Below are 246,618 nucleotides of genomic sequence, written 5' to 3'. Positions count from 1 at the left end.
TCTTGTGCTACCATACCCAGGACTCTTGCACACCAGCCAAGTGCTCTACCAATTCCTGGATGTTTAGGTCTGACTTACAAAAGTAGAGGTAACTTGGCAGTACATACAGAAATTCCAAGAACAATGATGACCTGTAGGTGATGATCTGTAGGTGACGGTGACCATGGCTTTCCCTGTGTCATATTGTGTCTACTGTGTGCCACCTTGTCATTTAAAAATTAAGCAACTACAGATGATAGAAAACATGTTAAGGTTTTACCAGTTAGCTGAAGTTTCTTTTATTATAATATTTAATCATGTGTGTATGTGTAGGAAGTGTGTGTGTGTGCATGTGTGAATATAAGGGAGAGTTCTTTAACAGGACAGGGCAGGCTCACACATGTATAGTCTCATGGCTGCTGACGGCAGCCTTTGGGCATCTACAGATATCTTTTCGGAGCCTCCTGTCCTTCTCTAGTCTCAAAGTCACCATTTCCATTAAAGCAAAATAGTGAAAAGTCTTTCGGATGACAGTCTACTGCGTCTTGCTAGTTTACCGAATAAACCTTTTTCCTTGCCCTGAAAACCTGTCTGAAATTCATTGGGCCCCTTTTCATGGCAAGTAAAGAGGGTTGGGCTTGGTAATACTCAGTTGTCTTAATAATAATTTTCTGTCATTACAACATGGCATATCAAGCTCTTCCTTCAGTGGTGGTGTTGACAAGAGTTAACTAACCCTCACTCAGACCGACTCAGAACCGTGCTTTTCAGGGGGAAGCTCGGGAAAAATAGGTGAGTTGTACTCCCTTGTTCGGTGAAAGCAGGTGTGGCCGATTTTTATTTATTTATCGTTTATTTATGTCTCATCATTCCCAGCCCAGCTGCTTGCACCTAGCAGAGTGATAGTGTCAGTCATCTCAACCCCTCGTGGTCTGAATGGCTCGTGTGACTCTCGAGACCGCCTTGGCTTTGGATATGACTGTCATCATTCATCTGAGTCCTATTCACTCTATGGAGCAGGACCCCGGCTGGCCGGCCCTCCACTTATTTGAAAGGAGCAGATGAAAGGGTTGTTTCTCGCTACATACCTTCGCATCTCAAGACATTGCATTACCTTTCCCCCCTTTGATAGGTGATCTTCCTATATAACTCACACTGGCCTTGAACTTGTGATTGTCCTGCCTCAGCTTCCAAGTACTAGGACTAAAGATAGGCACAATCACACCTGCCCATACTATTGTTTTACTTAAACACACACACACACATATCACACAGATATACACCCACACACACCATACACCACACACACATGCATACATATATACACACACATACACCTACACATACCACACACATACACAAACACACACCTGTGAATGTATTTGCACACATGTTTACATGTGTCCATAGAATCCATGCACACACATACACACACTACACACATATAAAAACCCATAAACCACACCACACACACACACACATACACCTACACACACCACACACCACACATAAACACACATGCATATACACCCACACACACCATCCACCACACACACATGCATACAAACACACGCCATATACCTCTGTACGTGTATTTGTGCACACGTTTACCCGTGTTCATAGAACCCTGGAGAGCAGGATCCTGAGCAGGAGTTAGAGGTGGCTGTGAACTGCCTCACCAAACCCTCTGAAAGAGCAGCAGGCTCTTTAACGTCTGAGCTATCTCTCCAGACTCCATTGCTTTTACAGTCTATATAGTTAAAGGGATTTCATTATTTTGTGATGTTTAATTTTAATTATTTATTTTGAGGTAGGGTCTTCCTTTGTAGCCCTGTCTGGCCTCCAATCCATTATCCTGCCTCAGCCTCCAGAGTGCAGGAGGTATAGAGTGCATATCTAACTGTAATTCCGGATTCTGAGGTGGCATTTCATCTAACTTAACATTCAATACATTTTGTAGGGGTCGCAGCCCATTCCTATAACAAATGCCTTAGATAAATCAACCTCAAAGAGAAAAAAAACGTTTACAAAAGAAAGCTCAGCTTTAGAGGTGTCAGTCTCTCTGGTGGTTTGAAGAGGCACGCCCCCACCCGCACCCCTACCCCTATTTGAATGCTTAGCCCACAGGGAGCAGCTCCACTGGGAGGTGTGGCCTTGTGGAAGTAGGTGTGGCTTTGTCGGAAGAAGAGTTGTTACCCTGGGAGCTTAGAGGTCTCAGGTGCTCAAGTTACAACCAGTACAACCAGTGTGACACAAAGCCTCCTTTGCTTCCTGCAGATCAAGATACAGAAGTCTCCTCCCTCTTCCAGCACCACATCTGCCTGCAGGCTGCCAAGCTTCCTGCCTGGACAATAATGGACTAAACCTTTGACGACTGTAAGGCAGCCCCAACTAAATGCATTCTTTATAACAGTTGCTGTGATAGCTGGGTGTGGTAGCCCACGTCTTTAATCCCAGCAGAGGCAGGCAGATCTTTGTGAGTTCAAGGCCAGCCTGGTTTACAAAGCAAGCCCAGGATAGCTGGAGAAACCCAGAGAAACCCTGTTTTGAAAAACATACAAACAAGAAAAGAGTTGCTGTGGTCACGGTGTCTCTTCGAAGCAATAAGTCAATTGGGCAGCCCATTGCTCTGGGGACTGAGGCGAAACAGCCCGGCCGGCATGAGCATGTAACAGAGGAGACTGCTCACCTCATAGCAAGCAAAAGGCAGACAGGGTGGGAGAGTAGCCCTAGTGTCCTCTTCAAGTCCATGGTCTTTGATAATGGCCTGGATTGGGGGCCAAAGCCCTCAGTACCTTTGGGGACAGATCCAAAGCAGAAGCAAGCCTGGGGTATAGTGCTAAAGGCTTCAGAGTGACTCACTTCCCCCAGTTCTAGCCCCACCCCCTAAAGATTCCGCAACCACCAACAGCACCACCAGCTGCTGACCAAGAGCTCAAAGAGTAGTCTGTGTTATCCATCCAAGCTGCGGCAACGTATTTACGAAAGACAGATGCAGCATTTTAGACTTTGAAAGCAAGCACTATCAACAGTAAGCAGCTGAGGTCCACCTCCTCGAATCTGATGCACACTCCTGCCAGACAGTCACTAGTTGGAACCCTAGCAAGCTCCCTCCCCTGTGATTGGAAGGAAGAAGACAAAAAAAAAAAAAAAAGCAAAACCAGTAAGCCACACCAGATATAACAGAGACCAAAAGTTGGCTGACAGCATGGATGGCTTCATATCTGACTACTGGTCTCTTTTATGGAATTTACTATCTCAAAGGCTTAGCTTGTCACCTATGCTAGGAATGAAACACAGGGGATATATTCTAAATAATTTGAAAATCATACTTTGGTCAATTTTCAGTGTTAACTCTGCCAACCCTTTAATTTGTTTTCCTTATAGAAATCACATAAACGTGAAATTTCTAGGACTCTGACTCATCTGGGACAGTTGGATCCAGCCTGTCCCCCACCTGCTGGTACTGTTAAGGGGTGTCAGTGGATCTCGAGGGTGCCAATGGCATCAAAACGGTGGTCAGTTCACAGCTGAATAAACTACTGGGATTTGATGGACAGCTGTCGAAGGTGGTGCCCGCCCCCAAGGGCGTGTCTTGTCCTCCGCCCCTCCCTGTCTCTCCCCTGAGCCCTCGCTCTACCTTCTTCTCATCAGGGCCAGTCCCAGTGGGCGGTGAGCAGGGATAAAAATCCCTTCCTCCTTTGTTCTCAGAACTCTGTCACAGGGAGGGAAACCTGAGAGGCAATGAAGTAAAGTTGTCAACAAGGTTTTGAAAGACGCTGCAGATATGAAATAAACCAATCTAGAGGCTGGAGAGATGGCTCAGTGGTTAAGAGCACTGGATATGGGGTTGGGGATTTAGCTCAGTGGTAGAGCGCTTGCCTAGCAAGTGCAAGACCCTGGGTTCGGTCCTCAGCTCCGAAAAAAAGGAAAAAAAAAAAAAAGAGCACTGGATAATCTAGAAGATCCCAGGTTCAATTCCTAACACCCGTATTACCACTCACCATCAGCTCTAGCTCGGTTCCAGGGACTCTGCTGTCCTCTTCTGTCCTCTGCAGACTCCGGGCACACACATGGCGTGGACAGCCATGGAGACCAAACACCCATACACTCACATGAATGAATGAATGAATGAATGAATGAATGAATGAATGAATGAAAGAAAGAATTTTTAAAAAGAAAAGAAAAAAGTAATCGAAAATCACTAAGAACAGCATCACTGTAGCTAGCACATGAAAGTGAGGCTGACTTTTACATCTCACACTCGGCACAAATGCCTGAGGTACCTATGTAACATGCCAAAGCACACCTGGCCACCGGGTTCTCCCATCATCCTCTAGTCCCTACCTGTTACAGAGAATGGCTGGCCTACCCCAAACCCTAGCCTAAACTTCTCTAGCCCAGGGGCTGGACTGCGCTTCCCTATATAATCCAGCCAGTTGGGCTACCTGGCCTTTCACCTACCCTCGACTCTCCTGGGTGTCCCCTACCTGCTTCTCGCTTGGCCTGACTGGGAGTTAGGTTTACTCTGGACTGTACCACAGATATCTACAATAACCCTCCTCCTCCCCACACCTTGGCACCGTCCTGTCCCTCCTTTTTGTTCTTTTCAGTCACTGATAGAGGTTTACTGGATCTATTACTTCCCAATTTTTATTATAAACAAATGATCAGATTTACTCTATGTGCAGCAGAGTCTGTACTTGCATTGCCTAGTGCTTACAGAGTCAGAGGGCTGTCCCCTGGACTGGAGTTTATAGATGCGTGCGGTGCTGGCAACAACCCGGGGTCTCTGCGGTCTGAGCCTCCTGGGTCCCCTGCAGGGTTTGACACCTGCAGAGCCCTGCGGATGTACGTGGAGCCTTTTGTTCCTAACAGAGGAGCAGTCTGGCCCCGTACCACCTGGGCGTGGTCGATTCTTCCAGTCTCTGGTCTTCCCAGTCTTTTGTCTTTGAGATTTAGGCTGGTCTTCCAGGATTTCTCCCTAGTTAATTCAGGTCACGTAGTTGGTCTTTTGTTGTGGAAGTCTCGAGCCAGGGTTTCCCACTGTGCTTCCCAGACCTTTTCTCCCGGTCAACTTGGGATCTATAAGTGTGAATAAAGCTACAGGAGCCCCTTCCTTTTCTTGCTTAACACGAATAACCGTGTGTGTGTGTGTGTGTGTGTGTGTGTGTGTGTGTGTATGTGTGTGTGTGTGTGTGTGTGTGTGTGTGTTTCTTTAATCCCACAGGCTTTCGCCCAATTCTCGGTGCCAAGTTGGTGCTGGCATCGACACTGCAAGATTAGTGAGTGCTCCTAATTGCTGAGCCTATATATATATATATATATATATATATATATGTGTGTGTGTGTGTGTGTGTGTGTCTGTGTGTGTGTATGTATGTTATGTATGTATGTTATGTATGTAACTTTTGAACAATGTAATGCAGTATGTGTAGAAAGGTGTTGTGTGTGTGTGTGTGTGTGTGTGTGTGAAAAGAAAATTATACGAATTCTAGGTTTATAAATATAAAAATTAAAAGAATAAACCCCAAAAGGCCACAGACCCAGGGCTAAGCCCTGCAGCCAGGACTAGCAGGCCATAAAGATAAAGGAGCACAGGAAACACTGTTCAGGCAGGACTGACAAGCCATAAAGAAAAGGAATGCAGGAACCAGCCTGAGTTAATGGGACTGATTCATGGGACGTCTGGCAGGAAGACATCTCCCCCCAGCTCACTGAGGGCCATCCTCCGGCCCCTGATAAGCCCCTGACTTCTAGCACGTACTCTTTCTGCTTTGTTCTCACTGCTATGTTTGAATGAGCCAATTGTATGTAACCACGCCAAAACCCCCTAGCCTTCTCTATATAACCCTCTGACTTTTGAGTTTCGGGGTCGACACCTCTGTCTCCTGCGTGGGATATGTGTCGGCCCGGAGATCTCTGTAATAGGTCTCCGTAATAAACCTCGCCTTTGCTTATTACATCCAAAATGGTCTCTCTGTGTCTGGGGTCCGCGATTTCCCAAGACTTGAGTAAGGGTCTCTCTGCGTGGGATCTTTCATATTTATGGGGGCTCGTCCGGGATCTGCGCGACTACCCCAGACTCCGAAGACCCCTTGGAGGTGAGTTGGATGTTTGTCTGAGTGTTTCTGTGTGAGCGGCGCCGCAATTGTCAGTCTGTGTCTGTCTCTGTTTTGGTTCCGCCGTGTGTGTATATATGTGTGTCTTAGTACTGGTCAGTGTTAAGAGGGCAGATGGGTATTCCTGCCCTGTGGTAAGAGGGCAGATGGGTATTCCTGCCCTGTGGTAAGAGGGTGGATGTGTATTCCTGCCCTGTAGGAGAGTGGATGTGTATCCCCACTCAGTGCAGCTGCCTTTGTGGTCCGTGAGGACCCCCTGGCTGCGGAAGGGGGGACGCCCCGGGCCCGCAAGGCTACAGCCCCTGGAAGACGTTCCACGGGCGGAGAACAGTCGGGAGAGCCCGGCTATGGACAGTCAGGAGGACCTGACTCTGGTTTTCTGGAACAAAGGAGATGGAATGCTCCTTTTACCTAGGCGGGAGTGGACGAGGAATCCCACTCCGTCAGAGGTCGAGTTCGGCTGCCTATTTAAATATAGGCACGGACAAGTGTGCTTAGTCGTTAGGACAAGAGGACACTCTGGAATCCTGTTGGGAGGTGGAATCAGATGGTCCATCTCATCCCAAAAGCAGCTAAGGTTAAGCTGCAGTTTGGGCCACGTACTGAAGGTACCAGGCATCTGTGAAAGTTGGTTATAAGATGCTTTGTCTTGATATTGTTTGTCTGGCTTGTTTTCTGTGGTATTGTCGAGTGTCTTTTTGGCTTTTGTTTCGTTTTTGAATTTTGGACTGACGACTGTGTTTGAATTTGGACTGACGACTGTGTTTAAAATCTTGGACTGATGACTGTGTTTGAAATCATGAAACTGTTTGCTTTGTTCGTCATAGAGTTTTACTTGGTCCTCTTGGTGCTTAAGTTAAGAGTTAAAAATAATTTGCTTGAGAAAAATTGTTTTCTGCCAGGGAGTTTTGTCTTTCTCTCTTGAGCCTCCTCCCCAAAGAGAGATGCCCCTCCCTTTACTCCCCTTGATCAGCCTAGCTGCTGTTAACAGTTGTGTAAACAGACATTAACAAAAACCTTGAGGAAGAAACCGCTTATAAATAAAAAAAGTTCCCCAGATTAGGCTGCCTGCTATAGAACAAATATAGTGAGTAGAAAACTTAATTTTATGGACCCCGCTCTAGTGGCGGTGTGTTGGTTGATAGCCAACGTTAAGTTTTTAAAACATAGTGTTTTATCTGTGCTTGTGCTTGAAACACACAGTAGGGGGGAGCGAAATTAGCTGCGGAGCTGCTGCAGCGAGCATGGGGACTTCTCAAGTCTCTCCCAATTTTTCTGGCTCTTCAGGAGCTGTTTAAAAGAAAAAGGCTTAAGGTAAAAAGAAACACTATAAAAAGATTTCTTAGTGAATTACTACACCTTGGTTTGCGATCTCTGGGAATCTCATGGTGGACAGCTGAGATAAGCTGGAAAAGGATTTAAATTTTGCTTAGAAACAAAGAATCTTAAAGGTGGAGTTTCAGCCGGTATGACACTTAGTGCATAGCTGCCTAAAAGATCAGAAATGCTGTCAACAGGCTATAAAAAAGGGACAGGCTGTGTTAAAAATGCTACATAAAGAATAATCTAAAAAGGCTGAGAGTGAGGTGGGAGAGGACTCTAAGAAAAACAAGAACAAGAAAGGAATTTCTGCTTTTAGTGACCAGACCTTCAACTCTTGCTCACAGAAAGAGGGTGCTCATTAAGAGAAGTTCTTTAAGGAGCCTGCCTTATCTGCTGGCCCTATTCCAAGAGAGGAGCCAGTCTCCAACATTAAATTACTTTTCTCACTGGTCATCATTAGCATGGAGAATGCCTTTGATCCTATCCCCACAGCAGCCAGTTCCTGCCCCTGTGGTAGAAATGTCCCAGGTTGGAGGGCAGAGAAGCCCCTAAAATAGTTTCAAAGAATCTACAACAAACTGTAAAGAACTTTGTTTTGTTTTGCCAGTTTGAATTTAGAATTCAGGCTTTGGCTGTGGCCGAGGTCAGGATTAATGTTTTCGTTTCCATGGGCCCTTAGCCCACTGAGACAGTTTGATAAAGGACTACTACTACAGTCCTGATATTCAGAGACATGGAGAGAGCTATAGTTTTTTTATTAAAGGTTGGTACTATAGTATTAACAATCTCTTTATTAGATATAAGAGACAAGAAGCCCCAGGTGAACTGGTTACAATTCTTTTGTCAGCTGCTTAGTATCTAACACTCAGGTTCTATCGTCTCTCCATCCTTTTATTATTAGTTGTTACTGAAAGCCTAGTGCCATTTAGAGGATGGGTCTCTTGAGTGATAAAGCCACTGAGCTGGCACTAAAGGAAGGTACTCCTTAAGGGAAAATCTAAGTCCAGAGAGACAACCGGTAACAGATAGACTGCCCCTCTGCTCACTTTTCTGTTTCACAGACACAAGGTCTTTTTGTCCCAAGAAAGCCTCCTGGCTTAGCTGTGTGACTAAATGCTATTTGCCCTCTTCAGTGGACCTCTATTCTCAAGATTCCCTTGTTTTCTCACCATCCCATTTGAGATGCTTGTTAGTAACTGTTACAGGTCTTCTTTACCACCGAGGAAAGACAAAATCCTACTAGAGGCCAGAAAAAGTGTTCCAGAGATGGATGGAAGGCCCTCACTTCTGCCTGCTCTTTTCAGACGCCTAAAGGTAGGGAGTGCCAGGTCTGCCGCCAGGCTCCAAGGGTGGGTCTCTGAGGGGCTAAAAAATGCCCCACCAATCTGGCTAAGATAAAGAAAGGATATGAAGAAAAAGTTACAAAAATTTGAAGGGTTAAGTTAAGTTGCTGAGAGTTAGTGTAAGTTACAGAGAAAGTAAGGTTAAAAAAGAAAGAGGTAAAAAGAACAGAAAGCTAGGGAAGAAAAGAGACAAAAAAAAGAAGTTAGAGAGCTAAAGAGAGATAAAAGACAAGAGAGGAACATATACTGGCCACAGTAGTTAGGGAACCTAGGAAGATAGTACCTGACAACAGAAGAGAATTCCTGGCTAAAGATCAGTGTGCCTAATACAAAGAAAAAGGACACTGGGTCAGGGACTGCCCAAGAAAGAACAAGAGGGGCCACTGGAGAGCTTCTTGGTCCTAGAGTGCTGGACAGGGACCCAATGCTCTGTGCTCCTATGCCCCCCAGTGGGCCAATATCCAAAGACCTTGAGTGCAAGGAGCTACTGGCAACGAACAATACTTATGGACTGCCCGAAGAACAGTGGACCTTGGCGTGGGCCGGGTAACCCACCCACTAATTCATGGTCATCCCTGACTGCCCCTATCCCTTGCTCATGAGAAAATTGCTCTCCAAATTGGCTTGCGTGGGCTGAAATGGCTGGATGAGGCCATGTGTATACATATCTATAGACTGTGTATGTGGAGCTTAAGACCTGTCTCAGTACACCAGTAACTGATGCTGGGAGTTAAATGGCTTAGTGCTTTTCTGCCTGAAACACACCGTTCCTGCCAGCCGGGCACTAACAATTATCACCCAATCCAGGACTTAAACTGTGATAGAGTGGCTGATAGAGTGTCCAAAGATGGGACCACTGGTCAGCTGCCATGGACTAAATTCTCCACCGGTTGGGGACAATCTGGTCACCTTGCTGCCCAATCCGGACCTGGAGCCACCACAGCACGAGTGTCAAACACTGACAGAAACACATGGGTGGAGGAAAGACCTCTGCGACTGGCTGATTGACCCCTGCTGAAAGCCGAGGACCTTGTCCACAGACGGGAACAGTTCTCTTCATGAATGAAGGTCAGAGACAAGTGGGTGCTGCCATGGTGGACAACACAATGTCATCTAGAATGGCTAAACCCCAACCCCCCCAGCACATCAGCGCCACAGATGTCTTTGCCATCTCTTAGATGCCCTGATGAAGCCAACAACTGTGAGTACTATTCATTGCTTAGGATATCAGGAGGAAAGAGATTCAGTGACATGGGACAGTAACAAAACAGATAAAGTGGCTCGAGAAATGATTATACAGGAGCCTATCCTGGTTACAGGCCTACAAGAGACAGCCACTGGGAACTGAGATTGGACTAAGGGATGGCCTCACTTAGAATGTACAACAGAAAAAAAGGCCCAAGTTGTTTAAAAGATAAAAGGACAATGACACACTTGGGGAGAAAGCTATACACCCCAAAGAACAAACAAAAGACTCACTTTGCCAAATTAAGAAATGGACTCATTTAAGAGATAAGAAGTTTGTCCAAATAGTTAAAATATATATAATAGACTTTAAGATTTTAGCCAAGAGAGACAGTAAAAAGTATAAGATATGTCAATAAGTAAATGCTTAACAAGCAAACAGGGCAAAGAGACCTAGAGAGTTTAGTGAAAAGTCGAAGTGAACTTCACTGAGATAAAACCAGAAAAATATAATCACAAATATCTCCTAGTGCTTGTAGATACTTTTTCAGGAATAGATAGAAGCTTTCCTCACCAAACGAGAGACGGCCTCTACAATCATCAAGAAGATACTGAAAGAAATCTTCCCCAGGTCTGGAATGCCCAAGGTAATCTGGTCAGACAACGGTCCTACTTTCGTTGCCAAGGTAAGCCAGGGTGTGGCCAAGTATTTAGAGGTCGATTGAAAATTACATTATATCTACAGACCTCAAAGTTCAGGACAGGTAGAATAAATAAATAAAAATTTAAAAGAGACCCTGAACAAATTGACCATGGAGACTGGCACAGACTGGGTGACACTCCTTCCCTCTTGCTCTCTTCAGAGCAAGAAATACCCCTTCCAGATTCAGCCTTACCCCCTTTGAGATCTTATATGGGGCCTCAGCTCCCCTGACTGTATTAGATGATGTTACTGAACCAACTTGTCATAGTGCCATAGTAATAATGATTTGTGTGCCAGGCTAAAAGACCTACAGGTGATACAGAAAGAAATCTGCTCACAGCTGACAGCAGCCTATGCCCCGGAGACCCCTGAGACATCCCATCAGTTCCAGGTCGGAAGCAGCTACACTGAGCCAGACACTCGATCCTCGCTAGAAAGGACCATACCTGGTGCTGCTGACCACCCTGACAGCCGTCAATTCTCAGCCCTCACCAGCCGTGTACTAGCTGTTAGGGCTGAGAGCTGGGACCTAGAGAGAAATTCAGTCATGTTTGTCCTGGGTTCCATCGAGATAGGTGTGGGGATAGGCTTGATTTCTATTACAAACTCCTAACACTTCTTGGGATTGTGCCTCAGGGATCACAACCTATATAAGTTTAGAAGTTCTAAAAGACAGTCATGACCTTGATGTATAGGTTCAGATAGTGTCCAGATTAGAATCCTGATGCTAAAGACTTTTTAGCTGACCTCCAAAAATACCTAACCTCCCTCTCAGAGGTAGTCCTTCAAAATAAAAAAAGATTAGACCTGATATTCCTTAAAGAAGGAGCCTGTGTGCTACACTAAAAAAAATGTTGCTTCTATACAGACCATTCAGGAGTAATTAAAGACTCCATAAATAAACTTAAAAAAAGGTTAGACAAAGACAGACAGAAAAACACACAAGAGATGGTTCGAGAGCTAGTTTAGTAGATCTCCCTGGATGACTACCCTACACTCTGCTACAGCTGGACCATTATTAATAATTTTCTTGGTTTTAGTTTTTGGCTCCTGCGTGACAAACAGGTTAATTGCTTTTGTTAAAAATTGAGTGGGTGCTGTGCGGTTGATGGTTGTGAGACAACAGTACCAGTCAGTTAGGACAACTGGTGAGACCAAATAAGACTTGATATCAAAATTCTAAGATTAGAATTATTTAATAGGAGAAGACGGGAATGAAAAGAAAATTATACGAATTCTAGGTTTATAAATATAAAAATTAAAAGAATAAACCCCAAAAGGCCACAGACCCAGGGCTAAGCCCTGCAGCCAGGACTAGCAGGCCATAAAGATAAAGGAGCACAGGAAACACTGTTCAGGCAGGACTGACAAGCCATAAAGAAAAGGAATGCAGGAACCAGCCTGAGTTAATGGGACTGATTCATGGGACGTCTGGCAGGAAGACATCTCCCCCCAGCTCACTGAGGGCCATCCTCCGGCCCCTGATAAGCCCCTGACTTCTAGCACGTACTCTTTCTGCTTTGTTCTCACTGCTATGTTTGAATGAGCCAATTGTATGTAACCACGCCAAAACCCCCTAGCCTTCTCTATATAACCCTCTGACTTTTGAGTTTCGGGGTCGACACCTCTGTCTCCTGCGTGGGATATGTGTCGGCCCGGAGATCTCTGTAATAGGTCTCCGTAATAAACCTCGCCTTTGCTTATTACATCCAAAATGGTCTCTCTGTGTCTGGGGTCCGCGATTTCCCAAGACTTGAGTAAGGGTCTCTCTGCGTGGGATCTTTCATGTGTGTGTGTGTGTTTTGCCTGTTTCATTCCCCTCTGTAAAGCATCAATTAAGGGTCCCCATGCATTTTTACTGGAGTCTAATTTGCTCACTCTTGTGCTTGTCTAATCTAGACGCACATGTTATTAGGGTGGCTGCCTTCCTCTCACCTTCGAGTTGGATGCAGTGATTCATATTCAAGGCCAGGAACACAGCCCTTTCCTCAGAATGCGCTTGCTTCTGCCCAGAGCCATCTGTCGTGACTTACAGAGACTCTCACCTTTTCTTCTTTTCTGACACCCCGGGCAGCTTACCTTGTATTTCTAGCTATGTGTTACTCCAAAGATAAGCAAAGCTTAGTGTCTGGGGTAGGGAAAAACCAGCAGTCAGTGGCTAATATAGTTGAACATTCTGAGGCCATTAAAACATTTCCAGTAGTCAACATTTTAAGAGACTGCCATGGTTTTCTGGGATTGGTTTTCACACTTGTTATAACTTCTCGGAGTAAGTGAGAGATGCACAAAAGATGGTTCTTTCTACCTCACCTTTCGTATCTTCTTTGATTCTACCGTTAAAGACTTGAAAGCACTCTCAGAGATAATCAAGAAGAAAACATTATTACCAAGAATAGCTTTTATTAAGACCTCCATTAGAAAACGTCAGACTTTTAACAATATTCCAGAATAGAAGATGAGGAATGGGGAATAACCACGAACTCAGCAGCATGTAGTGCACAGATTTGGCTCATTAAACCCGTCATTCCTACAATTCATAGCAAAAGACGGCGATTGCTATGAGTGGTGGGTGAAACAGGAGTGCTGTGTTTCTGGATACTGTGCACGTCACAATACTTAGATGTCCTGGGTGACCTCTGAAGAGAAGCATCAACCAGTGATTCCAACTGTACAAGAGACGCGCACTTGGAAACCTTGTGACTGTGAGAAACATATTTATACCTGTCTTAGTGGGATCCAGAGAAACAACATGTTATATATAATTAAAATGGAGAAATAATAGTTTCTCCTGGTGTAAAGGTACATTTGGAATTTCAAAATAAATAATAGTTCTGAGGGAAAGTTGTTCTATTTTTCAAAATAAGATAATGCTGAAAAGTCCTTACAATGAATTTCACATTTGCTTTCACTTTTATTGTTAAGTACAGCTACGAAACCAAGCCACACGGGCTCGGGGCTGTCTGCCCAGTTAGGGGAGCCACCCAGACAGCAAGGCCCAGGACGGCTCGCTCTCAGATGTCTTGCTCGCTCCCAGTCTCGGGTACGCCTTCCCTTCTGCCTCTTCCTGGCCCCTACCCTTTTCACTTCGAGGTTTTACCATCAAGACACAGTCTGGTAAGGACTCAAAATGACCCGTCACAAAACCAAGGCAGCTTTAGGCTGTGAAAGCATCGGACCTTTGACAAGGGTTGTCCTCCACTCTCGCCTGCTCACCCGCTGTCAGGGGCTTCTTTACAGATCCGTCTTTTCTTCATAACGACACCAACACGCAGCCCGCTGGCTATCCAGGTACGGCTTGCAGCCTAAATGGATGACGCTGTCAAAGAGGAGCTCCACTGTCGTCTCGCATGCTGTAAAGATGAGGTGTCAGGCATCACTCAGTCCCCAGCTCAGTCCCCTCCTCTATCACCTGCTGGAGCACATGGCATGCACGGCAGCAGGCACACAAACATACATGTACCAGGGCAAAGTCAGACCAGCCCTCACACCAGCAGCACGCCCTGCAGATTCCATTTTAGTCTCATGCCTGTGCATGCGCTCGTGTGTGTATGCCTGTGCGTGCGTCTGTGCCTGTGCGTGCGTGCGTGCGTGCATGTGTATGTGCATGTGGTGTGCATGCTTGGTTTCGACTGTTCAGATCATTTTTTTGTAGACAAATCATCATTATGAAACACAAATCAGGACATCAGTGTTAGCTTCCTTTTGGCTGAAAGACGTAATCATAATGAAGATGTCTGACAACCACGGGGTTCCGGTGGCAGGGAAGAATCTGTTACTGCAGGGTGAGGCTGGACCCTCAGTCTGGGCTGAGACAAAGGCACTGCTGCCAAGCACGAGGCCCTGAATTCAATCCCACAGTGAAGGAGAGAACCACCCCACACAAGCTATGTCCTCTGATCTCTGCACGTGTGCTGTGGTATCATACACACCACACACAGACACACAGACACACAGACACACAGACACACACACACAGACACACACACACAGACACACACACACAGACACACACACACACATACACACACACATACACACACACATACACACACACACACACACCACCCCACACACACACACACAAATGTATTAAAAAATTAAAACAAGTAAAAAAGTTTTGGAAGCCTCAAGGCCTCACTACAACCAGGGGCTTCTAAGAACTGGTCACCTATTATTAAAGATGCTCATGCTCAATGGAACCCATTCTCTCTCTTTGACCAACTCTAAAATTGGGCTTTGGGATGGATGCTTATGGGAATCAAAACCTACCAAAACTCCTGGTAGGTTTGTAAAATATTAAACTATAAAAAGGTCATACTTACTTCTCCCAATCTAAGGAACTTCGGACATACTACTTCACAGAACTGAACCAAAAAATTGCTTCCAGCAGCCAAAATAGTTTTTTCAAATATTTACATTAAGGAAGAATCTTATTCTGAAACTCATCCTTTTTAAAATTCTCCGAAAGGCTGTACCATAACACAGCACAGCCGTCTGGAGAACATCCCTTGGCTATACTTCTGTGTCTTTTTGTTTTTGTTTTTCTTTTCTTTTTTTCGGAGCTGGGGACCGAACTCAGGGCCTTGCGCTTGCTAGGCAAGCGCTCTACCACTGAGCTAAATCCCCAACCCCTGTGTCTTTTTTAGGTAAGAAAACAAGAAGTCCATCCACCTGCGGCTCAGTTGGCTAATGTAGCCAAAAACATGGTCGTGGGTGTGAGCAGTGAACTCAGGCTCATCTGAGACAGAGAGCACCGTCCTGGACAGGTCTTCCTGGGATTCAGGTCGGAGATACAGCATGAGACTGTCTAGAGCAGTCAGTGGACAGCACAGGCTTCAGAGTGAGAGAGCCAACTCGAGACAAGTTCCTGCCCTCACTTTCCTTCCCTGACAGATACTGGGAGCTGGTCTAGCACTCAGGGTGTTTGTGGGCACAAAGAGAAGACATGACTACATTATCTAGCAGAGTATTTTAAGGAAAGTACATAAAAAATGTCAGTTTCCTTTCGTGGCTTAACTTTGCCACTTATTCTGACTTTAGTGTGTATTCTTTGCTTCATAGAGGAAGAGTCTTATAAATACTCAAGCTGAACAGTGACATATTTCCAGAGACTTCTGTTCAGGCTGACTGGCAGCTAGGACTCTAGTGGCTTGGCTTTTGTGAGTCAGCATCCGCTCTAGGGTGGGACTTTCAGTAGAACTGGTGCTCTATTCCCATCATCCATGTCCCTATGAGATGCACCTGTAATTTACCGGCCCTGGATGGAGTCGTTACCACTGCCATTGCTCGTCATGCACCGTAACTGGGGTTACGGGACAAGGTGGAATCAGGCTGACAGCAGTCTAGGACTTCTTCCTGGTTGCTAACATTTGCAGTGCCGCAAGATGACAGCTTGATGGGGAACTGTTGTCACGGACTTTTCTGCTTGCCTATGGCCCTTTGTGTTAATGCCATCCCCATGCCATGCAAGATGTGCCCACGATGCACTATGGTACACATGTTATAAGTACAACCAACTACTTTCTGATCAGACTTAAAGCCTGCCACATACAAGGGATCTAATACTTGGTATTTAAAATAAACGCCTGGGAAATTGCCCACATATGTCTGCTGCTGTTTGTGTCAGTCGTGGAGAAAGGATTATTTTTACAGTGAGACTGCTTTCTGTTGGGTCTCATAACTGACCAAACACTGAGGATAAATATCTACGGTCATGGCAAAGAGACTCATTGCTCAGAAAAGAATCAGGTGTGTGTACACTTACATACATACACATTCACCTCTTCAAGGCTCAGGGAGTATTAAAACAAAGGAGGAAGAAAGAACAGAAGGAATATAAGAGCTAAAGAAGAGGTGGAGTGTGGGTAGAGAAGCCATTTCCTCTGGACATGACCTGATGTCATCATGGAGAGGCCCCTGTGGTGACCCACCGATTGCCTTGGCATTAGTCATGACCATAAATAAGAGAAACAATGTAGTGTTAGCCAGGGCTGTGGTAATAGGAGAGGGGCTGTTAATGTCCTTCCCTGAGGCTATAGCCACTTCTCCCACCTGCATCCAGCTGTTCTTGCTCCTAAGGATGTAAGTGTACCTTGTGGTGGTTTGAATACGCTTGGCCCAGGGAATGGCAGGAGTAGAAGATGTGGCCTTATTGAAGTGGGTGTGGCCTTGCTAGAGGAAGTGTGTCACTGTGGGGTGGGATTTGAGACCCTCCTCCTAGCTGCCTGAAAGTCAGTCTTCTCCTGTTTGCCTTTAGAACAAGATGTAGAACTCGTCTCCTCCAGCACCATGTCTGCCTGGACACTACCATGCCTCCTGCCTTGATGATAATGGACTGAACCTCTGAACCTGTAAGCCAGCCCCAGTTAAGTGTTGTCTGTTTTAAGAGTTTCCTTGGCCATGGCGTTTCTTCACAGCGTTGGAAACTAAGCTAACTAAGGCAGGGTTCTAATGAAGCAACCTTCCCAAGTCCTCATCACCCATGCTAGAGTGGAGCCTGAGGTGCCGTAGCTGTTTCTGGGTCATTTGCACTCCTGTGGGAACCTCAATGAACTCACTGGTGTAGAAGCTGGACTTTGATGGGACTGTTTCTTTGGTCTGTTGTTGGTGCTCTATGGAGTATAAACAGACATTTCTTTACACATCCCCAGGAAAAGCCAAGCAGCGCATAGCCTCCTGGTCTGGGGTTACAGGCATGAGCCATCAATCCAGCAGATGCACTACATGGTAAAATTCACTGGTGCTACGACTGTCTGTCTATACGAATGTCTATATGAATATCTACGTTCCTTTAGGAATTATCTGTTGAAGTCCTAACCCCCAAGGTAAAGTAATCAGGGTAGGAAGGACTCTGGGAAGTGATTAGGTCATCGCGGGATGGGATAAGCCACATTAGAAACTGTAACTTTCAGACATAGCTCAACAGCAGAGGGCCTAGCACTCGAGACACTCAGTGTAATCCCCAGTACTGCAACACAGAAGTGCAGACGAACAAACGGAATCCCAGAGAGCCACCAAGTCCTTTCCCCATGTCTCACGATACAACTCAAAGGTGTGGTCTGTAAACCAAGCAGAGACTCTTGCCAGATGCTGACTACTTATGCTGTCATTGTGCAATCCCACACTATTCCTGTTGTCTATAACCAGCCTCAACTTATCACACTTTATCACAGCATCCCAAGGGGACTTGGTTGCTGTAATACGAGACACTATATTACAGCTATGACAACTTGCTTCAAGGTTTCAGCATTCAGTTTCCGAATGATTAGATCTACATATCTAAGGGAGATGACTCCTTCCCTTCTCTGCCTCAGACAGTCCTTCTGAGCACTTTGTTTTCGTGGCTGTGTGTAGTTTTAGATAACAGAAATGTGACCAGCTAGCTCCTCACTGCAGGCAAGCGGAGCAGCTGTGCCAGGCCAGGTAGGGACTGTGAGAAGGCTCTGTGGTGTGCTTCTCTTCCGACCATGTGCTTGCTGCACTACAGGAACTCTCCCAGCCCAGCCCACGGGCCACCCGTACCCTGGACATTCTGAGAGAGTCCGAGTGTCTTCTGCACGTCTCTGCAGATCTTGGAGAGGCAGGACTGGAACTCCTCGTCACAGTCGTTCTTGCCTTTCCCGCAGGTCTCATAGCACCTGTCGTGCTGGTTGCAGCACTTGGTCAGGGAAGGGATGCCAATGTTCAGCTGCGAGAGGCATTGGAGAGACTGTCAGTCAGATGCAAAGCTTCCGGCATCGGTAACGCATTCAAATGAACTCCACGGAAGTAAATGACAACTGCTGTAGACAATCCCCAAACCCACGCCTGCCTATAAATGTCTCCTGTGTTAGACTCTCCTCATTCTCCTCACTGACTGTGTCAGCCACACCCACTCCTCTGTTTTGCAACGTTAAAGTTAACTGTCAGTAACTTTCACAACTTTTACCTATCCAAAACACTATGCAGGTTGGGGATTTAGCTCAGTGGTAGAGCGCTTGCCTAGCAAGCGCAAGGCCCTGGGTTCGGTCCCCAGCTCCAAAAAAAAAAAGAAAAAAATTATCCAAAACACTATGCACAGCTAAGTGACTTTCTTTTTGCTTTATTTACTTATTCCTGTGGGGGGAGTGTGCGTGTGTGCGTGTGTGCGTGCGTGCGTGCGTGCATCTTCCTCTACAGCTGTCTGCCTCACTACCCTGAGACAAAGTTTCTCACTGAGCCTGAAGTCCAGTTTGGCTACACCTATTATCAAGAGAGCTCTGAGGCTCCGCCTGTCTCCATCCCCCAACACTAGGGTCACGGACTGACTGCACTCAGCCATGCTGGCCTGCATGAGGACATCGAGCATTCAAACGCAAGTGCTCACACCTGCACAAAAGCACTCTTACCCACTGAGCCTTCTCTTTAGCCCCCAAAGCACAGCTCTACAAAGAACAAGCCCAAGGACATTACAACAAATCTCTACAGCTTCCATGACCTTCAGATTTTCAGAGTATTTTGTGATCCTTCCTCCAAATAAATGTACTTTCTGTGAAATGTTGCAGAAAACTTTTAAACGCCTATAATTGAAGTGGTGGTTTGTTTTTTAACTTTAAGTATTCCCATTTCCCAGAGATACCATTACTTTGAATCTATCACTTAGCTGTAGTTGTTTTAATTAATTACACGACCTGGTGGCAGGAACTGTTTTTATAACCCTCCCTCCTCTGTGGCTCCCGGCTTGTCCCGTCTACGCTGTGATCACCACACTGTGCCTCGCTCAGCCCTTCTTTATCCAGAAAACAAGCCGCGTGCACCTTTGTCCTCCCTAACAGTATTATTCTGTACTTTAAAATTTCAAGTTATACTTGTGAAAATTAGAAAATATCATTTACGTGATGTTTATACAGGACAAAATTAAACCAATATTTTAAACCCATTTAATATTGTTTAGTTGTTAAATGTGTTTTATCAGAAAACAATAATAAACACAATAATTATAATAAAGTTATTTGTGAGCCTGAAAAAACATTTAAGTCTCACATTACTAAAAACATTAAACTAACAGTCACAAAGCTTATGAAAGGAAAAAACTTCTTACATGAACACCAAACAATGGAGAGCCACATCCATTTGGTGGTGATGGTTTATATCCATAGCGTGGGGCAGGCTTCGATCCTATAAAAAGTACAAATGATGTCATATTTAGTTTTAAAAAATGAAAGAAATAAAATCATATATGTAAAGGTATACAATGTGCTTGACTAGCCCTGAAGATGTTTACTATTTAGATGTTTACAAAACATAAAGTGTTTATTTTGATGAATACTAGCATGCTTGACCATGGAATTATCTTTAGTTCCTGAAGAATGCGGTCATATGCAAATGTGCGCACATACACAGCGGGAAGCATTCCTGTAGGTCATCATCCGTCAGCACACACTGTCAAAACACGCCAGAGCTGATCCTGGGCCCCAGAAGGTTTCAAAGGTGCACACGATACTGTACCACACCTATGGAAGATCTACACTGTCTTCCTGCACACCTCATGATTGAGAATCGTAGGTAAAAACCTGCTAGATAGGTGCTGTCTTTTTCCCTTGGGCAAATGTCCCATTGCACAAAAAGCCCAGTAACCATCGACTAGAAGGTGTCTAGCTGAGGCCTAATCTAAGAATGACTATGCATGGCTATGCAATGGCAATCTAATACTTTCAGTACACTGCAGGGCATGATGGGACCATAGAGTCTGCCTCCCATTCCCTGAAGCGACTCTTTCATGAAAGCAGCTAATAAATTCTATTCATAGTCTACTCATGGCATTGTGTGAGAGTAACCCAGGCAGAATAGCATTCACATCTCGGCAAGGCTTTTCCTGGTGATATTTCTGACCGGTGTGGTTTCTAACACACCACACCATTGATCTGCCTACTTCATTGACTGTTTGGGTCTCCATACTGAAGTGTAAACTGAGGCAGGCCTTTCTGTGTTGTACATGCCCCGTGCCTAGCATAGCTCTACATGTAGTTACATTTCCAATGAAGGCTGTTGACAAATGGTCAGATCAATGGGCACTGGGCAGACGTACAAGGTTAATCCCTATGACGTCTGTCACATTTGCTATAAATAAACACTATCGCTGTTTACTCTTCAGTCTTTTGAGTTTCCTGGGTTTTCATTTACTGGTCTCTACACTGACCATTTCTAGCTTGTTTAAAATGTGGCAGCGAGGGGCCATCAAGATGGCTTAGCTGGTGAAGTATCTGTTACCAAGTTTAACTACCTGAGTTCAACCCCACCGCAATCCACATGATAAAGAGAACCGGTTCCCACAAGTTGTCCTCTTGACTTCCATACACACACCACGGGATGAATATGCCCATACACATACATCATACACACATGAATAAATAAACTGTAGAACTTAATCATTATATGTGATGATTGAGGCGACAGAACATTCATTTTAACACAGCTCATGGAAGCTGAATCTCAGGGCTGAACCATCAAATGGAAGAAAAAAAAAAAAAAAAAAAAAGAAGTACTTCCTAAAACTGAGCTTTTAATTGAGCTCCTAGCTGGGCATAGTGGTGCAGACCTTTAATCTCAGCACACAGGTGCCAGAGGCAGACAGATCTGAGTTCAAGGCTAGCCTCATCTACATAGTGCATTCCAGGACAGTCAGGCCTACATACAAAGACCCTGTCTCTAATTAATTAATTAAAGTCAAATTCAAAATATAAACAAATAAATGCCCACTTGTAGAACTTCAGCATTTCTGTTTCTAGACCTGTACTTTGATGGGTTTACCTCTCCATCCGCCATTGTTTCATAGGCTGTGCACCTAGCCCTACCTGCCCAGTATGACCTGGAGTCATAAACTTGAGCCACAGATATTAATCTGAACCGAGACCAGCAGCCCCTTGCTGTAGATGAGTCCCCTCTAGCAGCAGTTATGATGTTAACCCAGCCCTTTGGGAGGCCACTCAGCCAGTTGTGACATGCTTAAGTGAAGTGTTAGCTAGTTTACTGTTCCCACAGGACTATCATGACAACTACACATTTTTATCTATGGTTTAAAGCCCTGCGCTGGGGGGATTGACTGAACTCAGACCCTTGCAAATGTGAGGCCAAAATTGTAGCCCTAGGCTACCCCTCCGGCCCAGGCTGTTTCCTGTTGCTAGAATCACAAGGGCCAAGGTAATTTTTTAAAGGAGGTTTATTTTGGCTCATACTTTGGATCCAAAGTCCAAGAGTTGCATCTGGCTGTGGCTTTCTCGATGGCTTCATTCTCTCAAAGATCAAAGCATCACGTGAGTAGAGACCAGAGTGAGAGAAAGCTGCCAAACAGGCTTTACTGCACACTCAGTCACAAGACAACCTATTGATCCATGAAGTAGACACAGATCAGACATGATCAATTTATGAGGGCATAGTCCTCTGTACCTCTTAGTACTGCATCTTTTAATGGAGAAGACATTTCGGTTTCGGAGGAAACAAACCATACTCAAACCAGAGAAGGGCGAAAGGCTGAGCTGGCAGAGTGTTCCTGGGAAGCGCACTCCAGTTTCTTGTGCACCAATACAAAGCTTCTCTTGAGCAGGCTTTAACAGCGAGTGGTTTCAAATGCTCACAGACCTCTAGTGCAGAGGTTCGCAACCTCTGGGTCTCGAATCCTTTGGGGTTGACTGGTGCAGGGGCTACATATCAGATATTTTTCACATATTATGATTCATAACAGTGGCAAAATTACAAAAAAATTATGGTTGGGTGGGTCATCACAACATGAGGAACTGTATTAAAGGTCACAGCATTATGAAGGTCAAGAACCACTGCTCTGGAAATATACATAAATCAGTGAACCAGACTCGTTTAAAAAAACACCTCAAATATATTATAGTGTGTTCAAATCTGGAAAGAGGGTATTTAATATATATAGTTTTTCAGGTTAGCAACTGTTTTAAACTCAGAAGCACATCACCTAAAAATCTGTCAGGAAGCTGATGGAAAACAGGCTTATTATTTAAAAATGACAGCTTGCCTATGTTTCTACTAGCTCAGATGACAGGTACACCTCCCTTCCCACCCACAAGTCTACAGACTTCAGGTGACATTCACATCCAAACATTATCACCCTCAGACAGTTGATACAAGCAAGGAGGTGTAGGCTTCTAATCACTGCTTATCTGTCTGTCTGGTTTTCTTCTTTTAAAACTAGGAATGCATTTCCTTTCCTGTTCATACAATGAATTCCATCTTTCCTTCCCTCTGTACCTGATCTAAAGTGTCTTCATCTGCAAGCTGTAGGAACACTCCCTGACACCTCGATGGCTGCAGGGACAGTGACACAACACAGCTATAGAAATGCTGACACCTTGATGGCTGCAGTGAAAGTGACATAAAGTAGGGACATAAGCATCCACGAACAACCAGACACTTTCTTCATAGGAAATACTGTTAAGCAAGAGAATGACCAGAAGCAAATGAAGTTAGAAAGATACCAAATACCTATGCCCGCCGTGGAGAAGCAGAGGACTGGGGCAAAGACAGTAGAGAAACTCCACAGGTAAAATGAGAGAGCGAAGGTGTAAAGCAGCCATGACAGACGTGCCGGTGCGTCCTGCACAGGAGGGTGGTAACGCTGAGTAACAAAGATCAACTCAACTGGGCTGAGCTGAGGTGTCAGGCCCGTTAGTACCCAGGGGGAACCTCACCCTTCTTAAAGGTGAAAGGGAGGGAGGGTTGGGGGAGGGGCCACATAACCAGAGCATTGCGAGGAGGGGGGGCTGTGATTGGGATGTAAAGAGAATAAATAAATTAATTAATGGGGAAAAAAGACAATACCTACTTTTTATGAGACCTTGGAAGGAATGCTGAAATAAATGCTGGGAATGGACTCCCTAACATCTGCACTGAAAGGGGCATGCGCTTGGGGTTTCTTTAGAACAACCAACCTACGACTCTTCTCTCAAACAGCCTCCAAGCGCACCCCATCTAGAAAGAGCATCTCCCCTTCTGTATCTGGCACCAAGGCTGATTGTTTTTCTAATGCTTGTGAACCGTATTGACATAACCATGAGAACTGTTTGCCTTCCCTCCCTAGAACATGTCTAGCACATGATAAAGACCCAAGAAATTACTAGAAAAGAGAAAAATGCGAAATATTCTGCTAAAATTAAAACATTCTCTTTCCATAGAATGAGAAAATAAACTTGCCAGAAACAGTAAAAGTAACTACTTGGCTGAAGCAGTGCAGGGCTTTAAAGTTCTAAATTCACCTTTATACTGACATATTATCTCAATGGTGGCCCAGCAGGCAAAAGCCCTTACCCTACAAACCTGAAAACCCGAGTTTGGGCCCCAGATCCTGCAGTGAAGGAAGAGAACTACTTCCCAAAAGCTGTCCTCTGACCTAACACACACATGCACATCACAGCGCGGCGGCCATGTGAACTTTCTCCCTCTTCCTCTCTCTGCCCCCACTCAGATAAAATACATGCACACACACTCAACAAGTAAGATTAAACTTAAGACGGTTATTTAGAATAAACCATATGTAAAGTTGCTTATTAAAATGTTAAAGTTTTAATGTCCAGTGTCCCTTAACACCGCTTATACCAGTATTTTAAATAATGTTCGTGTTTTGCTTCTCTTGCAGAGGACCCAGGTTTGGCTCCCAGTCCCCATAGAGAGGATCCCAACAGTCTGCAACCCCAGCTCCAAGGCTGATGCCCTCTTCTGCTCCCTGAGTGCATGATGAATGTGGTGTACGTGCAGGCAAAACACTCACACACATGAAATAAATTCTTAGCCAATTCGGGGGCCAAATTATGTACATTTTTAAAATATTGTTATAAATGGTGTTAAGAGACGCTGAAACTTTCAACATTTCCATATTACCAGCTTTTACAAAGCAAACAGAAGCTCATGCATGGAAGAAACACAATCAGGAGTCAGGAGTCAAACCACAGTATCATGATGAACTGTGGCCACGGTACATAAGAACCGCTGACAAAAGTGGGTGGCTCCTTAATGTGTTCTCGTCTCCCTAGGCAGTCAAAACCTAAGTATTTGCAGGAACTGAGACATTTCTCTTCCCCTGCAACGTTAGTTTTTCCGAATTTGATATAAACACTCTCAAACAGACTCAGTCATTTCACCTGGGAGAAAATGCAGCAGGTGAGAATCTCAGAGGATGGTGACGGTGTCACACGAAGATCTCACCACTGTGTATGTAGGGCAAAAGTTAGTGGTGATTCCCACTGGTATCACTAACGCAACACGAGACTTAAACCATTCATCTCTATGTGGCTCTGACAATAACTGTTTTCCTTAGACCAGTGGTTCTCAGCCTTCCTAATGCTGTGACCATTTAAGACAGTTTCTCATATTGTGGTGACCCCCCAACCATAAAACTATTTTTGTTTCTACTTCATAACTGTAATTTTGCTGTGTTGTGGACCATAATGTAAATATCTGATATATGACTCTGCAGGGATAGAAACCCACAGGCTGAGACCCATAGGCTGAGAACACAGGGCTGTGCGGCCTGCTCCGGGCCAGCCTTTCCCTTTGCACACTTAGAAAGTACACTTCTCAGGTACGAAAGGACAGGACTCCAGTATCCTCTCCTATTACCCCCACTACCTTAATCGCCTTAGTCACGATTACTGCCAAGCCAACAGCAAATTATTTAGGTCTTTCATTCATGTTATACTTCTCTTATCATGTCAACTCCTGCCAACTCAAGACAAAATCAGCGCCACCTTTTGTCTGGACTCTTTTTTAAAAAATAAGATTTATTTTCTTTTTTCTTTTTTTTTTTTTTTTTTTCGGAGCTGGGGACTGAACCCAGGGCCTTGTGCTTGCTAAGCAAGCACTCTACCACTGAGCTAAATCCCCAACCCCAAGATTTATTTTTTTATTTATCTGAGTACACTGTAGCTATCTTCAGACACATCAGAAGAGGGCATTCCATTACAAATAAATAGGATTGCAGATCCCATTACAGATGGCTTTGAGCCACCAAGTGGTTGCTGGGAATTGAACTCAGGACCTCTAGAAGAGCAGTCAGTGCTCTTAACCACAGAGCCATCTCCCCAGCCCTTGTCTGGACTCTTGCACACGGCAGCCTATTCTGGTTTCCCTACCTCCACTAATGTCTAATTTTCAATACAGCACTTAGATACTCCTGCTAACACATATATGACTAGAGGAATGAACAACTTACTCAAAATTCTAAAAAACACTTTAGAAGCTACTTTCTTCTATTTTTCAATGGAAAACCTTACTCACTTAAAATCCTTTGATGTCAGGGGGAAAGTGAAAGGGTTGGGAAGCTGGCCCAGGTGGGTAACTGTGATGGTTAGGTCACATTAACCTGAGTTCAAATCCCTAGCACCCAGGTAAATGGCTGGGCCGACAAGTGTGTGCTTATAACCCCAGTGTTGGGGGCAACAGAGATAGGCAGATCCCAGGAGCTACTGACCAGGTATATCAGTGAGCTTCACTTTCAGAGAAACCCTGTCTTAAGAGAGTAATAGAGAAAGTAAAACAAAAAGTCACTCAACGTTCTCTCATGGCCTCTACATGTGTACATATGGGCCCACCAACCAAACTCTCACATGCTTGCATCCTCTGACAGACAGACAGACAGACAGACAGACAGACAGACAGACAGACACACACACACACACACACACACACACACGGTGGGGGGGAGCGCGCTAAATGGCACACGTAAAATTTGTTCCCATAAAAACCTCAGATAACTCATTAAGGCCTTTTCCCGTCTGAGGAAAGATGAGCCAGAGGGAACAAGTACACAGACACCAAGCTCAGGAAAGGGAGGCTATCCAGAAGCGCACACATTTATTGCCTTCACCGGTTCTGGTTCTCGCCTTACCCAGGAGATTGGTGGCAATAAAAGCGAGTGAACGGGAGGTTTAAAGCAACCTTTTCCTTGGAACAGTATAGTTCCGAGAACTGCAGCTGGGACCCACAAGCTGTTCCTAAAGCCTGCGCCTTCCAAGTCAGCCTGTCTGTAAATAACAGCTGTCTCTTCACCGCCACAGGCTGAATCCCTCAGTCATACTGACTGGCTCTTCCTGTGAGCCCTGCCCTTCGGAACTGTGTCCTCACTGTTCCCTCCTGACCGTTCTTTCCCTGATTATCACAGAGCACAATCTCCCCCTCCCGCTCCCCTTTGTCTGCCATGGAACAGCCTACAAAAGAGGCAAATGACTCCCAGGACTTTCTAGTACCACTGTGGTAGTCTTTCATTTCTTGTGTTGAGAACATTTCTTGTTCTCGAGTTAGGGGCCACAGCAGACCTGCGGACAGTGAGTCCACAGCTCTCCGGATGCACTGGCTGCTTCTCTGCACCGTAACACAAGCTCCAGGAACAGAGAGGGGTCTTATCTCCCACTGCAGAATCCCCCACCTTCCAAAGGCTGACACATGCTCAAGACTGATGCTTGCATGCGGTCAGGAATTAAGTTAGAATTCATGCCTTAGCAAAGTTACCACTTACTCCCTGTTGTTTTTTATTCTTTGTCACCCACGACATCCCCCTAATACAGTTCATATTGTACAGGAAGAAAATATTCTTCTTGGTGCATACCGGTGGAAGTCTTTAGGCCTAAGTTTTGGAGGCAAAGGGAGATCTCTAGAATCGATTCAATGGATTGTTCTTATATATTAACATGAAGGCAGAGGCTATGGAGACTCATAAGCTGCAGGTGGCAACACAGCTTTACAGGAGAGGTTTTGTTTTGTTTTTAAGGAATTATTTATTTATTTTATGTATAGAAGTACACTGTAGCTGTCTTCAGACGTACCAGAAGAGGGCATCGGATTCCATTACAGATGGTTGTAAGCCACCGTGTGGTTGCTGGGAATTGAACTCAGGACCTCTGGGAGAGCAGTCAGTGCTCTAAACCACTGAGACATCCCTCCAGCCCGAAATTTATTTATATTAAGTTTACCAACTCTGCAATCAGAGTTTCTCACTAAAGTCCTGAATTTCCCTATTTTTTTCAGCTGGTAGCCTTGGCTAATCTCATAAAAAAAACTTGATTTTATAAGTTCTATCCTAACATTTTGAATGGCCAAACAGAAGCCTCATTCCCCTCAAAAAAAAAAAAAAAAAAAAAAAAAAAAAACACACACACACACACAAAAATCAAATGTTAACTAAAGAAAAATAAAACATGAAAACAAAAACAAAAAAACCTTCAAATGCTCAAATCGCTGCCTTGAGTGTTGATTTTATTTAACATCCACACTGCCGTAAATCAAGTTCTCAGATTCAAACAGAATGCTTAAAAACAATGAGAGGAGTAAGCAGAAAAACCCCAATACTGACAGGAGGAGGGGCCAGTGATATCCATGGTAAGAAAGCTACAAAAAGTTAAAAGCCAGCCTCAGCTACAAACCGAGTTTCATGCCACCGTGGGCTACCTGAGACCCTGTCTCAAAAAAAATGAAAGCAAAACAAACCTGCAAGTCTTAATAGACTGTTTTCTAGAAGTTAGGGAAACTCTTTCAAAGCAGTATATCTCCCTCAAAAGCCAAGTGCACCAGAAATCTACACAAAAGCCACAGTGTATTGTACCTAGTTTTGCGGACAAACAAAACAGCATTTAATATCAACTGATGGCTTTTAAATTGTTGTTTGGCTTCATATGTTTAGCTGGTTTTGTGTGCGTGTGTGCGTGCGTGCGCGTGCGTGACCGCACGTGCTAAAATAAGTCTGTTCCACTTCCCTCCCGGCTTTTACCGTGCATCAATAAGTTCTTAGGCAACTTCGTGCAGGGAGAGAAGGCGAGAAACTCAGAGGCAAAGGACAAAGCGCGCACTCAGGTGACCTCTCGCATTTGTTCCCAGCTTGCTCAATCCCAAGGACAGCACGCTCCAAGCGCTGCTCATTCTTTCCACACCCGAGGACGCAGCCAACGTCTGTCTGGCACCTGTTCCCCTACCTCCTCAGTCCCGCATTTGTCCCTCCACCTCGCTTCGCTGTACCTGTCCTCGCCTCCTGCACCTTACCTGTTCCCCATCCCCCTGCTCCGCAAGTACCCCCCCCCCCATCAACCTACCCCACACATTTATCCCTCCATCTACGGGCTCCACACTTGTCGCTCTATCCCCTGCCCTACACTTGTCCATCTTCCTGCATCATACTTGCGCTCATCTACCTGCTCCACACTTGTCGCTCCATCCCCCTGCCCCGCACCAGTCCCTTCATTTCCTTGCTCTATACCTGTCCCCCATCCACTTGCCCGGCACGGATTCTCCCTTCCCCTGCCCCTCACTGTCCCTCCTGCCATCCCTCTCCCACCCCGCGCCTAGTGCGCCTCACCGTCGCTACACTTGTACTGGCAGAGCCCGTCCTCTCCGCCCAGCAGGTCCAGCGCGGCGTTGAGGTACGTGTCTATCTTGTGGATGCCGTTTCGGATGGTCTTGAGGGTGGCCCTCCAGTCGGTGGTCTGGTCCTGTTCCTGGCCGCGAGCGGTGACCAGCAAGAGCAGGAGCAGGAGCGCAGGGCCCCGGGCGGGCGCGGGCGGCGGAGCCACCATCGGCAGGGCCGGGGCGGCGGGGCTCGGCAGCGGCGCGCGCTCCGCCTCAAGCCCCGGCCTCCTCCGCGCTCGCGAGCTCGCGCCCCGTCACTGAGCTGCGCCGAACGGTGGGCCTGCTCGGACACGCGCGCCGCTCCCAGGGGCGCGTCCTGCACAGTGCGCATGCGCCCGAGCGTGGGAGCCCGGAGAGGGCTGGCGACCTCCTTGCCCACGTGGTCTCCGGAATGCTCGGGTAGCTTTCCGTCCTGCCTCTGTGGAGTCGTAAAAACGCCCTTGCCCGTACCCTAGACATAGTCATTGCTTTGGTTCAACACCAAAGTGAGTTTGCTTTGCTTTGCTTTGTTTTGTTTTGTTTTGTTTTGTTTTTTCAAGACTGGGTCTCTGTGTAGCCTTGACTACCCTGGAACTCAACGCTGTTGACCAGGCTGACCTCGGAACTCAGGGATCCGCCTACTGGAATTAAAGGCGCGAGCCACCGCCTCCCGATTCCTAATGAGATTTATTTGCTTGCTTATTTTTCAAAGCTCTCAGCTTTACCGAGGCACCACAATGAAGAACGACCCCAGTAGCACAACCTCCCTTGGGCTCAGCAGTCCCAGCCTTTTCTGACCATAACCTGGGGTCCAGTACAGGGGGCTTGTTTGAACACGTGACTGCCCGCTTGGCCTTGCACCCTACCAAACCTGGATTTGCCTCCTGGGTCCTTGTGGGAACCTTATGATCAGCTGCAGTCCTGGCATCACAGTGTCTGAGGGCTGTTGAGGATGGAACTATTCCTCAATCAACCGGAGCACATCCTCCATTGCTTCGAATTTTAAGAACGGGCAAGTAAACAGTTATCCCTCCTTAAAATTCCACATTCCACATACTGTAGAGAAAAGGCTAACAACTGATTAGGCAGAGGAGAGGGAGGAGGCAGGAGTATGTCTTCCAAAACAGGACAAATGCGGTAAGTTTACCTGGGACCAGCCCCCAGTTAATTTTTCCGAGACAGGGTCTTGACCTGTAGCCCTGGCTGCTCTCCAACTGGCCTTGAACACACTGTCTCCCCAAGTGCTAGGATCTTGACTCCAAGCCTCTCTTTTCTATGTCTTTACACATTTACATCTAGGTGAATTAATGTCTTTTACCCTGACAATAACCTGTGCTTTGAGGACTCGGTCTGCTTTCTCTCTCTTTAGGGATTACGTTCTTCACCTCTTCTATTGCACACGGTGCAAGAACACAGCTGGTTAAACCGGTTTCAGTTCCTCGCTTCTCTTTATTAGCTGCCATCCATGGCCACACTAGTCACTTCATATTTAAGATAAAAATCTCATCATTGCCATAGACACACACAGCCCCCACACCCAACCACATACCGCCCCCCAACATCCCTGTACATCAGTTTTGTCCCCAGACACTGAATTTTCCCTCCTTGGCTTTTCTAGAACCGGGACCACTCTTCCTTCCCCAATGTGGCTTCTGTCTTCTCCGGTTTCCCTTGGAACAGCCTTGGGGTCTCCTGTCTTCAGTATCTCACTCATGTCAGCCCCCCATCCTCCCCTGTACCTCTCACTCCCTGCCTCCCGTTTGGACGTTATACAACCCTTTAGTGGTGTCAACTCTTGGGCATAAGGCCACACCCAGCTTGTCCTTTTCTCTGATGCACACTGGGTACCAGGAACACTGAGCTGCTCTCCGTCCTGTGTGTGGCTGGCTCCTCTAACTGCCAGGCCTCTGGAAAGCCACTTGGGAAACTTCTCCATGCCTTCATTTTCTTTCCTGATGCTGTGAGAAAGTTCTCTGACAAAAGCAACGCTAAGAATCCGTGAAAAAGCTCACCGTTTGCTATGAGAGCCTAATAACTGATACCTAGGACCCAGGGTGGAAGGTGAGAAGAGAGTTCCCCAAGTCGTCCTTAGACCTCTACATGCACATACAAACATCATCATCATCATCATCATCATCATCATCATCATCATCATCACAACAACAACAACAACAACAACAACAATAATAATAATAATAGGAAACATCTAAAGGCTTGCTTGTTTGTTTTTCTGGCTCAATTCCAGGGTCCTCTCAATCACAGTGAAGAAGTTAAAATGGCAGGAGCTTCAAGCAGCAGGGTGCATCACAATTGGAAAGCAGAGAGCAAGTGAATCACTTTCTAAACTTTATACTATAGTCTAGAATCCCTTGCCTAGAAAAGAGTCCTGCCCACCATTGAGATAGGTCTTCTCACATCAATTAATGTACTCAAGATAATTCTGCACAGACTTGACCAGAGGACCATCTCCTAAATTGCTCTGGATTCTGGCAAATTGGCAATTAACAATGACCATGACATTTGTAAATCTGATTACGTCCCCCTCTGGGAAGTCTCCTTACCATTGTTTCTGCAAAGTACAACTTCATATTTTATTTTTCATCTAGTTCATATGATGTAGGAATCTTGATTATGACAGACTATTCACAATCCGGTTATATATGACAAGGGTTCTAGACATGGTCATCAAAGATTGACCTGGGTCAGTGACTCAGAGTTTACTGTCTCAAGCCAATGAAAATTAAAGATAGGGTGATTGATGACACATATTTTTAATCCTTGCATTTGGGAGGCAGAGGCAGACAGATCTCTGAGTTTGAGACTAGCCAGGGCTACAGAGTGAATTTCAGGATAGCCAAGGCTGCATAGAGAAACCCTGTCTTGAAAAATAACTAATAACAACCAGAAAGAAAGAAGGAAAGAAAGAAAGAAAGAAAGAAAGAAAGAAAGAAAGAAAGAAAAAAAGTTAGTTAGTTATGGGGAATGCTTTCTTAAGAATTATGGTGGGCGGGGAGGGTAACCGAAGTAAAGAGACTCCCAAGAGTGGGAAGGGTTCTGAAGAGAGGACAAGCCAGCCAACTGCTTGTCTAGAGGTTTTATAGGGCTGTGATGGGGACTAGACAAAGCCTGACGTTGTGGTGTATTACTTGTATTAGTTCTCTGAGCTCTGATGCACCCCAACAATGGAGGGGCCATATGCCTGATGTGTGTCCCTCTGTCCCAACCAGAGAGATGATTGTGCATCGTGTGCTGCCCACCCAGGAGTGTGTGATTGGTGCTCTGCTTTGTCCACTTCTGACCCTAGCTGTGGTAGCATTGGCAGGACTGTCTGCTGGCTGTTGGTCAGTTGGTGGGTATTGCCCTCCCAGCCCTACCCTTGCAGGTGTCAGGGCTGGTAATTATTTTGGCTCTCTTTGTTCCCTTAACCCACTAATAAGCAGCAGCAGCCATTGTTACTTAACTCTTCGTCTTCAGGATGGCCTGGGGTCTCCTTCCTGGGGTAGGTGAGGGCTTTCCTGCCATCCATATGTTCAGCTTGGTTCATTATAAAAGCAGGGCTCCAGTTCCGTTTTGTTTCTGTGGCTGGGATAAAGGTCATGATTGGGGGCAACTTGAGGATGGGAAGGTTTGTGTCCTCTTACAGTTCTGGGGGAAGTAGGGGCAAAAAGTCAGGGCATGAACCTGGAGGTGGGAAATGAAGCAGAGACCACAGAGGGACATCGCTTACTGGCTTGCTATCTCCCGCCTTGCTTAGATCACCTGCCTAAGGGTGGCATGGCCCCCGGTTGCATGACTCTCCCACATCAGTCATTAATCAAGAAAACGCTCCACCGAGTTATCTATAGGCCAATCTGGTGGAAGCATTGAATCTATGTTTGCACTAAGCTGATCACATTGGCTTCTGTTGTCTGTAATTCAGAGTCCTGAGAGACACCTCTGACCTGATGAAACCCTGGAGTCAGAACATCCCGTTCCCACTGTACCTGGTCTTTTCCTGCATGCAGCCACCTTGGAAAGCTGAGTCACTGCCCTAGAGAACCTCACCCTAGCCCATTCTGGGTTTTTGTTTGGTTTTGCAGGTCTCAAGTCAGTGTGCAGAATGGGGTTCTGAGCCTTCAACCTGTCCCACTTTTAAGTTTCCATATGGAGGTGTCTTCTAAAACATCTTTCACACATTGTCCTGGGGCTTTAACATTTGTCTAAGCTGTAAAGGCTCTCCCTGGCTTCTGGGTGCTACTGTGAGTTCATGGCAGATTGTTTAAAGTTGTCAGCCCCAAACTGACAGTAAAGGATCTCCTTTTGTTCTCTTCATTGTCTGTCTACAGCAGTTCTTGGAGGAGAGTGGGGCAAGATCCCTCTACTCTCTGCTTCACAATGACTGTACTGGTTGGTTTTGTGTGTCAACTTGACACAAGCTGGAGTTATCACAGAGAAAGGATCCTCAGTTGAGGAAATGCCTCCATGAGACCCAGCTGTAAGGCGTTTTCTCAACTAGTGATCAAGGAGGGGAGGACCCAGTCCATTGTGGGTGGTGCCGTCCCCGGGCTGGTGGTCTTGGGTTCTATAAGAAAGCAAGCTGAGCAAGCCAGGGGAAGCAAGTCAGTAAGTAACATCCCTCCATGGCCTCTGCATCAGCTCCTGCTTCCTGACCTAAGTTCTACTCCTGACTTCCTTTGGTGATGAACAGCAATGTGGAAGTGTAAGCTGAATAAACCCTTTCTTCCCCACCTTGCTTCTTGGTCATGATGTTTGTGCAGGAATAGAAACCTTTACTAAGGCAATGGCAGTGTTGGTTTTAAAACAAATCCTAAAGTTAATGCTGATTCACTGAACATCTTTGAATGTTCTTTGAGAGCAGGAGGTACAGCCAAAAGGAAGACAGATAAGGACTGTCATCTGTCTCACATTGACCTTGGGGTGACAGTTGGAGAGGAGGTAGGAAACCAATAAAAACAATTCTGTGAGAATGACCAAAGCTGTTCCGTGATTAAAGCAGGCTATTGTGATGGAGTTGGAGCACTTGCTGTCTTTCTGACAAAACGCTGATGCTTCCTGCAGAGGTGGGAGGAGGAGGGATGCAGTTAGGAAACACAAGGGTTGGCCATATTACTCCTGAAATGGCAAGTGCTTAGTGGCACGTTTAGTCAGTATGCTGTTGTAGGAAAGGTCAAGACTGGAGATGTGATTTCATGAGTCCTTGGACTGTGTAGAACTGAAAACTGAGTCAAGATACAGAACACCAGAGAAAGAAAAAAGTAAGAAGAAGCAACCGGAAGGACATGGCAGTCCAGGAGGCTAAGAACAAGAAACCCAAGAGATAGTCAGGTGCCGCTGGCAGGAGAGCAGTCAAGTGGCTGTGGCAGGATGGAGGGCTATGGAAAGGGTTCCAGAAAGGGTCAAGGGGAGTCTGTGACTGGAGGAAAATGTACTGAAGGAAGCAGAGAAATGGGCCAAGAGCTGGGAGATGTCATCGCCCCATAAGGGACACTATGCCAGGCGTTTTTATGTAAACACAGGTTCATTTTCGAACCTTCCCTTGTGGAACATCCTGTAGCCTTTGTTCCTTCTTAAGGAGGGAGAGAGGTTCATAAAGGCCAGGAAACTAAAGAGTCTTCCTAGACTCAGGAAGCTCAGAGAGAGCTTCAATAAGGCCCTTCTCCAAGGTAGTGTAAGCAGTGAGCAGCAGCTGGGAGAGGAGGCTATCTTCTGTGGAATTGCCTACAGATCAGGTAGTGAGCCCCACCGATGCCACACCTCTGGTTGTCATCTATACTTGGGTGAGCTTACTGGTGATCCAGCTGCCTTAAGTAACTACTCCCCCATGGTCCTGTAAGGAGGCCCCAACGTGCTCGTGTCTTTATCAAGCTAGACTTGGTGTGATAATGTTTTTAGTCCATAGTTGGCGCCCCATTTGGGATGAATAGATGCTTGTTCCTGGTCTCCGCAGGGAAAAACCACAAAATACAGATGGAAAATAATATATGAAGAATACAATCAATGACCCAATGTCTAATGTAGTTGGTGGCAGATCTGTGACTTTTACAGTCTTGCACAATTCTAATGTCATTAAACTACCATCAAAAATGTCATTCCTTCCTGAATAGTTAGTGTAGTCAAACTACCTGTGAATAAAACGTGTGGGCTGAGGGTGTAGCTGAGTGGTGTTAGGCACTGAAAAATAAAACAAACAAACAAACAAACACAAACCATCTTGTGTGCTTAACTGGAATATTTATTGGGGATTATATGACAGAATTCTAAAATGGCATAAACTTTGAAGAAACTTTAGGAACTAGCCAGTAAGACTTGCTTCTTGCCGGCATCGAGGAGAACTAATTATACAGTTTCATTTCAATTAAAGTATAACCCTGGAAAGAAGAAGTGCAGAAAGAAGGAGGTCGTAGCTTCAGACATTGTATTGAGAAACAAGGGGTCTTCCCACGTAGTAGCTAATCCAATCAAAATAGCTGGCCACTCTGGTGTAAACACCTGGGAACTCTGGTTTCCCACAGTTTTCTCCCCAGCTCACAATGCCCCAAACATAAGTGACATTGTTGACATCCTTGCAGACCAAGGGGCCTCCAGAGTCTCCTTTGCAGGCATCAATGGACCCATCACTGGTACCTGAGAGAGAAAAGCACATTTCCTTCCATTTGTCAGGGAGGCCCTCGCGCCTCTTTCCTGTCCCCCAACACTGATGCACAGAAAGACTTGACCCTTTTTAAAACTTTCCTGACAAGGCTGTCCCTCTTGGGATTGCAAGTTGAAATACAGGAAACAATTTGTAAGCCTTCTGTCTGTTTCCCTAAGTTAGCGTAGTTCTCCTGCTTGACTTCCCTTCACACCGCTGTGTAAGGAGATTCCGATACAATCCAGGGAGAATGAAAGCAGACTGATAGAATGGGCGTCCAGGTCACCCAGTGGACACTTACCCGCACACTGCATCTCTTTTTCATAGTAGCGACCCGGGTAAAACCTCGAGCAGTTGCCTATTAGGTCGACTTCGCCCCACCTGAGTGAGTAGACTTTTTGGTTATCTATACAAAGTGAGAAAACAGACATTTAGAAGCCACAATGGAGAAATCTAAATAAAGACTGTCTTAGCTTAGTAAACCATTAAGAAGATAAACGAATGCACTTTATTAATGATGACACGTATTAATTATTGAGGAGACTTCCTCGGCGCATCTAAATCATAGTCTCTTCACATCCCTAGTTTCTAGAATTACCTCTCTAAATGAAAATGAACAGTGCGGGAAGGCTATTGACCAGGATGGGTGGAGCCATAGTCACTTAGTAAAGAGCTGACCCCTGGGGTGACTGAGGTGTAACCCTCTCCTACTGTTGATGGGTTCCATGGAGGAATGGCCCAGGAGGCAGTGATGGAGCCTTCTCACATGCCTCTTTGATGTCTTTTCCTACGGACCAGGGATTTCCTTGCAATTACCACCAGAAAGCAGCCTTGAAGAAGTTAAAGAATAGGATGCTGTCGTGAGCATGTACCTGCTCTTGCGCTGGAGGAAGCTACCTATTTAAGTAACTTGAACTGGTGGACAAGGAGCTAGAACTTCCTTCGCATTTAAGGCAAAGGGACTTGAACACCTTTGGACTCTAGAAAGAGAAGGTCAGGTGCTGCCGACTGACCGCCCAAGGAAAATGAGAGAAGCTTAAGCACCCAGAGACAGGCGGATGGGCTGAGAAGCAGGACTTTGTCTCAGGCCCCATCTTCCTTTTCCCAGCTCACAGCAATGTGATTCAAGTGATGCAGTTTACCACTCAGTGTCCGCTTCCTCACTGTGCAAAGTTCCCAGAGCTCAGGGGGCTAGACCTGCCTCCTTCCTCACCAACCCCCAGAATCTTCTTGCACAAAGTAGTTGCTTAATAAAACCTCGATGTGATTAGTGACGGTGTGAAATCACAGTAATTTAATTGCATACCTTACAAATGCCTTTTACCAAATTACTCTCCCTGGCTGCGTGTCAGCAACACGGTGTGTGGAACTGTGATCTGCTCTCTACATGTACTCTCTCAGGAGGTGGAAATAAAACTGTTTAATTAGCACTTCTCTAGGTCAAAAATGAAGCAAATCTCATTGGCTTCAAGGATGGTCTTGAACTCCCAGTTCTCCTGCTTCTGAGATTATAGGCATGTACCATCGTCGTGAGAACACATTTGGTTTCTTGTTGTTGGTCCTGGGGATCAAACCCAGGAGCTTTCACATGCTAGACAAGCACCCAAGCATTGAGCTGCACCTCTAATTTCGTGTGGTCCTGATAATGTGGTTCTGAGCCCAGGCAGGCAGCCCTTACTGGATGGGCGTTCACTGCTCCACAAACGATATTTCTGTGAGTACTAGGCAGGTCCCCATGCATTTCTAGTCCAATTTCCAACCCTGGAGGTTAAAGCACATACCTTTTTCTCGACCCCATCCAGAAATGATGCATCTGTCATTCGGTTGGAATAGATATGGAGACCATGGGACACAGGCAGGGACAGAATTGATGAGCTCACATTCTTTCTTGCCCGGGTGTTTTTTCATTTCAACCAAAGCTATGTCATTCTGGTAGGTGGCTCCGTTATACTTTTCATGAACGACAACTCTGCTCACTCCCTGAACTGCCAACTGAGAGTTAGGCTTTAGCCAGTCTAATAAAGACGTCCATACTTGGTAGTTGCGATATCTACTGGGTCTGTAAGAGAAAGGAATGGGAAATGAACTATATCAAGAAAAAGATATGGATCTTAATACTTCACCTTTACAGTCTTTCCTTTAAAGGATAAATTTCAGTTTTTTAATCCTTGGTGATATTGTGATGGTTTGTATGTGCTCGGCCCAGGGAGTGGCACCGATTAGAGGCCCTGTTGGAGTAGGCGGGTCGTTGTTGGAGTAGGTGTGTCACTGTGGGTGTGGGCTTTACTTACGACTCTCACCCTAGGTGCCTAGAAGCCAGTCTTCCACTAGCAGCCTTCAGATGAAGATGTAGAACTCTCAGCTCCTCCTGCACCATGCCTGCCTGGCTGCTGCTGTGTTCCTGCCTTGATGATAATGGACTGAACCTCTGAACTTGTAAGCCAGCCCCAATTAAATGTTGTCTTTTTAAGACTTGCCTTGGTCATGGTGTCTGTTCACAGCAGTAAAACCCTAACTGAGACAGATTGGGAACTGGAGAATTACATTTATGTAGACCGGGATGATTGAGTGGTCAAGGGAGAGAGCACTGAGTTCCCAGCTCTTCTTATGATTGCACTGTCTAACCTTTCCAAGTAATGGAGTATGTCACAGAGTAGACGGTCCATAAGCAAAAACGTGAATTAAAATATCTTCTTAAATTATGCCCTCTGTATATTATTAAAAATCTAAAATCTTGTTTTTTCATCAAATAGCACAAACTGAGTAAAATTTATCTTTCCTTCATAACAGCTCAGACAGTCGCGGTACAGTTCAACGGCCATGTCCTAGGAGATAATGTGATGTTTGGGTGCTTTTACTTCTACCTAAGCATTCCAAGAATGCTGCCATCCATGTTGACTTGGGTTGTACTATAGGTGAAAGACCCCCTTCCGGAAAGGGAATTGTACAAGTCTAAGGCCCACAACTATAAAAGTAAAAAGTAAGTTTTTAGATACACAGACTCAGAATGAAAACAAGCCTGGGAAAGTCCAGATGTGTCCAAGCTTTGTGGGACAAGCTGACCCATCATTTAGACAAAACAGACCATAAAAAGAAAACAAAATGCAGAGACCAGTTTAAATTATTGGTATCGCTTCATGGCCCACCTGGCAAGAGAAGATAAGTCCCTGACTTCCCGGACACCCTGACCAGCATGAACTCTTCTGTCAACTCATTGGTATGATTATAGCCAAATTAGGTAACATACACTTATGCCTCATTTAATCCACCAATCAAGTATCTGTAACCATACACTTGCTTCTATAAGCCTGCTTCTGCTCTTCAGAATCCTATAAAAACCCATCCCTAGCTATGTTAGACGCGCCAGTCTTCCGAACTGACTGAGACGCCCACAGATACCTGTGTATCCCGATCAATAAACCCTCTTGCAGATTGCAGCCTGTGAACTCGGACTGGTCATTGGGCTTGAGGATCTCCCTCCTGAGGGAAGATTCTCTCTGAGGGTCTTTCATAGGTTCAGGGATCATATCTATTCCTTGAAGGTTAACTCTGCTTATATGACTTAATGAGGACAGATATAGTATTCGCCAACTACATGGACAGGCATTGAACTGGGCACTGGGGAGCAGAAGTTAGCAAAAGGAGAAAGCACTTAGAAAACATGCATCACTGGGTAGGTGACTGCAGTGCTGAAGACAGACATCCTGTGAGGAGTGAGGAGTGGGCAGGAGGAAGACTTTAAGAACTTATCGGGAGGGCTTTGATTAAAAGCATTTGGGTTTGAGTCCACAGGAAATAAAGGGTTGAGTTGAATCTGAGTAAAATGTAACATTAACTAGGTAAGAGTCAAGAACGATCATGCCAGGCAGGGGAAAGGATCCATGAAGGTCCTTTGCAGAGGAAGCAATTGCTTTTGAGCATCTGAAGAAGCCCACAGTGGGTGCTTTCACTGGCAGGAAGTAATGTGAGACTAGTGAGAGACAGGAAGGTCAGTCATAAAGGCCTTATGTGATTTCTCTGTGTGGATAGTTTTGTTTCGATGCTTATCTGAGGAGGACTGCAAGCTCTTGAATTGTTTGTGCTACACAGTGGAGACCAGACTGGTCGGACCGTGGGTGGCAGGGTAGGCAACTGGAGGCAGTCATGCAATGCAGATGACAAGGGCGGGGTAATAGGAAAGGAGATGAAATTTGAAAAGCGAATGGTGAAAAAATTAAACATTATGAATGCCTTGCTGTAGGGAGGCTCAGAGAGGGAAGTAATGATGATTCTCAGATTTCTACCTGTGTCAACCACATAAATGGTGTTTGCTAAGACGGGAAGAACTGGAACAGAACCACATTTAAGAGAACTGGCCTATAAGGTAGGTCTTAGACATTTAGAACTGAGATTCATTCTCTCTCTCTCTCTCTCTCTCTCTCTCTCTCTCTCTCTCTCTCTGTGTGTGTGTGTGTGTGTGTGTGTGTGTGTGTGTATGTGTGTGCTCATGTTCATTTGTGTTCATGTCTGTGCGTGGGGTAAATATGTTTGCTGATGCACACGCTTATGTGTGTGCGTGCATGTAAAGACCAGAGATAAATCTTGGATTTTGTTCCTTAGGCACTGCCCACCTTGTGTGGAAGGATCTTTCATTGGTCTAGAACTCACCAAGTAGGCCATCTGGCTGTCTGGCAAGCCCCAAGGAGCTCCCTCCCCAGTGCTTTATAAGAGTTGTCTTGGTCATGGTGTCTGTTCACAGCAGTAAAACCCTAACTAAGACCCGGTCAAAGGGTCTTAGTTACACTGTATGATTGGTCTTCAGCAGATGTGTTTCCTCTGACTCTTCTGCATTCAAAGTCTGTCAGAAACAGCCTGCTGTACTTCAGGGATCTTCCCAATAGCAACACGACTGTACCCCTACCTGATACAATGCCTTGCCTTCAAAGTGGCTTTGAGTTGGGCACATGCCAATAATTTATCCAGACACAAAGAGTGAGCCAGCCAATGATGGATCAGTATGTCATATGATTAGCATTGAGCATTTACCGCCTAGAATGTACATTAAATGGAAAGACCAGCGGGAATGTCAGGTTAGTATTATTCCTTCATAAATGCTCAGTCATAAACTCTTCCAGACAGATTGTCCTAGCACAATGCAAATGGGACAAATAGAATGAGGCAGTATTTAAACTCTGCCCTCAACAGAGCTTAACAACCTGGTCTATCTATGGAGAACACAGTGGGTTCTGAGGGACCTGATCCAGTTCATGAATACTGGAAGCTATTTGACAGTAGAGTAGAGCTTGGTTTCTCATACAAGCTTTCGTCTACCACACTGTCTCTATTATTTATTCCTCACGTTTCAAGAAATGTAAGACACACAAAGGCATTCTCACCTGACACAGTGTGCAGCTGTCAGAATCCAACAGCCACCGATATAAATGCCCCCACAGGTTATTCTATCTCCATCCTTAATCGCCACCTGCCATGGGTAATCTCCCTGTAAGAGACATTTGAGTGATCACTGCTCTACTACTGGATGGTGGCAGCAACAGGCCACCCTGGGACATTTCCACATAAAGTCATGGTCCCCTGAGAGCACACCATCCCATCACTGTTCTCTGATGCAGACTGGCCCTTGGAGGTCATGTGATTTTCATGCAGGCTTACCATCTCGGCTGGCTTCCCTCCGACCACTCTTTTCCTGCGAATGTGAGTATTTCTTTTGACTCCACAGGATAGTTTAGGTAATAAGGACTTTATCCGTTTTCTTTCTTCAAGAAAGGAAGAGATCGTATCATTATTTTCTTGGAACCATTAGCTTGTGGGTAGACACTTCTTGGTTCTATCTATAATACATCTGTCTGTCCGTTCATCTGTCCATTCATCTCTCCATCTATCTTGGTGTGTGTGTGTGTGTGTGTGTGTGTGTGTGTGTGTGTGTGTGTGTGTGCGTGTTACAGGTGTACACATATATGTCTATTTAAGACCAGAGGTCAATCATCAGACCTTCCTCAGTCCCTTTCCATCACACTTTTTGAGATAGTCTCTCACTAAACATGGGACTCACTAACTGGCTAGGTTGGCTGGCAGTGAGCTCCAGTGATCTGTTCCCCTCCTTTACCTCAGCCCCGGCATTATAGACACCACCACCACCGGGCTTTTTACATGGGTGCTGGGATCTGAACTCAGGTCCTCCAGCTTGTAAATGATTATACATGTCACACATGCATACATGTTATATAGTATGTGCCAGAGCAGGCCACATTCATCAGCAAGTAGTTTCAGAGATTAAACGATACCGTTTACTTATTGGGAAATTCTGGCTCAGCACTAAAATTGACTTGATTTTCGAAAGTTCTGACTAAAAGTGGACTTGGGTAGGAAGCTGGCCGAAAGGTTAAACATTTACCAACCTCTAGTAGATGCCACATGGCAGGCATTACTACAGTGAGAACTCAGGGTGGGGTATGTGGCACATTTCGAACACATCAGAATAATTATTACTATAAGTAATAATGTGTCAGCATATAACATATATATTAATCCTGAGAGGTCATGTACCAGAGACCCGGGATGATTGGATCAGCAGGCCTCTAGATGAGTGTGTGTGTGTGTGTGTGTGTATGTGTGTGTGTGTGTGTGTGGTGTATTTGTCAATAAGAAACCAGCCATGTAGAGTAAGGCTCAAAGCCTGAAGCTCAAGGGAATGTACAAGACAAGAGGATGGGGGTGTAGGATGCTTTCTTTATTCTCTCTTTAGATTTGCCTTGTCTGGAAAAGGTCAAGAGATCCAGAATCTTCTTGCACAAAGTATATTATCAAAGGTGGTAAAATTAAATAGTCAATAAAAGCAGTTTAGCCAAGATCAAAAGCCAGCCTTGCTTCCTGTAATAAATTCCTACCTTCTCATAGACTCACGTCTAACTCAGTTTGGCTCTTGGTGCACAACTGCCCAGGATACAGAGCTCCGGGGCTCCATATTACCATGATTTATAACTGACAAAGGACAGGTCCATTCGACCAAGTACATTCCTTTCCATTTCAGAAGATGCTTGAAATCTACTTATCGTTGACAAACTAAACTGCCTTGTCTGGTGGGAAAAGCTTCATGTGGAACTATGGAAATGAGTCACTTCACAATCGGTCATTTTAATTAACCTGGTTTTAAAATCGACCCTCAAGAATAATAGGGCCTTGCTTTTTTTTTTTTTTTTTTTTCCCTTCGGAGCTGGGGACCGAACCCAGGGCCTTGGGCTTGCTAGGCAAGCGCTCTACCACTGAGCTAAATCCCCAACCCCCGGGCCTTGCTTTTCTTAAAAGCAATGGGGAAGGGGAAAGATTGTGTTATTTTTTTTAAACTTAAACTCAAAGTTTAAGTTTTTAAAGTTAAACTCAAAGTTAACTTTTTTGCTTGAATTGATTATATATGCAATACATGCAACATCTTATAAAGTATTTATGTATATTATACACGTGATACACACATACTTGATATTAAAATGCTGGCTGAAACCAGTGAACTACCAGTATAAAAAAAGCAAAAAGTTAACTCACCTGTGTCCATATCAGGAGTCAACATTTCTGTTTCTTCAGTCTCAATTTCAGTTTCTCCTCCTGTGATAAAACAATAGGAAAGCCATGCGGTTGGTGTTATATGTTTAGACAAAATCCAGTCATCAAAATGACTCAACTCGGATCATTTTAAGTATCGCCCTCTTTTTGTAGACAGACTCCCCAAGTACGGCATCTGGTTTCCTTCCTATACATGGGTATCCTTAAAGATGCGGTGAACTCTGTGGAAATCTCAGAATGCTGAGACTCAAGTCGTGCAGACACAACACTCAAGGCAGGGAAGAAAGAAAGCTTCTCCCTGACTCTCTTCACTTCCAGCTCTTTACATGGTGAAGAGAGCAGCCACTAGCCCTGACCAAGAGTCCAAGTGGGCATTAAAAAGCCACTGTACAGTGTACATCGTAAGGTGCCTCCCCCAGGAGCTATGTAACTAGGGATGTCTTCATGGGTTTTTTTTTTTATCGGAATGGCTAGCTAGCATTATGGTCTGGGGTGCAAAAATTTAAGGAAAGGGGCACACCGATGCCTTGCTTACATTTATTTGTTTGGTTTTTATTTTTTTTTATTTATTTATTTTTCCGGAGCTGAGGACTGAACCCAGGGCCTTGGGCTTGCTAGGCAAGCACTCTACCACTGAGCTAAGTCCTCAACCCCCTTGCTTACATTTATAAGAACTTTTCTACCCTGCCAACCCTGGACACTGTGGCAGACAGGATCATAATCCTATGACCTGGATGGAGGTCCACAGGTAGATCCCCACCAACACACTGCTCTGCTTGGGGTGAGGGTATAACTGGGGACAGAACAGGCCAGACTAGCAACTTTACTTTGAGACTGTGGTCTTGGATTTTGTTCCTAGATTTCTCCTGTTCTCTTTGGAACAGACATATAGGGCTCTGTTATGTCTCGTGCCTAAGATGTCAGCCAGGGTATGAAGGGCCCCGCTCAGAGGCACTCACATGAGTACATGTATTATTTTTGCACACTTGTGTAAGTATTGTGTGGGTGTGTGTATAAATACGTGTGCGGAAGTCAGGACAATTTCACAGACTTGGTGCTCCTTCCACTAAGTTCCTGGGGATTGGACTCAAATACACAGGAATGATGGTTTCTATTTCTATCCATTAATCCACTAATCTTTTTGACAGATCTCATCATGGATGGAGCTAATAGTCAGATGGGTGACAGAATGGAGATGATATTGTGATGTCTAACGCTGACAAAGGGTTAAAATCTAGACGGCGAAGGAGACTCCTGCAAATCTGTAAGAGAGGAGACTGCAGTGAAAGAAATCTAACATAAAGCCAGGGTGCGAGTGGTGAGAAGATGAGAACAGGTGAAAGAAAAGCACAGGCAGGAGGAAGAGCCCTCACCCAGCCAGCAGACTGTGAATCTGACTGGAGCCATTGCCGGTTATCAGAGTCCTGGTGAATAATGAACAGCGCCACCACATGGCCGTGGGCCGCTAGCACAGTGTAAGGATGTATAGTTCTATGTTGGTGGATGAGGAGAAAGTGCAGACAAGGATGTGAGAACTGGTACTTAGCTCTAGGGAAGACTATTCCGGTGCTTCTTCTCAATTAGAGAATCGCTTACCCCAAGACTTAAGCTCTCGCCAAGGAGATGTTTCAAAGGAATTCATACATCTGGAAGAGATGTTGATCACAGTGTGCTGGCGGGCTAAATAGTCCATTGCTCAAAAGTTTGAGCAAACTGAGAAAGCTGAACATATATTTTAGGAAGTGGCTAAGAGCCACAGAGTAGACAAACACACAGCAACACGGATAGAGCCTTCGAACGCAGTGCTTTGGAGCAGAAAGATAACAGGAAACATGAGATCTACAATACAATAAAAGATCTGATTGCTAGATCACACATGAGCGGAACAGCTTACACACTCAACCACACTGTAACAGGGTAAAACGGAGCAAAGAAACAGGAGTAAGAGATGAGCAGGACAGGCCTAGGAAAGCCCAGTGATGATCAACAGAAACAGACCTGAGCAATGCCATTAATCACTCCCTACCCCGTCACTGTCATCTGAAGAAGGGAAGACGAAAAGGGAAGAAGGAAAGAAAGGAGGGAGAAAGGGGAGAAGGGGAATACATGGGGTGAGCAGCTTCAGATAGGCGAGAATGACCGGTGAGACCGGTGAGACAAGATGGAGCTCAACGTATTATTTGAGAACTGGGGTTTAGGGCAAGCATTGATTCTCAGATGGCTCATTTAGGGCAAGCATTGATTCTCAGATGGCTCATTCCCAGGAAAGAAATGCTAAAGAAAACCACAAACTGTTGTCTCTATGTGGGTTAAGGACTTGAGTCATTTTATACGGATAACTAAACAAGGGAGTGGCTGGGGGAAAAGGGATGGAGGGATAAGGTAGGAGAACACACTTAGAACACACTTAGTTTGGAAATGCTGTAATGGTAGCTAGTACTTTCTGTGCTAATTTTGTAATAAAGTGGCTCCGAAGAGATGGAAGACTGGGGGAAACCCAGTGTGGTGGTTTGAATATGCTTGGCCCAGGGAGTGGCACTGTTAGGAGGTGTGGCCTTGTTAGAGTGGGTGTGGTCTTGTTGGAGTAGGTGTGGCCTTGTTGGAGGAGGTGTGGCCTTGTTGGAGGAGGTGTGGCCTTGTTGGAGGAGGTGTGGCCTTGTTGGAGGAGGTGTGGCCTTGTTGGAGGAAGTATATCACTGTAGGGGAGGGCTTTGAGACGCTCCTCTTAGCTGCCTAAGGAACTAGTCTTCTCCTGTTTGTCTTCAGCATAAGATGCAGAACTCTCAGCTCCTTCTCCAGCGCCACACCTGCCTGGACACTGCCATGCTCCCGCCTTGATGATAACAGACTGAACCTTAACTCTTAAGACAGCCCCAATTAAATGTTCTCCATTGTAAGAGTTGCCTTGGTCACAGTGTCTCTTTACAGCCATGCAAACTCCAACTAAGACGCCCAGTTTATAAAATTAATATCAAAATATGAAATGTGTTATATTTCATCTGCTGTCGATTTCTTTAAAAGCTTGGTTTTTGAGAAAAAGAAATGAGAAAGGCATGGGAGATACTGAACAGAGGTGGCAGTGTGGGGAAGCACACACTGGGCGGTTTTCCCGTTGATGTGACTGAAAGTTTATCACACTGAACAAAGGCTTGCCAGCTACACTAACAGCTGGGGCCTTGCTTGCTCAAAGCTCGGATCATACTCAGTTCATATACATTATGAAAAGACAATTATCCTCTATATTATTGCAATATTCCAAGATATAAAAGCTTACCTTGATCTGACCGTGCAAGGCCTGAAGAAAAACAAAACACAAAAGCAGGGTTTTACCACAGGGGGAATAACTTAACTGTGTGAAAAAAAAACCTATACCATGTTATTATACCGTGAAGTAGAATTGTAAATTTTTCTATTAAAAAATGGACTTACCTTTATGAATTTTATTCTTTTTGTCTTCTAAAAGCAAAACAAAACATTATGACAGATTATTTTTATTAAATAAAATATATGTAAATCATTAATATTTCAGAAACAGTGTAACAACTTAAATTTAGTAGTATGTGTTAAAAAAGGAAGTCAAATAGCATGACACATTATCTTAATGTTGATTCTAATAATTTTTATCTTGCATTTAAACGTATAACAAGTTCACTCCAGCAAGGGGATTATTGTAAGTTTAAAAAGAGATTAGTATTTTAGATATGTCTGCACAGTACTCAAAAGCAAACTTACTATACAATTCTATGAAATTAAAACTATTTTTAATTACACTGACAAGGGGCGTGGTATCCTGGTCAGTTTTTTTTTTTTTAATTTGACACAAACCTAGACTATCTGAGAGGAGGAAATATTAATAGAGATTGGCCTATAGGCAAGTCTGTGGGCATTTTCTTGTTTAATGACTGATGTGGGAGGGCCCAGCCCCCTGGAGGCAGTGCCACCCCTGGTCAGGTGAACCTGAGTTGTAAGATAACAGGCTGAGCAAGTCATAGACAGCAAGCTACACAAAGCAAGCATTAAGCAGCATTCTTCCAGGGCTTCTGCTTCAGGTCCTGCCTGTGGGTTTCTGCTTTGACTTCCCTCAGGATAAAGTATGTTCTGAAAACAGGATGAACTAAACCTATTCCTTCCCAAGTTGTTTTTGGTCATGGTGTTTTACCACAGCACTAGACAGCCCAACTATGGCAGAAAACTTCTAAAAGGTAATGCAACCAAGAGATGATACAAACTTGCCTTGACTTAGTGACTTAATAGTCAGTGACACGTTGATTACACATTTCTACTCTCACTTGCTCTTCTTTAAAAGGGAAGTAATACTGAAGGTGGCACTCATCCTAAAGTGGGACAGAGAGCTACTTCTACACAGGTCCACAACCCCCTTTTTCCTATTAACCTTCTTTCTCTGCTACCTCTGGTCAGCGGGCTAGAAGAGAGGTTGAAGCATTTAAGAACTAATTAAAGTAGGTTTTGAAAAATCTAAGCCTACATTTTACTCCAGATGTTCAGCTGCTCTTTAAAGGAAATGGTTTGATCTGATATCCTTTAAAGGATTTTAAAATATATTTTTATTAAAAATATTTTTTCACATGACATATTTTGATCATGGATTCCCCTCCACAAACTCATCTAAGATCCTCTTTACCCACCCAACTCTATGCCATTTTTTTCTCTTCCTCTCTTTAGGAAAGAAAAACAGGAAAGCAAACAAAAAAGCAAACCAGAATTAATACAGAGAGAGAGAGAGAGAGAGAGAGAGAGAGAGAGAGAGAGAGAGATAGTTTTAAGAACTGATTGTTTCAGTTTCCTTCCTGGTTGCTGTGATAAATTCCCTGAGAAAAGCAAGTTGGGGCTGAAAGGGTTCATTTTATCTCACAACTGCAGGTTCCATACCATCATCACCATAGCAGGGGAGACAAAGTTATGAGAACTTGAAGGAACTGGCTATATCAGGTCTATAATCAGAAACAGAGAGGAACTGGTGCATGCATGCCTGTACTCACCTCTCATGTGATCATGATAACCCAACACAGACATGGCCACAAACCAACCCTATCTAGACAATCGCTCACTGAAATTCTTTTCCACAGCAATTCTAGACTGTGTCGCGTTGACAAGTAAAACTGTCACACTGATATTAATGGGAAATTAAGTCTAGTAAGTCTAATACTGGAATATCAAACGATGTCCAAATATGGTGTCCTACTGTAATATCAAACAATGTCCAAACATGTCAGTCCATGCACATATGTCCAACATTTACTCCTTATACATGAGAAACTTGTTCCAGGGCATTAGAATATGGAAACAGATTGATCCTACTGAAAAGATAAATACTGCTGGCTGGTCAACATAAGCATAAAACCTTTAGGAAACAGTTATGAGCACTTCAATGGATGCTTGAGCTACCTGACTCCGTCCTAGCGTTTGCTGTACCTGTGTGGCTCATGCTCCATGCAGCAGCCTGGAATCTGCTATGGTGCCCATAAAAATGGCAAAAGCCATACGTCAGGTTTTCCTTCTCCTCCCTGAAGCTGATCGTAAACATATACAGGCATAGATAGCACTGGAGAAGTTCCATCAGAAGGGAGGGTATCCTGTTTCCTCCCACTGCTTTCCTCGTCCCTACAACAACACCACCATCCTTCATCTTTCATCCCAGCACCCTTGCAGGTCACCCTTCACTGCTCATTTGTTTCTAATCCTTCCAACCAGTGGCAAACCTTCAAAATATATACAGAATCCAGTGGGGTTTGTGGGGGGGAGGGATAAGTGTCAGCAAAATACCATGATATTTATGTTTGAAACATCACAGTGGAACTTATTTTGTACGTTAATTAATAAAAATTAATTTCATTTAACTTTTAAGGCGCAGCACAAGTATTTATTTACTTGGGAGGTTGTGCTGTGACATACGTGTGATGTACACGTGGAAGTCAACAAACAACTTCCTCCCTCATGTGGGTCCCAGAGATTGAATTCAGGACAGCAAGCTTAGCAGCAAGCACCTTTTAGCCACCGAGCCATCTCACCGTCCCATAAATTTAATTTTAAACCATACCAAATGCGTACGTAGACACACAGAGGCATTTTCATACCCAGGGTTCGATAATGGAGTAGAGTGAGCACGGGCTTGTGGATTACCTTCACAGCCACTCTCGTCCTCGCCGGTGATGCAGTCCACCTCACCGTTACACTTACGTTGGTTTGGGATGCAAACTCCCGACTTGCAAAGGAAGGCTTGGCCTCGGCAACCTGTGTAATGACAAGTAGAAGTTATTTCCACTCTTCATCTCTCAGAGAGGCGGGGGCTGAGGCAACAGCTCAGTGGTAGCACACCTGTAGAGCCTGTAAAGGCTCTGGACGCACATGCACGCACGCGTGCGCGCGCGCACACACACACACACACACACACACACACACACACACGCACACAGGAAACGAGACCTTACACTTAGTGATGGAGCCGTCTTGATGCTTTTTGTCACAGTGATGAGTGTGGCAGATTTGAAAGGTGGATCCGTCCCTACCTTTGCAACACAGCTCATCACTTTGATCTCCACAGTCGTTGACACCATCACAGGCTTTCTCCTGAGGAATGCGCTTCCCATTCACACACTGGAAGGACTGACTTGTTGGGAAATCTGAAAAGCAGGGATTAGCTTCATGAAAACTATTTATGGTTTTGAGGTGTAACATCTGCAACCCATTACAGGGGTAAGTAAGATTAAAATCAATGTGACTCGGGAAATGATATAAAAAGGTGGGCATGGCGGTACATTCTTCTAGGTGCAGCACCCTTGGAGGCTGAGACAGAGGGATCACTGCAAACCCAAGGTCAGACTGAACTAAATGTCAAGATCCCATTAGACCCTGCTTATGATGGTTTGAGAGAGAATGGTTCTCATAGGCTCATATATTTGAATGTTGGTCACTAGGGAGTAGAACCATTTAAAAGGATTAGAAGGATTAGGGGTGACCTTGTTGGAGGAAGTGTGTCACTAGGAGTAGGTTTTAAGGTTTCAAAAACTCAAAACAAGACCATTTTCTGTCTTTCTGTCTGTCTGTTCTCTCTCTCTCTCTCTCTCTCTCTCTCTCTCTCTCTCTCTCTCTCTCTCTCCTGATCGGGATGTTGCTCTCAGTTACTTCTCTAATACCATGCCTCCATACTGCCATGTTCCCTGCTGTGATGATAATGGACTGAAGTTCTGACCTGTAAGCCAGCCCTTAATCAAATACTTTCCTGTATAAGAGTTTCCGTGGTCACGATGTCTCTTCACAGCAATAAAATCAGTGACTAAGACATTACTAAATGCTATTTGCGAAATGGTCATATTGTCCAGCTGCCTTCAAAACATTTGTGGTTATATCTGTAGACTAGCGTGACTTCCCTTGGGGTCGAGGTGGCCTCTTTTGCTGTGGATGAAGGTTGATGCATGTACTTAGGTCTGGTCAGTGTGCTGAGAATACAAATGAGTACCGAGTGAGCAGCCATAAACAGGACCTATCTGTATCACCCTGTCTACAGCCCAGGGATGACTGTGGAAGAGGCAGGGTGGAAAGAATGTAAGAGCTGAAGAACGGAAAGAATGCTGTGAAGTCCTGCCATCTGCAGAAGACAGATGCTTGAGTACATGCACAGACTCCTTCAACATTTCATTATGGCCAGTAGAGGTGTCCACCAGGCCCCAGTCCCTTCCTGAGGAACTACTGACAGCGTGCGTGCGTGCGTGCGTGCGTGCGTGCGTGCGTGCGTGTGTGTGTGTGTGTGTGTGTGTGTGTACATGCATGTGTGTGTTTCTTCTTTAGTGGTTTAGGCAATGTTGAGTTGCTCATGCCTCAAAAAACAGCTCCGTACATATACTTATGCAAGCAGCCCTAACCAAAGTCTCCAGGGGTGGGGGAGGACAGCTGAACATGGTGGTAGGTATAGGTCTTTAACCCCAGCACTGAGGAGGCAGGGGCAGGCAGATCTCTGTGTGTTCAAGGCCAACCTGGTTTACAACAGGAGTTCCAGGATGGCCAAGGCTGCATAATAAGACCCGGTATCAAAAAAATTTTTTAAAAAATTAAAAAAAAAATACAAAGGAAAGACTTGGCAAGAAGAAAAGGCTCACATGGGAGCAGCAAATAATACAGGGTACTCATGGGTAATTTATTTATGTGATAATCATATACACAGTATGTTATATACATGTATGATTATTAAAACTAAATACCAAGTATTTACTAAACACAAGTAAATAATCTCAGGATAAAAACAAAACAAACCATTAAATGTATTGATTGCTAGGTCAGAGGACTCAGCCCAGAGCATGTGGAGAACTACTTCATGTGGAGAACTACTATTCCCCCTTTATTATTTATTATTTTTGCTCCAGCACTAACCCAGCCTCTGGTCTTTGAACACATATGGGCCAGACACTTATGTGTTCTTTGATTTTCTTAGCACTGGAGAAGATCTGATTCTGGTCCTTGTCTCCACACATATGGGAAAATATTTCTACGTTAGGATAGAGGAGCAATGTGGCTGTGATTTCTTCGGAAACTGGGGCAACAGGGCGGTCACTTAAGCATTTTAAAGAGACAGATGTAATGTTCATAAAATTGAGTGCTCAAAAGAGGTGCCGAGATTCTTTCTATGTTTAACGGACTTCCCCGCCACGGTCAATTTGATTCCTCATGTTCCAGGAGGCACAGAGGCAGATAATTTTGCTTTCACACAGGGACCTGGATAGCAGGTTTTGAGTGGCAAGGAAAGAATGGCGAGGGTCCCAAAACTTACTAGGGGTATCACTGTCTCCTTGACAGCTGCACATCCATCATTGTTTACTTACTACAGGCTTTTATGAGACAGGCAATCTTGATGGGAGTACATTACCAACCTGCATCCTGTGTGTAGCACACTACACCTGCCAAGCCATGGGGAGCCTTCGAACTCTTCTTGGTAAAGGTACACTCTGCCAAACTGGTCTCTACTCCCTGGCAACGCACATGCAGGCATTCGGTGGAGTTTATTTTGTGATTTACAGGTATATTAAACCTTCCTTGTATGTCACGAACACCCCTGCAAACAGAATGAATGGAGAGTGGGTAGAAGAACAGTTCAACTTTGTGTTTATAACCGTATCCTAGGAAGTAAGGCTCCACAGGAAAAAACAAATACCCGCAAATGGTTTAAAGATTGTAGAAGACACTAACATGGTCCTCTCTCTGCCTTAAGCTCTTCACTTGAGCCTGAACACCTCTGGGGTATTGTAAAGAGTAACTAAAATAATCTATTTCAGCCCACCAGTCAGGGTTGAAGACACAGCAAACATTCGAGGACTATTGTTATTCCGATTTTATTAAGGAGGAGTGCTGCCTTTTATTTTGATGTTTCCCTCCCATCAGAGAAGGTCATTCCTGGCTTCTCCTCGTGTCATTCTGTTCCTTCAAAAAGACAGTCAGTTGCCTTGATCAGAGGATTCTGGAAGTATACATCAGTAAATGTCAGTACAGATAATAGCTTATCTTTTGAGGAGTCTTCACCCCTGCTCCTGTTTTGGAATCCTTACATGGTTGATCTCATTATTGCTTAAGATCATATCCAGAGGTCAGGCACGGTCCCCTGTAGAGGGATTGGTCCACCCACCCATCTAAAAAATTTTAACCCATAATTGTTCCTATATAAGGAAACACAGGGACAAGGAGTGGAGCAGAGACTGGAGGAAAGGTCATCTGAAGACTGCCCCACCTGGGGATCAATCCCATACAGCCACCAAACCCAGACACTATTGCGGATGCCAAGAAGTGCTTGCTGACAGGAGCCTGACCTAGCTGATTCTAGAGATGCTTTGCCAGAGCCTGACCAATATAGACATGGATGCTCACAGCCAACCACTGGACTGAGCACAGGGTCCCTAATGGAGGAGTTAGGGGAAGGACTGAAGGAGTTGAGGGGTTTACAACCTCCATAGGAAGAACAATATCAACTAACTGGATCCCCCCACCCCAGAGCTCCTAGGGGCTAAACCACCAACCAAAGAAAACACATGGAGGAACCCATGGCTCCAGATGCATATATAGCAGAGGATGGCCTTATCAGGCATCAATGGGAGGGGAGGCCCTTGGTCCTGTGGAGGCTCGATGCCCCAGCCTAGGGCGATGCTGGAGAGGTGAGGGAAGAGTGAGTGAGTGGGTAGGGGATAGAAGCAGGGGGAGGGGGATAGGATGGGGACTTCACAGAGGGAAACCTGGGAAGGGGGATAACATTTGAAATGTAAATAAATAAAATAACCAATTTAAAAAAGTGTGGAGGGGGAGACTTGGGAGGTCAACTTGTTTGAACTCTGTTTCATTTAGCTTTTACAATAAACCATACCTTTGATTGGACCTCGATAGTTTTAAGGCTGTATTTTGGTGTCTCTTTGGAGATTGATTTTTGTTGTCAATTTTGACATTCTCTTTAGGATAGCAAACTGCTGGCTGTGTTGTGAAAAGCAACGTTTCCAGAGAGATCTAGTTCATGACGGCTCTGACCTAATGAATGATTTAATCCCTCAGCGAGTTCATAATACGATAGTCTTGTTTGTAATGTCAAATGGGTGGAGTCTCATTAGAGGAAGTAGGTCAGTGGGGCATATACTTGGGGGCCACATCCCGTCTCTGGCCCCCTTAGGTCTGTTTGTTTCTTGTCCACCATGAGAATCCTACACTACACGTTTTTATCACCATGACAACCTGCCTAACCTCAGACCTAGAAACAATGGACCGGTCATCACAGAGGGAGCCCTCTGGAACCGAGAGGCAAAATATGTGTTTTCTGTTGTGAAGTTTCTCTCCTAGACAGATTTTGCCAGTGCAATGCAAAAAGTAAGTCATATAATATCATTCTTTGACTTCTCAGTTTGTTCAAACTGTGTGGCAAGAACCTTTCTCGGTCTCCCAACAGCCCAGAAATAACGACTCACAGCGAGATGTTTTTCTGGGACATTCGGTTGCTTCCAGCTTCTCTTGAGGGGAAAATGGGTCAAAGTGGAAAGTTGAGCAAAGATGCATCAGAAATGGAAATAGCAATAAAATGCTACTTTAACACAAGTAACAGACTAACTAGAATGAGAGGCAAAAAGAGAAGACAAGAGGGTATTTCTAGTTTCTGAGTCCACAATGAAGATACAGAATAGTCATAAAAATAAAAAAAAGGCACTGGGTCATGTAAAATTATACAAAATATGATAAATGGGCTGGGTTGTGGGTGGTTGGTCGTGTGTTGTCGAGCATGCACAAAGCATTGAGTTTCATTTCCAACACTGCATCAGCGAGGTGTGGTGGCACAGGCCTATAATCAAAGCACTTTTGGAGGTGGTCCCCGGAGGTCATATGCTGAAGGTCATCCTTGGCTCCATGGTGAGTTTGAGGCCAGCCTGGGCTACATGAGACCCTGCCTCAAAAACAAAGCAAAGAAGATATATTAGATACCAACAATCCTCACTGGCTGAAATCAGAGAAGTCTGTCCTTTAACTCATGCAGTGTATGGGAAAAAATACCAAGGAATTAGAGACCAAGACTTCACTACTTGGTGGAAATGACAGGTTTGCTGGCTACAAAAACTGAAAAATCAGAAGTATGCTGCAGCTCACCCAAGTCAGAAAAGGCCCACCCATGAACTCATGCAGCTTGCTTCCCTGCATGACATCTACACAAGTTCAAGACAGTAAAAAGAAAAATATCCCGAGTGGGTGGGGAGAGACTCAAATGAGGCCTGGCTCCCTCTGAGGAGCTTGGCAATTGATAACTACCCTGGGGAGGTCTCCACCCATGCATATACTGTCAGCATTGAAAGGACTCAGTGGGTTATAAAAACAGGAGAGGGGGAAAAAGAAAAGAAAAAGAAAAGAAAAATGGAAATATGTGGAGTTGGGAGGGAGGAAATGTTAGGGAGAAGGAGGAGCAGAGATAATGTGGATGGATGTGACCAAAAAATATTATGACGTATGAAATTCTCAAAGACTAGGGATATATACATACACATATATATGTATATATGAATAGATTTAAAGAAAAGGAAGGGAAAGATCATAGTTAACGACTTGCTTATTATAACAGATATCTATTTCATAAGCCTCTGAATATAAATATTTAAAATAAAAAATCAAATTTCGACAAATTTTTAAAGATGATAACCATAGAGGGACAATTTACAACAATGCAATTAACTAGGAAATCAATAAGCAATAGTTAATTAGAAGCAAACGAATGTATTCGTTTGTAAAGCACAGAAGAAACTTCAAAACTGCATCCAAAAGGAAATGGTACTGGGAAATTCAGATATGTTCTGAATTGAACCACAAATAAAGTGTCACTGACAGAAACCAGTAGAGTGCAGATGAAACATTCCCAGAGGGAGCTGCACCTTAGATACCTCTGTTAGTATAGTAAGAGCAACTGCAAATGGTTTGAGTTAAGCATTCAACTCAAGGGGTGAGTAAACGAGTCAAAGCAGGCCTAGGGTTGAACTGCTTCGAGGGCACGAGGCTTAGGCTCCATCCCAGCGCAGACTCCTTCAGTAACGACTAATAACAATGCAAGAGGGGAATTAAATAGGAAAAGGGATCTAGGTAAAGACCGCACAGAGCAAGGATGTAGACAAGAGCATCTGCAAGTACAAAAATAAGACTAATCAAAGACACCTCAGCGAGGCTGACAAAGAAAGAGAGGGAGAGGCCTAAATAAACAACATAAGATCAGAAAAAGTAGACGCCATTCTAGATACAGAGAAACACACAGCCAGAAGTGTATGTGAGGCGTGAGAGTCTCCACAGGATTCCATTGGCAGGTGCCCTGTGCTCACAGGGGACTAAGTGCTATGCTAACCCGCTAACCCAGGACATTCAGTTTCCACCTCCGTGCTGTGAGGTGGGTAGTCACACTCTCAGATTACAGATCAGGCCGACTCCATAGAGAGATTAAGCGGTCAAAAAGAAAACTGTTGACAGCAGCTCTCTGCTCCCAAGCCCCGTGGGAGAGAGACCTCACCGCCTGGTCAGGTGGGCACTCCTGAGGCTGCAGAGCGGAGGAGACCACCAACACTGCCCACCCCTGCCCACATCCCTGGCCCAAGAGGAAACTGTATAAGGCCTCTGGGTTCCCGTAGGGGAGGGCCCAGGAGCGGCAGGACCCCTGCGCCTGAGACACCGCCGGAACCTGAAGGAAACAGACTGGATAAACAGTTCTCTGCACCCAAATCCCGTGGGAGGGAGAGCTAAACCTACAGAGAGGCAGACACGTCTGGGAAACCAGAAGAGACTGCACTCTGCGCACATCCAGACGCCAGAGGAAAACACCAAACGCCATCTGGAACCCTGGTGCACGGAGGCTCCCGGAAAGAGTGGCGCAGATCTTCCCGGTTGCTGCCGCCACGGAGAGGACTTAGGCAGTACCCCACGAGCACACTTGAGCCTCGGAACCTCAGGTAGGACCAACTTTTCCCCTGCAAGTGACCTGCCTGGTGAACTCAAGACACAGGCCCACAGGAACAGCTAAAGACCTGTAGAGAGGAAAAACTACAAGCCCGAAAGCAGAACACTCTGTCCCCATAACTGGCTGAAAGAAAACAGGAAAACAGGTCTACAGCACTCCTGACACACAGGCTTATAGGACAGTCTAGCTACTGTCAGAAATGGCAGAACAAAGTAACACTAGAGATAATCTGATGGCAGGAGGCAAGCGCAGGAACCCAAGCAACAGAAACCAAGACTACATGGCACCATCGGAGCCCAATTCTCCCACCAAAATAAACATGGAATATCCAAACACACCAGAAAAGCAAGATCTAGTTTCAAAATCATATTTGATCATGATGCTAGAGGCCTTCAAGAAAGACGTGAAGAACTCCCTTAGAGAACAAGTAGAAGCCTACAGAGAAGAATCTCAAAAATGCCTGAAAGAATTCCAGGAAAACACAATCAAACAGTTGAAGGAATTAAAAATGGAAATAGAAGCAATCAAGAAAGAACACATGGAAACAACCCTGGATATAGAAAATCAAAAGAAGAGACAAGGAGCTGTAGATAGAAGCCTCACCAACGGAATACAAGAGATGGAAGAGAGAATCTCGGGAGCAGAAGATTCCATAGAAATCATTGACTCAACTGTCAAAGATAATGTAAAGCGGAAAAAGCTACTGGTCCAAAACATACAGGAAATCCAGGACTCAATGAGAAGATCAAACCTAAGGATAATAGGTATAGAAGAGAGTGAAGACTCCCAGCTCAAAGGACCAGTAAATATCTTCAACAAAATCATAGAAGAAAACTTCCCTAACCTAAAAAAAGAGATACCCATAGGCATACAAGAAGCCTACAGAACTCCAAATAGATTGGACCAGAAAAGAAACACCTCCCGTCACATAATAGTCAAAACACCAAACGCACAAAATAAAGAAAGAATATTAAAAGCAGTAAGGGAAAAAGGTCAAGTAACATATAAAGGCAGACCTATCAGAATCACACCAGACTTCTCGCCAGAAACTATGAAGGCCAGAAGATCCTGGACAGATGTCATACAGACCCTAAGAGAACACAAGTGCCAGCCCAGGTTACTGTATCCTGCAAAACTCTCAATTAACATAGATGGAGAAACCAAGATATTCCATGACAAAACCAAATTTACACAATATCTTTCTACAAATCCAGCACTACAAAGGATAATAAAGGGTAAAGCCCAACATAAGGAGGCAAGCTATACCCTAGAAGAAGCAAGAAACTAATCGTCTTGGCAACAAAACAAAGAGAAGAAAAGCACACAAACATAACCTCACATCCAAATATGAATATAACAGGAAGCAATAATCACTATTCCTTAATATCTCTCAACATCAATGGCCTCAACTCCCCAATAAAAAGACATAGATTAACAAACTGGATACGCAACGAGGACCCTGCATTCTGCTGCCTACAGGAAACACACCTCAGAGACAAAGACAGACACTACCTCAGGGTGAAAGGCTGGAAAACAACTTTCCAAGCAAATGGTCAGAAGAAGCAAGCTGGAGTAGCCATTCTAATATCAAATAAAATCAATTTCCAACTAAAAGTCATCAAAAAAGATAAGGACACTTCATATTCATCAAAGGAAAAATCAACCAAGATGAACTCTCAATCCTAAATATCTATGCCCCAAATACAAGGGCACCTACATACGTAAAAGAAACCTTACTAAAGCTCAAAACACACATTGCACCTCACACAATAATAGTGGGAGATTTCAACACCCCACTCTCATCAATGGACAGATCATGGAAACAGAAATTACACAGAGACGTAGACAGACTAAGAGAAGTCATGAGCCAAATAGACTTAACAGATATTTATAGAACATTCTATCCTAAAGCAAAAGGATATACCTTCTTCTCAGCTCCTCATGGTACTTTCTCCAAAATTGACCATATAGTTGGTCAAAAAACGGGCCTCGACAGGTACAGAAAGATAGAAATAATCCCATGCGTGCTATCAGACCACCACGGCCTAAAACTGGTCTTCAATAACAATAAGGGAAGAATGCCCACATATACGTGGAAATTGAACAATGCTCTACTCAATGATAACCTAGTCAAGGAAGAAATAAAGAAAGAAATTAAAAACTTTTTAGAATTTAATGAAAATGAAGGTACAACATACCCAAACTTATGGGACACAATGAAAGCTGTGCTAAGAGGAAAACTCATAGCGCTGAGTGCCTGCAGAAAGAAACATGAAAGAGCATATGTCAGCAGCTTGACAGCACACCTAAAAGCTCTAGAACAAAAAGAAGCAAATACACCCAGGAGGAGTAGAAGGCAGGAAATAATCAAACTCAGAGCTGAAATCAACCAAGTAGAAACAAAAAGGACCATAGAAAGAATCAACAGAACCAAAAGTTGGTTCTTTGAGAAAATCAACAAGATAGATAAACCCTTAGCCAGACTAACGAGAGGACCCAGAGAGTGTGTCCAAATTAACAAAATCAGAAATGAAAAGGGAGACATAACTACAGATTCAGAGGAAATTCAAAAAATCATCAGATCTTACTATAAAAGCCTATATTCAACAAAACTTGAAAATCTACAGGAAATGGACAATTTCCTAGACAAATATCAGGTACCGAAGTTAAATCAGGAACAGATAAACCAGTTAAACAACCCCATAACTCCTAAGGAAATAGAAGCAGTCATTAAAGGTCTCCCAACCAAAAAGAGCCCAGGTCCAGATGGGTTTAGTGCAGAATTCTATCAAACCTTCATAGAAGACCTCATACCAATATTATCCAAACTATTCCACAAAATTGAAACAGATGGATCACTCCCGAATTCCTTCTATGAAGCCACAATTACTCTTATACCTAAACCACACAAAGACCCAACAAAGAAAGAGAACTTCAGACCAATGTCCCTTATGAATATCGATGCAAAAATACTCAATAAAATTCTGGCAAACCGAATCCAAGAGCACATCAAAACAATCATCCACCATGATCAAGTAGGCTTCATCCCAGGCATGCAGGGATGGTTTAATATACGGAAAACCATCAACGTGATCCATTATATAAACAAACTGAAAGAACAAAACCACATGATCATTTCATTAGATGCTGAGAAAGCATTTGACAAAATTCAACACCCCTTCATGATAAAAGTCCTGGAAAGAATAGGAATTCAAGGCCCATACCTAAACATAGTAAAAGCCATATACAGCAAACCAGTAGCTAACATTAAACTAAATGGAGAGAAACTCGAAGCAATCCCACTAAAATCAGGGACTAGACAAGGCTGCCCACTCTCTCCCTACTTATTCAATATAGTTCTTGAAGTTCTAGCCAGAGCAATCAGACAACAAAAGGAGGTCAAGGGGATACAGATCGGAAAAGAAGAAGTCAAAATATCACTATTTGCAGATGATATGATAGTTTATTTAAGTGATCCCAAAAGTTCCACCAGAGAACTACTAAAGCTGATAAACAACTTCAGCAAAGTGGCTGGGTATAAAATTAACTCAAATAAATCAGTAGCCTTCCTCTACACAAAAGAGAAACAAGCTGAGAAAGAAATTAGGGAAACGACACCCTTCATAATAGACCCAAATAATATAAAGTACCTCGGTGTGACTTTAACCAAGCAAGTAAAAGATCTGTACAATAAGAACTTCAAGACTCTGAAGAAAGAAATTGAAGAAGACCTCAGAAGATGGAAAGATCTCCCATGCTCATGGATTGGCAGGATTAATATAGTAAAAATGGCCATTTTACCAAAAGCGATCTACAGATTCAATGCAATCCCCATCAAAATACCAATCCAATTCTTCAAAGAGTTAGACAGAACAATTTGCAAATTCATCTGGAATAACAAAAAACCCAGGATAGCTAAAACTATCCTCAACAATAAAAGGACTTCAGGGGGAATCACTATCCCTGAACTCAAGCAGTATTACAGAGCAATAGTGATAAAAACTGCATGGTATTGGTACAGAGACAGACAGATAGACCAATGGAATAGAATTGAAGACCCAGAAATGAACCCACACACCTATGGTCACTTGATTTTTGACAAAGGAGCCAAAACCATCCAATGGAAAAAAGATAGCATTTTCAGCAAATGGTGCTGGTTCAACTGGAGGTCAACATGTAGAAGAATGCAGATCGATCCATGCTTATCACCCTGTACAAAGCTTAAGTCCAAGTGGATCAAGGACCTCCACATCAAACCTGATACACTCAAACTTATAGAAGAAAAACTAGGGAAGCATCTGGAACACATGGGCACTGGAAAAAATTTCCTGAACAAAACACCAATGGCTTATGCTCTAAGATCAAGAATCGACAAATGGGATCTCATAAAACTGCAAAGCTTCTGTAAGGCAAAGGACACTGTGGTTAGGACAAATCGGCAACCAACAGATTGGGAAAAGATCTTTACCAATCCTACAACAGATAGAGGCCTTATATCCAAAATATACAAAGAACTCAAGAAGTTAGACCGCAGGGAGACAAATAACCCTATTAAAAAATGGGGTTCAGAGCTAAACAAAGAATTCACAGCTGAGGAATGCCGAATGGCTTAGAAACACCTAAAGAAATGTTCAACATCTTTAGTCATAAGGGAAATGCAAATCAAAACAACCCTGAGATTTCACCTCACACCAGTGAGAATGGCTAAGATCAAAAACTCAGGTGACAGCAGATGCTGGCGAGGATGCGGAGAAAGAGGAACACTCCTCCATTGTTGGTGGGATTGCAGACTGGTACAACCATTCTGGAAATCAGTCTGGAGGTTCCTCAGAAAATTGGACATTGAACTGCCTGAGGATCCAGCTATACCTCTCTTGGGCATATACCCAAAAGATGCCCCAACATATACAAAAGGCACGTGCTCCACTATGTTCATCGCAGCCTTATTCATAATAGCCAGAAGCTGGAAAGAACCCAGATGCCCTTCAACAGAGGAATGGATACAGAAAATATGGTACATCTACACAATGGAATATTACTCAGCTATCAAAAACAACGGCTTTATGAAATTCGTAGGCAAATGGTTGGAACTGGCAAATATCATCCTGAGTGAGCTAACCCAAACACAGAAAGACATACATGGTATGCACTCACTGATAAGTGGCTATTAGCCCAAATGCTTGAATTACCCTAGATGCCTAGAACAAATGAAACTCGAGACGGATGATCAAAATGTGAATGCTTCACTCCTTCTCTAAAAGGGGAACAAGAATACCCTTGGCAGGGAAGAGAGAGGCAAAGATTAAAACAGCGACTGAAGGAACTCCCATTCAGAGCCTGCCCCACATGTGGCCCATACATATACAGCCACCTAATTAGACAAGATGGATGAAGCAAAGAAGTGCAGACCAACAGGAGACGGATGTAGATCTCTCCTGAGAGACAGAGCCAGAATACAGCAAATACAGAGGCGAATGCCAGCAGCAAACCACTAAACTGAGAATAGGACCCCCGTTGAAGGAATCAGAGAAAGAACTGGAAGAGCTTGAAGGGGCTCGAGACCCCATATGTACAACAATGCCAAGCAACCAGAGCTTCCAGGGACTAAGCCACTACCTAAAGACTATACATGGACTGACCCTGGACTCTGACCCCATAGGTAGCAATGAATATCCTAGTAAGAGCACCAGTGGAAGGGGAAGCCCTGGGTCCTGCTAAGACTGAACCCCCAGTGAACTAGACTGTTGGGGGGAGGGCGGCAATGGGGGGATGGTTGGGAGGGGAACACCCATAAGGAAGGGGAGGGGGGAGGGGGATGTTTACCGGGAAACCAAAGAATTATTATTACGTATTAAATAAATTTAAAAAAATTTAAAAAAAATTAAAATATAATAAAAGAAAAATGAAATGAAAAAAAAAAGAAAACTGTTGGAGGTGAACTGTTGTGAGGGAACTGCTCTGAGACAATCACTCACAGTGGAAATCCGAGGTCGAAGCAGGCCACGTTGGCTTCCACAGTGCTCCAGCTATTTTTACATATGAACATTTTCTCATCTTGGTCCACGAGTTTAACTTGAACAATTCCCTCTGTATCTGTGCTTCCATAAATTAAGGAAACATTAAACTTTTCTGAAATAAAAGAACAAACAGTATTTCAGTATATGTTTTCTCTCCTTTCCACATATCTTTATTACAATACCAAATTTCAAATGAACTTTGAATGTCGTAATGATTTTAGCAAATGATACGCTATTATTTCATGAGAGCTAATTCTCACAGCAATCCTTAAAAGATGGCTACACTGACTTCAATCCAAGACACTACTTATTTACTCAAGTGGTGAATTGGGATTTGCTTTACTAACTGTGGTAGTTTGAATGTTAACGGCCCCATAGGTTCATCTCTAGTTGGGGGAACTGTTTGGGCAGGAGGTGTGGCCTTGTTGGAAGAGGTGTGTGCCTCTGGATGGGGGGATTCAAAACCTTATGCCAGATCCAGTCTCTCTCTCTCTCTCTCTCTCTCTCTCTCTCTCTCTCTCTCTCTCTCCCTCCCCCCCCCTCTCTCTGTGTGTGTGTGTGTGTGTGTGTGTGTGTGTGTGTGTGTGTACACCAGCAGAGGCTATAAAAGGGTTTCGAGTCTCCTGCACAAAAGTTACAGGCAATTGTAAGCCACCCAACATTGGTACTTGGGAGTCCAAATTCTGGTGCTCTGGAAAAACAAGGAGCTCTCTTAACCGCTAAGCCATGGCTCCAGCCCCCTCATAGCAAGACCTTTTCGCTGAATACTGAATGGATGGCCTAGTGACTAATCCCTTTAATCAAACAGAAGCAAGAGTGGGGAGATCCGCATGGGCTGAGCACCGCCACCTTGGAGCCACCTGACACTCAAGGAAAGGCTGTGCTCCCACGACCCCGGGTTATCACTTCAATCAACTACTACTAAAAGCAGCTTATAAACGATGGGTCATGACCCTACATAGGGTTGTTTGATTGATCATAGGTGGCAAAAGTTGGTAAAAGGTTCTTGAAAGCACAAACAACAGTTAATTAGAAATTAAAGTTATAGGTAGCTGGTGATGAGGCTGGATTAATTCCAATGATCAGAAGGTAGAGGTGGGTAGATCTTTATGAGTTTAAGGCAAGCCTAGGCTACAAAGAGAGTTCTAGGACATCCAGGGCTAGTGTAGCCGTGTCTTTAGAAAAAAAAACAAAAAACAAAACAAAAAAAAAAAACAAGAAAAATGTGTAATGAATGTAGGGTGTTTCTGGCAGTGATTGGCCATGTTGCTTCACGTTGACGTCACTGCAGCTCACGTGACATCACCACGGCTCACGTGATGTCACCGCAGCTCATGTGACTTCACGGCAGCCAGGGTTCCCAACAGCCAGGGTTCCCAACACACAACACTTCACTGAGCATGTGTCATGTAGTGTGAATGAACGCTGTCCGAGTACTTTGGCTCAGATCCAAGACTACTGTCCGTACCTCCCCGCCTCCCCCAATATGTACAAAGCTTTTTGCTCATACAGAATCATAATGGTTTAAATATAGGAAACAATGACCTCTAGAATTTTCCTGCCATCATTTTTCAGCACAAATAAGCCTCCGATTGGTGCCCGTTTTTGGATTGGATTGTGTTAGAATGTTTGATTTAAAAAAAAAAAAACATTGCTGTTTGAGTTCCTGACTTCAGTGGTATATATTTTTTTTAATTAGGTGAATTTTGGCTTGAGATCAGGACAGAGTTTCCAACAATATCTGAAATGGTTGTAAACATCCTTCTGCCACGTTGTACTATGTATTTATGTGAAGCAAAATTCTCAGCACTGATGGACTCTAAAATCAAAATATTGGAAAAGCACTGACGATTGTGTTCTACAGTGTCAAATATTCAGGCAAGATTTAACACATGTAAAAATAGGTACATCCATGTGTCCTGGCTACTTTTTAAGTTCTTTTCCTACCCTTTATCCCTCTAGTTTCCATCTCTTATTACAATATTGGAGAGAAAGAAGGATGGGTGGGGGGGGGCCTGAATCTATTTTTTTCTTTTGTTTCTTCTTTGAGCATGACTACTGACAAACCACACCCAATCCCTCCCCCTCCCCCCGCAACGACCGACAACCATTCCGGGCCCTAGTACTTCTATAATCTCTGAAAAGTTCCCAGAATTCCAAACATCACCCAATCACAGAAACTCTCTGCAGCTGGCAAAACCACGCCTCTGTGAGAGCGCGAGGCTAATCATAGTCAGCTGCTGTGTACAGTCTGAAGCGGCTCCTTATCCCCACACCTGGGATATCTTCAGAGTCACTTAAAAATTTCCTGAGTGAAAAGGGGGGTCTCAAATGGAACAAAGTTTAAGAAGCCCTGGTCTAAAGAAATTTAAGTTGTCATTAGACTATGTCACAGCAAAAGCATTTTGTGGCTGAAAGGATGGCATATCGCTGCCCTCTTGTTCGGATGGTTTGCTCGCGCATGTCTTTCCTACCTTCAGCTGTGCATGTTCCATTATTCGAGAACTTTATCTCCGGATGAAGACATTCGAAACTCTTCAGGTGACAGTATGTCGGGTAGCCTCTTCCATTAGTGGCGCACACCGGGGTCCCGGCCTTTGGGCACTGGTAAGGGAGTTTGCAGGCACAGGTTCCCTCGATACATTTCTGCCATGGCTGGCAGAAGACTTTGTCACAGGAGTGATGTGTGTAGTTTTTCAGTAAGCATTTCTGCTCTACCAGATCCTCCTGAGGCTGACCTGAGGCTGGTGTGTTCTGTGAAGAGGGAATAACAAATGAGCGTTTTCTGTGCTCTCAGAATGTGAGGAAGCGAAGGGACGGAACAAAACGCACTTAGCCAGCAGCACAGGTGAGGGTCCGGCTTTGTGAATCAGACAGCCTGACTCCCGGCCCCAGTTTTAGGTTATTCTGCTGAAACCTGAGTGTTCTCATCTGGACAGTGAGGGTGATATAGTTCCTGCTCACTGAAGTTTCATTCGAAGGATTAGAAGCAATATCACTAAGGGTTGCCAGGTTCCAGGAACACAATTAATTGAGCGACTATAAAGAGGCTGAGATAAAAGTGTGAATCCCGGTTCCATGGTACAGAGTAACAAAGTAGAAGCTAAATACAGTCTCACGGGATGAATTTGATCCTTGTCATTTATTAATTCTGTTACTAAATGCAAAGCTGTTTAATGACCTACTAGTAAATGTAAAATGATGCTAGGATGAGTGCGACAGTCTCTGTCTTTTAAGGGCTTGATTCTCTGATGATGATAACGAGAGAGGGATGTACAGTATACAACAGATTAGTGTTATACAAGGCAGAGGGTGTGTGCAGTAAATGTGCTGCAAAGACAACATGGTAGTTTAGGAGAATCAGGGTGGAGCATGTCTTCCTAGGAAGGCCAGGGCGAACATGCTGGAGCTAGGAGAAGCATGGCTGCACAATACGTATTTGGTTGAGCCAGCAGTCCTGACCCTGGAGTGAACAGCACTGAGTGCTGTAGATGAGCAGTCACTGGCTAGCTCTGAACCTGGGGAAACAGAGGCAGTGAGAGTGCAGTGCGATGAAGGCTTTGAAAAGTATTGGGCAAGGTGAGACAGGATCCAGTACTTTCATCCTTGCGGGAAGTCAAGGTGGGTTTCATGGGGAGTGATGGATGATGCTTTCCCTCCTCCAGCACCACCATTGGACATACACATATCAAATTCCATTAATGGCTGGGCAGTGGTGCCACACACCTTTGATTCTAGCACTTGGGAGGCAGAGGCAGGCAGATCTCTGTGAGTTCAAGGTTAGCCTGGTCTACAGAATTAGTCCTAGGACAGCCAGGGTTACGCAGGGAAACCCTGTCTTGAAAAACAACAATAAAAATTCCATTGATGACCAATCTCTCCCTATGAGTTTATTCTCCATGTTCTTGAATAATGTATTTTTTATTGATATGCCATTAAAATAAAATTATGTTCAAGGGCTAGAGAGATGGTTCAGTGGTTAAAACACTGACTGCTCTTCCAGAGGTCCTGAGTTCAATTCCCAGAAACCACAAGGTAGCCCACAACCATCTGTAATGAGATCCGATGGCTCTTCTGGTGTGTTTGAAGACAGCTACAGTGTGCTCACATACATAACATAAATAAATCTTTAAAAAACTATTTTCAAAAATATAAAGATGAGTGACAAAAGACTAATTTTTGAATTATTAAGGTGTTTATGCGTTTAAATTTTAAAATTCAGAATGTATTTATTTGTATAGCAATGAGATTATAAAGGAATAAATTTATGTATCTTACAAACACATTCTCAAACATTTTAAGCAATTATTAGTATAACTTTGTGTTGTGTGTCATTATTCCTGAAAGGACAAAGATGTAAACAAACATCTACTCAGCCCAGACTGGGAACCAAGAACAGACCAAAGTGAGCTTACCACCAAAGTCCAATTTACTGAGCCAACGGGTTTTACTGGGGGTTACTTACAGAAGTACTGGTGAGGGGTTACTTACAGAAACACAAACGACTCAAAGAGAGCTATATCACCAGAAGCCCAGACAGCACGTATGATGGGCTATGAAAGCTGGAACACACTAGTTTGCTATATTTTATTCCCTAACTGCAAAAAAGCTTTCTGAGGCATTTTACCTCTCTGGAAGGTGACTGCATAGTCCTTGGGGATGAGCTAAGCAATCTTTCTTTTCTATAAATTCAGTCTCATCCTGCTGTCATTTAAATGACCCAACAGGCTAAATGCATTGTGCCAGGTCCAAGAAGGACAAATGCTTTGTACTCTTCAGACTCCCGGGAAGGGGGCAAATGTTGCTTCCTCTCTGGAGGGGTTTTGATTTTGTTAGCTATGTTTGCTTATGAGTTATATTTACTGAAATAAATCTTGCAGACTGTAAACTGCTGGGCCTCTGATCCTTAACTTGATGGAGGAACAGACCACAGAAGGGCTAACAGGTAAGAAATTGAAAGCTACAGAAGAAGGCATAAATAAACATCCCAGGTCTTGTGCAAATAGTGACACAATGACAGTTGTGACATGAGGCACATTTCATTCTCATTTCATTCCTTAGCTGTGCCTCTCCCTGGGGGCAAGGTGTAGTTGGGTACACTTGGACTCTGGGCTTAGCTGCCCTTTGCAGCTGAGCACATCAGGGACCAGCCTGGCCCTGTCCAATCTACAGATTTGTATACTAAATAAATTTATATATGGGATGTTGAAGCAACTTAATTACTATGGCATTTTCCCAAGTGCCAGAATGATTTCCTAGAAAACCACTAAGGATTTTTTAAAAAAGAAATATTAAACAGAAAGAGGAGGAAGAGAATGGTGAGGAGGAAGAGGAAGAGGGGGAGGAGGAGGAAGAGGACAAGGAAGAGGAGGAGGAAGAGGAAGAGGGGGAGGAGGAGGAAGAGGAGAAGAAGAACAATAAGAAGCAGAAGCAGGGGGTTGGGGATTTAGCTCAGCGGTAGAGCGCTTGCCTAGCGAGCACAAGGCCCTAGGTTCAGGTTCGGTCCCCAGCTCTGAAAAAAAGAAAAAAAAAAAAAAAAAGAAGCAGAAGCAGAAGCAGCAATACAAAGCTTTGTTTCTTTTTCTGGATAAGTGACTTGGATCCCAAGAGTAATAAACATCCATATCAGATCCTTCCTAATGGAAGAGTGTTAGGTGCACTATAACGTAATTCCTCTCACTGTGGTCTTCAATTGCACTTTTTTTCACTGGCTCAATTGGTCTGTTCAGCCTGCCCCATCTTTAGGTGTCAGCCCTGTTTCTGATGGAAAGTGATGGGTTAGACACCCCCACCTTCGAACCGAACAAATGCTCTGCCTAGGTTGAAAAGTAGGATGTTTATCAGTCCTTAATAACGAATCATTTCAAATTACATAGGAAATTCAATATTGTCTTTATCAATTTTGGTTGGGATCTTTTTCTTATTATTTTTAAGAACAAATATCCCTCCTTTCCCAGAATGCAGTTGGAGCTGGTGGGAAGATGGCTGCACAGTGTGGGCAAGAAGGGGGGATCCTGCACGCTTATCTCTAATTGTTTCAAAAAATAGAAAACACTGTCTTGAAATCAACTTTATTATTTTGCCTTGGAGATTATAAAGAAAATCACTGGCCTAGTTAGTTTTTGTGGTTATCCAGATCAGGGTGAGCAGTATATATAAGACAACATCATTTGCTCTCCAGTCCGCCCCACCCCACTGTAATTTGCATCTAATGGTCCTATAGCTGGACTCCCCAAAGAAGCAGTTTAGCTTGTTCCCTGGGTCTCACTGCTGTATTATTTATTTCTTAACAATGCACGTTTCCCACAAATGCTCCTTCCATCCAGCAGACGTGCGCCTGGGTGTGCAATCACAACTCTAAAGAATAAACAGTGTTGGGCTGGAGAGATGGCTCAGCAGTTAAGAGCACTGACTGCTTTTCCAGAGGTCCTGAGTTCAAATCCCAGCAACCACATGGTGGCTCACAACCATCTGTAATGGGATCCGATGCCCTCTTCTGGTGTGTCAGAAGACAGCTACAGTGTACTTGTATATAATAAACAGTGTTAGTACTGGACGGTATTACTCCATTTTTCTCAACAGAGGTTTTTTCTCTTTCATGATTGTGCTTCAGGGTGTGAATTCTGAGCCTCCTACTCCTGCTGCCATATCCAAACTCATTATGCCTGGTTTGGTTTCTTTTCCTGTGATAAAACACGATTGACTAAACTCCTGTTGCCATTCCTCTACTCTAACATCATGGAGTTCTTTCCCTTGGGAACTGTTAGCCCCGATGAACCCCTTCTTCTATAATTGCCTTTGTCGTGACTGTTGTTTGCTTGTTTGTTTGATTGCGAGACAGCGCTCAGTATGTAGTTTTGGCTATCCTGGAACTCTTACGTAGATGAAGCTGACCTCGAACTCACAAAGATCTGCTCGCCTGTCTCCCAGGTGCTGGGATTAAAGGTGTACAACACTGCATCGATGGTTACGGTGTTTTATTGCAGCATCAGAAAAATAGTTAATACAAGTCTCAAGGCAAAGCGGCTTAAACAAACAGATAAATAAGAACACAGTGAGGTCCCTACAGAATTCTTAGAATTGTTAAAGCAAATAGATCCTACATAGCTATTGATCCAGGGACAGCAGAAGCTTTGAAATGACGAAGCTAACTTTCACTAGTGTTCTAGTTTGGTTTCTTTTCCTGTGATAAAACACGATCCAACACCTTGGCTTACAGATTGCAGTCTAGCACTGAGGGAAGCCAAGTCAGGAACTCAAGGCAGGATCCTAGAGAACTGACTCACAGACCAGGGCGAACGACCGCTTCCTACTGGCTTGCTCAGTTACATTTCTTTTAACAGTGCAGGCACACCTGCCTAAGGGATGGCACTTCCCACAATGCACTGGGCCCTTCCCCATCAATCATCAATCAAGACAAGGCCCCACTGTATTGGCTAGTTTTGTGTGTCAACTTGACACAAGCTGGAGTTATTACAGAGAAAGGAGCCTCAGTTGAGGAAATACCTCCAGGAGATCCAGCTGTAAGGCATTTTTCTCAGTGATCAAGGAGAGAGGACCCAGCCCATTGTGGGTGGTGCCGTCCCCGGGCTGGTGGTCCCAGGTTCTATAAGAGAGTAAGCTGAGCAAGCCAGGGAGAGCAAACCAGTAAGTAACATCCCTCCATGGCCTCTGCATCAGCTCCTGCTTCCTGACCTGCTTGAGTTCCAGTCCTGACTTCTTTTGGTGATGAACAGCAATGTGGAAGTGTAAGCTGAATAAACCCTTTCCTCCCCACCTTGCTTCTTGGTCATGATGATTGTGCAGGAATAGAAACCCTGACTAAGACACCCAGAGACCAATTTATCAGAGGCAGTTCTTCAACTGGGGGTTCCTCTTCCCAGGTATGTCAAGTTGACAACCAACGCTAGCCATAATTGGCCAGAGTATTCCAAATACACAAAATAAGTAGCAAGAGGTAGGTGGAGCTCTAGGGACTCACATTGTTAAGTGCAAAGCTGCCTAGATCACTTGCGGGAGCAAGGGCCATGTTTAAGAAAGGAAGGAGCATCAAAAGATGAAAATAGATGGTGCATGGGTTTAAACACCATTGTGTGACCCGCCACAAGGAATACCAGACCTAAGATAGAACGCCCTGCTCCAAACTGGGTGGGGCACTACTCCGGAAACAATGCAATGTACCTTCTGCAAGCACACGGACTATTAAAGGAAAAGGGATGCCCTACATACATAGAACTTTTAAGCATTTTATTTTATTTTTAATCCTGTGTATGTGTACATGTAGGTGTGTGAATGTGTACATGGAGTTGTGTGTATGTGTACATGGAGTTGTGTATGTGTGCACATGAATGCAGATGCCTCTGGAGGCCAGGACAGGACATCTGATGCCCTGGAGCTGGAGTTACAGGTGGTTGTGCACCGCCTGATGTGGGTACTGGGAACCGAACTCCAGAAGAACGTTAAGCACTCAGAGTTTGTGAGCTTTGTATCCTTGCCCTGCATAGAATTCTTGAAGAGGATAGATGTCTTAGAGTTTCATTGCTGTAAACAGACACCACGACCAAAACCAACTCTTATAAAGGACAACATTTAATTGGGGCTGGCTTACAGTTTCAAAGGTTCAGTCCATAATCATCATGGTGGGAAACGGTCAGTCAGACATGGTGCTAGAGAAGGAGATGAGAGTTCTGCATCTTGATTCGCAGGCCGCAGAAGGGGACTAGGAAAACACTGGGCATAGCTTGAGCATTTACAACACCTCAAAGCCTGCCTCCACAATGACACACTTCTTCCAACAAGGCCACACTTCTCCAATAAGGCCATACCTCCTAATAGTGCAGCTCCCTATGGGCCAAGCATATTCAAACACACAAATCTATGGGGGCCGTTCCTATTCAAATCCTCACAGTAGAAAATGAGAGGTTCACCAAAGGCAGGGCTTAGTGTTCATGATCAAGACTGAATCCTGCAGCCCATTGACCTCACTGTTCCTGCGAGCTTTCTTCACAGAGCCCCGGTGACTGGGATGAGGAGAGACACACTGTTGGATCTTTCTTATTTAATATAAGCTTCCCAAACTTTCTGGAAAGACAAAGATTCAAGAGAAACCTCAAAAAATATTATTTTCTTATTTCTTAGACTGTCAAATGAGAAACACATACTAAAAGAATTATTTCCTGCATGTGCTGAATGTACTATTCAATTGTTGGGATGAGATTTACTGAAATCTGTGCAGAGCAAGTCTGAAGAATGGACATCTAACAGACTTGTGTCCTCTAAGCTGAAACAAACTAAAGAAACCTTTTTTTTCCAAAGATGTGTTTATTGTGTGTATATGAGTACACTGTAACTGTCTTCAGACACACCAGAAGAAGGCATCAGATCCCATTACAGATGGTTGTGAGCTACCCTGTGGTTGCTGGGATTTGAACTCAGGACCTCTGGAAGACCAGTCAGTGCTCTTAACATTGAGCCGTCTCTCCAGCCCTGAGAAACCTTTAAGAGGTAAGACTGGACATGTGAGTGGATGGGAGTCTGGGATGGGGCAAAAGGGAAGCTACATAAACATTTACATTTGTCTCACACGAATTTGAGTTCAGAATTTGAGGCCATAGCCACTGAAATAACATACTAAGAACTGTATTGAACGTCTACTGGCTACCTTTCCTGTATATAATCTCAGTTATCCCATTTAGCATCCAGTTTTACTAATACAAAAGCCAAGACTGGGGACATTAGCCAGATTATGGAAGAGACTGACCCAGTGGTGTCAAACCACAATTCACCATCCAGACTAGAAGTTTCAGTTGACTTATAGTTCTGAATCTCAGAGATACATTTTGTTCTTCCATACAATCATAATGTCATCTTGAAAAAAAGTCACACACACTAAAGAAACTTGCAAGTGATTGTGTGCAGACAGCTGAATGAGTGGATGAGTCACTCCAGCCGTCTTATCCTAACAGGCCTGCCACCATAGGAAGTTCACAGTTGGGAGTGGTCCTACGGAACAAGAACTTTTAAGGATGAGTATCTGGTAGTATCATGTGAAACAACATGGAATTTATAGTCCAGTGAAACCCTCCATCTGGGTAAGGTTGGGAGAGCACAAAAGATGCTTTTTCTGGAAGTCGTTGGTGTTGGTGTTGGTGGTCATGGTGCTGATGGTGCTGGGAATCAAATCCAGGACCTAGCACAGGCTAGACACATGCTGTAACACCAAACTACATGCCAACCCCCACGGATCACTTTGGAAAGAGAGAGACTGTTAGACACTTAAGAGAAAGAAATTGAACATGCTAGTTCAGATTTATCAGACGCTGTCCTGGAGTCAGTGGCTATTGTCAGTGGCAACAGGTATCAAGTTACCTGCCTGTTCAAGGATGTAATCGAACAAATCAGAAAGCCAAGTCAATGGCCAGGCCAGGGAGGACCTAGGCTCCTCTGGTTGCTGCTTCTTCGGATTTCACAAATATTGTCTAAGAACGTTCCCTAAGGGCGTAGGAAGATTTCAAAATGGGTAAAGTGCTTTCCGTGCAAGCAAGAATGCCTGCCTGACTTTGGGATCCTAGTCCCAATATGAAAGCCAGACATGACAAGAGACCCTGTCTCAAAAGGAGAGCGAGCGACTGAAGAAGATACATGAAGCTTGCATTCGGTTCTCCCAATATGCTCAAATGGGTGTGAGTACACATGTATAGACCACACACAGCACACACAAGAACGTTCTAACAAATGGGGTTTGACTGAAGTTCTCCCTACTCCCAGACCCAATGAGGGTTGGGTCTCTTATATAACACAGACGATGAAGTCCCCATCCGTGAACCTGTTATGAAGGATGTGATAAGTCGAACACACCAGAGCACACACTATGTTACTCTTGTGGTAAAGAATAACATCACAGGACTGTTCAAAAGGTGACTAAGGCATACGTAGGCACGTGCCAAAAGCAACCCAAGGGGCTTCCCTCACATAAAAGGAGCTTAGTGCAGAGGCACCAGAGCTGGAGAATATCGGCATTTTTTGGCAGAATGACTTTACTGTGACGCCCAGAGTCACTGTGATTGGATGTACTCAGTGGTGTTTGTGGATACTGTGGTTGGGTAAACGCTTTGTCCTGTGAGTCTGAAGGGGTTTCTGAAACTGTTAAAACCTCGCTGAAGTTCAGGCTGTGACAAAGCAACAACGGAAGAGCCTTCATGGCAGAAATAAAGTCGAGAAGTATTTGATGGCTCAGGTTTCCATCAGGAGTTCCGTACTTCTCGGTGACCTCTTTCCACTGGCCAGCTGGGAGAGAGGAGTCATATTCTCTGTTTGGATCTAAAGATCCGAGTGCTGAAGCCTGGCTTCCCAGCTTATAGCGTGACAGGAAACTTTTAAATGGGGCCTCGTAGAAGGAAGTGAAGTCACAGGACTCAAGTCAATACTTTTAAAGGAGATGTCAGGACTGTTATCTATTCCTGTTTTTTCGTTTTCTGGTCTTCATAAAGTGAGTGGGTCTCCTCTCCCACACAGTTCTGCTGTGAAGTACCATGAGGTCACAGGCCTGAAACAGCAGTTCTTGACAACGAGGGACTAAGATACCCAAAACTTTGGTCCAAAACAAAACTTTTCTCCTTATAAGTTGATTAACTTGGACAATTTTTTTAATAGTGAAAAACAGATACTCTTAAAAAACACTTCAGTTTGTCTGGAAACCACTTTGACTTGGGCCCAGGCCTTGCCAGTTGTCTTTCTTGCAGAGGGCGCCCACACAGATGGTCCAACTGAGCCCCTATGAAATGAGAGACTTGGAGGGGACTTGAGAGTGACGGAATGTCAGGTGTGCATAATCACTGAGAAGCAGCCTCACTGGTGCACAATAAGGCTGTTTCTAGCATCCTACAGCTTCTACTCTACAGCCTGGGTCTTTATGAGTTTAGGTAAAGTCAGCATCGAGATCAGCTCCGTTATCCCTGGGCTAGACTTGGTGAAGGGCTGATGATGGCCAGCTCCTTGGTGGGACTGAAAGATGTCAAGCCACAGAGCCATCACCACATATGAGTTAAATGTACCTTGCAAAAGTTATGACTCTACCATACCCCATCTATAGGGACGTTACAGGAAAAGGACGCCGTGCTTTGGAAAACACCAGGGCTGAAATCACCCAAGCTTTGGTTGGCTTCAAACTCTAGATATTGATTTCTCTAAATGAGGGGGTGAACTCCTGATTGATCTCAGATCACTGGTCAGGATAGTCTACCGAAGCTAAGTATGCTATGAATGAATAATGAGCCGTTGGGCGATCCACTGTGTGTGCTCCTATTGCTTACTCAATGGGGATGGACGGTCTTCTAATAGACTCACTACCTGAATAGCTCCAAGTGGATTCCAGTTCCACTTACCTCCAAATAGTTCCAGGCAGTTTCACCTCTAACTCAAGTCTACACCCTGGTCTAGTAGGAAGAAGCTCAAAATCAGTCCTTACCCCGAGTCTCTAAGCAATGAGAAATGAGGAAAGGCAAGGGCAAGAGGACCTTACCCTGAGGAGACTCTAGGAGATGACACAAACCTGAAGCCACTCCAGATTTAAGTTCTTTGCTGCAGTTGAGCCTCAGATGTGTGGGCTGGCTGGTAACTGTGGAAGGCATTTGATTGCGCATGTGTAGACCAAGTGTTCCTTAACCTCCAATTGCCTGCTGCAACCCTCAGCTGTGACTAGCTCAGAGCCTTTCTCAGAGGCAAGACTAGGCCCCCTGTCGTCTCCAGCTGGCTGAAGTGTGAACAAGCTGTCTCTGGCAATCTGCTGTTCTGTGACGACCATATTGCACAACAAAGGTGCAATATGGGTCTCTCTGATGGGATCGATTTATTTACCTGGGGGGGGGGTGAGTCATAGTTAAAATACCTGCTCCCCTGTCTGCCTGAAAGGGCTGTAGCAGATCATTCTCACCAAATATCAAATCAAACCCAGAACCATGGTCCAGTGTTAATCTCGCTTGCCTCTCCCTGACCTCTCAGCTTTGGGTGATCTCTCCTCTCACCGAAGTTCTTTGCCATCTGGTATTTTTGTCATTTTGGCAAGTAGCTGTATAGAGATATTTTACAATCCTTTTCTGTACAATAGCGTTTAAATGACACATATTTAGGAGAAAACTATACTACCAATTTTGATCTTTCTTGGACTAGTGATATGTGACGGCATCCACTTCCCATCAGCCACATACACGATCATCGGGTGAGAAATATCCTCTCCCCAGGATACTTAGACATGGCGGTTTGATGCCCTGACGTGGATACAAAATGCCCAGTACTTAGAACAATATTCAGCAAACTCCATATGATCAGTGCTTCATAAAAATGGGTTTTTATTGAGTGAGTTTGCCCAACTTCAGGGCAAGGCGCTTTGAGCACAAGTAAATTTGCGTAGGCTACACTGTGAAGTTCAGTTACATTACTATGTTTCCCACTTAACAATGCTTTCAGTGTATAATGGGTTCAGAAGGCTGGGACAACATTGCAAGTAAAGAAGAACTTAATGATCCCAGAATAGTTCCCCTGTTTTGCATTTTCAGAGGTAATTTACATCTTGCTTATTGTTCTCCCTCTGACATATTTAATTACCTTCCTACAATTTACTTAAAAGGATAGGAAGAAGAATCTGTCCTATCAATCCCCCATCATTATCACGTTACACGCAGAAGCATGATGATTTATTGATTTAATAGAACGGTAAATTATGGCAATGAATCAACGAAGTCCTTGTTCAACCCAATGTCTATGCACATGTACAGGCATATAAAAATATTTCCTTAAACTCCTTTAACCAAGATACAAATATAGACTATCTGCTACTGTGCGTTTGTATTCTTAACAACTGACCTAATGTAATATTTACATCTAAGTCGTGTCTTTTGAGAATTTTCCTATATTTTTATAGTCTTTAAAATGTCTCGTGGAAAGACTTTTCATAAAACTTGCACCACTCACCTTGGAAGAACTCAAGTGAGGATTCAAGAGTAGCAGAATAAGCAGAGCGAGCTTCATGCTGGAGGTGTGCGGGGCTGCGTCTCCACGGAAGACCCTTCTCCATTCCAGGTACGCTCCGGACATTTAATGTTTAACCCCTGAAAAAATATTTAAAAAGGAAAAGCCTCCTAAAGAGCTTTGTACTTTTGAACTGTTAGAGGATTTGGCTAATAGCCAGAGTTTTACGGTAACTGAAAAAAAAAAAAAAAAAACCAGCCTCCCCAGTAAATAGCTGAGGATTGCTCCATCTCGGCCCAGACAACGCCCCGATTCGAATCTGTTTTCCAAGGGACACAGAAAGTACCATGAAAGGGATTTTTTTTTCCTCTTTTGTGTCATTTGATAAATAAGATTACACTCTTTGGCTTAAGATTGAGGAGAGATCTGTAGCAGCTGAAATGCGGCCCTTCTGCGTTCGTTCTCTAGGGGCAAGACTCCTGTCAGGCATCCATGACCGTGGCAAAAAGAGAGAAACCCGTGCGAGGAGAGCGAGAAATGGGACCTCTGCGTGGGTTCAAAAGGCCTTTGCCTGCCTGTAGGGCGCTTTGGCGAACTGTAATTGGTCAGATCCCTGCCTCAGAGGAACACTGGGCGATTACACCACACCTTGTTCAGTCAGAGGCGCTGCTCAGGGACGCCATGCCCTTTGGTAGACTAGTTCTCTGTAGCTGATGCCGACAGGAAGGGATCTGACAAGTGCTTGCCGGCCGGTGTTTTCTGGCACTTTTCACTGGCGAGATCTTCCATGCAGGAGCTGTCTGGAAGACTCATCTATGTCTTCTGGCTCTCAGCTTGTACCCCTTTGAACTGCTTCCAAATAGATATTCCAAAAGTAGTTCTTCCAATATTCCCCCAGACCTCTTCTTCCTGAGAAAAACCTCCCAAGAGGGACTTACTGGGGGAAACCTCACTAGTTCAGACATTGCCATTCATACTTCCAAAAGGGAGTTATCTAACTCAGACATTGTCATTCATGTCGAGGCCACAGTTGATCTCTTTTTCATTAATTCCCTATCCCCTTCCCTCTTGCGCTTGACCTCTGTGACTTCGGTGGCTCATCTGACTGTATAACCCACAGTCTCTTCCAGGTATGAGCTGAAGTCCTGGCTTCCATTCTCAGCTCAAAGTTGCTATTTCTATTTCTTTACTGTGGAAACAGGCACTCAAGCAGTCAGGTGATTGCACACATACTCTTCACCCCCCACTGTGATTACAGGAGCTCTGGTTTCACCTGAGTCATGGAAGCCAATTACCCTTGCCAAGACCAAGGCTGCACTTCTTTCTTCCTGGTGTCTAGACACAAAGAGACCCGTGTGCACCAGGAACAGCTTAAGTTTTCCTTTGTTGAATGGGATTTTGTTGATACTGTTACTCTGAGGCTGGGTGCCAGTATCACAATGTAGCGGCAGCTGACGTGGTCCTTACTATGCAGACTAGGATGTCCTCAAATCTACGGGGATCCTCTTTGCTCTGTCCTGAGTGCTAAAAATACAGACGTGGGACACACCACTCCTGGCTCAAGAGGATTCTTAGTGTACCCCTGGTGGCAATGTGGTACCTTTGGGGACCAAGACCTCTAACAAACTCCACAGAGTATAGTTATAAGAACAGGGAGCCTAGAACTCTGGAGCTGATCATTGGGAGGGAGGGTAAGTATAGTCATTCACGCCTGTATCCCTTGTTTGTTCCCAGCCCTGTGTATTCTTCCTATGAGAGACACCATGTTAAATATGAGGCTGTGGTTTAATGTATACATTGACTGCTAGAGGATCGTTAACTAGTACGTTGGCCCGGCACTCAGCAAACCCTGCAATACTGTACTATCTTTTGGGGAGCATGGAATGTGATAAGGGGTGGAATTCATGGGCATAGGCCAACTTGTGCGTCTCTTTTGCTGTCACGAGAGTACCCTTGGCAAGCAGGTTTTGTGTGAGCTTTATTGCTGGAAGATACGAATACTAGGAGATCCTTTAAAGTCTTAACTAGGCCTGCAGGTCCAAAAGACACACCCATATCTCAAATACATCTGCTGTTGTGGTAATATATGGCTTTGGTTTCTAGGATTGAAGGGATCAGGTAGTCAGTCAGTTAGCCACGAAGTTGGTATTTGGTCTCCTTGATGAATTGCGCCATCTTGTGGGCACCACCTTAAACTTTGTGGCTGCTGAGCTGAGCATTTGTTCATGGCAGTGGTTTCCTCATGGGTAACCTCCGCCTCTGCTTCCAAGGCCATGTCTGTCTTGTATGCATTATGGCCACACTGGGCTGACAGATGGCTAAGTCTGGGTGATATCAAACTGTCATTGAAAATGTTAGTGTATTTTCTCTTGCACTGCTTCCCGGTGGAGCTTGCCATGTAACACCAAGAGTTTGAAAACTTCATTCCATTAGTTTATGTGCACCCGCATGCTTCTACCACAGATTTCCTTCATTATTAAACAATCCTTAAGCATATTTTAGTCTAGGAAAGAAAGATGGTCAGGCAAGCACTCTAAATAAATTCTACATGTAAAGTAGTCTGTCTAAGTCTCTTTCTAGACCTGGGAATGACCAGGTCATTTGAGGTTTTGTCCACTGGGAGGGGGTGGCTTTTATTCTAAGGCAACAATCTCACAGCCCTGAGACTCAAGTTGGTCTAGAATTCAAAATCTTCATGCTTCAATCTCTCCAGTGTTAGCATAGGCAGTGCACTCCACCGAGCATGGCCTGATCACTGTCTTTCAAAACCACTAGTAAAGATGGGTGCATATCCCAGAGTCCATCTGTGAACAGTTTCCCTTCCTTTGGCTGCTCAGAACTCGTGCCCACACACCAGTCATTGCATAACAATTTGGTTTCTTTAACACACACACACACACACACACACACACACACACACACACGCAGAGAGAGAGAGAGAGAGAGAGAGAGAGAATTATAGGATGGAATGTTTTTGTTTTACTCCTTGGTATAGAATACAGGGCCTGCTTCAGATGATCTACAGAAGACAGAAGAAGACTATGATTTGCCTCATGCTCTAGCAGGGGCCAAATTTTGTGATGTTTGGAATCCTGGGGACATTTTAGAGGATAAATGAGTATCAGATCCCTGAGAGGTGGTGGGTTGCTTGTTGGTTGCTGTTGGTTGTGGTTTGTTAAGTAGTCGGGCACACACACACACACACACAAAAAAGAAACAACAAGAAGAAATTAGATATCCTGATGGTGAAGATCAAACTCGCCCCAAAGAATTCGACGCCCCTAGTCAGCAGGACACAGTCTAACAATGACAATATCACCCACTTCTGACACCTTTATTCAGGGATCTCTTTCCTTTCTTCTCCATCCTTTTCTCTCACTTATCTATTAAGGAGTTGAAAGGGTGGGGAAAAGTGGTGGTGAAGTGTGGAAGAAAGATGAACCCACAAAGTAGCCAAAGTGAGCAACAAACCATCAAGTAAAACAAAAATACCCCAAAGGCTTGCAGGAAACAAATTTGTTAGCAGCATTTTCTCAGTTGAATTTTCCTCTTCTCAGACGACTCTGGCTCGTGTCATGTTGACAAAAACCTAAACAACACAAGAACTGAGGGGACACTGAATGCACGCTATCCTAGTGAATGCACACTGTCCCAGTGAATGCACACTGTCCCAGTGAATACACACTGTCCCAGTGAATGCACACTGTCCCAGTGAATACACACTGTCCCAGTGAATGCACACTGTCCCAGTGAATGCACACTGTCCCAGTGAATACACACTGTCCCAGTGAATACACACTGTCCCAGTGAATGCACACTGTCCCAGTGAATGCAGTGTCCCAGTGAATGCACACTGTCCTAGTGAATGCACACAATCCTAGTGAATGCACACTATTCAAGTGAATGCACAGTTTATAATTCACTCTTCTGCTAAAGATAAATCTAGTTATATTTTATTACTATGATTTAAATTATTACTAAACTAGAATCAAGAATCTCATCTTTAAAAAATTTACTGAACAAGTTTTAAGCTTTATCTAATAAATAAAGTTTCTTTTTTAAAATTGATTTATTTGCTGGGTAGTGGTGGCTTGTGCCTTTAATCCCAGCATTCAGGAGGCTGAGGCAGAGCCATTTCTGAGTTTGAAGCCAGGCTGGTCTACAGAGTGAGTTCCAGGACAGCCTGAGCTACACAGAGAAACCCTGTCTCAAAAAAAGGATTGATTTTATTTGTTTATTTATGTGTAAGTCTGTACCATGTATGTTTAGGAGCCCATGGAGTCCAGAAAAGGGCACTGGATCCCCTGGAGCTGGAGTTACTGATGACTGTGAACCTCCTGAAGTACATACTAGGAACTCAACTTACAAGAGCAGCAAGCACTCTGAACCACTGAGTTGGCTCTCCACCGATGAGTAGACTTAGGAAAAATGGAAGGAAGCAAAATGAAAAGAGATTTATGCAACTAAGTTATAGTAAATGTCTTGCCACAAAAACAATGAAAAATGAACAAAGTACATGACCAAAGATAAATTATTAAAAAGAAAATGAAAGAAGGCCACTCATCCCAGTACTCAGAATTATAGAATTAAACCAGGGCATGCTTATCAAAGTTTGATATGCTTGGGTTACAGGCATCCAGGGCAATGCTCAACTTTTGTCTGCACGCTAGAGATTTTAACCTTGACCTTCTTGTTCGTATAGCAAGCATTCTCATCCACTGAGCTATCTCCCTAGCCCCATAGGTTCACAGTGAAAGCACCACTTTCTAGTCGTAAGAACACTGTAGGGAACAGCCATGGGAATGAGCTCAACTGCACTGAATACTTTAAGAACAATGATGATTTTGTATTATGTATATTTTACCACCGTTAAAAAATCTTTGGCAACTATGTCATATGTAGTTTATTGTGATAGTGTGTGCATTCATGTTCATGTGTGCATGTAAATTTTATGCAGGAGCCATGGAAATTATAAAATTATTAAAGATTTATTTATTTATCATATATAAGTACACTGCAGCTGTCCTCAGACACACCAGAAGAGGGCATCAGATCCTATTACAGATGGTTGTGAGCTACCATGTGATTGCTGAGATTTGAACTCGGGACCTCTAGAAGAACAGTGAGTGCTCTTAACCACTGAGCCATCTCCCCAGCGTGGTAAAATTACTTAGAGCATTCTGCCATGGTCAGAATATGAGGTTGTTCTAGTGGATGTAAAACAGAGCTATTTCAGGAAAGAGGAAGAGTCTGACCAAGACAGATAAAGAAAATAAGGTAGCAATTCTAGCATGATGGGGCAGAGGGATGGCATGTGCACACACTGATTACTAATCATAGACTCTAGACATACTGCCAAGGGAAAGTGCAGGGCTATGGTGGGCATGGGCTGAGTATGAGACTGTACAAGACAGCCATTTTATTAAGTTCACTATATCACCAAATGCAGCACAGACGCAAGAAGTTAAGTCAACAGGTATTTATTTAGTCTGGAGCCCAGAATGGGAGATGTTGCCTGCTGTGATGTTTGAGCTTCTGAATTCTTATGAGTGATTTGGAGTGACAATGAAAAAAGGTAGCAGTGTTAAAAGGCTGTACTCAGCTGATGACAATGCAAAGGTACTTCACAGGAATCACGAGAAATCCATCAGGTTTGATTAGAGACTGCCACAAACCTAGAATAGAGGTAGGGATAGTGCTGATTTATGTATATATATATATATACATATATACACACATATATATGATGTATGTATAATTGTATATGTAATAATTATTACACATCTTATAATTTAATATTTTATAATTGCATGTTATATTTTACTAGATATTATATATGACTGGATATATATATCCAGTTACATTTATATTTAAAGTACATTTGTATAATTTTTTTATATGTGGGACTAGTGTGTACTTCTTCAAGAAGTTTATAGTTTAGGGTAAATGGCATACTGGAATTCTTAATTTACAGAGATCTTTCAAAAATTTATTCACAATAACCCTCAGATACGGGGATCATTCTCTACTTTCTTTCAAGTAAAAAGTGGTATTGTCAAATGCCAAGAGATGTTTCAGACAATACAGATACAAAAGAAGTCAACCAAATTTAAGAACTAGAGGTCACTTCTTACGAGCGAAGTTTTAGTGATGTAAGGAAACCGATGTCAGAGATGAGAGTGTTAAGGAGGCAGGAGGTGAGGTGTAATCTATAGAACACATTCTCTAGGTGTTCAAAGCGCACTTGATGAACGAATGAATACACTCAAACAATAGTAAAAGATGGTTGCCTTTCTGTCAGCTCAAATACAAACACACACCCTTTCCTAATTAATAACAGGACACAAAAGCAATAAAAAGAGAAGGCAACTGGACCCTGGGCGGAGCACGGCTCGAGTGGCCACACTCCGTGGAGCAGAGTCAAGTCGGGACCTTCTCGCAACCCAAGAAGTGACAGAGCCTGGCGAGTGGCGCTAACTGCACCCAACACGCCTCACCGACCAAAGGCCTGACCAGCGATTAGAGCCGAAGAACCCAAACCACCCCTGTCTCCAAGGGCAACGCGGCACCACACTTCCGGAAGCGTCGAGTACGGAAGGCGCTGCTATTTTGCATCATTTCCGCCACCCCTAGCGAGGTGGACCTTGCGCGGGTGAGGTGGGGGTCACGCTGGGTGCTATTGTTTCTCTTCCGGTGCTGTATGCTCTCTTCGGGAAGGCATTAGGACCGTTGCGTCTAAGTAGTGACAGCCTCTTCCTGCAAACCAGCCCTTCCAATATCTAGTCTGGTAAAATTGTACCGTACGGTGGCCGAGGAGGTTTAAGCGCGCCGGAAGTATCGCTCCGCGCGCGCGCCCAGCTGAGCTAGAGACGCACGTGGCGCGGTGAGTGCGGCGGAGGGCAAGATTGTGGGAAGCAGCGGGTTGGGATAGGGTGGCGAGGCATGGGCCGTGGGGCTGGGACGAAGACACCCCTCTCTCCGCGCTCGCCACTGGCTATGTGGGCGAGTGGCGGGCGGCGTTCACTGCTGTCCTCTTTTTGGTGTTTCGAGCGAGGCGGAGGGGAAATAGATAAATGATCAGCCCGCACTGACTGGAAGGAGCCGGCCGTCTATTTCACCAGGCCGGAGAGAGCATGTCTTTCCGAGGCGGAGGTCGCGGAGGCTTTAATCGCGGTGGTGGAGGTGGAGGCTTCAATCGTGGCGGCGGCAGCAACAACCACTTCCGAGGGGGCGGCGGCGGTGGTGGCGGCGGCGGCAATTTCAGGGGCGGCGGCCGAGGAGGATTTGGACGAGGGGGCGGTCGTGGAGGCTTCAATAAATTCCAAGATCAAGGGCCTCCAGAACGAGTCGTCTGTAAGTCGTCTTCAAAGCTTAACCTCCTTTGCAATGGGAATAGAGTCCGGTTTATGTTATTCACACGTTTGATAATAAGTCTCCAAAAGGCAAGTCGGGTTCCCTGACAGTCATTTCATAGCATATAAGGAACCGATCATGAGAACGGAAATGCAGCGTGGAGGTGAACTTGAATTGGGACAGAGAAGTAGAGACTTAGACAATATTGAGTACCTAGGCATTCTAAAGGGCAGAAAACCATTCAGGATTAAGTGTGATTCCCTAATGACATAATTAAAACACAAACCTAAGCTTTTAGCTTCCATAGCTCATGTTTTCAGTTACCAAAAAGCAGGGGAAATGAAACCTGCTTGGGAGAAGGCAAAAGAAAAGAAATGCCCAACTAAAGTAATTTTGAGTAATTATGGGAGAGGTGGATTGGAAGTCAGCAAACGTAAGGGGGAAGTGGTGGATCTGTATGCAGGATGAATTTGCTGAACAAAATGACTAAAGTCAAGGGGACGTGTAGTAAGCCATATATATAAGGTGTTGAGATCTGTGTTTGAAAAGGTGACAGGAGGAAAAGGGGAAAGGTAGGAGATAGGTCCAACCTTTTTAATACTCTGCGTCACATTGACATCACAAAATTCACACTCCACATAACCATGCAGCCTAGTTAGCACACACCGTGCACACACACAGTCCCTTGCACAACCCTTCAAAAACATGTTGTAAATAAGTGTACCGTTTTGTGTTGGGCCACATTCACAGTTGTCCTGTGTTCCATGCAGCCTGAAGGCAGTGCATTGAACACATGGATGGAGAAGAGATTTCAAAAGACACATGACACATAGAACTTGACTAATACTAAGAAAGGTTCTAGCTGTTGTTAAGGGTAGGGAGTTACTTTGTAGGTATATGGTATTAATTCTGGGTTACAGAAACAGGTGTACTTTGAGTTCGCATACTTCCTGAGGAAGGATAGTCATTGGTGAAGAGGTGGTAGTGGTGATGAGTTCTGAGGAAGGAAGAAGCAATCAACAAAACCAGAGTGGTTCACAGTTTGAGGCTGGGTAAAGAAGGGAAAATCAGTGGATTTAATGCAGTCATAACAGCCTTGACAGGGTAACTGTTGTACATTGAATGAGTGCTGTTGTAAGCACTGTGTTTGTTGTTCCTGTTGCTTAAGTATCAGGTGTGGCTGCCGTTAGAGGTGACTAGCCTCATTTTACAGTGTACAGAGAGAAGGGGGTCTCTTAGGTCCCATGGTAATGACATGCTAACTTAGGACTACAGGGTTGGTGACTGAGCTGTGCTGGAGAGGGCATCAGATGCGGGGAAAGACAAGCGGGGAACTCCAGCAGTTGGTCAGTATTTGAAGTGGTTCTGTTTTCTTGTGCTGTTTCAGTATTAGGAGAGTTCATGCATCCCTGTGAAGATGACATCGTTTGTAAATGTACCACAGAAGAAAACAAGGTGCCTTACTTCAATGCTCCTGTTTATTTAGAAAACAAAGAACAAATCGGGAAAGTGGATGAAATATTTGGACAACTTAGAGATTTTGTATCCTTTCTGATTGTATGAGCCAGTGATCTTGTTAAGGAATTACTGTCCCTTTTCCTCCCCAGCCAGTTAAATATCAAAGTAAGCTAGCAAAGTTACAGATGGGTCACACGGAGAATCTGCAGGGGAGTGCATTCATTCATCCGTATTTATATGAAGTGATGCACCAAGGAGAGAGGACTGTACTTTGCGTTTTGGAAGTGGTAGCCATTTGGATGAATGCCACTGGGTTGTATTGGCTCTTCTGTTGCTTTACACATAATGAGTCCCTGGTAGCATTAGGGTTCGAGGTATTGATTGTGAGTTTTGGGGTTTGTTTTTTACTTTTAAAGAAATACCAATTTCTTTTGGAAATTTCTTTCTTCTACCTAGGCATTCTTTTTTAAAATGGTTAAACTCAAAAGTTTAATCTTTTTGCATTTTTATTTCTTACTTGTTCCTTAATGTAATTGATAGTATTTTTCAGTTAAATTGTCAGAAAACATGAAGGCATCTTCTTTTAAAAAGCTACAGAAGGTGAGTCAAACTTAAATTAAAATTTTGGGATTCAGAGGGGGATGGCGTGTGCCTCGGGGACAGTCTTACTTGAGGCACTCACTGCTGCTCCAGTGCACCCCAGTGAAGCTGAGCCTCACAGTAGTAACCCAGACACCGAGTTTATGCTCCCCGAGAGTCTCTGCTGTAGCCCTGGCTGGCCCGGAACTCACCCGAGAGCTTCCCTTGCTTCTGACTTGATGTGATCTTCCTGCCTCTGCCTCCTAAGTCCTGCAGTTACGGTGTTTGCCGTCGCCCGTGTAAGCTCACCAGTGCTGAGAAGTAATGTTAGCCAGGCGCGGTGTTCCCAGCCCCTGGCGGCAGAGAGGCAGCGGATCGCAGCTTTGACTCTGGCTTAGGCTGCATGGTCATCTTGGCTCCCCAGCATATGTAGATAGATACTAAAGGTTTTCACAGGTACATCCACGACATGGTTTTATTTAAATATAAACAAAAGGTTCCCATGAAACTCTTCAGCGGAATCACATTTAGTCTCAGTCTTCCCTGAGGTGGTGCTTTTGAAACTAAAAGGGAAGACTTAACCAGGAAAGATTCGTACACCTGCTGTACATCACAAATACTTGAAGATACCGCTTAAGATCACATCCTTTAAGGTCCCATTCTTAGAAATTTGACCCAGTTGCCCTTAAGTAGCACCCACAATACAGTTTCAGGAAAGAAAGCTGGAGAATTTTGATGTCCTATGGCAAGTACTGACGCACGGGCTAGCCACAGTGGGACGTGTATTCTACCTGGAGAGAACTGAAGTGTCTACGATGATGGGGTAGGGAAGGTTCTGAATTCAAAACAGGCTGGTGAGGTAGGAAGGCGCTTTATAAATCCTGAGGAGGACTAGAAACAATTAGCATTGTTTCTGAATAGTAGGGGAGCTGGATCTGTACACTGGAGGGACAGAAAAGCCCTCTAGGAAAGGACCAGCAGTGTAGGCTATAAGAAGCCATAGATGCTATGAGGAAAAGGTGGGGTCCATGGAAATGGAGGAGGAAAGATGGAGTTGTGAGCAGAGAGGCAGTAGGATGTGGTAACTAACTTACCAGCTTCATGATTCCACTGGATGACTTAGACAGCATTGGACAACAGAGGTTGAGGGGAGACAATGAGCTTCCTGTGGGATACAACGTACTAAGGTAGCCAAAAGATCGGGAGTTCACAGGGTGGGTATAGAGATAAAGCTGGGAAGTTGTCTGTGTACAGACATGGTCTAGGAAGAACAGAAGCAGTGCAGCACTCGTGAGAGCTTCAGGCCTCATCTCAGACAAACCACTGACACAAATGTTGCCACAGTAAAGGTGGCGGCTCACCACAGGCGTGCTACACAAATAGAGACACAAAAGTAAGACGAGTTTCCAAGGGGAGTGCTTAGCAGGGGCCAAGTGCACATGCTACTCAGTGGATTTAGGAACAGGGTAGTCAGCTGTCCAAGAGCTTATCCTAAGAATGGTGGTCCAGGAGCCAGATTGGAACAGATTAGATGGAGACAACAACTTGCTGATAGCATGTGACCACTGTTGTCAGATGCTCTGAGAAGATAGGCTTGGAGACAGACACTGCTGAGGGGGGCTTTTCCTGGGGTGTGACGAGAAGGAAAGCCCTGTTAGAGGCCCTGGGAGCCATTCTGAGCCCTTACCACAAGGTTACTGGAGGATTTATATTATAGTGTATTATAGTGGGATCCGGCCCCTGCCCACTCCCCCACCCCCACACACTTGTTTGTTTTGTTTTTGTTTCCAGTCCACTGTTGTCTTTGAATTCAGGTCTGCCTTGCCCAGCCTAGGTTAGTACAAAGTCGAAGGTAGCGTTTTGACCTAATTGTACTTTGTGTGATGATAGACTTCCTTGACCCGATGGAGTGGTAGTTAGGCACACAGAGCACTGGATGCATGAGTCCCCTGACGTGTCTTATGGGCTTGAGTTCATCTCGTGAGTGCTCGCTGGTGTACATTGAGTAGGTCTGTGGTGTGGGCAGACTGCAGTGTACGTTTACACAGTGCTCTTGAGGTGATGGGCTGTGAACGGTAACACAGGCTTAAGTAGAGGGTGGTGAACTGAGTTTTAAGTAATATACGTGCTTCTGTTTGAAGCACTTCTTCATTTGTTTCTTCATTTGTGTTTTGTGTAGAAAATCTGGGAACCATGTGCCTCCTTATATTCCAGTGCCTGCAATGTCCTAGTTAACCCGAAATACGGACTAGGCTTAGTTTTTAAATATCATGTTCAAGAAAAACTAGTGGAATACGTTCTTAAAATAGCTAATTTACCCAAGTTTTCCTAATTGTATCTACGGTTCTGATAATTTCTCTTGGCAGCTCTCTTAAATGAAAATGTGTACGTTTTAGAGCCATATATTTCTTTAAAAATGACATTGAATTGGGCTTAGTGTTTATTGCAATCTAAAACACTGGTTTATGTTATCTTTTGATCTTCACATATCTTTGTGATAGTTACTCTATCCTTATTTCTGTATATAAGAAACCTAATAATTAGAGAGAGAAAAAAAGTGAGTCCTTGTCCAGAGCCATGCAGTGTAAATGCTAGGAGTGGGGCTTGGGCCTGAGTAGTTTGACCTGTAGCGGGCTACCCTTGGCGTACTAACTGCTGCCATTCACCTTGCAGTTTTACATAGACCCATATAAGCTGCTGCCACTGCAGAGGTTTCTGCCTCGGCCTCCTGGTGAGAAAGGACCTCCCAGAGGTGGTGGCGGTGGAGGTGGTGGTGGCAGGGGAGGTCGAGGAGGAGGAAGAGGAGGCGGTGGCCGAGGTGGTGGAAGAGGTGGTAAGTTATTGTGGGGGATTTTAATGAGATTTTTGTCGCCGCAGTTGATTTTGCATGTAACCAAAATCCCTTTTCTTTATTTTTCTCTCATATACCAGTATGGATAGAAATGCTTTGTTTCCACAACTTAATAGAAGGAAAAAAGTTAGCTTTACTTTTGAAGGATTTCAGACCCTTAGGTTATTCGTGTTTTAATGAAGATTTTAATAAGAGTGCCCTCACCCACTGCTTAATGACAGACACATTCTGAGAAGTGCAGCCTTGGGTGCTTTTGTTGTGTACATTACACACACCCTCATGGAGAGCGGCCTCACTGCCCTGGCCTCTTGGTGCAGTAGAGCAGTAAGGTGGAGGCTAGTCTGGGGAGAGGGGCAGGCTCCTCTGTGTACACTTCTTTTGATGGGGCTGCATTGTAAAGTCACAGAATAAAGGGAACGGAAGTAAATACACACACTAGAAACTGTTGTTTTTAACCCTGGTTGGGCATTGTGCGCTGCACATAACTGCATATGCTGCACTTTTATAGGACTAGGCTTCTAGTTTCTTCAGGTTGTGTGTGCAGTGGTCTCCTTGTGCATGCTGTGACACAAGCAAACACACATGTAAAGTCAATGTGAAAAACTGAAAGGGGGCTGATCTTGAGTTTACCTTACTGCCCCACTGGGGAAATTGCCAATTCTCTATTTTTGTCCTTTAAAAGGTTTTGTAAAGTATAATAGATAAATTTATATTTAGTTTTTATGATTGTAGGAATTGTACAATCTTTACAGTTTATCAGAAAAAGAGAGGCTATAATAATTTAATAACTATTTCCTTTTTAAGGTGGTTTTAGAGGTGGAAGAGGAGGAGGTGGGGGCTTCAGAGGAGGAAGAGGAGGAGGCGGCGGATTCCGAGGTGAGTGCGACCAGAGATGTTTTTAAACGACTGAATTGCAGAGTGATGCTGTTGTTGGTTTATTTCCCTCCACCAACAAGTATAGAGAACACAGATGTTCCTGGCTTCATTTACGGCTCCTTACCACACAATTCCTTATTGCTTTTTCCTAATTTTTCACCAAATTACTTACTTTTTTTTGTTTGTTTCTTTTACTAAGCCACCAAATTACTTTCTTGTATTAATAATTTGAAAAGCAAAAAGATGTATAATATGAATAATTTATGATTGTGGCAGTTGTGGTAATATACATGTACCCACATCGTAGGAATTCCTGCTGATTTTTATTAGCACTGTTGTAAACCCTCTTATTTTTTATTTTATTTTAATCAGGAAGGGGACATTAGATGTCCAGTTGGCAGACCTGACCACTTCTGTTTCCGCTGCGTGGCCTGCCTCTGCTGTGGCTGGCGTCTGTCTGGAGCAGTCTTGAGGGTGCCATTCTGTCAGTGGAACTGGATCGCCAGCATCGAGTCAGATCCAGGGGAACAGGACAGTCAATTTTGCTCAGAAGGAGGAGAACCCCTGCTTTGTACAGTATCTGGCACTCTGTGGGTGCTTAAAGAACCATGGGACTTTTCATTTGAAGCATATTTGGATTTTTTAAATAAAATTTTTAATTTCCTTAACTTATGTTTATTGAACCAAATCTATTTCTTGAAGTTTGAAGGGCTAAAAGTTTTCTGAACATTTTTTACATGAAAGACTGACATGCTGTCTTCATTTTAAATAAATACTTGCCTGTCCCATGTCCTAGTTCCTGGGTAGGCATATCACAGGATTATCCTGTAATTTGGTAAGCTGAGCAGTTGACTAATGTGAACTCATGCATGTCAAAATGCAGAATTAACCAAGGTGGCACAGAACGTGGTGTATCTGTGCTGTAAAACACTTGGCTATTACAGTTCAACTGGGTTTTATGGAATAGTATTTAGGAGGAACAATCCGCATCATGTGTGTGTTTCAGACAGACAGACACTGGGCATACATAGTACATGACCTCATTTTTGTTTGAAAAGAAAAAAGTGGCAAGAACCTTGAACTCAGCCCAGGCAGTATTGGCGTCATTCATCGAGGGATTTGGAAGTATGGAAATTGATAGTGTATTCTAATTATTAAGGAAAATGCACACATACACCTTGTGTACACACACATACACACACACACACACACACACACACACACACACACACACACACACGGACCTGAGATGAAGAAAACCAGCGTGTAACAGTTCGATCTCAAGTACAAATGTGCAGTCCCTCACCTGAGTATCTACAGAAGATAATGGAACAGAACTTACTTCAGGCTGAAATGAGTTCGGTTAGCTGAACTGCCTTTCTGAGTGGGTTTGTTGGTGGTTTTGTTTGAATAGGAAGTGTTTGTGCACTTGGTAATCTCCTTAATTATAAGCCTGGAGCCTGGAGCTTACGATGTGTAGTGGTTGGAATTTCTCTTTGTTTTGCTAAGGAGATTTTTCTCTCGTTCTAGGAATTAAAATCTTTTCTTCCAGCCCAATTATGTATTAATGGACAGCCTCTGTGAAAAGGCCTTTCTTTGAGGTCTAGAAGTGGAAATGATTTGTCCTGAAAGAACTTTTCTGATCACCATTGCTGAAGGGCTACTCCAAAGGTGGTCTCTCCAAAATGCTGAGGGACGCTTTGGATTTTAACAGCTCAGGCTCTGGGAGTGAAGGTTCTGTCTTTACAAAGAGTGAGCACAGCATCATTGCAGCTTACCTGATTGTGGCAGGTACAGTGTTTATTCAGTGGCTTCTCTGGTGGGAGAAGGGCTGAGGTGTTGGGCACGAGGGTGCAGTGTGGACTAGCTCATAAATGGGGTAGGGTTGTACGGATCAGAAAAAAGGGAAGGTTTTTGATAAATAGAGCAGAGAGGGGCAAGAAAAGCTTTTGTGTCGATGAAGCTTTGAAATAAAGATTGTCCCTATGTTTGGTTTTTATATTAACTTCTTTTTTTTTCGGAGCTGGGGATCGAACCCAGGGCCTTGCGCTTCCTAGGCAAGCGCTCTACCACTGAGCTAAATCCCCAGCCCCTATATTAACTTCTTGAGCAGAGCATGCATTGTGGTAAAAGCATGACTTCTATCATTCAAGATTCTTGTGCATAGTTTGCATAGTGTTCTTCTTGGTAGAACCTAGCTCAAGATTAGAAGGTTCTAGAGGAAAAGCTGAACTTTGAAACAGAAAATAGAAAGGAGCAGAATAGAATAGGAAATAGAATGCGGTCTGTAAGTTCAGCTCCTCCAGCAGGCAGAACCGTGGGAGGCAGTGGCTGCAGGGCCTGTCTTTCTGTATCTTTGAGAGTAGGCACCAGGTATTTCAGCTTTTTACTCTTACATGTTCTCTGTGACATGAGGATAATAAGGGATCCGTCGTGCTTGCTATGAAAGGTCTATTAAGTGACGGCAAGGCCCCTAAGGGACGTGGGGGATGTTGAACAGATAGGCTCCTGTTGATGCAGTTCTCAAACTGAGAGAAAGGCTTGTTTAGAAAAGGGAGTGAGAGAAATGACAGAAATTGTACCAGGGATAGTGTGGCTTTTATAACCAGCAATTGCTTGATCTCAAGCTTCATAGAAAGCGGCGAGTTTTAGTAAATGTTACATTGGGTTCATTGCTTTTGAAATTGGCATTTATGAAAAATTCAAGCGTGTTTCTAAAAACAGTGAGAAATATATCTCCACGTGTCATCTTTACAACTGTTCAGTTTTTACCCCATCGTTGACTTGGGCTCTAATAACAATTTCCTTTCAATTTTAGTGGTACAGTGACTAATTCATTGGAATACTTCTGGGTGGTAGGAGGCAAAGAGTGAGCCCAAATTCCCAGAATTACATGGAGACACTTATACAAGTTTTGGTTCAGTTAAATGTATGTGACAAGGGAAATCCAGCATGATCTGGCATTTTGAAGGCTGAAGCAGAATTGCTGAGGATTTCAGAGTCACCTGGGCTCCATAGTGAGACTGTCTCACAAAACAAACACCACCACAACAACCACCACCAAGATTAGTATGGAAAGGAAATTTCCTAAGGAAATCTTTAGCTGCGTTTTAGTTTGTTTCCCTAATTCATACATATGAAGAGCTTAAGAAAATTTCCAAACACAACACTTCTGAGTGTCTGCTTGGCTCTGAACAGAGGCCTTTTGTTAGAGCTCTCATGTGACTGCACAGGTCAGTTCTGCTAGGAAACATCAGAGTGTGCGGTCTTGGCGGATGTTTTTGTAGAGGAGCTGAAGGGAGCCCATCTAAGCTCTGCTTGTGTTCTCTCTGTGTGCCTAGTATCTTGTGTTCTTCCTATCCCCTCAGTTTCCTCCTTTAACAAAAAAAAAAAAAAAACACTTGAGCTCCCAAATAAGAATGAAGACTTGGGGGGCTGGGGATTTAGCTCAGTGGTAGAGCGCTTACCTAGGAAGCGCAAGGTCCTGGGTTCGGTCCCCAGCTCCAAAAAAAAAAAAAAAAAAAAAAAGAATGAAGACTTGGAGGACAAGGGTGCATGTAAGTGTCACTCCACTTACTGTTTTTACCACAGGCCTATCTGTATTATTTTTACCATTATTTTTTTTTTTTTAACTGTAGAGCTTATTTTATTTATGTATTTAATTTTTTGAACCAGGAGCTTGCTGTGTACTATTGTGTACACCAACTAGAACTATCTAGTAGCCAGGGTTGGCTTTGTACACATGATCTCCCTGATTCTGCCTTCTCAGTGTTGGGATTACAGGTTTTTGCCACCCTGCCTGCTTTGCTGTAATTTAATGTTTTTGCTGGCATGTCTATGTGTATCTTTGTGAGTGACTGCCACATGCATGTCTACAGAGGCCAGAAGAGGGTGTCAGGTCCCTCTTCTGGGGCCTGTAGTTACAGGGGGTTATGAGCTGCCCCACAGAGGTGCTAGGAAGAGAATTCAGGTCTTCTAGAAGAGCAGCAAGTGCTCCTAACCACTGAGGCCTCTCTGTACACCGTAAGGTTTCATCTTTATTTTAATCTTTCATTTGGATTTGAGCTCACTTTTACTGGCTTCCATTGCTACAGACACTGTCAATTCAGTGTGCTCGAGTACTCTGTCTGTACCACTTAGGGCTGAGGATGGGGAGTATGATAAACGTCTGGATTTGAAATAGCTCATCACTGGCGAATTGTAAAATCGTGAGAGGTTAGCTGAAAAAGATGGCTGAGCATCCTGCAGTGGACCACAGAAGCTGGAAGGCTACAGAGTCACTGAGGGCTTAAACAGGGACTGTATGATCTGATCTGCATTTCAGAAATGGGTTGTGATGGTAGCTAAGAGACCATTCAAGTAGACCACCTCAGTGAGCTGAAGTCCAAGAAGAAGCATTGACTGACTTGTGGGGTAAGGTGAGGCAGGGAATGCCACCCGTCAGTGATACAGTTCACCGGGATAGGGACAGGCCTGGAGAAGAACAAGTCTGAGGTGGGAGGCGATGTCTCTTGAGTTCAACTGCACACGAGGCCTTGAGTCAATCTCAAGCAATAAAACCACTCAGAATGCTGAATTAGGAAAGAAAAGGGTCTAGGACAGAGACTTGGAAAATACACATTTAATGTGGTAGTGTTGAAGAGAGGTTTTCAGGTAGACCAAGAAGAGACAGAAAGGGAGTTGCAGGTACACGGGATGGTGTGGAGGGCGTGCTTTCAAATGAGATGGGAAGTTAGGACTTCTTAGAATTTAAACTGTTGGATCTACTGTCTACCCATTGGAAAGTACCTATAACCAGGGAATTAATTCAGTGCTTAAGACAGCTAGAGAGAATGAGGAAAAGGAGTAAATTATTTATATAGTACCTATCTTATATTGTAGACTTCTCCACAATGTACATCCTTCCTTCTGGCAATGTACTTGCAAGGCCCTTTTTGAATCTCCAGTTTGTAAGATATTTTTCTTTTTCCTTTCACCCCCCACCCCATGATATTTCTTGTACATTTACTAAAAAGATCCAAAGGCTTATCAAATCTGTTGTCATTGTGTTTGAAGGGGTAATACAAATTGCACTGACTGGAGTCTTAGTTCCATTCCGTTTTTAAAAACTTGCTGTGTAGCACATACTGGAGAGAGTTCATTGAGAGCCCTGTATGTCTAAGGCTAGGACAATGTAAGAGCTAAATGACGTAGCCTCGCTCAAGAACAAGATAATATCAGTAAGTACTCTGGGAACGCAGACAGAATTATATAGACTCCTATGGGTAGGAGGCCACCTCAGGGCTTGGCTTCAACTTTGAAGGGTGGCTGACATTTGAATATACAGAAAACAGCATGAGGTGTCTCGTGTGAAAAATATGAAGTCAAGATTTGCAACTTGACATACTTGATAAACTGTGAGGCTAGTGGGCTTCCCTCACAGGTGTGGAGAGAGGACAGTGACAGTGTAGGGCAGAGAGCCCAGACAATCAGATTCTTCAAGTGCCAGGATACTGAAGCTTCCAGTAGAGTTGCTGCTTTGATGGAACCATCGTACTGTGCCAGTCGTGTGGAGGAGAGAAAATGGGGATGCGGAAGATTGGTGTAAAAGGATGCTAACACCAAGACAGAATGGAGGTTCTTACTGAGCGGATCCTTCTCTGTGTCAGTGTTTGGGATTACTCCCGTGGGCATGGACACTAGCTGGCAATTGCTCATCAAATAGTTCTTTTCATGAGAAACACAATTCTCTTTTTTGTTATATAACTTTCCTTCTCCAGAGAAGTCCAGTAAGAGTTCTAGCTTCTCCGTTAAAATTGATTTTCACAACACCCTCCACCATTTCGACCTGAGGACAGTCTATGAAAAACATACGCATCCTTTCAGCCTGGAGGAAATGCTGATCCAGCTAACATTTGTGCCCAGTGTACTCAATAATAATTCTGGCTGTCAATGACCACACTGGCATTCTGGTTAGTAACCTCAGTCCTCAAGCAAAAAAGCTGTCTGGGTCTGGCCAACTGTGGGACACCGAACATGTTGATTTCTTGATTCCAAGACTGAGAATGGTATCACCTGTAGTGCCCCAGTGAACTAGAAATCTGGCTTGACCTGTTTAGATGATCAAATGTTGCAATATGCATTTTCTGACAGATACAGAGACAGAGACAAACAGCACGTGCACGCATGTGTGCGTGTGTGTGTTGAATGAAGAATTTCAGTTTTGGCATGTTGAATTTCAAGATATACTGGGATAGTCACATGATCTTACATACCACATGATTAATGTGCTTAATGATATTGAACCAAATAAAAGATATGAAATGTGCCGAAATGCTGTTAGGATGGTGTACTGGCTGGTTTTCTGTGTGAACTTGATACAGAGTCATCAGGGAGGAAGGCGACACAGTTGAGAAAATGCTTCTATGAGATCCAGCTGTAAGGCATTTTCAAAATGTTCTATACAAAATCAGGCTTTAGAGAAAGCCATGGGAAGCAAGCCAGCAAATAACATTCATCATGGCCTCTGCATCAGCTCCTGCCTCCAGGGTCCTGCTGTTTTGAGTTCCTGTCCTGACTTCCTTCACAGTAACAAAGACAGACAGAGTGGTGGTTGAGGCTTGAGAGAGGAAACCAGGCAGAAAGAAGGCCAGGCTTTGGGAAACAGGGAGAGGAATGTTGTCTGCTTCAGGAGAGGGTGGCTGGTCATTCATCATCCTAAAAACCAACATGTGGGAGTCCTGGAAGCTGTGACCCCCCCCCCCCCCACACACACACACAGCTTATTTAGTCACAGGGGATTTAGAGGGACTGAGAGGTGGTCGATGGTGGTGACAGTGAAGCCAGCCTTCAGTGCCGGCTTCTGCAATCAGCAGGTTCTTTGTGTTTTAAATTCATTTCTGTTTTCCATTACAGTTCTAAGAAGAATGGGACCTCTTCAACAAAGGGAATAAGTTGGGTTTGCTCTCTTTTGAAGCAACTTCAATATTTAATTTCTATTCAATTCTAGACATTTTCAAATTTAACAAAATGCATGATCCTTTTGTGTGTATCCTTAGGTATCATAAGCATTCTCAGCAACATAATAGTTCTGGGCATCTTCATTAAGTACAAGGAACTGCGGACACCCACGAATGCAGTGATTATTAACCTGGCTTTCACTGATATAGGGGTCAGTAGCATTGGCTATCCCATGTCTGCTGCTTCCGATCTGCATGGAAGTTGGAAATTTGGACATGCGGGCTGTCAGGTATTGGAGATCTTTGGAATAAAGCAAGATGAAGTCAAACAGATGCGAATGTAAAACCCCCCAAACCGGGCCTGGGGAGGTGGACCAGTTGGGGAAGCACTTGCTGTGGGAACAAGGTATCCTGCATCAGGATACCAGCACTCAGGGAGAAACCAAGCATGGTGGGCAGCACACACCTTTAATCTCAGCTTGAGGGAAGAAAAGACAGGCAGGTGACTGGATCCAAGAGAGACTGTCTCAAATGATAGAACAAGATAAAATAGAGTGGGGAGCAATAAAGAACTTGTGTCAACCTCTGACCTCAATGCTCACACACAAATGTGTGCGCCCACACATGTGTACATGCACTATACCTCACACATACAAAGCAACAAAAATAAATCCAGTAGTTAGAACAAGATGCTGTAGGATACTGATAGATCATTGCTTTGGTGAAAAATAGCTTTGGCAATGACTTGAGAATACATTTATTTTTTAATAATACTTTATTTTTTTATATTTTATGTGTAGACCGTTTCTCCTCCCTGTATATATGTCTTATACCACATGTATGCAGTACAGTGGATCCCCTAGAACTGACTTTACAAACGGTTGTCAGTGACCGTGTAGTGCTGGGAATTGAACTCAGGGTCATCTGGAAGAGCAGCCAGTGCTCTGAACTGCTGAGCCATCTCTCCATGCATGATACCATAAACCTTGTCAGCTTTTCTCTGCTTCTAGCCAGCAGTTAATGCAGGCCAAAGCTGAGAATAAGTTGTTGAGAATAATTGGTTGCTCAGCCTTAAGTGGGACATCTTTATCGATCCCTCCTCCAGAACTGGCTCAGAGAACATCACATTAGAGGGGGCAGAAAGAAGATAAGAACTAGAGCATGTGGAAATCTGTTATGCCACGCTGTCTTCTGGACATGATGTGGTCATTGCACTCATGAACTCACTGCAGTTACGGTAACCTGCACAAGAACACACCAAGATCATTTAACACTCCAATAGGCAACACTAATTTCATTCAGTGGGTTATGGAGTGTGTGTTGTGTTCACAAAATAGAATATTACATAGCTGTATAACAATAACACAGTCACCTCCATCAATGTGGATAACCCTGAAACCATAGTATATAAAAATGAAAGTTTTACACACACACAGTTTGTAACTTCCTCTCATTTTTAGATATATATGTGTGTGACTTCCTTTCAGATAGATAGAAGGATAGACAGACAGACAGACAATTCAAAGCATCAGACAGTATCTTATTCATGTACACAGAAATATTGTAATAAGAAAAGCCCTAAAAGAAAAGAATCAAATTGGGAATGGTATGCAATGGCCTTCCACAGTACCTCTGAAGTTTCACTATCTGGAGGGACGCATGGAGGGACGGAGGGAGGGAGGGAGAGAAGTTCATTCTCTGTAGCCCACACTGCTAGGAGAGAACCAAGTTCCAGAAACTGTCCTCTGACCTCCACATATGTGCATGGTGTACGTACGCATGGACATACATGCACACATGCACACCATATATACTCAATAGAAAATGTAAATGTTTCATGGGAGGGCGTCGGAATGGTGGGCTCTTTGTGACTGTGCATTTCAGGTTTATGCAGGACTGAATATCTTCTTTGGAATGGTGAGCATTGGCTTACTCACAGTGGTAGCTCTGGATCGGTACCTGACCATCAGCTGTCCTGATGTAGGTAATGGTGTTTCTTGTCTTTCTCAACGACATCATTCACTATGTAATATTCACTCAACGAGTCCTCGCCTTAAAGTACCCACATAAGGGTTTGAAGCAGGCTCGGTCTTATTTCTCCAAAAATCCTTGTTCAAAAGTTTTGGCGGCTTCCTATAATACTTAAATCCAGACTTCATTAGGCAATCCTTCGAGGCGCCTCAGGATTGGCCCTGGTTGCCTTTCCAGCTTCTTCCAGGGTCACTGTCCCTTTTGGGTACTGGCCAGGTGGTTTCACTCTTTGGGACTTTGGGATGTTGCTTTCCTTGCCTCAAAGCTTTTGCTCCTGCTTGTCCTCCACACTTTACCACTCAGATGCTAGACTGCCATTTTTGTCAGAGTATGAAGCCCCATTGACAGGCTTTGTGTGCTGTAAGGTACGGAGTGTTGTTAGCGGACCCAGTGAGTCCCATCACTGTGAACAACACTAATGCTTCATGTACTTCACACAGGAAGAAGAATGACCGGCAACACTTACCTCAGCATGGTCCTGGGCGCCTGGATCAATGGCCTATTTTGGGCTTTGATGCCCATTGTGGGGTGGGCTAGTTATGCCCCGGATCCTACTGGGGCTACATGTACCATAAACTGGCGGAAAAATGATACGTAAGAGACATGTTTACATTTTATACTCAAGTGCTCCTGAGGTAGACATCTCTTGAACCTTCTGCTCATTGAGTGTTCCTTGTACAGACTGTGGCAAAGGCTTCCCTGGTAGTGATGGTTTGATCTAAATGGGGGACAGACTAAAGAATGAATGACTTCTGCTTGCTTGCAAGTCAAGGTCATATGGTGCCCTTGGTCTCATTTCTTTGACCTTTCATCCCTTCTTCTCCTCTCTTAAGGCAGCAGAGAGGACAGCCTTGCACTCTTTATTCATCTCAGAGCTGTGATCACAAGTGGGAAGAAGGCTAGGGAAGTCAGAGAGTGGGCAGTTCTAACCAAAACCTAGGACACCCCCGTACTGCCTTTTCCAGATGCTCTAGCATTCAGGTACACTGTGAGGGCCCCTGCAAGGATTTGCTGTGAGTTCACAATGCTCCTCCAGGTTTACCATGGGAATGAAGATCCCTTAGTTCACGAAAGGAAATGAAAGATGACTCAAAAAAAGAATCCTCTAGAACATACATCCGTAGAGTCAAACTTCAGGCTACACCTCAGCTCTGCTATCATACTGTGAAAGCAGCCATCAACGATATGTAAATGCATGGACGTGGCTGTGTTCTAATAAAAGATTATTTATGAAGATGGTTGGCTGGCAGAAACCAGCCCATAGGGCACCGTTTACTGGTCTGAGTGAACTATGAAATATAAACCAAACGTTCTTCCTAAACTTTTGAACGCCTGTTATTATTTCGAGCAATTATTTTCGCTTCCCCTTTCTCTCGCTTAGGGCATTAAGTGAGTCATCACGATTGTTTTTTATTCCCAGCTCTTTTGTGTCTTACACCATGATGGTTATTGTGGTGAACTTCATCGTGCCCTTGACAGTGATGTTTTACTGTTACTACCACGTCAGTCAGTCCATGAGACTTTCCGCTGCTAGTAACTGCACTACGCACCTCAACAGAGACTGGGCACACCAGGCCGATGTAACCAAGGTAAGAGGTCAAAATCCTTGAAACGTATTTGGTGATACAGATGTAAATACACAGCTGAAGGGTTCCACGGCCTCCCCTGCTCTTTCTGCTGCTGTCTGTCCCGAGCTGCTGAATGCTATGCCTTCGTGTTCCTCGGTTGTCTGTGTGCCTGTGTCCCTGGACTTCCTGCTACACAGACTGTCAGGATCCCTGTCAAACCTGGTCCTGACCAGTCCCACACCTTTCCCACACCTTTCCTTCTGCCTTTCTCTCTTCTCATCCTGCACTATGCTGGCAGTATTGGTTAGATTACAAGGCTAGCTGTCTCCCTTTGGTTCAAACATCCCAGACAAGTGGGTCACTTTGTCTTCTCCTTGTAGCCTTGATTTCCTCTGGTTGGGCTGCTCTGTAACAGAGACCCTCTCTTCATCTTGTAAACAAGGTACCCAGGGGTCCTCTTCACCTCATCTATCGAAATGCAAAGCACTCAGCTTAGTTTAGAATCCACCCAGCTTAACATAGGATAGTGTTTCCAAGTTGAGTTTAGAAAGTTTGTTAGTTTGACATTAGCAAATAGTGATGGGGTCGGGCAGTTGTCAGTAAAACTAGAAGTGAGTTGGAGAGGGTTTGCAAGCATCTGTGCCAGCGTGGTGTGCTCTTCCCAGCACACCAAACGAAAGGGCATTCTTTACAAGTGTGTAACACTATTAGATTCTTTACAAGTGTGTAACACTATTAGATTCTTTACAGGTGTGTAACACTGTTAGATTCTTTACAGGTGTATAACGCTGTTAGATTCTTTACAAGTGTGTAACACTTAGATTCTTTACAGGTGTGTAGCGCTGTTAGATTCTTTACAAGTGTTTAACACTATTAGATTCTTTACAAGTGTGTAACACTGTTAGATTCTTTACAGGTGTGTAACACTATTAGATTCTTTACAAGTGTGTATCACTCTTAGATTCTTTACCAGTGTGTAACACTATTAGACACAATGCTACCTATTGCTCAGCATAACCATCTGCAAGGCCCTTGCTATCATAGATGTCTTCAGAGCTGAAACAAAGAACAACGAAGGCAAAGCCCTGGCTCCTTCTATGTTGCCCACAGAATTCTAACCTAGATTCTCCTGTTCCTGGATATGTCTTAACTGTACTGACATTGTAGATGCTGCCCTTGGCAACGATCTCTTTTTGCAGATGTCTGTGATGATGATACTGATGTTTTTGCTGGCATGGTCCCCGTATTCTGTTGTGTGCCTATGGGCTTGTTTTGGAAACCCGAAAAAGATTCCTCCTTCATTGGCCATCATAGCTCCACTGTTTGCAAAATCCTCCACGTTCTACAACCCTTGTATTTATGTGGCTGCCAATAAGAAGTAAGTAGTGTTTTCCATGTTTCTGATTAAAATTACAATGCAAAAAAGAATGTGGATAGCCGTGGCTAGTGTTCTAAAAGTTTCAGAGGTGAGTGACAGAAAGAAACCTGTGACAACTGTCTTAATGGTGCTGAGATAAAATACCATGATCGAAAGCAACTAACGAAGGAGAGAGTTTATATCAGCTCAGAGTTCTATATATAGTTCATACTCAAGGAAGCCAGGGCCGGGACGCAGGGCAGGGATCCAGAGTTTGGAGCTGATGTGCAGACCATGGAGGGGTGCTGCTGACAAGCTTGCTCAGCAGCGTCTTATAGCACCCAGAACCCTGTGCTCAGAGATGGCACTGCCCATGCTGAGCTGGCTCCTACATCAGTAGTCAATCAAGAAAGGCATAACAGCCTTGTCCTCAGGTCAGTGTGATGGGGCCGTTCTCTCAACTGAGGTTCTCTCTTCCCAAATGACTCTAGTCTGTCGGGTTGATATCAAACCAGCCAGCACAGCAAGCCAGTTTAAAGTTATTTGGCTTATGTGACAGGAGAAACTGCCAAGACCTTATATATTGAGATCTCAGCTCTTGTGACAGACTCTTCCCACACAGTGGCAGAAATGTCCTTGGGCAACCCAGACCCAAATTCTGTCAACTCAGCATCCAAAGACAAGCTTCATCTCAGAAGACCATGTGGCAGGAAAGTTTCTGTTTGGTCGCTGATCTACTGTCACCCAGGCATATGGAAAAGTGTTTTCTAGAGAAAAGAGTAGAGAAGGCAGCAGGAGGCTCCTGGAGGGCAGTACAGCTGGATGCTTCCCAGGGGTGCAGTAGAGAAGTTCCTGTCCCTTCACAGGCCTCCTGGGTGAAGGTTAGATGGTTTCATTTTCTATGACTATTGGATGAAGAACCTTGGCAACTCATGGGACGTCACCACCGTGCCTGTTTAAATGTGTAAATGTGTGGCAATGTGTGGATTTGAGAGAGCAGCTCTAGCTGTAGATGTTTGAAGAACACACAGACCTTAAGATGAGGCAGTGTGCACAAGGAGACCGAACGCTATATCACCAGGCCAGAATCTGCTGGAAGGTCTCCGGGAAACCATTCTCGAGGCCCCTCAAATCCAACTGGCCTTTGCACAGAAGACCCCCGAAAATGAGTCCTCAGTTCAAACAAGGACCGTAGTGCACTTAGTGACATGTCATTAAATACACACAGCTATGGAGTTTACCAGATGTCCTCCAGGTTCACCATCAGCAGTACGAAACCGGTCTTTGTCTGTCTGACCTGTGTATTTATAAGGGTCATTGCTATTGCAGATGTTAAAGCTGGGTGCAGTGACATATTTAGAGATACCCGTGGACTTGACTGAAAAACCCTTAAACGTTTCAGGTCACCGTAGTGTAACACATTTTCTCATTTGCTTACGGCAGGTTTCGGAAGGCCATGTTTGCCATGTTGAAGTGCCAACCTCACCAGGCAATGCCTGAGCCAAGCACTCTAGCAATGGGTGTGCCTCACAGCCCATTGGCTCCTGCAAGGATCTGAAATGCAAGGAAAGAATATACCACCAAACATTCGATGCGTTTATTTTTTGGCAATACGCTGATTTTGTTTTAAATGTGAATCCATTTAGACCAAGCGCTGACATAGACTATTGCCTTGTTGGACTGCAGGCTCCTCCGACACAGCCACCCCAACTTGAGCAGCACTGGCTGCAGAGCCTCACTGTGTCCTCAGGATAACTAAGTAGCTACACGTGCTTCGTTGGATCCAGGCACACGAACTACAGTCTCGCTCTCCTTAAAGGGCGCACATCATAGTACATAGATGACCTGTAACTTGACTAAGGTTTCCACTAGCCAAGAAACAGCTGTCAGAACACTAGAATATTTTAATAAAATTATAATCCTCAATAATTAATTGCTAAAATGAGTCATTTAATGTTAACGGCTAAGAAAGGATATTTTTTTTTCTTTTCTTTTTTTCGGAGCTGGGGACTGAACCCAGGGCCTTGCGCTTGCTAGGTGAGCGCTCTACCACTGAGCTAAGTCCCCAACCCCAAGAAAGGATATTTTTATGCACTTAGAACCAGTTATTAATTCGTGTTATTTAAACGAAAGTATTCAAACACTAAACAAAACTGCTTTTTGTCACGCCAGTCTGTTGCATATTCACTTTACAGCAGTATAACATCGATGTATTTTGTTGAATAGTCTAAATTTGCATTGTGCGTGCGTGCGTGCGTGCGTGCGTGCGTGCGTGCCCGCCCGCCCGCCCGCCAAGACCAGAAGAGGGCACCTGATCTCCTGGAACTGAAATTGCAGACAGTTGGGTTACCTGAGGGTGCTGGGAACCAACTTCAGCTCTGGAACTCAACCAACTCTGGAAGAGCATCAAAAGTTCTTAACCACCGAGCCATCTCTCCAGCCCCTAAATTAGCATTTTCCTGAAAATAATAGTTTTCTATGTCTGCCATTAGAACTACGTTGGAACAGAGTGGTGCTTTTTTTTTATACTTTTGCCATTTTTGGTATCCTTAGTACGCAGACTCATTCTGCCTGGCGTGTAGTAGGCACTCTGAGTGGATTTGTAGACTCAAGCTTCGTTGTCTAAATGGCTGTGACTTTTAAACAGAGCACAATATACCATTATTTTAAAAGCAGACAACTAAACTGTTTCAAGTTTTTACTCTTTCTTATGAGACAAGGTCTCCTTATGTAGTCCAGGCTGGGCTCAAACTTGCAGTGACCAGCATCTCAATTTTGGGGATCCACCATCCTGGATCAACTCTTTTCACTTTCATAGATGCAACGTTGGGAACACTTTAATACAAATATCTTTGTAGGGGTGGGTATCAACTATTCTATCTGAATCTTTATCCAGGCTAAGGTTACTATATAGACATATAAGAGTCTTATTGTTGGTAGCTGTCTCCAAGGGTGGGCTGCACTGCACTGGCAGTGTGAATACTCTCACTCAAGGGTGGGTGTGCACTGGCAGTGTGAGCACTCTCGCTCAAGGGTGGAAGACTATATATATATATATTTTTTTTCTGTTGCCTCCCCTCTTGTAAATTGCTTGCTTAACACCTTGGTCAGCATATTAAAGAACTACCTTCTAGTTTTTTGAGACAATTCACTTCCTGTGTACAATGGTTGCTATAACAACCTCCTAGTGTAGCATTCCATCCTCTGTGAATTCTCGCTATGGCCATAGCCAACTTTTAAAAACGCGCTTCCAGTCCTTCAAATCTTTCTCTCTCTCTTTTTTTATTGGTTATTTTGTTTATTTACATTTCAAACGTTATCCCCCTCCAAAAGCCCATCCTCCCCGTCCATCCCCCCTTCCCCTGCCTTCATGAGGGTGCTCCCCGTCCCACCCACCCACTCTTGCCCTACCACCCTAGCATTCCCCTATGCTGGGGCATCAAGCCTTCATAGGACCCAGGGCCTCTCTTCCCATTGGTACTCAACAAGGTCATCTTCTGCTACTACATATGTGGCTGGAGCCATGGGTTGCTCCATGTGTATTCTTTGGTTGGTGGTTTAGTCTCTGGGAGCTCTGAGGTATCTGGTTGGCTGGTATTGTTGTTCTTCCTATGGGGTTGCAAACCCCTTCAGCTCCTTCAGTCCTTCCCCTAACTCCTCCATTGGGGTCCCTGTGCTCAGTCCAATGGTTGGCTGCAAGCATCTGAATCTGTATTGGTCAGGCTCTGGCAGAGCCTCTCAGGAGACATCCATATCAGGCTCCTGTCAGCAAGCACTTCTTGGCATCAGCAAGTGTCTGGGTTTGGTGGCTGCAAATCTTTCTGACCAAACTTTCAGGAGCCTGCGGTGGCAAAAGCAACTGAAGGGAGGCAGGGTTTATTTTGGTTCACAGTTGGAGGGAATTGAATTCAGCATGGCAGCTGGTCACACAGTATCTACAGACAGGAAGCAGAATGACATCAATTCTGGAGTTCACTCGCTCTCCCCTTTCAGCCCAAGACCTCACGTAGTACCCACACTCAGGATGCTTCTTTCCACTCCAGTTACCCCAATCTAGACAGTTGCTCACAGACATCACCATAGATTTATTCTCCAGGTGATTCTGTGTCCTGTGAAGTTTACCGCCATGCCCGTGAAGGAAGTCTGGCTGTCTCAGCCGCAAAGTTCAAGGCCTCCTCACCAAAGCCCAGAGAGAGTTTTCAGTGTTCTGTAATCCTCCAGTGGCAACATTAAAATGTGTTCCTGGAGAGCTCTGGGGGTTTTGTGCCAGGAGCCCTTGGCTCATTCAGCCCCCACAGTTAAGCTGCTTACAGAGACAAGGGTCTCTGCTTAGTCACAGAACAGTTAGATGGCGTGAGACAGTATCTACCATATTACCCAGAGAATTGATTACGGGTTCTAGCTTTGAGTTCATTTCTAACGACAAACAAGGGATAATTTCACTTTAACGTGAAGGACTTCATTGTCGCACTAATATTTAACACCATGTCAATCAACTAATCTATACAGTGAGACCGACTCAGCTTCGAATCTGGCTCCCTATAGCTCCTGGGCTTCCTAGCTTGGAGGCTTATCTCTATATCGCTTTGTTCTTCTCAGCTGGTCACATCCTTCTCCTCTAGGTCAGAGCATCCATAAACCTGACAACGCACAGACCTTTTGGTCACTGAGTGCGCAGAGTTTTGCCACCAGCCTATTTTCCCTCTCTTGAGCTCAATAGCTCAGAGCTACCAACCTTTAAAAGCCAGAGCTTGCACCCATCACTGCACCCCCAGCAGGGAAACCCTGGGGTTGTTCTTAAATCCAGTCTTCATCCCACCTACACCCAATCAACCCTCTGTTTCCCGAAACCTTATCCACACTCCTGTCAGCACACTGGGGTTGACGGTGGCGGCTTGCTGGGACCATAACCACCGGTGCCCACCTAGAGCCACCAGCTGCCTTCCTGCCGGCTCTAAACCCCTTTGTCAACACAGCTACCAAGAAATCCCACTAATCTGTTGATCTGATGAGCCACTCACGGCTTAACCTTTCTGTTTTTGCTGCCTGGAAGCTGAACTCGGGCTCTTTAGCCGGGCATCTGAGGCCCTTCCTCAGCCTCGGCCACTTAGTCCTGAGCAACAGAAAGCGCTTGTGTCTTTCTGAGGTTCTCTTGAAGCTTCACACACACACACACACACACACACACACACTGCACTCTTTCCTGTTTCCCTCTGCTTGCTCAGGAGGGAGCTCAGGTGCCACCCAACAAGACAGCTTTGCCTGACTGCACTGGCTGAACATGGTGTTCTCTTGTGCTCACTGCAACCATGTGTGGCTTATCTTTGTACCTCTAGTCCTCGGTTCCGAGGTTGGCAAGTTCTCGGTAAATATTTGGTGAACCATCGAATTATGTAGTCTCCGAACAGCTGTGATACGGTGTTTTTAAATTCAGCAATGTTTTCCAGACTCCAGTTAGATAATAAATTCTATTGGAGTTTGATAACGTGTCTTGTAATACTCTTATTTTTACAGAACTGGTTCTCTTTTCTCAAGGTTTTATGGTTGAGTATGATAGGCAGAATCACAGTCTATGAGGATTAGATAAAGCCTTTCCATCATCCTCATGGATTATTCAGTGTGTGTGTTTGTGTGTGTATTTGTGTGTGTGTGTGTGTGTGTGTGTGTGTGTGTGTGTGTGTGTGTGTGTAGGTAGGTAGGTAAGTAGGTAGTTTCTTAGGTTAAAATTGTATTCTCTGCAGCTGGGTGGAGTGGTGTGTGCTTTTCGGACAGGCAGGTCTCTTTGAGTTCAAACCCAGCCTGGTCTACATACTGAGATAATGTCTCAAAAATTATTTTTGCTAAATGCTACTAAAGGACTAAAAGCAATTGACTGTCTGAGATCCTCCTGTGCAATCCAACATGGTATTGACTGAGGATGACTTTGAACATCTGATCCTCCTGCCTTTACATTTCAAATGCTGAGTTTACGGGCACGTGCCACAAAACGCAGTTTTATGTGGTACTGGAGATAGGACCCAGGCTTTGTCCATTCCAGGCAGGCACACTTCTGACTGAGCTGCAACCCTAGCCCTCAGTCCATCCTTAAATAGGATTTTGATGCCCCAGACTCAGAATTAAATATAGCTTTGAACAGAGGCCATTACCTTCATTAGAAATGAACACTCTTGGGCACATCTTATGCATACCTCAAGGATCTGGGAGAGACTCGGGACTTGTTCTCACTGGAGCTGTAGCTCTGACACATCAGGAGTGGGTTGAAGGGTCTTATGGCAACAGTATATATGTCTAGCTTACTTGGTATTGGGGAGATGAGCAATCTGGGCAAGACTGGTAACTATATTTGAAGTAAATTTGAATTAAAGTCACATTTGCTGGTGAAGATGCAAAAAGAAAAAGGGGACCATGTCTGTATAAAGAAACTACTGAAAAATCTTAGCATAGGCCAAGATACTGATACTTTGTAACACCGGTTCTGTTTTTAAGCCACAGAAGCTCCAGGAAAGTTTTTAAGTTCCATCTATAGGAAAGGTGCCTGAGGTGGGTTTCCTTGCAAATCTAGACGTGGGAGACTATTGAATTGACCTGATGGTTTGATTTTCACTTCCCTTAGCAAGTGTGTTACTTGGCTGAGCCCACGTTCAAAGGCTGGGCGGATTGATCCCCTGCAAGACACTTGAAGGTTAAGTAACTTCAGATCTCAGCTAATCCCACTAAGCTGCTGATACTAAATGTCGGCCGGCATTCCCGGTGCAACAGCTTCTGCATGCTCTTGGTTTGGACCTTACCTTTTGTTCAGAGAGCCACCTTGGAGCTATGTGGCTCTTTGCCTGCCTGTGCCTTGTGCTTAGCTTCCTGGGAGGAGTGAATTGTACCTGCCCTTCTCAGTGCTCCTGTGAATATCACGGCAGACACGAAGGCTCAGGATCAAGGTACGCCTCTCTCCTTGCTACTAATATTCTGATTATCCTGGTTAAATTAAAAAAGGACCCAGACTGATCAGCCTAATTTTATGAGGGCAAATTATTTGTTAAAAATGAGAGGCAGTTTAAACTTGTGAGACTTGGTTCAGTTTTTATTAGCTGGTTGTCTAACGCCTTACTATTCTTATTGTGGGCAATACCTACCTCTCAGAAGCCTCACACGGGTCTCTGACATTCCAAAAGCACTTCCTGTCTTACAAACATGTTTGTTATACCTATGTGCACATGATACCCTTCTCTGGAGAGCAAACCATGTTCCATGGTGGGGCGGGAGCTCAGACTTGTTACAGAAAGCACAGAGAGGGAGGTTGGGTAGGAGCTGTGGGCTTGTTGACGTCGTCCGCTACCAGTGCTTCCGATTGCACCTGAGGATTACTAACAACTTGGTGGTAGGAGAGCAAGAGTGAAGTTGGTGAGGTTGATTTATGAAAGTGAAGATGTCTGGAAAATACCACCTGTCGCAGATTTTGTTAGGCCCTCATAGACGTTGTTAAGTCTCTATGTTGCTTTAACACAGCAAAAATTATAATTTGTTTAGGATGCACATAAATCCTTTTACATATAGGCAAATAGAAAACAGAACTCTTACTAGCCAAATATGGGAGACTCTGGTTTTTTAAGAGTATTTTTCAGAGTATTTACTAAAATAAAATAAATGCATTCTTGTGATTTTGCTAGTTGAAATAATGAGTTTCTGAAGCAAAGCCTAATATAAGAATAATGCAACTTTAATCAAATAATAATTAAAATTTAGCTATATTGATAATTAATTAATATAGCTCAATGGTACAACACACACCTGACAGGTCTAAGGACAGGCATCTGATGCCCAACACAGAAGACAATGATGTTGAAGATGATGACGACGACGATGATGATGGTAGTGGTGATGATGGCGATATTGATGTTGATGATGTTTCAATTAAATTTCTTTGTGAATATTTTTTAGTCAACCCTGGTACCCTTTTTGAGACATTTCCTGAGAAGTAAGATGCAGTGGAAACAACACGGGTTAGCACCTGTTATCCCAAAGATTTACAGCACTCAATGACCAGGCCAAGGAATTTCTAAAAACATTGCCAGAATGTCTTCTTCTCTGTGGTGGCCCCATTATGGTGGGTCCTACAAACGCCATGGAACATTATGTCTGATTAGATCTCTCAGAGGATGCTAGTTCAATACCTGTCATGTGTAAGTGAGGAAACAAAACTGCCCAGGGACAAGTGACTGAGTCGTCCTGGGTCTCAGCACCCCTGATGCAGTCAGTGAGCCAATCAAGGTGCAGCTCAGCTTCTCCCTGTGATGGCTGAAATGCTTACCTCAGGAGTGCATCCTGCCACCATGCTGGGGCAAAGCAACACAGAGGTTTGTGAAGTGCCCCAGAGACATGCTGAGGTTCACACAGTCTTCTAAAGTAACAGAAAGAATGTGTCCCCAGCAGTGACTTGTGGCTCCACCCTGCTTGCCCCTGTGGACTTCATGGGCTATCTGTGTTAAATTCACGGGCTTGCTGGGAAGTGTTTACCTGATGGTCATTTTATTGTGACCAATCACAATCCGGACATTGTTTTCTTTTCAAAGCTGCTTATTCAGGTTGGGAATTCAGATGGGTGTGGGGAATCAATAGGCAGTTTTGAGGCTGGAATGACTCTAAAATCTGAGATTCCTCACATTTAAACCCATGGGTCAGGTTCTTTTTCTACTCTATTAGTACTAACAAACAAGTTCAGAGAATGACTTGAACAAGGACTGCCAAAAGGAATATGTTTGGTTTCTGGTCTATTCCTTCTGCAGAAAGAAATGCGTTGACATCTGCCCCTGCCTCCATAAGTGGTTCTCTCATAAAAGGGTCAGTTTATTATTATTTTATTTTATTTTAACGATAGGCTCTCATGTAGTCTGGGCTACCTTGGAATTCTCTGTGCCTCAGAATATCTTGACTGTCTAATTCTCCTACCTCTGACCCCTGATTAATGTGACTACAGGTGAGCACCATGCCTGGTATACGCTGTGCTGAGGACCTAATGAAGGGATTGCAGCATGCCAGGCAAATACTCTATGACAGAGGTCCATCCCAAGCCCCAGTTCACGGCTTTGGTCAGATTCTTCTAACACTGGTGATTTTTTTAAACGAGATTCACTTTGGAGTCTGACAGAAGCAGGCTGGACAGGTCGTTCCATAGCATCCCACGGGCTGGTTGGCAGGGAGACATTGTCTACCACTGGAGGGCACGGATCATTTTAGATGTTTAATCAGTTGTTGGTAACAGCAGCAAATGCTGGCTGAGAACTTATGTGCCAGGAACACATAGAATTTTACATCCATTTAAGTCAATCATAAGCTGACAACGGGGTGATGGGGACGTGCGTTGGGTGAAGCAGCAGTCTCCAGCCACAGTGAAGACAGAAGAGCTCGACTTCCTTTATTCTGTTATCCACTATCCTCCTCTTGGGGAAGCCATGATGACTGACAAAGAAATGGATATGAGCAGTGTTTCTAAAGCCTGGCACGAAAAACCTCTATAAATGTCCATTAACACCACGACATTGCTCATAATTGATCAATTTTAACGATGAAAATGTCCATTCTGTATGGTTCAGTCAAATGGTTTCCACATTGTGGTAATGTTGAGGAAGGAGATGATGATGATGGTGGTGATGATGATGGTGATGATGCAATATTGACATTATGGATAAATAGGCTTCCAGAGTAAACAAATGTTAGGTAGAAACCAGGAGGGAATGAAAGACACGCATGTTTCATACAAGGCTTTTAAAGTGAGTCACGGGGAGTAGATCTTCTCACATTGCTCTTGTGATGGCAGGTCGGTGTTGTGTAACGACCTGGATATGAATGAAGTCCCAACAAACCTTCCCGTGGACACCGCGAAGCTCCGTATAGAGAAGACCGTGGTCCGCAGGATCCCCGCCGAGGCTTTCTACTACCTGGTGGAGCTGCAGTACCTCTGGCTGACTTACAACTCGGTGGCCAGCATAGAGACCAGGAGCTTCTACAACCTAAAGCAGCTGCACGAGTTGCGTTTGGATGGGAATTCTCTGACCGAGTTCCCGTGGGCGTCTCTGCTGGACATGCCCCACCTGAGGACGCTGGACTTGCACAATAACAGAATAACAAGTGTGACAAATGAGGCGGTCAGATATCTCAGGAACCTTACCTGCTTGGATTTGTCAAGCAACAGACTAACCACACTGCCACCTGATTTCCTGGACAGCTGGTCTCATTTAGCGATGACACCTTCTAGAAGCCCGGACCTTCCACCGAAAAGAATTATTCTTGGTAGGTTTGAAAGCTCCTGGGCATCTTATGCATAGGTGCCTTGTTATGTAGTTTTAAGGGTGTGTGGGGGCGCATGCATGTGCGTGTGTGTTCGTATGTGTGTGTGTGTGTGTTCGTGTGTGTGTGTGTTCATGTGTGTGTGTTCATGTGTGTGTGTGTGTGTGTGTGTGTTCGTGTGTGTGTGTGTGTGTGTGTGTGTGTGTGTGTGTGTGTGTGTGTGTATGAGACCAAGGATTTAATTCAAGGTCTTGCACCTGCTAAGTATATAAGCATACATCACCGAGTTACACTCCACCTCCTGAATTCAGTTAATCTATACATGCTTAGCTGTGTTTCCTGTAATATGTAATGGTATGTGAGCACATGTATGTGCATGTATGTGTATGTGCATGGGGAGAAAGCTGCTCTCGATCTGAGAGTTTACCTGCTACACTCATATGATCACACCAGTGTACACACAGCTACTCTCTGCTGCTCTGTTCTTACTGGGTCCTTCAGGGTGGACGGGGTACCATTGCTTTTGTTAAACCTCTCCACAGAGGGCTAGACAGGGCTGCACAGAAAAACCCTATCTTGGTGCGGGGTGTTGGAGATTCTATATGCTCTTCTGGTCTTGGGTCATACCTGTGGAAAGGACCGTTTAATAATATTTACAGATAAAGTCGTAAGACACAGTTAAGCCATTTGCTCCGATTCGCGGTGGGGACGCTGAGGTAGGAGTCTAAGTCCCGTGGGCCTGTTCCCATTTCTCTGTGACGTGGTGTGGAGTGTAAGTTCACTTGGACGATCTTTTCAGATTGTGTCTTTAATTAAAAGAGAAGAAGTAGGGACAAGCTTTGAGTTGTTCTCTCCATCTAGGTGAGTAAAAGCACCAACTTAGAAAGAACATTTTAATGTACGGATAAAACCCTAAACTGGAGTTGTGGAATTCAGGTTAAAAATTATAGTGCTGGTAGGTTTCCAGCTCTTTACACAGGCACGTATGTAAGACATCATCTACTGTTGAACCTTAGAGGGACAACCTAATAGTTAGACAAAGCACCAAATGTTTATTCAGTGTTGTTTTTTCTTTAATTGGTGCCCAATCACTTGTAAACATAGTAGAATTTGCCTGAAGGGCAGGGGCAGTCTGAATGTTTTCACAGAATTCCCCAAAGGCATTAATTTAGTTCAACAACCATTTCCAATACCTATGGATACACCCTGACTTCTTGCCATCACAACAGCCTGGCAGGGGTGGGGGGCAGGTCTATAACTGTCACCCCCTCTTTTACAGCCGGGAAGGAGGTAGCATCAAGTCTCAAATTTGTCATTCATCTCCACAGACATCATTGATCTTTTATAAGTTTTTTTTTAATTGAGGGACTGACATATACTCTGTACATTGTGAAGTGCAAGATCTGAAGTATACAATTCAGTAAATTCTTACAGAGGCATGCCCTTGACAACGATACCTTCATCAAGACACAGGATATTCCATCACTTAACATGGCCATGATCCTCATCTCTCGCGCTCGTGCCGCTGTCACATTGTGGAGCCGCTATGCTGATTTCCATCTCCTGCTCTAGCAAGCTACAGGAATGGCGCCTCCTGTGCCACGCATGCCCGTGCCTGGCTTCTGCCCCTCGGCAGCTGTTTCCAAGGCTGACCCATTCATGTCACCTGTCAGCGGTGTCTTATTGCAGAACTTCACTGTACGAACCAGTGTTCAGCCTTCCCCTGATTGGGCACTTTACCCTTTCCAATTTGGGGGCCTTTATGAATTTAAATACTCTCATACAACTTTAAATGCTCCCACAAAACGGTCTTATGTGGTGTGTATTTTTATTTCTCTTGCATAAGTACCTAAGGTCAACACTGCTGTGTTAAAGAGTGGCGGAGTGTGTACGTTTTAAAGAAACTGCCCAGATGATGATTGAGAAGCTAATTTAAAAAAAAAAATGGTGCCAGGTACCACAAGAGTAACAGAATTGTGCTGTTTTCTCGGGTTTTGTTTTTTTACTTTTTTTTTTTTTAATGGAGTGTGCTGGATGTCTCTACAGTTTTGTTCAGATGACTGCAGAACCTGGAAAAGCTGTTGCTGCTGTTGATGCATAACACACTGCTATTATTGGTCTTTTTATATAAATATAAATATATATATACAGATATATAATTTGAATTTTTGGAAACTTTAGCTGTGCTGTCAACTTTGGAAAAAAGTATCCCCGTTTACTGTGTTGAGTTGGCACTGTACAGAAATTAACAGCCATATTGGTCTAGAAATGTTGAACTTAAGTTTTTTCCATTTGTACAGGGGTAACGCACTGTATTAAATATGTAAGGTCTTATCTACGTGGGTTTGATTACAAAAACTAATAAAGTATTCTCTAAATTTAAAAAAAAAAAGAAACTGCCCATTTTCCAAAGCGGGTACTTAGCGCTATGCCTTGCCCTGGCCCTGTGGGACAGCCTGGTTGTTCTGTGTCCTCCCGTACACTTCGCAATGCCGAGCCTTTATTTCAGCTCTTCCGGGGAGTCAGCAGACCAATCAAGTAGCTGAATCATTTCGCTTTGCCTTAGTGACTAATGATGTCACACCAGGTTACCGGTTTTTCTCCCCAATCATTTGCACGTAATCCTCCACGCACGTACTCTCTGTCCAGGTCTTCTGCTGTTTTTAAGGGTCATTTTCCATTGGCCTTTACCACTGGATCTATCTCTTTAATCGATTATGTGAATTATAAACACTTTCATTCTGGCTGACCCATTCACATCTATGTAGTGTATTTGGTAAGGACTATTTAAAATTTGATGGCAAGTGACTTATTATTATTTTACTCTTAGAGCTTCCTGGGAACCGTTTCAGAAATATCTCTGCACCACAAGATGACAGAGAGACTCTGCTTTCTTTATAGGCAGAGTCTTTAAATTCAGTTTTTAGCGTTATGTCCTTATCTTCTATGCTTACGACTTAAGGCTCACCTCAGAAGAGTCTCTGCGCAGGTGCAAAGCAGGGCATCATTTGTGAAGAGGCTTTCCTTTCCCATCGCACGGCTCTACACCGCAGCCTACACAAAGCTAAACGGGGTCTCTTCTCTCTTTGAAGAGAATAATAAGCTTCGTACAGGGATCTGTTTCTGACTTCCCAAACACACACTGAAATAGCCAATTTAATCCAACTATTCCGATGCATAAAAAATACTGAATTTCTCTCTGAGAAGGGATAAAGCCGCAACCAGTGGCCCCATCCAAGAACTGTCGTGAAGTTATTAATGCAAATCACTGTGTATTTCCTTCAAGGAATTCAAGTAACAGTTTAACCTTAGCAGCTTCTTGTACCTTTATCCCCACGAGGAAGAACACCAGGCAGACGAAATGAACTGGGTCAGTTCTCATATAACTACGTTTAATTCGCATCTTAAAAATCTGCAACTTGGACCTTAGATGTTTAGATGGAAACAAACAGACTTCATGTTATTGAGGAATTAGAAAATCTTTCCTCTTGGTTTATATAACTTTCCTATGTAACCAGTAGGGCTGACTTTTAATTTTTTCATAACTGACACATTTTAATAATTGTTTTAAAGTATGAATGGAGCGGTTAATGTTCTAACTCTTGAATATTTCCCTGTACAGGTGTCTGCACTCCAGACAGCTTAGAGCCATTGCCCAAATGTGTGGATATTTTTAGTTGACAGAGATGAATTGTGCTAGAAGGTTTATTAGATTAGGAGGCTAAAAGAAATGTGGGGCTAGTCAGGACTCTAAGAGACTTAAGAAATCAAAGAGGTAATCTCTTTGTGCTTTAGCTGGTGTGGAATCAGAAGAAAAGAATCATCGTCATCCCAAGGTGGCCAAGAGCTGAGTGTGGTGTGAGTCACAACAAGGTGGCCTACTGAATGCTTTAAGATCCAGACACTTGAGTTCAAATCCTGCCTGCCCGGTTGTGTAACCTTAGACAAGTTTCCCTCTTTCTTGAGCCCCTGAATTTCCTTTCATTAGAAGAAGAGAGAGGATTGAAGGGGTTGAAGGGGCTGAAGGGGCTTGCAACTATGAACAACAATACCAACCAACCAGAGCTCCCAAGGACTAAACCACCATCCAAAGACTACACATAGACTGACCCATGGCTCCAGCTGCATATGTAGCAGAGGATGGGCTTGTTGGGCACAAATGGTAGGAGAGGCTCTTGGTCCTGCCAAGACTAGATTCCCCAGTGTAAGGGAATGTCAGGGCAGGGAGGCGGGAAGGGGTGGGTGGTTGGGGAGGGGGAACACCCTTATAGAAGAAGAGAGAGGGGTGTGGGATGGGGGGGTTATGAACAGGAAACCAGGAATGGGGATAGCATTGAAATATAAATTTAAAAATTTCAATAAAAAAGAAAGTATAGATGTAAGCTATAAAAAGGTTTTATTAATAAGAATATAAGGGTTCTGACTGTGGGTAGTGATATTTGACAAGTAATAAAACTATATATGTAAAATTTATTAAGAAGAAGAAGAGGAGGAGGAGGAAGAGGAGGAGGAAGAAGAGGAAGAGGAAGAGGAAGAGAAGGAGGAGGAAGAGGAGAAAGAGGGGGAGGAGGAGGGGGAGGAGGAGGAGGAGGAAGAGGAGGAGGATTGTGGGTTGTGCTGCAGTTACTCTCCTCATGCTTTTGGGAGAACCTGATTCTGTTTAGTGTTCTTATTTGCTATTACTTTTTGAGGCATTGGAATTTTATTCAGAAATTCATTGTTTATGCCTGTATCTTGACATTTCCTCTGGTAGCTTCATTGCTTCAGGTCTTACATTAAATATGTCGGATCTGTTTTGGAATGGTATCTATACAAGTTGATGCAGAAGGATCATTTTAGAACAGTGGTTCTCAACCTCCCTAATGCTGTGGCCCTTTAATACAGTTCTTCATTGTGGCAACCCCCAACAATAAAATTATTTTTGCTTCCTAATTCATAACTGTAAAATGTGTTGGGAGATAGAGTTTGCCAAAGGGGTCAAGATCTACATGTCGAGAACCACTGTTTTAGAGGTTTTTCTGGTTTAGCGAATCATAATATTTAACTTTTTCTAAATCTCCTTTTCTTCTGTGAAGTATATTCTTTTCCTATCTCTCATGTGTGTGTGGATCTCTTTTTCTCCTATGATATTCGTAAGATTCCTCCCGATGTCTTCTGCAGTAAATTGTGCAGTGGTTGTAAGTTGTGTTTGTGTTTAACTTGGAAGCTCTGTTCATCCATCAGTTTTAAGAGACAGCTTTGCTAGGTTGGCGAATATCTGCTCTCAGCATTTGTAATGCATTACTCCATGACCGCCAAGTTCCGTCCTGAGAGGCTGTTATTCTGATAGGTGACTTCATGGCGTAACTTTGTGCTTGACAGTTGGTGCTTTCGGCTTACAGCTTTCGATATCTTTCCTTGTTCTGTATTCTTGAAATTTTAACTATCATAGAACACAGAGAGGTTCTTTTCTTCTCACATCTAGTTGGGACAGGTTTCCCCCTGTAGTAGGGAAGTTTTCTGCTAAACTACATTACTTTTAAACTGTATCTTATCTTTTTCTGTGTCAAAGCTTTGGGTGTTTGGTTTCTTAGACATGCCTCAGAGAGCTTGAAGGTTATGGTGATTGTCTCCTGTGTGTGTGTGTGTCTGTGTGTGTGTGTGTGTGTGTGTGTCTGTGTGTGTGTGTGTGTGTTTGTGTGTCACTATCCAAATGTAATATCTCATCACTCTTGTCTCCAATGCCTGATATTCTTCTCCTGGATTTATTCTTTTGGTGACACTCTCTGATGACTTTGAATCTTTTTTTTTTTTTTTCCGGAGCTGGGGACCGAACCCAGGGCCTTGCGCTTCCTAGGTAAGCGCTCTACCACTGAGCTAAATCCCCAGCGATGACTTTGAATCTTGTCTTGTATTTGAACTGTCTGTCAGGTCTCTTTTCAGAATCTTTACCTCACTAGAAAATTTCTCATATAAGACTTGGATTGACTTTTTCAGTCATCTGTTTATTGGTATTTTCAAGGAGGTCGTTATTTTCAAAATTAGACTTTTGAGTTGCTTGTCCGGCAGTTCTGTCATTTTGATATTGTTGATCTTTGGAGTCATATTGCTTGACTATTTGCACACTTCTTGTGTTTCCTGGTCACAATGATGTGCCCTACTGCATTGGCTGTGTCTTCTAGCTTTATATGAAAGGTCTTTCTTTTTTTTTTTTACATACTTTTAAACTAGTTTTGCATGTATGTAGGGTTCTCACATGTACACATTTCACATGTATACATTTCACATGTACACTTTGCTCATATTCACACACACACACATGCACGCATGCACACACACACACACACACTGACCTCCCTTCCATACCTCTCACTCCTCTTTTGCTCGTCTCCTTCCTTCCCAAATCATCCTCCCACTGCCTTCAGGCTGCATTTCATTTCCATGTCTCTCCTCCCCACTCACAGTATCTCCCTCCCCTCTCCTGGTCCCTTTTCTATTTTCGTGACCTATACATACATATATGTATCTACCCAGATTCTGAATGAAAACACACAGTGCTTGTCTTTCCGAGCCTGGCTTATTTCATTAACACAATGGTTTCCAACTCATCCAATTTCCTGAAAAAAAAATGCCATGATTCTGCTTTTTCTTTGCATCTGGAAAAGCATCTGTTGTGTGTATGCACCACATTCTGTTTATCGTCTTGTCTGCTGGTGGATATCCATGCCGGTTCCATGTCTTGGCTATTGTGATAGTATGACAGACAGTAGACATGAGTATGTGTGTGTCCAAGGTGTGCTGACATAGAGTCCTTTGGGTGTGTCCCCTGTAGGGATACTCCTGAGCGATTTGGTAGTCTAATGTTTTTTTGCTTGTTTACTTGTTTGTTTTCTGGGGCCTCCACAGTGACTTCCATAGTGGCTGCTGTAGTTTATACTCTTGCCAGCCAGGTATAAGGGCTAACATAGAGTCTTTTAGGGAACAACCTTCTCTTGAGGATTCAACCCCCACGTACACTCAGAGGAGAAAGCAGATGTCTACTGCTGAGACACTATGCAAGGAAACATATAAAGAAAATTTATTAAAACTTACCAATAAAGCCTTTAATTGGGGGGTTCCTTACAGCTTCAGATCATCCATGATTGTCATGATGGGAAGTGGGGTGGCAGGCAGACCTGCTGAGTGCCTACAGCTGATCCATATGCCTGTAGCAGACTGGATCTGCTCAACCCCAGTGACACACCTGACCCAACAAGACCACACCTCCCAATCCTTCCCAAACAGTTCCACCAGCAAGGGACCAAGTGTTTAAATAAATGAGCCTACAGTGGTCATTCTCATTCAAATCTCACCAGACTACAGCAACAGAAACAACAACAACAACACACAATGACAAACAATGGCGGGGTGGGCGGGAAATGGAAGCAACAACTATTTTAGAACAGCTTGTCTGTTTCTGCTCCTACCTGGTTAGATAGTCCTGGAGCCAGTGCTTCCCTATTGGGAAGCTTTCGGGACTTTTCTCCTTCTCCCATTTACTGAAGACCCCACCAAGGGAGACCCTTCCCAGACAGTTGTGTTTCTCAGTACACCGCATGGAGGAAGCCAGTTGAGCACTAAGAGACCAAACAAGCAATGGTCCATGCATGTCTTCTCTCTGCTTATGACTGTGGATGTGATGGTTTAAGAATCCACCTTGACTTCTCTATGATAATGGACTCTTAAACCAAATATTTCCTCCCCAACCCCCGCTTTTGGGCAGTATACCTTATTACTCCAACAGGAATGAAACCAGGACAACTTGTTTTTACTTTAAATCTAGTGAATTACTTAACTAATATTTATAAAACCAATTCATCAGTTAGACACAGGTCCCACTATTGAGCCCTGGCCGGCCTAGAACTTGCTATATAGAGCAGGCTAGTCTTGAACTCATAGTTTATGAGATCTGTCTTCCTTTATCTTCTGAGTACTGGGATTAAATGGATTTACCACCACACCTGGCCCACCTTGTTCTTATGAGCAGGCACCTTTCATGCCTCAGCTGATGAATAACAATGTTACAATGTTACAGATCAGGCATTCTACCATACCACTCTGCTATTCTGGTGGTAACTGATTGCAGTGTTAATTTGCTGATCAAGCTTAAATTTCTCCAATCCATGATTATTATTTTTATTTTATAGACGGACAAAACGTTATTTCTGGAGAGAGGGAACTCGAGATTTCTCAGTTTTCTCCTCTTGCAGATGAAGAGGTAGGGGCTCAGGAGACTGCTCTATCAGGCTTCCTGGCCCCATTTAGAACCTACGCATAGTAGGGCTGGTGAAGATGCCATTTCCTCCCCACCTCCACTCATCTTCCACATCACATTTAAACCTGCCCTGAGTATATCCAATCAGCTGGCGTTTACAACAGTGGATGAATACCCAGGCGTCTAAGAATGAAGTGAGGTTGAAGCTCGATTGTATTTGTTTGCTGTAGAGGTGTGCTGATCTTACAATTTAACCTCTGCCAATAGCCAGAAAGTGTGGCTTAGAGAAGAGAAAATCTGTGTATACCAACAACAGCTCTGTGTTAGCTATAGCTTATTCACAATTTGAAACTTTGAATCAACAATGGGTTTAAGGTATTATGTTTAGGAAGGATGGTTAAAGTTTATAGATATAATTTTTTTAAGATTTATTTATTTATTATATATAAGTACACTGTAGCTGTCTTCAGATACACCAGAAGAGGGTATCAGATCTCTTTACAGATGGTTGTGAGCCACCATGTGGTTGCTGGGAATTGAACTCGGGACCTCTGGAAGAGCAGTCAGGTGCTCTTAACTGCTGAGCCAACTCTCCAGCCCCCAGATATAATTTTTTTATCACAACCTTTTTCAGGTAGTTTACATGAATTAGTAAGTTAACATGTATGTACATCCGTGGCAGAGCAGCCGTCCTTACATACATTCGAGAGAGGTTGTTGCTACTGTCTAATGTTGTGGAGAACATTAGAATTGGAGTTTCAGTCTAGATATTAGGTTTTGTACTCAAATTTAGTTATTCAACATAAGAAAGAAAGAAAGAAAGAAAGAAAGAAAGAAAGAAAGAAAGAAAGAAAGGAAGGAAGGAAGAAAGAAAGAAAAGAAAGAAAGAAAGGAAGAAAGGGGAGCTGGAGAGATGGCTCAGCGGTTAAGAGCACTGACTGCTCTTCCAGAGGTCCTGAGTTCAAATCCCAGCAACCACATGGGGGCTCACAGTCATCTGTAATGGGATCTGATGCCCTCTCTTTTCTGGTGTGTCTGAAGATAGTGACAGTATACTCAGATACATAAAGTAAATAAATTAATTTTTAAAAAGAAAGAAAGAAAGAAAAACAAATAAACCAAGAAGTCTGCTTACGGCACGCAACCAGGTGAAGGCACCAATATTCCAAAGAAAAGAGAACTAGTCATAGATTCACAGGATTTAATGTAAGAGGAGAGGATTCAAGGTTATTCACCCATAGGAGAAAAACAAACTTCTCAAATAGGAGATTAAAAAGTAACCAGTCCTGGCAGGAAAGGGAGCCCCCGTGACCTGCTGTTACAGCACCGGTAGGCAGAAGAGAAAATGTAGGGCCTACGAACCAGCAGTTCTGTGTCCAGCTCTCTCAGAGTTCCACAGTTCTACGTTCTCTTCTCAGCTCAGATCCCAGACCGTCAGCAAAAGCTGTAACTACAATTCTCCAAGGCCAGCCCTGTCTCAAGCTTGTGAGGAAGCTGTTGGTTAGAGGACAGCGTCTCTAGTAGGACGTTTGTCCTACTGCATGTTCTGAAGAACCACGCTGAATGCCGTTCTTAGTCTGGTCATTTAGAAGAGGCTGGGGATGAGCCAAGTGTCTTTGGTTACACTGAATGCTTCCTCAGCCTCAGCCTTCACTATTTGCAAGAAGCTCTGTCCCCAGATCAGCTTTGATTCCGTAGGGGCATTCACGTTAGGAGAGAACGTTCTTCTGCATAAGCATGCGTTCTATCCTTCGCACTTACCCCCGATGACAATGCCACCAACCCTTCTGCCATTCCACAACAAGGATTTTTCTTTTCCTTTCTGGAAACTGTAAATCACTTTCCTTTAAGCTCTCAATGACAGGATCCTTGAGAGTCAAATGGTGTCAGCTCACAGTCCCCAAAGCTGAGGCAGATACTGAAGATACTCCCGGTTGGAAACCTTCAGCCTGTATGTTCCTTGCTGCTGTCCCTCTTGTGCTGAGATTCGGGCACATCCCTTTGGTGGCCACCACATATGGCATCCATGCAAAGTCGCTTTCTGGTCTTAACTCCTCCTATTGCTGGTTCTGATTCCACAAGCCTCATTTTTATCTCAGTTTGTCTTCCAGTTACACAAACCCATGACCCATTCCAGGCCGTGCTGGCAGCTCTTAGCACTCTGTGATGGGCTGGAAGGCACTCTCTGAGTACTCCAGGACTATGTATCTCTGTCCTATACTTATGGCATTCTGAGGTACCCGGGTTCAATGACCAGGAGCGGGGCAGTGAGTGAGATATAAGTGAATAAGAAAAAAAAATATATATACATATATAATATATTCCAATATATATGCTCATTTTATATATGTGGGGTGTGTGTGTGTGTGTGTGTGTGTGTGTGTGTGTGTGCGCGCACACATGGATTGTTGGTATTAAGTGAAAATAAAGGTTAGTATATAAAACATTAATTAATTAGCTCTACTCAAATTGCCCCACTGGCAGCAGCATGCATTCCTCAACACCCGCCAAAATGCTCTGGATTCTTGAACACACACACACACACACACACACACACACACACACACACACACACGGCCTTCATTTTAATATGCCTTAAACAGCACAATGGCTGGGCCACTCTCAAACTTCTGCATAGCTGATGCCTCCAGTCTGATGCTCCTGAATCATTCCTTACTAAAATCTGTCCTCCATCTTTGCTACCCAGACCCAAGCCGGGGAGAGGCCCCTGGGGATGCTTTTCCCTGGCTCCCACATGGCTGATTCTCTGTCTTTCACAGCTCTCATCTTCAATCCTATCCTTTCCTGGCATGGCGATTTTAACCTTCTCCTTCCAGCGGTAAAGTCCCACCTCTGTCTCCCTGCCCAGCCACTGGCTGCTGGCAACTTTATTTACCAATTAGAACCAACTGGGGGCAGGGACTGTCAGGAATTCACACGCGGATGCATGAATTCCTGTGTAATTTGGGACCCCAGGTAACATAATATAAGCAGTAAACCCACAAGTGTAACGAGTGGAGGAAGTGCTAGGTATGCCAGTGACTGTATCTGTCCATCCAAGAACTTTTTTCTTGGATATTTTATGTATTTACATTTGAAATATTATTCCCCTCCCCCTGCTTCTGTAAGGATGCTCCATTCCCACCCACCCACTCCCACCTCAACGCCCCGACCTTCCCCTACATTGGGGAAACGAGACTTCACAGGACCAAGGGCTTTTCCTCCTATTGATGTTGGACAATGACATCCTCTGCTACATATGCGGCTGGAGCCATGGGTTCCTCCATGTGTACTCACTGACTAGTGGTTTAGTCCTTGATAACAAGGACACATGCTCCACTATGTTCATAGCAGCCCTTTTTTTTTTTTTTTTGGTTCTTTTTTTTGGAGCTGGGGACCGAGCCCAGGGCCTTGCGCTTCCTAGGTAAGCGCTCTACCACTGAGCTAAATCCCCAGCCCCATAGCAGCCTTTTTAATAATAGCCAGAAGCTGGAAAGAACCCAGATGTCCTTCAACAGAGGAATGGATACAGAAAATGTGGTACATCTACACAATCAAAAACAATGACTTCATGAAATTCTTAGGCAAATGAATGGAACTAGAAAATATCATCCTGAGTGAGGTAACCCAATCACAGAAAAACACTCATGGGGGGCTGGGGATTTAGCTCAGTGGTAGAGCGCTTACCTAGGAAGCGCAAGGCCCTGGGTTCGGTCCCCAGCTCCGAAAAAAAGAACCAAAAAAAAAAAAAAAAAGAAAAAAGAAAAACACTCATGGTATGCGCTCACTGATAAGTGGATATTAGCCCAAAAGCTTGGAATACCTAAGAAAAAAATTACAGATTATGTGAAGCTCAAGAAGAAGGAAGACCAGAACATGGATGCTTCAATCCTTCTTAGAAGGGAGAACAAAATGCTCACAGGAGGAAATGCAGGGACAAAGTGGAGCAGGAACTGAAGGAAAGTCCTCCAGAGACTGCCCCACCTGGGGATCCATCCTATATGCAGCTCCCAAACCCAGTCACTATTTTGATGCCAAGAAGTGCTTACTGACAGGAGCCAGATATGGGTGTCTCCTGAGAGGCTTTGCCAGAGCCCTATTGATACAGATGAGGGTGGTTGCAGCTAACCATTGGACTGAAAACAGGGGCCCCAATGGAGGAGTTAGAGAAAGGACTGAAGGAGCTGAAAGGGTTTGCAACCCCATAGGAGGAACAACAATACCAACCAACCAGATGCCACTAGAGCTCCCAGGGGCTAAACCTACCTCCCATAACTTTAATGAGAGAGATAATGTGGCAACCTTCTGTCCCAAGGCGAGCTGTGCTACAAACTTCTCAGGATGACCCTTAATGTCCCTTTTCTTTCTGTGCTTTAGGTTTACAGGACAACCCTTGGTTCTGTGACTGTCACATTTCCAAAGTGATCGAGCTGTCTAAAGTCGCCGACCACGCTGCTGTGCTTCTTGATCCCCTGATGGTCTGCAGCGAACCGGAGTACCTCCAAGGAATCGCGTTTCAGAGGGTGGAGTTGGAAAAGTGTCTGAAGCCATCCGTGATGATGTCGGCCACCAAAATCACATCTGCTCTGGGGAGTAATGTTCTGCTGAGGTGTGACGCCAAAGGCTACCCCACCCCACAGCTGATGTGGACCCGATCGGACAGCTCGCCAGTTAACGCTACAGGTATAGTTAGTCATTGGACACGGAACCCGTTTGCAAAAACCTGGACTGCAGCTCGTGTCTTTGTGTACATTTAAATGGCTAGTTAATTCGTACGACACCAGGATCATGGGATGCAAGGACATGGTTGTAGTAGTTCTGTCTTTGTTTTCAGTGGAGCCCGGGGCCTTATGCATGCTAGGCGAGTTCTCTACGGCCAAGTTACACCTTCCGCTATAAATTCAAAGGAAATTTTGTTTCAACACTTAGAATAAAACCCAGGGCCTTCTGTACTATATTCCTAGTTCTATGGATGCAAGGGAATTCAACAGTGCGTTTTATTGATTAATATTTTATCACTTTATAGAAATACCTAAAAAATAATCGATCAAACCATTTTCTTTCCTTAGGTAGAAATTTCATGTGACGTAAATACACGATTGCTAGCGAGACTTTTGTCTTGTTCTGTTATCTTGGATAGACTCATTTTAAACTGTAAAACATAAGAAACATACTCAAAGACTTTCATATGATTTTTTTGAACAACTATTTAAATACTAAATTACACAGAGAGCTTACGGTGGAGCAAAAATACTTTTAGAAATATTAATTATTTAGATTCTTTTAAAAGTCTATGAAGATCAAGCCAGGCTTTGCCCACTGAAACAAAGATATTCTGATAATTAGAAGGATGAAGTTTTGGGACTGTTCAAAATAAAATTAGAATTGGGGTTTAAAAATTAAACTTGATGGAACAGAGAGTCAAGGTTTAATATTCCTCTAGATTGCTAGTGGGTGACCTACAGTTTAGCTCCCGAAGTTTAAGTTCACATCTGGGCTGTTGGCACCTTGCTTCCTGTAATAATATCCTTTAGGAACCTGTCTCGATTTCAGATAAAAAATTTTAATGTGTAGCAAAGAAATACTGTAATATTCTATATATCTTATATGTTACTCTGTAAAGAAGGAAGCTTATAGTTTTCTAATTTACCCGAGTCTAATATGGGATGAATGATTTAGAATAAAAGTTATAACTCCTCTAAGCCAGAAAATGACATTTTGTTCCTTCTAGGTATGGGGAAAGATGCATTTAATTAGAGCAAAAAATATTTTTTTGAGAAAGAATTAAGTAAAGTCTAATAGATTCACAGTCAAAACTGAGAGGGAGCTTTTTAAAAAAGATTTATTTATTTATTATATATAAGTACACTGTAGCTATCTTCAGACAGACCAGAAGAGGGCATTAGATCTCATTAGAGATGGTTGTGAGCCACCATGTGGTTGCTGGGATTTGAACTCAGGACCTCTGAAAGAATAGTCAGTGCTCTTAACCACCAAGTCATCTCTCTAGCCTGAGAGGAAGCTTTTCTTTTTTGCATTTTAGTTTTTTCTCCATCTTTATTAAATTGAGTATTTCTTATTTACATTTCAATTGTTATTACCTTTCCCGGTTTCCAGGCCAACATCCCCCTAACCCCTCCCCTAATATATGGGTGTTCCCCTCTCCATCCTCCCCCCTTTACTGCCCTCATCTCAACAATCCCGTTCACGGGGGGTTCAGTCTTGGCAGGACCAAGGGCTTCCCCTTCCACTGGTGCTCTTACTAGGATATTCATTGCTACCTATGAGGTTGGAGCCCAGGGTCAGTCCATGTATAGTCTTTGGGCAGTGGCTTAGGGGAGAGGAAGCTTTTAAGATTAGTTTTCTTGTCCTCTTGTTGGTCAAACGCAGAGGCATGGGCAGTACATACCATTCACCCTGTATACAACTGTATGCTGCTTGGGAGACAAAAGCTTACTATGTCCCAGATCTCCTGGTTTTCTCCCTACACAGGTTTAAACAGTCATTTTCCAAACAGACAGACTCTGCAGCACTTGGCAGGTCCTAGATTTCATGTGTACACATTTGTTTTCTTCTAGTAATTCAGGAGTCTCCAGGAGAAGGAGTCAGATGGTCCATCTTAAGCTTGACTGGTATCACGTACAGGGACGCTGGGGATTACAGCTGTAAAGCCAAAAATCTGGCAGGGACGTCAGAGGCTGTGGTTACTGTGACAGTTGTCGGTGTTGCTACGACCACCCTATCACCAGATACTTCAGAAAGAAGCCCTGGAGAGCACCCTGAACAGAACCATCCCCAGCCTGGATTAGGAAGATCAACCCCTCAGTCTAAGTCCTGGTTATGGCCAGGACTCTCTTACACTTCTTCCCACCCCACTTCCTCAGCCGCCGCTCTCTCTACATCTACACTGTCTCCTCCCCCCTCCTCTTTGCCTCCCATCTTCTCAGCTGCTTCTGCAACCACCAGTGTAAGAACCAGCATCTCAGGAAGCACCGTCAGGACTAGCCACCGGCCACCCCTGCTCCACCCCGGTGGGAAAAGCAACGCAAAGATAGAGAAGAACGGAAGGAAGTTTCCTCCACTCAGCGCAAGTAAGAAAGAAGAGTTGGCGTTGATGGATCAGGCAGCGCCAATGGAAACAAACATCACTATCAAAGACCTCAGGGTGGCCCGCGAAACCGGCGCGAGTGTGACTCTGACCTGGAGCAGTAGCAGCAGCAGCAGCAGCAGCAGCAGCAGCAGCAGCAGCAGCAGCAGCAGCAGCAGCAGCAGCAGCAGCATACAGGAGTCTGCTGTGACTGTGCTATATTCTAAGTATGGTGAGAAGGACCTGCTGCTAGTGGATGCAGACTACGGCAAGAACCAGGCGACCATAAACGGCCTGGAGCCTGGCAGTCAGTATGTGGCATGTGTCTGTCCAAAAGGAGTGGGGCCCCGAGAGGATCAGTGTATCACCTTCTCTACCGACAGAGTCGAAGGGCGGGACTCACAGTGGTCATTGCTCATCGTGGTGACCAGCTCTGCCTGTGTTATAGTCGTGCCCCTAATTTGTTTTTTATTATATAAAGTCTGCAAACTGCAGTGCACGTCAGATCCTTTCTGGGAAGATGATTTGTCAAAAGAGACGTATATCCAATTTGAGACGCTGTCACCCAGGTCACAGAGTATTGGGGAGCTCTGGACACGGAGGCACAAAGATGATGGGGAAAAGTTGCTGCTATGCTCCCGGTCCAGTGTGGACTCTCAGATGAATCTTAAAAGCGATGGCCATAGAGCGGAGTATTACTGCTGAGGTTCGACAGGTGAGGTGAACGTGAACAAAGACTTGTGGGAGCGCAGGCTACCGCGGATCATCTGTTGGGTGACTTTTGGACAGATTTCCGGGCCATCTGTGAGAATCGCAAATGGAGTATTTTTTTTATATATTTAAAAAAATTTTAGTTGAGAAACATCTCAACTAAAACAACAAATGATCCCGGTTTTTATTACAGGAAGGGCGTCTGTATAAATAATTTCCCAGTGGTATTTAAGAAGCTTGCAATGATTTTAACTTTAGGGAAATCCAGTTCCTTAAATGAATTGACAAGGAGATATCCGAGATAGGCAAACTCTGCATTTAAGAAGAGAGAATATTTTGAACAGCGGAAGAACATGAGCCTAGCCAGCCAAGACTGATTGGCCCCGAATGTTCAAAGTGCTTTCGGGTTTGCTGTGGGCATTTGCCGCCATTGCCTGGTGTGTGACTGCGATTCTAATGAAGTTTGTATCTAGAAATAGTTTTTTCCCCTCTCATCATTTGCAGTTAGATATCATTCAAATTTAGTACAAAAAAGATCATAACAAACAACATTTTCTATAGAATTAGTGGTTTTAGACTGTATGGGTCTCATAATGTGTTAACCCCTTAATTTCTTTCATTTTTCTCCTCTTTTTTTTTTTTTTTTTTTTTTGTTCTTTTTTTTTCGGAGCTGGGGACCGAACCCAGGGCCTTGCGCTTCCTAGGTAAGCGCTCTACCACTGAGCTAAATCCCCAGCCCCTTCTCCTCTTAATCTCATTGTCTTCCTTTGCTTTCTCTTCTTCATCCTTTAAAACTTCTCCCTTAAGGGTCAGGAGATACACAGCAGCCAAAGGGCTGTCTAAGCTCAGCTTTTTCAGTCTCAGTGTGTTATTTATTCTCTGGGGAGAGCAAAGGCCTTTGAGATTTCTTTGCAGTTGTTGTTGTTGTTATTGGGTATAGTGGTTTTGTCCTTTATCTTTATTTTTTCATTTGTATAGGGATTGGTGTTTTGCTCAAACATACATTTGGAGACCACGTGTGTATGCCCCATGCCCTCAGAGGATGGAAGTGGGCATTTGGTTCCCTGGGACTGGAGATTAGACAGCTCATTCTTTACTGTACGATGAATGGGTCAAAGAAAACCAAGAAAGACACAAAAGCATACACACACAGGAGAAGCACTCTCAAAGTCCTTCCACACAGCCAGGTTCATGCTAACACCAAACCAGGTAAAGAAACAGCAACAAATGAAACAATGTTGTAAAGCGAGAAAGCTCACAAGCCATCATGCAAGTCGGAAGGAGAAAGAGGCCAATAGCCCTGGGGAACAGGGATTCAAAAATACTCAGTAAAATACTTGCAAACCAAGTATAGACATATATCAAAAAGATCACTTACCAGGGCTGAGTTGGCTCTATCCTGAGACACAGGGATAGTTCAATACATCCAAATTAGTAAGTGTAACAATTTCCTTAGCCAGAGTTTTATTGTTGTGATAGCCGAACCAACTCAGGGAGGAAAGTGTTTATTTAGTGTAAGCTTCACTATCACAGTTAATTATCAAAGGAAGTCCGGACAGGAACTCTAACAAGTCAGGAACGTGGAGGCAGGAGCAGAAGCAGAGACCATGGAGGGTGCTGCTTACTGGCTTGCTCCTAGTAGTCTGTTCAGCCTGCTTTCTTATAGAACCACCAACCCAGGGATGGCACACGGGCCCTCCCTCAGTAATCACTAGCTAATAAAATGCTCTACATGCTTGCCTATAGCCTGATTTTATACAGGCCAATTCTGAACTGAGGCTTCTTCCTCTCCGATGACTCTCGCTTGTGTCAAGTTGACATAAAACTAGCCAGCACAGTAATGAACCACATAAATGAACTGAAAGACCATGTCCTAAAACAATGTTTTAAGATTTTTGAAAGAGAAGTGTTGGTGGATTCATTCATTCATTCGTTTGTTTGTTTTTTAACTTTATTTTTTTGGTTAAAAAAAAAAACAAAAAACAGGGGGTTGGGGATTTAGCTCAGCGGGAGAGTGCTTGCCTAGCAAGCGCAATGCCCTGGGTTCGGTCCCCAGCTCTGAAAAAAAGAGAAAAAACAAAAACAAAAACAGGGAAATTGGAGGGGGTCCACAAACACGGAAGAAAGACATCATAAATACTTTTTAGTTAAAAAAAACTTTTCATAAGCATTATACTCATTATAAGAGGTAGTGTGGCTTCAAAGATTAATGAAGGGCATAGTGTGGTGTGCGGCCAAGTTCTTCGGAGGACTGACACCGTTACTTAGCAGTGTGCAGCAACCTAGCTTGCAGCCATCCAGGAGACAAGGCTACCCAGCACAGGCGTGGTCGTGAACCGTGGGGAAGAGCTAGCCTTTCCGGGCAGTTCTAGTCTTTATGAAAGAAACACCTGGTCATGGTGTGGCTGAATATAGGTGTGAGGGAGAGAAGCGTCCACCCAACTCCGAGAATGGTCTCTGGACTGAGATGTCCTTGTCTATGTCATCAGACCCCGATGGAACGTGGCCACGGCACCCGCATTGATCCCTGTCCATCTTACTCAGCACTTCCGGAATGAACTGCTAACCAAGATGCGTTTTTGAAGATTGGTCCAAAGGAGAGAAGCTGGCTCTTAGCAGGTTGGCCTGCGCTTAAACCTGAAAACTGGAAGAAGATGGGATTCAACACCAAAATGAGTTATGACGGGCATTTCCAAGGGCGGACTGAGTGTGGCTGGTGGCCGGATGTGGTGACGAACCTCAGTGCTGCTCTGTGAACTGCTCCACAGTGGGCCTGAGGGCTTTGTTCTGCTCGCTGCCTTTTTCGCCTTGCGCATGCGCTTTGGGTATGTCTGTATGGAGACTCCTGCCAGGCTAAACCTGCCAAAATTATTCCTGAGTTGATCCAGCCTCTTGGAAGATGGACAGGCTCTGATGAAGAAGAAAGGTCAGGAAGACATCCTGGCTGGAAGCAGTCTCCAGTTCCAGATGTGTGGAGGAGCGTCTCTTCTGGAAGTTCCTTGGCAACACGATGCCAGGCAGTCAAAGACTGCTTCTCTTCAGGGTGCCCTATTGTTGTCGATCAATAGAGGGACTCTCCACCGACTCCCGAGTAGGCACACCAGCAGAATCACGGTATCCCCCAAAAGGATTTGACTGCTGTCCTCTGCCCATCTGTATATTATCTCAGTGAGGCAGCATGGCCTCTCAAGGGGCATGCCAACTCCTGTGACATGTGCTGGGGTCCAATGGCAGCAGACCACAGACACCATGCTCAAGTCCTTTTGCCAAGTAGATTAAGGGCTTTAAAATAATCTCATTTGCTCAGACACTGCAGGCATTGCCTGTCACAGTCTAGCCCACAGCTAAAAAAGCAACTGCCTTTAACACATTGTTCAGCAGAATACCTGGCCCGGCTGGCTGGATATCTCTCATGTGGCTGCCCCTGGAGAAGCATTACTGCGTTACTGGTTGCTGTCTTTTACTCTTATCCACATATAATCTCATCCACCCTGTAGGTTCCCTTAACATTCCTGGTGTGACTGGAAATCTTGCCAATGTTTCGAATCACAGGTGCACAGTGAGGCCGTTGTAGAAGAATCCATTGTACCAAACCCCATTTCCCCCCTGGACTATGAAGGTTTTGAGGCATAGGCTAGATTTCTAAAGTTGTGTCAAGAGTTCTGAAATATCCTGAGAAGTGAATTCTTATATTTTGTGTAAGACATGGGTTGTCTTTTAGTGTACTACATCATAGAAATTATAAGTAGCTGGAAATTCAAAGTTATTCTGAACATCTCCTTGTTAAAAATTAAAAAGAGTTTTAGTTTAGATATGATGTGCATATTGAAAGAGCAGCTTCAGATGGATAGCTTGTTTAGATTCTAAAATTTCCTTATGCCATAATTTCCTCCTTTTCTTTCCATCCTCTTTGCCTTTCTCTTTCTCTTTCCCCTTCCTTTTCTGTCTCCTTTTTCCTCCTCTTCCCTCTCTTTCCTTCCCTTTCCTTCCCCTTTGCTTCCCTCCCCTTCCTTCCCTTCCTCCCTTCCTCTTCCTTTCTCTCCCTTCCCTTCCCCTCTCCTTTCCCTCCTCTCCCCTTCCCCCTCTCATCCCCTTCCTTCCCTTATCTTCCCCTCCCCTCCCCTCTCTTTCCCCTCCCCTTTTCCCTCCTCTTTCCTGTCCCTACCCTCACTTCTCTTTCCCTTTCCCCTCCCCTCTCCTCCTCCCTCCTCTCTTCCCCCATCCCTCTCCTTCCCTCCCCTCCAGGTATCCTTGGTGCTCTCACCACTGAGTGCATTGTCTAATGATCTAAAGCTTTTAGATTACTATTCATTGTTAAGGATTTTTAAAACACTTTTTATAAATAACTTTCTTTAACTTTAGTTGATATTAGATTAACTTATAAATTAAAAGGTCAATAAACTTTTATTTATTTACTATTCTATAGTGTCATTCAATTTTGTCACCATGTATTTAAATGGTTCAGACAAATGCTAACTCATTCACAGCATATCAACCATTCTATGACTGTGGGAGAATGCTATAGACTTCTGATCTCAGCAGTGGATACAGAGAGGTGCCCAAATTATACAAAAGAGATTCATCAAGAGATAGGATGGGACCCTCAGAGTGATATGTCACTGATTTCTTTCAAAATCAAGTCCATCTGGGAGTTGATGTTTGACCATCAAGGAAAGGCTGACTGGCGATGTGGAGTCAGGGAGCTGGGAGAAAGCCTTGCGGTATTCCTCAGCCTAGTACTGGCACATGAAGTGTGTGGCAAGTAATTCACGACTAATAGTAACAGTTGTAGCACTGCAAGCTGTATACCTTAAAAGCATGCACACCAGAGGCGCAGTCAGTGCCCAGTGATGTCATCGCTAACCTGTCTTCTGAAAGAAAGACTGGAGCCAAACTGGGCAACATGGAATACATACAACTAATATCTTAATAATGTTAATGGAGACCCCATGCTGAGCAAGCCTAAATGACCTATAGCTAATGGGTGTGCCAATTAAAAACAATCGAGAGGTAAGATGTTTCAGCACATAAAAGGTACCTACTGCCTGAGGATGGCAATCCGATGACATGAATTTGATCCCTGGGACTCATGTAAAGACAGAAGGAGGGAACTGACTCAACCCGGTTGCTCTGTGTCCACCAGAGATGGGCCATGGCACATGTGTCCCATACACATTAAAATCAAACCCCCCTACAATGATTATAATGTTTTACATTTAGAAAAAAACATTTTATTTTGTTATCTTGTATTCTAACATGAACCATTGAAATATCTAGATTCCTTTTTTTGAGATTTTGTTTATTTTCATTGTACATGTATGACTCTTTTGCTTGAAAGTATGTCTCTGCACAATGTGTGTGCCCTGCCTGTGGAGATCAGAAGAGGGCATCAGATCCCCTAGGACTGCAGTTAACAGTGATAAGGCACCATGTTGGTGCTGGGAATGGAACCCTGGCTCTCTAGAAGAGCAGCCAGTCCTCTCAACTGCTAAGCTATCTCTCCAGCATCAAATTTCCAGATTCTTAAGATGTTCAAAAAGATAGGACTGAATAGAGTCAAGTGTGGCCTGCAATTTGAAAAAATATTTTCAAAAATTCAAAGAAAAAAATAACTTTTGACCCTTAGACTTGGATCTCAAACAACAGATTGAAAGATAGAAAGAAGACGGTTCTGTGGGAAGAGCGTTGATGTACAAGCACAGGTTCCTGCACTTAGATCCCGAGTATGCCCAAAGCTAGGCGCGACTATGTAAATGCCTGTGATTTGCCTATACCCTCAGCAGAGGCAGGTAGATCTCAGAAGCTTGCTGGCCAGCCAGCCTAGTAAAAATGACGAGCTTCCATTTCAGTGAGAAACTCTCTTAAGAGAGTAAGGCCAAAATCTGACCTCTGCATGTACTCACATGATCTTGTGCATGTTATGCTCCGGGTCGTGCACCACACATGCATGCACACACATTACACATGTATAGATTCGTATCTGCATGTACACACACACACACACATACACACACACACACACACACACACACACACACACACACACACCCCACAGAAACAAAGAGTATGTAGACAATGCAGAGAAAGAATTTTTAAAGAAAGAAGTGTTGTTGTAAAAATATAAAAAATAAAGAAGTATATGGGTTGCCTTTTATCCCCACTAGGTCGGCACCACGGTGCCCCAAGATATCTGCTGGATATCTTGCCAGAAGCACACATTCAATTTCCGTGGCGGCCCAGACCAGCTGCCCCACACTTTCCTACACTTAAGTCGCTACATGAAAGAACACACAGCACAAGAACCTTAGATCCAATTGATAAGATATAATTGCCCACCTAGACATACAAAGCCCAGTACCATCCATCCCTTAAGAACATTAATAACAACCTGTAAATGCACAGAGCAGAATCTTAACGTCAGCCTCCATTGTCCTGCCATGGCTTCTTTCTCTCCACCCCCCCCATCTCCTCCTTTCCACTCCAGTCTCCTCCTCTTCCTTCAAACTTCTCTCCCATCCATCCTTCCTTCTCCTCCAATGACAGGCCTCCTTCTATCCTGTACCTGCCCTCATCTGTATTTTACAAATTCAATGGGGAGAAGGTTCTGGTGAAGTCACCTGAGTCTTGAGTAGTGATTAGGCAGCCATCCTTGGGGCAGTGGAATTAGCATCAAAATACAAATAACTCCAGGGCAAACCACAACAAGAAGGAAAGCTGATCAATTTCACTGACATGTGTTGATCCATAATAAATTGTAAAAATTGAGATTTGAATAAATAAAAATGGTATTAATTTCCTATGGGTGGGGAATTTACTATGAATTTTTATAGACTCAACCCCCCCCCCCAAAAAATCAGGTGTATCATCAAGCATCTTTCTGAATAATTACAGAAATATCATTTCATTATTGCTGTTTAAGTTTTTTTGAGACAAGATCTCTTTATAAATCCCAGGATGACCTTGAACTCACAATTCTCCTGCATCAGCTTTCTGAGTACCAGTACCTGTATTTCATTGCTACCACAGGCGCTGAAAATAAAATCTTAACTCAAAACCTTCTAACTGAATAATCATGAAGTAATTAAAAGACTCTAGAGCACTAGAGACTATTTCATCCTCTCCAGATTACTGTAGGGAAAAGAAAAAAAGAAAAAGAAAAGGCATTTTCAGTTGGAAGAATAAGAAAGGAAGGGTATTTATGTCCCTGGTCCATTCCCCTCCAATGTAAGGTTGGGTGAGCGTCTCTTCACATATGAAAATGTGTTTGCAAAACTCCCCAAACTGACCAATGAGCCCGAGAGGCAGGCTTGGACCTTAGAATGAAGACAGTGCTCACTGAAAGGTTAGGGACAGTCTGACTTAGACTGCCTCATCCCTCCCTAGCCCCCAAGCTGACACAGTACCCCACAGATGGGCTATGCCTGGGACCGTAACTTCAGCAGTGGGCAAAGACCACCAGCGGCATACCACAAGTTAGTTCTTGTAGCATCCTGAGATGTTGCCCAGAAAACTCCTTGTTTGCCCCCAGGGAAACACTGGGGTATTAGAGCCCAGACTTTCTGTGGTCAAATAAACAAAACAAAACAAAACAAAACAAAACAAAACAAAACAAAACCAAAGAGGTGAGGTAAAGACGCATTGCCATCTTTCCTGGCCTTGGCATAGGGCACAAAACTCATGACTTAGGAGAAAATTCACCACGTTTATGCGCTGATTTAGTGTATTTCAGTGTTTCTTATACTCCTAAAGCTGAACTACTAATCATATTCTCTGTGGTTCTTCCTGGGGTGGAAAACAATCTCAAAAAGCAAGATCTATAGGCCTGTATGTTAGGTCTATATGATAACGGTACACTCTGTGTTATGGTATCTCCAGGCATCATTCCCAAATGACAATAACAAACCTCATAAAATACACACACGGTCACACATGTTTTGAGGGTTTGCTACCAGATGGATCATATCATCGTGGACTCCAGATTGCTTTTAAAAACATCAGAGGCTTGCCTACTGCCACGGAGTGTGGTCAGACAGAAAGAACACAGCTAGAGGCCTGCCTGTTATGTGGCCAGCCCTCAGTGGGCACCGCTATGATGTCCAAGTTTGTGGTAGAGAGACGTGAGAGAAAGAGAAGCTAAATGGTTTGAGAACTATGAAGAGAGGCAGAACTGGAGATGTGAGTTTGGTGAGGACCAGCCTGCTGTGAGGGGCCTGCCCTGCCACCTGAGGGCACGGTGAAGTCCCAGCCTGTGCTGCCTTGAGGAGCAAACGGGACACAGATGTCTCCTTTGTAGGCAAGCACTCCACTGATACTTTTCTTTGAGCTTTGACCAGTTTTGAGTTTCTGCATTAGCCAACTTCTGCCGAGTTTGATGATGTCAGAGAGTTCACTAATCTATTAGATTAGCAGTTTGATATATTATGTCCATTTAGCAAACTGATAGTAGTTAGTTCACCCCTGGGCCTGTGAGCTGCCCAACCGTGCATTCTTCAAGCCGGGATTTTCTAGAAAGCTAAGCTGACCATTACGGTGCCACAGAAAACAGCGATATTCCTGAGAATCTTATATAACAGCATTACATTTTGCACAAGATTTTATGGAAGAGGAAGTTAAGGAAAAGCTCAGTTGAGTGGTTTGTTGCTTACCCACATGATCTACATGACAACAGGGGTGGCTGCAGTCCTATCACATGATCTCCAGCACATCTGTTGCCATGGCAACGGCCCTACATTCCCAGCATACATTTGTTTCAGCTCCCGTTCAAATAAAAGGCAGACTCTTTCTGCCCCCTCTCTTCTCTCTCTCTCTCTCTCTCTCTCTCTCTCTCTCTCTCTCTCTCTCTCTCTTCCCCCTCTTGTCTCCATCATCCCCAATAAACCTCTTCCGTTATTGACCTGGTGTGATCTCTAACACAACATACGGGACCTCAAGGACATGCCTCTTCAGAATGACCTCTTTCTTGAGGTGTCCGATGTCCTTGTGGGCATAGAGAGAGACAGAATAAAGCTGGATGTCTCTTGTCTTGATAACTGCAGAGTCTCTTGGTAGTCTTTGTAGTTGCATGGTTGAGCTGTGACAATAAAATTATCATGAAAGATTTTCATCTTGAGCATGGAGACAAAGACTAAACTAGGACACCAGGAAAGACTAGAGATAACCTCAGTAACCTGTGGAGATCAGTACACAGTAAGGAAGACGTCTGAACTCACTGGAGACAGCGGCCAGCTTTAGTTAAATGATGAAACCACCACCATTTGCCAGTCGTTTGGAAAAAGGTAACCTTAGGCCACATTCTCACAGTGTGCAGAACAGAACGGGAATGCGTCGGAGATCTAACTACAAAACCTGAAACTTTGAATGTAATAGAAGGCAAAGCTTTCTCTAGAACTTGCTTTAGAAGGCCACTTTATATGACGCAAAATGTAAACGCAATAAAAATTGAGGAATTTGTTCATAAAGGTGAAAACAACCTTCACACAGCAAAACATATAAGCAAAAAAATAAACACTGAATTGGAACTCATATTTCAAAACTGTCACAAATGACCAATCTCTCTAATATAGTAAAGATCTTTAAAATGGAAGAGAAAAGCACTTCTGTTGGTAAAATGGGGAGTGGGGAACCCAGGTAGTTCACAGATGGGTCTAAAGGCATCAATATATTGTGAGTTTAACTTGCAGTAAGAGAAATGCACTGTCCTGAGAAAACGAATCTGGAATATTATTTCCCTTCTATGTGCTTGGCAGCAGTTCATAATCTTTACAATTTATCCTATTGTTGAGATAAAGCTTTATTCCCTTATGTCCTGTGGGGATGAATGCCAAGTGTGCTGACACGGTGGAGAGCTGCAGAGTGTCTACCGAGACTCCATATTCGGGCAGCAATTTAAATTCTTGAAATTTATTCTCAAGCTCTGCCTAGAGCAAAATAAAATACATGAAATGAATGCTTTCCAGTATTATTTGTCATTGAAAATAAGCGAATATGTTACCTAAATTCCAAGTATTGAAAAATAATTGAAAATAAAATCTGGAGCACTGGGAACGAGCCCTCTGCTACTCTAAAGCTGAAAGATGCCTTTGAGGTGCTCACACAGAGCCGTGCTGGCTGCATCACTAGCTGAAAAGAAACGGGAAAGGCACATTTCTGTCTCTAGCTACCCAAAGGAGCACAGCTTCTGAGTAGAGACGGGGAAATAATAAAATACAGTCAGATGGGTCTGCATGCACTTGTAAAAGGAGTCATGGGAAGGTACACGAGGAAGCAGAAAAACAGGTTACTGACAAGGAACACGGTGTCTAGGGGAGGGTGAGCCGTGTGGAGGGCATGGTCAGGGGTGGGGGAGGGCAGCTACGTCTCTGAGAATCTGTCCTTACCATTTTCCCCCTTCAGAAGCTTATTAATGCTGTACAATGCGTTAGTAACTCAAAACCAAGACAACGAGTGAGGGTAAATAAAAAACTAATACTAAATAAAAACAGAAACAAATGAACATCACCTGTATTTCCAAGACACAGCATTTAAAAGGAAGTAAGGACGAAAAAAAATACAGGCAACTTCATTTTATTTATTTCTTTATATTTATATTTTAAAAATTTATTTTATTTTTTACTTTTTCGTTTTAGTGTTTTGAGGCCCGGTCTCATTGCGCAGTCTAGATTGGCCTGAAATGTACAATCCTTCTGCCTCAGCTTTCCTAGTGCTGGAATTATGGACTGTGCGTGTGTTTGCTTGTATGTGTATGCACACATGCATGGCTGTAGGGTTGGCAGAGACAGCCACTGCTTGCCTTCCTTGACAGCCCCCACTTTACTCACCGAGGTTGAACTCAGAGGTTGCCAATTCTACCGGGGTAGCTAGCCAGCTTGCCCCCGGGGTCTCCTGTCTCCATGTCCCAAATGCTGAGATTCCAGGTGGGCCCTCCGTTTATCACCTTTGATATGTGTCCTGGGGACCCACACTCCAGTGGTTTATCCACTGAGCTTTCTCCCTGGCCCTTGTTTTTGTTTTTTAATAATAATTTTAATTTTGTGCTAATTGAGATGTCACATGAAGTTGTTATTTAAGAGGGGTTCCGGTGGCGTTGGACAACCTGACAGAGGCTTCTTGGTTCCTGCAGGCACGGGTCTGTTGACGCCCTGTGCTCTCTGACTGCCATTGTCCTGATGTCCTGACAGCCAGATGGCTGTTATTGTTGTCATCTGTTGTGTAACTATTGTTGGATTGGTTGAGTTCAATGCTGGAACATCTGAGGCCCAAAACCCAATAGCAGCAGCAGCAGCAACAACAACAACAGCAACAAATGAAGCATTGGGAATTCAGGAGTGAGCTCTTCTCAGGCCTTGAAGTCTGTGGCTGTTACGTCCCCTCTTCTTTCTATATCTCTGTGTTTGTTTTATATTTGAAGGTCAGTGCTTTTACAAACTAAAACTACAGTAGGGAATTTCTGTCTCCCCAGTTTAGAAAGCTGGGGGTGACTGTGTCTACCCCATCTTTCTAGAAGCTTCCTCAAAGTTATTTTGAGTATAACTTAAAGAAAAAAAAAAAGAAACTGAAAGAACCCAAAGCCACTATCCTCACCCCCTGATTTGAGGTGACCAAAGGAATGTATCGTGACCATCTTTGGTAGGTCTGCTCTGTGGAGGACGACTGGTACCATGATCCTGAAATGAAAACAAGTGAGCAGATGTGTTGGTGTTTCAGAACCGTGGTTTTCCTGGGGTAGAGGAATACACAGATGTGAGAAGTGGAAGGCAAGGAAAGCCTTGTGGATTGGATTGGGGTTTGGAGTCTATGTATCATGTATGTATGGGTGTATGGGTGTATGCATGGGTGTATGTATGTATGTATGTATGTATGTATGTATATATGTATGTATGCATGTTCAACAAACGCTGCAAGAAACATAACACCTCTATGTACATAACTGACCTGGTGCCAAAGCGTCTTAAAGACGACAGATGCTAAAGCAGCGAGGAAGACTTGGAAACTGCACATGGCTGCAGATGCGATTAAAGTGTCTTTTTAGAGAGGACACAGCATGAACATGCACTCTTTGAGCATGACTGTGTGAGGCTGGCATTTTTGGTATTTGTTTAAACATGATCTATGGCATTTACCAGCCAATGTTCGAGCGGCAGCTGTTTCTCCTTCCTCTGCACTGACGGAGTGGCTTCCTTAGCTCTGGGAAATACTTAGAAATGGAACGCTCACTGGATGCCCTTTTCTGCCTACTCCCTTCGACCTCCTTCCCACACACCCCTTGCAATCTCCACGCCCCATTTACTCTTAGCTGTATCTTACTCCCATCCCCAGCAATGTGCACATTTGCAAAATTGGACACCCAGGATTTTTTTAAGGGCGTGTCCCCGTTTCCTGGCTTCTTTAAACGTGCATGTGTGTACAGTCAGCCTACTTGATAAACTTGTCTGCCAGCGTGCTCTTGGAGTTCGCACAGACTTCTTGACCTATGGTTGTGTGTATTGACCATGGACAGGAGGCCATACTTGCAGAAGGGTTGACTACACCAGTCAGTTTGCTGTAGCTGGATATGATTGTTAAACATGTGTTATGGTGGTGACCACGGAAACTCTTGGAAAATATAGGTCTATGGTTCCCATACTCACTAACATGTTTAATCCAATTGTTAGCCTCTAACACACTTGCAAGAAATACATCTTTACAGTGGGTAACAAAAGGTTAAAATGGATCAGCTATTTCCCACCACAAGAATCCTGTCTGGCTATATATACATTGTATTCCTTGGTTCATTCCTTCATCCATCCATTCATTCACTTTATTTATTTATGACTACTGTGGGACACAGGAAAAGGTAACACTGGACTCATTTAAAGCCAATCTCGTGAACTCTTTTTGCTTCATAATGGAAATCTTGAGAGTCACATGTTTTATAGATTAATTCACATTTCTGTTGGACACAGAAAAGGAGCCCAAGAAACAATTGATAAGTTTAAGTCTTTAACAAATGTGTCAGGGCTCTATCAACTATTGAGTATGGCTGCACAGGAGGCCATGGCAATATCTCCTTTCTTCCGGTGGCTGTCCAGAAGCAAGTATGTGGACCTGGGCTTCACAAAGGGCAGGTACTGTTATTTGTAAAACGCAAATGGCTTTACTAGGTTTGCTTATTATAAAAGTAATGTATTTCTCAAGCAGTTCAGAAATGTACCTATTATAGTCAAAAATTAAGTGAAAGATCATATTTGTTCTATCTTCCCTCAGGGATAACTGTTATGGCATTATTAAAAAAACCCACGACTGGTTCTGGCGAGTCCCCACTCCACGTAGATCCGCATGCTCTAGCTGTTTCTCTGTCAGCCGCTTTCACACACCGACCACTTGGCAGGTTGTTACCACACCTGACACACACATCATGTTCCACAGCCGACCACGGCTTCCTGTCACGGACTCTGCTCACACTCCTAACAACCCAGTTACAGTCATGACTCAACAAATCGTGACCCATCGACCAGATTTATATGTTAAATGCTCAAGGTACAATAACAGCCACACAATTAACTTATAACCAATTGATAAAGATATAAACCGCCCACCTAGATAAGATATAATTTGTTCATCTAGACATACAAAATCCTGTACACATCCATCCCTTAAGAGTCATAACCTGTAAATGTGCAGAGAGAAATCTTAACATCTGCCTCCATGTTCTCTCAGCTGCTCCGTCCGATCTCCTCTCCTCTCTAAAACTTTTCTCCTGCCCATCCTTCCTTCTCGTTCAATGACAGGACTCGTTCTATCCTGTACCTGCCTTCACCTGCATAATGACGTCAACCTACAGATAGCAGCTGAGGAAGAGATGGCTTTGTGCTTCAGAGAATGGGCTGCTCTTGCAGAAGACCCAGGTTCAGTTCCTAGGACCCACAGCCATCCATATCTCCAGTTTCAGGGAATTTGACACCCTCTTCTGACCTCCTAATGTACCAGGTACACATATGGTGGCTGGACATACATGCAGCGGAGACACTCAGACGCACATATAAAAGAAACAGATATAAAAATGTTTCAAGATAACAACTGTTAAAAGTCAGCACACTGGCTTGATGTGGGACTGTGATTCAGTACTCGGAGTTCTTGGAAGGCAGAGGTAAGAGGTTTATGACTTTTAGACCATCCTGGACTGCATAGTAAGTTCTAAGCCAGCCCCCATGGACTTCGTGGAGAGATGGTGTCTCCAAAGGAAGCCGCAGTCATACATAGCCTATAGTTTTTCAGACTTTTAATTAACATGACTGTTTCACAAATGAGAAGAAATTATACATATTGTTTCTGAAACTGTTTTTTTCGATATCATAAATACTTTTAAATTTAATGTTAACATGTAAAAGTATTAAGGTGAATGCATTAACGGTGTGCTGTGTGATGTTTCTAAATACCGAGAAGTGCTTAAATAAATTGAACCATTTGCCTCGTTAAACACTTATTTCATTCTGATGAAAACTTTCCAATCTGTCCAACTTCCTTTTTTTTTTTTTTTTTTTTTTTTTGGTTCTTTTTTTCAGAGCTGGGGACCGAACCCAGGGCCTTGCGCTTCCTAGGCAAGCGCTCTACCACTGAGCTAAATCCCCAACCCCCTGTCCAACTTTCTGAAATGTGAAGTTCGTTGCCACCATCTACACTTGTCCCTCTTTGTCCCTCTGTAGTGTAGCACCTCAGATCATCGTGCCCCCATCTAACGGGAGCATCCTTCCTTCAACTGCCTGCCTCCCCCATGGAATGATATGGAATGACAGCGACTCAACATGATCTTGGAGCCAAGGACAGAGAAACAACAGGGTGAGAAGACAGAGAACTTGATATCTGGGCTGGAGAGATGGCTCAGTGGTTAAGAGCACTGACTGCTCCTGAGTCCAGTTCCCAGCAATCGTGTGGTGGCTCACAACCATCTGTAATGGGATCCGATGCCCTCTTCTGGTGTGCCTCGAGGGCTTCACACCTGCAAAACCTCATTTGAATTTTTGATATTTTTGTACCTTTCTTATTGCTTCTTAACATATTACAGTGCTTGTGGCTTTTAATTGCTTTTAGTGTTAATACCGAAGACATGAACGGCTACAGTCCTTACAAAGCCATAGCATTTCCCTTTTACTCATGTAGCTACTCTTGATGGTGAGTTTTAGAGCAGTGGCTTTCAGCCTTCCTAAGGCTGCAACCCTTTGGTGCAGTTCCTCTTGTTATGGGGACCTCCCAACCATAAAATTATTTTCATTGCTACTTCACAACTTTAATTTCGCTGCTGCTATGAGTCATAACATAAATATCTGTTTTCTGTTGGTCTTAGGCCACCCTGTGAGGGGGTCTTTTGACCCCAAAGGAGTCTCAATCCACAGGCTGAGAACCACTGTTTTAGACGATCTCGTGTCATTTTTCAGGCACTAATGTTTCTTTTGTTTTGAAATATTCCTTAACAATTTCAGTCCATCAGAGCTGGTGGAAAATTTGTTATCTTCCCTTAAAACAGCTTCTTTAAACTCTCCGAAAGCTTGCCTGTACTTCTCAATGCCAAGGAGTGTCCCTCAGGAGCTGGGCATCCTGGTCTTTGAGACAGGTTTTTCTCACTGGCCTGGTGCTCACCAAGTAGGCTAGACTGGCTAGCGAGAAAGTTGTGGGAATCTATTCACCTCCAGCTGCCCAGTGCTGGGATATTGCCAGGCACACTATGCTGGGCTGTTTTATGTGGGTCCTGGACTTGAACTCAGATCTTAGTGCTTACTCGGTAAACGTGAGGACACGTTGCTTCCTGCATCGTTTCAATAATTTTTCATTTTGTTTTACTAAAGGTAGGCACTATGGTCTCTTATCTGATGTACTTAGGCCTTGTGAAGGTAGTTTGATTTGTGAGTATTTGTTTCACGTGTGCCTGCGGGAAGACATTATCACTACATAGTTCACCTTATCCCATGTCCAGAACCATCTTTTAAAACCTAGCAACATATCACGAGTTGTGCCTCATATCAATGGCTAGTCCAGCCTTATCCTTTTAAATAAATATAAACTTTTATTTATATAAATTTTTTTCTAATAAAGATGAATCACCTTTTTAAGATAGTAGTTTTATTGTTTGAGACGTTCATACAACTTATTTTGATCATACTTCCCTCTTTTCTCATCAACTCCTCCAGGTCTGCCTTCACTTCCTGTTCCTCTGGCTTCTTTCCTTCTTTTCTTTTCTTTCTACAATCTATTGACTCCAGTTTGTGCTGCCCACATCCTCCTGGACATGAGTCTGTCTACCGGAGTGTGGTGGACCTACCAGGGGACACATCCTTGAAAACCGACTCTCCTCGCCGTACTCCCAGTGGAGCCCCTGGGTTTGGGGTGCAGCTCATGAACTCTTCCCTCCTCCCTGTCAGAATGCTGTCGACCACAGCTGCTGTGAGCTTCTGTCATGTCCACGAGGCAAGTTTGTTTCCGTCCTCCCAACCCTTACAGTCTTTCCACACCTTCTTTGGCTATATTTCTGAACTTTGAACAGGGTACGAGACATAGACATTCCATTATTAGCTGAGCAATCCACTGATGCTTATTCTTTATACTTTGATCAGCTGTGGGGTTCTGCATTAATCACCACTCACAACACAAAGAGACATCTCTGATGAACCTGAGAGATGCATTAACCTGCCGGTAGAGAAATAGAACTTCGAGATGACGTTCATCTCAGAGAGAATAACAGGAGTAAGTTCACCCCAGGGGTCTGTGAGCTCCCAAATCAGAGGCTTTTGACTGTGGTACTAGTCCTCTGTGTCATGGGCCACGAATCCAATCAGAAAGCAGTTGACCATCTGCTCTTAGGCAAAATAAAGTTCTCCCTTACGGCTGCTGTCCTGAACAAAATGCTGTCCTAATTTACACCCCTTTGCCGATGTGCCTTACTGTTCTCTGATGTCAGCTATCCCGAAGAAGCACTGAGACAAATTGCCTCCCACCATTGTGAAGTGTAGTTCCAAACTGCACTCACCAGGGATAATAGGCTCATTTCTTTAAGAGTGTTTGTTTTCCACACAGCATTGAGAACACTAGGCATTATCCAAATAAATTGCCTATTTATTGCATGGCCGAATAATCCTTCTTAAGTTCCAACTTAAATTTGCATTTTCTTTGCTGAGATTGAACATCTGTTCCAATTGCCTAGTTGGTTTTTGTTTTGATTTGCTGGGCGGATAGCTTGAATTCCACACATTTTCTGGTTGATGAATACATTTGCATCCATAAGTTATAAGAACATTTAATTATTAAGGATATCAGTTACTCGCTTTCTCTCTCTCTCTCTCTCTCTCTCTCTCTCTCTCTCTCTGTGTGTGTGTGTGTGTGTGTGTGTGTGTGACAGAGAGAGAGAGAGAGAGAGAGAGAGAGAGAGAGAGAGGCTTATTCTTACCTTGTTTTATCTTCTAGTATCATTTCTAGTGTTTTGCTTCCTGTGCCATCGAATCAGAAGACATTCTCTTTAATAGTTTCAGTCTTTACTATGCCTGAAAAGGCCTCCTCTTCCCATACATATTCTTTAAGGTCTCTGTGCCTTTTCTAGTTATATTTTATTTTGAAATGTTAAGTCTATACGCACTTCTAATTCATATATGATGGGAAGGCAGATACGATATCAAGTTTGAGTGAAGTAAAAGTAAACACAGTGTTCTTAAACTAACAATAATCTTATAACGATCCAAAGGGTCAGACTACTTACAATTGAAATGCCATACATTTATGATGAAAAGAAGAGGGGAAAACACACCTCTCTGGGTGAACTGATGACTAGAGTTATTCTTTATGAGTTGGGGCCCACACCAAAAGGAGGTTCCCAGTTCACCCAGGTGATCCGGGTCTTGGAGAAAAATGGCCACCTGGGAGATATTTTGCTATTTTAAGGAGGTGGAGAGAGAAGTGGAAAGCTTCCTCTCTACGTTCCCAAACTTGACTGCTTCACTGGACCTTTAAAAGATGCCAATCTCATTGCTAGCCATTCTGCCTGCATCAGACATGCTCTCGGTGTGCGGGGTTAGAGAAGCTCCTGGGCACAGCTGGTGCTGATGCTGATGATTCTGATGATTCTGATGCTGGTGCTGGTGCTGGTGCTGATGCTGTGCATGGGAGTACACAGTGCATAGTGATGCTGAGAGCCTTTGTTGATCTGTGTGTGTGTGTGTGTGGGGTGTCTGCACACGCATGCGCACACATGTGTATGTGCTTTGTCATGAGGCCTATCCCATGCTACACAGCTACACACTACACACTGAGACATGACTCAAGCTATATTTCCTTAAACATTGGTTGAAAACTCCTACTCCTGGGCTGTCACTGCCTTTCCTATAAAAACCACTAGGACCTTCATCTTGGGTTTACCCACACACTCAATGAATTCAAGGGAATTGAAACAGCTGCAACTAATAAATTTCAAAGTGATTTCTTCTGCGAATGGACCAGAACTAACCCTTTAACACAGTGGTTCTCAATCTTCCAAGACTGCAACCTTTTAAAACAGCTCCCATGTTTTGGTGACCTCCCTCCCAACCATGAAATAATTTTCATTACTACCTCATAAACTGTAATTTTCCTATTGTTATGAACCATGGTGTAAATATCTGTGTTTTCTGATGGTCTTAGGCAGCCCCTGTGAAAGGGTTTTGACCTGCAAGTTAAGAACCACTGGTTTAAACTGTTATTTCTTAGCAGATTCAAGATGGAGGTCTAATGTAGAGGCTTCATAAAAGAAAATTTTAGCACAGATGCGATCGCTTTAAATTTTTTCTTTTTTACAGGGCCACGAGAAAAGCCATCAACTGAGGGCATGAGCTCCCCTGTGGGTGCGTAGGCCTGCCAGTTTCGTGTGGGTGAATTACTTGGTGCCGAGTTAAATCAGGCCATTGAGGTCTGCTTGGAAGTTTAGGGATCAAGTGTGCAACAGAATTTGCTTTCGCTCAATGAGCTTAAAAGTCAATTCAGGTAACCCAAGAGGACTTCGGGAGAGACGCGTTCCCTTGAACATCACCTGGACATTCTTGGCACCAGAGACTAAATGTGACTAGGAAAATAGCTGCAAGTACTACTCTTTCTGTCCCTAGAAAGGTCACACTTTTCAGGAATGCAATTAAATGGCGCTTGGGGGAAAATATATGAGTAGACTAATGTGCTACAAAACACTCTTCATGCTCTTCAGAACACATAGCTGGTTTCAGCCAATTAAGGCAAAGGCCCATTTCTGGGCTTTGGGTACTTTGGAATCAGTATTTCCAGGTGAATGCTAATGCAGGGTCAGTAAGTGGGCACTGCTGCAAGCCACGTTGCTCTGGTATGCCGGAGAAAGCGGGAACTCGGAGCCACCAAACTAACGCGCCAGGTTAAAATGGGTCCATTCTAGCAAAGGTCAGTTTGTTCAGCTAGCGAGTCCAGCTGCCAAACTCACCCCCATGACCTTAGCCAGAGCTCTCTAACTCTGCCCAGTTGGCCTCTTCCTGGCCCTTACCATCCAAGAACGGCATGGACAGCTGTGGTCAAAAACAGGGTGTGACACCTGCTGCGGGGCACAGATGCCACCCTCCAGAATCTTTCTGTCATGGTGGCATTTTGAGAACCACGCCTTGGTGTTGCTCCCTGGGTAGGTGAGAGGTTGCATGAGGTTTACACGGCTTCTTCTTGTTTCCCTCATTCTTCTTGTTTCCCAAGTGGTTTTATTTCGATGGTAGAAATGGTACATTGTCCTTGGGGATTCTTCAGACATTCCCAAATTGTCAGTGGGGTCTTCCTGTGGACTGATGCTGTATATGGGGGTCCCCTCCACAAGAGGATGACATTTATATAGTGGTCAGCATCATGGAGGGTTGGTGGGTCTGTCCTTTGAGAATCTTTGTACTTAGGTCTGTGTGTGCACATGCTGAAAAATATTTTTCTCTGCTTTTTTTTTTCACTTTAACCTAATAGCCTTTCATTCATTTACTTGAAAACTGCATTTACTGAGGGCCTCCTCTGCTCTAAGCACACTGCATGGAGAAGAGGAGTGGTTGGTCCTGTGACTTACAAACCTGGCAGGAACATTTTGGAAGAACCTCCACTGAGGTAATTAACCTTAAAATAGAAAGGAATCATCTGCCAAGTGGTAAGGTATTTTAGGGACTTCAGGGAAGAAGTGAAGTTTATAATGTCTCTACCACAGGCCTTTTCAGTTGTATGACCAGGGGTCATGGAATGTCATCATTTGCAAAGCAGTGGAAACTACACCAAGGCTCTCAGGTATATGCCAATGCTGTTTTACATGTCTTTCCGGTAAAGACTACCCTGTGTCTTAGTTAGGGTCTTATTGCTGTGAGCAGACATCATGACCAATGCAAGTTTTATAAAGGACAACATTTAATTGGGGATGGTTTACAGGTTCAGAGGTTCAGTCCATTATCATCAAGTCGGGAGCGTGGCAGCATTGCAGCATCCAGGCAGGCATGGTGCAGGAGGAGCTGAGTTCTACATCTTCACCAGAAGGAAGCCAGGAACAGACTGAGCATCCCCAGGCAGCTAGGAGGAGGGTCTCCAAGCCCACCCCACAGTGACACACTTCCTCCAACAAGGCCACACTTTCTAATAGTGCCACTCCCTGGGCCAAGCACATGCAAACCATCACATTCTACTCCCTGGCCTCCATAGGCTTGTTCAAACACATGAGTCTAGGGAGGCCATACCTAAACATAATATAATAAAAAAGTACATTTTTTCCAACATTCCAAAGTCCCCACAGTCTATAGCAGTATCAACAATGTTAAAAGTTCAAAGTTCAAAGTCTCCTTTGAGATCCATCCAATCGCTTAACTGTAATCTCTGAATTAAGACAGGCGACCAGCTGGGCAAACTCCAAACTCTGCCATCTCAATGTCTGATGTCTTCAGATCTTCACCTCCTTTTTCATCTTTCTTGACTGCAACAAACTTCCTTCTCCTGAGCTGGTTCCACTCCCAATTAGCAGCTTTCCTCAGCAGATAGCCTGTGGCTCTGACATCTTTAGTATCTTTTGGTCTCCAAGGCAGCTTGTTTTAATGTCTTGGATCCACACATGATCCTCCAAAGGGCTGGCTTCACTTCTCCAGCTCTGCCCTCTGTAGCTCTCAGGTTGGTCCACTCCACTGCCTCAGCTGATCTTGGTGGTCATCCCATGGTACTGGCATCTCCAACACTCTGGGGTCTTCCGTTGCAACTAGGCTTCACCAATAGTCTCTCACAGACTCTCTTCATGGTGCCAAGCCTCAACTCCTTTACATGACCCCATGTAACCAAGGAGGTACCTTCACCAAGGGCCTTCCATGGCCTCTCGCGGTGCCCAGCCTCAGCTGCTCTTCATGCCTTCAAAACCAGTCCCACCTGGGTGACTCTTACACACTACCAAGTCCAGCCACAGCACGAGGTACAACCTTGGCATCCCTGGAACACAGCTCTCAAAAAACACTTCCCAGAAGATTTCACCTCAGTGATGCTGATCTCTTTCTTAACTGCAACTAGCCAGCGTCACTTGTCCCCATAGTCTCCTTCTCCTCTTGAATACAAAGCCAGAGCCACATGGCCGAAGCTGCTGAGTTCTGCTGCTTGCAGGAGCTGGAATATGACCGCCTCGTTCTATTACATTGTCACCAGCTTCCTCTTCTCTAACTCCTTCACTGCCTAAGCTTTGCTGTCCTGGATCTTGCTCTGTAGATTGACCTTGAATTTAGAGATCTGTATGCCTGTCTTCTGGGATTAAAGGTTTGTACTTAGTTTCCCGGAGCTCACTTAGCGGATGGGATCTTGCTGCAAGGTCATTACTCCCTTAATTCAATTTGATATTCTTGAACACAGGATTCAGCTCCATTTCACTTCCTGGTGTCCCTTTGATACTCGAACCAGGGTTGGGGATTTAGCTCAGTGGTAGAGCACTTGCCTAGCAAGGGCAAGGCCCTGGGTTCGGTCCCCAGCTCCGAAAAAAAATACTCAAACCATATATATTTGTATTTTTCCTTTCTCAACTTCCCCTTTTCCATTAAAATGCTCTTCATGAGACTTAACCAGAGAACAAAGTCTATGATGGGCAGTTCTGAGGTTTCTTTGTCAGTGCAATTAATCTGAGTCTTTTCACCTTAACCTCAGGCAGACTCCTCAGACAAGGCAGCCACATTCTTCACCGAAATACCACAAAATCAGTCTATACAGCACATACTGAAATTCTTCTCCTCTGAAACCTCTTGGGCCAGGCCTGCACATTTTAAATCACTCTCAGTAACAAAGACATCCACATTCCTACTAAGATAGCCCAGTTAAGCCCTATTTAAAGCATTTCACTGCTTTCCAAATCCAAAGTCCCAAAATCCACATTCTTCTAAACAAAAGCATGGTCAGGCCTATCACAGCAATACCCCAGTCCCTGGTAGCAACTTCTGTCTTAGTTAGGGTCTTATTGCTGTGAACAGACACCATGACCAATGTAAGTTTTATAAAGGACAACATTTAATTGGGACCAGCTTACAGGTTCAGAGGTTCAGTCCAGTATCATCAAGGCAGGAGCATGGCAGCATCCAGGCAGGCATGGTGCAGGAGGAGCTGAGAGTTCTACATCTTCATCTGAAGGAAGCCAGGAGCAGACTGAGCATCCTCAGGCAGCTAGGAGGAGGGTCTCCAAGCCCACCCCCACAGTGACACACTTCCTCCAAGGCCACACCTTCCTGCAAGGCCAAACATTTGCAAACCATCACACCCTGTAAAGATCAAACATGGGTAATCAATAATAAAATTTAAAACTCTTAATTTGCAATTTAATTTCATGCTGTTTATAATCTTCTATGTAAATATGGGGGGTTCAAAATATATTTGCTCCTGTATGTGTAATGGAAAATTATTCAACTGCAAAGAGTAAAATTCTGTTATTTTCAGAAAAATGGAAAGAACTGGAGGACTTGTATCAAAATAACCATTTTTTAACTGAGACACAACATATCACTTGTTAGCATACAGGGTAAGAATGTATTCTAGGGTAGGGACATTTGTCATGACGACAGGCCAGGCAGTCACAACACTCTGTCCTGTTCATTTTGGATGTAACTGGGGAGTAAATTGTCTCTTCTGGAAGTCAGGTTTTGGGCAAACTGTGGCTTAAGCCTCAGGTACAATAGCCCACATTATTTCTGCCACAGCATACAAGTAGGGTGTAGGTGATAACTGTCTGTGCAGTCACATAGTATCTCATTTTACCTCATGTCTCTGTGCAGTCACATAGTATCTCATTTTACCTCAGGTCTCTGTGTAGTCACATAGTATCTCATTTTACCTCATGTCTCTCTGTAGTCACATAGTATCTCATTTAACCTCAGGTCTCTGTGTAGTCACATAGTATCTCATTTTACCTCATGTCTCTGTGTAGTCACATAGTATCTCATTTTACCTCATGTCTCTGTGCAGTCACATAGTATCTCATTTTACCTCATGTCTCTCTGTAGTCACATAGTATCTCATTTTACCTCATGTCTCTCACATCAAAGGGACTAGAAATAAAGGTTAACATTGGCTCATTCTGTGAAATCAACAAAAACCATTCTTTGATAGAGTAAACAGAATCTGCCCTACAGTTCTCACAGCTACTCCCACAAGCAGTTTCATTTGTATGGTTTCTGAGCCATCTTGATTTGTATCCTTGGTTCAGTGCAGCCAAGATACGCATCCTAAAAGGGCTGAGTTGAATATGCAGATGCATTCAGGGAAATTGGAGCCTGACAGAGAAATCACCTCTTTCAATAGTGTGGATCAGGTAAGCTGTCATAGGATCTTAGCACTTGTGATTTTTAAAATTGGCTGAGTTCGTCTTTTAGTCTCGGCTGAAATGGCTCCATTTCTTCCCCCTGTCCTTCACAGTACACTTAAAATCTTTGTGTAGAACTTGGAGTCCCACCATCTAGTGGTTACGTCCTGGATAGGACATTCACCTGCATTCATTCTTAGAGTTGTTTTTGTATATTCATATTTCATTTCCCTGACTCGAGTGCCTACGTAAGCATCCCTGAGGATCAACACAGCTACCCATCAAATTTAATGCTGTCTCTTTTTCTTATTATCTCTAGACTCAGCTTTATGGATCACTGAAAAAAAAAATAACTGCTCCATTTTTGCCAACAGGGCAAATTGTGGCATTCAAGAGCAGCCAGAGAAGCAGTAAAGGTGAGATTTTGATTGTGGAAAAGACATGAAAGATGTCGGTAGAAACTAGAAGAAAGGGTAGTCTGTGTTGGGGTTGAGGATCCATCCTGCTATTGTCTCCATCTCGCAAGCAGAGGTAGATGATACTTGCTCACTCCAGTATAATTAATAAAAGAAAAGAAATGCTTGTGATATTAAGAAAGAATCACAGGAGGCAGGAGGATTGCTGGTTAAACCACAACCTGGGTTAACTAGCAGGATTCTGTCTCAACACTTCCCTGTGCCCAAATAAACAGGCCGGGAGAGTGTGGTTTACGTACGAAGCAGATGTTGTAGTGACAGACTTGGGCTGTAAATAAAATCACCCCAGGGTCTATTAATGATGAATATTTGGGGCAAAATGTCTGACTTTCCTGACTCCAAGCATGTCATTTATCAAATGGATTAATGTTTATTTTCATGGAGCCTAGACAGAAACTCTCTTTCCTTAGTCTTCCTGATAGTGGGTCCTGAAAGAGGTGGCAGTCTAGTGTTTGGAAAAATGCAGTGAAATCCCTTGTCACTTCTTATCCCTGATATTGTGGAAGAAATATTAGGTTCCTGACTCACCAAACTCTAGACGCAATGAAACACATATGGAGGAGAAAAGCTAAAAGCTCATTATATAAAATTTAATTTTACGTAAATTTCTATAAAGGACCAGAAGAAAATTGGAAAATACAATTAATAGAAGTAACCCATTTATATGAGGTCCAGAAGCACAATTTGACCAAAAAAAAAAAAAAAAGGACTCTACATTCAAGTCAAAAATATTGCTGAGGAAAACTTAAGATCCATATAAGCAAAGAAAGATACTAGGTTCATAGGAGACTCAGTATTGTTGGTTCTTCCCAATTGGCCTACGGGATTAAATGGCATCCTGATAAAATTTTCAAAAGAAAATTATATTGAAACTGCCATGTTAAATCCCCAAGTTTACATGTGAATGCAAAGAAGCAAGAATAGCTAAAAATAATATTGAAAAAGAAGCCAAATTGGAGAGGATACTCTAGCCTGTTTGAAGACTTCCTGTGAAAGCAATGTGGTATTGCCATAAGGCCACAAGGCCATAAGGCCCTGCAAACCAATACAGCAATAATCCAACGTGTGAATCTTAACAATAGCTAGCAAGTTTAGAAATAGACTTACACAACATTGTTGTAATTCTACAGTAAGATTGTCCCCTCATGTGTCTTCATGAATGACACAGGAACATTGGGATGTGAGGAAAATTAAACTCCGATTGTATTTAGTACTCAAATATTAATTAAGATGAATTATGAACCCAAACATAGGCACTCAAAAGTACCCAGGGAAAAATGAAGACCTTTGAAACTTTAGCATGGTCAGTGATTTTTATGAAAATATACATGCCCAAAATGTTAATTACAGCAGAAAGAAAGGAATGAACTGGTTGGACTTCACTGAAGCAGTGGCAAGTGACCCCTGTGGCACAAGGGCTAGCCAGCCTAGCCTAATTGGCAAGCTGGGGGTCCATTGAAAGACTGTCTTGAAACACAAAGTCATCCAAAGAATGACACTCAAGGATGACCTCTAGCAGCCATACATGAACACATGCACAAGCATGAACACTCACATGTACACATACATACAATAAGAGTTTGGGTAAATAAGTGTGTGTGTGTGTGTGTGTGTGTGTGTGTGTGTGTGTGTGTGTGTTCTCACAGAAGGATACAATCCGGCTCAGAATAGAACAAAGTGCTAACATGCACAACTCAGATAGATCTCAAAACCTGCTGAGCAGAAGAGCCCAACACAGGTTTGGCATGTTGTACAATTGCACACCCGTGATGTTTAAGAACGAGACAACAAAAATCTAATTCAGGGAAGAAATTGGCTGACCATGGAGTGGATCCACTGCAATCTGGTGAATGGAAGCATTTCATGTTTTGACAGAGGCATTAGTCAAATATATAACATACAGTTATAAAAATTCATTAGGGTATATTCTGTACACTGGAATTTTACTATAATAAATATTCTTTAAGGATCACAACTGAGCTGGAAGTTTGGCTGAAACAAAAGCGAATAAAAGCTGCTTTGTTTCTCTGGTTTTTGGAATTTGAAAACTCTATTTCTTACTTAAATATTCTCCCATCTTCTATTTTATATCTTTGTAGTTTTTATTGGTAAGTCATGATTGTTTCCACCTACGATTTATGTGTATGGAGGTGAAAGAAGGAACAAAGGCACTGAATCACAGTTTTATAAACGTAAGACCAGAGGAAGAGCAATAGATACAAGCTCACGGGTCCTTAGCTTCCGGCAGAAGCTGCTTTTGATTGCAACCCCGAATGCTTTCATTAGGACTCTGGTTTATGGGAGTTGGGGATTTAGCTCAGTGGTAGAGCGCTTGCCTAGGAAGCGCAAGGCCCTGGGTTCGGTCCCCAGCTCCAAAAAAAAGAACCAAAAAAAAAAAAAAAAAAAAAAAAAAAAAAAAAAAAAGGACTCTGGTTTATGGATCCACATATTTTGCAGAGTCAGCAGAACCAAACGGTGGGAAAGACCACATTATGAATGGCAGAGAAGCCGAAGTTCTTTCTCTAAATTTTAACATTTGCAGAAGTTAAGAAGGAAAGAGGGCAGTGAGATTGTGTCAGCAGTGGGCTGCAGTTTAAAATGGATGGTTTAGGAGCCTGGGGAGGAGGCTCGGTGAGTAAGAATACGTGTTAGCCTTTCAAAGGACCGATGTTCAATTCTTAGCACCTGCACGTAGTTCACAGCCATCTATAAGTCCAGTTCCGAGGGATCCTGTGACCTCTTTTGATCTCAGTGGGAGCCAGGCACAAATGTGGTGCACATCCATACATGCAGGCAAAGCAATCATATGCATAAAATAAATGAATCTTTAAAAATGTCTTTAAAGAGTAGTTTAAGGGGCTGGAGAGATGGCTCAGCGGTTAAGAGCACTGACTGCCCCTCCAGAGGTCCTGAGTTCAATTCCCAGCAACCACATGGTGCCTCACAACCATCTGTCATGGGATCTGATGCCCTCTTCTGTTATTTGGATGTATATGCAAGAGGGCACTCATACATAAAAAATAAATTAAAAAATAAATTTAAAATTAAATTTAAAAAATGAGTGGTCTAAGCTTTTACACATAAATTTTGTTGCTCTTTCACAGAGTTAGAAATTGTACTTTATGGGATGTTATATTCCTGAGTTTGTTATTTTATTTTATTTTTCTTGGATATTTTATATATTTACATCTCAAATGTTATTCCTTTCCCCCCCTCTCCCATACCCCCTCCCCCTCCCCCTGCTTCCATGAAGATGCTCCCACTCCCACCTCAATGCCCTGGCATTACCCTACACTGGGGAAACAAGTCTTCACAGGACCAAGGACTTTTCCTCCTACTGATGCTGGACAATGCCATCCTCTGCTACATATGCAGCTGGAGTCATGAGTCCCTCCATGTGTACTCATTGGTAGGTGGGTTAGTCCCTCGGGGCTCTGGGGACCCTGGTTGGTTGATGTTGTTGTTCTTCCTATGGGGTTGCAAACCCCTTCAGCTCCTTCAGTTCTTTCTCTAACTCCTCCATTGGGCTCCCCTTGTTCAGTCCATTGGTTAACTGCAACCTAATGGTTAGCTCTTCCGTATCAGGAAGGTTCTGGCAGAGCCTCTCAGGAGACACCCATATCTGGTTCCTGTCAAGATGCTATTTTTTTTAAGATTTATGTATTATGTATGAGTACACTGGAACTGAAGAGGGCATCAGACCTCATTACAGATGAGATGGTTGTGAGCCACCATGTGGTTGCTGGAATTGAACTCAGGACCTCTGAAAGAGCAGTCGGTGCTCTTAACTGCTTAGCCATCTCTCCAGCCCAAGATGCTCATTTTAAACTTAGTCTGAGAAGCTTTTCCAAATGGTTGGGGTTAAAGTTTGCACGTGAATAGAACAAGTATGGGATCCCTCTTCTGTACTGGGAGTTTTGAAAAAAGTTCATTCATTAGTCAGCAAGTTTATGGTTTTACTTCATAGAACTATAACTCTCATTTTCATCCTTTAAAATCACTAGGCTACTTTTTAAGAGCAGTTGAGCCAGTGCCTGGAGGTGAACCGGTCCCACAGCTCTTTGTACCCAAATCCTATGGGGGAGAGAGCTGGACTCTCAAAAGTGCGGATAATCCTGAAAGCTCAGGGGAGACCTCCACTTCTGCTCACATTCCTGGCCCAAGAGGAACCTGCTTAATGCCCCCTGTGCTCTCTGGGCACAGGAACCTAGGAGCAGTCAGTGACAGGACCCTTCCAGTTTCTGCCTGTGCCCAGAGCTGAAAGCCAATCTCCAGGAGTGCTGACACACCTAAGAGCAGAGGTAAGACCAACTCTTCTGCTCCAAGCGACCTGCCTGGAGGCTCAAGGACACACAACCCAGGAGCAGTCTGGGACAGAACCCTTCTGGTTTCTGCCTGCACCCGGAGCTGACCCACAGATTTCTGTTCCCAGATCCAGCTGAAAAAAACAAACAAAACAAAACAAAACAAAACAACAACAACAACAAAAAAACAGGTCTACAGGAGTGCTGACACATAGGCTTACAGGAGGGTCAAGTCACTATCAGAGACAAACAAATCAGTAACCTTCCTCTACTCAAAGGATAAATAGGTTAAGAAAATAATTAGGAAAATGACACCCTTCACAATAGTCACAAATAACATAAAATACCTCACTGTGACTCTAACCAAGCAAGTGAAAGATCTGTATGACAAGAACTTATCTGTATGACAAGTCTCTGAAGAAAGAAATTGAAGATCTCAGAAGATGAAAAGATCTCCCATGCTCCTGGATAGGATTAGTATAGTAAAAATGGCCATCTTGCCAAAAGCAATCTACAGATTCAGTGCCATCACCATCAAAATTCCCACTCAATTATTCATAGAGTTAGAAAGAGCAACTTGCAAATTCATTTGGAATAACAAAAAACCCAGGATAGTGAAAACTATCCTCAACAATAAAAGAACTTCTGTGGGAATCACCATCACTGACCTAAAGCAGTATTACAGAGCAATAGTGATAAAAACTGTATGGTATTGGTACAGAGACAGGCAGGTAGATCATTGGAATAAATTGAAGACCCAGAAATGAACCCATACACATATGGTCACTTGATCTTTGACAAAGGAGCTAAAGCCATCCAGTGGAAAAAAGCATTTTCAACAAATAGTGCTGGTTCTACTGGAGGTCAGCATGTAGAAGAATGCAAATTGACCCATTCTTATCACCCTGTACAAAGCTTAAGTCCAAGTGGATCAAGGACTTCCGCATCAAACCAGATACACTCAAACTAATAGAAGAAAAAGTGGGGAAGAGCCTCGATCACCTGGGCACTGGGGAAAATTTCCTGAACAAAACACCAATGACTTATGCTCTAAGATCAAGAATCAACAAATGGGACCTCATAAAACTGCAAAGCTTCTGTAAGGCAAAGGACACTATTGTTAGGACAAAACAAGCAACCAACAGACTGGAAAAAGATCTTTACCAAGCCTACATCTGATAGAGGACTAATATCCAAAATATACAAAGAAGTTAGACTCCAGAGAGCCAAATAAAGCTATTAAAAATGGGGTACAGAGATAAACAAAGAATTCTCAGCTGAGGAATATCAAATGGCTGAGAAGTACCTAAAGAAATGTTCAACATCCTTAGTCATCAGGGAAATGAAAATCAAAACAACCCTGAGATTCCACCTCACACCAGTCAGAATGGCTAAGATCAAAAACTCAGGTGACAACAGATGCTGTCGAGGATGTGGAGAAAGAGGAACACTTCTCCATTGTTGGTAGGATTGCAAGCTGATACAACCATTCTGGAAATCAGTCTGGAGGTTCCTCAGAAAATTGGACATTGTACTACTTGAGGATCCAGCTATACCTCTTCTGGGCATATACCCAAAAGATGCTCCAACATACAACAAAGACACGTGCTCCACTATGTTCATAGCAGCCTTATTTATAATAGCCAGAAGCTGGAAAGAACCCAGATGTCCTTCAACAGAAGAACAGATACAGAAAATGTGGTACATCTACACAATGGAGTACTACTCAGCTATCAAAAACAATGACTTCATGAAATTCATAGGCAAATGGATGGAACTAGAAAATATCATCTTGACTGAGGTAACCTAATCACAAAAAAATACACATGGTATGCACTCACTGGTAAGTCGATATTAGCCCTAAAACTCAGTTTACCCAAGATACAATCCACAGACCACGTCAAGAAGAAGGATGACCAAAGTGCAGATGCTTCAGTCCTTCTTAAAAGGGGGAACAAAAATATTCATAGGAGGAGATATGAAGACAAAGTATGGACCAGAGACTGAAGGAATGGCTATTCAGAGCCTGCCCCACCTGCATATATATGGGATCCAGCCCATATATATATACAAAACTAGACAATATTTATTAAGCCAAGAAGTGCATGCTGACAGGAGCCTGATATAGCTGTCTCCTGAGAGGCTCAGCCAGAGTGTGACACATACAGAGGCAAATGCTAGCAACAAACCATTGAACTGAGAATGGGGTCCCCATTGGAGGAGTTAGAGAAAGGATTGAAGGAGCTGAAGGGGCTTGTAACCCCATAAGAACAACAATACCAACCAACCAGAGCTCCCAGGGACTAAACCACCACCCAAAGACTACACATGGACAGACCCATGGCTCCAGCTGCATATGTAGCCAAGGATGGTCTTGTTGGGCACCAATATGAAAAGAACCCCTCAGTCCTGCCAAGACTGGACCCCCTACCCCTAACTGTAACAGGGCAGGGAGGCGGAAATGGGGGTAGTTGGGGAAGGGGGAACACCCGTATAGAAGAAGGGTGAGAGGATAGGGGGCCTACCGATGGGAAACCAGGAAAGGGAATAGCATTTGAAATGTAAATAAAAAATATCCAATTAAAAAAAAGAGAGAGAGCAGTTGAATATTTACAGAACAGCGAGGAACTATGGAGAATTCTTTAGGTCTGTTCCCTGCCCAGTTTCCCAATTGACGCCTGGCATTGGTACGCCTTCATTGTCATTGGTGATCCAATATTAGTTTACTATTTCTAACCAAAGTTCATAGTTTGCATCATGATTTAATCTTATCATTTGTTTCTACTGCACAATAATATTCCATTGTGTAGGGATATTCTGCAATTTGCTCAGTGAATTCTTGGATCCTTCCAACTTTGATAGCTATGAGTCAACTCTCTATGAATACTACGTGAGGGGGGGGGGTGTTGTCAGCTATGTGAAGACAGACACTTTTGCAAGTCCCTTTGGAAATGTCCGGAAGTGTTGCCCTTCTTTTGAATAAAGCTTTCCTATCTAGTCTTCCTAAAGTTTGTAATCCTATCTCAATAAAGCATCATTGCTTCGTATAGCTGATTTCCAAGCCAGTGACACTCACAACTTCTTTACTTCATTACCATTTTATTTTCTCCCACAAATGAGTCACCTAGAATGACAGGGACAGGCCAACAACATTCTGAAGGAGAGAAGATGGTTTTCAGGTCTCGTAGCAGCTTCCTGGCATGACAGAGGTGGCCCATGACCTAGCCTGTGCACTTACATCACTTGCTTTTCTGTTACTATGGTAGAGCACCGTGATCAAAACACCCCATAGAAGGAAATGTTTCAGGGGGAATAAGAATCCATCATGGCGGCAGGCATGACAGGAAGAGCAGGCAACTGAGAGATCATATCCCAACCACAAGCACAAAGCAGAGAGAATAGCAAGTAGGGAGATGACATGGATTCTCACAGTTCCCCTCTAGAGTCACTAAAGGGAACCAAGTGTTCAAATATCTGAGCCTAGAGCTCTTTTTCTGTAGATCTGCATAAGCAGGATCAAAAATAACTACACTACAGACTCAGAGGTATGCAGTCTTGACATTGTTTCCATTACAGAAATTAGTTTGCTACTTTTTAACTTAGCTTCAGGCAAGTTCTCGGGACACAAACAGAAAACAACCAGCTTCTTTGCTAAAATATACATGTCTGGCCTCCAGCCCAGTTGCTGTTACAATTCTTGCTTCTTTCTGAGATCCCTGGGGCTCACTTCCACAGTCTGCATTATTCTCAGCAATACAGCCCAGGCTCCTACTAGTATTGGCTTTTAAGCTCTGCTTATAGCATTCAACCACTTATCTAATCTAATGTTCTAAAGTCTTCCACAATCCTCCAAAATCAAGATGGTCGGGTTCTTTGCAGCACTAGCTCATTCTCGGGCCCCATCTTCTGCATTAGCTATTTGTATGTAGTTATGATAAAACACCACGATAAAGTCAACTTACACAAGGAAGGGTTGGTTTGGACTTCCAGAAGGTATGAGTTCATCACAGAGAGTCATGGCAGTAAGCAGCAGGTTTATTGGGAGCAGGAGGCTGAAAGATTACATCTCAACCACAACCATGAAGCAAAAACAAGTAAACTGCGAGTAGAGAAGGTATGAACTTCCATATGCCGCCTCTAGTGAAGTACTTCCTCCAGCAAGACTACACGCCTTGAGCCTCCTTGAATGGTGCCAACTGGGGATCAAGTCTTCAAATATCCAAGTCCGGGGGACAGCCCTCGTTCAAATAACTGTAGCATTATTTCTGTAGGTACTGTATGACCACAGATGATCTGTCACTTCTGGTTTCTGCAGTCACGGCCTGAGTCTCTCCTGCCTTTTGGTGAGCTCTGCCTGTTCGTTCAAGTCAGTGGCTCTGTGTAAGAAGGAAAGAATAGCACTCCAGAGTTCCCATTCCTCATAAATATGGATAATTGTCTATGCCTTAAGTTGGTGACATAGGATAATAATATTAACCCCTTGACAAGGTGATGTTGATAGCTAGAGGTGGCACTCGTAAAGCCCATGGCCCAGAGGAAGTGATCTGGTGGTGACATGGTGGTGGTGATGACTCTTCAGAAGACTTATATGGACACACACACACACACACACACACACACACACACATGCACACACACACACACACGCACACACACATATATGCACACACACATATGTACACACGCACGCACACATACACCTTAGTCCTTTCCCTTAGCCCTTATTGCCCACTCACACTAAACGCACCTAGAGATCCGCCCTTACCATTCCCTTACAGACCTGCCTGAGGGTTCCCTCTACCCTCTGGTGTCCCTCAACACCTAAGAGTCTAATAAGTCAGTAATAAGTTATTTTCTTTGTCCACTCTTGACCCTCATCTTCTTGTCACCGTGGCTCTCTCCTCTTCTGTGTCCTACCCAAAGATCCCAGCCGTTCCACTGAGGGTCACTGTTCCAGCTCACTGTTTGTTTCTAGTTTTTTTTTGCTCTGCTGTCTTCTGCTCCCCAGAACACTTGGCGACTGGGATTTCACTAGCTCAAACTTCCATGCTCTTCCTTATTCTTGTTGGAAATCAACCATAGCAAACCCTCGACGTTAAGGACTATGACTCCTGTTCCTCACCACAGTGCTTCATCAATAGAGGTAGACGTAAGAATATGGAATTCCTCTGGAAGCCCATGGTTGTTGGGTAGCTCAGCTCAGTGATTTTACTATTTGGGTAATTGTGGGTAGTCTGGGAACTTGATGGACTGATTTTTTACTATCAGTTGAAACATCGACTCTATCTCTTGTTGATTCCATATGTCTTAGGTGATGCTGTTGTGTTCAATACCAGTGACATTAGCTCAGGTGATATGTAATGAGGGAAACAGACATTTAAATTTTTTGTTACAATTATTTATTGTGTGTGTGTACATGCCTGTGGGTGTGTGTGCCCTGTGTATGAACGGAAGCCAGAGGACAACTTGCAAGAGTCGATCCTCTTCTTCCACCATGTAGGTCCCAGTAATTAAACTCAAGTCGTTGGCCTTGGAAACCTTTCCTTTAACCTGCCTGAGCTACCTCACCAGCCTGAAAACAAATGTTTTCTAACCAAAAATGATATGACTATTTCTAAATCCATTGAACGTGGTTGTGCTGTTATATCCTATTTATGTTTCTACGAATGCAATACATCACTTCCCTGCCGTACTGTGTTCCAACCCCCCTTGCTAACCAACGCCCTCACTGCCATCATCAATACTGGCAACTACGTTTTGCTGAAGGGGAAGTTCACGGTCAACGTTAGCGACAAGTACTCAGTGCAGGTTATTTGTAGGGCGTTCATTCTTAGTCTTGAGTCTCCGAGTCTAGAAAGCAATAAAACGTTCTGTGCACTCCTCCACATGACGTCTGTTGCTCCTTCAGGGTCTGTTTCTCCCTTACACAGGGTCAGGGGTGCCTGGGATGAGGAGAGTGGAATTTGAGAAACACGATTTTAACCTTCCACCTTTGGAAAGTGCTCAGAACCCAGTTAAGCATGGGCCACGGCTTGGGGGCTGCTCTGCTCTCTATGGAGGTTATATACTCATGTATCTCTTGCTTTCGAGATAATTGCTACAGCTGCATTGTGACTCGAATTTGGAACCTACCTCAGGGCATCTTAAAGAAAAGCTCTTCACCAGGGAGAAGTAAGCCACCAGAATTCCCATTGCTTATCAAGTCTGATGAAATGGCTGGCCAGAGCGGGGTATTTGGGGATTCTGTGCTTTTTCCTGAAGGAGCGGTGGTTGGGTCCACATAGAGGTGCTTGAGGAGACAGCCAGGGGAGAACCAAATTATTGTTTCCTATCACCGAGGCGTGATAGACGGCCAGAGTTGTCTGAGAAGGATTCCCACTCTGACACAATTCCCGTGTATTCTCTTTTCTTTTCTTTTCTTTTCTTTTTTCTTTTTTTTTTTTTTTGGTTCTTTTTTCTGGAGCTGGGGACCGAACCCAGGGCCTTGTGCTTCCTAGGTAAGCGCTCTACCACTGAGCTAAATCCCCAGCCCCGTGTATTCTCTTTCTAATCCAGTTCAGTCATAACAGTCCACACCTTTCCCTGTTCTCCTGACCCGTGGCGAGGCTTTCTTACACTAGTGCTGAAAGAAAAAAAAATCTGTCCACATTGTATCTCTTCACTCAGCTACAGGGATTTCCCTTTGGTATGGAAAGAATAATCTTACAAATTCCACTATAAAATATACAGGAGAGAGAAGTAAGATTAAACTCCAGGGGTGCGAGCTGCCGTCGACACTTCCTTCAAAAAAATGAGCTGAAGGTGAGATCTCCTTGGCATCACTCCTGTCAGTGATCGATTATGATAAATCGTCTGAACTGTCTACGCTGCTACTCACCTTTGATTTAAAATGTGCGGTTTAATTTTCTCTTGGTTCCTCAAGACACTCAGACATAAGCGGTACTCAGCGGGGCCCCTGGAACCATTAGCGGCACCACACTCCCTAATCGCCCTTTCCCCTTCTCTGCCCTGAATATTTTTAGTGGGTAGCAGCTATCTCCTCTCTGGCAACCTGCCCTGCCTTCCTGCTTACTCCGTGGAATTGCCCTCACGGGTGTTTGCAAAGAGACTTGTCTGCTACTCAAGTGTCACTAAAGGAGAGGGGGTGGGACCAGAAGAGCTTTAAAAGGGAGAGGAGAATCTTTCTGGGTTCCAAAAGGAGAAGCCATCAGGGAAGGAATCCTATCTGCATATTTCGTCTTTAGCCCCATCCCTCATTCCCGGTGGGGTTTGGAACTTTCCATCAATTCTTTCCCTGTCTCATTTCTCTTTGAGCCTTTGCCTAGCTGTGCCTGTCACAGCGAGAAATCAGTCACCCTCGGCCTTCCAGCACTCTTAGGCTCTGAGAAATTTGGCATACGGGTGTCAGGTATTAAAACAGCTAAATAAAAGATGCCCTGGGGCTGAAGGCCAGCGTGGCTGGAAGTTCTGGGGGTCAGAAGCCTGACTCCGCCTGCTCCAAGCTCTAGCAATTTAAGTCACCCAGGGGTTTTTTGTTTTGGTTTGGTTTGGTTTTTCTTGACCTTAGAACCACCGAGACCATGCTGTTCTCGCTCACCTTCCTGTCGGTGTTTTTAAAGATTACTGTACTCAGTGTCACAGCACAGCAGACCAGGAACTGTCAGTCAGGTCCTCTCGAGAGAAGCGGGACTTCCACGTATGCCGCCGCCGGTAAGTAATCCGAGAACAGAAGTCCACCCGGACCAGGTCCGTGCCTCCAACCATCTGTTAACTTTACCTTGTACACCTGCGCCTTTCCCCACTGGCTGGCCTTTGGGTGTGTGTGTTTGCTTAAGTTGTGTATTCTGAAGTGTGTGTGTGTGTGTGTGTGTGTGTGTTGGTAGATGGTGCCAATTATAAAATGTCACCATTCTCCACTGTTCTGTGCATGAGTGAATAAGCCTCACTTAAAACCAGCTGAATATTCATTTAAATCTCAGTCTTTTTTGTGGAGATAGTAAGTAGCACCTAGCTGATGAGCTCGTATTAGAAACTGGGGGACCAAATGGTGGCAGTCGATCTTGTTGTTGAAAAGCCTTCCTTCTGATAACTTCATGGCAGCAAGTGGCAAAAAGTCAATGAATGTTTTTTTTTTAAACAAACAAACAAAAACCGGGTCTCAAGTTCAGCCTCTGATCCTCCCTACTCTGAAGCTCTGACCCAATTCTCCAGTTCTTAGTAGCAGGTACACTGACTCTGCAAACTGCTGAGAAGTGACAAGGAGTAATGAGCCTCAGCCCCTGTCCTACAGACAGCATTTTCTCCAGGAGAAATTGGGAATTTTTCTGATTGCACATTACAGCACCTAACACTACACAGTTGGAAACGTTTTCTCACTGTTGATTCTTTGTGGGGTGGAGTGGGGAGGGGCAGGGGTGGAGTGGGGTGAGTCCCAACCTGCTGCATAGGTGAGGAACTTACTTCCATTCATCCAAGGGTCCACACTGTCCGGGAAATCCTTGTCATTTCTCATTCGTGGTTTTGAGACAGTGTCTCCCTCTGTAGCTCAGACTATCCCAGGACTCACTGTGCTTCCTAAGGACTGGGATTACTGGTGCGCACCATGGTTCGCTCATTTCTTATCTTCCCGCTCATTTAAGATCCGATCTGAGTCCCTTAACAAAAAAAAAAAAAAAAAAATCAAACGAATAAATAAGGTAGAATGACGAGAGCGTACTAGGTTTTCAGAAGAGAAAGCTCTGCAAGGTAGAAGAGAATCGTGGGAATAAGAGCTAGAGCCCTGCTGCTGCGGGGACCTCCAGCCGGAATAGTTCAGAGGAACTGCACGTAAGGAAATCAGGTGTTCACGCCCACAGGTCCAGCCTGTTACCAGGAAGCATTCATTGCACCCACAGAGCAGATCTCTGGGGTTCTATAGGAGGGCGTGACTGCTAATTACAAGTAATCCAGGACCTAGGGCACTTCACTTTGCATATGAATACTCAGATTATGTCCGAAAAGGGTTGGCAAAAGTCAGAACTGACACCACCCCACACCCCCACCCCCGCTGTGAGCCCTTAGCTCTCGGAGAAAACCTTTGGGTACAGTTGTGTTACTGGGACTGGAATGTTCCTGGGGTGGAGGAGAGCCCCTGAAGTTGGAGAGTGACCGGAGTCAGGTCCTGCATTAGCACTGGTAAGGGGTAACGGTGGGAACCTATCACGCAGCTGGGAGCTGGAAGGGACAGGCCTGGTCCTTGGGCAGAACTTAAGAAGAGGAAGAGACTGAAGCAGTGATCGTGTGTGTGTGTGTGTGTGTGTGTGTGTGTGTGTGTGTGTGTGTGTGTGTCTTCTGTGTCTGTGTCTGTGTCTGTGTTTGTGTCTCTGTGTGTGTGTGTGTGTCTGTGTTTGTGTCTGTGTGTGTGTGTGTCTGTGTTTGTGTCTGTGTGTGTGTATGTCTGTGTTTGTGTCTGTGTGTGTGTGTGTGTCTGTGTTTGTGTCTGTGTGTGTGTGTCTGTCTGTCTGTGTGTGTCTGTCTGTCTGTGTTTGTGTCTCTGTGTGTGTGTGTGTGTGTGTCTGTGTCTGTGTCTGTGTTTGTGTCTCTGTGTGTGTGTGTGTGTGTGTGTGTGTGTCTTGGTTCTAGGGAATAGAGTGCCTCTGCCTTGTGTTTCTACCCACTCGTGCTGCAGGCTTGAGTGCTTTTCAGAGGTAATTTGCATCAGATTCACAGGAAGCTCAGACAGAAATAGTGACTTGGCGAGATTGTGTCACAGTGTGGAAGAAATAGATTTTGGAAGCAAAAAGGCTCGATTTCAAGTTTGTGTTACCTTCCTAATTGTTGGGTTATTTTACAAATCTCCCTGGGAAGTGATGTCGGTTTCTTGAGATCGTGGTTGGGATGACTGGAGGTCATAGTGAAGTATCCCACGCCCAGTGGTTGGCTCCCCATCTCCACTAAAGTTCTTTGGTCAGACTGTTCCTCGTATCGCCTTCTTCTGAGCACTGCAGCAGCATGGTTCGAACTTCAGAGCATGGCCCTGGGCTTCTTTACTCCCCGTTGTTTCAGGTCCCAGTTTTAAACTCTCTTCCTCACGCTGCATCTTGGGTTAGTGGAGAACTGCCTAGATCACACCCTGTCACCCCTGCATTCCAGCGGATAGCATTTCTTTCTCCTCTGTAAATAGATAATGGTGACATCTTCTATTCCCCGCCCCCCACGCACACACACACTTAAATTCCACTTGTACCTCTCGCCTTTGGCATCGAGACTGTTCACCTACGTGGCCAACCTGACCTAGCAAGAAGCATGCTTTACGGGCTAACAAAATCCAAACAAAATCCAGGTGAAATGCCTTGCGGTCGCTGTTCCTGTCAATGCCGATCAGCCAAACCAAGGGATAACAAAGACAGGATTTGGTTTTCTTTGCAATCACCAGACTTGTTTTCTTGGCTTTTATTTCAGCGAAAACAGACGAGGACAGTGGCGAAGAACGGTTAGCGAGTGGTTTCTGAACTTTTAAAACTCTTTGCCCTGCAGGACAAATGTCAGTTGGATAAAACTGTCCCTGCCTGGCATCTAAACCTGTGTTATTTGTCCTTGGTAAATGACAGAAGAAACCCGGCCTCGGAGAACTGGTTATGGGAGGGATCTGGGCGTGGCATCGAGTTAGCATGACGGTGGACTGCTTTTAGCAGTAGACAATGAGGTCACTGATTTCAGAGAGGGCTGCAGTTTGGTTGGTTTCCCAGTCACGTGCAGTGCAGAGCCATTTTCAGATAAAGATCTCGCCAGGTTTTCGCTTGGTTTTAGAAAGGTTTCTTTTGATGCCCAACTACCGAGAAACTGGGACCGTGTTTCACCTGTGTTCTTTCTGTGAATATAAACGCTAGAAACAGATAACCTGCCTTGCTCAGGTCTCTGCCCCACTACACGTGAAAGGCCTGTCTTATTTTCTACTCCAGAAAAGAAAGCTGGTTGTGCCCTCTTCGTGGGGTTGTTGTCAAACACTGGGTAACTCGTGGTCCTGTTCCCCAGTCACTCAGAGTTGCCTGCAGAAGCAGTACATTTCCTCCCAAGGAATTCCTAAAAGTTTTCGAGAAAATTTCCAATTTTGTGAAATAGCCTAGTGTTTACTTTAGCTTTAATTATTACTGCCAACCAGATTGGTATTTTTTTTTAATTATTTTATTTATGTGAGCACACTGTAGCTGTCTTCAGACACACCGGAAGGGAACATCAGACCCCATTACAGATGGTTGTGAGCCACCATGTGGTTGCTGGGATTTGAACTCAGGGCCTCTGGAAGAACAGTCAGTGCTCTTAACTGCTGAGCCATCTCTCCAGCCCGGAGTGGTAGCTTCTTTATGCTGTAGTGTCTAACACTGGAGTTTTACTGGGAGTCTCTGCTGTCTGTCCATGTCTTCCCCAGCTTGTCCCATTTGCTAGGCACTGAGATGAAAAGACTACTCAGTGTCAGGCCTGTGGGGATGACCACCATTTTTGCCAGGTGCGGAAGAAGGAAAAATTTTTTAAATATTTTTTAAAGGAAACAAAGGGCTCTTTCCATTTCCTGACAGGCCTCTTGCTCTCTGGAAATGCATTCTCTTCCATAGTCGAGCTACAAGCAGGCAAACCGATCCGGGGAAATTACGAGATGGTGCATGCAACCCTGTCTGCTTTAGTAGGCTCGCTCCTTAGCATTGGCTTCCAGAGCTGGGAGTTAGGGAATGGAGAGAACCTCAATTCTCTTAGCCTGACACAGGCCAGGACCTTACTCTTATCGCCCCTTGACTCTTCCAAGTCTATGGTTTGAATATGCACATATATTTTTACTTCTCTCCTTGACTGTCTGATTCTCCCAAGCAGGCCAAGCATGTTCGTGTCTGTCAGTGTTTGGATTTCCCAAATACTCCCTACGAGTCCTGTCATTGTGTGAACGTGCAGGCATTTAGGACCCAGCTTGCTTCTGTGGTAGGGATTCGTGTCAACCACTGATTTATTTGCAAAGCCCCAGTGACATACTAGGAAAGGCCTTTCATAGGAAAGCGTGCTCTTCCTGTAGTCTGTCTGCCTTCTCCACACAAGCTCTGTAGGACATCCTGTTTCATTCAGGAGGTAGCTCTTTCTGGGGGTAGGGAGTTGCTAGGAGACAGAGACTCAGAAGACCTCCCAGCAGCAGCCTTGGTCTTCCCTGTGGTACCTCAGTTAAGAAGAAGGGTTTCACTTCATTTGCATATTAGCAGGGCCCTTTGCTTTGTGTTATTCTGATAATTTTCTCAGACGCTGCCGTTAGCTCCCGGGATGAGCCAGGTCTACAATGTTAGTCATCATTCTTACCATCCTTGAGGGCAAAGTATTTTTTTTAATTTTTTATTTTTTTTTAAAGATTTATTTATTTAATGTATGCAAGTACACCGTAGCTGTCTTCAGACACACCAGAAGAGGGCATCAGATCCCATTACAGATGGTTGTGAGCCACCACGTGGTTGCTGGGAATTGAACTCAGGACCTCTGGAAGAGCAGTCAGTGCTCTTAACCGCTGAGCCATCTCTCCAGCCCGAGGACAAAGTATTTTAATATTTTTTTATGGTTCCTTAGATCACATTTGCTCTCGACATTTCAAATAAAACGCTCGTTTAAAGTATTTTTCAGTGTATTTCTGAATATATAAGTTGTGGCCCAGAATTCGGTTCTAACCAGATCAGGACAGAGAACAGTGGAGTTAGAACTGAGGTGGAGGCTTGACCCCTTTGAGTATTTTTCTTCCTCTGTCTTAAACATCTTTTTGTCTGGGTAAAGTATAGCTGCTATGCCTTTAAATCTCAGCTCGAATGAGACAGAGGCAGGTGGATCTCTGTGAGTTCAAGGCCAGTTCCATCTACATAGTGGGATCCTGTCTCAAAATACAGAAAAAAAAAAAAACTTTCTAGAACACTCGTGTAACATGTATCCATTGGCCAGTATTTATATGTTTAGCCTTGCAGTTTTGACAAACTTTACCTACATTTTTGTTACTTGAAAGCAACAAAAGGAAAAGCAATTGTGTTAGTTACAAATAAGACCCACATCAAATTATACATCTTAAATTTAAAAAAAAAAGATTTTAAGCAATTGTTTAATCGTTTAGCTCTTCTTTGGGGTGTTGGACATTAAATGTCACTTGGTGAAAGTTGTTTATCTTGGGTCATTTAAAGATGTTTTCTTTGACAGAGATCTTAAGGACACATCTGATTCAGTATTTAAAGCTCAGAGGATCGAAGGGAAGGGCCTGAGAGTAAAGATTTTATCCAAGAATTTAGCACAGGCTTAAGCTTCTTCATGAATCTGCCTTAAGACTAGAAACCGCTGGTTTCTGGAACGTAGGCAGCTAGGAATTGAGGCGATGGATATTACGGTAGAAGGGCCTTGGGGGGTCCTGTAGCTGATTCTGCCACTGCGGGCAGAGGCACCCCCACACCACGCACATGTGGCACAGAGCTCACGTCAGAGGACAGCCTGGGAGGTTGGTCCTCACTCGAGCTGACCTCAACTCCACCTCCCATCTCGATGTAGGAGGACTGGAATTACAAACGTGTACTACAGCCTCTGACTCTGTGTGTGTGTGTGTGTGTGTGTGTGTGTGTGTGTGTGTGTGTGTGGTCTGTGGATTTGAACCCAGTTCCTTACGCTTGTTGGGCAAGTAGTTTACCCACTGAGCTACCTCCTTAGGTCTGAAAGAAGTTTTCTAATTCTTTGTGTTGGTAAATCCAGGTGAGTCTAGTTATAGTGGTCTTTAAATAAAGTTGAGCATAATTCAGTTGAAAGGCAGAGAGATAGTTAAACTGCTCACTTAAAATGAAAAATTCCTTACAGCACAAAAGTTACAATAGAGTCCATTGTTTCTCAAAACTTCAGCTTTGAAAGAGCTTTTCTGGTTATCTTGATTGCGGAACTAGCCAAGAGACAGGCACATGACTCAGAGGAACAGTAAAATCCAGATATGGATTCACAAGCATGCTGTCTGATTCCTCACGAAGCTACAAAAGCCATTTTATGGTGAATGAGGTTTTTTTTTTTTTACCAAACAGTGCTGCACTATTTAGACAGCTAGATGTCTGGATGTTCTAGTGTCTGTAAACAACACATTGGACCCGGATCCTAACTGCACACGCTAACATAGGTGGACTCAGAATGTATTGTGGACCTGAATTCAAAATATAAAACTACGAAGTTTTTAAAAGGGGACATCTTTGTCCTGGGGTTAAGTAGGGAGTTCTGAGAAATGATACAAGAACAGAATTTATAAAAGAAAAATTGACAAATTGTAGAAGTTGCCCCGTAGAAGGTGCTGATGCAATGATGAAGCCAAGGTCCTGCTGGAGAAGGACTGCAGTTGGCTATCCGACAGAAGGCTCATCTCAAAACGTGTTTTCAAACACTCCAATAATAAAGAACAACTTAAGAACTGGCAAAGGACTTAGATACCTAACAGAAAAGACACAGGGTATCAGGTTAGTCTATGAACAGGTGATCAACACTATGTCAGAGAGAAAATTATGCAGTCCCCATTCACCCTAGTAAAGTGAGGATTCCCATGGGGTAGGGGCAGGAGAGTGGGTTTACAGGACAGGGATAAGGACAGGGTAAACGACTGGTGAGCAGCCTTGCTTCACATCATGTCACGATTTATTTTTGAGCTTTAAAATGGTGCGTGTGCGTGTGTGCACTCATGCATGTGTGTGCATGTGTGCGTGTGTGCACTCGTGCATGTGTGTGCATGTAAGGGCAGCTACACATGGATGCCAGAGACAGTTTCCTCTGGAGCCGGAGGTACAGGAGGGATAAGTCACCTGATTCAGGTGCTGGTAATCGGTCTGTTAGAAGAGCAGTGCATACCCTTTAACTGCTGCGCCATCTTGTTAACCTCTACGTCATGCTGTCCCACGGATTACAGTCGGGGTAGAAGGTAGAGGGGTGTTCTCATTGACCCTGGTAGACTGGAATCTCCTGTTTTGAGGAGGAATGGTTTGGTCCTTGGGGAGAAATCATTGCTTCTTTCAAGCTTCAGTTTGAATATATTACATTTGGCAGGATCAATTGTAAGTTGTTCTTATCTCTTGGGGGAGGCTGGTGGGCTTCAAACATTGGCCTCCCATTGAACTATATACTCCAAACCAATCCATGCCTTAATTCCTGGAGTCCTCGAGTGTTACCTTCACATACAAAATGAGCTGGCCTCCCTTCCTCCCTCCCTCCTTCCCTCCCCTCCTCCCTCCCTCTTTCCCTTCCCCCTCCTTCCCTCCTTCCCTCTCTCCTTTCCTTCCTTTCTTCTTCCCTCCCTCCCTCTCCCCTCCCTTCTTCCACCCCTGTTTTCTTATCTCTCTTCCCTCCTCTTTCTGTTATGCAGCCTTGGCTAGACTTGAACTCTTAGCCGATCCCTCTGTCTTAGCCTCACTGCAAAGAGGACTTTCTAGAGGTGATCTTGGGATAATGCTGGAGCCAGCCTCAATCGGGTCAGGTACTGAGGAAGGTCAAAGGCTGAAGACCTCTCTAGTCTTTCACTCTCTCTTACTGTTCTGAGGGCCAGAAGCAGAAGCTGATGGATTCTGACAACCTCTCTCTCTCCCTCTCCCTCCCCTTCCCACCCCCTTCTCTGATGTCAATCAACTCCTGCTGATAGCAACAGGGGAATAAGAAAAGAAACTTAGTTACTTGGGCTCTTTTCTCTTTGGGGGGCCTCTCTGGTCAGGTGAGAGACTAGGAGTTCATTAACTTTTCTAGAGCCAGAGAAAAGAGAAGAAAAAGGAAAAGAAAAGAAGGGAGGAAGGAAGGAAGAAAGGAAGGAAGGAAGGAAGGAAGGAAGGAAGAAAGAAAGAAGTAAGTCACAGGCACACGTATTCTGGGTGAAGCAGAAAGAACTATACCCAAATTTTTATTAATGTTTTCAGCTTTTTAGACAAAAAAATTCTCTATGTAAGAAAAAATTATCTCATAGAAAAAAATGTTACACAAAAGGGGAGTTACAGAAGGATGTTGATAGTAAGTCCAAAGCAGTGTTTCATTCTATAAGCTCATTATAAGTTCAAAGCAACAGTTTCACGTGGCCTTGCTTTATCATAGTGCACACCTGTGGCTTCATCCTTGGACCTGACCTAGAATGAATGCTTGTCCTGGATCACAGATCTGTCCCTATTTCTGTCCTATTTCTCTTCTTAGTCCAAATTATGACAGCTCACTGTATTTCTTACTATACAGCCTGTACTTAACTATTCTATGAGGAGAGGACACATTCTATTCTTTATTCTAACTTTATTACATCTTCTGGCAAAACAACTAAAACCAATTCCTTAAACTGTCTTCTGAAAATTATTTTAATTAAATCAGGAATTCTATAAAGTCACTAATTCATCTAAACAGCATTAATTCATGAAAGTTCATCTTCATGTTGATCTGTGGAAAATTTGCCCAATAGTGTAGGCTATCATGAAGGAAGTAATCATACCAAGATATATAGGCAGTGAGGGTCTCCTGGTGTCCATTCATGCCAAGTCAAATAAGTGAGGAGTATTGCTGTGTTTTATAAAAAGAGCAAGATATGCTTTATAGAGAGTGGTATGATGAGGTAGGAGGGGTGCCTCACTGGGCCCATGCTGAGGCTTTCCTTCCCCCTGAGGTACCAGCCATATGATGGGTACAGTTTAGAATAGAGTTTTTTTTAGGACTATGGGAAGGGGAGTTGAGAAGGGAACAGAGACAGAGAAAGACAGTTGGGAGGGAGGGAGGAAGGAAGAGAGGGAGAGAGAGACAGAGACAGAGAGAGAGACAGAGACAGAGACAGAGATTGAGAGAGAAGGAGAGGCTGAGGTTGGCCAGGAGAGAGAGGGGAAGGGGAAGGGGAGAGAGGGAGAAAAGGAGAAAGAGGTCAGGGAGAGGAGTGAGTTGGAAGGGGCAGAGCGAGTGAGGAGAGATCAAACAGCCCCTTTTATAGCAACCCAGGCCTACCTGACTATTACCAGGTAACTGTCGGGTGGCACCTAGAACAATGCTAATGAGTATGGCAACTCAAAGAAGAGAAAGCACATCAGTTATAAGAAGCTATCCTAGGACGAAGTCTCTAGGTCAGTGCCTCACCAGAGCAAGACGGTGAGCCGTCTCCGGGGAGCTCACTTGTCCACTGCAGCTCTTCCTGAATGGCCTCCTCCAGGGTAAGAGGACAACCCTCGGTCCTAAGGACAGTGTAGAAAGAAATCAGACAAGGGAAGCAGGGATTTTTAAGGTGCTTCACTGCACTTTTCAAGATGGGAAAAAGAGCAGGGAGCCAACGCATGCAAAGCATGCATTCCTCGTGAACTGCAATCTATCGTACACTGAATTAAATAGACAGTTTCCAAGTGATGCAATTGCGGGAACTTACTTAAAGGGTCCTCCTTCATCAGTAGCTCTTGGCACACAGAGGTGAAGAAAGCAGCCTTGCAAGGAAAATGCACGAAAGCATCTCCTGCAGGGAGTTCTTGGCACTTCTGAACTATGGCATGCCAGACAGTAACGGTTCCTGGTTCATTCGGGTAGGGATCGGCAATGCAGCCTGATGTGTAGAAGCTAGGATCTGTAATGGAAAAGCCTTGCCTTAGTATATTGAATCAACTGGGTGTTGACCTTGGGATCTGTGTCCAGGCAGCTGCTCCAAACGTCTGTGTCTTCTGAACAACAGGGGCGACGGCCACTTCAGCCACTTATGTAGTGCCATCCAATTGATGGAACAACAAAAAGTGCTACTCCCCAGATAATTAAAATATTGCCTTTCTCTTCTGCTAGTCTCCACCAGTCCTCGGGACATTAACATGTGTTAAAGACTTTAATGCCTTAATGACTGAGAAATCCAGCTGAAAAGGAAGGTTTACCTTGCAGAGACTGCCGGTTTTGATTATGGCCCAGAAGACCGAAAGCAAACCCGAGTCCCTTGACTGTGGGCATGGTTAGGGGTTGGCAGGAACTGGCTGTGACTGGTTTGGGCAGTGATAATATTTTTTGTCACTTCTCAGGTCTCAGGTGGTAACCCCATTCATTTTGGGGAAGTAAGATTGAACCCCAGAAAGTTCTCTGCAGAACTGAGACTTAGACTCAAACCTCGCAGCGTCAGCATTATTCCTGAGTCACATGGATCCTACATTCAGCCCACCTTGATTCTGCTCTTCATGAGTAAGACGAGATGAAAACAATGATTGTTAAAGTCTCTTGGTACCCATGTAAGAACCATGGCTGTAAAAAGGGAGCCCGGGTGGTCTCAGCGTAATATAAAACTGTTCTGCACTTTATACTAACCAAGCTAGACTCTTCCTCAAGTCGTCAACCTGGGAGCTGTGGGGATTTAAGTGGTTGCTAGGCTCAGTATCCCCAGTAGGTGGCAGGCTTTCTTATTGCTGCCCGCTATTCCAAGTTCTTACTGTGTGGCTGAATCCTGAAAGTCCAGCACTTAGTTCACTCTTCACCTCCTTTGTCCCAGGAACCCTGTGGTGGTGACAGGGGGCAGCATCAGCCACCTTTTGTGTTAATCTAGTGAGACAGTTCGGCTGGCTCCTTGATCCACTAATGCTTCAAAAGCCTCCAAAGTGAACAGAAAACTGTCAAGCCCCTTCCCACTCAGCCGCGCGTCAGTCCCACAGACGCACAGGGGATGTGAGATGGTTTGTCTGTTCCCCACTTCAGTCCTAATTGGCCTTTTGTCTCTCGGCTGTGCCACAGGGCCTCTGTTCAAAATGCTCCATGCCTCTTTGGACTCTGTTCTGGTCCCTAAAGTTAATCTATCAACCCAAAGGTTGAGAAATTGGGGATTCTCATTGGTTTCGTTCCTTAGAAAAGTGATTCATTTTTTCTATGCACTTTCTTCTTACGGCACTGTGGGCTTTTCTGTTTGTTTGTTTTTCTGAGATGGGGTAGCAGAACCCCGTCTGTCCTGGAACTTGCTTTGTAGACCAGGCTGACCTAGAACAAAGATCGCCTGCTTCTGCCTCCTGAGTGCTGGGCTCAAAGGTGTGCACCACACACCAGATTACTTTCTTATATAGCGAAGCTCTGCCTGCCCGGAGTGGCACTGCCCACAATGGGCTGAGGGCTCCCGCATCCATCATCAATTAAGAAAATTCCCCACAAATAAGGCCATAGGGTAATTCGGTGGAAACAATGCTTTAACCGAGGCTCTCTCTTCCCAGGAGACCCTAACTGAGCTGAAGTTGACAGAACTAACCATACAGTATCTAATCTGTCTGGTCCATGGCATCATATGAAGATAAATAAGAACATGATGTGAAAATCTGCTCTTATTGTATTGTCGTTAAAACAACTGCCATAACACTGAACTGTGCCTGTATGAACTTAGTAGGTCTATGACTCTCTGTGCCTACTGGTAAAATTCTGGGCAAATACATAAAATACAATTATTTCTGGACTTTTTTACTTTAAAGTTTATTTTATTTGTGTGTGTGTGTGTGTGTGTGTGTGTGTGTGTGTGTGTGTGTGTGACATCCTCTGTGTCCACAGAGGCCCCCAACCTGGAGTTATAGACTGTTGTGAACTGCTATGTGTGCTTGGAACTGAACCCAGATCCTCTGGGAGAGCAACCGGTACTCATAACCACTGAGCTATTTCTCCAGCCCCTGTTTCTTGATTAATTAATTACTTGATTAATTAATTCACTCAAAGAGTTTTATGAGTGCCAATTATGTGCAGAGTCGGACTATAATCTGGGGTGAGGAATATTAAGGTGGTTAGAACATCCTCTGTGCTTTTTAACCTGTAAGCTCTCTATGTTTACATAACAAACAAAAACATAAGGTTGTATTGATTGCATCCATGTATCAATGCAACAAAAATTAATCATTATGTGTTAATGTGTTAATCAATCATATGTGTTCGATAAATAATTTTTTTCAAAGATTTATTTATTATGTATACAATGTTCTACCTGCATGCATGCCTGCAGGCCAGAAGAGGACACCCAGACCTCACTACAGATGGTTGTGAGCCATCATGTGGTTACTGGGATTTGAACTCAGGACCTCTGGAAGAACAGACAGTGCTCTTGACCTCTGAGCCATCTCTCCAGCCCCAAATTATTATTTTCTTAAAAGAAAAGTCATGCTATATAAGAACAAGAAGACTCTTGTCAATAGATCTAGGGCCCTGTATCCCTTTGTGGTTCACAAGTTATTAGCTCTGAGCTTGGGCTGCCTTTCCTCTATAAAACAAGTTATGCCCACATTCTGGTCCCTGGCTTCCCACTGACCAGTGGCACAAATCTATGAGGCACAGCTTGGGCTGGAGGAATGCACAGCAGAAACTTCCTGATGTGTACCCTCCATCATTAATGAAGTGTCTTCTTGTGTGTGGTTTCACTTTTCCTTACTCAAATAGTCCCATAGCAGGAGAAATTCTGGAAGATGCTCAGAGAGCCTTGCTAGCAAGCATGGGAAGGCAGGTATGTCAGTGAGGTTTTGTGTTGCTGCGTCCAGAATAGCTCTTCAGAAGAAAGGGCTTATTCTGGTCATAGGTTCAGAGTTTCCAGTCTGTACTTGCTTGGCTGTGTGTTTTAAGATCCACTCTTAGGCAGAGCATCATTGTAGCGAAAACATTCTCTCCCTCTCAGCTGGCGGGAAGCAGAAATAGCAATAGAGGAAGAGGCCTGGGTTCCACAGTTCTCAGTGATGCAACCCTACTGACTCACTTACACCAAGTGGGCCCCATTTTCTGCTTTCTCTACCTCTGTTGTGAGTCTCATCCGTTGATTGTTAGAGACGGCTGACCTAGCTGTCTCAGTAAATGGCCACACAGGCTCAGCCAGGAGTGGTTCGCTTACCTCTGGGGTATTTCTTAACCCAACCAAGATGAAAACAAAAACCTCACCATTATACAAAGCCACGTGTCTCTCAGTCAGGGCCCTTCCAGGTTTCTGACGGTGTCTTGGGGCTTTTACAAGCCTTGGTGGTAACCAAGCATGGACCGTTCCCCTCTGTTCAGATGAGGGAAGAGGCTTGAGTCCATTTTATTAGACAGCTGTAGCGATGCCTATTAACATTCTCCTGATGTGATACTTCTTCATCCCTCCTGTACCGCTACTGTTATGTGTTTACTGAAATGGACTTAATGTTTTCTAGCTTTAGACCCCCAGCTCCACAGTGAGAGCCTGCTAATCTGTCACGTTTAATCCTTAGAACAACAAAGTCATTTATTAAATTCCATCACAGGATAAAAGCTTACTATTCAAACAGAATAAACTAAGGTCAACAAGAAAGGTATCAAGAATTGCTCTCTGAGCCTCCTCAGGAGTTCTGCCATTTTTCTACATACAAGGTGGTAGCAACCTGTTCTCTTCTGGTCGGAAGAGAACAAGGAACCTAGGAAATTATAGTAAATTACCTGATTTACTTCAGCAGGTTAAGGACAAACTCATCCGGTAATTCATGCTGAGGTTTCTGAAGAAGGGGTTGGGTTCCCATGCAGATAGTGAGATATGAGGTGTCAGAGTAGAAGGTGGCCGGGATCTAAGTAAGAAAGGACTCCAAGCATTGGTTAGGGCTCAGCAAGGCACTGCGGAAACCAGGGAGGTCTACTGCTAAGGGCTGGTAGACAAAAAAGTTCAAGAAGCCTGCTGAAATTAATTCCAGATGAAAAGAGAATAACCTTTTGAGTGTGAATATGTGTAACATTTGGATAGCTCTTACACTCCAAGTGCCTGGGGCCCAGGAATGTTTCTGCTTCTTTTGGATTTTGAAATATTTGCACATATATGATGAACCTTACTGAGACTAGCACCCAAGTCTAAAAAGTGATACCACACCAAGTGTTCAGTCTACCTACACGATCGGGTCTGGCACTTCCTGCTTGTGACGTCATACCGATGATCAGGGTCTGGGGTTTTTGAAGCCTTTGGAATGTCGGGATTTTAGATTAGAGAATTTCAGTCTGTATGAGGAATTCAGGTTTAACTTGCTATCCTGGGTTTTGTGGATAATGTAGCCTGTCTGTAACAGAGATTATCAGCAGTTGTCTAGGGGGGACGCTGAGTTTGCTCCTTGGCATGAACAAAGAATTGAATGATGGGGAAGATGGGAGACTGTGAGAAAGGGCACCCAAGAGCTTTAGACACTCAGAGTGGGACAAGCCTAATGCTGGAAGTTCATTAAACGGACGTCAGCTTGGGTATTTTATAGGACCTCTGAGTCCTCTTTCCCCTATTGGTCCTGTCTGGATACCCAGCCGAGTGCCCGTTTGCTGTTTCTCCTCATGGTATCTTCTGACCGCAAGAAGCCGTTGTCTCAGGAGTCTTCCCTCATAGCTCAAGTCGTGCTGACGTTTCTCCACTGTCGAAATCTTTCCTGACGTGTGGAAGCTAGCATTCAAACCTCTCATCACTGCTCCCACTTCAGACCCCCCACACCCCCGCTGCCCCCGCCACCCTCCACCCTGTTCTGTGTCAGAAAGTGGTGGCTTTGGCCACCAGATGAAGCGTGAAGAAAGAGCATCTATTTCCACAACAGTATTTGTAATTGTTGTGGTATGAATCTGGAATGTTCCCCGTGGGCTTATGCTTTGAGCACTCAGACCTGAAGTGCCATGGTATTTGGGGGACTATGGAACCTTAGCAGGTATGGCCTGGCTGGCCAAAGCAGATAACCGGGGTTGGAGTCAGTATCTTGTTCTGTTCCTCTTCCTGCTTTCTGGTCCACTATGATGTGAGCATCCTTCTCCACGACTTTTGCTGCCATGATATCCCAGCCTTCTCTCCCCACTACAAGGAGTTTGACGCTCTTAAACTCTGATTCAAAGCAAATCGATCAGGCATTTTGGTCACAGCAACCCAAAGAAATTAATGTAGCAATTTTATTCCCAGTTTACACAACTAAATTCAATGTTCATACAGACCTTTTTTTTTTTTTTTCTGATAGGAAAACTTACCTTGTTTCTTGATAATGTATATCAAACGTACATTAGAAGAACATATATTCTCTTTAAAGAATTAATTTTTTTTTCATGACTGGCGATGTACATTTCTTTTAATCCACCTATAAAGACAACGGTTTATGGGACTAGGCAAGAGTCCCTTATTCTGTATAGAACAGTTTTTATTTAAAATATGAGACTAAACAGTTAAGTTACTTCTGCATATATTCATTGCCATGGGAAGCATTTTATGTATATCATATTAAATATCACTGAATATTTGTACCGTGGTTTCTTTCTCCCCCTCCCCCATCAGGTCCTCCCAGGTTCCTGATTTTCTTACAAGGAAACAGCATCTTTCGGATTAACACAGATGGAACAAATCACCAGCAATTGGTGGTGGATGCCGGCGTCTCAGTGGTCATGGATTTTCATTACAAGGAAGAGAGACTCTATTGGGTGGATTTAGAAAGACAACTTTTGCAAAGAGTTTTCTTTAATGGGTCAGGACAAGAGGTAAAGTACCATTATCCCCCATGGTATGTGAAGAATTTATACAAACATCTGACAAAAGTGACATACTGAATTTATAATGTGTAGATAATTTGTCTAAGGTCAGAGTTCTCTGGACAGTATTCAGTACTTGGACAGAGAGATACATAAAATTACACCACGGTTCAAAGGTGCGGGTGTTAACTGTAGGCATTTGATATGCGCATGTGGTGCGATGCCACCGATCAAGCTTACAGATAGACATGTGTAAGCCTCTAACGAAAGGACATGGGAAAATAGGTATAATCTTGGAAACATCTGATTTTGTTAAGTCAGTTGCCATGAAGACTTCATTTGCATTTTGTACCTCCGACGGTTTTCTCCCTCTGTGGATATTTGACAGCTGTCCTCTTTGGTTGTCACGAGTAAATAGGATAGGAGGATGAAGATGCTACGGACATCCGGTGCCCCATAGTGAGGCACTGTCTAACTTCAAGAGTCATTAGTGCCTGAGCCAAGAAAGGCTGTTTTATTGCATTTTTCTTCTCGTGTAGGGGGGAGAATGCCAACAGTACCCCCCAAAAAAGTTGGCTTTGTATTCTCAAAGTATTTGTACTCTGGGGGGAAAAAAACGGAGGCCAAGGATAGATAAAAAGTATTGTATTTCAAGTTCATACAAAAGACCCTTAATCTCTCTCTTGATCTGGTAGAGCTCAGCAGTGAGTCCCAGGAGGGTGTCCCAGGGGATGGATTACAGAGAGCAGGTGATTAGTGGGACCTCGAACATTTATTCCTAGCACAAAGTGCTCAGTGTTTGGGTTTTTTTATTTCTCCTCCAAACTAAACCTCTCTCCAACCAATTATTCCTAAAAGCTTCAATTAGGTGCTAATCTGTTTTAGCTCGTCTCTAATACTGGCTAGCCTCACTTTAACAAGTTCCGGTCTTCCATACTCTCCAGCCATGTGCTCTAAGAATTTGGAGCCCACCCCCCACCCTACCCCCACCCCCGTCACCAACCGAGGAAAAAGAGCATAAGCAGTTGTGGATTTATGATCAAGCCCATAGGAAAGGATTGGCCTGGGGCCTAATAACTCACCATTACACTACCATCACCCCTTCCATGGTTAAAACTTAGAAAACAGCACACTCTGAACTGCACACACTGAACATGAAAGCAATTTAAAGGAAGCGTTCATGTGAGAACACAAGAGCGTTTAAGCGTTTGGCTGGGCAGCTCAGCACGAGATCTACCCAGCTCCTAGCTTGCCGATGTCCTGAAGGGAGTGTAACCACGGTGGTAGGGTTAAGACCCCACAGGAACCTGTGAGCGTAAAAACCAAGGCTTCCTCCTACCTTGCACAATCCAAGCCCCAGGCTGCTTCTCGGGTGTCATTGAGATCTGGAAGAAGAAAAGCACTTGACGGTAGAAGGGTAGGCAGAAAAACATGAGGTTTCATAGCAAAGCTGCTTCCAGAGACGGTGGCTATAGTTCAGCCACTAGAATGTTTGCCGGGCACACATAAAACCCTGGGTTTTAGGTATATATCCACATCACTCAAGAGACAAAGGCAGGAGGGTCTGGAGATCAAGGTCATCCTCAAGGACTGAAACAGTTTGAGGCCAGCTTGGAGTACCTGAGTTCCTCTTTCAAAGGGGGTCGGGTAGGATTTCCACTCCATAATTCTGCTCAAAACCCGAGTAGAATTTTACCAGAGTTTGGAAAGACCTAAAACTGAATTCATGTTAAGATACCATCAACAAATGGAATTTTAAAAACCGTTTTAAGCATTAAAAAAAAAAAAACTTGTGAAAAATATACTGTGGCCGACCTTCTAATTTCAGTAGTACACGGGATAGATCTGGGTTTCAAAGCTTATGATATAAATAGCCCGTTCACAAGGAGGGGTGTACTGTTGTTGAATCAAAATGAAATCACTCTTGACTGTTTCATCGTTTAAAAGATGCAGGAAATGCATTTAAATGGCATATGCTAAAATGGCAGACCTGACGTGTGCGATAAAGTGGCAATTTCATTGTCAACTGTAAATATTCATAATGTTGAAAATTGGTTTTGCAGACAGTGTGCAAGGTGGATAAGAATGTTTCTGGGCTGGCCATAAACTGGATAGATGGGGAGATTCTCCGGACGGACCGATGGAAGGGAGTCATCACAGTAACAGATATGAACGGGAACAATTCCCGTGTTCTTCTGAGTTCCTTAAAACGTCCTGCAAATATATTAGTGGATCCAACAGAGAGGTAAAAATCCATCTTGTTTTGTTTTGAAGGAGATTTAAATGAGCTTCAAATCTCACCAAGATTTGTACACTGTATTACTTGAAAGGACTCCTGAGCGAGATGCACGTCTCTGGCTATACACAGACACCATTTCCCCCCAAAACAAATGGCTGGATTGGGACTCTAGACAGTTCTCCCTGCCTGATGTTCTGTTATAAAAGCTTAGTTTTCCTTCACACTTGAAATCACACGGCATTTCCAATAGGAAATATATACATATATTTGAATTCTCATTCAAAGCAGTCAGACTGCCCTGGGCAGGCACCAGAGGTGGGATCCCCGAGAGCCCCCCACTTTAGTGGCTGTTCATTCAATTATGGTTGTGCGTGATGTGTTCATCCCCAGGTTGATATTTTGGTCTTCAGTGGTGACTGGCAACCTTCACAGAGCAGATCTCGGGGGTATGGATGTAAAAACACTGCTGGAGGCACCAGAGAGGATATCAGTGCTGATTCTGGATATCCTGGACAAAAGGCTCTTCTGGGCTCAGGACGGTAGAGAAGGAAGCCACGGTTACATTCACTCCTGTGACTATGACGGTGGCTCCATCCATCATATCAGACATCAAGCACGGTAGGTTCAGCTTTTGATGTGGTGCAAAAGAAATGAGTGTAACAAATTAACTTTACTCTTGTCAACTGTCGGGGTATACATGCTTACACACAGTCACCAATTAATTTCCGGTGAGTGACTTTGCTCATGTCTCCTGATTTAGGTTTTCTCTAACCTGGTTCTGGTGACAGTACCTGCTCGTTGGCGTCTTTGTGAAGATTAAGTAAAATATATGCAAACAATACCTAGCAACACGAGTAGCCTAGGATAAGCTCTCGCAGGTTGATCGCAGTTATGGGGCTTTCTTCGTTGTCCAAGTCGTTTGTGAAGCGCTGTCTCTCGTGAGACTTGCTTGTAGAGAAAGGAAAACCTAGCCTGGTGCGAAGCTATCAAAACCAGCACTCCACCCACAGCTGACTCCTGGTTTCCTCTCCGTTTTTAATCACACTTGGATCAGGAATCAAGTGGAAGTAAACATTTAACTCTAGTAGTTCCGAATACGGAGACATAAGCCAAGTTTTAAACCTAATACGTTTTTCTAAACCAATGTGAGAAATGAAGACAAAGCGACTACAGTTCAAACAAGCAAAATTCATGTGGGGAGATTCGGCTTTAAAAACTCAAGTCATACGTGTCCCGTTATCTAACCCTCCCTCAGCCTACCCCCTTTTCTTTCCGGTTGTTTTTTTAGGCACGATTTGCTTACTATGGCCATTTTCGGTGACAAGATCTTATACTCAGCACTGAAAGAGAAGGCGATTTGGATAGCCGACAAACACACTGGGAAGAATGTGGTTCGAGTTAACCTCGATCCAGCCTCTGTGCCGCCAAGAGAACTGAGAGTCGTGCACCTACATGCACAGCCCGGGACAGAGAACCGTGCTCAGGCCTCTGGTGAGTCGCTGGCTACCTGGCGTGTATTCACTTCTTATGTGCCGGCTCAAGCTAGATTAGCAAGTATGGTGTGTAGGAGGGTAATTATTTATTCAACCTCCATCAGTTCTTAGCTAAAACATAGTCCTGCCATAAGGCAGATCAAAGAAAGAAAAACATATCTATCAGCCTTTGCCTTCTGCCCAACTGTCTCAATATTGGGGGCGGGGGAGGTCTGGTGGTCTCCATTTTCCCCACCAAATTCCTTCCATTCTACTCCTAAGTTCATCTCAAATGTGCAGTTCTCTCTCTGCTACGCCATATTCATCAACAGTCCGTCGGTCGGTCTGTCCTGCCTGGCCCATTATAGTAATTGGTCACTACCTGAACTGTTTCCTGCTTCTTGCCTTTAAATAACAAATCTGATCCGTCCACTCCCCTGCTTGAAATCCTCAAGGCTTTCCTTGTCATTCGGGTTGAAACTCAGCACGGATCAGGCCTGCGATGTTTAACCGACTTGCTTTAGGGTCCTCACCCTTACCTGAGAACTGAGGAAAGTTGCCCTTCGGGTCCTCAGAGAGCCCCTGCTGCTCCTGCCTTTAGGTTTTATTAAATTCTTCTGCCTGGTCTGAGGGAGAGTGCCTGAGTGCCCCTCTTGCTCTCAGATTGCATTCTGAGAGAGTGCTCCCTCACTTCCTGCTTCCCAGTGAGTGCTCCCTCACCTCCTGCTTCCCAGTGAGTGCTCCCTCACCTCCCTCTGAGTGCTCCCTCACCTCCACCTTCCCAGTAAGTGCTCCTTCACCTCCCCCTTCCCCAGTGAGTGCTCCCTCACCTCCCCCTTCCCCAGTGAGTGCTCCCCCACCTCCCTCTGAGTGCTCCCTCACCTCCCCCTTCCCAGTGAGTGCTCCCTCACCTCCCCCTTCCCAGTGAGTGCTCCCTCGCCTCCTGATCATTGGATTTATTATCAGGTGTAATTATGCATTAGCTTGCTTTCCTTTCTGTTTTCCTTCCTGCCTGTTTCTGTGTGCCATGAGGGAACACATAGCTAAATCATACGGCTTACTGCTGTGTATTTTTGGCCACTGTAACTGCGACATATAATTGTAAGTTTTAAATAATGTTAGCCAAATTAATGACTAATTGGCTAAATCAAGTCACAGACTCAAATTTCAACTTCCAAGCGCAGTAGTTGTTCATTGAACATTTTAGCATCTAATTGCTGGGGTTGCATGTTTCAAACTGTGTGCGTGTGTATGCATCTGTGTGTGTGTGTGCGCGCGTGTAAGTGTGTGTGTGTGTGTCTGCGTGTTAGCTAGTTCAGTGTGTAATCTGCCACATAAAACACGATACACTGCCATCTCATATTCAAGTGAAAGTTTTGCCTCTTATATTTATTAACACAAATTACTGTGTTTTGTGATGAGCTCTTCACACATGTGCTTCAATCAAACTCATCTCCATTGCCCTTTCTTGGGCCCCTCCTACTCCTACTCTTCCAACCGGGCCCCTCCTCCACTCTCCTCCTCATGCAAACATTTTAAGGAAGTTTCTAAACACGCTTAGTTTTATTCCCAAATAGCCGCGCGGGTCAGTGCGCAGTGGATGTGCCGCACGCATCCTTCCTAGCGAAGGCCGTTAGGGTTTGTTGATAGTGTTGAAGTGTTATGGACTTTTTGATCTGTGCTGCACTCGGTGTGTAGCCCATCTTCGTGTTTGGGCGTGGCTCCTACAGGGAACCACAGAGCTGCACTTGACTCGTGGCTCCTGAGAGGGAGGCTGGCATCAAGGGGGCGGGGCAACCTTTGCTATTTGTTACCCAAACGGACAGTGAGAATCTTTTTTTTTTTTTTTTTTTTAATTTGGCCTTAAACTGAGCTAGAAAGTCAAACTTCTGTAGCGGCAATGCTTCCGACGGAGGATGTGAAGAGCTGCAAAGACTAAAATACTTGGCTCCTAGGCAAAGAAGTTTTTAACTCCTGATCTCAATTCATGAAGCAGAGGCGGTAGTAAGGAATTATCTGCGAGCCGTAGTAGCGCCTTAGATTGCAACAACCTGGCGGCGACTTCGTAAAATAAAAACTGAAAACAGTCCCCGGGTGAATGACGTGAACCCCAAAGACTGCCAAAGATTCTTCTTATGGGAAGCCTTTGGCTGCGTCTCACTGTTGGGGGCTCCCTGATGCTCTGCAGTAAACAGAACAGCCGCGTTGAGGAGGTGGTCATTAGTCTTAGTGATTTCAGTTAAGTATTCTCATTCATTAAGTAACAGTTATGGTTGTTGGCCGTCACCGCCATCTTCCTCCATGTGCCCGTGGAGCCTTTGTGACTGTACTGGTCCCTCAAGCAGCACTGTGAGAAGGACAGTTGGAATAATTGTATGTGTGTCCTAGTTCTGACGTTGAAGACTTGGAGTGACGTTTTGATGACTAGACAGCTAGTTAATGCCTACTGGCCTTTTCTCAGTTCTTAGCTTGCAATATATGGATTCGCGGGGAACTTCTGTTCAATACTTCAGATTAAGTTCTCTTTGCCATAAGCATAGCATCCCAGAATCCCTGGCCCTTGGTCAGCACTTTTTTTTTTTTTTTTTTTTTTGGTTCTTTTTTTCGGAGCTGGGGACCGAACCCAGGGCCTTGCACTTCCTAGGTAAGCGCTCTACCACTGAGCTAAATCCCCAGCCCCTGGTCAGCACTTTTGATAAGGATTCAAGTAAGGTCATTGAAAGCATGAAGTTCAGAAGATTTACCGAAGAGCAGCCTCAAACCACATGGCAACAGTAGACCTTGGTTGGAAAGGCAAGGCCCACGCAAAAACAGAAAAGCCTCGTATCTGAGGTGTGGCTGGCACTGGGCATTAGCTCCAGTCCTTGACCTAGGTGTGACCTTCATACATAACCCATGTGCAAGGCACCTGTGGATTTCAAGAGCATTGCTACGTTGACCATCATTAACGAGTTTAAATTGTTTTTAAGGCATCACAGAGCAGGACTTCTTCATCTGGGACATGGGAAGACCAGTACTTATTGATTTTATGTGTGAGACAAAACATATGAAATATATCATTGTTTCCCCGAGGGAGAAAAATAACCATATTACTTTGATCAGGCCCTCAATGGGCCAGATAACCTTTTAACCATAAAGACACAGTTCTCTGGAGACTGCTGAGTTCCTTCTGTAGGCTTGTCTGTGATTAGAGCTTCCCTGAGAGTGGTCTGCTCCAGCTGAGTTGAGAAGGCATGTGGTCGTGAAGCTACTTCAGTGAGGGAAAAATTAAGTATCCTAGCTGGCGTCATTTTTTGTATGAAACATGAATACTTGAGGCAAAGAAGAACGCCCATGAACTTACTTCTTGACGATGGCCGTTCCTTATGGAGGATGCGCTATAAGTTCTGTGGAATCTAACGGGCTATTTGTATGTGCGCTCTGGCAAGACCCTTCCAAGGTCAAATAACTCTGAGATGCTGGGTTCCACAGGTTGTTGAAGCAGGCTGATTTTCCTCAAGTGGACGTTGCCTGTGGTTAGACGCACTAGGGACCACTGCGCTTGTAGCGTTTTCCCACTCCATTTCTTTTGTATCAGTCCATGACTTAAATCTGTTCTTTCTAGTGCACACCTACTTTTGAGCTCTAGACAAACTTTAAATTGCAAACTTTAAATTGTAAAGGAAAGCTGCAGGGTAGATAGATAGATTCAAACCACCTGGGACTTACCCATAATATCCCAAAGGGAGCAACCCTGTGAAGACTCGGACCCAGGCAGAGATGTCACTCATGGAAGCAAAGCGACACGCTGGTCTATGCTGTGGTTCCTGTGCTAAGACAGGCTGACTTTACTTATGCTACTGCCTTCGCATTCTGGGTAGGAGGTGGAAAAGCCTGCCGCTTCGGATGGTCTGGCTGGAGAGTTTCTGAGCTCTTTCCTCACTCGCTCTGTGCATCCTGCAAGGACAGAATTCTGCATCACAGACAGTAGATGCATGTGTTTGGTTGCAGGACATCTTCACCGAGTCTTTCATTTCTGCCTTCTCAGCGTCCTTTCTGGATGTCTTTGCTCCAAAGGAAATAACTGACCTGTGAACTTTGACCTCCCTCTCTCCTTGTCTTTAGCTCAGTGAAAGGGATCAGTACTTACCCCATCTCTCAGACCAGAAATCCAGGAGTTGCTCCTTCCTCCCTGCTTGATGCCCCAACCTCCAGATTCTAACAGCTCCTCCCCTATACCTCACCTATCAGCAAACCTTGTGCCCGCTTCCACAGCTCCCCATTTTCACTGTTCCCTAGAAAGGTAGTTACCTACCTCCATTGCCTAGGCTGCAGGGACCAACAGTCTCCACAGGTGAGGACCTGACCTTGTCCCACCTCAGTTAAAACCTTTGACAACTCCCAGCAATGAATGCAGTCTCCTCACTGCCCGCTCTGCGCACTTCATGGCTTTGTGTCTTACAAGCCAACTTCATTTTCTACCATGGTGCGTTTCATTCCCTGCCCCAGACAGCCTCAAAGATTTGACATTCTTCCAGAGGAGGGCTTCCTTTCTTCCCTCCTCTTCCCCTTTCCCCTCCCTTCTTTCACTCCTCTCCCTTCTCCCCTCCCCTCCCTCCTCTGCCCTCCCCCTCCCTCTTCCCTCTTCTTATCCTTGGAGAAACAGCTCCACACCACTGCCTTCAGGAACACCTTTCCCGACCAACTTAGTGGCTGCACCTCAGAGTTCTGAGGATAGATTTGCAGAGAGTGTGTTCTTGGAGAAGTTCTCCAATCCCGTGGCACCCAGCCTGTCTAGCTGTCATTGCCAGTCTCTCTAAGCGTCCTTAGCAATGGAGACAGGAAGTACAGCTCTTCATTGTACTCCAAACAAGTGTTGGAAAAGCAAATGTAAGCACTGCCCCGCCCCACCCTTGTCATGCTCGCCTCTAAATCAGGAGCCATTTTTTTAAGATAGGCGTAGGTATCTAAGAACACTGACTTCGTGCCTCAGAGCAGCCGGCCTGCTCCGTGAGTGTCCCTAGAATTCTACTTGGGGCCTTTCCCTAGATTATGTCATCAAACTTCGTGATAACTATATGGATAAAGGGTGTGATTTGAGTAGTGTTTTAGAGACTAAAAACACATCTCATCGGCTTTTCAGTGTAGTGGGGTTGGATTTGAACTCAGGCTGATTGACACTGTGCATCCCCTCGATCCATTGGTCATTTATTTCATAGCACAGGTTTCTGTGAACTGTTTTGGGAAAACCTGTTAACTGCCACATCGACATCTACCCATTCACCCCTAAGAGACCCCAGAGTTAACATTTCCCCTTTTTGGCAGTTTAAGCACACACACACACACACACACACACACACACACACACACACAAATCCTTCTCATACCCCACCCCTCTGAGCTCCTCTCTTCTAGGTGACTTGAAACAAAGAATTTAACTTACATTCGTGTTGGCCCAGTTAAACTAGTAAGCCAGCTCTCCCACTGCCCAGATCCTATAGTATTACACTAAACCCACTGTGGGAACTTTGACGTACACACTATCCATCGTGTATCAATGAGAATTCCTAACAACTTTGCGCTTTGACTGCTCGCTGGTGTTATTTTGTAAAAGGCCTAATTTTATTATCATTATTATTACTCTGTCTTCCTTAGATGTATATTCGAGCTTTGAGATTATGAGTCTCAAAAGCATAGTCACTGGCCAGCAGGGGAACCTGTCATTCAAATGGTGTGAAAGGTTTTTACAGTCACTTCACACACAAAATACCACTGACTGCCTTTAATTCTGTAAGCTACTATTTGTGGGCATTTTAAATAAAATGGGGTTTGTTCTATCCTTCAAAGCTACTGTCATATCTTAGGGAGGGTCAAAGATCCATGCCCCTGGTCAAGCAAAGCACTGCCTCAGGCAAAGCCGGCCTCACAGTACAGGTTCTCTGGCTGCCAAATGGTTGCCATTTGAAAGCCTTTTGAAATACTTTGTATCTTTATGGCTCCCTGTTTGCTGTGAGCGCTCGTACCTTGCTGGTTCCCGCATGCCTGCTGACGGGGTCTCTGATCATTCTTTGACCTGTGGCTTTTCCTTGTCATGTGTTTGTCCGGAGAGCTGTCCACTTTCTGAATTTTCCACATTGAGACATTGGTGTCACGTAGCGTGTTTGTCTCCCTTGTCCATTCCCAGAAGTGGAGCGTTAGCCCCAGGAGCCTGCTAAGAGCCAGTATTTTTCACAGAACACTTCACGGATAAGACTGCAGGTGGCACTGCACCCCTCCTATTGTACCAATTCATGGACACACAGGGGCCAGCTCCCGGTCAGACATTGCCAACTTGGTCTATCATCTATAAAACTTCCAGTCTGCCCTGTGCACAATGCCTTTAGAAGCTGCTGATTCGTACCTATGACACTAGTGCCATTTTCTTAAATCAAGAGCTCAGAGTGAAGCCATCCACTCTAACACTGCTTACTATTTATCTGCCAGAATTCTTATACCCAGAGGAATCTTTCTGTATCAAATAAAGTATTGCCCCAAGGAGCTAGTATAGGAAATTCAAATTTAAAATTTGATGCTTTCCCTTGATATACATGTTTGCAGAAGGAAGAGTTAATTCCCAGGATCACCCAAAGCACCTTTTATAAACTCTTTTTTATTTTTATTTTATTTTATTTTATTTTTTTTGGTTCTTTTTTTCGGAGCTGGGGACCGAACCCAGGGCCTTGTGCTTCCTAGGTAAGCGCTCTACCACTGAGCTAAATCCCCAGTCCCATAAACTCTTTTTTAAAAAAAGGATTCGCCTGTTCCTATTGGCTGCTATTACCCTCTTGGTCCTCACATGCAGTATCTTTCCCCAGAGGAGCTCCTCTGAGGCTTGTGCGCTTAGGAAAGATGAACACTAGGTTCCTCTGTCTAGGGTGATGCTGATGCCGGAGGCCTGGGATGCAAGGCCAAGGCTGGGCTTAGCATGACCACTGGAGTTGTGCAGCCAATGTGGGATTGGGACACAGGTGACAAGGGGAGCAGGGCCATGCACACCTGGGGTTCCCCACCTTCAGTCTATGGGATGGCCAGGCTTGTCAGAAATGGGCATGAAATAAGAAAGGGAGGGCATCATAAGAGTAAATGCTAGGGGCTGGGGATTTAGCTCAGTGGTAGAGCGCTTGCCTAGCAAGCGCAAGGCCCTGGGTTTGGTCCCCAGCTCTAAAAAAAAAAAATGCCAGTTCTCCCTACTTGCTCCCAGTACTGGGGATTGAACACAGGGACTAGTACATGCTGGGCAAATGCTCGCTCCATCCCCAGCCCCAAAGCACATATGTTCCAACTACTTCAAAGCCATTGGTTGGTTTATGTTCTAATTCTTAAAGGAATCCAGAAGGATAAAAATAGCCAAATCCTGTCCAGGTGATTTGTTTCATTTTGTTTTTAAACCACAGTTTAAAATTCCAGTAGTACAAAATGGCAATTCTTTATTTCTTTTGTGTGTGTGTGTGTGTGTGTGTGTGTGTGTGTGTGTGTGCATTCACAGAGAACCCCCTTCCCCACCCCCCAAATGTATACTAGACACTTTGGGGAATCTTTGAGGAGGTTACATATGTGAACTCACCAACAAGAAAGAAAGGCAGTAAACAAGTGAATCAAAATGTAATCATAGGTTTTACAAAGATTCAATGCACTGTAACATTTTAAGTACATATGTACACAGGCATACACACACACACACACACACACACAGAGAGTCCACATAGACATGATAAAAAGTGTAGTCTGCATTCAGAAGGCCTGAGGCCGAGTCTCAATTCTACACTTATTTGATCTTTAACAAATTCCATTTCTTTATCGGCAAAATAATAATATTTTCCGGAAGTATTCTGAGGGTTTGTTCTGAACATTAAGTATCAAAATTTATTTTATAAAATGGTACTCTAACTTTAATTGATATGTGCTAAATATTTAGGGGATGCCAAGTACTTAGTTATAAGAATCATTAGGGTTGGGTGATAGTGGCTGCACAGAGAAACCCTGCTACCAAAAAAAAAAAAAAAAAAAAAAAGAATCATTAGGATAAATGAACTGAACAAAGACTAGAAAGGCTTTCTTGTGGGGTGAATGCTTGAAGCATGTTGGGGTTGGGGACACAGGCTAGGGAACCCCATGTGCCCTGCTAAGAAGTGGGCCAGGAACAATGTGACTTACTGAGCTGGAGGACAGCTCACCTCAGCCCGTGTGCTTTGCAGGTAGCTAGTAATTTCTGTGGACATTAAACACCACCGTCAGGAGCGTCTGTTGATCTGGAAGAGTAGGTAAACCTTCTGCCAGGCTCCGTGAAGGGGTGTTACCTGAGGACAGCAGCAATATTTTGAGTGTTAGCTTTGGCTGATTTGGAAGCTAAAGAATGGCGGCTTAAGAAGATTAAACAAAAATACGACTCTCCACCCTGTGTTTGGCAGCTTCCTGAAATGACCTTTCAAGTATTTAGCGTCTCAATTCGGGTCGTGCAATCAGCACAGCCAGAGAACGCTGATCACTTTCCCACCTGTGTTTAGCATCGGGGAGAGGCTTATGCTAAATACTGAATATCACTGGAAGCCACCAGCAGTGGGCAGAGGAGAGCTGTCAGGTTCTCAGGTCTATCAGTAAGGTTGACGGGAATTCAAGGGCAAACCAAGCAGGGGTGCAGGTGCCTCGACCACCTGTGAAAGGCGCTACTCCAGGTTCTACTGAAGCAGTGAGTAGAGTGTATGGATTACTCCCAGACACTCATCGATTAAAAACATATAGCTAAAATACATATACATAACTGTAAGGATGGTGATGGTTCAATAGAATAGAAATAAAAAGCGTGATAGTCAATAGGGAACGAGAATAAAATCCACATACCATATCTCTACCCTACAGAGCAATGTTTTCTTTATCAATCAGTTTGATTTTTTTAAATTACCATATATTAAGCAGTCATCAAGTTTGACATCTTTGAGGTATAAATTTGAAGAATTACTATCAACAATTAATTCATTTTAGAACCATAACTTTTTTCTAAAAGAAGAGCTGGGTGTTGTGGTTCACACCCATCATCCCAACACTCAGGAGACTGAGTGTGAGGACTGAACATCTGAGGTTGGGTTGGATTACAGAGCAAGACCCTGTTTGGGGAGGGGACGAAAATGACCTGGGGGTGTAGTTCGGGGGTAGAGCACTCATCTAGTGTTACAAAGCCCTGAGTCTGATCCTTGGCACTTCAAAAATAAATTTAAAATAAAGAGAGAGGGGTGTCGGAGAGTATCTATTTCAACAACTCTATTTCGTGGATTAGGAATAGAAGGTCAAAGCTATAAAGGGATTTGTTGTAAAAGACAGAAACAGAACTTGGTTGTCATGGCTCAATCCTACAATTCTCTACCACACTGGGCAACTATAAAGATGTTTATAGGGAGTATTGATAGGAATCATAGACTCCTTCTGTCTACCGTAGGGAAGTGGTGGCATTTTGGTGCCTTGAAGAGGCCGATGCAGACTCCTCTGGATTATAGTATTCGTGTGTGAAGTCACAAAACTTAACGTGCTCTATGCTTTGATTTTTAAAATTGAAATGACTGCATTTTGTTTCCAATAGCTATACACTTCTAATTTTATTCATTCACTTTTATTTGAGACATTTTATTTTTAACTTTGCTTAACAGTTAATTCCCTCCTCCTCCTTCTTCCTCCCCTTCTTCCTGTCTTTCTTCCTTCCTTCTTTCTTCCTTTCTTCCTTCCTTCCTTTCTTTTTGACAAGGATTTGTACACCAGGCTGGCTTCAAACTTACTACATAACTGAAGATGAACTTCAGCTTCTCTCTGGCCTCCACCTTCTGAGTGTGGATTATAGGTCTACACTGCTCTACCCAGTGTGTGCTGTGCTGAAGATTAAACCCAGGGTTTTCTGCAAGTTAGGCAAGAACTACATCCCCACTCCATAATTTTGCTTATATCTTAATTTCTGATATCATAAGTGAAGCATGGAAATATGAACAATATGTGTGCATAACGGACATAAAGCCACAGAGAATAAACAAAATTTTAGATTTAATTTTCAAAAGACTATCCACTGCTACTCAATGTGCCCAGTAGACATTGAATTTGTATTGCTAGTTGGCAAGATTGTGCATTTAATCATTTGGAAAAATTAGAAGTATTTAAGAATATAAGACAGGTTAGTTAAAAGTAGTTAGTTCCCTGTAACTAGGCTAGAGTTTCTAAAAGTCTATTTTGAATACTCTGCATCAGAATCACTTTAGAGTCTGTAATATGTAGACAGCTGGTGTTCCATTTCCTATGTTTCTCACTGAATAAAGATGTCACTGGCTTAGACTGAATGAGATCCTGGCCCAGGTCCTGGACAGACCCAAGAGGAATGCCGTTCCACGTGACCGATTGTTTATCTGACCTGAGCAATCAGGAGAGTGACCATAGCCAAGTCCCCTGCAGTTCAGTTTTCCCAGCAGTCCTGCTGGTTTAACCCTGACATGGGGAGTAATGGACGCCCACCAATCTGTTCTTTGTCTTGTCATTTCCTCTTTCCACCCAGGCCAACTGCTTGGCCACTTGCAGCAAGCACCTCTCTAGGTGTAGATTAACTGCTGCTCAACTTACAGATTGCAAATAAAAGACAGAGATGTCTTTTAACTAAGTTCATTCAAATTTTATCTTTAGACAGTAATGATATCTTTTTTAAAGATAGAGTCTCTTTAGACCCACTCTTGCCTTTGTGTCTGACTCCAGTGTGCTGGGGTTAAAGGCCTGAGTCTCCACTCCCATCTCCAATCTTCTGTCTTTACCTCTTCCCCAGGTCTCTGTCACCACATCTCTAGCATTCTGAAAAATTTCACTCACCCATAGGCTTACTTCTGTACTTTTTAAAAAAGATTTATTTATTTAATGTATTTGAGTATCCTGTTGCTGACACAGGAGAAGAGGAGAGAAGAGGGCATCAGATCCAATTACAGATGGTTATGAATCAATACATGGTTGCTGGGGATTGAACTCATGACCTCTGAAAGAATAGACAGTGCTCTTAACCACGGAACCAACTCTCCAGCCCTACTTTACAAAAGTTCTAAAGAGCACTTTACAAAGGGTCTACGGGTAAAATGTAGGAGGGAGGAAAATGGACAAAGTTCTTGTTAGCATTTTGAAAAGGGATACATGTTACCATTGTTAATTCTTGACATTTGGGTCGGAAAAGTAAAATCACCATATGAGCCACTTATTCATCACAGTAAATTTAACCTAAGCCTCATTTTATGGTTTTTAACCACATGTAACGGTAGCACTCAGTTAAATGTGACTTAACCCAACTCTGGCTAATTCACCCCAAGCATCTGTTTCACTGAGCATACTTTACACTTTCCCCGGAATATTTCATGACATACTGGATACTAGCACAGTAAAACAAAATATTCAGAAGTAAGGCATATGCCAGTGGTATGGAGTATGAAACCCGCTTCTTTAAATAATCACCATAAAACCAGTCAAGAACCAGACCTGAGGTGTATTTCAGTGAAGAAAAACGCATCTTAAAGTTTGAGGCTTTCTAAACTCTTAAAGATATAGTATGTGTAGTTTTGATATACACATGGAGAGCAAAATGAAAGTGCTGATAAGCTATGATCATTTTGCAAACTGAATACCATCTCCAGCTAATTAGGACGCCCTGCCCTGACCCTGAGCGACAGCAGCAGCTTTGGATTAGGCAAATAAAGAGGCTTGGCCACTGAATAGGAGGGCGGGAGATCCTGTTTGCTGCTGATTGGAACAGAGCTGTAGGCGGCACCGCTGTGACGTCACTGCAAGGGCACACCCCCCCACTGTAATCAATCAGACTTCTAGCATGGCTCTCTGTCAAAAAACGCATCTCCACTTTCTCTGAAATAAACAATCTTCTGTTTTAGACTCCGAACGATGCAAACAGAGAAGAGGACAGTGTCTCTACAGTCTCTCTGAGCGAGACCCCAACTCAGACTCGTGCGCATGCGCTGAAGGCTATACGTTAAGCCGAGACCGGAAGTACTGCGAAGGTAATGTGCGCATGCACGAAAGCTGTCCTTTTTGACAAGTGGAAAGAGCTCTGCTAGTCCAGTGTGTGTGTGGCTGTTTATGACTTGAGTTCGTGGGGCTGGGGTCGTCCAGGGCCTCCAAGAAAAACAAACTTCAGTCTTCTTCCTTCCTTGCTCGCTCCCTCCCTCCCTTCTTTACCCAGAAGGAGCTTTTTTTTCTGTCTTAATTTCTAGTATAATCTCAGGTCTAATGTTGCCAGATGCAATCCATTAAGAAGTTGCTGAGGGGCTGATAAAAGGCCAAGATTTTCTTTGAAGATTCATTACTTTTATACTGTGTTTATAAGAGCCTACATGTATGTTTGTGCCTCACGTGCATGTGCCTGTGGAGCCTAGAAGACAGCTTGGTATCCTTTGGACCTTTAATTAAGATTGCGAGCCACCGTGTGGGTACAAGGAACCGAACTTAGGCCCTCTGTAAGACAGCAACTGCTTTTAATTTCTGAGCCATCTCTTCGACTTTAAGACAGAGGTTTCTGAGTGCAGTCAACAAATAATCTCTCTCTCTCTCTCTCTCTCCTCCCCCTCTCTCTTACTCTCTCACATTCTCTCCCTCCCTCTTTCTTTCTCACACTCTCTCCCTTTCCCCCTCCTCCCTTTCCCTCCTTCCTTTCCTCTCTCTTCTTTCTCTTTTACTTTGACTTTGTGCAAAATATCAGGATGAGCAAATTCTTTTCTTAAATTTTAGATATTTTTAGGAGTAATTCCATAGCTAGCATCAGATTGAGAGTATTCCATACTTATCTAACCCCTCATGAGATCTAGGGAGAACCTAGGGAAACTGAACCTGACTGCTTCCTCATCTAGGCCTCCTCCTGCTTGGAAGTTCCTGGTCCTGTATAATCAGCCCTGGAGCCCTGGAGAAGTAACCTGTTTTCTAGAAGGTGCAGTGGTGTGCACATTCAAAGGAATCAGTTGACCTGGGCACATCCAGCTTCTGCCTGTTATGTATTACAGTCCCTGGCTTAGGTCCAGTGAGCTGATGCCTGTGACTTAAGAGGGTTGGCGCTTCTGTGAGAGCAGGGATGTTGAGAAGAGTCCCTCCTGGAGAGAGGGAAGACCCAAGGCAGAAGATATCCTAAATTGGCTAAAATATTCTAGTCCCAGCTTCAAGGAGCAGGATTGCAGTTCAAGGTCACCCCGAGTTCAAGCCAGCTGTGGGGGCACATAAGACACACATAAGACCCTCAGATCAATCCTCAGAGTCACAAAAAGGAGCTCCTAGCTTTCCAGGGGATTTCACCTTAACTCCATTTTAAAGATTATTTGTTTATTTTGTGTATGTGAGCACACTGTGTTTTCTTCAGACACAGCAGAAGAGGGCATCAGATCTCATTATAGATGGCTGTGAGCCACCATGTGGTTGCTGGGAATTGAACCCAGGACCTTTGTGGGGAACAGTTAGTGTTCTTAACTGCTGAGCCATCTCTCCAGCCCCTGTTGTAACTTTTTAGTAAAGGGTAAATCCTGTCTAAAACTGTGAGAAAGTGGTCTCTAAGTAACCCTGGGCCGACAGAAATGACTTCCGTGAGCCCTGAACTGCTTTCTGTTGCTCTCTCTGAGGGTTGGAGAAGTATCCCATGGTAATCCGCAGTGTAATCAAGTGACAGATGCCCCGCTTTGTGCCGATTAGGGATATCACAGTTTGTTTTCAAGGATAACATTGTTCCTGTGGGTTGTCCTTGTCATTGTGCAGATGTCAATGAGTGTGCCTTGCAGAATCACGGCTGTACTCTTGGGTGTGAAAACATCCCTGGATCCTATTACTGCACATGCCCTACAGGCTTTGTTCTGCTTCCTGATGGGAAACGATGTCACGGTAAGACGCAACAAGTCATTGTTCCATTATTTTATTTTCAGTAATGTCCTAAGGTGGCTATGATCGGAGTTGGTGGTCTTCAGAATTACCTGGGGTCGCATTTCACTTTGCTTTCTAAAACATGGCCAGTTGAAACTGGACATTGTGGTATGATGTGTGATCCCAGCACTCTTAAGGCAAACGATACATTGTTACACTTAAAAAATGAACCACAATCCCCTAGTGTAATATCTGTCAGTTTTCAGATACAATCACAATACCACTGCTATACCCCTAACATTGATGATAATTCTTAATATTGTCAAATATCAATTTTTTTCTATTATATGACTGTATAAAAAAGCTAATGAAAACAAAAGCATGTATAAGCGTGTGCTAGAGAGGGTGTTGTTAGTTTGCATTAACTTTAAAAAGTCCTCTACATAACATGTTTTAACTTGATGCACCTACCTCTCAGACTTTTTCTTAAAGAGTTATTCATTTATTATATATAAATATACTTCAGACATACTGGAAGAGGGCATCAGATCCCATTATAGATGGTTGTGAGCCACCATGTGGTTGCTGGGATTTGGACTCAGGACCTCTGGAAGTCAGTGCTTTTAACCACTGAGCCATCTCTCCAGCCCTCATAGACTCTTCTTATCCCTCATTTAGTGTTAATTAAGTTAACTTTTTATTTACGCCAGAGCTTCTTGCTTTGTGTATTTTGTCAATTACATTTCTAAACGTCTCTGCAGTGTTCTGTGAACTTGCAATCATAGACTGGATTAGATTTAGCATTGAATTTCTTGGCCGGAATACATTATAAACGTATTTGTACTTCCACCAAGATATAGGTAACGCCCTGTTGTCCCTTTGTATCGTGAGACTAGTCAGGGTCCAGTCGTCTGTTACAGAGCTCACCACTCCCGTTTTAATATTATTTCCTAGATCCATTATTTCACCAATGGTTTAGAAGTAATATTCTTGTCCTTCAGTTTCTAACTATTAATTAGAAAGCTTTTATTTTTTTATTTTTATTTTTTAAGTTTTATTTTATTGTATATGAGTACACACCAGAAGAGGGCATCAGATCTCATTACAGATGGTTGTGGTTGCTGGGATTTGAACTCAGGACCTCAGGAAGAGCAGTCAGTGCTCTTAACCACTGATCCATCTCTCCAGCCCCTAGAAAGCTTTTATAAGGGAAACTTTTATCTCATTCACTGTCTGCTTTCCCAAGACTCAATTCTTACAGTATAGGGCAAAACAAATGTGAAAATTTGTATTTAGAGGATATAATTTGCCAGTGAATTAGTCATTTCTAGGTTTGCGGGGACATCAATGTTAGAGTGTACTTAAAAAAAGAAACAAAGAATATTGTGAATTCCTGTGGATACCCCCAGGGCGAATTTAGGATTGCATAGTCAGATATCGTGTTGTCCTGGGTTTTAGTCTACTCTTAGCATGACTAATATACAGACACATGTTTGGAATCATGCTTATTATATAGATGATGGAGAACAGGTCTGTCTGTATATCGTCTTGGTTTATGAAACCAGGTTCATTGAAGTTGATGGGTAATAAATAATGAACTGTATGGAAATTACCTATCAGCACTGCACAGGAGACTTGCTTCTGGCCTATTAGTAAATGCCCTAAAAGACTGGATGCAAATTGGTTGAATATAGGCCTCATCATATGCCAACAAGAACACATACAGTTTTACTTAATTCTCAAAGCTTCTAGACATTTTAAGTTTGCATTCAAGTTTGCTGGAGTTAATTCTTTTTTTTAAAATTCTTTTAAATATTTATTTATTATATATCAGTACCCTGTCGCTGTCTTCAGACACACCAGAAGAGGGCATCAGATCCCATTACAGTTGGTTGTGAGCCACCATGTGGTTGCTGGGATTTGAACTCAGGACCTCTGGAAGAGCAGCCAATACTCTTAACCGCTGAGCCATCTCTCCAGCCCCTGGAGTTAATTCTTATGCAAGGTATAGAGTAGGGTTTAAATTTCTTAAATCACTATGCAGTTATTTCTGTATTACTGTTGGACTTTTATGTGTACACCCATTTAAAATTACACCTTCTCTAGCACAAACTTATATATTTGAAGGTTTTATTTTCATTAGGTTTGTTTTGATACAATCCCATTAGCGTAGTGTAGGTTGGCATTGATCTTGAGGTTCTCCTGACTCAGCTTTCTGTGGCTGGGATTACAGGCGTGTGACATCACTCCCAGTTGGAGCCTTTTCTAATCTGAATTTTCTATCTTTTCCTAATGTCATCTTCTATTGTTTCCTCTTCCTATTTCCCAGTGTTCTGAAGGCGTGCATTAGCACACATACGTCATGTTTTCCTATGCATTCGTCATGAACTTTGGTATTTGTTAAGAGCCTTTCATTTCTCTTCCATCATTTAACCATACACAAAATACCTTTGCTGTTTCCAACGTGTGTAATATCCAGAATCACTTGCTACAATTCTATGTAAAATATTTTGGAATTCTGGTGTCAAACAACTTTAAAGATCTTATTCAAAATAGGAGAAATCATAGAAGGTTAGAGCCAGTTTCCCAGAATCCTAGCTCTTTACTTTTTAAAATTTAGATCGATACTTTGTTCCTTGTTTTGGTATTTCTCAAGACTGTGGCATCTCATAAATGTTAGATTTTTTTATCCAACTTTCTTCTTTCAGAGTAGAAACTGATTGATTGTAACAAATTTTTACAACCCAATTTAGCACTAATGTTACTTTGTTCTTCTTAATTAGAACTTGTTGCCTGTCCAGGCAACAGATCAGAGTGTAGCCATGATTGCATCCTGACATCAGATGGTCCTCTGTGCATCTGTCCAGCAGGTTCAGTGCTCGGAAAAGATGGGAAGACATGCACTGGTGAGTTTATTGGCTGTCTGTTGACTTAGCACTATGAATCTTCTAAGAGACACTGAACATTTTACTCTATTGCCAAAGCAGATTAGGTTTTCCAATTATCACATATTGAAAGAAATTTATATAACCAATTAATAGGTAAATTTGGGAGGTTTTTTAAGACAGTAGAGTGGTTTCTAGAATGTTCTTTGACATTGTTAATCCTGGACCAGCATTACCAGTTCCTAGCAGTGTGGTGTCAACCCCTCATGTGACCTTAGTGCTGCAGGAAGGATGCAGAGTGCTCAGCATATTGGGGGCAGCTAATAAGTAAACAACCCTATGCCTTTCTCTTCCTAGAGACTTAAGCACACAGAAGTCTGGATAAAACTCAGGATTATTGGAAGAGTTTCAAGTAGTTTTTAATTGTTTAAATAAAATCTGCAAAATATGAAGACACATACTTGGTGGGATTTGGTGTTAGCCAAATCTAGAATTGAAAACAAAGTGAGTTAAGATCAATGAAAAACAAAACAAACAAACCAAAAGGCCAAAGTCAAGAGGCCAAAAATGTTTGAGATAGAAAGATTGGGGGTTGGGGATTTAGCTCAGTGGTAGAGCGCTTGCCTAGGAAGCGCAAGGCCCTGGGTTCGATCCCCAGCTCTGAAAAAAAGAACCAAAAAAAAAAAAAAAAAAAAAGAAAGAAAGAAAGATTGTATTACCCAGCAGAAGAGTTAGGACAAACTCGAAATGCGTTTCTTTGGGTGGCTGCCAGTGCGTGTGTTCCTGAACCCAGCGGTGGAAGGCACAGACAAGGGCCAAAGGAATGTGAAGGGTTAAGGGAAAGAGGAGGCCATGACTGACAGTTCCACTAAACTCTGAAGAGAATCTTGATGGCAGCAGTGCCAGTGATTAAGAAAATGGGTCTAGGGGCTGGAGAGATGGTTCAGTGGTTAAGAGCACCAACTGCTCTTCCTGAGGTCCTGAGTTCAAATCCCAGCAACCACATGGTGGCTCACAACCATCTGTAATGAGATCTGATGCCCTCTTCTGGTGTGTCTGAAGGCAGCTACAGTGTACTCATACAATAAAATAAAATCTTAAAAAATAAATTAAAAAAAAAAAGAAAATGGGTCTAACGGACATAGGGTTAGTTCTTCGGGGTACTTTCATGAAGGATTGTTACATTTTGTGTGATATGGCATCATCCCCCGGTGGCTGGTTTTTGTAGGTTGTTCATCTCCTGATAATGGTGGATGCAGCCAGATCTGCCTTCCTCTCAGCCTAGCATCCTGGGAATGTGATTGCTTTCCTGGGTACGACCTACAATTGGACCGAAAGAGCTGTGCAGCTTCAGGTTAGCGCCGTGGTTGTTTGAATGTCTCAACCTGAACCAAAGAGATCACACAAACCAGGGTTGCATTAGAGATGTGCAAAGTTAAATTGCTTCCGGATTCCTGGTGGAAAATATGATTTGAGAAGGAAATGTTGGAAGTAGGAAGTGAATCTCGTTACTATGAACAATATAAGTAACTGCAGCATAAATAACGAAGACCTTTTCTTACTTAAGGGGCATCCAGACACTCATAGTGGGGCCTGGTAACTTTAGTAAATGGGGAGGCCATCATGGGGAGTGGGCTTAAAGAACTTTATAGTTAACCCATGTGTAATCAATATTTGTTGGCTGGTTTGATTTTGATCTTTCTGGTATAGCAATGATAACAGTTTGACAACTTCTTTTCCCCTCAACTTGAGTGTGGAGTTTTATGCTTCAGCTGCTGCTTCTCTGCATCTGCTGACATTGCATCTTTTCACTACCCTTGGAAATCTGAGAATTATGCCAAGTTGACTTTCGTGTGTTGAGGGTTGATTGTGCTGATAATCTGAAATGCTGTGATGCTTGCCTAAGTCTGACCTCAATACCCTTAACTCCATAAGGTCTTGGCTAATAAAACATAAGGAACTAGAAAGTGATTAGGGAGCCTTATAATTCAAAGGATTGTATGATCCCCTTTCAGAAGAGCACCCAGCTATGGAAAATGAATCGGTGAGTTCATCCTGTGTGAGTAAAGGAGGTTACAGCCAAAAAAAAGATCTGAGTGATTTGTCTGTGCTTTGGGTTAATGCCTTTCTATAAGTAAGGACCCAGGGATGGAATCTGGCAGTGACGCTTTGCAAGAGGGGTAGGTCTTTCCACCTGTCTGCCTATGTAACCCTGCTGGGAGATGAGCAGACTAATATTGCAGGAACTAAAGAAGATTGTGCAGTGAAAAGCAAGAGTCACAAATGCCGTGGATTTTAAAGCATTTTCGGTTCAACCCTATTTAAAATTTTGTTAACAGGACCGCAGCCATTTTTACTGTTTGCAAATTCCCAGGACATACGACACATGCATTTTGATGGAACAGACTACAAAACTCTGCTCAGCCGGCAGATGGGAATGGTTTTTGCCTTGGATTATGACCCCGTGGAAAGCAAGGTACACTTTTCCTTATGCATGAACATATTATGAAAGTGGAGGATTTTAGCTTCACTGATGTCCCGGGCTACTGTGAGCTCTACCACACTCACAGTACCAGACCCAGAACAAGTTAAATATATGCATTTGAGGGACGTTAAGAACGCTTGTGCTCGGGGTTGGGGATTTAGCTCAGTGGTAGAGCGCTTGCCTAGTGAGCGCAAGGCCCTGGGTTCGGTCCCCAGCTCCGAAAAAAAAAAGGAAAAAATGGAAAAAAAAAAAAAAAAAAGAACGCTTGTGCTCTGACACCCTCACCCCGTTCCTCGTTAGCCACCTTCCTGGGGAGATTGTGCAGCATCTTCCTTCCAGTTGCCTCTCTGGAGGGGCAAGAGGGAGACCAGCATGATGCTCGCCCATAGCTGTCCCATCAGGAGGGTTTAGATTATTTGCTAGTTATGAGCGGAGGGTGGGTTGGGCTTAGGGTGTAAGAAGTATGAGCTAGTAGTTGGCATTTGATATGAGTCACCGGGAGAGGGGACAAAATGACTTCTTAAGTATGAAAATCGGGAAACAAGCTTCATGACTTCTGTGAAAATAGCAGCCTAACACATAATGGTTTATGTAAATAACATCAAGCATAAGTCAGGCGGTGTTAACCATTCTCATGATTAGCGGTCTAATTTTCTTTCTTTCTTTCTTTCTTTTTTTTTTCTTTTCTTTTTTTCAGAGCTGGGGACCAAACCCAGGGCCTTGTGCTTGCTAGGCAAGCGCTCTACCACTGAGCTAAATCCCCAACCCCTTCTTTCTTTTTTTTTAAAAAAAATTTATATTATTTATTTAATGCATACAACACAACAGAAGAGGGCATCAGATCCCATTACAGATGGTTGTGAGTCACCATGTGGTTGCTGGGAATTGAACTCAGGACCTCTGGAAGAGCGGTCAGTGCTGTTCACCGCTGAGCCATCTCTCCAGCTCGTGTTTTCATTTTCTTACTACTCAAACTGTGGTCTTTGGTCCATCTGGAGCTTCTTAGAACTGAATTCTAGGTCCCACCCCAACCACTGAACTAGAAGCTGAATTTTAGCAAGATCCTCAGGTGACTGGTGAGAGAGAGAGATTAAGACGCTTATGGTTACACGCCTTAGGAAGTAGCAGAGTCTATCTCATAGGCCGCATCGTCCACACAGAAAGCACTCTGCAGCTGCAGAGTTGGACAAGAGGAAGGACTCGGGATGAAAGGAGCTTCAGGAAATAGCTGACCAAATGCCCTCACATTTGTAGTCTGGGAAATCGGGGCTTTGTGCCTCAGCTGAGGTAGGTCAGCAAGCGAGCACCCACGTTTTCTGAATTGACCTGAAGTGGAGTGCTGGGGACTGGACCAATGCAGACACAGCTCAGCTTTTGTCCCTCATTTGATCGCAAATCACTGCTTTCTGTCCAGCTGAAGGAGCTACTGGGGGTTTAGTAGAAATGCGGTGTCACTGAGCAGTGGTCAAAGGTAACCACATTAACAGTGTAGGATTAGGGGTGTGTGCATGAATGTGTGTGTGTGTGTGTGTGTGAGAGAGAGAGAGAGAGAGAGAGACAGAGACAGAGAGAGACAGAGATAGAGACAGGGAGAGAGACAGACAGAGACAGGGAGAGAGACAGAGACAGAGAGAGACAGAGAGACAGAGACAGGGAGAGAAACAGAGAGACAGAGACAGGGAGAGAGACAGGGAGAGAGACAGAGAGACAGAGACAGGGAGACAGACAGAGACAGACAGAGACAGAGAGACAGGGAGAGAGACAGAGACATGGAGAGACAGAGACATGGAGAGAGACAGACAGAGACAGAGAGACAGGGAGAGAGACAGAGACATGGAGAGACAGAGACATGGAGAGAGACAGAGACAGAGTCTTAGGGGTTTTTTTGCTGTGAAAAGACACCATGGCAATGGCAGCTCCTATAAGGAAAAGCATTTCCCTAGGGCTGGCTTACGGTTCAGAGGTTTACTCCATTATCATTATGACAGAAATCATGGCAGCGTACAGGTAGACACAGTACGGAGAGTTCTACATCCAGATCAGCAGGAAGAGAGAGAGACACTGGGCCTGGTGTCTGAAACCTTCAAGCCCACACCCAGTGACACACTTCCTCCAACAAGGCCACACCTCCTAGTAGTGGCACCCTTGTGACCACGCACTCAAATCTTCCAGCCTCTAGGGACCATGCTTATTCAAACCACCACAGAGATTAGATTTCTCAAGGTTACACGTGCTCAGGAGTAGCAGAGTTGGGGCTTACTGTAGCTATGTCTGCCTCTCTCTGATAATAATTGCATTGCATGACCTGAAGACCTGTTAATCCTTCATGCATATTCTACATGAATATTTAGAACACAAGCCAGAGATGCCTCGTTCTCTCTTGCAGATATATTTTGCACAGACAGCCCTGAAGTGGATAGAGAGGGCTAATCTGGATGGCTCCCAGCGAGAAAGACTTATCACGGAAGGAGTAGACACGCCAGAAGGTCTTGCCGTGGACTGGATTGGCCGGAGAATCTACTGGACGGACAGTGGGTCAGTCTCTCGCTGTGGTTTTCTGCCACAGGAGATGGAAGGGAGGGAGCAGGCGATACTACTGGCTTTGTTCTCCACTATGAACACAGAGAAATACTGCTCGATACTTGGAGAGGATGAGAGATGGCTCCAGTGGTGTCCATACTCCTCACCCTTCCCCAACACCAAGCAAGCCGCTCCTTTCATGGGACAGGGTCCGCAGTGATAGGATTTCCAGGACCAAGAAAGTGACAGGTATTTGCGGTTGAGACCACTGTCAACAGTGCAGCCTCAAACCTGTCTGAGCACCATCAGGAAACATCTGCTGGCATAAGGCTCTCTCCGAGGTATCCTCCAGAAGGGAAGGCGATGGGATCTGGCTTTGTGGTCAGCTCTCAGTTTAGCTGAGAAGAAGGGACACATTTTTCCCATTTAACAAACGAGAACAAATGCTTGGTAGATAGAGGTAGGGAAGGGTTGGCCACGCATAAGCCCTTGCCCAAGGGCAGGAAGGTTGAGCCGGGCTGAGGAATCGGTGGGCCCCACTCCTTCATTTTTCAGCCCTGAGAGGCTGAGGTTGTTCGGGGTGTTTACAAGCTTGCGAATGGCAAGTCCTGCACAAACATCCTTGCCCTGGCTCCTGCTGATCAGGCATGAAGGAAAGACCAGAAGGCTCCCTGGAGATGGGAAGACATTTTTAAAGGTTGGATAGGGTAGGCTTCTTCCCTTTGTGGGTAACAAGAGAAGCAAAGTTGGGACATTTCTGTCCTCTCAACCCCCTCTCTCCCTGTGACTTGTGGCCTCTGTGAGCCTGAGAACAGGGCTGGACAGAAGGAGGATAGACAAGGGAAGGGGCTCCCTCCTGCATGATAAGGAAAGGAAAAAGGAAAAAAGAAAATTAATTAGGACTTCACATCTGGGAGAACCTTAGTGCCAACTCAGAAAACAGAGTCCCAGGGACCAGGCACATGGGCTTGGGCACAGCTGTTCTGTGTACAGAAAGTCTCTGGTTATGGGAAGCAAGCAGGTTCTTCACAGTGAGCCAGATGTGTGGTACGGTGTGCAGTCACCGATGAAATGCTCTCGCCATGTCCAGGTTGAGCGTGGCTTTTTACCCAATTGCTTATTTAGCCTCCACCTTCATTCTTCTATTGCGTGTACATATGTCTATTAAATAATTGTGGTGTGCACTAAGAGGGTCCCATCCAGGATACTATTAAGTCCTAAATAGGCAGGCTGTCATATCTCTCGAAGATCAAGAGAACTTATAATCAAAGTGCTAAAGTAACTTTCCCAGGGTTAAACAGTGAACTCAAGGTTAGCCATTCCCAGAGGCTCTTCCTGACTCATCCCAGAAATGAGTTTGGGGTGCTACTTGGGGTAGCAATGCACTTAGCATGTGAAGACTTGGGTTCAAGCCGCCAGGACCACAAAACCTGCATAGAGGGGTACTGTCCCCTTCACTCAGCGTCAGAATGGGTGAGACCCAGAGTCACGGAACAGAGTCAAATCAACTCCTGCCAAAACAATTATAACTGTCATAATAACAGCCTTCTTCATGTTGAACTGACTTAAAAGGATGTTCTCCCTGTCAGCTGTGGGTAATGATAGAGCTGGTGTGTGGTTGTTTTCAAAGTGTAAACGTTTATCAGGGTTACAGATGTCAACAGCTCTCAGCTGCTCTGAGGTAGCTTTCTTCCCCTTTCCACACGTTCAGGGGGCACCTCTAATTTTGCCAGCGTGTGATTAGTGCCTACTGCCTAGGCAGTGCCTTCAGATGGGCACAGCTGGAGCCTTCAGAGCCAGACCTCACATCCCCCAACCCATTGACTTCAGCAATAACAAACCCTTCTTAAGCCCTCTCCGCTCTGAAAGACAGCTGCTTAAACAAAACCTCTAATTTGTCTGGAAATGAGAGGTTTGTGATTTAAAAGCCTTGATATTAGCTAGAAATTTGACTTAAATGACTGAAACTTTAATCCTAGGTATTAGATTACGTGGCAACTCTAAGTCAATGAAAACCAAAGAGGGGTGGCTATATTGGTTGAGAGAAAAGACATTCATATGAGTATGACACACTGATAATTATATGCAATTATTAATTAACATTAAGGAATCCTGACTTCTAAAGTTAGTTGTGCCATCAAGGTAAAGATACATGTGTGATTGTTCGTTGGGGCACTCTCTGGAGAACTGCAGCAAACATAAATTGTCCTTGGGTCTTTGCCTTCTCCTCCTCCTCCTCCTCCTCCTCCTTCTCCTCTTCCTCCTCTTCCTCCTCCTCCTCCTCCTCCTCTTCCTCCTCCTCTTCTTCCTCTTCTTCCTCTTCTTCCTTTTTCTCCTCCTTCTTCTTATTTCATGTATATGAGTACACTGTAGCTGTCTTCAGACACAACAGAAGAGGACATCAGATCCCATTACAGATGGTTGTGAGCCACCATGTGGTTGCTGGGAATTCAGAACCTCTGGAAGAGCACTCAGTGCTCTTAACCACTGAGCCATCTCTCCAGCCCATGGGTCTCTGCTTTGCTTTTGGCCTGAACTGAACAGCACTGTGGAAAGCTCAATTCTCATTGCCTAACTCCTGCTCCAAGCAGTTGAAACTTATTCGGGATATAGCAGTGAGATCAGAGAGGGTGGTTTTATTACCTCTGGTCACACACTTCAGAAGGGGACAGATATGGCTATAAAGGAACTGAAATCACAGAAGCGAAGGGAGGGATAAGGGCTAACCACCTGTCTGCCCTGAAGCAAGCTGGATGAGAGTTGAAGCCCATGCAAATCTCCCCCTGCTCTGCTTACTTGGCTGGCTTGTGCCTTCTTCCCATGGTCTGTGACCTGGCCTCCTGTGACTATTCTGGCCTCCTCATCTCTGGCTTCCAAGAGCTCTAGCAGGAGATGGAAGGTTGTGAAGAGAAAGACTAAATAAATGTTTGCTTTTTTTGGCTTTGTCTCTGCCAGGCTGCTGACTGTCCTCCTTTATCCTGTCCTGTGCCTGGGACCAGTAGGGTGTGCTAGTTAACTGGTGTTGTTTGTTTGTTTGGTTTTGGTTTTGGTTTTTCAAGATATGGTTTCTCTGTGTCTCCCTGGCTGTCCTAGAACTCACTTTGTAGACAGGGTTGGCCTCAAACTCAGAGATTTGCCTTTCTCTGACTCCCAAGTGCTGGGATTAAAGGTGAGTGTCACCACTGTCTAGCTGTATTTTAAATCAATAGAAAATTTTATGTCGAGAGTTTGCTGGTATAAACTTGATGAGTGAGTGTGTGTGTGTGTGTGTGTGTGTGTGTGTGAGAGAGAGAGAGAGAGAGAGAGAGAGAAAGAGAGAGAGAGAGAGAGAGAGAGAGAGAGAGAGAGAGGAGGGGGGGAGGGAGAGAGAGAGACACACACAGAGAGAATGTTCATGTATCAGCAGAGAAAAGGAAAGATTTTATTTGAAAATGATGAGTTAACACCTCCCCACTTACATTTACCTTTTAGGAAGTCCGTCATTGAAGGGAGTGATTTGAGCGGGAAGCATCATCAAATAATCATCAAAGAGAGCATCTCAAGGCCACGAGGAATAGCTGTGCATCCAAAGGCCAGGTAGATATCTATGAAAAGAGGGTACCATTGGTCTGAGCTTATGCAGTTGTTCATGTCTGCAATGCTCATGACCAGAATGTGTGCTAAGACCTCAGGTGGTCAGTGCAGTTAAAAGCCAAGCAGCTCTGTGGATTCTGCTACGATCTTGAGAACCAGTATGCCCAACAACTTACATCCCTACCTTAGCTCTTGGTTCTCATTAACCAACTATGCTTAGTCTTGTGAGTTTACTTTTCTTATAAATCTTATGTTGCCGGAACTGGAAAGATGTCTCAGTGGTTAAGAGCACTGACTGCTCCTCCAGAGGTCCTGGGTTTGGTTTGTTCCCAGCATCCACATGACAGTTCACAATCATCTGGAACTCCAGCTCCAGGAGATCCAGTAGCCTCTCTGGCCTCCATAGGTACCAGGCATGAAATGCTACGCGTAGATACACAGGCAAGCCAAACCCTCTACATACAAATGTAAAAATCCTTTATGAATCACAAAGAGTTAAAACTCTACATTGTTCCTTGAGTGGAAAATGAAATTAGGAGTGTTGACTTATCAACACTATTTAGAAAACTCTTAGGATGACTTCAAATGATAGGTCATTTCTAGAATCAGATGAGCAGAGATGTAAATTATGAAAGTACTAATCTATTATCTATAATCTATTGATATCTATATCTATATATTATATCTCTCTATGTATATCTATATATTATATCTATAATCTATTAATAGCATAGAATCTATGCTATTGTGAATTAGCATCACGTTTTGGTTTGAGAATAGAATGGAGGAGAATATAAAGAGTTTCTTCAGAGTTGTTAAAAAGCAAAGAGAAAAACAAATACGTTTTTGTTTTATTGGTCTTTTCAACCACAGACTGCCTAATATCACAGCAGTGCAGCATGTCTGTTCCGTAGCCAACTGCAGTTCCACTGGGCTTCAGTGGTTTAGAGCCGGCTCTCGGCATGCGGCCAGACAGAACCTTGTAGTTTTTATTTTTGATGGAAGTTTTACAGTGGTCTCTGGATGATGTGTTAGTAGTAACTGACAATTGATCTGGAGTTGATCAAATGGCTAAAACAAAGAGAACCATCTCTAAACAAGTCAACTAGATATTAAACCAGATTGAGATTTTTTAAATTGTGAAGTTAAAGTTATCTTCGTAGGTAAAGTCACTTACATTACTCTAGGAAACAGGGAAACACACTATTTCTTGTATGTTGTAATATGTGCATAATCTAAGAATGAGCTACCAAATTTTGTGCATTTTCCTGCTAATTTACAACTGTTCATTCAAGTACGAATTTGAATAGTAACAGTCTACAATTTCAAAAATCAATTCCTTTTTCATCTAATGATCTGACACCATTTTTTCTTTTTGTTCTAGATGCTTTATGCAGACCAGATAATTGAGGGTTTTCTTTGTTTTTGTTTTTAATTGTTTAGCATGCATTGCTGCGTTTTCTCCTTGGATACTTTTTGGTGTACCACTCTTTAAAGTAATGTATATTGGTTTCCTAAGTCTTGAACGAATATAAAAAGTCTTTTCATGCAAATTTAACTTGTGAGTTTTCTTGATTGAAGGAGACTATTCTGGACGGACACGGGGATGTCTCCGCGGATTGAAAGCTCTTCCCTTCAAGGTTCTGACCGGACGCTGATAGCCAGCTCTAATCTACTGGAACCCAGTGGAATCGCGATTGACTACTTAACAGACACTTTGTACTGGTGTGACACCAAGCTGTCTGTGATTGAAATGGCCGATCTAGATGGTTCCAAACGCCGCAGACTTACCCAGAACGATGTAGGTGAGGCTTCAGGCTGTATGACTTTTTTCATCTTTAGTTTAGTAATACTATTTTTTTTAAATCATGTGCACATATGTATGTGTTCAGGAACATATGCATACGAGTGCACATAACCACAAAGGCCAGAGAGTGTGTTAGGTCGTCTGGAGCTGAAGTTTCAAGTGACTGCTGGAAGCCAAACATGGATTTTCTGCTAGAGCAGTATTTGCTCATGACAGCTGGGCCATCTCTTTAGCTCTGACTTCCTTGATTCAGTGCTGATGAATGTTAAATCCAGAGTGTACTTACACACGTACACATTTAACCAGACTAGAGAGACAGGGTTCTTCAAGAATTATAAGATAGAAAAATTGCCCAAGCCCAAGCACTGGAATATCGAGTAAAATGTAGTCTTGTATAATCACTTTTCCTCAAGATTTTCCCAAAGAAAAGTAAAAAAATCTTAATTTTTTTCCAAACTTATTTAAGAAAAAACCTTTTTTCTTGTTTTTTGTTTGTTTGTTTTTTTGTTTTGTTTTTTTTTGTCTGTCATTCCATAACAGTGCTGGTGTCACTTTCAGACTTTCAGGCATTAATGACCGTCAGTTAACAACATGGGCAAAGATTAATCAAGGAAGTTTTCTCCCCTATTGCTTTTTCAGACTCTTCAAGGGAGATCATGAATTCTCATAAATCTCTTTAAAACACTGAGCCAAGGGCTGGAGAGATGGCTTAGTGGTTCAGAGCACGTGCCAGTCTTCTGGGGGACCTAAGTTTGGCACCCAGAAGCCATATTGGACAGCTCACACCCACCTATAACTTCAGCTCCAACAGTTCTGACATTCCTCTGGCCTCTGCAGACAGACAGACAGACAGACACACACACACACATACACATACACACACTCACACATGCACATATTCAAACACACGCACACACACACACACATACTCACACACACACGCACACACACTCACACTCACACATACACATACACACACATACACTCACACATACACACATACATACACACACTGACACATACACACACACTCACACTCACACATACTCACACATACACTCACACACATATACACATACTCACAGATGCATGCAGAACATACACACACACTCACACTCACACATACACTCACACTCACACATACACTCACACACACATACACATACTCACACAGATGCATGCAGAACACACACACACAAACACACATACATACACTCACACTCACACATGCACATACTCAAACACACGCACACACACATACACATACTCACACACACACGCACACACATACTCACACTCACATATACACACACTCACATGTACACATACTCACACACACATATACACTCACACATGCACACACATACACATACTCACACACACACACTCACACATAGTCACACACACACATACTCACACATACACTCACACACACATACACATACTCACACAGATGCATGCAGAACACACACACACACACACACACACACGTCTATAAAGGAGCAGTACAAAGGCAGTGGGAAATTGCCTTGGACTCAGGGAGTCTACAAGGACCCTTCTGACCCTATGAACTCAGCCATGTGGTAAGAACTGTCAGGATAAAGTGACCGAACCTAAGTTTAATTTACTAAAGAAACAGTAAATGTTCTTGAGGAAAAGATATATGTGACAAGACCATATTTCAGGGTAACCATTTAGATTATGGCACAGTGGTCAGATTGAAGTCTAGAGAGAAGGAAATCAATGACAAGCTCAGTGCCAGTCCACACATCAGTTCTTGAAGATCCAAACCTCATTGTTATTAAACAGAGAAATAGAAGATTAGAGTATTAAAACTTATTATGAATAAAAATCAGGGAGGGTCTGCTAGCAACTTGATGTAATGAAGAGTGAGAGCCTGGGAGTGTTGGGAGGGAGAGCTTTAGGGATTTAAACACTGGTTGGGACGATCAAAAGTCTTATTTAGAAAGGAACTAATAAAATAGTTATCTTGCTAATTCTTTTTAGTTTAGAGACAACAACTTTCTAGAAAATATAACATGAAATATAGCAAGAAAGATGCTTAAATTGTATATATTTCTAAGATTCTTTAAAACAACCATATTCTTCATAAACAGTGAAGAGCTTGCATACATAGTTAGACTGTATCTATCCACGCAGACATTCATTGGCTTCTGGGGTCAGTATCTATCTGAACATTCCTAACGAGAAGAAACCCTCCCATTCTGGATCCAGAACCACAGTATATAATATTCTATTTTATTTATTCTGGGGCAGGGTCTTATGCATTCCAGGCTGGATTTGGACTTTCTGTAAGGGGAGGACTGCCTTGAACTTCTGATCCCTCTGCTTTCGCGCCTCCAGAATGCTGACATGATAGGACCTATTTCCCACACCTAATTTAGATGGTGCTGGAGATTAAATGGAGCTTTGTGCATGATAGGCAAGCACTTCACCAGCTGAGGTAGACCCAGAGCCCAGATTTTTAATTGCAAGTGCTATTCCTATCAGAATAGTGCAACTTTCTCCTGAAGAGCAATATTACATGCGTTGTGCTCCTCCTCACCTCTACTCCAGAGCCCCGTCTGTGCCAATACATGTGATGTGGTCTCAGCTGACAGCTCAGGATTTTATTGCTTTCTTCTTTTATGTGTATGGCTGTTTTGTCTGTCGCATGTATGCCTGGGGCCATGGAGGTCCAGAAGAGGGCACTGTATCCCTGGAAATAGAATGACAGTTGTGAGACACCATGCTGGTGTTGGGACTCTAACCCAAGTCCCCTGGGAGAGCAGTCAGTGCTCTTAACCACTGAGCCATCTTCCGAGTGTCAACAGTCCAGGACTTTTAATGTAAAGATTGGATGAATTTATCTTTAATTAAAGTACAGTTAATTAAGGTTCTTTGCCTTAAGATGAGGAAGATCCTGTCTAATGTGTTTGTGGGACACTGTAGCTAATTCTAGCAGATGCTTCCCTTAGAGAACATTATGCTACGTGAGTAAAAAGACGATGCTGGACGTGCCCACTCAGGGTATGCAGCGTGGCGCCCATACACAGGGTGGAATAGTGTTTCTCGGTGCTGGGGGGAAGTTGGCATAGAGTTTCAAATTTTCAAAAATGCAGGAGTTCTAGAGATTGGTTGCACAGTAGTATTTGCGTGTACTCAGCACCTCTGAACACAGAGGCTAAGGTAGTAAGTTTTTCTAACCAGGATTAAAAAAAAAACAGTAGTCAGGTAGAACCAATTTCCATGACATATTTATGGTTTTACTTTGGGACAAAGGACTAGAGACTGAGATGAAAGCTAAGCACCCTGGTCAACAGTGGTGACAGGGAGGAGGCTGGCTGTGGGCGGGACAAGTCATGTGAGTTTTCCACCACACGGGGGAGACATTCATCTCGCATCTCCAAATCATCAACCTGCAGAGGCATGAGGACAGCTTCCAGAAGCATGCCTCCTCCACCCCGGCTTGAGACGTGGTGCACCATTCTCCTGAGCGGTGGCCCTTGAATCCTTGTGCCCAGCAACTCCAGAGGCCGGCAGGGATGGTGTTGGTTGAGGAGGACTCAGAAGGCAGCCCACTGGATGGGAGCTGTAGAATCAGAAGCAGCAGATAAATGTGTTCAAAAAACTCCCTTCTGCGTGTCAGGAGTCAGAGAGTCTAAGGGATGAGGAAAGGAGTCCATTAGTAAGCTACTAGGAAGCTAGTAGGCTGAGCGTGGTAAAGAGAGTGAATATGAAAAGATAGGGTCATTCTTGGCAGCGTAGGCACGGGAGAAGTAAGGGATCCCGGACAGTCCTGGACTGATGTAGAAGAAGAGAGAGCAGGGCTGGAGAGATGGCTCAGTGGTTAAGAGCACCGACTGCTCTTCCTGAGGTCCTGAGTTCAAATCCCAGCAACCACATGGTGGCTCACAACCATCTGAAATGAGATCTGATGCCCTCTTCTGGTGTGTCTGAAGATAGTGACAGTGTAATCATAAGATATAATAAATAAATAAAATATTAAAAAAAAAAAGAAGAGAGAGCAAACAGGAAAGGCTAACTTGGGAATATGGTGAGAGAGATGAAGCTGTCAAAAACACTAAATTAAGAAAATTAAGAAAAAAAATCCTTCTAGCTACCTGTGAGTTCATTCTACTGCTTATGACAGCCATTTAAATGACAGGGGACCCAGAACAAAGAGCAGCAAGAAACACCCTCACGTTCAGTCTGTGACACATGAGCACAGAGCACGCCCACCTTGGCAGCCCTGGTGCCGTTCAGACCCATGTAGGTCAGCGGCAGCAGTGATGGAGTTTAGGGGTTCTAAGCCTTGTCCTCTCACAGAGGCCCCTTGTGAAGAGAACCTGTCTGTATTAAAGATCTTTTCCTTGCTTCCAGGTCACCCATTCTCTCTAGCTGTGTTTGAGGATCACGTGTGGTTCTCGGATTGGGCTATCCCATCGGTAATAAGGGTGAACAAGAGGACTGGTCAAAACAGGGTACGTCTCCGAGGCAGCATGCTGAAGCCCTCGTCACTGGTTGTGGTCCACCCATTGGCAAAACCAGGTACACTGGAGAAGTCCTGCAGGCCCTCCTGCACTGGAGACTGCAGCTGTATTAACCAATGGTAGCAGGCGGTGGGGGTGGAGAGGATTTCGTGATTTCTCTTTCACCTGTCTGCATAAACACTAAGATTTTTCAAGATTCGGACATTGATTGAATCACAACCCAGAGAAGCTTCATAGTTTGTTCTTTATCCCTAATATGGTGTTGGGTTTTCTCTCTCCAGCCACACTCCTCCCCTGCTCCCTATCGCTGGCTTACTACGTTTCAAAAGACTCAGGTTACAGAAGTCAGGATAAGCGAGTTAGTCTTTGTTCATAGTGACCAGATAGATGAATAGATAGATAGATAGATAGATAGATAGATAGATAGATAGATAGATAGATAGATAGACAATAGATAGATGGATGGTAGGTAGGTAGATAGATGATAGATAGATAGATGGATGATAGATGGATGATAGGTAGGTAGATGATAAATGATAGATAGATGATAGATAAATAGATAGATGATAGACTGATAGACAATAGATAGCTGATAGAAGATAGATAGATAGATAGATAGATAGATAGACAGACAGATAGACAGATAGCTGATAGAAGATAGATAGTTTGATAGAGATCCTACCTGGAATTCTTGACACCAAATAGAATTATTCGATACACTAAAAGTTGTTGACTCAGGCTACGTAGATTTCTACAGTGGAACTTCTACCCACACGTGCCGGGTAGTGAGCAGCAGTCAGGAGCAATCCAAGGACGAGTCATTCATCAGCTCCCACAGCATCTCCTCATCCTGAAGATCTCCATGCATTTGACTAGATCCTGGGTCAGGAACTAGGACTCACACAGTAAGGAGCCTCACGAGCTGAACAGCCAGCCATACTCAGCAAATATGCATAAGGTATCAACATTCTGAGCTGGCTCAGAAGCAGGGCCTCCTGGAAGGAGCTCCTGTGAGAGAGTTTTAGACACACCCTCTATTTAGAACGGCTGCGTTCTCTCTCGCCCAAAGACGTCTTTGATTTGCATCAGCAACATCCTTGACATCTCCGGCCCCATCTGCACGTTCTCTCTGGTCTCCATAGGTGCAGACCCCTGCTTACACAGGAATGGAGGCTGTGAACACATCTGCCAAGAGAGCCTGGGCACGGCTCAGTGTCTGTGTCGGGAAGGATTCGTGAAGGCCCCAGATGGGAAAATGTGTCTCACTCGGAAGGATGATCAGATACTGGCCGGTAACATAGATGCTGTGTGACTGGATTATCTCAGCTGAGCTCCGTACACTGGAGCATCCATGCTGTGCTTCTGATGACTGTAGCACTTGTATTGTGAAGTGCTCCTGTCTTCAACACTGTTGAGTGTCTGGGCTCCTGCGCCCCTCCCCCCAGGGAGTCTTCTAATGCCTTACCACAGTCCAAGTTAAATTGACCTCTAATTGTAAAAGCTCCAAGCTTCACCTTCTCCCTGTTTGTAGTGGGCTGTTCCCTGCCAGCTTGTGACAATGTTTAAAGACAGTTTGTTTAAAAACGTTATGTTCTTAATCTCAGGGATCATGAAAGATAACCTCCTCCCCACACTATGTAGGTCTTAATAGGAAGACTTGAGTCCTTTCTAGAAATAACTACTGTATCAAACGAGTGTAGGAAGTGGGTACTGAGAAGGTCATGACCCGTCTCTTTACAGCTGTAGTTGAGAAAGAGGGCGGGAGAATGAGCTGTGCGTGATGGATGACCTTTCCGCCTGCAGTGCATGCCCAGACGAGGCGGATCTGGAGTCATCTTTTGGTGTCTGCCTACCAAGAATGTGCCAGAGATAATTTATATTTATTAAGGCTCTTTAAAAAGTGCATAATTCCTTGGCAGGCATGTTATAAATATCAGCTAAGTGGCAGGTTGATAACAGTGGATGGATGGCCCTCCATGGAATGGAGTTGTATATTGGATTTTCAGATCTGGGTTTTTTCCTATTATTGTTGTTGTTGTTATTATTAATTATTATTATTATTTTTGTCTTAGGATAATAGTTTCATAATTCTAAGACTCAGAACTCCATTTTGTTTTTAAAAGACTTATTAAGACCCCCAAAGGGTTTTTGCATATGTGGATTATATATATCAGTTCTTAGGATATTGAAATTTTATATTATTATTATTATTATTATTATTATTATTATTATTATTATTATATATTTTTTACAGTCCAGTCATTATCCCCCTCCTGGTCTGCTCTCTGACTTTTCTCATCCCATTCCTCCTCCCCCATCTCCAAGAATATGTCCCCACCCCCAAACCCCAACCCCACCAGCCCAACCCACTCCCTGGGGCCTCCAGTCTCTTGAGGGTTGGGTGCGTCTTCTCTGACTGAGTCCATTCCCAGCAGTCCTCTGCCGTACATGTGTCAGGGGCCTCATATCAGCTGGTGCGTGCTGCCTGATTGGTGGTTCAGTGTCTGAGGGATCTCGGGGGTCCAGGTGAGTTGAGACTGCTGTCTTCCTATGGGGTCGCCCTCCTCCTCAGCTTCTTCCAGCCTTTTCCTAATTCAGCCACAGGGGTCCCTGACTTCAGACCATTGGTTAGATACAGGTATCTGCCTCCATCTCAGTCAGCTGCTTGTTGGGCCTCTCGGAGGACAGCCGTGCTAGGCTCCTATCTGTAAGCACGCCATAGCATCAGTAATGGTGTCAGGTCTTGGAGCCTCCCCTTGAGCTGGATCCCAATTTGGGCCTGACACTGAATCTCTTTTCCTTCAGTCTCTTTTCCATTTTTGTCCCTGAAGTTCTTTTAGACAGGGACAATTCTAGGTCAGAGTTTTTGACTGTGGGATGGCAACCCTATCTCTCCACTTAATGCCTTGTCTTTCTACTAGACATGGACTCTGCAAGTCCCCTCTCCCCACTATTGGGCATTTCATCCAGGTTTCTGGTACATTCTAGAGGGTGCTCCCAATCTGCTTCCTCCTGGGATTGTCCTCTCCCCCCAATACCAGATCATGTTCCCCCTTTTCTTCCCCTTCTCCCCTCCCACCCAGAACCCTCCCTTCCACTGCCCCCCCCCATTCTGATTGTTTTCTTCTCCCTCTCATGTGGGATTGAGGCGTCATCACTTGGGCCCTTTGGCTTGTTAACCTTCTTGAGTTTGGTAGACTGTATCCTGGGTATTCTGTATTTTTTTTTTTTGGCTAATATCTGCTTATGGGTGAGTACATACCATGCGTGTTCTTTTGGGTCTGAGTTACCTCACTCAGGATGATATTTTTAGTTCCATCCAGTTGCCTGCAAAACTCATAATGTCCTTGTTCTTAATAGCTGAGTAGTATTCCATTGTGTAAATGAACCACATCATCTGTATCCATTCTTTGGTTGAGGAACATCTGGGTTGTTTCCAGCTTCTGGCTATCACAGATAAGGCAGCTATGGACATAGTGGAACATGTTCCCCTGTGGCATGGTGGGGCATCCTTTGGGAATCTGCCCAAGAGTGGTATAGCTTGATCTTCAGGTAGATCTATTTCATTTTCTAAGGAACATCCAGATGATTTCCAGAGTGGTTTTTACCAGTTTGCAATCCCACCAGCAATGGAGGAGTATTCCTCTTTCTCTACATCCTTGACAGCATGTGCTGTCACCTGAGTTTTTGATCTTAGCCATTCTGATTGGTGTGAGGCATTTCTCAACCATTCGAGATTCCTCTGTTGAGGATTCTCAGTTTAGCTCTGTACCCCATTTTTTGTTGTTGTTTTTTTGGAGCTGGGGACCGAACCCAGGACCTTGTGCTTGCTAGGCAAGCGCTCTACCACTGAGCCAAATCCTCAACCCCATGTATCCCATTTTTTAAATTGGGTTATTTGGTTTGTTGATGTTTAGTTTCTTGAGTTCTTCATAAGTTTTGGACATTATTCCAATGTTAGATGTAGGGTTGGTGAAGACTTTTTCCCATTCTGTGGGCTGCCCTTTTGCCCTATTGATGGTGTGCTGTGCTGTGTTGAGCTGTGTGCCGTGCCGTGGCACCACAGTCTTTCCTACACTGCCTTGCTGTATCAATATCAATGTGAACAAACAGTGGCTCCCCATGGTGACTGGAGGAGCCTTGGTGCTACCGATTCTGCACAGTGGGACCCAGGGGGGGGGGTGGTGTGTAGCACGGCTGAACAAAGTGCTGTCTTCAGGAGTCCAGCTCCTCCTCTCCAGGAGCAGTGAGCTTTGTGCTTCTGTGCGGCTTTTTATGCACAGCAGCTTCAAAACCACAGTTAATTCAGGGTATTGTAAATATGGAAGCCAGACAAAGGGAGGAGCTAGCATAAGAGGCTGGGGAGAGGCGGCCTCCACAACTTCTTGTCACTGTGGTCTGTGATTCTGAGCTGATGATATTCAGAAGGGGTATTGGTCTTTATTTAAAAGAGCCCCGTTCTCTCCCCAATTGACTCTACCAAACCCTGCCCCCCTCAATCTTCTTACTAAAATGAGTCTGAACTCATAACCAACGAACATAATTAAATGAACCAATCAACATAAATTAAATCAAACTTTCCTTGAAATGGAAAGGCTTAACTAATCGAGTCTTTTGTCCTACAGGTGACAATGCTGATCTTAGTAAAGAGGTAGCATCGTTGGACAACTCCCCTAAGGCTTATGTACCAGACGATGACAGGACAGAGTCCTCCACACTAGTGGCTGAGATCATGGTGTCAGGGCTGAACTGTGAGTTCTCCCAGATAGCTTTGGTTCTAACAGCTTCCATTCCACCCGTAGGAGGTCCTGGTCTCTCTTTCCCAGGTTTCATATTAGCTAACTGTCCTACAGCCCAGCCTCAGACTTGGGTCCTCCTCTTTTGAAAAGCATGTACTGCAAAGCTCTGTTGGGTTAGACATGAATCGTGCTTGCTGAGAGACTCTAGGCTGACAATCAGGCAGAAGAGACTTAAGTGTTTCCACACCCGTACCTACTGTGGCTGGCTTATCTAGACTTGCCCTGTCAGGCCAATGTGAAAAGTTGATAGTAATTGATGAGCCTCATTAACTGGTTAATTACTGCAGAAACTCCACAAACAGAACTGTTAGAATTCGTTGTCTATATTGCACATTTATCAGCAGAATAATTTGGCTCATAATAGAGTCTATTATGTTCTCTGTGTGGCGAGGAGTTTTGATGAGCCCCAGAGCTTCTACGAGCCCACCCTGTCTTCACAGCTCACTGCCCTTCTCTCAGTGTGGCTCGCTTTGACTCTGACACATCTAATCATATATGTATTGTATATACTGTATTATATATCCATATATAATATAATATAATGTAATATAATATATAGCTACCTTACAAATTGCTCCAGAGACTCTCATCTCCATTTTCCAAGTACCATGACTATAGAGAGGCCACCATACCCTGGCATTGAACCTGAAAGCTGGGGCTCCCACCTTTATCCACTGAGCCACCTCCTCAGACCCCTGAGTAACATTTTGCATTAACATAACGTCTGTGGCTTTAAACTGTTTGCTTAAACCTCCATGAGAGGGAACTTACAGGCGTCTCCCTCTGACTTTTGTGGTCTGAGGAGCGGATGTTCAGGGCTCAAGGGTCACGTGCCCCACCCTGTGTTTCTGATGATGTAAAGAAGCACGTATTTTCAGTAATGACGATAATTGATATCTCTATGCACTTTTAACATTTGGCATGTTTAAGTTATATTTTTGATTCCTGTTATTTCCCACTACTTTATAGATGTAAAAACTGAGACTGAGGTGTACTGATTAGTGACTTGACTAAAGATTTTGAAAATTATGATCGTCTAGGACTGGAGAGATGATTCAGTTGTAAGGTGCATCTACACACACGTGAGGACCTGAGTTAGGATCCTCAGAGCCCACGTTAAAAAAAAATACAAACCAGGCATGCTGTCTGCAATTGTAATCCAAGTGGTGGGGGTGTGGATACAGGAAGAGACCCGGGACCTCTAGCCAGCCAGTTTCAATTAGTGAGCTCGTGTACAGTGAGAGACATTCACTCAAAAGAATCAGGTAGAGAGTGATTGAGGAAGAAACTCAGCATTGGCTTCTGTCCTCCACACACCTACACATGCACACACACACGTACACACATGAGTTCCTACAGATGCACACTTACACATGCACACACACGAGCACCTACACATGTACACACACATGAGCACCTACACATGCATACATACATGAACACCTACACATATACACCTACACATGCACACACACATGGGCACCTACAGATGCACACTTACACATGCACACACACATGACCACCTACACATGCACACTTACACATGCACACACACATGAGCACCTATAGATACACACACACTTGAGCACCTACACATGCACACACACATGAGTACCTACACATGCACACTTACACATGCACACACACGAGCACCTACACATGCACACACACATGACCACCTACACATGCATATACACATGAACACCTACACATGCACACACACATGACCACCTACACATGCACACTTACACATGCACACACACATGAGCAGAGAAGTATGACCAAACGACCAATTCCTTTTTAAGAAGTTCCAGAAAAATTTGCCACAAAAAAACTATATTTATTTGGCTATTTTTTGGTCACTGTACTAAGTGCTGGGCATTTACCAGGGCAGGCTAAAGACAGCCGCAACCTGCATAGTCATAGCTTAATGTGAGACCCAGAAGTCTAATCAAATACAGCATCAGGATTCGTGGGGCCAGAGACCACGTTCAGACCTGGCAGGGACCTATACAGGCTCACAGGGCACTTCTATCACACTGAAGAGAGATTGGCAGACAAAGATACATGACAGAGAGCACCTTGACAGTGTCGGGGGTCAAGGAGTGAGGGAGAGAGGGAGAGAAGACTTATGTCATCACCTGTGCTTGGCTCTGTATTCACTTAGCCCCCAAAGACAACAGAGCCTTTGCCTGCAGCCTGTATTACTGCACTTTTATCACTCAGTAGGACCTCGGCACACAGTAGGTACTTCTGAGTGAATTTTATTTTTATAGCTTAGCTCCCAGAGTTGCTTCTGGTACTTGGGGTTTTGACTTTTAAGTGCTGGTGCTCAAACCCAAGGCTTTGCACATGCTAGACCCACTGAACTACACCCTCAATCCTAATCACTATTACTAACCCCTATCACTGTGCCCTTCTTTTTAATTATGAAAAAGTTTTAATTATTTTATGTGTATGAATGTTCTGTCTGCATGTATGTTTGTGTACAATGCGGGCGTCTGATCCTCTCAGATCCCCTGAGACTGGAGTTACAGATGTCTGTGTACAGCCAGCTGTGTGGGTGCTGGGAATGGAACTGGGGACCTCTGGAAGAACAGCAAGTGCTCTTAGCCACTGAGCCAAGTCTACAGCCCTGACTACGTTCTTCTTCGTCTTCTTTATCTAGCCATGGACAGCGAATTTTAATTGGCAGGGCATTTTTAGAGCAGTCATGTTTCCTTTGGTTTCCAACACCAGTCATGCAAAGCAGCAGTCCTATTAGAAAACGCCACCCGTAACAGACAGAAGCAGTGAGCATTGCCCGTGTGGCCACAGCTAGCCTGCGCCCCCTACAGCATATCTGTTGCTTTCCTTCATGCAAAACTGACTGAGTTGTGAGTAACAGGGGTTAGCCAAGCAAGCATGAAGGGTATTCTGTTCGCCCAAGAGAAATCTTGGTTAAGTCGCTAAACATAGGAAACATAAAAGCACAATTCCCACCGGACAGTGGTAGCGCACGCCTTTAGTCCCAGCACTCAGGGAGGCAGAGGCAGGTAGCTTTCCGTGAGTTTGAGGCCAACCTGTTCTACAGAATGAAGTCCTGTCTTGATAATCAAAAACAAAACAAAAAAATCCCCACACCACAATTACCCCAATGTCTGCAGTCACAAGGGGCCTGAATCCAGCTTGGAACATTATAACCTTTACAAAGGTGCTTAGACGGCTTCGTCTCCCCTATATACTGTGAACAAACTGGATAGACGATGGTGCATAGACAGCTGTGGTATTCCAACTCCAAAAAGAAGGTGGTGGATGGCTTTTGGGGAGTGACTATATGCACAAGCAGTTAGAGCAGAAAAGCAAGAAACAAAGAAAAGCTTGCTCAAGTCTGTGACTTGACGTGCAACTCTGTCCCCCGGGGCATTTGCATTTCAATGAACTATGAAATGAAATGATCTTTTACAGCATCTGACTTGTAAGGTTCGTGACTTTGCAGAAGTGCCAGGAGGCTTACAAGTCAGTGCATAAATCTTGATAATAAGCACACGCTGTGACATATATCCTATTAGATATGAAACGTGATATTAGTAAATTAATAATAAATCTTTCTTGAGTCAATCTCCTTGTCAGAAACAGATCTGCTTGCTACATACAAGCCTGTGTGCTTCGGGAGAGTAGATGGGCTTTTTGTATGTCACAATGGTTAGGGATTTTTGTGTAAAATTGTAGTGGGTTGTTTGTCTGCTAAGGCTAAATACTGGCTCTCAAGATCTGGCTGTCCCCCACGTACACCGAGTGGTGCTATGTAAACTTTGTTCCCCAGTTTAGCTGGTCAATAAAAGACTAGAGCCTGTGATTGGGCTGTGGGGGGAGAAAGGTAGGACTTGAGGGTCAAGTGAGAGGCTTGCAGGTAGAGAGAGAAAAAGAGGAAAGGACAGTGGTGGAGGAGGCCGCCATGAGAGGAAATGGACCATGAGCACATGGCCAGAACAAACAGCAAGTGACAAGGGACATAAAATGGCTGGGAAACTAGCTAGAATGTCTCCAAACCTGTTCAATCTAGACTCACAGTTTGTAGATAAAATACCTGTGTTGTGTGTCTTATAAAGGCTACCTAGAGTTATAATCGATATTACTTAAAATGAAATTGGAGTCTATTTTAAGTTCTATTAGAAGTTCAAATGAACAGATGACAAACAAGTCAACACCAAGCTTTCTGGACATCAAATGGTTCTTTAGGATTCAGGTTTACCTCAGTATGTGAGAGAAAGAGGCAGGGGGGTCCTCACTTTCAGGGCAGCCTTGGCTTCTCACTTTGCCAAAAAGCTAGAACAGCAACAAAACCACAAACCAAAACAAATCAAAGCTAGCAAGCATACAAAACCATGCAACTGAAGGCACATGGAAGCAGGGAGCTGTCTTCTGAATCTAGAGAAGCAGATAGAGCCGCCAGACCTAACCAGCTCTTTTCGTTTGGAGGCTAAGCCCACACACAAACTCCAGGAAGGAGGTGTTGGGACATTCTGTCCAGCAGCTGGATGTCCACTTCCTCCTCTGAAGGCTGGTAATAATTGCATGTGCTCTCACTGTTTGCAGATGAAGATGACTGCGGCCCTGGTGGGTGTGGCAGCCATGCCCACTGTATTTCAGAGGGAGAGGCAGCTGTGTGTCAGTGTTTGAAAGGATTTGCTGGCGATGGAAACCTGTGTTCTGGTAAGAGCAAAGGCCAAGTGCACAAATTTGAAAAATCATGAACCAAAAGCGTTCTTTTTACTAACTAAAATTCTCCACAAGGATGTAAGTAATTAGTAGGTTTAAATAAATTATTTGATGTTGGGGGGGGGGAGGAATGGTATGCGTAGTAAATAAGACACATAAGCACATTTACATATAATATTACCTCATATTATACTAACATTGTGTTAAGATTAAACAAAAAGTGAACTTGACACTACGAGAAACATGAATTTGAGCTCAAGTCAAACTTATGGAGTCATAAATATAGAACATAAATTCATAAATATCTGAGAACCCTAATATATATGTTTTTGTGAAACAAATAGATTATGGTAGATAGGTTTCCATTTTATATTATCGATAGTAAATGATTACTGGGAAAATGTCATCCTTGTTGTCTCTGGAAAACTCTGGAAGAAAGTAATTTACCTATACCTACTTAGCTGTTCAGACAGGTGGGGACTTCATGAAAAATGAACTTCAAACACAAGACGCAGGTTTGCACAGACAGAACCTGTCAGCGGCTGAGTGACTGGCCATACAAAGACTCAATCTTTCTTACTGTGCAGGTTACTTCTTTCCAGGATTGCCAAAACCAGTGCTTCTTAACCTTCCCGATGTTGCAACCCTTTAATATAGTTCCTCTTGCTGTGGGAATCCTCTCCCAGCATAAAATCATCTCACTGCTACTTCACTACCGCAATCTTATGACTGTCGTGAATCGCAATGTCAATGTCTGATGTGCAGGATATGCGATGTGTGATCCCTGCGTGGGTCGAGACCCACAGGTTGGAAAACGTTTCACATGCCCATGATCTCCCCACAGATATAGACGAATGTGAGCTGGGTAGCTCAGACTGTCCTCCCACCTCGTCCAGGTGCATCAACACCGAAGGTGGCTATGTCTGCCAATGCTCAGAAGGCTACGAGGGAGATGGGATCTACTGTCTCGGTGAGAGAGCCCAGGTGCCAGTGCACAGGGGCGGGGCAGGAGGCGAGCTGAAGAGAGTTGTCAAAATAGTTGCTGCGGGCTGAGGGGAGGCAGGTTAGAATCGGAAGGAAACACATGTCAAGACCTGTGCGGACAGATGTAGTTTAGGTCTGAGGAAACAATCTCCTGGCCATAACAGCACAAGCTGAGCTGCTATGCCTACCTCTTTGCCTCTCTAGTTCATTCTCTGGGGCTTGGAGGTTGGAAGCTCAGTCAGTGTTCAGAGTTGTAAGCCATCGGTAAGCAGTTGGTCCGCACCTCTCTGTAGCTGAGTTTAGCCACTGGACCATGGTGAACCGCAGGGCTGGGGTGGATGTGTTGGGAATCACTGTGTGCAAGAAGACAGGGACAGGAGGCTCCAAGGCAGGTGTAAGATATTTCTGACGGTTCAGTAGATGAGAACTTCCAGCACTGACATTTCACTGCAAGCTCAGAATGATTGAAAGCCTTTTCACAACCACCCTCCTCTGCCAAGGGCTGGGTGGGGCTGTGGGCTGGGAGTTCACTCTGTGGATGTCTTCTGCTGTGCTGGGTGTCAGGAGCCCGGTAGCGCTGCACAAGTGGAGGCTTGCCCTACATACTGTCACCTAGTGCAGCGCTTAGCTGCTCTCCTAGGGGTTCCCAGCTCCTATTCTACACTGTTTCTTTTCCTCCTCCTCCTCTTCCTCCTCCTCCTCTTCCTCCTCCTCCTCCTCCTCCTTCTTCTTCTTCTTTTTTTCTTTTTCTTTTTTCTTTTTTTCGGAGCTGGGGACTGAACCCAGGGCCTTGCGCTCGCTAGGCAAGCGCTCTACGGCTGAGCTAAATCCCCAACCCCTTTTCCTTCTTCTGAAAGCCAACAGAGAAGGACAGACGCCCTGGTAACCTCAATGCGGGTGTTTTCTCTCACATGTGAAGGTCATGACTACCCATTTGTGGATCCAGTTGGCTTAAGCCAGACTTTATCAGATTAGTTCTGTGCAGTCCACAGACCTCTGAAAACACACTTTAAAGCACAAATTTGGCAGGCAGTCAGGAAAATGTCACTGCACTAATTAAGCAGGCTCACAGATATTTTGGGCAAACAGACTTCATATTTCATTTCTTTTGAAGGGAAAAAAGGTATATTTTCTCAGAGACTTAAGCTCTTTAGACTCTAGATTCCCACTCTTACTAACCTACCTCCCAATATTAAATATGCCAAAGGGGGTCATGGCCCTGCCCTGCCCAGTTCCATGAGATCTTGGGACCATAGAAGCCACGGGTATGCTTGTGTGTTCTACCATTGGACCTCAGTATGTGTCTCCATGTAACCGTGTGTGTGTGTGTGTGTGTGTGTGTGTGTGTGTGTGTGTGTGTGTGTGTGTGTGGTGTGTGTGTGTGAATAGGTGTCTTAATTAGGGTTATTATTACTATGATAAAACACCCTGACCAAAGCATCATGGGGAGGAAAGGGTTTATTTCAGTTTACACTTCCAGGTAAGTCCTTCACTTACCAGGGAAGTCAGGGCAGGAACTCAAACAGGGCAAGAACCTGGAGGAAGGAGCTGAAGCAGAGGCTGGCCGGGAAGAAGCGCTGCTTACTGGCTTGCTCTTCGCGCTCGCTCAGCTTGATTTCTTATAGAACTCAGGATCACTAGCTCAGGGGTGGCCCCACCCACCATGGGCTGGGTCTTCCATATCAGTCACTAATTAAGAAAATACTCAGGAGACTTTAGCTGTCTCCTGAGAGGCTCAGCCAGAGCAGGACAAATACAGAGGTGAATGCTCCCTCTTCCTCCTTCTCCACCAACTCCTTCTCTCTCCTCCTCCCCTCCACTTCCCTTCCCCTGCCCAAATCAGGGCTCTCACCTTTATTTTACAAATTAAATGGGAGAAGGTTCTGATAAGGTCACCTGAGTCCTGAGTAAGTGACAGGCAGCTGTCCTTGGGGCAGCGGAATTAGCATCAAAATACAGATAACTCCTGGCCAAACCACAACACACTAATATATCTAACATATTAACATTTTACTATTAATTGGTATTTTGGATGTTTATATTTTAACTTGCACTCTAAGACCTAAAACTCTGGTGTGTGTTTTGAACTGACAGCACCATCTGGACCAGAAGACTAGATGCAGTTAGAGAGCCTAATACTCCCAGAGGGCAAGTCTCTCCATACCGGACAGCACAGCTGTAGAGGACAGAAAAGCCCCTGGCATGCCCTCAAGTGACACAGTCTTAGGCTTATGGCTGTGTGGTCTAGGGAGGGAGAGGCTCTGGTATTTGGGAGCAGCCAGGAGGTCATGTGAGATGTTTGAATACATTGTGGCAGTCCTCCATAAGGCCATTCAGTGCAGACAGTGGAAAAACCTACTTGTTAGGGCATTAACAGCCAAGACACATAGGCTTAGTTATTTATATAGGTCATACTTAAAGATAGGGTTTCTCTGTGTAGCCTTGGCTGGCCTTGAACTCATAGAGATCGGTATGCCTCTTGTCTCCCTGGTGCTGGGATTAAAGGTTTGCACCTCCCTGCCTGACTTGTTATGACATTTATGTCTACGAATAAGCATCTAGTTGCAAAAGTGAACCCTGAGTTTTAGGATGTGAAATGCTATTTGCTGGGGGTGCTTTACTGATCTCTGGCCTGGAGAAGTCTTGAAATCTCTCCTTTCAAGTGGAGAGAAATCCCATCAGGAGCCCGGGATCCCTGAATCCCTGCAGCCCTGGTCCCAGTGATCTTTATTTCTGGCATTCACGGCAAGGCCTCCTAACATGCATAGGGCCCTGGTTGTGAAGCACCCCACAGGTGAAGAAACCCCTTCTACACGGCTGGGCTCTGTGGTTCCCTAACCCTTCCCTTTTCTGAATGTCCTTTCTCTTCTCATGGACTCCTGGGACAGACGTTGATGAGTGCCAGCAGGGGTCGCACGGCTGCAGCGAGAATGCCACCTGCACCAACACGGAGGGAGGCTACAACTGCACCTGTGCAGGCTGCCCATCAGCACCTGGACTGCCTTGCCCTGGTAGGTGGAGTGGGTGGTCCAGATCAACCGGGAGGAACTTGGTTCAGAAATCTTATGCTCCATTTGATTACCTCAGGGATTGTTTAATCTGGCTGGAGAGCTAGATTTCATCACCGGATTAGTGCTGGGCTGCAGAATTTGAGGTCATTCTGCTTTTGTTCATTTCATAGCATCTGTATATAAACCTATTCCTCCTCCTCCTCCTCCTCCTCCCCCTCCTCCTCTTCCTCTTCCTCTTCCTCCTCCTCTTCTTCCTCCTCATGGTTCACTATAGGTGTTTCTCCTTCACTCTGTGACTACTTTTCCTTTGGCTGATTGTTTTCAGAGGCTATGGAAAGCCTTAGCTGGGCTAGACAGGCCAAGGCTATATCTGGGTTTATAATAGTGTATTTTGTTTATTTCAGTATATACAAATGTTAAGACTATGTGGGCATGGTGGTGGATGCCTTTAACTTGGGAGGTAGAGATAGGTGGGTCCCTGAGTTCAAGGCCAGCCAGGTCTATAGAGTGAGTTCCAGAACAGCCAGGACTGCACAGAGAAACCCTGTCTCAAAACACCAAAACCAAAACAAACCAAAAAACAAAAAGAGAGCTAATCTGTATAAAACCTGTACAAAATCTGCTTAGCCTATGGCACTGAACCTTAAAGCTCTGGTCTGTTTTACGCATGCTGCACACCTCTGCACATGTCCAGCACAGGTAATGGCAACAGGGAGCCTCTAGCAACTTTTCAGGAGTGTGGGCCGTGACGTGAGAAGAGTCGCTTTCAAGGAATTTTGCTATTGGTGTTGTTAATTCTTTGAGGTGGGGTTTCTCTGTGTAGCCCTGGCTGGCCTCGAACTCAGAAAGCTACCTGCCTCTACCTCCCAAATGCTGGCATTAATGGTGTGATCCACTGTGCCAAGCTTTCTTTCAAGGATTTTAGAATTGATTTTTAAAGAAGATTTATTTTTGTTTATATAAGTACACTGTCACTGTCCTCAGTCACACCAGAAGAGGGCATCAGATCCCATTACAGATGGTTGTGAGCCACCATCTGGGTGCTGGGAATTGAACTCAGGACCTCTGGAAGAGCAACCAGTGCTCTTAACCGCTGAGCCATCTCTCTGGTCCTAAAATTGATTTTTTTTAAAGTCAGCATGGCATGAATTAGCAACCCAGCCAGCTTTCATTTCTCTCAAGGCAGTCACTGGTACTGATGTGTGCTTCATCACCCACACAGGCAGCAGCCCACAAAAGGCATAGCAGCCAGAATAGGGCTTGCCCTATATATTCTGCAGACAGGGAAGTTCATACTTGCCTGGTCTCTGGGTTTTATAGTGAATTATTTTGTTTTTCTCAGGTAATTTTCTTCACTTAAAAGGTATTGAAGATAGGTGTGATGGCTGGTTCCTACAATCCCAGGAGTTGAGAGGCTGAGGCAGAGGGATTACCATGAGTTTAAAGGCAGGCTGAAAAACTTCTTAGTCAGTTGCAAGCAGCAGTGTCGTCCCTTTAAGGAGTAGGAAACCATTCAAAGCCAAGAGGCTTTGCAGCTTGCCTTGCCTTGTATACAGTAACATTTTCTTCCCATCAGTTGCTATAGTCTCATGCCTGAGGGGGGCCCCTAAAAGTTAAATCAGTTTTAGAAGAATGCACTTTGTGGGATAGATGTTTGTGACTCCCTAGATTGGGAGTGCAATAACGGTGTGTCGCCGGGTGGCTTGTGAGCTGTACCAAGACCCCAGTGGTTCATTTCAGGTTTAGGGTTGTCCATTCTTTCTTTGCCTCCAGTATGACAATCCAAGAGAGAAAAGGGTTTAGCTCTTGACTGGTTAGGAAGGTGAGAGTCAACACTCCTGAGACTTCCGCTTTCGTCAAGAGACCACAGTGCACGTTGTTCACAGAAACACAAAATGAAAGTAATGTCTTTGACTGTTCCAGACTCTACCTCACCCTCTCTCCTTGGAAAAGATGGCTGCCACTGGGTCCGAAACAGTATCACAGGATGCCCGCCGTCGTACGATGGGTACTGCCTCAATGGTGGCGTGTGCATGTATGTTGAATCCGTGGACCGCTACGTGTGCAAGTGAGTCGAGCATCTTTCTGATAGCCCGAGGTGATACTGAGGTCCATGACTTTCAGGAAGTTTGTAAAATGTATACAGAGGAGGTTTTTTTTCTATAGGCAACGATGACTTTCTTTTTACATAAATAATTTGATGAACATAGTCTGGAAATTCAGTTCCTCGTTCAACATGAAGAAGGCAGATTTGTAGGAAATTTACTAAAACCAATTTGGTTTCAGCCAGATCCTAGATTTGTAAAAATGTTGCATCTCTATTCACCCTGAACGTATTGCCTCTGATGTTTAAAGCTTAAAAAAAGTTTTCTTGTCTTTCTAGCAGTTCCCTTTTCATTACTGTCTTGGTAACAGTGATTGAAGGATGAGGCTGCTGCTGTCTGCTTCCTTTTAGATCGTAGAGTGATATGACAGGCCACATTTTCACCCAAAATGATTCTGAAGACCTAGGACTCTGAGAGACTCCACAGCACTCACCAGGAAAGCCTTTCTGTGTGATAAAAGCTACACTCAGGGCTGGGGAGAAGGGAGCCTCAGTAGGGTGCTTACAGCAAAGGAAGGGAGCCTGAATCCGGGTCTCTAGCTCCCGTGAAAAAACCCAGTTCAGGCAATGGAGATGTGGAGGTTGGAGAATCCCTGGCACTTGCCCATCAGTGAGAGGCTCTGCCCGTAATTATGAGGTGGAAGGTCTAGCCAGTAGGCTCCCCACCAAGTCCGGGACCCGAGTACATTTCCTGAGATTCCCACAGTGGAAGGAGAGAACAGACTGGTGCATGCCATCCTCTGATCTGCACACGTGCTTTGGGACATCTATGCACCCATACATACAAAGAAATAAGGCGGAGAACAGAGGACAAAGACACCTGATGTCCACTTTTGGTCTCTACGTGCACCTGCATGCACACTCACACACCAATATCCACATACAAACCCAAGTGGGCAGTATTTAATCCAGGATTACATCCTACTTTTAACTGGTTTCCCATGTTCAAGGCAATGTGAGGGGATGGACAGATGTGCAGATACATATAGGTCTCATATGTGGAAGAGATGGTATGGGCTTAAACAATTTTGTGATTTTTGTTAATAGTAATGAAAAGAAACTAAGTTATTGGAGGAAGAAGAAGCTATATTCTTGGACTGAGTATGGTCTTACATTAAAAATCACGTCAGCTTGACAAAAATTGTGGAGATGTTTGGATATATTAGTAAAAATGACTCGATTCTAGTAGGACTCTGCTTTTGAGTTAATATTCCATGCCATGATTTTATAACTCAAGATGCTTTCAAGTATAGCATAATAATTCACTTTTAATTAATAGTTAATGTTAGCAATCAAATGGTTTTTATCTAGCACTTAATCCTATAAAATTACAGAACTGGATGTGTTATTGATTGTCTATGGCTTATTTCCTTTATGATAGTTAGCTTTAGGTCGCCAGAGAACTGTTGTAGTATGAAGAATTCTAAAGGCCAGAGTGCACATCACAGTGTCATAGCAGTTTTCCTTCTAATCTGATCCTGCCGATTCATCAACACACTTCCTTTTATTGTTCAGTCCCTATGAAAACATCATCTTTCTTCTGTTGTGTTTTACACAAGTTAAGCTGGAGCTGGGCAGAGGCCTAGGAGCACAGCCGCAGTCCCAGACTCCTTGGGGGGTAGTAGTGGAGGAATCAGGAATTCTTGGTCATTCCATTCAAGGCCAGCCTGGGTCACAGGAGGCCCTGCCTTAAACAGGCCACAGCTGAAGATGTCCCTCACGTTTAAGGACCGTTAACCAAAAGCAATGTTTAAAGTCACTGGTGTCCACAGTCATTTGGGGCAAAACTTTATGTTGAATTGATTTGATAAAAATGTGGTTTAGCAGGTTTTCAATGTTTTGCCCTGTTTGTCCTGTCAGCCTCCCTCACATCTCTGCATTCTGCAGTAGCAAACCTCAGGGGCTTCCTGTCAGTGCAGACAGTCCCTGGTCTTTCTGCACAGGGCGGCTTCTAGAGGCCCTTCCTTCCTTGATGGGAGCAAGATGCAGAGCCTTGGCCTGAGGTAGGGGAGTAGGGCCTGAAGCACCCACACCCACTGGTTCCCTATATGTCCCTGAATCCTGGGGACATTCCAACTCTGGAGCTCAGAGGAGGCCTTCATTCCTTCCCATTTGCCTTTGGTCAAACATCCTTCCGACACATGTTTTTCCAGGGCTGCAACCCCTACAGCAGGCTTGTGAAGTTTCTTAAGGATGGATGTGGTTGGAGAATGCTTCCGGCTCTTCCATTCCTCGTGGATTTGTGACCACAACTCACTTAAAAGGTGTTTTACCCTTACTTGGTGTAGAGTGACTTCATAGTGTTTGGCCATGGACACTCAAATGGGTTTATCCAAGGAACCTTCTGTTTGGTTTAGCCAAACTAACTAATAATTCAGATAATCCAAAGACCCCTGGCTGTGCCCCACCCTTTGAAGAAGCACTGGTCATTTGACTGCCATGGACAGGACACAAAGACCCCAGGTCACTTCGATTTACAAGTGGAGCCCATTAGCATCTAACAGTTTTAAAAAACAACTATTAGGGATTGTCAGTAAAGAGCTAAAACCAAGTGAGCTAGAATTAAAAAGAGGCCCCAGGAAGCCTGAGCAACCTTTAGGCCCCACCTCAGCTCCTGCCTTCCATCCCTTCCATGGTCCATTTAGAGGTGAGTAGAGCAGGAAGCTTGGTAAAAGAAACAACAGTGCACCAGACAGAACAGGTTTTGACATCTCAGAACCAAGCGCGTCAGACCTGCCAATCATTAACCGTGTGACCTCATGCAAATCATTGAATGCTGAGTCCGTTTCCATCCCTGTAAAAGAGGAGGCGTCTGAGAGAGAGAGAGAGAGAGAGAGAGAGAGAGAGAGAGAGAGAGAGAGAAATGTATCGTCATGGTGACTAATAAGTATTGCTCCTTTTCTTCCCTCCTGAAGAAGTGAGCTTACCCTTTCTCACGATGGCCAAAGGTAGAATTAGGGAAGAGACTCCAGACCTTCTGGAACTTTCAGCAGCATTCTCCCATGCTGTGTCTTCCCACCAGAGCTGCTGGCGTCATTTCTGTGCATTCATCCCTCCGGTTCTTTTAGAATGAAGTGGAGAAATGGAGGGGTTGGTGGTAGATCTTGGGCTAAGAGAAGGGAATTTTAATGGGACATTTCTAAAAAGTTAATTCTCGCGTGAAGAAAACACAGTTGTCTCTGAGCGCTGGTTTCTGGAAACAAGCAGTTCCAGTAGGTGGCAGCATTGCTTCGCTTACTCGAGAGCACTGTTAACAAGCTGGTGTCTGACAGATATAGCGACAATCTCTTGGGACAGTAAGGAGTTATAGGCAAATGGCCCCTTTCCTTCAGAATAGCTCCCCACCTCTTATGTCTCTATTTCTTTCCCCACATTTTCTCTTGGGCTAGTGGTGAGTTTTACAGAAGCAAACAGCCCCTCCTTAGCCTAAGGGGCTCTGCTTCCAGTGCAGGGGCTGTGTGTGCACTTCTGTTACAGCCTGGTGTTCAACAAGGGTCTTTGCCTTCTGGTTCTTTCCTTTGACCTGGGACTGCTGCAGTCTGACCAGACATCTGTCTCCAGCTGTCTCCTGGCTTGTGTTGGTTCAGAAAGGGGGTCTCCTTAGGACTTTGGCCTGAGGGTTTATTTGTAGTTGGTGCTCTGTCATGCCTTATAGAGACGGTGTGCAAATAGCTGCCCATCATCCGAAAGACGGGCTGAGAAAAGGCGAAAGCCTGTGAGGGGCAATGTGCATGCTGCTGTGTGAATCAGTACTTTCAGCTGACATCACAAACTGCATCTAGAAAGGTGCAAGATCAGAGACCATGCGTATTGAATTTGTGACAATTGGGTGCCAGGGGCCTCCGGTTGACCTCTGTTTGTGTGTCATCAACAGCTGTGTCATTGGCTATATTGGAGAACGATGTCAGCACCGAGACTTACGTTGGTGGAAGCTGCGCCATGCTGACTACGGGCAGAGGCACGACATCACTGTGGTGTCTGTCTGTGTGGTGGCGCTGGCCCTGCTGCTCCTCTTAGGGATGTGGGGGACTTACTACTACAGGTAACGATTCTTTACCATGAAACCTGACACCCTTTCTCTAAGCTCCCCCAGGGAATGCATGCTTCCTTGGGATGAACTTGAGCAAAATACTGCATTTAAAAGCAGGGTAAGCCCTTTTCAAAAGCCTGGACTTCGCTGCACTGAAACATCAACGCTCCGCCTTTTCCTTCCCAGACACTGCACATGTATAAGGTTTGTGATCATCTGTTTTGGTGATGCTGAGGACTGAGCTACACCCTCACGTCAGATCTGCTTATCTCCCACAATGCACCATTGCAGTCCAGTCTCTTCACTTAGCATCCTGTGCCCACATCAGCCAGCATCACTATAGTTTTTCATGGTTGCCTGCTGATAATTACCCACAAAACCTACTTTTTGTTAGAGAAAAAACATGGTCTTCCCTACTTGGAAAGGAATTCTGGTCATTGGGTTTTGTTTTCAGTAATTTAAAGTTACGGGTTTTAAAACTGAGATGGTGGCCTGCATTTCATGTAAAAGCCCCACCTTAGTGTCGGGGAGCAGGTGTCTTCAGTGCTCCTGTTCCATTCCTTTAAAGGATGATGTCACACTATCATCAGTTGAAACAGCTTAGGAAGTGTTATAACAGTTAAAATAAACAGGCTTGGGCTGAGGGACTTTATAAAACTGTCCCCTGGCCCACCTGTCTGCCAGGTGTCAGCTTTTGGGGATGTGTAAAGTGCCTACCGCCATCAGAAGGTAAATATCCAGCCACATTTACCAAAGCTGAGCAGGCACTCAAGTTAAACTGTGTTATCTCCTGGGAAACTGAGCGCAGTCAGCCCAGGCGCTCCCTGAAGCCCCTGCTATAGCTGGAGCAGTAAACGGCGTCGGCTCTGGAACCAACTTGTGAGTTTCAGGTTCAAGTCAGCGCCTGTCTGTGTGGTGGGCATGTCCCTTGTTTGTGGGCATTGGCTTTCTTGGTTATGAGGTGTGGGGAAACAGTAGTTCTTTTGAGAGCTACTGTGAGACTGAGTTAGTGTGAGTTAAGAGTTTCCATAGGGGTTGGGGATCTAGCTCAGCGGTAGAGCGCATGCCTAGCAGGTGCAAGGCCCTGGGTTCGATCCCCAGCTCCGGAAAAAAAAAAAAAAAGTTTCCATAGGCCTGGTGTATTGGGAATAGCAAATGCCACCTGAAGCTACTATTGTTTTCTGTGAACAGTGATCTTCCCAATAAGAGGCTTTACCTGAAAACCTTCTCCAACACCTTTGGGGGACGAGAGACCCGGGGAAACTCTTGAACTTTAACGTGGTGGCCTATCAGTATAACCACGTTTTTAGCCTATTATTTGGATTCTGTATGTCTGTAGAAAGAATGTTAAGTTATCAGTGGCTTACTCTTCTGGAAAGAATGTCAAACAAAAATAGATGTAAAAAGCAAAAAATGAAATAAACAAAAAATGAAGGAAACCCAAAAAGCTTCCCAAGTCATAGTGGTGCAAACCTTTAATCCCAGCACTCAGGAGGCAGAGGCAGGGGTAAAGGCAGATGGATCTCTGTGAGACCATCCTGGTGTACAGAGTAAGTTCCAGGATATCCAGAAAAACATATATACATATATACACATATACACATATACATATATACACACATATACATATACAAACATACACAAACAAGTATACGTATATACATATATAGCAAGACAATATCCTGAAAGAAATGAAAAGAAAATTTTAAATTAATGCATGATATAATTATTTTTGGTTTTTGATGTATTAACACGTGACTTAATATTTTTTAGAAATTTGGATCTTTTTATTTTGAAAGACAAAGTCTTTCCATGTAACCTGGACTAGCCTCAAACTCATGATTCTTTCCCCCCGGCTTCTGGAGTGCTCTGACTTCATGGACGCGTCAGTAAGCACGCCTGAGCGGCGGCGGGTGAGGATTGAAAGCTAGTGGCTAATGGCTGGTGGTATTTTAGCTTCCAACTGCCATAGTCCAATAATAAAAATGATGAAGGGCCCATGTAAATGACTCAGTCAGTAAAGTGTTTGCCATACGAGCCTAAGGACCCAAGTTCAGCTCTTAGTACCCAGGTTATACAATGCAATGCAATGCAATGCAATACAACACAATACAACACGATCCAGTACAACACAACACAACACAATATAGCACAACACAACACAATATAACACAACACAACACAATACAATACAACACAACACAATACAATACAATACAACACAACACAATATAACACAACACAACACAATACAATACAACACAACACAATACAATACAATACAAGACAACACAATACAATACAACACAACACAACACAATACAACACAACACAACACAATACAACATACTATGATACAACACAATACGATACAACACAATACGATACAGGAAAGTCAAGCAGGGCACACTGTGTACTTATATCTGCAACTCTGGGGGACAGAAGCAGGGGGAATCCATGGGGCCTCATGACCAGCCAGCTTAGCGGAATTGGCAAACTCTGGGTTCGCTGGAGATGCTGTTTCAAAAAATAACACACAGAGCAATTGAGAAAGACGTTTCCACTTCTCACCTCCACACGAGGGCACACTTCCCTACAGGTGCACATACACAAACCTGTGTTTACACACACACATGATAAGAACTATTGAAAGAGCGTGTTAGAGCTGTCGTGTGGTTACAATGCATCCAGAGTTGCCTAAGTCCCTGAGCGTCTCTATAGCTATTTGCTTAGCGGCACTGCCCCCTAGAGCTGCATACGGGACAGGACTGAGGTTTTCGTGTGCCTGGCCAGGTATGCACCATCTGTAGATCTAATTTGACAGGAGTTGCTCCGGGTTATCACCGAGTGGGACAGGTATTTCGTTTTTATCTTGAGATTGTCTCAGGGTTCTTGTTTTGTTTGTTTGTTTGTTTGTTTGTTTGGCTTTTTCTTAGGACTCGGAAGCAGCTATCAGAGAGCTCAAAGAAGCCTTCCGAAGAGTCAAGCAGCAACGTGAGCAGTAACGGGCCTGACAGCAGCGGGGCTGGGGTGTCTTCTGGTCCCCAACCTTGGGTAATGTTATTAAAGTACAGGGAGCTAAGAATTGCTTGATAAGAATCCTTTTCGTTTTCCTCTTTCTTCCTGATGTTCAGAGAGACTGAAATCTGTTCCGGCTGCTAGCTGCTCTCAAAATGTCTTTTAGCGTCCAGCCAGTCTTCAACAAGTGCTTTTAACTTCCTCCTCATCTGTATAACTGTTCTTCTTCAGCAGAGCTTTCTGAAGATGCTAAGATCTGTCTTCTTCATAAATGATTTGGGACATGGGCAGTGCCCCGTTCCTTGAGTTCTGTGTGGATAGCTAAATTACCTGCATTGCACTTCACAGACGATAGATTTAGATTGCAATTTAAATAATCTCATTTAACTCATGGGAGAGGAGAAATGGTTTCTGCGTGTGTGTCTCTTTTAAATAAAAAAGTAAAATTAAATTTAAAAGCATCAAAGAATTCCACTCTGCGGTGGCAAGCAGCTTGTTGGCTCCGAGCTTCATTCAGAAGCCGGGACTGCAGAGCTGGCCCCCAGCTGTCATAACTGCCGTCCACACCAACTGCCGCTGCACACGTCAGAGGGAGCTGTGGAGAGCTGAGTTCCCAACCCCGGAGGAGAAACAGCAAAAACAAATCTGCTCCCATCAGCTGCCTGCCAGAGTCCTGGAGCTAGCGTGCTGCTGGCAGAGAGGCACATGGTTGGAAAATTTGCAGTGCACCCTGACTGGAGCTAGAGAGAAGGGACTACACCCCTCACAGCAGGCCGCCATATTGATTCTGCAGTATGTCACTGCAGAGAGACCAGCAGTGAGGAGGAGACTAAAGAGTGGCGAGTGTTATGAGGAGTGAAAAGAGAGAGAAAACAGCTCCCGAGAGTCACCTCATCACCAGCTGAGAAGCTGTCCCTGTTCCCTAATTGGCTCCACTCATTAAACCTCCCTGCTTGATGAGAAAGATAGGTACAGAGATGTTTTCCCTCTGTGCTCTTTACTGTTGAGTTCTAGGTCCTTCCTGTGGAGTGCTCCTTTCTGAACTACATAGAAGTCCAAACCTTGGGGCAGTCCTTCACCTGATGACTTATTGACAAGGAAGGACTTCACCGGCCTGTGGCCTGTGTCCAGAGCATGACCTACTTCTCTAGTCTTCCTCCTTCTGTTTGAGTTCCTTCCATACTTAACCTGTCTGGCCTGCGTGCAAGCCAGTCGCCTCTGTTCAGCCTGTGTTGCAAGTGTGCAGTGAGTTTGAACAATGCAAACAATGACAAAGTGATTGTTTGCTGAGTAAAGAGAATGGCTGTTGTGCTTATCTGGGCCTCTCTTTTAGCACTCTGCCTCCTAAGCTCTTCACCTATGAGGAGACAGCTGGCGGATCCCTGCAAGATAGTGGTTGTGTTGGTAGTTCTCCATACTTACTAGTGGCCTTAATTACTTGGGACTTGATAGCATGCTTCAATGAATTATATATAACCTTATGTGCGCGCGCGCGCGCGCGCACACACACACACACACACACACACACACACACACACACAGTGGTAGCCCATACACACATACATGTGACGTTAGTCTTCTGACCGATGGGCAGTGCCCATGCTACCTATGGATACTTGAACAATTTTCAGCAAAACAATGGCCTCTAGAGATCCAAGATTTGTGACCCAATGTTCCAGAATCAGAACAGATTCTCCAGTAAAATAGTCGTGTGCCCAATAGAAATTAATGCACGGTTTCCATAAGCTTTCTGGAAGCTCTCGGGTTGGAGAGATAGCTCAGTAGTTAAGATCACTGACTACGGTGGGAGAGAGACCTCACCGCCTGATCAGGTGGGCACTCCTGAGACTGCAGAGCGGAGGAGACCACCAACACTGCCCACCCCTGCCCACATCCCTGGCCCAAGAGGCAACTGTATAAGGCCTCTGGGTTCCCGTAGGAGGGCCCAGGAGCGGCAGGACCCCTGCGCCTGAGACACCGCCGGAACCTGAAGGAAACAGACCGGATAAACAGTTCTCTGCACCCAAATCCCGTGGGAGGGAGAGCTGAACCTTCAGAGAGGCAGACACGCCTGGGAAACCAGAAGAGACTGCACTCTGTGCACATCCAGACGCCAGAGGAAAACACCAAACGTCATCTGGAACCCTGGTGCACGGAGGCTCCTGGAAAGAGCGGCGCAGATCTTCCCGGTTGCTGCCGCCGCGGAGAGGACTTAGGCAGTACCCCACGAGCAAACTTGAGCCTTGGAACCGCAGGTAGGACCAACTTTTCCCCTGCAAGAAACCTGCCTGGTGAACTCAAGACACAGGCCCACAGGAACAGCTGAAGACCTGTAGAGAGGAAAAACTACATGCCCAAAAGCAGAACACTCTGTCCCCATAACTGGCTGAAAGAAAACAGGAAAACAGGTCTACAGCACTCCTGACACACAGGCTTATAGGACAGTCTAGCCACTGTCAGAAATACCAGAACAAAGTAACACTAGAGATAATCTGATGGCGAGAGGCAAGCGCAGGAACCCAAGCAACAGAAACCAAGACTACATGGCATCATCGGAGCCCAATTCTCCCACCAAAGCAAACATGGAATATCCAAACACACCAGAAAAGCAAGATCTAGTTTCAAAATCATATTTGATCATGATGCTGGAGGACTTCAAGAAAGACATAAAGAACTCCCTTAGAGAACAAGTAGAAGCCCATAGAGAGGAGACACAAAAATCCCTGAAAGAATTCCAGGAAAACACAATCAAACAGTTGAAGGAATTAAAAATGGAAATAGAAGCAATCAAGAAAGAATACATGGAAACAACCCTGGACATAGAAAATCAAAAGAAAAGACAAGGAGCTGTAGATACGAGCTTCACCAACAGAATACAAGAGATGGAAGAGAGAATCTCGGGAGCAGAAGATTCCATAGAAATCATTGACTCAACTGTCAAAGATAATGTAAAGCAGAAAAAGCTACTGGTCCAAAACATACATGAAATCCAGGACTCAATGAGAAGATCAAACCTAAGGATAATAGGTATAGAAGAGAGTGAAGACTCCCAGCTCAAAGGACCAGCAAATATCTTCAACAAAATCATAGAAGAAAACTTCCCTAACCTAAAAAAAGAGATACCCATAGGCATACAAGAAGCCTACAGAACTCCAAATAGATTGGACCAGAAAAGAAACACCTCCCGTCACATAATTGTCAAAACGCCAAACGCACAAAATAAAGAAAGAATATTAAAAGCAGTAAGGGAAAAAGGTCAAGTAACATATAAAGGCAGACCTATCAGAATCACACCAGACTTTTCGCCAGAAACTATGAAGGCCAGAAGATCCTGGACAGATGTCATACAGACCCTAAGAGAACACAAATGCCAGCCCAGGTTACTGTATCCTGCAAAACTCTCAATTAACATAGATGGAGAAACCAAGATATTCCATGACAAAACCAAATTTACACACTATCTTTCTACAAATCCAGCACTACAAAGGATAATAAAGGGTAAAGCCCAACATAAGGAGGCAAGCTATACCATAGAAGAAGCAAGAAACTAATCATCTTGGCAACAAAACAAAGAGAAGAAAAGCACACAAACATAACCTCACATCCAAATATGAATATAACAGGAAGCAATAATCACTATTCCTTAATATCTCTCAACATCAATGGCCTCAACTCCCCAATAAAAAGACATAGATTAACAAACTGGATACGCAATGAGGACCCTGCATTCTGCTGCCTACAGGAAACACACCTCAGAGACAAAGACAGACACTACCTCAGAGTGAAAGGCTGGAAAACAACTTTCCAAGCAAATGGTCAGAAGAAGCAAGCTGGAGTAGCCATTCTAATATCAAATAAAATCAATTTCCAACTAAAAGTCATCAAAAAAGATAAGGAAGGACACTTCATATTCATCAAAGGAAAAATCCACCAAGATGAACTCTCAATCCTCATCTTCGGTTGGTTTATATACAAGTGTGCAATTTCTAGGCTTGAAAGTAAAATGATGCTATCTGGTGCTGGATAGAGGAGCCTTATTTTTTATTATGGCAGCTTGCTATTTTTGTAACATGGTGATTTGGTTGAACACAATAAAGTACAGTAGTAACTGATCTCCTCTTCTTCCTCAATGAGTGAGGAGATGATTAAATGTTGATGTCAGCATCCTTGAGCATATTCAGATGAGCTTCTGCTTCTGTTGAAAAGGATGCTGTGTTTGATTGTGGTCCGAAGCTTTGAAGCACTACTTGGCATCTCCTTCCTTGGAGGTCTCACTGTTTAAACATAACAGATTTGATAGCTTGTTGGTAAGGTGTGGTCCAGCTTGTCTTCACTAGGTCATCTTCATGTGAATCCGGTGGTTATACGGTTTTGTTCTAGGGATATTTCATTTTTTTAATAACGGTTTTAGCTGACATTCATGGAGAGAATGAATCCTTAGAACTGTGCCACTAGTGAAAGGAAATCCTGTCTAGAGTATGTTTCTTTACAAAGCTGTGTCACACCATCCTTTGGGCCCTCTGCTGGAAAAGTAGAATCAAGTCTCAAATAATGCCTTTTAAATTGTATCCTCTAGTATTATAGATGTAGGACAGTACTGTATCATACCTCTGTGGATGTAAAATAGCTTGTACCTGCTTTATGATACGTAGTAGTGTCCGTGCTTTATCAGAGCTGTTTTTAATGATGTTGCTCAGAATGTTTTCTTTCCAGATGATGATTGAGAAGCTAATTTAAAAAAAAAAATGATGCCAGGTACCACAAGAGTAACAGAACTGTGCTGTTTTCTCGGGTTTTGTTTTTTTACTTTTTTTTTTTTTTTAATGGAGTGTGCTGGATGTCTCTACAGTTTTGTTCAGATGACTGCAGAACCTGGAAAAGCTGTTGCTGCTGTTGATGCATAACACACTGCTATTATTGGTCTTTTTATATAAATATAAATATATATATACAGAAAAAGAAAAAAAAAAGATCACTGACTACTGTTGCAGAGGCCTGGGTTTGATTCCTTGCACTTACACGCTGGCTCATAGCCATCTGTAACTCCAGTTCTAGAGGGTCCAACGCTCTCTTCTGGTCTCCATGGGCATCAGGCATACACATAGTGCACAGACATACATGTAGTCAAAACACATGTACACATAATAAAGTTATAAAAAGAAAATTTAAAAGACAGAGTCTCTCATGAGCTGAAGAAAGTCGACAAGGCCTCCTTTTCCACCTTCACCTTCCGCTGTGGGGTGCCATCGACTACAGTTAAATGTTTATCGAGGAGCCTTCTGGAGCACAGCAGTTATCCCCTGAACGCTTTTCTTTTCTGCAGTTTGTGGTCCTAGAGGAACACCAACAGCCCAAGAATGGGCGTCTGCCTGCCGCTGGCACGAACGGCGCAGTAGTAGAGGCTGGCCTGTCTTCCTCCCTGTAACTCGGTGAGTAGGTATTTTACCTTGATCAAAAGTCATTAGTTACAAAAGGCCATTAGCCTTGTCTAAGCCGCGTGAGCGCTGGGAGGAACTAACATACCATGGAGTTTAGCGAAACACATTTGATTGCATGTTCCTCTTCTATAAAGACCCAGCGTACTCCATCCCTAGGCACGCTGCAGTCTGCTCCATCACTCTGAGCAAGCCCACAGGACTTAGCCCCTTCCTGTGAGCTCAGGACAGCAGGCCATCCCTAGTATTGGTTCTTACCGGTTGCTGTGAGTAGCTTCCCTAGAGATGGAAATGGCTCTCCCCAAACAGGTTCTGTGGGCTGGTGGGAGTGTTCTGGCTTTGTCCTAGGGATTTCAGCATATTCTAGTCTTACCAGGGGCTAGCTCTCAGCCAGACCCTTGGCTGAGAAGTCCAGGCAGACCACTAAGGGACCATGAAGTTGAGCCAAGTTCTCAAGCAGTCCTGGAGCATATTCCGTTAGAAACAGAGTTACATATCCTTTGCTATGGTCCCTTTGCAGGGACTTGTGTTGTGATCTGTCTCTTGGGTTTGGGTCTCAGATATCACTGTCCTTTTTACAACCCACAGGGCAGTGCTGAACATGCTTTTGTATCATAAGGCATTGGGACAGCAAAGGGCATCTTTGAGCCAACAAAAACAGGCCCCCTGCTAATGACAGGAACCAGTTTAATGTCAGTGCTACTTATATTTCCTGATAGTCCCATCATACATACCACCATACTGCCCTCCTCCAGTTTCCAGCAGGGTCTTATTACAGAAAGATCATTCTAAATTTCCATTTTGAACGTGTTCTGCACTGTAACCTAAAATGCTAAATTCAGGGAAAAAATTGCCTAATTTGAACAAGTATATTAAAGCTCATTAAGGAATTGAATAAAAACTATAATAATTATGTATGGTGACTGTTGTCTGTTAGAAGATAAAAGGTTGTCTTACAGTTACTACTTTTCCTTGAGCAGCCAACAACACATCGTCCCTTTCAGAGAAAATCTGCTTAGAAGATTTTGCAACTTAATCCAAAGCTCAAAGATTTGACAGAAATGTGGTTATGCCGGAGGCTGGGGATTCATGTCGTTAGGACTGTACTCCAGAATGGATTAGAACAGCAGTTCTCAGCCTGTGGGTCATAACCCCTTTGGAGGTCAAATACACCTAAGACGGCTAGAAAACCGATATTTACATTCAGTTCATAACAGTAGCAAAGTGACAGTTGTTAAGTAGCAATGAAAATATTGTTGTGGTTGAGGGTCGCCGTAGCACGGGGATCACAGCATGGTCGCGGCGTTGTAAGCACCAATGTGTAATGCTTACACATTGTAAGCACCAACAGCAAATGTGCTGACCCACTCATAGCTTCCCATGTGAGTAGTCCAATGTCCTACCATGTTTCCGCCTCTCAAGGGTTTTCAGGGAAAGTACACGCAGAGGTTGAGTGGGAGGGAGGGAGAGAGGCAGTGAGGAAAGAGTTGAAGGTCAGTCTTGGCTCTGAACCGGTGCGCCCTCTGCTCCTAGAAAGCTGGAAGCATGGTAGTTGTGGTGGAGTACAGAACCATCTTCAGGGCCCCGGCCAGCTCCAATGGGCAAGGGTTAAATGAAGAGTGCTGTGCTGGGAGGAAATGTGCTTCAGATCTAAGCTTTGTTCTAAGGCATCCATGGTCCTTATGTACACGGGATAGGATGTACACGGGGAAGGCCAGAGAGCACTCTTAGCTCTTTGGATCATTTTAACCAACTGAGGCTTTGCCAGTTTTAAAATTGAGCCCCAGAAAAGTTGAGGATGGGTTCTTTTGTTTCTTATGTTTTAAGTCTGTTATCCCACGACTGTTACAAGGATGTCTTTTGCTACACAATGTGAACAATGAGATCTCCTCGTCTTCTCCATCTCCTCCTCTGTATCTATTCCTCCCTCCTCTCCCTTTATCTCCTCTTCCCCTTCATCCTTCTCTCTCGTCCTCATATCCATGTCCTTCGAACAGGGCCAGTGCACCTGACTTCCTGGAGACAGAAGCCCCGCATATATGAGATGGGCACAGAGCAAAGCTGCTGGATTCCACCATCAAATGACAAAGGACCCCAGGAAATGGAGGGGAACCCCCACTTACCCTCCTACAGGGAATGGCCTCTAGCTGTGTGGGCTGAGAAGAAGCTGCATTCTCTCCAGTCAGCTAATGGATCGAGTCAACAAAGGGCCTCAGACCTGCCCCAGCAAACAGAGCCAGTTCTGTAGAAACTGGGAGCAGACAGAAGGTACCGAAAGTGAAATAGCAAACCAGGCTGAAGGGTGGTAGAGCGGCAGATCTGGTACTCCTGTCTCCACGGCTAATCACTGCTCAGGGTCCTGAAGATAACTGCATAGCTGCATAGCTGCATAGCCGCGACTTCTGCTTCTTGCTTCAAGCAGTCCCGTTGAAGACGATCAAAAGAGAAGTGGAGAAAAATCATCAGAAACCGAAGTCAAGACGTTCACGTGTTGTAAGCTGTGTCTTCTACCCTGGACTGTTGGGCTCTTTTCCTTGTTGTCTCAGAAGAAATGGGTTAAAGCAGGCGATCACATGCTTTGTTGATTGCACAGTAGATGATATGATCTACATAGATCTTAGCTCACTCTCACGGAAAGGCTGGAACATTATAGATGCTGCTAAGATACACTGCAAGTGTGGCCCCTGCTCATAATTTTGCCTTCTGAATTGTGATTAGTGAAAATAATTGTAACTTAGAGTCCGATTTATTCAGAATCAGAGCATTTATTTTTATACTATGAAAATCTTTGAATGAAGATATTTAACTTTAAAAACATTTCCTAAGAGACAACAGTGTTTCTTAATCATTGTCTTTTCTTCTTGCAGTCTTTCCCAGTGAAAACGGTAAATTCTGCTGTTTGCATAGAATCTTTAACTTATTTTTAAGATATGAGATTGTAAACAAATTGCTTGATTTATTTCAATCAATTTATTCTAATTATTTAAATAAAATCACCCTAAGACATCAGCATAATAATTTGTTGACGTTTGTTATAGTTTGAGCGGAACCAAATTCACTAAGCCTGTCACCGTAAAGACTGAAGTAACTCTGATTCTAATGGCGAATCTTCCTTACAGCCAAGTCGTGGCTAACACAGAGGACACGGGTGTCCATACTGTGTCATGGACAGTCCGGGGCTTCGGGCTCTCAGGACAGTCATTAACCAGTCCTGTTGTTTATCTTTACCACTGATTTACCCTCAAATCTTTAGGTTATGTACTCAGAATAAAAAGGCAGGAGCACCCATGT

General features: G+C 44.1%; 6 protein-coding genes and 3 long non-coding RNA genes across 17 annotated transcripts; 6 read left to right on the top strand and 3 right to left on the bottom strand.

Moving 5' to 3' along the window:
* Positions 1-5,455: 5,455 nt before the first annotated feature.
* On the top strand, positions 5,456-13,303 carry LOC134485965 (uncharacterized). Its single transcript, XR_010064433.1, has 2 exons — positions 5,456-10,638; positions 10,953-13,303. It is a non-coding gene; the product is annotated as an uncharacterized LOC134485965 (long non-coding RNA).
* Positions 13,039-29,283, bottom strand: Pla2g12a (phospholipase A2, group XIIA). 2 transcript variants are annotated; one of them, NM_001395580.1, is made up of 5 exons: positions 28,975-29,283; positions 19,714-19,790; positions 18,177-18,342; positions 13,869-14,005; positions 13,039-13,355 (listed from the first exon to the last, which is right to left on the bottom strand). In NM_001395580.1, exons 1-4 carry the CDS (start codon positions 29,189-29,191, stop codon positions 13,887-13,889), a joined length of 579 nt encoding a protein of 192 aa, NP_001382509.1. In that variant the 5' UTR covers positions 29,192-29,283; the 3' UTR covers positions 13,039-13,355; positions 13,869-13,886. The 2 variants fall into 2 exon arrangements, with proteins under 2 accessions (NP_001382509.1, NP_001382508.1); NM_001395579.1 differs by having other exon boundaries at positions 13,039-14,005.
* Positions 29,284-29,456: 173 nt separating this feature from the next.
* On the top strand, positions 29,457-42,912 carry LOC120100942 (uncharacterized). 2 transcript variants are annotated; one of them, XR_010064434.1, is made up of 3 exons: positions 29,457-30,140; positions 36,433-38,070; positions 38,425-42,912. It is a non-coding gene; the product is annotated as an uncharacterized LOC120100942 (long non-coding RNA). The 2 variants fall into 2 exon arrangements; XR_005501300.2 differs by lacking the exon at positions 38,425-42,912 and having other exon boundaries at positions 36,433-38,104.
* On the bottom strand, positions 35,215-77,799 carry Cfi (complement factor I). Of its 2 annotated transcripts, XM_063282608.1 has the most exons (15): positions 77,278-77,799; positions 76,633-76,769; positions 65,139-65,418; positions 62,623-62,776; positions 52,071-52,252; positions 49,716-49,829; positions 49,330-49,440; positions 46,618-46,644; positions 46,463-46,483; positions 43,171-43,230; positions 41,284-41,387; positions 41,010-41,113; positions 37,416-37,693; positions 35,936-36,040; positions 35,215-35,627 (listed from the first exon to the last, which is right to left on the bottom strand). In XM_063282608.1, the coding sequence occupies exons 2-15, from the start codon at positions 76,753-76,755 to the stop codon at positions 35,410-35,412; spliced, it is 1,881 nt and encodes a 626-aa protein (XP_063138678.1). In that variant the 5' UTR covers positions 76,756-76,769; positions 77,278-77,799; the 3' UTR covers positions 35,215-35,409.
* A 4,294-nt stretch (positions 77,800-82,093) lies between these two features.
* Positions 82,094-83,191, bottom strand: LOC134485966 (uncharacterized). The gene is made up of 2 exons (XR_010064435.1): positions 82,764-83,191; positions 82,094-82,304 (listed from the first exon to the last, which is right to left on the bottom strand). It is a non-coding gene; the product is annotated as an uncharacterized LOC134485966 (long non-coding RNA).
* A 64-nt stretch (positions 83,192-83,255) lies between these two features.
* Positions 83,256-90,534, top strand: Gar1 (GAR1 ribonucleoprotein). Its single transcript, NM_001024306.1, has 7 exons — positions 83,256-83,512; positions 83,751-83,982; positions 85,370-85,524; positions 85,981-86,040; positions 88,693-88,852; positions 89,675-89,746; positions 90,119-90,534. Exons 2-7 carry the CDS (start codon positions 83,763-83,765, stop codon positions 90,130-90,132), a joined length of 681 nt encoding a protein of 226 aa, NP_001019477.1. The 5' UTR covers positions 83,256-83,512; positions 83,751-83,762; the 3' UTR covers positions 90,133-90,534.
* An 843-nt stretch (positions 90,535-91,377) lies between these two features.
* Rrh (retinal pigment epithelium derived rhodopsin homolog) lies at positions 91,378-103,569 on the top strand. 2 transcript variants are annotated; one of them, NM_001415060.1, is made up of 7 exons: positions 91,378-91,537; positions 96,784-96,974; positions 98,569-98,668; positions 99,156-99,309; positions 100,136-100,304; positions 101,483-101,661; positions 103,084-103,569. In NM_001415060.1, the coding sequence occupies exons 1-7, from the start codon at positions 91,432-91,434 to the stop codon at positions 103,196-103,198; spliced, it is 1,014 nt and encodes a 337-aa protein (NP_001401989.1). In that variant the 5' UTR covers positions 91,378-91,431; the 3' UTR covers positions 103,199-103,569. The 2 variants fall into 2 exon arrangements, with proteins under 2 accessions (NP_001401989.1, NP_001101196.1); NM_001107726.2 differs by lacking the exons at positions 96,784-96,974; positions 98,569-98,668.
* A 1,867-nt stretch (positions 103,570-105,436) lies between these two features.
* Positions 105,437-128,547, top strand: Lrit3 (leucine-rich repeat, Ig-like and transmembrane domains 3). Its single transcript, XM_006232007.4, has 4 exons — positions 105,437-108,572; positions 111,449-111,921; positions 124,529-124,834; positions 126,730-128,547. Exons 1-4 carry the CDS (start codon positions 108,457-108,459, stop codon positions 127,941-127,943), a joined length of 2,109 nt encoding a protein of 702 aa, XP_006232069.1. The 5' UTR covers positions 105,437-108,456; the 3' UTR covers positions 127,944-128,547.
* A 35,126-nt stretch (positions 128,548-163,673) lies between these two features.
* Positions 163,674-246,345, top strand: Egf (epidermal growth factor). 5 transcript variants are annotated; one of them, NM_012842.2, is made up of 24 exons: positions 163,708-164,212; positions 179,712-179,911; positions 181,966-182,147; positions 182,532-182,759; positions 183,430-183,632; positions 195,520-195,645; positions 197,381-197,503; positions 200,266-200,388; positions 201,596-201,721; positions 202,707-202,843; positions 205,239-205,387; positions 208,844-208,948; positions 210,527-210,750; positions 215,136-215,303; positions 216,388-216,537; positions 219,871-219,996; positions 224,623-224,739; positions 225,590-225,715; positions 228,618-228,740; positions 230,664-230,808; positions 234,719-234,886; positions 237,811-237,928; positions 243,216-243,321; positions 245,325-246,345. In NM_012842.2, the coding sequence occupies exons 1-23, from the start codon at positions 164,083-164,085 to the stop codon at positions 243,315-243,317; spliced, it is 3,399 nt and encodes a 1,132-aa protein (NP_036974.2). In that variant the 5' UTR covers positions 163,708-164,082; the 3' UTR covers positions 243,318-243,321; positions 245,325-246,345. The 5 variants fall into 5 exon arrangements, 3 of the variants coding, with proteins under 3 accessions (XP_038957709.1, XP_063137409.1, NP_036974.2); XM_063281339.1 differs by lacking the exon at positions 201,596-201,721 and having other exon boundaries at positions 163,684-164,212; positions 245,325-246,342; XR_005500244.2 differs by lacking the exons at positions 224,623-224,739; positions 225,590-225,715; positions 228,618-228,740; ... (3 more) ...; positions 243,216-243,321; positions 245,325-246,345 and having other exon boundaries at positions 163,676-164,212; positions 215,136-215,236.
* The last annotated feature ends 273 nt before the right edge of the window (positions 246,346-246,618 follow it).

The sequence above is a fragment of the Rattus norvegicus genome, chromosome 2, assembly GCF_036323735.1.
Source record: "Rattus norvegicus strain BN/NHsdMcwi chromosome 2, GRCr8, whole genome shotgun sequence".
Classification (NCBI taxonomy): Eukaryota; Metazoa; Chordata; class Mammalia; order Rodentia; family Muridae; genus Rattus; species Rattus norvegicus.
Note: the sequence above shows the minus strand (reverse complement) of the source record. Positions and strands in the feature narration are given on the sequence as shown.

Coding starts and splice junctions, on each gene's coding strand:
- Pla2g12a (NM_001395579.1), bottom strand. CDS start 29,191: ATGGTGGCTCCGCCGCCCGCGCCCGCCCGGGGCCCTGCGCTCCTGCTC. Junction 18,343..19,713: donor CTCCATTGTTTGGTGTTCAT/GTAAGAAGTTTT, acceptor TGCCTCTCGCAG/CTGAACATTGGCATCCCTTC. Junction 14,006..18,176: donor ACTCTCTCAGAATGTCCAGG/GTACGGGTGGCC, acceptor TCATCTTTACAG/CATGCGAGACGACAGTGGAG.
- Cfi (XM_063282608.1), bottom strand. CDS start 76,755: ATGTCCGGAGCGTACCTGGAATGGAGAAGGGTCTTCCGTGGAGACGCA. Junction 52,253..62,622: donor TTCGACCTCGGATTTCCACT/GTGAGTGATTGT, acceptor TTCTGTTTGCAG/GGGTGTTCGTGACATACAAG. Junction 43,231..46,462: donor CCTTGCACGGTCAGATCAAG/GTAAGCTTTTAT, acceptor GTTTTATCACAG/GAGGAGAAACTGAAATTGAG.
- Gar1 (NM_001024306.1), top strand. CDS start 83,763: ATGTCTTTCCGAGGCGGAGGTCGCGGAGGCTTTAATCGCGGTGGTGGA. Junction 83,983..85,369: donor GCCTCCAGAACGAGTCGTCT/GTAAGTCGTCTT, acceptor GTGCTGTTTCAG/TATTAGGAGAGTTCATGCAT. Junction 86,041..88,692: donor CTTTTAAAAAGCTACAGAAG/GTGAGTCAAACT, acceptor TTCACCTTGCAG/TTTTACATAGACCCATATAA.
- Rrh (NM_001415060.1), top strand. CDS start 91,432: ATGCTGAGGGACGCTTTGGATTTTAACAGCTCAGGCTCTGGGAGTGAA. Junction 91,538..96,783: donor AGCTTACCTGATTGTGGCAG/GTACAGTGTTTA, acceptor GTGTATCCTTAG/GTATCATAAGCATTCTCAGC. Junction 99,310..100,135: donor AACTGGCGGAAAAATGATAC/GTAAGAGACATG, acceptor TTTTATTCCCAG/CTCTTTTGTGTCTTACACCA.
- Lrit3 (XM_006232007.4), top strand. CDS start 108,457: ATGTGGCTCTTTGCCTGCCTGTGCCTTGTGCTTAGCTTCCTGGGAGGA. Junction 108,573..111,448: donor CACGAAGGCTCAGGATCAAG/GTACGCCTCTCT, acceptor TTGTGATGGCAG/GTCGGTGTTGTGTAACGACC. Junction 124,835..126,729: donor CTCGCCAGTTAACGCTACAG/GTATAGTTAGTC, acceptor GTTTTCTTCTAG/TAATTCAGGAGTCTCCAGGA.
- Egf (NM_012842.2), top strand. CDS start 164,083: ATGCTGTTCTCGCTCACCTTCCTGTCGGTGTTTTTAAAGATTACTGTA. Junction 179,912..181,965: donor TTAATGGGTCAGGACAAGAG/GTAAAGTACCAT, acceptor TTGGTTTTGCAG/ACAGTGTGCAAGGTGGATAA. Junction 208,949..210,526: donor GCTGTGCATCCAAAGGCCAG/GTAGATATCTAT, acceptor TCTTGATTGAAG/GAGACTATTCTGGACGGACA.